Source organism: Alternaria hordeiaustralica (genome assembly GCF_023758085.1).
Source record: "Alternaria hordeiaustralica strain BMP 2776 chromosome Unknown scaffold_7, whole genome shotgun sequence".
In the NCBI taxonomy this organism is placed as follows: domain Eukaryota; kingdom Fungi; phylum Ascomycota; class Dothideomycetes; order Pleosporales; family Pleosporaceae; genus Alternaria; species Alternaria hordeiaustralica.
In genome coordinates, this window is record NW_026056779.1 from 1 (window position 1) to 269,260 (window position 269,260).

At 53.3% G+C, this 269,260-nt stretch overlaps 89 protein-coding genes and 2 non-coding genes across 91 annotated transcripts; 58 read left to right on the forward strand and 33 right to left on the reverse strand.

Annotated features, from left to right (window-relative positions):
* Positions 1-1,498: 1,498 nt before the first annotated feature.
* Positions 1,499-2,707, forward strand: J4E84_004428 (uncharacterized protein; the record flags this gene model as incomplete). Its single annotated transcript, XM_049387033.1, has 1 exon — positions 1,499-2,707. One exon carries the CDS (start codon positions 1,499-1,501, stop codon positions 2,705-2,707), a length of 1,209 nt encoding a protein of 402 aa, XP_049244806.1.
* A 470-nt stretch (positions 2,708-3,177) lies between these two features.
* On the forward strand, positions 3,178-3,268 carry J4E84_004429. Its single transcript has one exon. It is a non-coding gene; the product is annotated as a tRNA-Arg (tRNA).
* Positions 3,269-3,558: 290 nt separating this feature from the next.
* J4E84_004430 (uncharacterized protein) lies at positions 3,559-6,294 on the reverse strand (the record flags this gene model as incomplete). The annotated part of the gene is made up of 5 exons (XM_049387034.1): positions 3,559-4,580; positions 4,685-5,172; positions 5,223-5,299; positions 5,349-6,119; positions 6,250-6,294. 5 exons carry the CDS (start codon positions 6,292-6,294, stop codon positions 3,559-3,561), a joined length of 2,403 nt encoding a protein of 800 aa, XP_049244807.1.
* A 435-nt stretch (positions 6,295-6,729) lies between these two features.
* J4E84_004431 (uncharacterized protein) lies at positions 6,730-8,694 on the reverse strand (the record flags this gene model as incomplete). Its single annotated transcript, XM_049387035.1, has 6 exons — positions 6,730-7,626; positions 7,673-7,837; positions 7,883-7,935; positions 7,992-8,013; positions 8,207-8,362; positions 8,410-8,694. 6 exons carry the CDS (start codon positions 8,692-8,694, stop codon positions 6,730-6,732), a joined length of 1,578 nt encoding a protein of 525 aa, XP_049244808.1.
* A 260-nt stretch (positions 8,695-8,954) lies between these two features.
* ILV6 (acetolactate synthase, regulatory subunit) lies at positions 8,955-9,982 on the forward strand (the record flags this gene model as incomplete). The annotated part of the gene is made up of 2 exons (XM_049387036.1): positions 8,955-9,831; positions 9,882-9,982. 2 exons carry the CDS (start codon positions 8,955-8,957, stop codon positions 9,980-9,982), a joined length of 978 nt encoding a protein of 325 aa, XP_049244809.1.
* Positions 9,983-10,515: 533 nt separating this feature from the next.
* On the forward strand, positions 10,516-11,277 carry J4E84_004433 (uncharacterized protein; the record flags this gene model as incomplete). Its single annotated transcript, XM_049387037.1, has 2 exons — positions 10,516-10,763; positions 10,878-11,277. The coding sequence occupies 2 exons, from the start codon at positions 10,516-10,518 to the stop codon at positions 11,275-11,277; spliced, it is 648 nt and encodes a 215-aa protein (XP_049244810.1).
* A 2,353-nt stretch (positions 11,278-13,630) lies between these two features.
* J4E84_004434 (uncharacterized protein) lies at positions 13,631-16,359 on the forward strand (the record flags this gene model as incomplete). The annotated part of the gene is made up of 4 exons (XM_049387038.1): positions 13,631-13,682; positions 13,749-14,061; positions 14,118-15,249; positions 15,298-16,359. The coding sequence occupies 4 exons, from the start codon at positions 13,631-13,633 to the stop codon at positions 16,357-16,359; spliced, it is 2,559 nt and encodes an 852-aa protein (XP_049244811.1).
* A 1,620-nt stretch (positions 16,360-17,979) lies between these two features.
* On the forward strand, positions 17,980-20,329 carry J4E84_004435 (uncharacterized protein; the record flags this gene model as incomplete). Its single annotated transcript, XM_049387039.1, has 3 exons — positions 17,980-18,494; positions 18,542-18,801; positions 18,849-20,329. 3 exons carry the CDS (start codon positions 17,980-17,982, stop codon positions 20,327-20,329), a joined length of 2,256 nt encoding a protein of 751 aa, XP_049244812.1.
* A 495-nt stretch (positions 20,330-20,824) lies between these two features.
* Positions 20,825-20,911, forward strand: J4E84_004436. Its single transcript has one exon. It is a non-coding gene; the product is annotated as a tRNA-Asp (tRNA).
* Positions 20,912-22,848: 1,937 nt separating this feature from the next.
* J4E84_004437 (uncharacterized protein) lies at positions 22,849-24,571 on the forward strand (the record flags this gene model as incomplete). Its single annotated transcript, XM_049387040.1, has 3 exons — positions 22,849-22,867; positions 23,301-23,587; positions 23,636-24,571. 3 exons carry the CDS (start codon positions 22,849-22,851, stop codon positions 24,569-24,571), a joined length of 1,242 nt encoding a protein of 413 aa, XP_049244813.1.
* A 5,773-nt stretch (positions 24,572-30,344) lies between these two features.
* Positions 30,345-31,241, forward strand: J4E84_004438 (uncharacterized protein; the record flags this gene model as incomplete). The annotated part of the gene is made up of 1 exon (XM_049387041.1): positions 30,345-31,241. One exon carries the CDS (start codon positions 30,345-30,347, stop codon positions 31,239-31,241), a length of 897 nt encoding a protein of 298 aa, XP_049244814.1.
* Positions 31,242-32,553: 1,312 nt separating this feature from the next.
* On the forward strand, positions 32,554-32,856 carry J4E84_004439 (uncharacterized protein; the record flags this gene model as incomplete). Its single annotated transcript, XM_049387042.1, has 2 exons — positions 32,554-32,715; positions 32,782-32,856. The coding sequence occupies 2 exons, from the start codon at positions 32,554-32,556 to the stop codon at positions 32,854-32,856; spliced, it is 237 nt and encodes a 78-aa protein (XP_049244815.1).
* A 1,443-nt stretch (positions 32,857-34,299) lies between these two features.
* J4E84_004440 (uncharacterized protein) lies at positions 34,300-34,712 on the reverse strand (the record flags this gene model as incomplete). The annotated part of the gene is made up of 2 exons (XM_049387043.1): positions 34,300-34,589; positions 34,643-34,712. 2 exons carry the CDS (start codon positions 34,710-34,712, stop codon positions 34,300-34,302), a joined length of 360 nt encoding a protein of 119 aa, XP_049244816.1.
* A 614-nt stretch (positions 34,713-35,326) lies between these two features.
* J4E84_004441 (uncharacterized protein) lies at positions 35,327-36,204 on the forward strand (the record flags this gene model as incomplete). The annotated part of the gene is made up of 2 exons (XM_049387044.1): positions 35,327-35,793; positions 35,841-36,204. The coding sequence occupies 2 exons, from the start codon at positions 35,327-35,329 to the stop codon at positions 36,202-36,204; spliced, it is 831 nt and encodes a 276-aa protein (XP_049244817.1).
* A 543-nt stretch (positions 36,205-36,747) lies between these two features.
* Positions 36,748-38,651, forward strand: J4E84_004442 (uncharacterized protein; the record flags this gene model as incomplete). Its single annotated transcript, XM_049387045.1, has 8 exons — positions 36,748-36,844; positions 36,891-37,485; positions 37,543-37,679; positions 37,743-37,879; positions 37,955-38,015; positions 38,075-38,223; positions 38,405-38,521; positions 38,601-38,651. The coding sequence occupies 8 exons, from the start codon at positions 36,748-36,750 to the stop codon at positions 38,649-38,651; spliced, it is 1,344 nt and encodes a 447-aa protein (XP_049244818.1).
* Positions 38,652-41,604: 2,953 nt separating this feature from the next.
* On the forward strand, positions 41,605-43,224 carry J4E84_004443 (uncharacterized protein; the record flags this gene model as incomplete). Its single annotated transcript, XM_049387046.1, has 2 exons — positions 41,605-41,941; positions 41,993-43,224. 2 exons carry the CDS (start codon positions 41,605-41,607, stop codon positions 43,222-43,224), a joined length of 1,569 nt encoding a protein of 522 aa, XP_049244819.1.
* Positions 43,225-50,238: 7,014 nt separating this feature from the next.
* On the forward strand, positions 50,239-53,196 carry J4E84_004444 (uncharacterized protein; the record flags this gene model as incomplete). The annotated part of the gene is made up of 1 exon (XM_049387047.1): positions 50,239-53,196. One exon carries the CDS (start codon positions 50,239-50,241, stop codon positions 53,194-53,196), a length of 2,958 nt encoding a protein of 985 aa, XP_049244820.1.
* A 1,275-nt stretch (positions 53,197-54,471) lies between these two features.
* On the reverse strand, positions 54,472-55,936 carry J4E84_004445 (uncharacterized protein; the record flags this gene model as incomplete). The annotated part of the gene is made up of 4 exons (XM_049387048.1): positions 54,472-54,847; positions 54,931-55,263; positions 55,573-55,794; positions 55,887-55,936. The coding sequence occupies 4 exons, from the start codon at positions 55,934-55,936 to the stop codon at positions 54,472-54,474; spliced, it is 981 nt and encodes a 326-aa protein (XP_049244821.1).
* A 3,553-nt stretch (positions 55,937-59,489) lies between these two features.
* J4E84_004446 (uncharacterized protein) lies at positions 59,490-60,509 on the forward strand (the record flags this gene model as incomplete). Its single annotated transcript, XM_049387049.1, has 1 exon — positions 59,490-60,509. One exon carries the CDS (start codon positions 59,490-59,492, stop codon positions 60,507-60,509), a length of 1,020 nt encoding a protein of 339 aa, XP_049244822.1.
* Positions 60,510-66,068: 5,559 nt separating this feature from the next.
* J4E84_004447 (uncharacterized protein) lies at positions 66,069-66,784 on the reverse strand (the record flags this gene model as incomplete). Its single annotated transcript, XM_049387050.1, has 4 exons — positions 66,069-66,183; positions 66,237-66,307; positions 66,357-66,626; positions 66,680-66,784. 4 exons carry the CDS (start codon positions 66,782-66,784, stop codon positions 66,069-66,071), a joined length of 561 nt encoding a protein of 186 aa, XP_049244823.1.
* A 581-nt stretch (positions 66,785-67,365) lies between these two features.
* J4E84_004448 (uncharacterized protein) lies at positions 67,366-68,471 on the forward strand (the record flags this gene model as incomplete). The annotated part of the gene is made up of 4 exons (XM_049387051.1): positions 67,366-67,401; positions 67,451-68,048; positions 68,103-68,364; positions 68,423-68,471. 4 exons carry the CDS (start codon positions 67,366-67,368, stop codon positions 68,469-68,471), a joined length of 945 nt encoding a protein of 314 aa, XP_049244824.1.
* Positions 68,472-68,596: 125 nt separating this feature from the next.
* J4E84_004449 (uncharacterized protein) lies at positions 68,597-69,316 on the reverse strand (the record flags this gene model as incomplete). The annotated part of the gene is made up of 2 exons (XM_049387052.1): positions 68,597-69,047; positions 69,135-69,316. 2 exons carry the CDS (start codon positions 69,314-69,316, stop codon positions 68,597-68,599), a joined length of 633 nt encoding a protein of 210 aa, XP_049244825.1.
* Positions 69,317-69,703: 387 nt separating this feature from the next.
* Positions 69,704-70,446, forward strand: J4E84_004450 (uncharacterized protein; the record flags this gene model as incomplete). The annotated part of the gene is made up of 5 exons (XM_049387053.1): positions 69,704-69,715; positions 69,767-69,805; positions 69,860-70,150; positions 70,199-70,245; positions 70,305-70,446. The coding sequence occupies 5 exons, from the start codon at positions 69,704-69,706 to the stop codon at positions 70,444-70,446; spliced, it is 531 nt and encodes a 176-aa protein (XP_049244826.1).
* Positions 70,447-70,800: 354 nt separating this feature from the next.
* On the forward strand, positions 70,801-73,012 carry J4E84_004451 (uncharacterized protein; the record flags this gene model as incomplete). Its single annotated transcript, XM_049387054.1, has 2 exons — positions 70,801-70,805; positions 70,942-73,012. 2 exons carry the CDS (start codon positions 70,801-70,803, stop codon positions 73,010-73,012), a joined length of 2,076 nt encoding a protein of 691 aa, XP_049244827.1.
* Positions 73,013-73,110: 98 nt separating this feature from the next.
* J4E84_004452 (uncharacterized protein) lies at positions 73,111-74,234 on the reverse strand (the record flags this gene model as incomplete). The annotated part of the gene is made up of 2 exons (XM_049387055.1): positions 73,111-73,836; positions 73,887-74,234. The coding sequence occupies 2 exons, from the start codon at positions 74,232-74,234 to the stop codon at positions 73,111-73,113; spliced, it is 1,074 nt and encodes a 357-aa protein (XP_049244828.1).
* A 330-nt stretch (positions 74,235-74,564) lies between these two features.
* Positions 74,565-77,380, forward strand: J4E84_004453 (uncharacterized protein; the record flags this gene model as incomplete). Its single annotated transcript, XM_049387056.1, has 3 exons — positions 74,565-76,383; positions 76,451-76,798; positions 76,851-77,380. 3 exons carry the CDS (start codon positions 74,565-74,567, stop codon positions 77,378-77,380), a joined length of 2,697 nt encoding a protein of 898 aa, XP_049244829.1.
* Positions 77,381-78,182: 802 nt separating this feature from the next.
* Positions 78,183-81,148, reverse strand: J4E84_004454 (uncharacterized protein; the record flags this gene model as incomplete). The annotated part of the gene is made up of 4 exons (XM_049387057.1): positions 78,183-78,707; positions 78,777-80,690; positions 80,746-80,857; positions 80,928-81,148. 4 exons carry the CDS (start codon positions 81,146-81,148, stop codon positions 78,183-78,185), a joined length of 2,772 nt encoding a protein of 923 aa, XP_049244830.1.
* Positions 81,149-81,937: 789 nt separating this feature from the next.
* J4E84_004455 (uncharacterized protein) lies at positions 81,938-83,032 on the forward strand (the record flags this gene model as incomplete). Its single annotated transcript, XM_049387058.1, has 1 exon — positions 81,938-83,032. One exon carries the CDS (start codon positions 81,938-81,940, stop codon positions 83,030-83,032), a length of 1,095 nt encoding a protein of 364 aa, XP_049244831.1.
* Positions 83,033-89,826: 6,794 nt separating this feature from the next.
* J4E84_004456 (uncharacterized protein) lies at positions 89,827-91,037 on the reverse strand (the record flags this gene model as incomplete). The annotated part of the gene is made up of 2 exons (XM_049387059.1): positions 89,827-90,543; positions 90,591-91,037. The coding sequence occupies 2 exons, from the start codon at positions 91,035-91,037 to the stop codon at positions 89,827-89,829; spliced, it is 1,164 nt and encodes a 387-aa protein (XP_049244832.1).
* Positions 91,038-93,911: 2,874 nt separating this feature from the next.
* On the reverse strand, positions 93,912-95,438 carry J4E84_004457 (uncharacterized protein; the record flags this gene model as incomplete). Its single annotated transcript, XM_049387060.1, has 4 exons — positions 93,912-94,640; positions 94,695-94,739; positions 94,944-95,281; positions 95,420-95,438. The coding sequence occupies 4 exons, from the start codon at positions 95,436-95,438 to the stop codon at positions 93,912-93,914; spliced, it is 1,131 nt and encodes a 376-aa protein (XP_049244833.1).
* A 2,675-nt stretch (positions 95,439-98,113) lies between these two features.
* On the reverse strand, positions 98,114-98,983 carry J4E84_004458 (uncharacterized protein; the record flags this gene model as incomplete). Its single annotated transcript, XM_049387061.1, has 1 exon — positions 98,114-98,983. The coding sequence occupies one exon, from the start codon at positions 98,981-98,983 to the stop codon at positions 98,114-98,116; it is 870 nt and encodes a 289-aa protein (XP_049244834.1).
* Positions 98,984-102,273: 3,290 nt separating this feature from the next.
* On the forward strand, positions 102,274-104,021 carry ALG11 (asparagine-linked glycosylation protein; the record flags this gene model as incomplete). Its single annotated transcript, XM_049387062.1, has 3 exons — positions 102,274-102,584; positions 102,643-103,769; positions 103,825-104,021. The coding sequence occupies 3 exons, from the start codon at positions 102,274-102,276 to the stop codon at positions 104,019-104,021; spliced, it is 1,635 nt and encodes a 544-aa protein (XP_049244835.1).
* A 469-nt stretch (positions 104,022-104,490) lies between these two features.
* Positions 104,491-106,014, reverse strand: J4E84_004460 (uncharacterized protein; the record flags this gene model as incomplete). The annotated part of the gene is made up of 1 exon (XM_049387063.1): positions 104,491-106,014. One exon carries the CDS (start codon positions 106,012-106,014, stop codon positions 104,491-104,493), a length of 1,524 nt encoding a protein of 507 aa, XP_049244836.1.
* A 517-nt stretch (positions 106,015-106,531) lies between these two features.
* Positions 106,532-108,448, forward strand: J4E84_004461 (uncharacterized protein; the record flags this gene model as incomplete). The annotated part of the gene is made up of 2 exons (XM_049387064.1): positions 106,532-106,707; positions 106,768-108,448. 2 exons carry the CDS (start codon positions 106,532-106,534, stop codon positions 108,446-108,448), a joined length of 1,857 nt encoding a protein of 618 aa, XP_049244837.1.
* A 2,054-nt stretch (positions 108,449-110,502) lies between these two features.
* J4E84_004462 (uncharacterized protein) lies at positions 110,503-112,858 on the reverse strand (the record flags this gene model as incomplete). Its single annotated transcript, XM_049387065.1, has 5 exons — positions 110,503-110,712; positions 110,768-111,361; positions 111,411-111,550; positions 111,599-112,330; positions 112,387-112,858. 5 exons carry the CDS (start codon positions 112,856-112,858, stop codon positions 110,503-110,505), a joined length of 2,148 nt encoding a protein of 715 aa, XP_049244838.1.
* Positions 112,859-113,444: 586 nt separating this feature from the next.
* On the reverse strand, positions 113,445-115,838 carry J4E84_004463 (uncharacterized protein; the record flags this gene model as incomplete). Its single annotated transcript, XM_049387066.1, has 1 exon — positions 113,445-115,838. One exon carries the CDS (start codon positions 115,836-115,838, stop codon positions 113,445-113,447), a length of 2,394 nt encoding a protein of 797 aa, XP_049244839.1.
* Positions 115,839-118,002: 2,164 nt separating this feature from the next.
* Positions 118,003-119,199, forward strand: J4E84_004464 (uncharacterized protein; the record flags this gene model as incomplete). The annotated part of the gene is made up of 1 exon (XM_049387067.1): positions 118,003-119,199. The coding sequence occupies one exon, from the start codon at positions 118,003-118,005 to the stop codon at positions 119,197-119,199; it is 1,197 nt and encodes a 398-aa protein (XP_049244840.1).
* Positions 119,200-120,218: 1,019 nt separating this feature from the next.
* Positions 120,219-122,237, forward strand: J4E84_004465 (uncharacterized protein; the record flags this gene model as incomplete). Its single annotated transcript, XM_049387068.1, has 1 exon — positions 120,219-122,237. The coding sequence occupies one exon, from the start codon at positions 120,219-120,221 to the stop codon at positions 122,235-122,237; it is 2,019 nt and encodes a 672-aa protein (XP_049244841.1).
* Positions 122,238-122,462: 225 nt separating this feature from the next.
* On the reverse strand, positions 122,463-123,108 carry J4E84_004466 (uncharacterized protein; the record flags this gene model as incomplete). The annotated part of the gene is made up of 2 exons (XM_049387069.1): positions 122,463-123,025; positions 123,078-123,108. The coding sequence occupies 2 exons, from the start codon at positions 123,106-123,108 to the stop codon at positions 122,463-122,465; spliced, it is 594 nt and encodes a 197-aa protein (XP_049244842.1).
* Positions 123,109-123,729: 621 nt separating this feature from the next.
* On the forward strand, positions 123,730-126,082 carry J4E84_004467 (uncharacterized protein; the record flags this gene model as incomplete). The annotated part of the gene is made up of 3 exons (XM_049387070.1): positions 123,730-124,003; positions 124,042-124,047; positions 124,182-126,082. The coding sequence occupies 3 exons, from the start codon at positions 123,730-123,732 to the stop codon at positions 126,080-126,082; spliced, it is 2,181 nt and encodes a 726-aa protein (XP_049244843.1).
* A 440-nt stretch (positions 126,083-126,522) lies between these two features.
* On the reverse strand, positions 126,523-130,310 carry J4E84_004468 (uncharacterized protein; the record flags this gene model as incomplete). Its single annotated transcript, XM_049387071.1, has 2 exons — positions 126,523-130,214; positions 130,262-130,310. The coding sequence occupies 2 exons, from the start codon at positions 130,308-130,310 to the stop codon at positions 126,523-126,525; spliced, it is 3,741 nt and encodes a 1,246-aa protein (XP_049244844.1).
* Positions 130,311-130,694: 384 nt separating this feature from the next.
* On the forward strand, positions 130,695-133,599 carry J4E84_004469 (uncharacterized protein; the record flags this gene model as incomplete). Its single annotated transcript, XM_049387072.1, has 2 exons — positions 130,695-130,871; positions 130,921-133,599. 2 exons carry the CDS (start codon positions 130,695-130,697, stop codon positions 133,597-133,599), a joined length of 2,856 nt encoding a protein of 951 aa, XP_049244845.1.
* Positions 133,600-134,051: 452 nt separating this feature from the next.
* J4E84_004470 (uncharacterized protein) lies at positions 134,052-137,346 on the forward strand (the record flags this gene model as incomplete). The annotated part of the gene is made up of 2 exons (XM_049387073.1): positions 134,052-136,759; positions 136,824-137,346. The coding sequence occupies 2 exons, from the start codon at positions 134,052-134,054 to the stop codon at positions 137,344-137,346; spliced, it is 3,231 nt and encodes a 1,076-aa protein (XP_049244846.1).
* A 324-nt stretch (positions 137,347-137,670) lies between these two features.
* Positions 137,671-138,119, reverse strand: J4E84_004471 (uncharacterized protein; the record flags this gene model as incomplete). Its single annotated transcript, XM_049387074.1, has 2 exons — positions 137,671-137,798; positions 137,861-138,119. The coding sequence occupies 2 exons, from the start codon at positions 138,117-138,119 to the stop codon at positions 137,671-137,673; spliced, it is 387 nt and encodes a 128-aa protein (XP_049244847.1).
* A 4,919-nt stretch (positions 138,120-143,038) lies between these two features.
* Positions 143,039-144,085, forward strand: J4E84_004472 (uncharacterized protein; the record flags this gene model as incomplete). Its single annotated transcript, XM_049387075.1, has 2 exons — positions 143,039-143,106; positions 143,158-144,085. 2 exons carry the CDS (start codon positions 143,039-143,041, stop codon positions 144,083-144,085), a joined length of 996 nt encoding a protein of 331 aa, XP_049244848.1.
* Positions 144,086-146,959: 2,874 nt separating this feature from the next.
* On the reverse strand, positions 146,960-152,437 carry J4E84_004473 (uncharacterized protein; the record flags this gene model as incomplete). The annotated part of the gene is made up of 3 exons (XM_049387076.1): positions 146,960-147,472; positions 147,526-151,950; positions 151,997-152,437. The coding sequence occupies 3 exons, from the start codon at positions 152,435-152,437 to the stop codon at positions 146,960-146,962; spliced, it is 5,379 nt and encodes a 1,792-aa protein (XP_049244849.1).
* An 849-nt stretch (positions 152,438-153,286) lies between these two features.
* Positions 153,287-155,065, forward strand: J4E84_004474 (uncharacterized protein; the record flags this gene model as incomplete). Its single annotated transcript, XM_049387077.1, has 3 exons — positions 153,287-153,532; positions 153,581-153,662; positions 153,714-155,065. The coding sequence occupies 3 exons, from the start codon at positions 153,287-153,289 to the stop codon at positions 155,063-155,065; spliced, it is 1,680 nt and encodes a 559-aa protein (XP_049244850.1).
* Positions 155,066-155,317: 252 nt separating this feature from the next.
* On the reverse strand, positions 155,318-156,370 carry J4E84_004475 (uncharacterized protein; the record flags this gene model as incomplete). The annotated part of the gene is made up of 2 exons (XM_049387078.1): positions 155,318-156,325; positions 156,362-156,370. 2 exons carry the CDS (start codon positions 156,368-156,370, stop codon positions 155,318-155,320), a joined length of 1,017 nt encoding a protein of 338 aa, XP_049244851.1.
* A 1,392-nt stretch (positions 156,371-157,762) lies between these two features.
* On the forward strand, positions 157,763-159,812 carry J4E84_004476 (uncharacterized protein; the record flags this gene model as incomplete). The annotated part of the gene is made up of 4 exons (XM_049387079.1): positions 157,763-158,043; positions 158,095-158,230; positions 158,292-158,326; positions 158,378-159,812. The coding sequence occupies 4 exons, from the start codon at positions 157,763-157,765 to the stop codon at positions 159,810-159,812; spliced, it is 1,887 nt and encodes a 628-aa protein (XP_049244852.1).
* Positions 159,813-160,616: 804 nt separating this feature from the next.
* J4E84_004477 (uncharacterized protein) lies at positions 160,617-161,502 on the reverse strand (the record flags this gene model as incomplete). Its single annotated transcript, XM_049387080.1, has 2 exons — positions 160,617-161,261; positions 161,497-161,502. The coding sequence occupies 2 exons, from the start codon at positions 161,500-161,502 to the stop codon at positions 160,617-160,619; spliced, it is 651 nt and encodes a 216-aa protein (XP_049244853.1).
* Positions 161,503-163,487: 1,985 nt separating this feature from the next.
* Positions 163,488-165,396, forward strand: J4E84_004478 (uncharacterized protein; the record flags this gene model as incomplete). The annotated part of the gene is made up of 6 exons (XM_049387081.1): positions 163,488-163,878; positions 163,934-164,125; positions 164,172-164,506; positions 164,556-164,689; positions 164,739-165,142; positions 165,203-165,396. 6 exons carry the CDS (start codon positions 163,488-163,490, stop codon positions 165,394-165,396), a joined length of 1,650 nt encoding a protein of 549 aa, XP_049244854.1.
* A 1,282-nt stretch (positions 165,397-166,678) lies between these two features.
* Positions 166,679-168,654, forward strand: J4E84_004479 (uncharacterized protein; the record flags this gene model as incomplete). Its single annotated transcript, XM_049387082.1, has 4 exons — positions 166,679-166,789; positions 166,856-168,346; positions 168,393-168,548; positions 168,598-168,654. The coding sequence occupies 4 exons, from the start codon at positions 166,679-166,681 to the stop codon at positions 168,652-168,654; spliced, it is 1,815 nt and encodes a 604-aa protein (XP_049244855.1).
* An 85-nt stretch (positions 168,655-168,739) lies between these two features.
* J4E84_004480 (uncharacterized protein) lies at positions 168,740-169,462 on the reverse strand (the record flags this gene model as incomplete). The annotated part of the gene is made up of 2 exons (XM_049387083.1): positions 168,740-169,206; positions 169,333-169,462. The coding sequence occupies 2 exons, from the start codon at positions 169,460-169,462 to the stop codon at positions 168,740-168,742; spliced, it is 597 nt and encodes a 198-aa protein (XP_049244856.1).
* Positions 169,463-170,364: 902 nt separating this feature from the next.
* On the reverse strand, positions 170,365-171,624 carry J4E84_004481 (uncharacterized protein; the record flags this gene model as incomplete). The annotated part of the gene is made up of 1 exon (XM_049387084.1): positions 170,365-171,624. The coding sequence occupies one exon, from the start codon at positions 171,622-171,624 to the stop codon at positions 170,365-170,367; it is 1,260 nt and encodes a 419-aa protein (XP_049244857.1).
* Positions 171,625-173,673: 2,049 nt separating this feature from the next.
* On the forward strand, positions 173,674-176,226 carry J4E84_004482 (uncharacterized protein; the record flags this gene model as incomplete). Its single annotated transcript, XM_049387085.1, has 1 exon — positions 173,674-176,226. The coding sequence occupies one exon, from the start codon at positions 173,674-173,676 to the stop codon at positions 176,224-176,226; it is 2,553 nt and encodes an 850-aa protein (XP_049244858.1).
* A 527-nt stretch (positions 176,227-176,753) lies between these two features.
* J4E84_004483 (uncharacterized protein) lies at positions 176,754-177,726 on the forward strand (the record flags this gene model as incomplete). The annotated part of the gene is made up of 5 exons (XM_049387086.1): positions 176,754-176,778; positions 176,838-176,925; positions 176,974-177,045; positions 177,094-177,127; positions 177,184-177,726. The coding sequence occupies 5 exons, from the start codon at positions 176,754-176,756 to the stop codon at positions 177,724-177,726; spliced, it is 762 nt and encodes a 253-aa protein (XP_049244859.1).
* A 430-nt stretch (positions 177,727-178,156) lies between these two features.
* J4E84_004484 (uncharacterized protein) lies at positions 178,157-179,887 on the forward strand (the record flags this gene model as incomplete). The annotated part of the gene is made up of 1 exon (XM_049387087.1): positions 178,157-179,887. The coding sequence occupies one exon, from the start codon at positions 178,157-178,159 to the stop codon at positions 179,885-179,887; it is 1,731 nt and encodes a 576-aa protein (XP_049244860.1).
* A 207-nt stretch (positions 179,888-180,094) lies between these two features.
* Positions 180,095-181,813, reverse strand: J4E84_004485 (uncharacterized protein; the record flags this gene model as incomplete). Its single annotated transcript, XM_049387088.1, has 3 exons — positions 180,095-180,156; positions 180,239-181,030; positions 181,129-181,813. The coding sequence occupies 3 exons, from the start codon at positions 181,811-181,813 to the stop codon at positions 180,095-180,097; spliced, it is 1,539 nt and encodes a 512-aa protein (XP_049244861.1).
* A 490-nt stretch (positions 181,814-182,303) lies between these two features.
* Positions 182,304-184,211, forward strand: J4E84_004486 (uncharacterized protein; the record flags this gene model as incomplete). Its single annotated transcript, XM_049387089.1, has 1 exon — positions 182,304-184,211. The coding sequence occupies one exon, from the start codon at positions 182,304-182,306 to the stop codon at positions 184,209-184,211; it is 1,908 nt and encodes a 635-aa protein (XP_049244862.1).
* A 6,833-nt stretch (positions 184,212-191,044) lies between these two features.
* Positions 191,045-191,624, reverse strand: J4E84_004487 (uncharacterized protein; the record flags this gene model as incomplete). Its single annotated transcript, XM_049387090.1, has 2 exons — positions 191,045-191,373; positions 191,459-191,624. 2 exons carry the CDS (start codon positions 191,622-191,624, stop codon positions 191,045-191,047), a joined length of 495 nt encoding a protein of 164 aa, XP_049244863.1.
* A 441-nt stretch (positions 191,625-192,065) lies between these two features.
* J4E84_004488 (uncharacterized protein) lies at positions 192,066-192,960 on the forward strand (the record flags this gene model as incomplete). Its single annotated transcript, XM_049387091.1, has 3 exons — positions 192,066-192,246; positions 192,299-192,444; positions 192,499-192,960. 3 exons carry the CDS (start codon positions 192,066-192,068, stop codon positions 192,958-192,960), a joined length of 789 nt encoding a protein of 262 aa, XP_049244864.1.
* Positions 192,961-193,739: 779 nt separating this feature from the next.
* On the reverse strand, positions 193,740-195,099 carry J4E84_004489 (uncharacterized protein; the record flags this gene model as incomplete). Its single annotated transcript, XM_049387092.1, has 2 exons — positions 193,740-194,664; positions 194,819-195,099. The coding sequence occupies 2 exons, from the start codon at positions 195,097-195,099 to the stop codon at positions 193,740-193,742; spliced, it is 1,206 nt and encodes a 401-aa protein (XP_049244865.1).
* A 1,634-nt stretch (positions 195,100-196,733) lies between these two features.
* Positions 196,734-199,082, forward strand: J4E84_004490 (uncharacterized protein; the record flags this gene model as incomplete). Its single annotated transcript, XM_049387093.1, has 3 exons — positions 196,734-197,683; positions 197,732-198,589; positions 198,656-199,082. 3 exons carry the CDS (start codon positions 196,734-196,736, stop codon positions 199,080-199,082), a joined length of 2,235 nt encoding a protein of 744 aa, XP_049244866.1.
* A 235-nt stretch (positions 199,083-199,317) lies between these two features.
* Positions 199,318-200,764, reverse strand: J4E84_004491 (uncharacterized protein; the record flags this gene model as incomplete). The annotated part of the gene is made up of 5 exons (XM_049387094.1): positions 199,318-199,511; positions 199,588-200,371; positions 200,422-200,517; positions 200,566-200,589; positions 200,642-200,764. 5 exons carry the CDS (start codon positions 200,762-200,764, stop codon positions 199,318-199,320), a joined length of 1,221 nt encoding a protein of 406 aa, XP_049244867.1.
* Positions 200,765-201,472: 708 nt separating this feature from the next.
* On the reverse strand, positions 201,473-203,265 carry J4E84_004492 (uncharacterized protein; the record flags this gene model as incomplete). Its single annotated transcript, XM_049387095.1, has 3 exons — positions 201,473-202,396; positions 202,448-202,957; positions 203,035-203,265. 3 exons carry the CDS (start codon positions 203,263-203,265, stop codon positions 201,473-201,475), a joined length of 1,665 nt encoding a protein of 554 aa, XP_049244868.1.
* A 365-nt stretch (positions 203,266-203,630) lies between these two features.
* J4E84_004493 (uncharacterized protein) lies at positions 203,631-205,526 on the forward strand (the record flags this gene model as incomplete). The annotated part of the gene is made up of 4 exons (XM_049387096.1): positions 203,631-203,693; positions 203,751-204,792; positions 204,839-205,217; positions 205,268-205,526. The coding sequence occupies 4 exons, from the start codon at positions 203,631-203,633 to the stop codon at positions 205,524-205,526; spliced, it is 1,743 nt and encodes a 580-aa protein (XP_049244869.1).
* A 770-nt stretch (positions 205,527-206,296) lies between these two features.
* J4E84_004494 (uncharacterized protein) lies at positions 206,297-207,193 on the forward strand (the record flags this gene model as incomplete). Its single annotated transcript, XM_049387097.1, has 2 exons — positions 206,297-206,951; positions 207,027-207,193. 2 exons carry the CDS (start codon positions 206,297-206,299, stop codon positions 207,191-207,193), a joined length of 822 nt encoding a protein of 273 aa, XP_049244870.1.
* A 299-nt stretch (positions 207,194-207,492) lies between these two features.
* Positions 207,493-208,046, reverse strand: MIC10 (Mitochondrial inner membrane organizing system component; the record flags this gene model as incomplete). Its single annotated transcript, XM_049387098.1, has 3 exons — positions 207,493-207,549; positions 207,608-207,760; positions 207,966-208,046. 3 exons carry the CDS (start codon positions 208,044-208,046, stop codon positions 207,493-207,495), a joined length of 291 nt encoding a protein of 96 aa, XP_049244871.1.
* Positions 208,047-208,289: 243 nt separating this feature from the next.
* J4E84_004496 (uncharacterized protein) lies at positions 208,290-212,857 on the forward strand (the record flags this gene model as incomplete). The annotated part of the gene is made up of 2 exons (XM_049387099.1): positions 208,290-208,307; positions 208,358-212,857. The coding sequence occupies 2 exons, from the start codon at positions 208,290-208,292 to the stop codon at positions 212,855-212,857; spliced, it is 4,518 nt and encodes a 1,505-aa protein (XP_049244872.1).
* A 351-nt stretch (positions 212,858-213,208) lies between these two features.
* J4E84_004497 (uncharacterized protein) lies at positions 213,209-213,898 on the forward strand (the record flags this gene model as incomplete). Its single annotated transcript, XM_049387100.1, has 1 exon — positions 213,209-213,898. The coding sequence occupies one exon, from the start codon at positions 213,209-213,211 to the stop codon at positions 213,896-213,898; it is 690 nt and encodes a 229-aa protein (XP_049244873.1).
* A 204-nt stretch (positions 213,899-214,102) lies between these two features.
* J4E84_004498 (uncharacterized protein) lies at positions 214,103-215,499 on the reverse strand (the record flags this gene model as incomplete). Its single annotated transcript, XM_049387101.1, has 3 exons — positions 214,103-214,842; positions 214,890-215,084; positions 215,148-215,499. The coding sequence occupies 3 exons, from the start codon at positions 215,497-215,499 to the stop codon at positions 214,103-214,105; spliced, it is 1,287 nt and encodes a 428-aa protein (XP_049244874.1).
* Positions 215,500-216,525: 1,026 nt separating this feature from the next.
* J4E84_004499 (uncharacterized protein) lies at positions 216,526-217,242 on the forward strand (the record flags this gene model as incomplete). The annotated part of the gene is made up of 1 exon (XM_049387102.1): positions 216,526-217,242. One exon carries the CDS (start codon positions 216,526-216,528, stop codon positions 217,240-217,242), a length of 717 nt encoding a protein of 238 aa, XP_049244875.1.
* A 3,736-nt stretch (positions 217,243-220,978) lies between these two features.
* Positions 220,979-221,848, forward strand: J4E84_004500 (uncharacterized protein; the record flags this gene model as incomplete). Its single annotated transcript, XM_049387103.1, has 1 exon — positions 220,979-221,848. The coding sequence occupies one exon, from the start codon at positions 220,979-220,981 to the stop codon at positions 221,846-221,848; it is 870 nt and encodes a 289-aa protein (XP_049244876.1).
* Positions 221,849-224,733: 2,885 nt separating this feature from the next.
* Positions 224,734-225,705, forward strand: J4E84_004501 (uncharacterized protein; the record flags this gene model as incomplete). The annotated part of the gene is made up of 3 exons (XM_049387104.1): positions 224,734-225,004; positions 225,052-225,108; positions 225,161-225,705. 3 exons carry the CDS (start codon positions 224,734-224,736, stop codon positions 225,703-225,705), a joined length of 873 nt encoding a protein of 290 aa, XP_049244877.1.
* A 1,156-nt stretch (positions 225,706-226,861) lies between these two features.
* On the forward strand, positions 226,862-227,242 carry J4E84_004502 (uncharacterized protein; the record flags this gene model as incomplete). Its single annotated transcript, XM_049387105.1, has 2 exons — positions 226,862-227,009; positions 227,061-227,242. The coding sequence occupies 2 exons, from the start codon at positions 226,862-226,864 to the stop codon at positions 227,240-227,242; spliced, it is 330 nt and encodes a 109-aa protein (XP_049244878.1).
* Positions 227,243-228,858: 1,616 nt separating this feature from the next.
* J4E84_004503 (uncharacterized protein) lies at positions 228,859-230,227 on the forward strand (the record flags this gene model as incomplete). The annotated part of the gene is made up of 2 exons (XM_049387106.1): positions 228,859-229,209; positions 229,265-230,227. 2 exons carry the CDS (start codon positions 228,859-228,861, stop codon positions 230,225-230,227), a joined length of 1,314 nt encoding a protein of 437 aa, XP_049244879.1.
* Positions 230,228-232,027: 1,800 nt separating this feature from the next.
* On the reverse strand, positions 232,028-232,863 carry J4E84_004504 (uncharacterized protein; the record flags this gene model as incomplete). Its single annotated transcript, XM_049387107.1, has 2 exons — positions 232,028-232,723; positions 232,774-232,863. 2 exons carry the CDS (start codon positions 232,861-232,863, stop codon positions 232,028-232,030), a joined length of 786 nt encoding a protein of 261 aa, XP_049244880.1.
* Positions 232,864-233,594: 731 nt separating this feature from the next.
* Positions 233,595-236,510, forward strand: J4E84_004505 (uncharacterized protein; the record flags this gene model as incomplete). Its single annotated transcript, XM_049387108.1, has 2 exons — positions 233,595-235,848; positions 235,930-236,510. 2 exons carry the CDS (start codon positions 233,595-233,597, stop codon positions 236,508-236,510), a joined length of 2,835 nt encoding a protein of 944 aa, XP_049244881.1.
* Positions 236,511-237,755: 1,245 nt separating this feature from the next.
* Positions 237,756-239,379, reverse strand: J4E84_004506 (uncharacterized protein; the record flags this gene model as incomplete). Its single annotated transcript, XM_049387109.1, has 3 exons — positions 237,756-238,852; positions 238,902-239,073; positions 239,119-239,379. The coding sequence occupies 3 exons, from the start codon at positions 239,377-239,379 to the stop codon at positions 237,756-237,758; spliced, it is 1,530 nt and encodes a 509-aa protein (XP_049244882.1).
* Positions 239,380-240,913: 1,534 nt separating this feature from the next.
* J4E84_004507 (uncharacterized protein) lies at positions 240,914-241,568 on the forward strand (the record flags this gene model as incomplete). The annotated part of the gene is made up of 2 exons (XM_049387110.1): positions 240,914-241,173; positions 241,226-241,568. The coding sequence occupies 2 exons, from the start codon at positions 240,914-240,916 to the stop codon at positions 241,566-241,568; spliced, it is 603 nt and encodes a 200-aa protein (XP_049244883.1).
* Positions 241,569-243,792: 2,224 nt separating this feature from the next.
* Positions 243,793-245,580, forward strand: J4E84_004508 (uncharacterized protein; the record flags this gene model as incomplete). Its single annotated transcript, XM_049387111.1, has 3 exons — positions 243,793-243,961; positions 244,014-244,102; positions 244,153-245,580. 3 exons carry the CDS (start codon positions 243,793-243,795, stop codon positions 245,578-245,580), a joined length of 1,686 nt encoding a protein of 561 aa, XP_049244884.1.
* Positions 245,581-246,732: 1,152 nt separating this feature from the next.
* Positions 246,733-247,564, forward strand: J4E84_004509 (uncharacterized protein; the record flags this gene model as incomplete). Its single annotated transcript, XM_049387112.1, has 3 exons — positions 246,733-246,836; positions 246,896-247,160; positions 247,217-247,564. 3 exons carry the CDS (start codon positions 246,733-246,735, stop codon positions 247,562-247,564), a joined length of 717 nt encoding a protein of 238 aa, XP_049244885.1.
* A 1,240-nt stretch (positions 247,565-248,804) lies between these two features.
* J4E84_004510 (uncharacterized protein) lies at positions 248,805-249,470 on the forward strand (the record flags this gene model as incomplete). The annotated part of the gene is made up of 3 exons (XM_049387113.1): positions 248,805-248,955; positions 249,010-249,096; positions 249,190-249,470. The coding sequence occupies 3 exons, from the start codon at positions 248,805-248,807 to the stop codon at positions 249,468-249,470; spliced, it is 519 nt and encodes a 172-aa protein (XP_049244886.1).
* Positions 249,471-249,673: 203 nt separating this feature from the next.
* J4E84_004511 (uncharacterized protein) lies at positions 249,674-250,326 on the reverse strand (the record flags this gene model as incomplete). Its single annotated transcript, XM_049387114.1, has 3 exons — positions 249,674-249,984; positions 250,065-250,127; positions 250,191-250,326. The coding sequence occupies 3 exons, from the start codon at positions 250,324-250,326 to the stop codon at positions 249,674-249,676; spliced, it is 510 nt and encodes a 169-aa protein (XP_049244887.1).
* A 175-nt stretch (positions 250,327-250,501) lies between these two features.
* On the forward strand, positions 250,502-250,941 carry J4E84_004512 (uncharacterized protein; the record flags this gene model as incomplete). The annotated part of the gene is made up of 3 exons (XM_049387115.1): positions 250,502-250,525; positions 250,575-250,606; positions 250,659-250,941. 3 exons carry the CDS (start codon positions 250,502-250,504, stop codon positions 250,939-250,941), a joined length of 339 nt encoding a protein of 112 aa, XP_049244888.1.
* Positions 250,942-253,041: 2,100 nt separating this feature from the next.
* J4E84_004513 (uncharacterized protein) lies at positions 253,042-253,875 on the forward strand (the record flags this gene model as incomplete). The annotated part of the gene is made up of 1 exon (XM_049387116.1): positions 253,042-253,875. The coding sequence occupies one exon, from the start codon at positions 253,042-253,044 to the stop codon at positions 253,873-253,875; it is 834 nt and encodes a 277-aa protein (XP_049244889.1).
* A 339-nt stretch (positions 253,876-254,214) lies between these two features.
* Positions 254,215-257,580, forward strand: J4E84_004514 (uncharacterized protein; the record flags this gene model as incomplete). The annotated part of the gene is made up of 5 exons (XM_049387117.1): positions 254,215-254,374; positions 254,430-255,674; positions 256,181-256,327; positions 256,382-256,626; positions 257,038-257,580. 5 exons carry the CDS (start codon positions 254,215-254,217, stop codon positions 257,578-257,580), a joined length of 2,340 nt encoding a protein of 779 aa, XP_049244890.1.
* Positions 257,581-258,253: 673 nt separating this feature from the next.
* J4E84_004515 (uncharacterized protein) lies at positions 258,254-259,567 on the forward strand (the record flags this gene model as incomplete). Its single annotated transcript, XM_049387118.1, has 1 exon — positions 258,254-259,567. One exon carries the CDS (start codon positions 258,254-258,256, stop codon positions 259,565-259,567), a length of 1,314 nt encoding a protein of 437 aa, XP_049244891.1.
* Positions 259,568-260,587: 1,020 nt separating this feature from the next.
* Positions 260,588-261,571, forward strand: J4E84_004516 (uncharacterized protein; the record flags this gene model as incomplete). The annotated part of the gene is made up of 1 exon (XM_049387119.1): positions 260,588-261,571. The coding sequence occupies one exon, from the start codon at positions 260,588-260,590 to the stop codon at positions 261,569-261,571; it is 984 nt and encodes a 327-aa protein (XP_049244892.1).
* A 498-nt stretch (positions 261,572-262,069) lies between these two features.
* J4E84_004517 (uncharacterized protein) lies at positions 262,070-263,713 on the forward strand (the record flags this gene model as incomplete). The annotated part of the gene is made up of 1 exon (XM_049387120.1): positions 262,070-263,713. The coding sequence occupies one exon, from the start codon at positions 262,070-262,072 to the stop codon at positions 263,711-263,713; it is 1,644 nt and encodes a 547-aa protein (XP_049244893.1).
* A 641-nt stretch (positions 263,714-264,354) lies between these two features.
* On the reverse strand, positions 264,355-265,383 carry J4E84_004518 (uncharacterized protein; the record flags this gene model as incomplete). Its single annotated transcript, XM_049387121.1, has 1 exon — positions 264,355-265,383. The coding sequence occupies one exon, from the start codon at positions 265,381-265,383 to the stop codon at positions 264,355-264,357; it is 1,029 nt and encodes a 342-aa protein (XP_049244894.1).
* Between the last annotated feature and the right edge of the window lie 3,877 nt (positions 265,384-269,260).

Sequence of the window (269,260 nt, forward strand, 5' to 3'; positions counted from 1 at the left end):
CGGCAAGAGCTTTCACGCCCGGCAAACTTTCACGCACGGCAAGAGCTTTCACGCACGGCAAGAGCTTTCACGCACGGCAAGAGCTTTCACGCACGGCAGGAGCTTTCACGCACGGCAGGAGCTTTCACGCACGGCAGGAGCTTTCACGCACGGCAGGAGCTTTCACGCACGACAAATCTTTGTATACCGGCACTTTCCACGCGCGGTATCATTCACGCACGACACATCTTTCCATACCGACACCTTCCACGCCCGGCAAAATCATTCCATACCGGCATCGATTCACACCCGGCATCATTCAGCGCCGGCAACTTTGATACCAATAAGAATTACGCCCGGCATCATTCACGCCCGGCACTTTCCAACACCGACAAACGTCTCTGTCGACAAGTCGTCCCTAAACAGCCATGTTCCTTCCCACAGCCCTCCTAGCTCTAATCCATCTCGCCCTCCCCGCCCTATCACATGCCTCTCCACAACCCGCCCTAGTCTCCTCGGATTGGGAGATGTCACTAGTTCCTCGCCACACCCTATTCCTACGACAAGTCTCCGATCTGCAGACCTTTGACGGCAACCTCGGCGGAACGCGTGCATCACCCATCACAAATTCAGGCGACAAAGAACGACCGTTCCAGGTCGATGGGGACACATTCACCAGTTTCGATTCTGCGGCGCAGAGAAGTTGCGATAATCAGTTTCAGGGGTGCAGTAACACTGCGAATAGTAATGGAGGGGGTGGAGGTAGGGGGAAGAAGGGGAAGAAGAGGCAGGATGGGGGGTTGAGCGTTAATGACTGTGATGAGCAGAAGAGTAAGTCGTCCTTCTTCCCTTGTTTTCTACAGATTGAGACGGATCGCTAACAAACTTGATAGACAAGTGCAACGATGCGCAGAAGAGCGCACAGGTCAAGGACTTTAACAGTGCGGTTGCGAGTACGAACATTGGTCCTGATCCCGACTTTCCGGATTTCGATCTTATTTGTGAGGGGTAGTCGAGGAAAAGAAGTATTTGGTAACTTCCAGGTTTGGTTTGAACTATGGGCGTGAAGAGATGGGAAGTGGCCTTGGGATGGAGTTTAACGCAGCGCTAATAGCATGCGTGCAAAGAATACGATAACGATACATTAGCTAAGTACGTCTGATATTTCATCTTTTGACATGAACTGTCTATTTGAACTCGAGGGTTGTGATGTCAATGACTGCATCACGTGCGTGCTCCACGCTAAGCCGGGACGTGTTCACCTCGACTTTTCGTCAACTCTCAAACCAAAAAACTTTATCCACCAACACGTCTTCGCACACCAAAGCTGAGGTTTGATAAGATGACTACAATCCATTGAGTTGTCACTGCTCATCTTGCATGGTCCTTTCAACGCGCCACAATTCACAATGCCTCCGGCGCTTCTCTTCGCTCGTGCTAAGTCAATAGCACTCCTTTTCGTCGATCAATCTGCATCCTAGACTACTGGAAACCCGAAAAAAAAAAGCCGATAGCTTCAATGGCACCCAAGCCTCGTACCGTGACAGCTAAGGCGCTGCAAACTCTACTTGTACACATCGGCGCACCATCCTCGGGAACAAAAGCAGTACTACAGGAACGGTTCCGACGTGATATCGGAATATCTCATCTTTCCAAGAGTCAACCGACATGGCCGAAATCTGGAGCCGCAAACAAGAAGCTCCGAATCATGAGCATCGACATGGGAATCAAGAACTTGGCGTTCTGCGAGGCGGAGGTTTCTTACCCATCGAAGGATAGCCTGGATGCGGACATGAAGGTTTTGAGATGGGAGAAGATTAACCTCACTGAAGCCCCAGGGGAGGAGATACAGAGCGAAAAGAAATCTCCACGAAAGGGCAAGACCACAAAGCAACGTACTGAGGGTGCTGACGAAGCATCGGACATGTATTCTGCGGATGCTTTGTCCAAGACAGCGTATGGCTTGATCAAGAACAAGATTCTAGCCGGCTCGCCAGACATCATCTTGATCGAAAAGCAAAGGTGGAGATCTGGCGGTGGAAGCGCGGTGCAACAGTGGACTTTGCGGGTCAACACTCTAGAAGGCATGCTATGGGCTGTGCTTCAAACCATATACGCCCAAAGACTAGAAAAGGGAGCTTCAGCATCGACTACAGCAAAGCTCTACGAAGTCTTCAGTGCAGATCCCAAACGCGTGGGCCAGTATTGGCTCACCCGAGCTGCTGGACGCCTTACGGAAGGAGACGAAGAAGCCGTAAAACCAAGCGGGAGCAACGAAGATGAAGCGGCTACTCCCAAAAAGACGCTAAGTCGATCCAAAGCAGAAAAGAAGGTCAAAATCGCTCTCCTCCGCTCCTGGCTCACCGCAACCCCCGCTTCCACGGCATCGGTAACACAAGACACGGTACCGGGTATCACATTTAGTTTCGCGCCAGATGCAGAAAGCACCCGTCAAGCGCTCCTGTCGCTATCAACATCCAAACGACGTAAGAAGACCAAGGATGATTCAGACGATGTGCTTCCTGCAGCAGCAGTCGCGGGCACCGCGCTCAAGAAGCTGGACGACGTCACAGATTGCTTCCTCCAGGCTGCTGCGTGGGTTAGTTGGGAGTCGAATCGTCTGCAGCTGCGGCAAGTGTGTGAGCGGAGTAAGGGCGGTGATGGAGAAGTGGATGAACTGACGGATGAGGTTATGTTGGAGATGATTGAGAAGATCGAGGGGATTTGATGTGGACTTTCCCGCTCGTAGCTCTAGCCGTGGACGTATGATGAATGGGGTGAATACAACAGTATATCTAACACGCGCGCGACCTTGGCTGCTGATGAGTCGTTAGCATGGGCACGCCTCGTTGAGGTAGCACAGCTTCGTGCGACCGCACATAGAGCAGTACCCTTTGAGATTTAAGCACAAAATCTCGACATAACTCATCCAAACAATAACATCAGTGTCTTCCTTATTCACTCCAATCCGGTGTTGCTCAGCCCACCACACCCGGTGTCAAACAAAGAAACGAACCATGTCTGCACACCCCCACTTCGCGCCCGTGACGTGGCACCCTCCAAACTTCACATGCAAACTTCAATCGGTCATTCCCTCATGCAGCACACATTCTCCGTCTTCATCATGTCAATCAAAATGTCCGCTATATATACGCACGGCTTTGGGAAAATGCCAGAAGTCTCTATTTCCGCTTGACGGTCTCGGTGGCGCAATGGTAGCGCGTTGGACTTCTACTAACTGTATCCATGGTTAATCCAAAGGCTGCGGGTTCGAGCCCCGCCCGAGATGCTTTTTGCTTCCCTTTTGCTGCCATACACTCACTTGTCTGTTTTCATTGTGCATGTTGAGATGATGTTGTGGGGAGGTGGGCAGATGAGGTTTGCCAGTCATTTTTTTTGGGCTTTGGTGGGGGAGGGCCGAACATCAAAACCACGCTGCCACTCTTTACTTCGGTTTGGTTGTAGGTAATTCATTGCGTATTCATTTGACCGGGAATAGTCTATTGCTAGGATACTTTATGCGCCGTGACACCAATAGCGCCGTAGATGCTCACTTTTGCTTGTTTATACAAAATTGACTCAATCAGTCAGCTCCGCACTCCGGGTAACCTCCTCCTTCATCTCCCTGCCTTTCGCAGCTAGAAGGTTGAGCGCACTGCCAGCCATCACAAATCCACATTGATCGTGTGAGAGTGTGTGCTTGGTTTTGACGACCTTCTCGCTGCCGTCCTTCTTCTTCAGGATAAGCTCGACTTCGCCCTTGCCGCCGCTCTTCAACACGTCCAACAGTCCCCTTGTAGCAACCTGATCGCATGCTTCGAAGGCGTCGTAGTCGGTTTCGTTGGCGAAGGTGAGTGGGACGATACCTTGCTTCTTCAGGTTGGTCTCGTGGATACGGGCGAATGACTTGGCGAGGATAATGCGGCCACCGAGGTATCGCGGTTGTAGGGCGGCGTGTTCACGGGCAGAGCCCTCGCCGTAGTTGTGCTCTGCTACGACTAGCCACTCGATGCCCTGGTCGCGCCACCTCTTTGCTAGTTCTGGGATACCCGACGTCTTACCGTCGAAGTCGTACGCAACGTTGACTTCATCGGTCTGTGCGTTGACTGCACCGATGAGTGTGTTCTCGGAGATGTTGGGGAGATGGCCCTTGTACTTGAGCCATGGACCGGCAGCCGAGATGGTGTCTGTTGTGCATTGTCCCTTGACCTTGTAGAGAACTCGCAGGCCTGTAAATTCCGAGCCAGGGAATGCTGGGAAAGGATCAAGGAGTGCCAGACGGGTGGATGTAGGCGAGACAATGACATCCACGCTGGCGTCGGGGACACCTGGCGTAGGCATGAAGTCTGGGTTACCGTCTGCAAAACCAGCGGTGGGAAGATCAGAGCCCTTTGGCGGCGCAAACTTGAAAGGCTTGCCGTCGGGTGTAGGGATGCTGTCGGTCATTGGGTTGAAGGTGGTAGAGCCAGAGTATGACATGGCGGTGATGAGTTCGGGAGAAGCGAGGAAGTTCATGGTAGCTCGGTTGCCATCGTTGCGGCCGGGGAAGTTGCGGTTGTAGGAGGTGAGGATAGCATTGGATTCGCCCTTCTTTACATCGTCTGTACGCTTCCATTGCCCAATGCAAGGACGTCGAGGTTGTCAGTACTTAATCTTGGTTCAGGGCATACAAGAACTCACCCGCAAGCGTTTGCCAGTACAGTACCACCGGCAGCAGTAAAAGTTTGAAGGGTTTCATCCCGTTCTAACGTTGCTCGGATCTGTTCACTGCCCGGTGTAATGAAGAAGTCTGCCTTGGGTTTCAAACCCGCTGCCAGTGCCTGCTTCACAATCTCTTCTGACCGTGTCATGTCCTGGTATGAGCTGTTTGTGCAGCTACCAATCAGGCCCGCACCGAATGTTTGTGGCCATCCCTTCTCTTCAACTACAGACTTGAACTTTGATAGAGGTGTTGATAGGTCAGGGGTGAATGGTCCGTTGATATGAGGCTCGAGTTCCGAAAGATTGATCTCAATAACTTTGTCGTAAGCGGCATCCGGGTCAGGTCGTAGCAGGTTCTGCTGCATTGGTGAACCGGCGATCTTGGCAGCGGCTTCAGCGATCGGTCCGCGGTGTGTGGCTTGGAGGTAGGGGATATGCGCAGGAGAGAAGGGGAAGAGCGAGGTAGTTGCGCCGACTTCAGCGCCCATGTTGCTATATCGTATTAGTACTTGTCCACGAGTCGAACTATGTAAGGGTCTCACCAAATAGTCGCCATGCCTGTGCAGCTTAGAGATTGCACACCAGGGCCAAAGTACTCAATGATGAAGCCAGTGCCACCCTGCACATGCGTTAGCCAGGAGTACTTCGCCATGTTCACAATGACATACCCGGACGGTCAGCTCGCCAGCCAATTTCAGGATCACATCCTTTGGCGATGCCCATCCGCTGAGTTCTCCGGTAAGCTTCACACCCAAGATCTTGGGTGCCTTCAACTCCCATGGCGCATCCACAAGAGCGTCGACCGCATCGGCACCACCAACACCAATTGTAATCGATCCCAGACCTCCAGCATTCGGTGAGTGACTGTCCGTGCCCAAGATCATGAGCCCAGGAGCACTGTAGTTTTCCAGCACAGACTGATGGATGATGCCAGCGCCCGGTGGCCAGAACTCGATTCCGTACTTCTTCGCCGCCGACTCGAGGAAATCGAAAACCTCCTTGTTACCCGCTATCGATTGTGGAAGGTCGGTATCGGCGCCTTTCTCTCCTACGATCATATGATCGCAGTGTATACTAGCAGGCACAGCCGTACTCGGCAACCCACAACTCATAAACTGCAACAGCGCCATCTGCGCACTCGCATCCTGCATGGCCACGCGATCCGGCTTCAACTTGAGATTCGCCTGACCCCGAATATCCCTCCCGCCATTGGTATTGCTCAACAGCGACTCCTCGGGGCTCTCAAGATGAGAGTATAGGATCTTCTCTGCCAAAGTCAATTGGCGAGAGGAACCGAGTACGCGCCGGACCTCTTCGAGCCGCGAGAGCAGTTTGGCGTACGGTGGGGTGCGCGAGCCGAGGTCGACATTGCGCGCGGAGGGCGGCGAGTGCGATGTGGCTAGGCATCTGAGCGGTTGGCGGAGGGAGGAGAGATGGGGCTATAGAGGTAATGTCAGCGTTTTTGTGCTGTTTGAAGGTGTAGTAGAGAAGCGCGATGACAATGACTACTGCGAAAGTCGCATGAGGTTTGGAGAGATGTTGAGCGGCCAATGGCATGTGTAGACTCACCCTGCAGTTGGCTGCTTGACCAGCACGAAGGATTTGCGACCGCATCTTTTCGTAGGTTGTCCGTGGCGGCGACGCGGTGCGAGCAGGTCAAAAATGGTGCCTTCAGAATATACCGAGCCGACTGCGGAGAGGCACGCGAGTCATTGGTACCGCGGAGAAGGAAACCCTCTGACCCAATCACAGCACGTGTCAAAGTAATCTGAGAGATGACGCGATGGGCGATGTGCCATTTTGAAATTTATACTATAGCAATGGCACTGGTATCCTAACTAAAGTGACAACTCCAGATTGACAGACTATTACCGTGCCCGAGACGATGCTCCGTACCTGTAACTAAACGTGCCGAAGCGTAGAAACCCTCAAACCAATCCACCACACCCGCCGTCAGTCAATATGCAAAGGCAAATCGGACTAGTTTCGATCAATCAAGTCAATTTGAATGGCTGTCGTAAGCGCGAAATCATAGTCGTTGCTTCGGACTTACAAACCGGGAGGTGGAGGAACGGCGCCATAGTTGGAAGGCGATGCCGCTGGTGGAGGCGGCGGAGGAGCAGCGTAGCCGGATGGCTCTGAAGGCGGCGGCGGTGGTGGTGCAGCCGCGCCAGCGCCGGGAGCAGGCGACTGCGTCTGGCCATAACCGTTCTGAGCATAGTACGCGGCATACTGCTGTTGCTGAAGTGCGAGGTACGCTGCATACCCACCGTAGGCGGCATAAGGATCAGCTTCTGGGTTCTGCTGGTAGTAGGCAATCCATGCTTGTGCCGCATTGGCGTCGTAGGCTTGGTTGTTAGCATCAGCAGTCGGCGTTGCAGCAGCAGGAGACATGATTGTGTCCTGGCCGCCGTAACCGTTCTGACCCTGAGCGCCGTAGCCACCGTAGCCGCCGCCTCCTCCGTTTCCTCCACCGTATCCGTAGCTCTGGCTGCGACCATCACGGTCACCGCGATCTCCACGGTCGCCACGATCGCCGTATCCCGGTCGTCCACCGCCATAGCCATCTCGGTCGCCGTAACGGTTCGGTGGAGGGCGTTCCTTGTAAGCGTGGTAATCCGACTTTACCTTGTCGAGGAGCTCGTCGCAGAGTTGCTTGGCTTGGGCTACGCCTTCGGGACGGGGTCCACTACGATCTGTCAGTAATTGGAGGGTAAGAATGGCGGGGTATACGAACGCGATGTGGAGGTACATGGGCTCGTCGCTCTCTTGTCCGCTGTTCGGCTCCATGAAGCCGGAACCGCGACCTTTGATCTGGACTTTGCAGCCTGTCTCCTGTTGAATGAACTTGACGTTGTCGCCACCGCGACCGACAACCTGTGCGCGCAAGTTAAAGCCGCTGATAGGCTCGAGACCTACGGAAATCTTCTCTTCGGGCCACTTGCGCTGGGAAGAATTAGCAACATGTTGGATAACAGACAGGGCGACATACTCTGCCAAACTCGTCGCGCTCGAAGTTCTCCGGCTCTCTACGGCGGAAACGACGTTCGTCTACAAGGTTAGGAAGGTCCTCTTTCATCATCTCTTCGATCATCTCGACAGCCTTGTCCAGGCCTTCTTTGGAGGTGCTAGTGATGCGGAGGTACAGCGGCGGGTTCTGTTCCCATTAGCTTTGTCGACGAGACTCTGTGTGTCCACCTACAGTAGCAGTGGCCATGTTCTTGTCAGGGTAGTATTCTCCGCGAGTAGTGACATCTTGCATGTATAAGCAGGTATTCTAAAGGTTAATGGTTGTAATCGGGGATGCGTACCGGCGCCAGTCTCGTCTTTGATCTAGATGGCACATGGAGGTTAGCATTTGATAAATGGGGTGGGGTGCTAGATCAAGTAAGCTCTGACTCTCATAGAGAGATGCGCAAACAGAGACCAACTCCAGCCCCGCAGCACACGCACCAGGTGCAGCGCAGCAGAGCATGGAGAAGGCATGATCCTACATGATCAGTGGACAGCAAAAACAGTTATTTACCCTCTTTTGTGTAGCTCCTTTGGTCAGTGTATAGCGATTACGGAGATCATTGATCTCAATGTCTTTGATGTAGTCACCATCCTGCTGGTACGTCTCGTTGTTTATGGCCGCGGCGGAGTTTGAGGCGGGCGACTTGGCGACTGGAGGAGTAGCGGCCTGGGCTGTTAGTTTTGTCATGCTTGGAAAGATATGGATGAACTGACAGAGCGAATCGGAGGCACGTCGACATGCTGGATGCCCTTCTTCGCCTGAATCTGCGCGTTGATCCTCGCAGCCGCCGCCGCCGCCTTTGCTGCCGCCTCGTTCTTGAAGTTGGACGATGCAGGGCTGTCTGTGCCTTCACGGGCGATAGGGCTACGGGCGCGATGCGACTCGGATTCCCTCCGCGACGGCGACCTGGAGCGACGATCTGAGTCGAAGCGCGAGCGGACAGGGCGCTCGGCATCGTCGCTGTCAAAGCGCGATCGGGGGCGGCGTTCCTCAGACATGATGCGTGTGGCTGTAGCGATAGTTGTCGTGTTGCGGGTGAGGCTCGGGTTGGTTGGTGTTTGTCGATGAATCTTAGCCTCTGGCAGGAGCGACTCGCTTATTGACGTGCCGCGGCTGAACCTGCCTGTTCGTGGCCTGGTGGCTCCTCCGACAATCGGCCGGGGATTCTATTTCACTTTCTGGGGCAGTTTGACGTGAAGCCCATCCACATCCGCAGTCACTCCCCGCCTACTCGCCTTCACCGCGACCACTGCCCGCCATGGCTTCCCGGAGAGCAATGCTGCCGCTGCGCAGTCTGCTCAACAGACAATGCGCCGCCTCCCTCCGCCAGCAACAACGGGCATCCAGCTCCTCGTCGACCCAGGCGCTGGCTTACAAGGCCCTTCACCGTCGCATCGCGCCCCTCCCCACCGAAGACCGTCCCCCGGCGTGGTCGGCGCCCGCTGCCGTCAGCAACATCCTCTACGAAACGCCGCTTCCATCCCAAGCTCCGCCCAAGAGCCACATCCTCAACTGTTTGGTGCAGAACGAGCCCGGTGTGCTGTCCCGCGTGTCCGGTATCCTGGCTGCGCGCGGCTTCAACATCGACAGTTTGGTCGTCTGCAACACCGAGGTGGACGATCTCTCCCGCATGACAATTGTGTTGCAGGGGCAGGATGGTGTCATAGAACAAGCCCGCCGCCAGCTCGAGGACCTGGTCCCAGTATGGGCTGTGCTTGACTACACCCAGTCGCCCCTCGTCCAGCGCGAACTGCTCCTCGCCAAGGTCTCGATCCTCGGCCCGGAGTACTTTGAGGAGCTGCTTGCGCACCACCGGGAAATGGCTCAGACCCCGGAGATGGAGGAGCAATACGAACCAGACATGACGGATGAGGAGCGCAACGCAATGGCACAGGAGGCTGCTCGCGAGTCGTTGCGGAAAGACTACCACCCGACCAATCTGCCCGTCAGCCAGGCGCTCCGACACAAGCACGAACATCTTCGCGCGATTACCTTCATGACTCATCAATTCGGTGGAAAGGTGCTCGACATTAGCACAAACAACTGCATAGTAGAGGTTTCCGCGAAGCCTACCAGGATTGACTCATTCATGAAGCTGATTGCTCCATTCGGTATCCTGGAGTCCGCAAGAACTGGTAAGCACCGTGGGTTGTTCAGGCATGGCCGATTTGCTAACCACACACAGGCCTCATGGCTCTACCGCGCTCCCCGCTACATAACAGTGCCGACGTGGAGGAAATGGAGGCGCAGGATGTTGTCGACAACAGTCTGCTCCCTCCAGGTTAAACGTCTTGAAATGCGGGCGGTACCAAGTTTGTTCAGTGTCAACATATGCGGGCGTTTAATCTACGTGTATAGTATGGCGTTCAATCAAGGCAGAAGACGGCATTCCAAATCGGAGCGCTTCATTCATTTGAGACCAAACACCCTCTTCTTCGACACAACGTGAGACGTACTACGCGTGATGTATACATGTCATGCACGGCCTACCCCAGGTCCTGCCCCACAACAAAATCCAGTCGTTCGAGTATGTTACAGCGTATGACAAGTGAACAGGTACCGCTGCGGGGCCCGCGGAAGCCTCGTACGAGCGAGCAACCTGTCGGATGAAGCTAGCGACGTCTAATACTTACCGCAATACACGTTGCCCAGCCGGCTCATAATGTAGTGAACTTCGGACCGGAGCGTTGAAAATTCGGACCGACCCCATCAACTACTAGTATACTGCCAAAAGTCCATGTACCTCCATCTGCAACAACACCCACAATCTTTTCCCGAAGCCTACATTCAACTCGTAAGAACCTCTTATTAGCAGCACAATGTCGCAAATCCCCGTTCCCGCTGGTCTCACAGAAGACACGCTAGACCACACGATCGAAATTCTCGCCAAGCAATTCGAACCCGACGCTTTTCAACGCTATATCCTCCTGGATGAAATGCAGGGTTCTGGCAAAACAGACATTGGAGAAGAGATGAACAAGGAGGTTTTTGCGTTTATCGTGCCGGATTTCATCAAGGCGGGAGCGAGGTGTATGACGGTTCCTGGGAGTGGGGTGGCTAGTGTTTGGTAAGTACAAGATATATCATCATGAGATATTTCTCTTTCGAGAAAGGTAGCATTTGAGAAGAAGGATATTGGCAGGTTTTTGAGGTTGGAACATACTAACGATGTGTTATGCAGGACACTAGAAGAAGTAACAGAAAACTACACCGAAGAACCACACAACCCACCCGCCGTAACAGAACTAAACTCCCTCGCTCATCACGTCCGGAAACGCTTCATCCCTCCCCAGACAACTCACATGCTACATCTAGTCCTTTTAGCAAACGACCGCACTCACCCCTCTACTTCAAACCCAGCTAAAGTCAGTGACCTCATTCGCCCCGTCCTTGATATGGCGAGGGAGAAGGGGTGGCCTGTGGTTTTGGAATCTACGTCACCGAGGAGTAGGGATGTGTATACACATCTGGGGTTCCAGTTGCTGGAGGAGATTGTTGTGGGAAAGGGGAAGGTTGATGGTGAAGGGAGGGGCCAAGAAGGGGGTGAAGGTGTAAAGCTTTGGGCGATGATGAAGTGCTGAGATTCTTCAGTGTGCATGTCGTTCCACGAAGTGCGCTGGAATGATATCGTGCGTATATTGCGTACTTTTTGAAGACTGCTCACGTTTTCTGACAAGCACGTAGGGACTGTTGCACCACGGATTTTCCCCAACGCAATGAGCCATCGGGATCACATCTGTTGACGCATAGACTATTATATCATCATTGGCAGTATCAGCGATCGCCAATTTATCTACCTGTGATCCACTATCAAGGCCAATCGTACTTGTAACCGATATCTAAGCAACTCGTCCTTCACATGAAGCAGCAAGAAGCAAGCAAGCAAGCGAAGCGCCCCACAAACCTCAATTCTGAGTCGATTTCAACCCCTACCACCGGCAGTATTACACCTCGAATCCTCACAATTACTCGAACCGACATGCCACACTCAAGCCCTGAAAACCACACCGATCACCCACGTGGGCAACACACGCATCGCAAGTGGCAGAAACGTTCCAAACGTCTGGGTCTGGATCATGCAAGCGCGATGTCATATACGGCGTTCTAGCGATCCTACATATGCAGCACCCCTGCTCGTCATAGCGGAGCCGGTATAGGCAGGTGAGCACGCGACCTTTCAAGACGCAGTACTAACAGCATGGAATGGAGACGCGCAGACGTGCATGCAGATGTTGATACAAGCATCGCCAATGTGGCGGACAAGTGCCGTAGCTCCGTGGAACTCGGGTATGCATATCGATCCTTTGAGAGGATATGGATTGGTTTGGCGGATTTATTTGCAGAAACCTCATCTCGATGGTCAAATTCGTGTACTTGGATATGTGGGATTGCCACTCATTTCCTTCAGGACTTGTGATTTGAAAAAAAGAGAGACTTAGTGACGAGACTAACGGCTGCCTTCATCCTTCGTTCTCGTATATCAAGTTCATCATGTTTGGTCTGACTCACTTTGTCTCCATCGTCTAGCACGACGAGAGTCGTGTAGCTCCTCGGAGGCGCTCAATTGAGCCAGCACTACCGCGGCTCCACGGGATGGGCATGATGAAGCTCCACTTCGGCAATGGGTCCAGGTCCCTGCGACGGGTGGCCGGCGGCCGCAAGAGCTATCGTGTGGGGACGGTTGATGAGTATTCATCGCTGTTGTCTCTCATTGACCAGATAGATGCGGGGACATGTTGTTATCGTACTGAAGAGAAGGTTGTGTGCAAGGAATAATCATGCGACAAATTTCTTTCGCGGCTCCAATTATGTAGAGATGTCTTGTGTGGTGTAGAGAAGATCCCTGGTTCGTCTCGCAACAGGCAAGTGGAGGTTCGTTAAGCTGCACGTCTATCCTTGTCTAGATGCAAGCTTTTCTTCTCCAATTTTCTCCAGATACTTGCATTGGCCAATCGCATTGGTGTAGTGACATTCTGTCGTCTTTCCTGGCAATACCTCCTGCTGCTTGACGATCTAGATTGACTGTGATGGCAGCCACAGCTGAGGCTTCGTCTCGATGTTCAACGTGCCGGCATTGCGCGGTACATGCCGATTGCCGCCTTGAACTGTGGATCGTGATGCTTCTCTGCAACACGGCAGACGGCTAATGTCGTTTGCTCAATTCGAATCGATTATGGCGTGCGGGAAGCAACAAGCTCTCTAACGGAGACATCGAGCTTGAAGATGCTAGGTTATCAGTAGTGGTTGGTCACACGTTGAGGCTGTACCTAGGTACTGTAGACACTCTGGGCTGACCCTTGAAGAATGATAAGCTTACCTCACCAACCGAGGTTCAACACCAGGGAACACGTTCAGCAGTTCCCTCCCCGTCATACGATAACATTGGGTGTTGAGTGGAGATGATATCCCGGCTGCATGGGATGTGGGCCCTTGCGCACGTACAAGGATGTCTGCGTAGCACCGGAGAAGGGTTCCAAGGTTCCATCATAGCGTGGATCGAAGCTATCGAGGAACACCTGCGCTCGATCGATAAGTACATACACCCTTCACAGCGCCATGTCGTTCTGGCAATTTCTCTCTGGGTTTCCGCACTCGTCTCACATTTAAATTTCACATACTCGGCTAGCAGCGCGTCATAAGCCGGATATCTTGGCATGACGACGGCGGAGGTGTTATCTTGATTCACCCAGTTGAAACCAACGGTACGTAGTCCGGCTGGCGCCCTGTCTCGGCGGTTCAACGGTCCAACGGCTCAATTGCTGCTCTGACTGTGTGAACGTGCAACGCTCGCACGTATATTGCACGACCGTGCAATCATGAACCCTCGAGGGCTTATCTGACCGTGCCAGTTTATCGCTTTCATAATTCATAACAAACCCGTACGACGCAACCAATTGGGCCCATTTCCACCACCCCACTTATCAATTTGTTGGAATGAAGTACGGCGACACTCTAAGACAGAGGTCCATACCAGAATGGGGCCATTGTGAGTCCCACGCCCGCACGCTACGGCGCGACACGGAGAGCTTTCCGCTGACAGACGCGCCTACAGATAACATCGACTACGACTATCTCAAAGACCTTATCAAGCACCAGACGACGCCCGGCACGAACAAGGCCGTATCCATCCCAGGCCAGGGCGAGAGCACCGAGCGCGCATTCGGCGACACCTTCTTCAATGTTTTGGCACAACAACATGACCGCATCAACCTCTTCGTGCGCAGCAAGAGCGGCGAGATCGAGCGCAGGCTGGAGCATATCAGCAAGACGCTAGACCAGCTGCGCGCGCGACGCAATCCGGCGAGCGGGCGTCTCCCCGCGCGGATCGTGGAGAGATATGCGAAGATAGACGCAGACGTCGCAAGGTACGCGGAATGCGCCGGAACACGCGTAGAGAGAACGCCCGCTGACACAACCGCAGGACCGGAGAGGAGATCAGGTCGCTTTCCCGCTTCCAAGTCACGCAACGGACGGGCTTCATCAAGATCCTCAAGAAGTACAAGCGCTGGACAAAGGACAGGGAACTCAGTCATGTCTTTAAGCAGGAGATCAGTAGCCGGCCGGATAGCCTGTTCCAGCTGGATCTGGGCTATCTCCTGGACCAATACATCGATGTGCTCGACGCGCTCCGCTCCGCTTTTGATGCCGATGGCACGTCTCCGTCGCATGCCGAGAACACCAACGGCCAGTCGTCGGCGGCACACATTTCTAGAAGCATTGAGAAGGGCGGAGATCTCGACTTTGACTTGGTGATGAACACGGTGCCTCTGGGGTCCAAGGGCAACAAGGCAACGTATTGGATACATCCAGACCATATCGTCGAGGCACAGGTCCTGTTGCTCCAACATACGCGCCTGTACGTCAGCAAGGCCAGACGGCACGCATCGGGCAAAGGAACCCCTCTCCGCCGCCATTCCTCCACAACCAACCTCGACCCGTACCTTGGCAGCGAAGACACCACTGGGGTAGTTGTCTTGGACCACCCTGAAGCTTTCGCGTTCAAGCAAAACGCAAGTACGATTGGAGCGACGGAAGAACTACAGGGAAGCATCGGCATAAAGGCGGCTGCTCAAGTGCGGTGTTGCGCATCTGGCGAAGCAGCGGTTGTTGTATGCACAGAGGCGGATGCGCAGGGGCAGTCACCGGTAGCCGTCAAGACAGCCAAGATGGAGCGCAAGCGTCTGCAAAGCTTTCTCGACACGTCCGTAAGAGAGGACAGCATGAAGCATTCTGAGAACGGATCGGCTAAAGACGATGCACCGGCGGTTCGACAGTGGCTTGCTGAGCACCAATCTACCAAGCCTATCGCTGGTGCGGTTTCCAAACGCACACGATTCACTGGACTCCACAACAACTCAACAGGAGGCATATGGGCGACACTGGATAAAGACATCTGTCTGAAAGATTCATTGTACAAGGATTTAGCAGACGACGACTGGACTTCGGCTGCTCGAGCAGAATCAGCAAAGAAGTTCCCTCATGCTGTTCTAGAGATTCGGCGTGAAGGCAACCAAGCAATGGCGCTCATCCAGACCCTTGACCGCAGTCATTTGGTACGTCGATATCCAAGTTATACACAATCAGTATACTAACAATTGCAGGTTGAACGCGTTCGAGGTTTCTCGTTAGAAGCACATGCTGTCTGGACTTGCTGCAAACCCAGCGCCATGTCCGCCCCCTTCTGGATATCCCTTCTTGAAAAGGATATCCGGAAACTACCAGAGCCGGTGAAGAAGCGGAGTCGTAGAAGCCGGGAGAGCGCAACTGGCTCACAAGTTGGACTATCGCCTCCAGCAACTTCGACATCCAATACCTCATATGATGGGCAATCCAGCCCACTGGCCTCTCGTTATGAGGAGTCCTCTGCGACTTCAGTACACGAGTTTGTCGATCCGCCACCACTACAAGCTTTCCGGAAGAAGAGCCGGAAGCCCTACTCTGACTATCCTCCACCAATGAGCCGGACCGAGCCAGAGCCGGAAGTGCAGCAAAGATACTGGAACGAGTACGACCACCCCGAAGACGAGGAGACTGGCTACTACATCTACGTCGACCCTGACGCGCCCATCAAATACCCTGGCCAAGATTTCGTCGAAGCACTAGCAAGAAAGACAAAGAAGCTCTTTGGCAGGAACGACAAAGCTGATGAGGCATCACTCTCTGCTGCCGAAGACTCAGATGACGACACGATCGACTCATCCCCCATACTACACGCCGCAAACTACGGAACAACAGACACCCACGGGCAATCATCAAACCGCGATGGCTACTTCAGCACGCTCTTCCGCTCTCTCCGCGACCCACGCCACGACGCCGACCTCTTCAATGAGCGTCGCGCACTGCTCGGCCAGGTCGAAACGCATCAACACAAGATCGAAATGACTAAACTGCGCTTCTACTCTACCGCGCTGGGTGCAGCTGTTGTCATGGACCTCATCTTGGGTCTCATGACGATGACAAGTCGGAAGAAGGAAAGGGGTGTTGTTGATGCGGCTGTCCTGTTAGGCACTATTAGTACACTGGTGCTTTGCGTTGTCGCGGTTATCAGCATGCGGACAAGGCAGGAGCGTCTGGGTGCGGTGCATCAGGGTGCTGTGCTGAGTATTGCTGCTGCGGTTGTGGCGTTGGATGTTTTGTTGTTGTTGTGGGTGTTGAGGATATGATGGGACGGGGTGGAGTAATAGTTTTGAGGGGTCTTTGCATGTGTGGTGTTGTGTTTGGGTAGCTAGGCGTTTCGGTGTTTGAGATAGGGCGGCGCCGTCTACCGCGGTGCTGTGGGCTTTCAAGGGTAGATGATGGAGCTGCTGGCGCTTAATCAGTTGTACGTAGGTTCGAGATATACCCTGTTGTTACACATTGGCGTTGCTGTGCTGTAGTATGGCGATGTTTCTCGTTCTGGTATCTTGGCTCGAGCTCCAGTAATCGATAAGCTGGCCTCTAGACGACAACGCCCGGCATGCCCAACATGGTCTACCGTTTCCAACGGCCCACAACACGCCCGACTCTCGCACAATCAGTCCCCCATGCCCGCGCCAGGTCATTGGTTGGATTATTCGGAATTCCAACCTGCGTATTCCGCCGGAAGCAATGCATACGGCCTCTCCAAGCGGAATCCGCCATGGCGGTGGGACGATACTGCCCAAATAGAATACTCTTGATGAGCCGGTTCTCCTTCGGTGACTCTTCCTTGATGATTGTCGAGCGACCTTCGGGGTATCACAGATCGCTCCAGGGATCATGCGGACGTTGGGTATGGATCTCGACCAGGCGGTCACCTTTCGAGAAGCGTACTCTTCACGTCAACGATCTGGTACCTTACAAAAGCTCATGGATGATTTCGGAACTCAGGAGGAATTCTCTAATGCCAATGTTGCGTCAGAAGACTTGGAGCTGCGTTTCAAACGACCGTCATTATTTGATGGGAGTGCGTCGCGAGTCTACCTGAAGCGGATAGCACCGCAACACAGGACACACCGACAAGTTTATAGGGCTGTCATACCTCGTGTAGCCATACCTGAGTGTACGGTGAAAGGGGTGAGGCGTCCAAGAGAAGACGGGATCGTCGCCAACATGCTCAACAAAAGTCAATGCTTCCGACACATGTCAAGCTTGTCCCCACATGGCATGAGATCATCATGAGGCTCTGCTCTTGGCAAACCGGGGGCTGGGGCGTTGGGGGTGTGCCGCACCCGCCGAATCTGTGATGGGAGCGGAAGCCCTCTTCCTAGTGGCAGCTAGCTGCATGTCGACTCTGTGCATTTATCTTGTCTACATGAGCGGCCTTGAGGTTTGGAAGATGCGCGGCCGCGAGGAAAAGTTGCCATGCCACGCGCTGCTTTGGTAGGACATCAAGGCACGACCCCGCCGCATTATCTCGGCGTGATGATGCACAGACGCGTGGAAATCGGCTGGAGATGAGCCGCCAGAGTTTATGGAGGAGAAAGTGGACCGCAGTCGCCGCGAACTCCACCTGTCGTCATCCGAAGCGTATGATAATCAGATTTTGCAGCTCCCAATTGCCCATTTGTCCTACATCCTAAACCTACGGAATAATTTATACACAGCGCCATGGTCGCCATGCCATTGTAACTCGTTTTTGAGGTGAGTTGAATTCCGCGCCTACACCCAACGTTATCTCCGATGCGCGGGCGCGCTGACAGTCGATGAAGCCTCCCAGGCTCAGCAGATCTTTATAGCATTTTCCATCGACGCATTTGTACATTAGACCAACACCGCCTGGAGCGACTGCATCTCCAGATCTTATACCCCACCCATAAAGCATCATGGCTGCCCGACGAGGAAGCCGCTTCATCAAGCCGCTGCTTTACACAGCTGGTGCTGGAGCAGTCGGTGCATCCGCCCTCTACGTTACCCTACGACCTCGCGATATCCCCGGCTCAGAAGCCGCCGCAGTCCCACCACCCACATACGGCGAGGGAGGTGTCTTCCGACCACCGTCATTCCCCTCCGCCAAGAGCCGCGATGAGCAGATTGCGCAATTGAAGCGCAGCGCAGGTGTCGTCTCGCAGGTCGCCGAGAAGGCAAAGAAGTGGCTCGGTGGAAGTGGCTCTACAGCGGCAGCAGCTGAGAAGGCTGAAGAAGAGCCATATGACCTGTTGGTCATTGGTGGTGGCGCAACTGGAGCCGGTATTGCGCTTGACGCTGTTACAAGAGGTCTGAAGGTTGCGCTCGTCGAGCGCGACGACTTCAGCAGTGGTACTAGCAGTAAGAGTACAAAGCTGGTACACGGCGGTGTACGATACCTAGAGAAGGCTGTCTGGAACCTCGACTACAACCAGTAAGTTGCCTCAGAATGTTCTCCATGCGATTTCTGACTTCGTTTAGATATGCTCTCGTCGTTGAAGCTCTTCGTGAGCGTCGTTACTTCTTGGACACCGCGCCTCATCTTTCACAATGGCTCCCGATCATGATTCCGATCCAGAAGTGGTGGCAAGCTCCCTACTTCTGGGCTGGTACCAAGTTCTACGATTTCCTCGCTGGTTCAGAGAACATTGAGAGCTCGTACTACATGACAAAGAGCAAGGCTCTGGATGCGTTCCCCATGTTGAAGAAGGAAGGCCTTGTCGGAGCCCTTGTTTACTACGGTACGTTCAACGGTCACTCATTTTGCAGCAAAAACTGACGTCACCAGATGGTGCACACAACGACTCCCGCATGAACGTTTCGATCGCCATGACCGCTGCGCTGTACGGCGCAACTGTTGTCAACCATCTCGAAGTCACTGAGCTTGAGAAGGATGCCAATGGTCGTCTGTGCGGAGCAAAGGCCAAGGACTGTATTGCTGAGCGCGATGGCAAGAAGTCTGAACAGTTCTCCATTAAGGCCAAGGGTATCATCAACGCTACCGGTCCCTTCACCGACTCCATCCGTAAGATGGACGACCAAGAGGTTCAGGAAATCGTCGCCCCTAGTTCCGGTGTTCACGTCATTCTCCCTGGTTACTACAGCCCTTCAAACATGGGACTTATTGACCCCAACACTTCCGACGGCCGTGTCATTTTCTTCTTGCCATGGCAGGGCAACACCATCGCCGGTACAACAGACACTGCTTGTGATATCAAGCAAGATCCTGTTGCTGGCGAGGAAGAGATTGACTGGATTCTCAAGGAGGTTAAGCGCTATCTGCAGCCTGAGATCAACGTTCGCCGCGGCGACGTCCTCGCTGCCTGGTCCGGTATCCGCCCTCTCGTCCGTGACCCCAACGCGAGCGCGACTGAGGGTCTTGTCCGCAACCACTTGGTGACCACCTCTCCTTCCGGTCTGATGACTTGCTCCGGTGGCAAGTGGACTACCTACCGCCAAATGGCCGAAGAGACTGTCGACGAGGCGATCAAGGAGTACGGTCTGAAGACTCAGCCGCTTGTGAACCCCACTCTCGTTAGCGGAACTGAGGTCAAGGACGAGGCTCCTCTCGACGGCACCTGCCAGACCCACCGCGTCCGACTTGTTGGTGCTCACGGCTTCTCCAAGACCCTGTTCATCAACCTCATTCAGCACTACGGCATTGAGACTGACGTAGCCAAATACCTTTGCCAGGCTTACGGTGACCGTGCATGGACCGTTGCAGCTCTTGCATCGCCCACTGAGCAGCGATTCCCTGTCCGCGGCGTCAAGATGGCTGAGCTCTACCCATACATCGATGGTGAGGTCCGCTACTGCGTCCGTCACGAGTACGCTCAGACGGCCACCGACGTAATCGCGCGCCGCATGCGCCTGGCTTTCCTGAACGCCCAGGCTGCTCTGGAAGCCCTCCCCAAGGTTATTGACATCATGGCCGAGGAGCTAAAATGGGACAACAAGCGTAAGGACGTTGAGTGGAAGAACTCTGTCACTTACCTCGGCTCCATGGGCCTGCCCAAGAACAAGCTCTCGCTCACCCGAAAGGATGTCGAGAGTGGCCACGTCGGCAAGTACACAGATGAGGACTACCACCTCTACGCTCGTCACGGTACGTCAAACTCCGACGAGGAAGCTTGTGCAAACCTCTTTGCATTTGGAATTCGGCTAAATGAAGTATTTGCAGATAAACCCGACGAGCTGCTTCAGTCCGACAGCAAGTTCGCAAGCGGTCAGAACCCCGTCATCGGCCGCGAGTCCAAGGTCAACAAATAAGCGTACAGCTACGCACTCACAAATCTGACATTGGGCGGAGGACCTGTCACATCCTCTTCCCCCATACACATCACTCGCATACTGTACCATCCTACTCGGCGCGGAGGCGTATTCGAGTCGACTTGCATCATATTGTTGGCGCTCGATACCATCCGCATGACTGGCGTCCTTGTCTCCATATCGCGATATGTATATAATCGTCTACTCTTAGCGTTACCTGAAAGAATTGAGTTGACTTTGTTGCGCTCTCGATATGCTACAGTTCTGTCGTCGTTCTGTCGTCGCTATCTATCTTTTTGCCGAGGCTTGCTGCTCTCACCGCTCGCTAGTTTCTTCTGTCTCCACTGATACCCACATTCCGCTGCTCTACTACAATATCTTCCAAGAGCATGGTCGATTATCTTTCCAAATGATCTCGAGTGGCCTTGATTGTCTGTGGTTGTATTTGGTTCAATTTTGAGGTTTGCCAACACTGGTATCAGCGATACCAACTCTTCTTCAGTAGTATAGTGGTCAGTATTTCCGCTTGTCACCAGCATTGGCAACTCGCGGGAGACCGGGGTTCAATTCCCCGCTGGAGAGTACTGTCGCTCGTTTTTTTTTGGCCTTCTTTTGGCCAGTTGTGGTGATGATGGTGTAATGTAGGGCGTTGAGTCTTTTTTGTCTGCTATTGCCAACCCATTTTGGTCAGGCCAAGCGCGCGATTTACGGTCTGGAAGCCCCTTGTTCTTTCTTGATTTTTCAGAACTGTTAGTGGAAGAGTAAGTTGCCTGCTGAGAAGGCCGCCTAGCAGGTTAGTGAAGTCTGATGCAAAGAACAGAGTACGCCTTTGACTCGGACTGGGGCTTGTTCTTGGTTGGGACTGACCATCGAGATGACTGATCAGTGAAGCCCGATGCGCTTCTTCCAACCTACTGTTGCTCATTACCCAGCTATCCTAGGCTCTCCATTCCAAGTCTGGAAGGTGCAAATGTTTTCTTAGTTGTTGTTGACGGGGCTAGAGGTAAGTGTGCAATTCTTACTCGAGCGATACTCAACCTGGACTAATAGCATGTCAGCTACATCGAAGACCAGGGGTCATACCTGACGCCTCGACATGATCTGGTGAAGAACTTGGAACCTACTTCGTGCATGGTATCACAGGTATGCGGAACAGGCATCAGGCACAAGTCAAAATGTGTGTATGCCTTTTGCCTGACTCAATCTCGTCTGGATCTCTAGGGTGATGTCTCGTTCAAGGATCTTCGCCCACGTGCTGTCAGCCCCAGGTTTCCCGTTTTACGTAGCGTCAGGCTGGACGCGAGTCATATTATGCTTTACTGGGAAGAGAAGAATTCTGGCAGTCTGCACGGTGAAATTCCGCGTTCCCGTCGTGGCCTGCGGCTCCTCACGGTTACCCTGGTGGAGCCGTAGTATTCTTTACATGGCCATGACAGGGCTGTGCATGAATTATCATACTCTGGATCGCTCAGTCTACTCCAAATCGTAAAGTGGACTGAGTATGACGACGGACTTGCACGCCGAGCAAGTAGCATGCACCATCAAGCAGAACTCCATCGAGATCTCAAGGTTCATGCGTTGTAGTGCGACACCACGGTCTTGTAGCCCATGCTGCACTCGTTCATTCCATCGAGCCGGTTCTTGACGGCGTCGACCTACGCAACTGTTCAGCATGGCCTGATACGCCCTTCGTCAAGTTCTCTCCAGTGTGGGGGCAACTCTGGCAAACAGCTGGAACTTGCCTCGGCAGGCTTCAAGTTCTAAGACAGGTCGTCATTTCAAGCGTGCAGCAGACGGAATGGACCGTGGTGAGAGTTTGGTGATCGGTTCGAAAGGCTTGGAAATTCTTGGATCCGGGATCAAGTCCACAACATTGGGTTGAGGGAAATTGCAGCCTGTGAGTTGATGGATATTCCTGTTCGGAGATTTATGAAGACTGCGGGAGCAGGCATTCCAAAAAAGGAATCTATCGGTGTCTTTCGCCGCGCAACAGATCTTACCAGGTTTTGGGCTATTTTTCTACCACTCAATCCTCGAACCAGGTCTGAATACCCCTTGGTCAGATCTTGGGCCTCAGAGCATCGTCACGCATGGCTTCTCGGCGACTTGATTCGCACTTGCCGGCAACCTCCACGTACCGACGCACACGAGAAGAGACGTTGAGCCAATGTAGCCTCTGATATGACAATGCCCGCCCGTTCCCACGTCAATTACGTCTTTGCAACTTCTACTTCAGCCTATAGATCTTGCGGCATTGAAACAGCTGCCTCGGTATTATTGCGATCATAGTAGTTCTTGTCGATCTTTTCTTGAGCGTATGCAACATGACCACAGTCTGGCGGGAATAGGCCATGCGTCATTGGATACTTGCTTTCCCCGCAATCCATCCGCATGGGACCTTGTGAGCGCAAACAGCTTCTTTGGGGAAATGATCGACGCACCAAGCTAGTTTGGGCAAGAGACGTGAACTAGTCCGTGCGGAGCGTAAACCTTCCGTCCAGGTGCAACGCCACTGCCATATGAAGAGCTACCAAGCAGGTACGCATCAATAGTCCCGTAGCAGATGCGAACTCGCTTTCGGACATGGCTCCTAACTACCTATCTTGCCCCACCTAGACCTCAGAACATCGCCGCCGATCGACTCCGGGGTATGTCGATCATCGACTACACACTGCGAAGTCAGGGGTGGAAGCAATGTCTCAGCCAATCGAGGTGCGCGGATATCGAAGACTTGCTGGCGGAGATGTAGGGTTTTGACAGCGTGCAAGGAAGTTGCCTCGGTCCCGATCTACGTCTCTCGATCGAGAAACAGAAGTTGGATAGGAGATGATGGCAAAAGATTATAAGTAGAAGACTCAGACGACAGAAAGAAGATCATCCTCTCAGGCCATCTCGAGTAAACCACCACAGTACACTTCGGGATTACTATTCGTCATGCATACTCTTTCTCTTCTCCTCCTCCAGGCCTCAGGTGCCATGAGCTACGGCTGGGTCGCTGGCCAACCTGGTGTCAACTCCAGGTTGTTCGCACGCAACGCCGAAGTCAAGCGCCAGGCCAACTGCCCTTTCAACCCTGTTCACAAGGGCGCTGCTCCATACGTTGCTCCTTACACCTACTCTGGAGCTAAGAACGGTGTTCCCGGTAGCCAGAAGGGTGGTATCAAGGTGCCAGCAGACGGCGACAAGGCTCACGCCTACACTGCTCCTGGATCCAACGACATCCGTGGACCCTGCCCAGGATTGAACGCCGCAGCCAACGTAAGTAGCATCTACTGCGAGTACTATACATTTGCTAATTGAAGGCAGCACAACTTCCTTTCACACGATGGTATTACCAACTTCCAGGAGTTGGTCGACGCCCAGCAGAATGTCTACAACGTAGGATACGACCTTTCCGTCCTCCTCGCTGTCCTCGGTATTGAAGCTGGTGGTGATGTGCTCTCCGGACGTCTCAGTATCGGATGCGATGCTACGTCTCGCACTGCCACACTCCCTCTTCTGGGCAGCCAGCCCGGTCTTGATGGCCACAACAAGTTCGAGGCCGATTCTTCGCTCACACGCAACGACTTCTTCCTTGCCAACGGAGACAACTACAGCTTCAACGGCACTTTGTTCGCGCAGATGAAGGCGGTCGCCGACACCACTTCCGGTGGAAAGTTCGATCGTGAGGCCCTCGCCAAGTACCGCAGCAACCGGTACGACGACTCTGTCGCAGAGAACCCCAACTTCTACTTCGGTCCCCTCTCGCTTCTCCTTTACGGAGCCGCATCCTTCCTTTACGAGCTCTTCCCCAGCTACGGTGACAAGGGTGTCCCAGATCTCGCAACCATGAAGTCCTTCTTCGGTGCCGTTGAGGACTCTTCTGCCCCAGGTGGCTGGCGTCACGTCCCCGAGCGCATTCCCGAGAACTGGTTCTCGCGTGTCGAGCCCTACAAGAACATGGATGTCACCAACGAGATTCTTGCTCAGTACGTCAAGTACCCCAAGCTATTCGGTGGCAACGTTGGCAAGGGCAACTTCGACGGTCTCTCTACTCCATTCGATATCATCGTCGACGGAAAGTTGCCCAGCGATGCTACCGCTGCTCAGCTTACTTGCCTGCTTTACCAGCTGGCTGTCAACCTCATTCCCAGCACCGTCAGCAGCGTTACCGACCTCACAGATGCGTTGATCGACTTCTCCGCCGGAAAGTTGAACCCCATCTTCAAGGATGCTGGTTGCCCCTTGATGGTCAGCAAGTAAATCACGCTTCACTGTTGAGCATGCCAGCAGCTGTTACAGCGCAGGCTGAGCTCCAGTTGAGGAACAGTTCCTGGTGAACCATGACGTTTGAGAGCGAGGCTTAACCTCATGGCACTAAGGTCACCAAGTCATTGGGTGTATTGACTAGTAAATCTAATTACAATTCACAATGTTCTATCAAAATGATACCCGTAATGACCTGAGTGATGCAGTATCGATGTAAACTAATCCTGAACATTATGTTTACCTTCGGAATTCCAAATCAAAAGTGTCTCGGGTTTACTTCCGTGGTCAAGCGCATGAATTGGCGGACTACCTATCTAGGCAGGTGGCTTAGCGGTGTTGACGTCATACACCTTCGAAGACCAGCCTGAAACCTCCTTTCTATGCATCATGTTTCGCGATACAATTTCTGTCGGGTTGCGTAAAGCGATGCTGCTCGCATACAACGCGTGCGATGGGATGAGCATGGTGATTTGTTGCTGTGATTTTTGCTGGACTCTTCATGGATTCACTTGAGAACATAGCTTTCCGTTCCAGAGAATGGGTATATGGAAATAGCAGCTTTTCAGTAATTCTGATGCGCACACTCTTTCCTATCGCATATGTAACCCAAGTGCCACTATAGTGAAAGAACAGGCTGGTAGTGCACTTTGACCAAAAGATGAAAAATGGAGGTCTGTAATTTCACACAAAGGCAGAGCAATGCACTGAATTAACACCGGGGGTGCTTCGGCAGTGACCATAACACCTCACGAACAGCCATTCCTGTGTGTACATCCCGAAAACACATCACCGCTGAATATCGATATGGTCTCCGATCCCGACCGCCCGTCGTACACGCTTCTCCTCGTTGGCATTGCATGCTTTCGCCCTCCGTATGAAGGATGAGAAGTTACACCCAGGAAACTATCGAGACGGGTTAGAGAATTGACACAAAAGATGCAAGATATTGGCATACCGCTCTGCTACGTGATCAAGACATCCACGTGGGCACTGCATCAGACCAAACGACAAAGCGCTACATCAAGTATAAGAGACAGTCACTGATCTCGTCTCATTCAGTCATTCTCCATACATACACCAGAAGCATGGCCCTTCAACTGTTGCCCACAGATACGCACGAGCAACAACTCGCAGATTATGTCCACGCTATCGACAATCTCACACGAAGATGCACATTCGACGGTGTAGAGATATCCTACCTCCCACGCAGCGCTGTGAATACCCTCACAAGTCGTCAAGACCTCACCGTATTCATAACTAAGAGCACTTACCCACGGGAAGAAGTGTCCTCTGTTCATGATGCTATCGCTCTTATAGATCTAATCGAATGGAAGAGTAAGAAACTCTTCCTCCTCACCACCAAGCTAGGACTCAGTCTGGAATTCCTCTCTACACTCTTAGATGAGATGGATGATGATGATCTTCCTATTGCGCAGGAAAAACACTACAAGATAAGTGAAAATTATCGGATCAGCATGTTCAAATTTCTTCGAAACCAAGCACTGGTATGTGCGCCAGTACTTGATACAGAGAAATTTGATCAAATGGTTCCATACCTATCTTGCATCCCGTTTTCAGCGGTGCACATCGTTCGGGAACGAAGTGTTTATGATGTGTCATTCGATCTGGAGCATCTCAGGCAGGGGGATGAGAAAGTGTGGAGAATGGAAGTCCTTGGGAGTGCAGAAGAGGCAGATGTGCAGAGGCCTCGATTCCAGTGGGGCTTTATATGTGAGGGAAGGTGGTATCTCTTTAGTGAAAAGCCGAACGGAGATGTCGATGAAGATTACGAAGATGATCGTGAAGGGGGAGGGGGCGAGGGCGACACACCCGAGGTTATGGATGTGCCGGGCGCAAAAAATTTGCCAGGATATGTTTCTCGCTGGCAGTGAATGAGCACGCAAATTTGTTGACGGCTTGAGCGTGATCAGTTTGTGTAATAACAATCATGAGCTCTAATTATCTGATCTTCTCACTGGAGTTTAAATAACTCTAGACTGCACCGGCTTAGTCACTCAAGCTCTCATCTGTTAACGTCAAGAGAGCAATGACGTCGTCAATAACCATACCGACAACCATACCTGATACCTCCCAATACATCCTCATCCAACACTTCATACAGCAAAATACCATGAAGTGCACCATCTTTGGCGAAGAAAACTCTTTCCTTCCCCCAGCCGCCATAGATGCTCTTTCCACGCACGAGAACATCAGAGAAGTAGTGCAATGCGATTCCGATCTTAAAAAGATATACTTCCCCGATCACAGCCGCTCATTTCTCGCCTATCGAGTTTATAGGCATGCACAGAAGCTATTTGTACTCGCCGTCGCAGAGGACTTAGGCATGCTTTTCCTGCGCGATCTACTACGAGGAAAGCGTGCAGTAGACGAAAATTTACCTCTCAAAATGAAGACTCGTGTCCGAGACGAAAACGACGTGTCCTGGCCCGACGTTGATACGCGGGGATTTCTAAATAGGCAGAAACTCGTTTGCGCGCCGATCTTTGTTATGGGCTCGTACAAGCAGATGGTTGGTCGTCGTTTCGGTCTACCAATCGTCGAAGCGAGAAGGGTAGCTGGGAGGGAGGACGAGGAGAGAGAGGTATATGAGGTCAAGTTCCATGACGAGTATTTGAAGCCTTCGGAATCTGCAGAGCCCGGTGAAGAATTGTTGCTGGGGAGGATGTTCTTGATGAGACGTTTTGCGAACAGAGGTGAGGCGACGAGAGACAATAGCTTTGACAATGCTGTGTTTGGATTCAGCTACAAGGGAATGTACCATTTAGTAGGCAACCCTTAATCTTCACCGTCATAGGAGCGAAAGAACCAAACCGCGCTGATCAAGGGGTACACTGGCTTGGTAATGATGACACATGCACGCGAGCTGACTTGATATTGTGTAACCATAAGCTAACATGCGTAAGAGATACGAAATATACCAACTTTCAGTACGACCTCGTGTGACATGAAGCTGAACGCCTTGGCTCCTGTTTCAAGCTCTTACGAATCTATTGCCAATAATTTTGTGGCCAGCAGAAAGAGAAAGATTCCCTGCTTGAATGGCCTTTAGATATAGCGCATTTGTAGCCAACAATCGGGAATGATGCAGTACGAAGACGAGCAAGACGCTACGGGAAGCCAACGACAAATAGCCATCTTGTCAGATAGACTCGTGAAAGCAATACTACATGGGTCTGGGAAGATAAGCCCAAGACGAAAGCCGCAACAGAGACGTTCATGCGTCCCTAGACTGCGATTATGATCGAAGACCCACACGTACAGTGCTCAATACACAGTCTAGAGTCAGCTACCAGCCGATGGCGTATTCATCATCGGTACATCTTCTGTTTCGCACACCTGCACGCTGCACAGATTTCTGCCGTTACTCCACGCCTACAATCTCTTCTCATCATCGGTAAGCTGGAGAAGTTTTCTCGGCTAGTTGTCCAGATGCTAATGTCGCACAACCACACCTCAGCTAGCGTAGTCTGTTAGCATACAGCGTCTATCCGAGTAGTCCGATGTGTGTGTAGGAGCAATGCAAAATTGATCGAGATCGCGTGCATACAAGCAACGAAGATCACTTGTTGAATTGTCGATCGGACCAAGATCGGCCGGGGCAACGTTGTGATCTGTTGCCGGGGGTTTGATCCTTCACACATACGTTCTTGGTACGCATACCGTTGGCGAGAAACTTGCCGCTGCCTTTGAACGATGACGATGTGTTGCAGACTGGGCGGACGGCAAAAGCATCTCGACGTCTTCTAGTGTACCATAAGCAAGCTTGACATCGGATACGCACAGAGGTCAACGCATGAGCCTTCTACCGAGCATGTAATCCCAGATGCCGATACAGGTCTGTTGGCACGTAAGAGCGAAGGATTCTGCAATCTAGAACAATGCGGTAATCCTCGGTCCTGGGCGATCCACCATGTTTGGTAGACTTGCTCAAGCCAAACCCGGCGAACCATAGGAACTGAAAGAGCAGTGCATCAGAAGTGCCGTAGCGCCAACTCCTGTTCTGCGGCTTTCCCCGTTGAACCGGAATCTCTCTCCAAGTGATCATGAGAAGCAAGCCATTTAGTGGTGACGAAATCAAGGTTCTCATATTGCGCACGAGAAACACCCCAGACCTTGTGTGAAGACGCGCGGTCGGGCAGGACGGGTGAACGTCAGTCGTTCGATGAGCGTGCTGCCGAGAAGCGAACGATGAAAACTCTTTTGCTACCCAAGAGCGAGACTGAGTTACTCACCACACACATGTGATAGGCCGCGATGGGATGGGTGTGGAGATGGATAGGTATCGCAATCGATAAGTGGATAAGGTAGGGCGCAAATTCTCGCACATGGCTGCCGCGCGGAACCAGTGCCGCCCAGTAGGACAACGCCGAAGGTGCAGCAGCCCCACAATTCATTTCCAGCGCATGCTGACGGCTTGTGAATGCCATCATCACAAAGTCCAGAAGCTGTGGAGTTGGCAGCGTGCAGAACAAAGCGAGCGAACGACAGCTTTCGTTGAGACGGTCCGGCAGAAGAACCGCAGGAGGATATGTCACCTTGACGCTGTGACGGCTCGCCAACCGGTCCCACGTTGCGAATCGGCGCACAGCAAGTTGGAGCTGGCGCTGGCAGGCAGTGGAGCGTACGCAGCCAATGGTGAGTACGGAGAGGCAAAGTCTGAATAACGAGAGCGTGTCCACATAGCCACGCGCCGCCGTCGCCATACCGCTTCTGCGTTCTAGCCCATCTGCTGTCAGTCCAGGGAGACATGGCGCGACTCCTTGCGATACACGTGTGTAGCATTTCCCCAAGACAGGTTCAGTCAAAGCGGTCGGTGCCTCATCTGCGATGATGACATGTGCCCGAACGAGGCGCAGACACGCTGTGCCTGGGATGTTTCGTTTACCGGCTTCAGCTCCAGCCATGCCCCTGGCGGAAGAGGGCGCGAAGAGCTCCGCGATGCAGTGATCGCCAGGCACGGCGTTGTGATTGGCTGACTGTGTCCGTCGCCATGCCACTTGCGGAAGCATGAAACCCGTCAGCTTGCGATATTTTGAGCTTGGCCATATTTAGCTGGAAACCAGCGCACTGTCAGTGTAAGGAAAAAGAAGGCAATCGATAGAGGTGGGAGGGCCCTTGGCAAGCGCATGCACATGAACACAAGGAAAAGGAAGTCTGGAGTTCGTTGCGGTGGAGATGAGCGCCGACAATTTCGAACGAGCGACGGCCATGGGCGAATGAGCGTGGTAGTGGGGCGACGACTCGAGCTTGTCTGCGGTGTTGTTGAGGCCGCCATGGCACGCCGTTCCACCAGCAGCCGGCCCGGAGTGGCAGGCCCCCCGATGACAGAAGCAGGCTAGATGCGTCGTGGTGAGCGGAGGATGCGATGCACAAGCGATGGCACCAGGCACGTTGCCAGGGGCCGGCCTAGTGCCGGCCCTAGCGTAAAAGCTCGTGGGAATCCACTCTGCCCACCTTTCCTTCACTCACTAACCCACACCATCACCCACACACTCTTTCTATATTTCAACCTGCTCCCTCCCTCCTGTAACACTCATTCTACAGGCTCGAGGTCTTCTTGTTCATTCATTCACTCCCTAAAGACATTCTGTCTTCAACACTGTCATTCCTGACACAATACATTGTCAACGCGACAACTCACAATACCACTCATTCGAACTGCTAGTCGGTTCTGTCACTCCTGCAAATCCCCAACAAACACCTATAGCACCATTCCTTCAGCTATCCAACACTACCAACCGTCAAAATGAAGACATCCGCTGTCCTCGCTTCTATCCTTTTCGGCTCCTACGCCGTGGCTGCGCCTTTCGACAGACGCGCCCTTGTCTACAAGACCGAGGTCGTCACTGAGACCGTCGTTGTCTACACCACTATCTGGGACGACGAGACGACCGCTCAGCCCACTACCACCAGCGCTGGCGAATTCTACGAGCAGCCCAGCAAGCCTTCCACCACCAGCACTGTAGTCGTGCCCTCGTCTTCTGCTGTGGTCACTCCCCAGGCTGCTCCTACCAAGGCCGCCCCCACCTCCTCCAAAGCTGCTCCAGCCTACACTCCTGTTGTTCCCGAGAAGCCCTCCAGCGTCTACACCCCTCCTGTGGAGACCCCTACTTCCGTCTACACTCCTCCTGCTCCCACCACTCCTGCTCCTGCCCCAGTCTCCTCGTACGTCGCGCCTCCTCCTGCGCCTGAGCCAACCACTACCGCAGCCCCCGAGCCAGTCTACTCTCAAGCTCCTGCTCCTGCTCCCTCAAGCGCTGCCCCTAGCTACGGCTCTGGTGGCGTAACTTCTGGTGAATCTTTCGACGATGTCGAGATTACCGTCTACGACATGAACGTTGGCGACCTTGGTGCTTGCGGTGAGCTCCAGACCGATGATTCCAAGGTCGTCGCCATCAGCATCGGTGCCTGGAACGCCATGGGCGGAAGCATCCACGATGTCATGACCGGCGAGTCTTCCAACCCATGGTGCGGAAAGCAAATCGAGATTGAGTACCAAGGCAAGACTGCCACAGCCAAGATCATGGACATGTGCCCTGGCTGCGTCAACAAGTACGACATCGATCTCTCCCGCTCTGTCTGGTCTGAGCTTGGCCTGTCTGAGACTACCCGCTACCACGGCGTCAACTGGAAGATCATCTAAACGTCTTCCTCAGCCACGCCACGATCCATATACCCAAGATTCTGATATCTCGCTAGCGCAGGCAGGGTCAGCGCTTTGCACGACCAAGTTACGACTCATTTTTTCACGCATCAGTCAGGGACCGGTGACCGGAGTACACGGAAAGGGAACCGTCAGATACCGCGGTTCTTGTTCAGCTTTGCTCTTCTAGATTTCGTCTTGCCATCTTGTTGCATAGCAGATCCCATGATGTATATGGGGATACTTTGCGCATTGGAGGGCTCATTCTCACATTTCTTGTCGCTCTTTGACTACAGCGGGCTTGCCCTGCTTTTCTTCACTTCCTTGTATAAGACTTTAGGGCTGGTGTATGGGAGAACATCTTAGATACCCATACAAGTTGGACATCGGAGGTTCACATCTACCAAAAGAAAATACATGACGCATTGCGCAACTTCAAAATCATCCTCGTACTGCATTAATGTGAATGATTATGATAGTCGCATTGTCTGTGCTAACCTCCTTCTACGGCATCGGCAAAACGCTTCACAGTGGCTAATACGACATCCCCTGATAATACGAGCTGAGCTATTAACGAACGCGCAAGCACTCGACTCATGCCGATGCGACGATGTGGCTGCGCCTCACGCCTAGCCACCGTGCGTACTTTGCCAAAAGGAAGCGCCGATGCCTCCGAAAATACAACGCTGGGCCGCAATGCATGCTACCTTCATCCCTCCATCACACTCTCCTAAGTAAGGCTACTCAGCCACAGATCCCAGATGCAGACCGACCCTGTGAAATTTCGATCCGCAAAAGAAATGAGACTTCTGGCCATTTGCGAAAACTATGTCGCGACGCGCACACAAAGAAAACACTGAACGCCTGACGTCCAAACAACGCTTGCGGCTCGTTTCAGAAGGAACCAAGTTGCGATGTGCGAGGTGTTTGCCCCTTGATAATTTCACAATGCGCCGGGGGAGGGTCTAGCACGGGGTGTTGGTGCTTTGCTGGGCTCCACATGTTGGCTGTTTCAATCGTGAACACTAGTTTGGTTTTCTCAGTCGGAAGTTTTGAGCGTGTCGAAGTTTGTGTAGACCGACGTTATTCCGGCTGGGAATATGACTAAAGGACAAACGCTGTGTTGATCATGTTTTGTTCGCGGTTGATGGACAACGCAACTGCCCCCTTGAGAGTGCCAGCAAGGATGACATCATCGTGACCGTGGGCCAACACCACAATGACCAACAGTAAGGAACGAACGGAGAGATGTTTGCAATAGGCATCCAACACAAGTCAATTGCGTACCCACGACCGCAACAATTTATTCAGGATGGCGAACCGCCTCTCTCACTCTCTCGATGAGATTGAAGCGCACACTCCCGCGATCAAGTCCCAAGATGCGGACACCGATGTCACCTCCAAGAACGGCGAGCAGATAAAAGAAGGCGATCATGTACACACGCGGATAAGAGGTGGAAGGCACGAGGGCGATGTATGCTATCCACGCCTGCATCTGCATCACGTAAGCCTCACAGGCTAGAGCTGACACCATGAGAAGGTAGACAAGATGGTGGCCAACCAAGAAGAGGCTGATGCAGAGGGCGTAAAGCATCCACCAAAGGTACGTCTCTAGAATCTGCTAAGGGAGAAGTAGCGACAACAAGACACTAATCTGATTGACCAGGTGCTATTCACAGACCAGAAGGGGAAAGCTGTAGCGCACAATCCAGGTACACTCGATGTGACGGATAAAGCCTAACGAAACGGTTCTTTTCAAAGTCCCAGACTATATCCGCAGGCAATATAGGACAAAGATCTTGTCTCCAGATGTTCCTCACCGCAGCGAAACTTGGGATCAGAAAGAGAAGCGGCTCTAGAGTAAAGCAGAGCGCAGCGATTTCCATATATGATACCTACATTCCATGTCCCAAATCTCCAGATCCGTCTCCAGATTCACACGATCACCCATAACCCCCAAAATACCTCCCTGTCCATCTGCACAACGTTTACCCGCTTTCCCAAACCTAACCCTCAGCGCACCCACGCAAAACACCCATCTTTTAACCGCCGGGAGACGCAGCATTCCACAGCTCGCTTCTTTCCTACCGAAACCGGTAGCTGAGCTGATGCGCCCGGGTGTGAGTTTTACCAGCACTCATCCGGTGGTGAAAAGAAAGTTTCTTTGTGCGCGCGCTGGTTCGCGTGGGAAAAAGCGAGGCGCGTGGTGCCATGCGTTGTCTTATCGAGCGCTATCTCACGTGCGCGCCTTGTGCCAACGTGGTTAGGCACGTGGAGGGCTGCTGTTGGCGAGCCGAGGCTGTGGGATGCCAGCTGTCGAAGGCGTGGTGGGTTGCGCCCGAGATTCCTCCGTTGGAGCCCGCGTTGGCAGCGAGGAATAAGCAAACATCTCCCACGCTGAATACGAGAATTTTTTGGTAGTGTTGGAGGAAGTAGCTGGGTTGTGACGTATTGGCGGGGTGTTGGTGAATTTGTTGAGCCCGCAGAGTAACTAGTAATGGACAGCTGTGATGTCAAAAACAAAGTAGAAGCTGGAGGACTACTGCATATTGTTCGTTGAAAACGTCTTGATGTGGTTAAGGCAACCACTTTAAGGGACTCCAGACACCTGAATGCACTCATAAAGAATGCCTAATTCGAAGAGTCTGCAGGCTTCAGTCACGCCTTCATTGAACTGCTTGTCATGGACGTTCGTTCTTTGCGGCGGGAGAATGTAGTTGTCCATCAGAATATAGTTGTGTTATCAATTGTTTGTGATTTTGTCTCAAATTACAAACGTAGTAGTCCGTATCGCCATACAGTAACCTCATACAGTGCCAGCCGATGGCAGTCTCCTAAATCTTCATCTCGTCCCGAGCATCGATCTTGATGGGTATAAAATAAAAGTAATACCTGTCGCTTTTGACCCCAAACTTAGTGTCCCAATCTCATAAAGCAAATCATCGCAGTCCGCATGCAGTGCGCCTCGAGGCGCGTGTGGGTATATATGTACACCAGCTCATCCGGCGTATCCGGGTCCGAGCCTTCTTTTATCGTCGCTTCATCGTGCCTCCTTGATCTATGCGAATGCGCTGGCACCACCAGACTCGAGTAGTTCGATCTCGGCCATGGTCATGGATGGGCTCTGGAAGCGTGCGGGCAGCTCGGAGCGGTCGAAGTATAGGCCCTTGCCTGCCTCGATGGGGCCAAGGTTCCTGCCGGCTGCGCCGCCAATGTGGCCACCAACAAAGGCGCTGGGGATGTGGTTGAGTGGGCCGTGTTGCTGCGCCTTCTTGCGGTAGGACGCGAAGGATGAGGGAAGCTCGCTCATGGGAGAGGCAGGGTGGACGTGCGGGGTGTGGTCGACCTCTGAAACGCAACGTTAGCTATCTATCATGACGCCGTGTGATGGCAATGCGTACTCTGAGGAGTGCTGCGCTTGCCCAAGAAGCGGATCATGGGCTGGCGAGCGAGGGCGCGTGTAGCGTTCATTGTGAAAGAGATGAAGTGGGGTTGTTGGTGGTGGTGTGATGTGCAGGTTGCGATTGGGATTGGAATCACTGAAAAGCTTGCGCAGAAGACTTCAGATGATGTTTTGTATTAGAGAAGCGAAGCAAGGCGATCTCGGGACAGATGCTGGTGGACGGACGACTTGTTGAGTTATTGAGGAGCAGGTAGGTTGAGGGGAGCCGCATAAATGTTGTTCGCGTTTGCGGAAGGAAGACTAGGTTGCGCCGAAGGCCGCGCCATGATTGCAAACCAACAACCCTCCCACTCACACGTGAGCGGCATCTCCCCACACTCGAATGAGCAGATGTCAGAGCAATGGGTATTTCTAAGCCAATTCCAGCGCAAGCCTCGGCGTTTGTGGGCTTACGCGCAACACTTGGAGTCGTTCTTGAACGTTCGCGGTCATAGCTCCCATGCCGCCCCGGTTGTCTTTTCCAAACTTTTACAAGTGCATCGCTCGCCGCCAATGACAACGCTGCACACGCCCGCTCGCCTTATCACCCCGCCGCCTTCTCCAGATCCTGACCAGCGGGAATTGCATATTGATATTCGCTTCTCCGACTGCGGTGCGGACGTGCGGACCCGACCTGCTCACCATGCACGAGTTGAGCCTCTACGGCCAGGTCACCTTTGCGCGCTATGAGCAGGTGCTGAACATCCTGGCGGGGGTTGCCATGATGCAGCCCCAGCGCGTCTTTGAGCGCCATGTCGTCTACAAGCCCACGCGCGAGCCTGAAGAGCCGGGCTCCAATCTTGGCCGTCGCGGCGGCACCCAGACTGTCGCGCAGAAGCAGGCCAAACAAGCTGCTCCCGTCGTCCTCTACCACACCCGGCTGGTCCAAAAGCTGTCGGAAGACGACTTTGCTGCTGAAGATGGCGTGCCGGAGGAGAGCGCAAAGGTCCTGTCCGCTGATGTAGACGATGGGGAAGAGCCAACATGGTCCTTCGTCTTCAGGGATGTACCGGATACTGGTGATAGAGGTGTCTCCATCCGCTTCACCAACACCACTGATTTGCTGTCTGGCGATCCACATGCCTTCATGATCGCCTCGGGACCCAACCAGTGAGATCTTCTCCCCGTCACTGCCTTCGCCTCTAACCCCAGCGCAGGTTTGTGACCGAGTTCTACGTTGAGGGCTACCGTTTCGTGCTCGGCAACGTCGTCATATTCCTCCACCGCATCCTCCACGAGCCCGGCATCCGCAACGTCCAGAAGAGCCCCAAGGCCACACTACCGACATGGAAAGGCCTAAAGCTTCTCGATCCAAGTGGTGTATACACACTTCAAGCTACGGTCCGTATTGAAGACTTCAACAACGCAGCCGTACTCGAGGAGGGGGTGAACGAGTTGAAGAAGTTCCAGGCGCAAATGAAGGGTTGCGTGAACTTGGACTTGCCAGATCGGCTCGCACTAGACCCCCGTGTCAAGTACAAGGCTCCTGCAGCTCCTGCTACCCAAGCACGGCCTAGGTGATGAACGGTCTCTTACTGACAGAGAGCAATGGATATGGACTGGGTATTCTCCAGATAGTAGTCACCACACAAAGGCTGAGGGTACTTTAGATACATGTGTCTGGTTCCACTCGATGGAATGATGAGCGAAAAGCATCAACGCCGGGGCGCCAAATCAGCCTAAAGACAGAAGCATCGCGATGAGATTGCGCGTCGGATCAGGAAGCTGGGCAGGTTCGATCTTCTGCTGTGTATCTGGCCTCAGACGAGTGAGTATGTTTGTAGACACAAATCACCAGTCTTGGCTCGGCGGAGGTAGCTCCTGGATAAATATTAATGGTATATTGTAATAGACAGAGCATTGTGATGTTTGTGGCGCGATCGCTGCCAAAGAAGCGTGTATGCTGCTGTTGTGACTGTGAGTTGAGTGCAGGCACGTGCTCGCGCGAGTTCGCGTTTCGCGCCGAAGGAAAGCGCAAGCGAGCAACCTCACCGAGTTGCTTTTGTCAACAGAGATCAACCTTCATCGCCATGCACCCACACTGGCAATAACACAAACTGCACAATGTCCACTCGACCTAGTCTGAGCAAGCGACCGAGCTCTAACGGAAAAGACGTGTCGCCACCTCCATCGAAGCGGCGGCAACAGTCGACTACAACAAGTTCGTCAGCCATCGCTCGATGTGCGTCTTCGCTGACATGACTCAGGCAAGGCAGTCGCCAATTTCTTTACACCTGCCTCCAAGAAAGAGCCAGAGAAGATGACTTGGCGGATAGTCAAAGACAGCTTGCTAGTCGGACGTTTCGGCGTGGCAGCGCAGTCGGCAACGAAGGGCAGGCGCAGAATAGCAGCCTTCGACTTTGACTCTACACTTGTCACATCTGCATCGGGGAAAACATTTGCTCGTGATGCAAATGACTGGAAGTGGTGGGATAGTAGCGTTCCAGGACGGCTGAAAGAGCTGCATGCAGAAGGCTTCCTTGTCGCTATCGTGAGCAATCAAGGTGGAATCAGTCTAAAGCCGGATCCCAAGACCGTGAAGTCAGATCAGAAGCGACTAGCGGACTTCAAGACCAAGGTTACAGCAGTCTTCAACCATCTCGACTTTCCGATATCGATATACGCTGCGACGAGTCGTGACCGGTACAGGAAGCCCAGGACCGGGATGTGGGACGAGCTACTGGAGGACTATGATTTTGAGAATGCAGAATCAATCGATCTAGAGAACTCTGTATTCGTTGGGGATGCTGGTGGTCGCGAGGCGGCGGCTGGCGGTGTAAAGGACCACTCGTGTGTCGACAGGTTTGTGAAGATCCCGAATCGTGCATTCATGATTACCAGGATACTAAATTCACGTAGAGACTTTGCTGCTAATGTCGGTATACCATTTCATACGCCAGAAGAGTACTTCCGCCATGAAGATCCCCGACCATTCGTCAGGGCTTTTGACCCGACCGCTTACACGGGAGTGCGTGCTGAAGGCTCAACACCTGCACGTAAGTCTGATATGCAACCTCTCAGCCGTCTCCCCGTCGTCCGTGTGCTAACTTTATCTGCAGCAAACGCCTTTGCACAAACGGAAAGCCCCGAGATCGTCATGTTCTGCGGCAGTCCGGGCTCAGGTAAATCATCGTTCTATTGGAAACATCTGCAGCCACTCGGATACGGGCGTGTCAATCAAGACATTCTGAAGACTGTACGTTGCTGACTGATTCATCCTGCCGCACGTGTCGTGCGACCCTTCTATACTCCGAGTAACACTCTGAAACAGCGCGAGAAGTGCGTAAAGGCTGCTACTGCACTCATCGAAGAAGGCACGAGCGCGGTCATCGGTATGTTCATGTTGATCTGGGGCCCCAATACATTCCGCATACTAAGCTAACCTGTTCAGACAATACCAATGCCGATCCAGAAACACGCGCTGTGTGGGTTATGTTGGCGCAGAAGCTGAAAGTTCCCATCCGCTGCGTACTTTTTACCGCAACACCAAAGCTGTGCGAGCACAACGATACGTTCCGCGCATTGAACCTTGGTCCAGAAGTAAGTTTACCTACTGAGCCTCTTCCCGTGCGTGAGTGCCGGAAGATAGACTTTGCGATCGCTTCAAACCTACTATCACACTATCCGATGTGGAAATTGGTTGTGCGGAACATCCGGAATGCTTGAAATCCCATTACCACACGGAGAAACTCCCATGCTAACATCGGATCTCCACCCATAGACGAACCGCGAATCTCGTACTATCCTGCCGCACGTTGCGTTCAGTGGCTTCGCTTCCAGATACCGTGAGCCTAAGCTTTCGGAAGGTTTCGCAGACATAATCAAGAACGATTTCGAGGTACGCGTAACCCAAGACTTTCCACGCAGGCTGGGCTGCAGGAATGTAACATGGACTAACCAAAGTATGCATTGCGTAGTTTGAAGGCTCCGAGGAGCAGAAACTACTATGGAGCAGATACTGGATCTGACCTCATCACAATGGAGAACGCGAATGCGAGCGAAAGCGAATCATGTGACTAAGAAATGTCCCCAATCGCAACTATTGTTGGCAGCTACGTAGTCTCGAACGCGTCTTCATCGACCATTGCTGTGTGGACAGAAAGTCCGAAATGCCGTGATTGGGTGAGAAGAATGTTGCTGAGGGGCCGTCCCCCGAGCGCAGGTTCGCAGCTCTAGTCTACGCCTTCTTCCTTTTCTACGCCGTTGAGCGCGTGGCTCCCGTGCTAATCGAAAAACGGCAGTTCACACGCACAGATTCTTGATTTCCAGTTTGAAATTGCTTACTTTTCTTCCAAGTTTCCGCAGGTATACCACGATTGTACATGGACATCGCTGTAATGATACTCCGTACTGCCGACAAGAAGAAAAGCGCGCAACAGCATTGACATGGAGGAATATTACATCATCGTTTCCACAAAGTCGTGTGCTGATTCATCTCGTGCGTCTAGCTAAAATGATCCCCGTAGATGGACTTCCACGTTCGTCGTTACCCCCATGTCCATGCCGCGGCATTGTACTGTCGGTGGAGTGCCACGTTAGTCTAGGGAATCATCCGGTGAAATTGAGAGATCAGCAACACCAGACCGGTCTCGCCCAAATCCTGCGACGAACCGTCGGAATGATTGCGCGCTCCTCCACAGCAAAGCAGTCCAATATGGGAAAATGCAGTCTTTGGATGCGAGCAAAGTGCGCGCGCGCATGTCAATATGAGCCCGCCACGTGTTTGTCCAGAACACGCAAATTTTTCAGGTACAGGAATTTCTTCTTCCGTGTGCAGTCAGCTTTAAGACTGAACTGGCTGTTCTTTCATGCACGTTGAGCGTTGCCGGCCGGTGTGGATGGGTGGACTGGCAACGGTATTCTCCCGCTTCTGCATGTCCGTGCCGTCCGGTCGTCTGGCCAAGGAGAGAGACGAGCGAAGAAGGCGGGGCGCCTGCCGACCTGAGACCGGAACCAGCTGCTTTTTCTCCCTGTCGTCATGCTGCGAGGTCCCGAGAGCCTGGAACAGAATAGTCCTGCTCCGGTTTTTCTTCTGCTGGGCTCGATCGTGAGGTACAGCACGGCGATCAAACCGCGCGATTCCCTTCGAATTGAAACACTCTGATTACATAGCATCGTGAGTCGCAAAGTACATGTCGGCAAGGTTGCCGGCCGCTACGAGAAACGCCATACGGGCGGACGTTCAGCTAGACAATGCGCTGGCGGTGTGAGGCTTGCCCAGCGTGCGAACAGGGAGTTGAGCCAAGCGACAACAAGGCACCGGGGAGAAGGAATGGAAGATAGTGCGTCAGGGGCTTGAACGCCAATCAGCAACGGCTCAACGGTCTAGCGCTTCCAGCGAGTTCCCCGATTTGTCTGGAGGATTTTCATTGGGCTGAAAGGCTGACCCAACCTCCTCTGGGAAAGTTCCGGGAATCCTGTCAGGTACCGCCCACACCAAGTTGTGTTGTCGCGCCTTGTTTTGTCGCAGAACGTTGTGATCGACCGCTTGACTCGTCCATGAGGCATCGTGTTTGAGACACGGACTGAGTTGGATCAGTCAGTGTTTTGAAGATCGTGAGGCTTTATTTGTTTGTTTTCACGGTTACATGCCACAGCCTCCTTGGCCCATTTTGACGATTCAGAGTGGGCCAATCGGTGGATGGGCGTGACACGGGATAGAGGCGGGAGAAACGACATGGAATGGACTCTACTAGAAGATGCCTGTCGATGTCACTGCTGCGAGACGGCAAAGGGCCAGAAGAACGGCGCAAGAAGAACGGCGGGAGAGGGCAGAAGGGCCTGGCGAACCATGCCGGTTCCTTTGCACCGCCCGATAAACGAGTCTGTCAAGTGGCAGCCACGGTTGCGCTCACAGTAGTTGGGTGGTAGACAGCGGATGACAACCACAGCGCTGGTGGTACGGCTCTTTGCAATACAGACGAGGCACCGTTCAACACCACGAGTCGTCGATCGGTCAAGGTTGGAGAGGACGATGTGACTGAGCGTTTGTTACTGCATAGTTTGCTCAGAGGCTTTTCCCACGACGACAAAGTTTAAAGTGCGTGAGTGGGAACGGCCAGGGATGATTTGTTGCGCCTCCACCAACGACATATCGCATAATTAGGTTGGGCAGGTGAAAATTCAACACCGAGGCAGGCCCCGTACTGTTGAGTAGGGTTTGATTCAAGCCACCTGCTGTGGTCAGGCTGTAGCGACACGGACGCGGTGGTCTAAACGGCGGATTGAAGGCTGGGGGACCTTGAAGCGACGGCGCCCTGGCGTGCTGGCGTGCTGGCTGCGCGGAGACAGTCCAGGGCTGGTGTGAGTGTCACGGCCTCGTGTACCGGGCTATCTGAGTCGCGCGGAAGCAGTCGACATGCCGGGCGGCCATGCCCAATCGAGCCAGGCGCAAGGTCAGGCATGAGTTGCACCGTAGCAGTGGAACCCGTGCGGTCGCTGTCCACACAGAAATGCTCGACTATCCCACACCCCGTCCACCGCCCGTTTCTCTTGCTTGCCCACGTCACACTCTCTCGCCATTCAAGTCGACGCCTTATCGCTGCGCTGTCTCTCGCTTGCACTCGCAAATCCGGTTGCAGTCTGATCATCTCGCGCGCCTCGGTGAGTTGTGCCAATCCGAGCCCACCGCGCTCACGTGCCGTCCGCATTAGGCGCTGACTTTGCATCCAGCCCCAGAGACGTCTCTGCTGCAGCATAAACAGGCCGAAGAGTACATAGCGACATACGTGGTCGGCTATCGTGGCATCCTCTCAAACATTGCCCGACCGCCTCTCCGTCCCAAAGCAGCGCGCCGCGACCCCGACGTGCTGGCGTACTGTCGCGCCCGCGCATAGCTGCTTGAGAAAGCTGGTGATGTGATCCTGGTCGCTCGCGCCCATTCACGTCACGTCCCGACCGCCAAAAGAACCAACAACCACCATGCACGACCTTAAACCTCTCCAGCTTCCCCAGCTTATCGCTGCCCGCAAGTCTTCCAAAAGCTCCCTCAACATGTACGACGACCCGACTGCGTCCATCTACTCCAATGCCGACTCTGGTTTCTACTCGGCATCCGAGTGCTCGACACCGCCCACGCCAAGTCAGTACACCCGGGGCCACTTTCGCTTTCCCAGCTCGGCTTCGTCATTGTCGTCGAGCCCGCCAACCTACGAGCCCACCGACGCCCCCAACAGCTCAGGCAAGCTGCCCAAGCTTACCGAGGAGCCTCTTGAGCGTGAATACGACTATGGCAGTGAGGACCCGTACCGCTGCTCTTGTAAGTACTACGCGCGATTCGTCCGTGTTCCCCATACTAATCCACGTCTAGGTGACGTCGGAGGCACCTACAGCCACGCGCAAGACTGCAGGATATCCCAAGCCTACGAGCCTCAGGACGAGTACTTCACCACTTGCGACTCGGAACTGCGATTGGCCAAGCGCCGACGGTCCTTGGAGGCTTCTGCGCACAGCATCGCCGGCAAGCTTGAGAGGCGCTTTCCCTCGTTGTCGCGCAGAGTGCGCGACCGCAGCTCGACCCTTAGCAGAGTTTCACGCAGCGCAACCCCCTCAAGAGTCCCGTCTACGCGATCCTCGTCGCTCGCTGGTTCTATCCACCATGTCTCAACCGTCGATCTTCCAGAAGACTACGCGTCGCCAACTTCTACGCCTGCGCTGGCAAGCAAGGAACAACTGAGCGATGATGCGCCTACGCCAATGGCCATCGACGTCAACAAGGCCAATGCCATGGACATCGACCCTGAGGAGGTGGAACGGGAGCGCTATGCCACGACGCCACTATTACCGCCGCTGCTTGTGAACTGCCGGAACGATGACCTACCAGCGTCGTCGCCACTGCAGTCGCCAGCAGTCGCAGACGCAGCCCAATCTGTGGGCCCTACCCCGGCCGGCACCCCGCCAATGCGCACCTACCCTACGCCCCCTCTGTCCTCAAAGACATCCTTTGCCTCAATCCGAGGACCGAATGCCGGGTACATGGTTCCCTCGTCCGACATACCCCGTCTCATGCTCGCCGACCCAAAGGACAAGTGGGCCATGGAATTGGGTCATGCGAACTTCACCATCCTACCCGAGCCCTACGTCCCTGAGGTATGCACTGTCGCGTACATCGAGGAGCACCTTGCCGAATGGGCGCAAGCACGGCGCAACTACGCGAAGCACCAAGTGCGAACCGCGGAACACTATGGAGTGACATCCAGGCACTACCTTCTTACCGAGCAAAAGTGGGCTGAAATCGACGCCGAATGGAAGAAGAACCACGATCTGGCCAAGTCACACGCGGCTGCCACCGGCCAGGAGCTCGCTCCATATTCACCCACGGAGCCAGGGCCTCTTAGCAAGATGCCAACGCTACACGACCCCAAGAGCGAGGGAAAATTCCCCCAACTCGGCGATGAAGACATTGTCGGTCCCATGCAACAGGCGGCCGCATTACTCCCGAAAACGCCTTCGCGTAAGCGTGCCTTTTTCAAATTCCTTAGCGACCTACGGTTCCCTGGTACCCTTCTCGGTCGTTCATCGGGTGGCGTCCGGGGCCACTAAACCCCAACCTCCAACAAAACGGGCAACCCTTTTCCTTTCTCCCCCTGTCGATAATTGCGTGCGAGTAATGTCTTTCTATCCTGCGCACAAACCTGTACCCTTACTATCCCTCCCCTTGCGCTTGTCGGGCCCAAGGGGCATGTTCTACGAAAGTGTACGACTGTATGACAACCAGATCTCGGCCCTTCATTGGAGCCACGACCACTACGACTCTCATCACAGAGTCACGAATTTCCTATGTTGATACAACAATTATTAGAGAGGCTTTTCTTGTCTTGCGCAGTACAGTGGTCTGTCTGTACTGCGGTTTCCCTTCACTGGGATTACTTGTTTGGTGTTTGGGCGGTTCCAAAAAAGGTCTGCGGCGATAAAAGCGAGCGTCATCATCACATCATGATTCACGCAGCGGTGGCTCTTCAGCCAAGTCTCTTTCTACAATCTCTGTACTCTTTTCCTTGCGTTCAAAACCAACTCTTTGGTTTCGGCGGCTATACCTTTACTCGTCCTTGTCTGGGACTCGAGGGGGCAAGCGCAGTCGTGGGTCTTTGTTACCCTTTTGGTAGTAGTAGAAGGAAGGATTAAGCTTCTTCGGACATGTTTCAGTATTGATACTTTGTAATTGGTCTACGGAGGTGGTACGGATGGGGGGTCAATGGTGTGTTGTACCAACAGCCTTAGTTTAGCGTGTCCTCGAGAGAAGATGCAACAAGCGCTCAACATCAATTCAAACAACTAGCCAAGCACACATACTTTGTTCAAACCTGATTGTAGTGTCCTCCTTCTTCGTCGTCGTCTGTGGTAGTAGCCACCGCACGCTTGCCGCCGGGAAGCAACCCGCAGCAAACTGCGCGCAAACAACCTCTCCTCCCGGTCAAGCCATTACACCGCCCAGCCCGGCACATGACGACGCCTTTTCCTTCCTGCAAAGTCCCCGACGCACAATGATGCACAGCTCTGCACCTCATACCCCGTTCCAGCACGCCATTGCATCTGCACAAACAAGCCTCTATCACTCAACGCGCAACATCCTCTTCCCCAAGTTTCCCTCACTGTCTCATTACTAACCCATCCCACACATCGACCACAAAACAGCATCTAGTACCCCACCATGTTCCGCATTCCTAGCGCGGCAGATGACTCTCGAGGCCGTACCTAATGGCGGTGGCTGGCTGTACCAGGCGGCCGTCTGTACAACATCTGCATGGTGCGGGCAACGTAGGGCTATCCGTCTTTCGCTGCGCAGCCCCGCGCTTACTCGTATCCGGCTTCTGGAACGGCAGGACGTTGTGTCACCACGGGAGCTTTTGCAAGCGAAAGATGGGCGGGACCGGTTGTACCACACACACACTCTTTTCTCCCTTGCGTCACAGTGGGGATCTTTGCTGGCTGCGGTTGTGCGATGGGGGAAGCGAGTGTTACGCAGATTGGGGGAAGCGAAATGGTAAAGATGGTGGGACGGGGGAGGGTGTGCAAGGTTACTGGCGAGTCTAAAGTGTCATCTGTCAGTCAGTGTTGGAATGCGGTTTGGTGTGGTATGGCATTTGGGAGGGCTGTGCATTTGGGCGTTTCCACATGTTAGATGCTGGTCATCGTTCATACTTCCCCTCCCTCTCATTACGCGCCTAAGTCAGCTGCAGGCTGCGCGACTGTACTTGCATGCTGAAGGTCAGGCATATGTTGCGGAAGACTCTCCCTTCGGTTCAGGCAGTTCCGAGGACGATCTTCCGATCGGAGAATGCGCAACGCAGGTCTGATGACGAACAGTGATTGTTTACATGAGACATTGCATATGCGGCGAAGATGAATCTCGGAAGATCGTGCATACGAGAGGGCAGGCGTGTATGTAGGTCATTCTATCTTGGGTGCATGACGGCTGCCCCGGCCGGCAGCTGAGACGTGGCGTCCGCGGAGGGCGGTGGTGGGAGTTGGTGTTTCGAGTTGACTACAGTTCCTGTCACTTGACACCTTCCCTCCAGATTCTAGATCATCTTCGAGAAGAGATGTTGGTATAGTGATGTCTATCTTTCCCCACACACGGCCTGACATCTTCCCAAGCGAGTAGCGTGGTGCCGCAACGCCCTCACTACTGCAGTGCCAACAAGCTACGGCTCGTGCCGCATCGCATTACAACCCACGACATTCCTCACCGCAGTAGTTCTACCTCTGACAACAGCGGCAGCAGTGTGAGTTCTCTAGTCACATCCCCAAACTCTATTCATCTGACACGTCGCCAAACACATGCCTTTCCGACCCTCCTTCACTACCCATTTTCGATATTCAACATCTGCACATGCCGCATCGCCTTCGTGATAGCGGTTAGGAATACGATCATGTGTCAGCACCGCCTTTTCATCGCCCCCACTGAACGGCGTGGTACGGCATATGGCTCGGCCTTCCTCCACCACATGTCGAGACACGGCGGTTGTGTAAAACGCCAGCGATGTCGGTTCCGAGACCCCGGATTCAGTGGCATTTGGTTGTTGATGCAGGCGTAGGCGAGGAAGCGTGGCTCTGCAGGTGCTCTTAATCGATCGATCCTGGTGCTTATCTCATGCTTCCCCGCTCGCCGCTCGAAGCCTGGTCATGTTGTGGGATATGTTGTGCGACAGGGCTGAAACTTGTTGATGTCTTGGGCGCGGGGTTGGAATGGCTATTGTAGACTTGGAGCGGTGCATTTGTATCGTATGTGTAGCTCTCGTAGGCACGGAACTAATGAGTATCAAGAGAAAGCGATCCCTCCGGCAAACCAGATCTGCTAATCGTGGTACTGTCGCTCTTCACACATCGTAGGGCTCCAGCACCTCATAGTTCACTGTGCCTACCTCGAGGCTACGTGCTCTTCTCAGCTCCGCCTCTTCTCGATCTGCTACTGCGTATTCAGCAGACAACAGATCTATTACTCCACGATGTTGTTTCTCCTTCGCCCAGTACAATGCGGTCCTCCCCATACAGTCTTTTGCTCTCATATTGAATCTCGTCTTGTGTGCCAGCAATAGCTTGCAGATATCGACGGAGCCATTAACAGCAGCGTAGTGCAAAGGTAGACTGCAATATACGGTCGCCAATCCCGGCTCTGCTTGCTCTCCCAGTAACCTCTGTACAGCATCTTTCCAATTTATTTGACATGCCATGAGCAGCGCTGTTCTTCCGAGCATGTCCTGCCTGTCTTTTAGCCGCGATAGATCACCCTTGAAATCGAACCCATATCTGTCAGCACCACTAACAGGAGCAAGCTCAATGTAAGAATGCAGCGGAGATCTCTCTAAGCAATCTCGCAGATATTCGATCGAGTCGGGTAAACGAGCAATCACTTGATCCGGATGCCAGACGCCAATCATCGTGACATAACTGGTGAAATAATGTGATCCGAATGACCCCAAAATTGCACCTGCTCGCCTCACTACTTCGTGCGATAAATCCATATATCTTCGCCAATTCCCAAGATTCTCATGGCGTATGCCACGATGTTGTAACAAAAGTAATTTGCCACACGTGTCTTGAGAACTTTCGAACTCACTGGCATTTGATTGTGAACGCGCTGGGTAGCATGCGGAGCAGGCGATATGGATATCCGGTCGAGATCCAAGTTGACTGACAGAAGTGATAAGAGACCACCCTGAAACCTCCTTTGATGGTGGATCCAGGGAGAGAAGCTCCTCTGAACATTTGTGAATAATGTAGTCGAGTTCGTCATCTACGAGCTTTAGAAATCGATGATACGACAGTCCGTGGTTTCGGGAAACGAAGTGCTTGAAGGAGAAAACAGATATTGTATCCCTCTTCAGCTCTTCAAGCTGGCTCTTAGCATTCATCATCATTTTGCGATAACTCAAGAGGAATGTCCTACGAAAAGCATGTTAACTTCGCGATCTCCTCATCTTGGCTTTCAATTCTCTCCAAAAGCACACATACCATTGCTTGAGGCGCTCTTCAAAAGACACGGAAGTGACTGATGTAGAAGTCTCTTTTGTAGGTGAGAGTGATGGGGCGAGGACATGCTTAGTCCAGCGAACCACTCTCTTGCTCTCTGAACAAGAAAAGCCTTTCTTGCTGCAGAGCTCACACTTTGACGGCCAGACCCGATCGACAGGAAGACACTGTGTATCGTTTGTTAGTATTCATTTGGTGTTGTTCACGCAAGATATCGTAGTGATTGTGAGCCGTTATTGTCTCCAAAGGCTACGCTCATGGGGATAGAAATATAGAGATAACGTACCTTCTTTTTGTCTAAACGACATCGTTCGCATTTGTTCATGTTCAAGCTACGCTTGCTCGGTCCCTCTGTCTCTAACTCTTTATGCCTCTTGGTCGGCTGTGGTTGCAGCCGGAACTCTTGCGCTTGAAGACCCTCAGCGTTGCCACCCATGTCCTCGTGCTCATTCGATACGGTCTCTTGGGGGTTCAGACGTGGGTTAACAAGGAGCGGATCATTGACAGGACATCTTCCACATATCGTGTGGTCGCACTCAGTACAAGCGAGTACGGTGTGAGGTATCGAGAATATCTTCGCACAATTGCAGCACAGTCTCTGCAACTGAACACACATTTGAGAGTTACTCTGGGCTCTTCGTTTCGCTTGTATATCCTGATCGGAAAGGCTGGTTTGCCGTTTACGGTTGAAGGCCAACATATCAAAGTAGTTGGCGTGAAGATAAGCGCGGGCGAAATCCTGAATGAGTCGAGTTGCAGGTAGGAGGAGTGCAGAGGTTATCGTACGTGTTGAGCCGATTTCACCTGGTCAAAAGACAATACTCGGTAAGAACTCTTTGGCATATCAATGAATCGGGAAGCTCGATAAAGTGCGAGCGAGGCGCATTAAGTGTTCTGCGATCAAGTGCGACGGAGCGCCTTGCACCCATGCTGCTTTGGCGATGCGAGCTTTTGCAGCTCGCTTTGTGGCTGACGGCTTGGTGAGACAGCAGATCAATAAGCCATTGGCTGTCGCACTTTGTCGCATGTCTGCTGAGGGGCTGTGTAGTATATGTGTATAGGTTGGCGCCTCTAGAAACGCCCCTGATCCTACTTGGCCCACGGTTCAATCCCTTTGTTGCCTGCCGCTGTCTTTAGCCATCTTGATTGGTAGTCGCATTTGGTCGCATCGGCAGAGCCTCGCAAGGTCTAAGCCATAAATGCAGACAGACCCTTGTCGAACTTGGTAGATGCCGTACACATTTAGCCATGAACATCACCGAAGTCGATGCTCTTGGTGGGTCTATCGCACTTGATCGCAGTTCTCCCACGCGTAGAAACGTCCGCGCATGCGCCGCACAGACAAGGCTAAACGTGATGTCTTCTAATTCGCGGTCGCAGCATTTCGCACCCAGTATCTGGTTGAATTGACGTTTACAACCAGGGGATCCCACACCGGTTGACAGCTGTCGTACCTTTTCGCGTGGTCTTTAGGCCGATTTGAGTGTTTTCTGCCAACATGAGCGCGCTTGGTCGCATCTTCGCGGGTACAATGCCCAGGGTGGCGTACGCAACTTCCTTCTCACCATGAGCATAAGAGGACATGGAGTTTACTTAAACTTCTCGTTCCTCATACCCAAGCCCACTTGCTTCTTAGACTCAGTCAAGTACATCCCAAAAACACCGACCCACTACCAAAGTATCCTCCTCAGCCAATTCAAAACCTTCGGTTACTGTTCCGACAGCAACTGTCATCGGCAAACATGTTCATCGCGGACATAACGTCAGCAGGCACGGTGTCAACACCAACACTACCCGTCTTCGAACTTCCCAGCACGCAGCCTTCAGTAGGCGCAGCTACTCATCCCGAGGAAGACTCGCTCAGTCTGACAATCGTCTTTGGTGTGCTTGGACTTCTGGTAGCAGTTGTTGGCATATCGATCGCTGTTCTCCAACTTCGGCATATGCTACGCCGGGGGAAGATAGTAGAGATATACGAACTTGCATGTAAGACCAAGGCGTGCCCAGTCGTAGAGCGATATACTGACTTGTTCACAGAATTATTGAGATGGGATACGAGATGTGTCGAAAAGTGCCCAAAGGCAACGTCGACAGCATAAAGCGTCTGGATAACGAATCCACGAACGCGTTACGGAACGGCTCTGATTAGAACAGGATCCGGATTTTTGGAAGCGTTGAAGCGACAGGCATCGCGGACAGGCATACACGGGTGCCTAGGTGCCTAGGTACCGATGAATCGATATCACGTGACGTCGAATATTGGGACAGCTGTGACGCATAGGACCTCGCGATGTTTCTGAAATATAGTATTAGTATAGCGCATGTACGACTTTCTAGCCTGCCTTGTCTTTTCAGAGTTTTCCAAAGGTCAGCGACCAAGCAAGATGCGAGTTTAGACACCACCTAGGTGGTATGTCGAGGTCTGGTGTGACGTGAACCTCCTGCCCTTGGGTAACAGGTCGGAGAGAACCACAGACGATCGTCTCTAGCGCACAAAAAGGCCGACTGGACGAGGAACGAGACGGGCACTGTCGGTAAGGCTGAGAGTGGAGACGTGGATTGCATCGAGGATCTTCGCGGTTCGATTAACTTCGGCAGCTCAGCCGCTACGAGGTCTTGGCAGTATGCGGCCTCACTTCGTCATATGCTGTATTCCGGTCAGGCAGGTGATTCATGGACCCTTCCCCAGCCACCAATTTCACCTTCTTCTGCATGCGACAGAGGCCGTCGCGCGCAACTGCTCTGCTACGATAACGACGGTGTATACATTGCAGTGCGCACGGTGCCCACCTTCAGGCGTTCTCGGGGCACTACAGCTTATCAATCATCCATCAATACAACTCGTCCGGTGACCACGCTCCCCACGGGCATCTGCACCTTTCGTTCCTGTCCCATCTTTGACTCTTGCGCGAAGATAGTCGCTATTACTTACTGCGTCCGCTTGTGGCTTGTTACACTAAAAAGCATCACCGAGGCCGTGCTTTGTTTCACATCTTGGGAAACGCCCTCCACGGCTGTCTGCCCAAGAGACCCGACACACTCGCGCGACTCCTGAGCTAGAGAGGGCCGTCGCATTCATACACCATGTCCCTCACCGACTCCGAACTGGAGCTGGTCAGCTCGCAGCTGCAGCGGGAGAACGACGACATCCCCGAGGAGCCCGACATGATCCTCTCATCAGACGCCGAGAACGGCCAGTCGTTTGCTCCACCACCACGCATCGCCGCCCGCTTCTACCGCCATGCCAGCAATCGTCGCAAGTCATCGGCTACCTCGTCCCGCCGAAACTCGCTGTCATCGACACACTCGCATACGTCCAATCGATCGTTTCGCAACAGCTGTCAGAGCCACCATGTTGCCCAGCACCTTCGCCGTGCTTCTATACTCGAAGACCGCAAAGCGCGACTAGCAGACCGCGCCGCGCATGCTGAGCAGGTCAGGCTGCGCGCTGCGTTGGCCAAGGCTACCCCACGTGGCTCGAACAGTGAAGAGAGGGCGTTGGCAGCGCAGCAGGCCCGCGAGAAGCATCTGGCACAGGTCGCGGCTTCCTGTGCTGAGGAAGTGAGGAGAGCCAAGAAGATCGCAGAAGATATGAAGGAGCGCAAGGCCGCTGAGGAGCGACGATACCGCACCGAGATGGAAGAGAAGCTTGCAGAGGCCGAGAAACGCAGGCTGGAGTACAAGCGCAACCCCAGACGGCCACGGACTGCTAGTTCACCCCCAGCCGACGTCAAGATACGAACCGAGCGCCCTATCGTGTCGACCGAGGACGCTGCGAAGAGGATCCAAGCTGCTTGGAGGGGTAAAGTTAGGCACAACATCGTCGCAGCATGGCTACAACTTGGCTTGTCAATTGAGATGGTCCAAGAGACCAGCTTCGAAGTCATCACCGGCATGCTCGCAGACGAGAAGCTACTCAAGACAACAGATAGAATCATGACACTGTTTGTGCTACTGCCCGACGCAGACCCAGCCTCCCGCAGCGCAGCCGTCCGAACCTTCCTCTCCTCATACCTCATCCTGGGACACCCCACACACGTCTTCAGTCGAGACGGAGACCAAGAACAGGATCTCATCACCAAAGCCAAGGACCTGGTTATCAGCTTCGAGTCTGCTTTGGCTAAGCTGACGAAGCTCAACTCATACACTCCCTCCCCCACGCGCACCGAGACCGTACTGCTAGCCCATAGCGCATTCGTTACCGCTTTCAACGACTGGAAAGCTCGCGACTCCTCTGCGCTCGTCGAGACAATGGTGGCTTCATTCGTCAGCCTCGACGAGATCTGGCAAAGTGTCAAGGATGCGACGGTGGATGAAGTCGCCAACGAGTACAGGAACGGTATCAGGGATAACCAGGCTATTCTACTTAGTAGAATTAAGAAGTTGGCGGGTCCTGACAAGGCTCTCACCTTGATCAGGAAGGCCATTCGCGAAAGTCGGAGGTCAAGGCCGAAGAAGAGGCTCGCCGGAGACACTGTTCGACCGCGCGTTGCGAGCGAGTCAACACCGGAGTCCCCACTGTCAGCCGATAGTGCAGCCAAACAGGCTGAGGCTGCTTCAGAGCTTGCAGCTTCTGGACGATCTGAGATTCAGGACTCCACGGCTCAGGGTCATCAGGCACAGTCGCTCTCCAAGGTCTTTACCGTCGTGCCTGATAATCGCATTCTCGTCCACGAGCTTTCCATCGACAAAGACTACCGTATCGATCCTTCGCCAACGGCCGACCTGCGCGATGCTCTCAACCGTGAGCTCTGCGACGCGATGCGACGAGGTTTCGAAGAGGGTGACAGCACAAACTGGACTGCTGCTATGGCAGAGAACATACGGGGCAAGCTGTTGCGACTTCTCAAGCCTGGCAACTCGATGCACACACTCATCTCGGAGACATTAGACCCTGAGCATGTTGGTAGGCAGTGCAGTCAGGGTGTCTTCTCTTACGGGAAGTTCTTCGACTTCATTGCGAGCATTCTTCCAAAGCTTTGCGCTCCCTTCCGAGACACTGAGGTTCAATTGCTTGCTGAGGAGCTGCAAGAAGAGGGCGAGCTTTCAAGCATGATTGAGAAGCTCTTCAAGATTTTGCATGTCATCGACCTTCTGTCACTAGACTACTCTAACTTCCTGTTGATGAACGCCGCCCCAACTCTTATCAAAGAGGCTGTTGGTTACGAGCAGCGTATGTTCACCCAGGATCTTGAAGAGCACAACCTCACTCTCGACCGCACACGCCGATGGTGGCGCAGTGCAGCAGTTAACATGCACACCGAAGCCGACCGCCGTGATCCTTGGAGCCAGGCCAATCCCATCAACCGCCCTACAGCACACAAGATCTACGCCCGTGGTCTCGTGGACCTCGCAATCGCTACACCACCACTACGAAAGTCTGAGCTACCAGAGACCCTCGAATTAGATCGCGCACGCATCTCCCGCATCCGCGAAGACGCACTGCGCATCACAACAATCGGTGGTATCCTGCTCACAGCAAAGAATCTACTCAAACGCGACGTGCGCGCACAATGGAAGTCCGAAGCGAACAAGATGTGGCTCGTGTTGAAGGAAAACGGCTACATGTCCGACCCCACCACCCCATCCAAGATCTCCTCTCTCCTCGAGTCATCCCGCAACATGCCACCTTCCACACGCTCCCAACTCTCCTCCACCATCACCCGTCTCCTCACGCAAGCCGAAGCAGGCAAGCTCTCCGACCCCGTGATGAAGGTCCTCTTCCAGCGTCTGAAGACACACATCTTCAACCGCGTTAGCGCTAGCAGCTCTGGTGAGCGCGTCAAAGCTGCTAGTACGGCTACGGAAGGCCTTGCTACTACTGGGTTACCTGAGTTTGTATCCCAAGTTGCGGATATCTGTGAGCAGCTAAGTAAGGTTGGTGAGGTTGATCGCAAGTGCCACGGCAAGTGGTACGAGGAGATTGCTGAAGAGATGGAGAGACTGGGTCTCGAGGGCGGCGAAGGCGGTGAGGAGCTTACAAGGAGTTCCAGTGCGGAGAGTGAGGCTGTTGCTTCTACGAGCTCGGAGGGCTCTGTGTAAGATGTCAGGATATATGACTGCGTTGCCGTTTTGCGTTTACATGGGAGCGATAACCGGCGTTATCCTTTCTTTGTATTCTTCTGGGCGCGGATACCAGTCTGCTCATATTTCTTCTCTTTCTCTTTGGCGTTCATGTTGTTCTACTGTCGTTTACTGCATGGCGCTGGGGTGTTCTATAGTTTTTGGTGTTGGGTTTTGTACAAGCCTACGGGTTATGAGCACATACGAAGCAGAAAGCTTCTTCATTATTTGGGGCTGGGGGACTATATCAGGCGTTTTGATCAATACACTTCACTTCTTCTATACTTGCATCGATCTTACCTGTTGCCCATTTCGAAGATTCTTGTGCTGTGGTGTTGTTACGAAAGTCTAATGTAGAGTTTGGAGGCTATAATGGAAGCCTTGAGTTACAAGAGGTCGTGTGAAAGCCTGGGCAGGACTCAGATCGTGTGATCCGGACAACTGTGGTTTGAGACCATCCGCATGCCATCACTGCGGCAGCTCATACTGGGGGACTGTGGACTCAAACATGCAGCAGTGCGACATTGATTCTACTATTCCCTAATGGTGGGTTAGTTGTTTATCTTATCTTCCACTAGCTGTCATAACAGCGAGTCTACACAGAACGAATGTCACAGCAGTTCGATGAGCACATGTCTACGAGGGGGCGCTCAAGCGCGTTTTCTTACGTTTGGTGTGAGCATCATCTGAGCCATCGTCCAAAGAGGGAAACATCTAGAAGTAAACCAGTCGTCGAAACATCGTTGTGGTAGGGGCGTGTCATGTCATGTCATCAAGAAAGATTGTTCACGTGTCACAGTGACGGAGTTTGAAAAAGCTGATAGGCGAACTGATCAGGGTACAAGCACCTTTGGCGTGATCTAGGTTACTGGGCTCATAGCTATCAGGAGATGTGGAGTGAAGGACTTCGATGACATAGTATCACTAATTTATTCGCTATGGATCATACCACATTGATACCCCTCGGACGGCGTACCCATGCTCTGGTCGTGGGTTTCGAGATCGCGAAAGGGATTTGGATCGATTGGTAACAACCCATCGATCAATCATGCTTACTGCTCATTGTCTGTCGCTGCCCGGCTAGTGTTATTCCCGATCGGATGAGGACTTCACCATCGACCTTGTAGTGGTGAGTGGATCGGAGGTGTACCCAACTTGAGTATATGATCAAGGCACAGGCCGCCGGTGAAGACGCTAAGTACGAGTCGCATTTCCATCTCGCCGAGCAGAACGTGGCAACCTCATCCAACCATCTCATAGGTTCTCCTTTGCCTGAGCTGCCCCCAGCGGAGGCGCACCTGATGCACCCGGTGGCCGACGGATGCCAAAGTTTGCTTTCCGTGCTTCGTCGATTCGACCCTTCGCCAGGCTGATACCGGGAACGACCCACTCTGAGCAACTACATTGCATGCCCTGCCAGGCGTACTTGCCTACATTGGTGTGACACTTTGGACACTCGAGTCGGCCTTCCAACTTGCCTTGTTCGAGCTCGGGGCGCATCCAGGACAGGGGATCTAGGAAGTAGTGGGAACAGTTTTGCGAAGAGGCTTTCTTAGTTTCTGGTGTCTCATCGCTGACGGAGGAAGCTGACCCATGCGATAGTAGATAAGTTGACGTTGCTAATGCTCGTCTGAAATTTTGTAAGCGCTGAGCAAGACGGGGGGCAACAGGCAGTAGGGTGACATCAATCTGCTCTCGCATAGCTCCACTTACCTGCATTTACGACATCTCAATTCGAAGCCGGAAGTTTCATCGGTGACATGTTCGTCTTCGAAGCGGATCTTGTCCGCCTCGGGAGCTTGGCCACACGCGCGGCTCAGCTCGATCTCGCGTTGGTAGACCCAGCGCTGATAGGCCGGGGTGTCTTCGACGTTCTCTGGTGTCTGCATCTCACCGTATAGCTCGAGCTGTTTCATGAAGCCCTCGTTTGGTTCGCAGATGGATCGCGCTTGCCGAACGTGCGACAGAGCTTCCGATGGGCTGATGTTGTGCTCTTGCATCAAATACGCGATGACGACGGTAGCCGATCGTGACTTGCCCATAGCACTAGAACAGAGGTTGTGGTTGGCATATTGATACGAGTGGCTGAGGGCAAATAGAGTGGCGACAGGGCGGTGTAGTTCGGAGAAAAAAACGCGGAAAACGGAAGGCGAGAAAATATTGAAAAGAGGATGCAGGACGCGCGGAAAGCAAAATCAGGCTGCATGACTTGCATGCTGGTGACGACGCCCAGGGGCTGTCGTCTTTTGTGAAGATGGCAAAATTGCCAAGCAGGGCAGTCGTCGGCGGCGATCCAGAGTTGTTGGAATATGCAAGTGCAAGGCTTCATTCAGCTCGACCGGGATGTTGACTTACCAATGCACCAAGACTCCGCCACCTCCCTGGAGCCCCTCCTGGATGAAGCGGTTTGTAGCAGGGAAATGCTCCAATAGATTCTCGTCGTCGACATCGTCGACCTCGACAACCATGTGCTTGAAGGGGCCAAACAAGTCTTGATCTAGTGGTGTACGCAATACCGACAAGACGTGCGTGATATTGGCTTGCTGGAGGGCTTCGCGCCGTCGCAGCGTGAACATGCTACGCAACACTGGTTAGACAGTAGTCTGGTGACCCCAGACCTGGGCCATGGGGTAGATGCGAAACGATGGTCGACCGTCGACATTACGTACCCACCAATGTACAGGTTCAGGTCCCCGGGCACTCTGTCGATGAGCGCCATGATAGGCAAAGGAAGGGCTCCGAGAACAATCGGACGCCGGAGATGAGGGTATGACGATCAATAAACTTGGAAGAGGCGCGAGTTGTTGGAGGTGTGCGAGAAGAGGGTCTAATTTTGGCCGAGGGTCCTGGGTTTCTGATCGCGCGTGCCCGCCAAAATTGCGGACCACCCGTAATTGCATCAGATAAGTGGTTTGTTAAATTTGGAGATGCTGCAACACGCTCGATTGACTGCTACATGGTGTGTTTACTTTCAAAATCCTTGCATCAATGTATGAGTTTCCAAAGTTGCATGTCAAAGGGCACGGCCAAGCATCGCAGTGAACACACCACCAGCTTCAATTATGTTGCCGAGCTAGTAGTTCGTAGCCTTATAGGTGCATGGACTATGTTCCACGCCTTGCCCGTACTGACCCGTAGTTCACAGTCTTTAGTGAAGCCCTTTGCAATAAGAACTGTCATGGAGAGAGTCATGCGTCGTTGCAGTCAGCGGTATTTTCCGCAAGACCGCGGGGCTACACACAGTGGATCAGGGACTGCATACCATTAACATGGATGAGTCTATAGCTCGAATCGAGAAATTCCAGTTCTATGAAGGGCTAAGACCGTTGTTGCTGCGCCCCCAGCGTATTTGAGTTGCCCGAGCAGCCGGAATGCTGGACAGCGGTCAATGAATGCCATGTTTTGTCTCGTGTCGGTGGTGTGGTGTTGCTGGCATCGTGAGACAGGCAATATTGCAGCCGCTACCGAAAGACAGAAATAGCGAATTGCTTGTACTCCCCGGCTGCTCGCAAGGCTGGCGGTGCCGCCTCGTCCCGCATCTCGGCGAATCGCATCAGACTCCTCTGGCAAACGGGTAGAGGAGCGGTAGTTGCGAATTTGATATTCCATGTCGCCGACGAGGGTTACAGAGTCGCTGACATCACGCACGCGTTGCTGGTTCGCGCTGTCTCAAAGCAGCTGGAGCGCCGCTTACCTGACCACAGAGCAGGACCCACTCGCCGGTGAATGCTACGAGGTACCACTGTCGCCCTCCGACTGCAATAGTAGGTTCGGCTTGGGGCCGATACCCCGGAGTAATGCGCGTGACAGCACGAGGTACCCTGGATGCAGCAGCGAGCAGGGACAGTGCAGGCGATGCCAATCGAGATAGGGCCCCAGATAGAGGGTGCCGTTCTCGGCCTGTATGTACGACGAGTGCAGGTACCAAAAATACCATGGTGCACCAGACAGAGTGCATAGTGTGTACGCCCCGCAGTGATGGAGGCAGGCCATGGACGACGGATCAGCAGATCAGCGTGCGGTGGGTGACAGCCGTCTCAGCCTGACTGATGCCCAGAGGGTCGAGTGTAAGGCTGCTCTGGGCTTACGCTGTTGGAACTGCTCAGCATCCGTGCACTGGCCTCCCGCTACCCGCCGTCGAGTCTAACCCACACGGTTGAATCTGACGCTGTGCCGTCTGCACCGCAGTCCCCCATGCCCATCGAGGCGAAGCGCAACGTCTGCATGTTGGACAGTCTGGTCAGATTCCAGGCATGCTGCCCTCGTCAGCCAGCGGGCCTGCGCCGTCGGCAGCCTCTGCGCCTGCCCTACCAGCCCTCTCACCGTTGCACCGGCCTGACGTCTACGCACGGCGGCTCTACTTGGTGCGCGTAATGATACTGGCCATGCTGGACGAGCGGGCGCCAATCCCCGATTGAGTGTTCCCACGCTGCTGGTAGTCGTCGCCCGTCACTGCAATCTACGAGTCGACGTCGAGGCGCTAAGGGCAAGCCCTATGCACGAGACGAGCGTCGCGGCGTGGACCTTGAAGCTTCTCGAAAGCGAGAGCCCTCCTCCGACCGCCTAAGGGTTGCATCTCACCCCTGCTGGAGCTCCACTGCGCTCCGTGCCAGGAGCAACCAGACAGGGCCAATCACCGACATTCGAGCGTATGCTTTATGCTAACCGCACTCCCCGGTGGAGGGCGTTTCTTCTGCTCCGTCTGCCAACTGCTGCTGCTGCTGTCCAGCGGCGCCTCTGTTCTGCACAAACATCGCCGCGACGGAACAGACGACGCCGGCGGCCGAGCACGCTTCCTTTTCCATCCTACTCCACTCGCCTCGACGCTAGGGACCCTACCGCATTCCCGCGCCATCTTGTTCGCTGCCGTGTAGCAGGAACTGTGCGCTTCCGGGGCCCTGACGACTCTTCGCTGCATTGCTCGCACCAGACTGGTCATATGACGACTGCTTTCGGGTGAAAAGAAGCAATATCACTGTGTGGCGGTGCTGGCCAGAACCCTCCCGTTCAGCTGAAGGACCCTCCTCCCTCGTAGGGCTGAACTTTCAACAGCCGCAAGCGCTAGCGCCCCCGCTTTCGCTTTTGTAAGCCTCGCCGTCGAGAAGCCATCCCAACGACGCGTACGTCCCCTCGACCGACCGCCCAGGTACGTTGCATGTTAGTACGCAATCGCGCGAGCTCAGCTGCCTCTGCCCGCCCTCCTGCTCCCATTCCCTGCCTGTTTCGGCCAGTCCGTGTACAGTCCTGCTAACCATTCTACTCCAGGGTCCGTGCTTGCATACACTATCCAGTAGCGAGCATACTCACTCTTGCTCGTCGCGCTCGCCACATTTGCGCTGCTCGCGTGCTGCGCGAGTACGCTTCAGCTGCACCTTAGTGGCGGGCTCCCGGCGACCTCATCTTCCACGCGAGCCATGTCCTCCACACCGAGTATTCGCGTATATGATTCTCAGCGTGAATCCCACCACTACCAACTACCACACCACCGCCGACCGTCGATACCAACCCCGGCTGTCGCAATGGCCATCCCGAGAGTATGTCAGCGTGTGCTCCAGCTATTGGATACAACGGAGAGGTCTAGAGCACTTTGTGGCTTCATCACGCCAGAAATAGCTCCTGATTGAGTCGCAAAGCACTTCAGCCTCATCCGAGACACAATACGTCATATGAATCCCTCACTGACTGTACCGTTTTTACAGGCACGCGAACAGCCACCACCTCCCTTGCCTCCTCCACGTCACATCGAAGTCAGAGGTGGTCAAGACCCTGGTTGGCAATGGGGTAACACGAACAGCCCAAGGGATACCGGCTTTGGCGGAAATCGGCTCGCGACAGTTAAACCTGGCTCGAGCTTATACGGTGGAGCCACAGGCGGCCACCCGCGGGAGCCTTCGCTCGATATGTTAAACCACGGCCGCGAACCGTCCCTCTCAAGATCCATCGACGGTATGAGCGAACACAGCACCAGCGAAGACGACCGTAGTAGCAAAGCTCGGCCCTCTCTCGGGAACCACAGGTACGGAACACGCTATTACATCTCCCCTCATATCATAGAGCAAGTACTATCAGGGCTCTTGCAAGGCCCTGCAGCACTTGAGTGTCTTTGGTTAAGATGCGGTGTTGTCATTTCTCTGGAAGATCCCGGTCTTTTGGAGGATTCCCACGCTTGTCGATTGGTCCAGAACTTGTCAAGGGTTGCTTGTATCCCTTGTGCATACAAATGGCTGGCTTTTTCATTTCAGTCGTCTTGCGTGCCAGTTGAGTAACTAACAATGAGCGACAGGTTTACGAGTGAGCGACAACTCGGTCAGAAAGCTCTCCAGAACTCATCGCAAGCCTACGATAAGCAACTGCTTTCGAAGATTGGCGGCCCGAATACACCCACACGGACGACTGCACCACCACTCCCCTCTGGCAACTCCCAAGACCCCGCCGCCGATACACACGCTTCTTCACATAAGCTCAACGGCCAACTGAAGCCACTGACTGTACCGGCTACATCACCTGGCTACAGCGGCTGGCGAAGTCCCGGCTTCGACTCGGCGGATTCATACAGATCACGTTACGGCAGCATCTCAACGCCAGGTCCTTTGGACGAAACTTCTTCACAACACCGTGGTAGCTACGATCATAGCATATTCTCGGATCCTGAGTTTGTTGGCATGGAAGAGAATGGAATGCGGGATTTGAACATCAACGAGCGCAGCCCTGCCGAGTCAGAGGACTATCAGTTAGGCCCAAAGGGTGGCCTGAAACGGCGGGCCTCGTCCCCGCCCTCTGAAGCCGCGCGCGATGACCGTCCCATTCCGACTGGCCATAACGACCTCTACCACCGTCGCTCCCAGCAAATGCTCGTCAATCGGAACTGCACAGCTTCGCGTTTTCAGTCAACCCAAAACTCACTGTCCTCCGCTGGGTCCGCAAGTCAACGTAGTGGCTCGATTGGCTCCTCATTTGGCTTTTCAACCGCTCCAAGTAGCATGGCAAGTTATTGCGGAGATCAGCGCCTATCGCCCAGTGCGTTGTCGCCTTTGGGCGAAACAGAGTTAGGCGCAGTCTCGCCATATGCAGCTAATAGATCGTTGGACCCTAGTCCCCGCGGGTCGTTGTCGCGACCTCCGCATCAACGGGGTTTCTCAGAGGCCGAGCATCCGCAGATACGAAAAATGTCTACGGAGAGCATGCTACACTCACGTCAGAATTCAATCGCAAGCCGCATACCGGGGGCTTATATTTGCGAATGCTGCCCTAAGAAACCCAAGAAATTCGACAGTGAAGATGAGTTACGGTAAGTGCATGGATCCTCGCTTGCCCACCGCCATTTGGTCTGCCCACCCTTGAATAACCACGCTGACCCTGGCAATAGAGCACACGAACTGGAGAAGCAGTACACTTGCCTGTATTGTTCCAATCGCTTCAAGAATAAGAACGAGGCGGAGCGCCATCAGAATTCCCTTCATCTACGCCGTCATTCTTGGTCGTGCGCCACTCTCGACAAGATCGAGGCAGCTTTCCATCCCTCACCTACTCGTCCAGCCGTGGCAGATGTGTGTGGGTATTGCGGTGAAGAGTTTTCTAACCCCGCCGACTGGGAAGCGCGAACTGAGCATCTTAATCACGTGCACAAGTTTGGTGAATGCAACCAAGCCAAGAAATTCTTCCGCGCAGACCATTTCAGACAGCACTTGAAGCATAGTCATGCTGGAACTAGTGGGAAATGGACCAACATGCTAGAGAACGCCTGCATGAGAGACGAGCCCCCGCCACAAGAGCGCGTTGGCTCGATGGGCTCTATATCCGGCCCCTCCAGCCTAGCATCCAAGCCAGGTGTTATTAACGAAGCACACGACGAGGCATGATTTCGAAAAACTTGATACTACTGGCCTGGAGCCATGTACAGCGCTGCCGGATGTTGGAGATTATTCAAGATCCGTAGCAACGAACCCTGTGGCTTATCCGAGCAGCTTTTACCTGTCGAACCGGACCCTTCAGCAACATCCCCCGGTCGAGCCGACACTAGCACTATCTTCACATTAGTATTCGTCCCATAGAGCGGCACTCAGACATTGCCTCCTTTTTACGAAAAGTTTTCACGCCCGCAGACTGCTTCGCAATTTCTTTTGCCTCGGCGGCGAAACCGGGGCACTTTGGTATAACGACACTGATGACGGCATTCGGTCTTACACATTAGAGATATATCTACGCGGCCCATGACATTTCTGGTGCCACTCAGAGCGGCACATCTGTTGCATTTCAAGGATGTTTTATCGATTCAGCGGGCGTTGATAGGACAGGAAGTCCAGGATTATTGTTTCAAGCGAAGACGTCCAAACAGTCTTTTTACCTACTATACAGCATGTGTGTCACGCCAATGCATGAAGAAAATCTTTCCACCGTCTCATTGACCTGAAGCCTCGCCGGCGAGGCCGAATGCAACACTAGAACCATAGTCTTGGCAAGCGGGATCGTTATTCCCGGGGTTTTTTTCATACCCGTTTGAGCCGCGAGCCCGTACGGCGGATTCAGTTTATCTGACATCATCAGTAATTCGAAAGAATTTTCCTGCTGGCGCACTGCCAAGGGGCAAAGCAAGTTCAGCTGTCAGTCGGCGTTCAGCACTTGGCCTTGGCACGCCACCACCACCACCATCAACACTCGTTACCCCCTTTTCACAGTACATCAGCTACGCCGACACTGACTCTCTTCATCGACACGATGTTACATGATTTCATGTCAGCTGTATGTGGCGGATCGATACTCGCCAAGATCTGAAGCACGTACCCAAAAATCAGAATATGTGGGCAGAGGCGTGCGCGGCCTGTCAGCGAGGAGATGCTCGCGTGATACCACATTGAAAGAGCGAGTATGCCTCCTGGATATCGGCACTCCATCGTCAATGTAAAGGGAGTATACAGCAAGCTGAATTTATGCTATCATCTGCTCGCGTATGTATATTTGTCCAACGAGCTTGTGCATAGCAACTTGGAAGGGCAAATGATCCTGCATCTGCGTTCTAGAATTCGCTCTCTCTTTGATTCTACGCTGAAACAGGAAGCCAAGATATCGAAGATACATTAGTGGTAGCTTCATGAACTCCGCCCAAGCTCTCACCTGAGTTATCTTGCCTCAACCCATGCCATCATCAAGAGCAAGAACCCCCCAGTTTCTTCACATGATTCTACTGCGCTAGTACAATACCTTTCAACACCCAACCCATCTCACAAACTCTACCTCCCACCCCACACAAAAACCCATCATCGACCCAGACACGCGTATTTCCCTCTCTACACGGACCAAAAGCACACGCGTTCAGACGGAACCTGACACGTGCGGCTCGTTAGTGCTTACGCTGTCTCCATCCATGGCTCGGTTCCCCTCTCGCGACATCCCACGCTTCGTTGGTAATTTCTCTGAAAAAAGGAGCACGGATCATGCCTTGTTTCGGATGTTCGGTTTTCTCTGACAGGACGGGATTGAGCGGGACGGGTTATGCGAGGGGTGGGGGGAGGGTGTTTCGGGGGAGATGAGGTTAAGTGGTGGGTAGGTGGTTTGGAGGGAGGGAGTGGTAGGGGAGTAAGGGAGTAAGGGAAGGACCTCGGGAGTGCTGGGGTGGTGTGGGTGGTGGGTGGTGTGGGTGGTGGGTGGAGGTGTATAGCAAATGTTGTAGAGGATGTGGTGTTTCGAAGGGTTTTCTCTTGTTAGTAGGAAGTGCGGATTGGCGAATTCGACGTCGCTTATCACTTCAGACTTGCTCTTGCAATATAGGTTCCAGGGGGACGGATTGTGCATGTAAGGTATGGCATGAGTATCATTGACTCAAGGAATGGCTACGTCTTGATTGAGGGTTCCGTCAGGTTCTTGAGTAATGATGCTTGTGTAAGTTTCGATGTGTCCTACATCTAAGTCTAATATTCGCCATAGCTACTTTTGAGATGGACTCACCTTGTGGGCAAGGTATGAGTTTTGGAATTTCGAGTGGCTCGTCTTTGTGTTATCGCTGTATTAAGGATAGAGTGGGCTTGACTAAGGTATCACATCACGCTTAATTTATGAACCAGAGGAGAGGACGATTATGAGAGGGCCACATCGCTGTGCTTTTCCCGCATCCTCTCCCTACTACATTTCTCCAGGCATCAAAAGCCTCAAAACATCAACAGCGATTGAATTCTACAAATGAGAATTTGCAGTACTCACCGCAAACAGTCGCATCACTCATATCAGTACCAAGAATGATGGCCGAGTCTCAGAGTCAAGATCTTAATCAACGACAAACAGCGACCTCAAAACCTCGGTTTCAACGACAATCAGCGCCAACGACCGCCTCTCGGAGCCAACCCATCACTGAAAGATGGATCACTACCTCATGATATTTTGCGTAAATTTAAGTTCCTGGGCTCTCGGATAGGGCTTGTGGAAATGTGTATGGCACATTTTGAGGATAGTGTGAAGAAGGACAACGGGAAGATAAGTAATCCGTTTCAGTGTCTTCGTCCGCCAGATAAGATGTGCTTTTACTAGTCTCCAATCAGCGCTATAGCTTTACTATATAGCATGCCAGATAAGACGCCCTGATTCGAGTCCTTATTGCCAGTGCCACTGTTGTTGAAAGGCATACTACTAAGTTTCGTCCACTGCGACTTCGTAATTGCATGACGTGCGACGCTAACACCAGCATTTCTTAAGTTAATATATTACACGTAACTATACATTGTCACCCGTCCCGAGATCCACATCTCAGTCTCGCATGCACGTCTTGATCTCCGATACTAGACCTCACAAGACATGCAACCGCATAACACGGCATCCCACATACTTCAATATCAATCAAGACCAACAGGGAAATGTTTTAACATCACCGGGAACTGAGTTCGCGAAGCACTGCACTCAGTCAAGTGCTTACGCTGACATTAACCCAGGTCGTAGGATCGGTCCCTAGGTCCACTCTCGCAAAAGCTTTTCCCTGGGACGCCTGAACCGACTAAAGCAGCCGACGCACTATGAACTAGCAGCATTGTGGCTGCAGGATCGTGAGATTGCCCTATTGCAAGACTAGACGTGAACAGGTGTCACAAGATGCGTGTCGACATTACGCCCTACGCATCCAACAGACTATGCTGCAAAGGGCTTCTGCGCCGTCATGGACTCCACCATATGGGAAGAAACAAGCGATTCCAATAAACAAAAACAAAGCAAGACAAATCGAACGGAAAATTAAGCTGCTAGCATGCATGTGATGCAAGTACGTGATGTGTCGCTGAGTAGATGCGCGGGACGATGCTGACGCGCGCAGATCGGAAGCGAGGCTTACTGTTACCGTTTAGTCCGCTGTTTGAGGCAGGGTTCGAGATTTGTTCGCGTGATTACCCGTTCGTGCTCACCCATCGGTATCTTAAAGAAGAGGCTGGCTGGAGGGCGCGATTGGTGGCGGCAGTTTGACGGCCTGTACCGTAGTATTAGCGGACATCTGAGGATTTGGCAATAAGCCAAGACATGAACGGGTGAGCGTTTGAGGAGATAATGTAGGGCTGGAATAGACTGCATTGCAATGCGGCGGAGAGTAGATGGCATGCAGTGCCAAGCGCTGGATAGCATCAGCGTTTCCGGGAGTTGGAGAAGTTGGAGACAATGTATGGCTCTTGACTGCTCTACAGTATCCTAATCGAAACGGCGTACTAATGAGCAATATTCCTCATTGCATACACACCCAAGTGCCCAAGCCATTGCGATGCTTGGCACATCGGGTGTCGTTGAGAAGGGCATCCTTCCTGAGATAGCACATCGCCAAGACTCCTATCGTGCCACCACCCGCGCAGATATGAGATGACTCAGTAGACGCGATGTGGTGACAAATGGTATAAGCGAAAGTGTGAACAGGCGGGGTGCGCCATTGCGTGGTAACAACGAGCTGTGTACCCATGCCACTCCTTCTCTGCCCCATAAAGATTGGTCACAATGTCACTGTTGTCAGATTGACTGCAAACAGTTCGATTACAGTATAGCTTGTTCTCGTTTAGGCTCGCGTAGCGAGGATTTGTACCTGTCACGACGCGTGCCGGACTCGGAAGTGATTGGATATACAACCTTAGTTGTCATACCAAGATCTCGGGGTACCACAACTTGCTGAACATACTGATAAGCAACTCTGGCATAGATGAAGGGTCATGACACAGCATGTGAGTTGGCGTACGGCTGAAATGGGCCAACTGAGTGAGCTGATCATTGCCTCTTCATCATTAGCGCACCAAATCCGAGAGTCATGAGTTATTATCTGGCCCCGAAACTTTGACGATGGATGCAGCGAACTAGAACCCCACTTCAATTGGGAGTAGCCAAGACCAGATATACAAACTTGCATGAAGACAGCTTAGATCGGTATAGGAGTTACTGCCGTCTTACAAGCTCCCAAGCCACTTCCGCACGATGTCTGCACAAGCGAAGTGTGACTGGCTGAATCCTGCGAGTACATCTGCAGTGTGTGAGCGTTGTTGACTGAAAGTAGCACCTGTCGAACGGATGAATGTATCCGATCATCCCCGTCACACTGGTAGCGATAAACGTCCCTAGGCGAAGAATACCGAAGGGCGAAAGATCTGGTTTGACCGTAACTATAAACAGATGATATGCGTGACACGTATGACATTCGGTAAGCATGGCCTTTGAACCGGCCGCTAAAAGCTGACTGCATCGTCTTCGAAGGATCTAAGGCCGGCGGCCGTGGGGTCCGTCGCTGTTCGCATAAGCCGATCCTGCCTGCTGCCGGGCGAAATGCAGGTATGAATTACTCCAAGGTGACGGGAGCAACGACTGGTCTGTGACATTGACCATTGTCGATATTAGGACGCGCTCTGCGTCTAAGGATTTCCGCTAGGCACGGACGGAAAGTTTGCAGGGTTGTTCAGTCGTTCGCGATTCCGTTTGGCAATCTCAGCATTCCGCAGCTTGTCTAGACGCATTTGATAGAAGTTCCTGTGCAGGGTCAGTATGTAGCTGGAGCAAGGAGTCTGTAAATGCGGCCCCACTTGTTGAGTTGGTATATGCGCGGGCCAAGTTCAGCCTGGGCTTGATCCTTGGTTTTGGAGAGCTCCTTGATCTGCATAGGGAGTTAGCACAGTGATGAAGTGAAGGTGCACATCACATGCTTTGTCGTCTTTGGCTTTCTCATCCTGCTTGTCCTCCTCTGCTTCTTTGCCTTTGGTCTCCTTCTCCTTCTCTTTGTCTTTCTCCTTATCTTTCCCTTTCCGCTTTTCCCGCTTAAGCTTCTGCTTCTCCTCGTACTCTTTCTTCACAGCTTCGATCTCACGATCCAGCTCTTCTTGCTTCTTCTGGTCTGCGACTCGTTTGGCTTCATCCGCTTCCGGTTGACAGAAGCCACGGTCGACCAAGTGTCCAGGACATATGTAAAAGAAGTCCTTCAGAGAAGTCAGTATGGTTGAATTACAGCCTACCATTCGTCGTTTCGCACCTTGTTGGTAGGAGTAATCAAAACACTGGTAGATGGCTTGTAGCAGATCCAACAAGCCTTCGCGGCGTTGTCCGCCACACGGCGAAGATGCCACAGATTCTCCATCGAGATTCCAAATTGTGTTCGCGGTTGTTATCTACGTCGGTAACAGAAGCGCGCGAGTGCGCAAAGGACCTAGGTATCCAAGATGACGCAGAACGCAGTAAAACAGCAACAGACTAGTCTCCTGGTTAGTCCAAGGTCTATATTACTCCAGAAACCAATCGACTAATATGAATGCTTGATGCAGTCTGGGTTTGTAGTGACGAAAAAAGGCGTAGAGGTTAGTAGTCGTGATGAAGGGTGGCTGTGCGAGAGATGCCAGCATTGAAACTAGGCTCGAAGCAGCTTAGTCAGAGTCACTTTGAGGCAACAACGATCAATCCAACGAATATATTCCCACCACCAGTGTCATCGATGTTTCTGAGGTCATCTCGAACTCTGAGGCTCTGCAATTCCAACTCCAACATCTATCCGGCTCTTAATCTGCGCCCTTTCAGCCCCATCGGAGCTCTGTCTAGCAATTTTGCAAGTGCGTCATCACGTTTTCCGTCTTGAAAGAGAGCATCTCACTTATATATTCCGTACTAATATACGTCCTAGCCACAAGACAATTCAGCGGGAATCCAAAATTAAACCTACCCAACATGGCAACAGAAGCCCCTCAACTCAAATACATCGATGTCGGTCCGCATCCCACCACCTTACCCCATCCACCACTAACCACCCCAGATCGGCATCAACTTCACAGACCCTATCTACCGAGGAGAATACCACGGCACCAAACGGCACGAAGATGACTTTGAAGACGTGATCCAACGCGCCGTAGATGCCGGCTGCAAGAAATTCATGGTAACAGGTTCCGACCTCTCAGAATCCAAACACGCCGTTGAAATCGCCAAAGCGCACCCGGGACAATGCTACGCAACCGTCGGTGTACATCCCTGCTCAGCAAAACACTTCGATACGCATCCTGGAGGCCCGTCTGAACTGCTATCTGCGTTGAAGAGTCTGGCGCTTGAGGCTAAAGAAGCGGGTCATGCGGTGGCGTTTGGCGAGATAGGCCTTGATTATGATCGACTGTTCTTGACGGCGAAGGAGCCGCAGTTGAAGTACTTTGAGGCACAGTTGGATATTGCGATTGATGTACAGCTACCGCTGTTTCTACATTCGCGAGCTGCGAGCGAGGACTTTGAGAAGATTCTCACTGCGAAGTTGGAGCAGTTGCCGAAACGGGGGCTGGTGCATAGTTTTACTGGAACGGCAGAGGAGATGAAACGGCTTGTTGATCTAGGATTTGATATCGGGGTTAACGGGTGTAGCATGAAGAGTGAGTCTTTTCGAGCCTGTCGCGACTGCTTATTCGGCTGACTTGGTTTTCTAGCCGATGAGAACATCGAAGTCGTCAAGCAAATACCACTTGAGCGTCTACAGATCGAGACGGACGGCCCGTGGTGCGAGATGCGACCTAGTCATGCATCAGCCAAGTATCTGCAAGACGCACCTCCGCTACCCAAGGCGGTCAAGAAGGAGAAGTTCGCCAAGGGTATGATGGTCAAGGGGCGGAATGAGCCAGCTACGATACCACATGTGGCACATGCGATTGCAAAGATCAAGGAGATCACCGTGGAGGAGGTTTGCGACGCGTAAGTATATCCTATCCCTTCTGAAATGTACAACAGGACAATGCTAATCATGATGTAGAGCATGGAGGAACTCGATCAAAATGTTTGGACTTGGTGAGACAGCGTAACCCCATCACACCTTACTTGGTATAGACTATGCATATAGAAGATCGATTTGTACAAGAGGAATCTGCTCCCTCGAAACTCGCAGATAAAACGACCAATCACTAGACCGCACATCCCAAAACACACTCTACTTCCTGTACCACATCCTGGTGATCTTGGTATGCCTCATCTTCTTCTGCAGTTGGAAGATTCCGTACATGAGCGCCTCGGCAGTAGGCGGGCAGCCGGGTACGTAGATGTCTACTGGCACGATCCTGTCGCAACCTCTTGTGACCGAGTAGCTGTAGTGGTAGTATCCTCCTCCGTTGGCGCAGCTGCCCATGGAGATGACCCATCGGGGGTCAGGCATCTGGTCGTAGACCTGTCGCAGCGCTGGGGCCATCTTGTTTGTGAGGGTTCCGGCTACAATCATGACGTCGGACTGTCGGGGCGAGGCGCGGAAAATGATACCGAGACGATCCTGATCGTATCGTGGGGTGGACAAGTGCATCATCTCGACGGCGCAGCATGCGAGACCGAAAGTCATAGGCCATAAGGAGCTCTGGCGGGCCCAGTTGGCTACTTGGTCGAGTGTGGTCCTGTTGCCGCACGTTAGCCTGTGCCTGTGTACATCCCATCCTGTCGCCCTGTCCCATGCTCCGGGGCCTTTTCAAGGTATCACATACAATGCGTATTGCATAGCACCCTTCTTTCCCTCCTGACTCGGCAATGGCACCTCAACTCGCGCGGACTTCATCGGTGGTGGCGCTCCAGGGTTGCCGGGGATGGTCGCGGGCGTCTTCATGGTCGTGGCCCTATCCGAAGAGCTCGAGGAGAGGAAAGCAGCGCTTCCGGCGCGGAAGGGCATGAGAGCCGTCGCGGGTTTGGCTGTCCATATTGTCAGTCCCGGTCGGCGGCGAGCTTTCGGGGTGGCGGGGACAAACCTCGCAGAGCCATTGAGGCCGCAGACCGTGTTGTCGAGAACATGATTGCGACAGACACAAGGAAAGGTCGGGAGGGAAGGAGTGGAGAGGCGAGATGTGGGGTGGCGGTCGAGGAGTCGCGAAGTTGTGTCGATGAGGTAGGTGCAGCAAAGTGCTTGGCGGAAATCGATTAGTCGTCGATTTTGGTGGCGTCTGATAGGTTAGCCGGCGATCGCTCCTCCCTCCATCACCCTTTCGGTCTACGTCGGCCAGCCTACTCCGCATACTCACAGATCCACCAAACCCTTCCAAGCTTGTGATATCGTTTCAACATGTCAGGCCGGGTAAGAGTGAAAGTTCCAAGGACTTGGGGTATGCGCTGATGACTGTCCCAGGTCCCGTCCATTGCGTGCATCGGCGTAATTGGCAAGCATGTTAGTACACGTGGTATACATCTCCAACCTAGATAGAATTAACCCTTTTGATAGAACAACCCCCTCCATATATCACTTTTCCCAGCAGAAGAGAGGGCGCCACTGGAATTCCAGTTCCTTCTTTCGTCATGTCTAGACATCTTCGAAGCCCGCCTACCGCACAAAACAGCAGATCAAGACTTTGGCCTTCTCCAGGCCGTCGATGAGAGGTTAGCAATGTATGGCTGGCTCACCAACACCGGAGTCAAGTTTGTCATTGTCGTCGACATGGAAGGAAGGCCAGCTACCGCGCTCGACAGCAAGACTTCGACTGCCGTTGGGCTGCGAGATGCAGATATGAAACCCGTAAGCTTGAAGCTATCGTGACAAGCGCCATTATCTAACATTTATCAGGCTTTTAGGGCGTTGCAGACAGCTTACATCAAGCTGTTAAGAAACCCGTAAGACTCCAGGACGATGCTCGGTTGAGACGCATACTGACTTTGATGCCATTATGTAGGTTCTACGACCCAGATGAGCACTCTCCAGTCACAGCAAATGCCGAGCAAAGGATCGGCTCGACTCAAATCACAAGTCGCAAGTTCATTCAAGAAGTCAAGAAGATAGCCGACGCATGGTCTCCAGGCGTTACCAGCATTTGATTCAACCTTATACCAAGCACGATACCATGTTGCATCAGGCCGGCGTTTATAGCAAATATTCGATTTCCACGTTCTGATTGCCAAATTCCCTTCGTTCGATGCCGCGTACCACGTCGATAAAATATCGGGACTTCCCAAAAGCGCTAGCGCCGATTGCAGTCTAGTCCAATGTCATAGCAGATCACCTCGGCCATATCGAACACTCAAACATCATGCCACATAGACTTTGACTCTTCCAACCAATGACTACCAATGCCTTCCACCGGTGTTACCATCACCAACCCCTTGGTGCTCTATCGCAGTCTCATTGCTACACAGAAGATCCGACCTGATCCTGCGCAGCATCGCTTGGGTATGACGTCTACCATTTGGACGAAACTAGTGTGAGGATGTACTAACATGAATTACAGCATTACATTTACAGAAGCTCTACGACCGTTTGATTGACTATGAACCGAGTGTAGAGTATTCCAAGAGACTCCAACAACTCACCAGAGCTGTCGATGCAGGTCAAGATGCATCATCATCATCGGATACCCATGTCAACCGCTTCGGTAGAAGGGGCGTGTGGACATCTCTTCTTGCGCAAAAAGACAAAAGAGACTCTGTAGCACTGACGCGCGTCCTAACCAGCCACGATGAAGCCATGCAACTGCAAAGTCCAAAGGGCCTCATGCTCCACGGCGAAGTCGGAACGGGAAAATCCATGCTCATAGACCTGTTCCAAGACTGTCTACCAAATCGCAAGAAGCGACGCTGGCACTTCAATACCTTCATGCTCGACACAATCTCGCGTCTCGAGCAACTCCGTATGTCGAGATCGCTAGTCGCCGGCCCGGGAGCTACCCACGATGAGTATTCCCTACTCCTCGTCGCACGCGACCTCATCGAGAAGTCTCCCATCCTCTTCTTGGATGAATTCCAACTCCCCGATCGTGCGGCTAGCAAGATTCTGTCTAACCTCATGACGTCGTTCTTCCAGCTTGGGGGCGTCCTTATTGCGACTAGTAACCGTATGCCGGAAGAGCTAGCCAAAGCCGCAGGCATGGAGTTCTCGCGCCCAGTAAACCGGCTCAGTCGCCTGGGATGGAGCATGAGTAAGAGCACGTATACACGTAGAGACGATGGAGCGGGCCAGATGGGAGAGTTCGCTGCGTTCTTGGAGGTTCTAAGGGCGCGGTGCGAGGTTTGGGAGATGGAAGGGAAGAAGGACTACCGGAAGATTGAGAGAGAGGAAGAGGAGGAGAGGAGGGATAGTGTGCAGATGCCTACAGCCGATGTTCTCACCAACGCTACCTCGACGTCAACTCTAGCAGATGGGGCGACTGGTACTGCAGAAGTTTCCGATGCACCAACAGACTCCAACCCATCAACCTACCTCCCGAAGAACTACCTCATCCAGCCCACCACGGCCGAAACCATGATCGAATTCGGAGAATCTTTCAACACCGTCGTCGAGTCCGCAACCAACCACTCCTACCCCATCCCCTGGGAACCCGCAACACTAACCGTGTACAACCGGCCCTTAGAGATCCCTGCGCAATATAACGGCGTAGCATTCTTCACCTTCGCAGAACTCTGCGGCGCGGTCCTCGGTCCCGCAGACTACATCACGCTGGCATCCACCTACCACACCTTCATCGTAACCGACGTGCCCATCATGGGCCTCTTAATGAAGAGCGAAGCACGACGCTTCATCACCCTCCTCGACGCCATGTACGAAGCCCGCTGCAGACTAATAATCACCGCAGCCGCCGGCCCAGACGGAATCTTCTTCCCCGCCAAAATCCCGTCCGCATCCAGCGAACCAGGCCAAGAAACCCTAGACTCCGACGCCGTGTACCCAGAAACCTATTCGGAAATCTACCAAGACCTCAACTCGCCCTTCCGACCAAACATCTCTTCCTACTCTTCCGACACGCTGGCTGAAGACGCACTCGAAGACGACCCGCCGAACCGGTCTCGCCAGGCGGGCACGTCGTTCACGGACGAACGCAGGTTTGGGCCTGGTAGCCCCGACTTTGCGAATATAGGGGGCTTGACGGGTGAGGATGAGAGGTTTGCGGTTAAGAGGGCCGAGAGTAGGATTTGGGAGATGTGTTCGAAGAAGTGGTGGGAGAGGTTTGCTGCTGCCTCGTCTGCATCGGCGACGGGTATGGAGAGTGGAGACGGGACTGGATGGTGGAGACCGTTGCCGGTGGAGTCGAGACATTGGGAGAAGCCTTTTTCTGCTGTTGCATCTCGTCCTGCTCCTGCTGCTACTCCTGCGCCGGCCCCAGATTCGCTACCGCCGAATACGAAGATTCTGTCTAGAGAGGAGCTGGAGAAGGATCGACAGAGGGAAATGGAGGATATGTTCAAACATGGTGCGAGTCCGTTCCGGACGCATCCTGATGCGCCGCCGAAGTTTAGCTGGACGCATGCTTGGGGCATGATGACGTGGGGGAAGAAGGCTGGGGCTTGGGGAAAGGGTGTTGAGGGATTGAAGGAGAGGAAGGATGGAGATGAAGTGAATGGTGAAGCGGAGAAGGAAGTTGGACAGGAAAAAGAGAAGAAGAGGGAGTGAGGTGGAGTTGTTGAATGGTTGGATAGGTAGTTTGGTATACGTTCTAGACATGAAGAGGAAAATTCCCGTAGATTATCCTATTCGAACCACGGATCTAGTCACTGGATATTTCCCTTGTTTACTACAAACGCTTCGAGCGCGGAGATGGCAGCCCATAACCTGTTCTCTGCCTCCTTGAATACGACACTCCTGGGCCCGTAGAAGACCTCATCGGCAACCTCCTCGGGATGCCTGGGAAGGCAGTGCATGAAGCTCCAGTTGTCCTTGGCACCACCCCGTTTCGCCAGCTCAGATGTGATCTGGAAGCCTGAGAAGGCTTTTAGGCGTTTGGCGGTTTCCTCTTCCTGGCCCATGGACACCCATGTATCTGTCACGAGGATGTCGGCGTTCTTGATGGCTTCTTCGGGTGTGTTTGTCTCGAGCAGTTTGCCCGGGTGGGGAGAGGTTTGTGCAGCGTGGGAGATGACTTCGCGCATTGCTTGAGGGATCTCGTAGCCAGCGGGGGTTGCAACGGCGATGTCGATGCCGAGTTTTGTTGCGCCAATGGCTAGATCGAAGAGGACGTTGTTGGCGTCTCCTATCCATGCAATCTTCAGGCCTTCGAGACCGAGAGAGGTAGAGGATGTGGAGGGGTAGATCTCGGCCATGGTGAGCAGGTCGGCGATGATCTGGAGGGGGTGGTAGAGGTCGGAGAGGGCGTTGATGACGGGCACGCTCGAGTGCTTTGCGAGGTCGGCTACGTCGGAGTGAGGGCCTACGCGGGCTACAATGGCGGCGGTCATGCTGGAGAGGACAAGCGAGGTGTCGTAGAGAGACTCGTTGACCTGGAATGCTGTGTCAGCGGGCTTTCAGGATGTGGAAGGAGCCATCATACACCCAATTGGATATCGTCTTTACCGAGGAACATAGGAGAGCCACCAAACGCTGCGATGGCGCCTTCTGTCGATACCCTCGTGCGCGTGCTCCGTTTGCTGAAGGTCATTGCGACGGTCCTGCCTGCCAATGCCCCGCGCATCGAATGCGGCACCTCGCCTGTCTGCTTGATGGTCGTCTTATGTTGGTGTGCATTTTGGACGAGCGTGGTCAGCTCAGCAGGCGTGAGGTCTGCTATGGAGAGGAGATGTCGGGGTGCGAATGGCGATGTCGGCGGTGTCGCTGGTGAGGTAGAGTAGCAGCGGCGCAAGCTCCGCAGAGCAGCGGGCGAGGGACGGAAAGCGGGCATGTTGCTTCAATGACGTGTCTGAAGCTATACAGAGTGAATGAGAGAATTTATATCGTCCCAACAGCAGGCAATTGAGTCACAGGCGCTGGCCTGTCAGCAGTGAATTATTGTGAAAGCGCACTAAGAGGTGACGCATGTTTGTGGAGACGCTGGGGTCGGGGCTAGCGGCCGCGGCAGGCACGGGCACACGTCGCTCCTGGGCGTCTTATCCGGCCCAGGCAGTGGCTGAGTTCATGACGAGACGATGAACAAGACCCTCCACCACCCGTCAACCGCCCTGTTTCCTTTCTTCCTTCCTTTCACCTCGACCCGTCCATCTCTCCGCATGTCATGTCCCTCGCCTGGACGCCCCTCCGTCTGAAGATGGACAACCCCGAAGAGGAGCAGTGGGGCTCCGCCGCCAACACCCGCAACTCTAGTTCGCGCCCGGCCTCGCACAAGTCCGCCCGCTCGTCGCGCTCAGCACGCTCGCAGCAGTCGAGTCGCACCACCGAACAGACGCCGCTCCTGTCGCAGGAGGACCGCGATGAGCACGAAAGACCAGACGACGCGGAAGCCACGCCCGCGACACGCTCGTTGCTGCGCTCGCTCAGTGGCTCCTCAGATAAGAGCGGCAGTGGCAAAGTCCCGCTGTGGAAGAAGCGATGGCCGAGCATACTGGCTCTGATCCTGCTATGTCTGCTCGTCGTCTTCATCATGCTCGGCTTCCTTGCCAAGGAGAGCATCGAGGAGTACTCGATGCAGGCCGCCGACTTCAAGCCCACCAAGCTTTCCATGGACGGCCTGACGGACCACGGCGCGAAGGTGCACATAGAAGGCGACTTTACCATGGACGCGAACAAAGTGAAGAAGCAGAGCGTGCGCAACCTCGGCCGCTTCGGCACCTGGATTGCGCACGAGGCTGAGACGGGGCCCTTCGATGCCGACGTCTACCTGCCCGAGTACGGCAACGTCTTGATTGGCACAGCCAAGATACCTGGCCTGAAGGTAAACATCAGGAATGGTCACACGACTCATGTCTCGTTTATTGCGACCGTCCAGCCTGGTTCGCCCGACGGTATCCGCAGCGTCGCCAACGACTGGATCGATGGCCGACTGGGGCAGATAAGGCTCAAGGGCAAGGCTTCCGTCCCTCTCAAGTCTGGATTGATCAACATTGGCGAGCAGCTCATCGAGCAGTCCATGGTCTTCCAGAGCGGCGACATTCCTACTCTTCCTCACTACAACATCACGAAACTCAACCTCGGCGAGGCCAAGCATGGGCAAAAGGGTCTCGGTGCCGACGCCTCTATCGTCGTGCAGAACGACTTCCCTGTTCAGATCACGCTGCCTCCAGTAGCTGTCGACGTGGGCATTGAGGGCTGCTCGGCATCCGACAAGCACATCATGCTTGGAACCGCTCAGACTGGGCAACTCGAAATAAAGCCCAACTCAGACGTCAAGGTCGATGTCACTGGCAACGTCGACAAGCTCTCAGATCGCATGACTGAAGTCTGCCCCAACTCGGCCAAGTCTCCGCTCGACGCTTTCTTGGGCGACTACATGAAGGGCCAAGACGCGACCATCTACATCAACTGCTGCAAGTTCCCTGACCCAGCTACACCCGATTGGGCCCGTGAGCTGCTCAAGGACATTACTGTTCCGGTTCCCTTTGCCGGAAAGTCCATGGGAAGCCTCATCAAGAACTTCTCTCTTGCCGACATGCACTTCAGTTTGCCCAACCCTTTCGCCGAGCCTGGCACACCTGAAGCCCGTCCCAAGATCTCTGGTATCGTCAATGTCGATATCGGACTACCCCACGAGATGAATTTCCCCGTTGATGTCACCCAAGTCAAAGCTGATGCAGATATCTACTACCACAAGAAGAAGCTCGGAAAGATGAACCTTGAAAAGTGGCAAAAGGCAAACTCCACCCGCATCGAAGGCCATGGCTCTGACGGACCCTCCCTCCTTGTTCAATCCGTTATCAAGAACGCACCCATTGAGATTCTCGACGATGACCTCTTCAGTGAGGTCGTGCAAGCTCTGCTCTTCGGCGGCAAATCAATTCTGATGGACCTCAAGGCTGCGGTCAGCGTTGGCGTGGATACGCCCATGGGCAAACTCGCGGTGCGAGGCATTCCGGCGCAAGGTGTCGTACCAGTCAAACGTTCGTAACCAGTTCGTGATCCAAGTTTGGCCGCAATTCCTGCAATTAGCTAACTTTTGGCGTTCAGCGATTCGTGGCGGCAAAGACGCTCAGCCCGGTGACGGTAAAGACGAGGCGAGCAAGATCAACGTACAGGTTGGTAATCTAGCCATTGTCGAAACTTCGCCCACTTCCCTTACCATCACGGCCCTCGTCAACTTTACGAATCCTTCGAAATACTCTGCTACGGTCCCTTACTTTAACATCAACATCCTAGCCAATGGCTCTCACATTGGCAGTGCGACGGTTAAGGATATGGAGGTTTCTCCTGGTAACAACACGAACAAGCTTGCCTCTGTCCTATGGGATCCTTACAACTACGGGGGTGAGAAGGGCAAGAAGATCGGAGCAGAACTACTCTCCCAGTACATCTCAGGTACGTGCTTCACAACGATCACCACACATCCAATCACTAACCCAGCTACCAGGCTACAACACCACGATAACCGTACAAGCTCACGAAAAGTCCGTCCCAGCCGTCCCCTTCATCGGCCGGTTCCTCTCACAATTCCCCATCGAACGCCCCATGCCGCACATGTCCACCCCCAAGAAACCCGACGACGGCTCCAACCCCGACCCAGACGACGATGGCAAATCTCACTTTATCCGCGGCACCACCATGCACCTCATCACCAGCACCGCCGTCTTCACCCTCGCTTCCCCCTTCCGCTCCACAACCATGTACATCACCAGCATGGACGCAACCGCCTACTACGAAGGCCACACTGCGGGCAAAATCGTCTACGACTCGCCTTTTGCTGTTCCGCCTGGCCTGTCGGAATCACCTCGCCTGCCCGTGGACTGGTCGTTTGGTAGTCTCGGGTATGAGGCTATCAAGAGGGCGCTGGGTGGGCAGTTGAAGCTCAGTGCTTTTGCGTATGTCGGTGTGAGGATTGGGGAGTGGAGAGAAGATATCTGGTTCAAGGGTGGGAAGATTGGTGCGAATGTTAGGCTTTGAGGGCTGGGCAGTTGAGGATGTTGTATTCGTTGTGTATACTTGGATGGTTTGGACTGTATACGCCTGGTCGCGTTGGTTGGGTTACATCTACAAAGGCAGGAATGGCGTTGAGGTTCTCGAAATTGGCTACTATAACGCTCTTGACGTATCAATAAGACATATCTCTATTTTATCAATATCTGTGTTCCGGTTTCTGGGTGTTGTTAACTTCACAAATACACCTTTTCGTGGTGTCTTCTGCATTGGGCACTTTGTATGCATGAACAATCGCTTCTCATTCTCAGCGTCATGGCAGCTAGCGCCATATATTCCGTTACGACTTCTGCCAGCGAACTGGAAACCCATCTCTTGCCACGAACCAGGCAGCCAGCCCTCATTGTAGACATTAAGACCCGTGTCGTATGTGCGCCATATCATTCCGACCTAACCAGAGGCTCGACCCAATCCATCATTCCAGCCGACCATGTGATCAAGCAACCTTCCATCCAGCTCCATCAAAGACCAAAGACAAGAAAACGCCCAGTATGCAATAGAAAAAAGATTGATCCCGACCTCTCTCAAACACCATGTCCGATATGCAAGCCCGAATATGCCCCGTCCGTTGCTAAAGGAAAAAAGAGTGAAATCCGGACAAACGCCGTCGCTAATAGTATGCAGTACAAAACAAAAAGATCATTCTGGCAAGTACAAGTATGGGAAGTAGTAGAGTAAAAGAGAGAATACGTACTTACGTTGCTGTGCATCAGCATGACTAGTGTAGGCGAAGTCAGAGGTACGTTACGATCCATGCGTCGGGTGCAGATTACACACGTCGACTTGTCTGGCTGAGCAAGCGATCAGCCCGCTCGAAGACGTTGAGCGTGTTGGAGGGTTGAGAAACGCGAGGCGTGTTTGGGACAGTCGCTTGAGCAGCTGCTCCGAGGGCGGCACTGAGGGGTGTCGCCGGAACGGGTGTGCCGTACCCACCCGAGCCTTGCGACCCGAAGCTGGCATTAGAGTATGGCTGCGCGGAGAAGACCGAAGCCATCGCCGGAATAGACGTGTTGATGGGGCCCGGGAACGAAGGCCCGCCGCTCGAGGACATGGTCCCATTGGGTTGTTTCATGAACCTGGGTGGTTGGACGCGTGAAGTGATGGACGACAAGCTCGGTGGACCCATCAAACCCGTATTGTTGCTGGTGAGATGCGACCACGGGCTGTCGTTGATAGCCAGAGTGGCTTCCTTGACCATCTTGTGCAGTGGCCGCATAAGCTGTTTGATCTCTCCAGAGAGCAGCTTGTGTTCTCGGCCCTGCTGGGTATACGCCGCGGCAAGTTCTTGCCAAGCCTGAAACAAATGTAAGTCAACATCCAGTTCGCGAAACTTCGATTCGAAACAAGACATGGATCAACGTACCCTGATGAAACCCATGCATTGCTGCCAGAACTCGGGTTGGTTCCTAGTGTAGCTGTCTTTGAGCTGCATCTGTGACAGGCGGGCGGCAAGGGGATTTGTCATCTGCTGGACATCGTTGCTCTTATCAATGAGGTTCGCTAGCGCCTTTATTCGGGGATCCTCGTTGTCCAGATCGCGTCGCAGACCGTCAAACTGTTCTCGCATCATACGCGTGATCTGTGGCATGGATTGCCTGCAGCTGTCGGATGCATTCCTGAGTTTCGAATAGACTCGGTCGAATTGAGCATCTTCATCTGCTTCGTCGAAACTGCTGGTCAGTGTGTTCGATCGGGTCATTGACGGCGCTAGTGTTGAGAACGACTCTCCGGAACGCGGCGTGGCGGCACTGATGCTCGTCAAAGTGTTGGATCGACTGTTGTCATTGCTGTGCAGTATGACTGGCGGAGGCATCTGATAGCCACCGTTGCGCTGGGGCGGTGATGCCTGGAATCGACGATTAACCCTCGATGGGCGTGCGCGCACTGTAGCTACTGGGTCAGGATTGCTGGGCTTGCGCAAAGTTACCGAAGTGTCCTTGAATTGCGCACCCAGGATCGAACAGGCGTTCCTCATCTCGATCATGCTTGCTTGCTGGAGAAACAAGAAAGTCCGCATAATGTGCACATTTGCATTCTGGGTGATCTCGACGCGGTTCTCGGCGATTGAGAGGCTGATGGACATGAAAGATTCGAGGCACCTTAGCGCATACATGTACACGCTTCGGGAGAGCTTCTGGGCATCTTCTTCGTCCTCTTCGACCAGCCTGTCAAACTTGTGCAAGACTTCGTTCAGCGCTCGGATGTTCAGGTACGTAGTCGAGTACCTGCGGTAAAAGTCTTCCTTGCGACGCAGACTTTCTTTCGTCTTGGCCGTCAGCTTGATTGAGCGTACCATGTGTGAGACGCAGTCGTGCAGCTGAGATATAGCATAGAGAAAGTTCTTGGCAGCCTCAACGACAATGTCGGGCGCACGCGAGTTCCGCCTGTGTTCTCGTACGTCGGATAGTGGACGGTTCGCGAGAGACCTCACGGTACCGGTATCTCCATAAACACCAGCAGTCGCAGGACCTGACAGGCCATTCGCTGCGGAGTGAGCAGGAACGACAATTCCCTGGCTGAAGCCACGAAAGTGACTTGTCCGCCGCAGCTCGTCGACGGAACCCAGCTCAGACGTCTTGTTGGTGTATATGCCCATCCGCTTCTGGCGATGCGACGAAGGCCCTGAACCCTCACTCTGGCTTCGATTACGCTCGTTATTCCCGTTTGTCAAGACCAGCGGCGAAACCGGAGGCTTCTTCGAAACGACGATGCCCGCGCCATTGCCGTTGCTCGTTGTAGAACCGACGCGGTAGTGAGATCGAACCGGAATAGGCGGGACGGGCAGGCCAGGAGAGTCTGCCTTGGCGTCGGAGAAGCCATCGATGTTGCCTACACTGGGCCTGACGGGGAAGCGCCCCCCGTTGGCTCGCTTCGACGGACGGGGTGTCTCCGGGTTGCTTTCGGTCCAGCTCTCGTCCCCAGAAGACTCGACACGCAGTCTTTCCAGATCGGACCGCTGGCGCTCCTTTGCAATGTGTTGTCGCATGAAGCGTTTGACTTGTGTGGCTATGACGGCATCGCGCTCGTTTTCGTTTGCGGGTGAGGGGGCGTTGTCCTTGATGGTGCACACGTCGGGCGGGGGAAAGACCAGCTGGTTGCCGTCTAGCTTAAGGACCTGCAAGCTGTTGATCTCGCCCAGACACACGGGCAATTCCTCAATCTTGTTCTTTGCGATTGCCAGCACCTTCAAAGACGTCAAGTTTGCAATTTTGGGCGGGATGATCCTGATCTTGTTCCTGCTCACGTCGAGGATTTCCAGCGAGGTCATCTCGAGGATCTGGGGCGGTGTCAGCGGGTCTTGCCGGCGGAGGGTACTGCGGGGGCCAACATACGGCATTGGGAATCTCGCGCATGGCATTGTAGCGCACGTTGAGGTAGCGGAGGCGCCTGCATTCGATGAGGCGCGAGGGGAGGGTCGCGAGGAGGTTGTGGGAAAGAGCGAGCCTAACAGGTCAATAAGTCTTCTCTACCGCCGACTACAGGCATAGCAGGCGCGGGCGGCAAGGCCGTGTACCTTTCAATCTCGGCCCGGATGACATCGATGACCTCGTCAGGCAGGCGGGCGATGTTCTTGTGACCCAGGTCAATCGTAATGCCGGGCTGCTGCTGCTGCAATTCCCGGGGCGTCTCGGCGGCGGCGCGGTGGTTGATGTCCTGGCGGGAGTGCTCAAAGGCCGCCTTGGTCAGGGCCACAACCTCGTCGTCCGAGATGGGCGTGGGCGCGTCGTTGCTCATCGCGAGCGGGCACTTGTCGTGCGCGGCGGGGGTGCTAGAGTCGTGGTGGTGGCATACATGCTGTTCGCGTGCACAGCGACAGTGAAGCTCAAGTAAGTAAGGAGCCACCTGCGGTTGGTTGGTCGTCGCCTAGCCCCTTTCGGCCGTAGCGGCCTGGGCCTGTCAGGTCCCGCTCAAGTCGAAACATCACTGATCAGCTCGGAGCCACCGCAGCGCCCCATCCATGTCCCAGCCCGCTGCTGACACGTCTTGGGCGCTTGAAACGCGTTTTGACTTTGCGCCTGCTTCGAGTGACGCCGAACACCTTCCCCAGCAGAGGCAGGAACGCCGCCTGCCCACGTGACTGGCGAGACCGTTGGCACGGCTGGCCAGTCTCCAACGGCCAAAACGGCCGAAAACCTTAGCCACCCGCGTAATCGACAGGATTCCTGCCGTCCGTCTCCGCATCCCATTCGGCCTTTCTGCAAATGAGAAGACTGTCTACACATTCCTAGACACTCGTATATAGAAGCTGACGAGCTGCAATCAGCGCGCGTCTCTACATCTGCGCTAATGCTCAACACCAGATCTGATCTGACATGTCGACGGATCCCATCGTGAACGCTATGCAAGGTACAGGCATCCTCCGATCACGCTAACCCACGCCATAGGATTCTGGCAGCCCGTTCTGCGTCATGATTGAACATCCTTTGGTTGGTTGGGCGGGGACGTGAAGGCTGGGTATCGGGGCATTTTCACATCTGATTTTCCTTTTTCCAGATGCCATGATCCAACCTCACACAACCTGCGATGGACATTGACGACGCCCTACCGCCTGCCATCCGTCGTTCGCCGAGAGCTGCTCTCGAGGCGCAGAAGCAGTACAGGGACCACCGAACTTTTGATTTTGACGAATCCGACGAAGACCTGGATGAAGCAGCCCCACCCCCAATAGCGCGCAGTCGATCTGCTTCAATTGACAGTCAAACGACATCTCGTCCTGCCTCGTCAGGCCTCAATCCACTCCGAGCGCATCCAGTCGATGCGCCGCCGCCAAAGAACCCAGCCCGCCAGTTTTCTCGTCCGTTTCGAAATGAAGAACCTCAACATGTGCGGCCAGCCGAACCGGATCCCCAACTTGAGCCGCAATCCACGCGACGACATCCACGCGGGCTCATATCGTATCGCAACAACAAGAGGGAAATCAGTAACATCAAGCGCTTTCCTCCCCATCTAAGGCGCCAGACTTCACTGGAAACTATCAACTCGGTAAACACGACAGCATCTGATGATCAGAGCATCTATGGCCACGATCCACCTGAAGTTGAGGCTCCTTCGCCGGATTGGTTTACCTTGGAAGATGATCCGCCGACCAATCCTCCGCCCAGTGTCATGTCCAAAGCCTCTTCAATGAACTCATCAAGTGGAAGCTCGAGGCGAACGTCGACACCCGTAGAGACACCCCTAGAGTACGGGAGTCTCGATCACCACACACCGCAGTCACTATTCCGGAAGATGATGCCTCGGCGGTTGACAGACAAGTCGCAAGATCCTCCTCCCAGCCCTACTCGCCTAGTGATAGCAAAGTCCACTTCGGTTGATCGGACGTCCGCCCACATCTCCAGCTTTTCAAGATCAACAACATCCATATCAGAAGAGCAACGGTCTATGCCCGAGGAACGTTCCCTTCAGTCTGTACTAGACAATGTGGAGCGAAGTCGATCTGGCTCAAAGTCAAGCGGAAGCAGTAAATGGAGTGCGAGCGACTTCGACACAACTACTCTGTCCGAAGCTGAACTCAAGAGATGTAAGAAGAAAGGCATCAACCCAGCCCTGTACGCTGAGATGCGGGCGGCGAAGAAGGGAAAATGGACTAGTCCCATTGCTGGCAATACCTTCCTTTAGTGTTCATGGCTCGGAGTTACGATACACCTCCGCTGATGCGCCCGACCCTCTGGGAGGTAGGATCCCCCTTACGTACCGGCAACCGACACGACTTTCATACACTTGCTGCTTTTACGAATTCCGAGACCATGGCGCGTGGCTTGAGCCCAGCAGCGAGTACACCGTACAAGTCCTCCTTCGGTTGGAAACCTTATCCTCGTGTCAATGCTTGGCGACCCAATCCCAGACATGTGACGTCCTTCATTCCACCGCCCACGCCTCACTCAGACACCAACCGCGCGCATCGTGCCGTTCCACGGACCTTCTCGGACGGCGACTATCGGTGAAAGGGATGACATCTCGCCGTCCTCGGGTGTAGCCCTCCACATCGGCGAGAAGATGTACGGCAAGGTGGTGTAGGCAAAACGCTACCAATGCGTTTTGAGATTTGGGTGCATCGTCAATGTGTTGGTCTACAGTTTATCGTGTTCTAGACACATTGATCTGGATACTGTGTGCAAGCTCATGCAGATGTCCTTGCAATTTTCCTGTCGCCGCTGCACTGTGAGCGCATCGCCCGATTTCCATCCTTCTCCTATGTCATCGAATGGTTTTGAGCTTATGGTGTATTATGTATCTCTTTCATATGTCCAAGGGGCGCATAACGGAAACTGGTAATGGTATTAAGCGATGGAGTCTCGGTTCGTTTCACCATCTACAGATACCAATAGTAATACATCTTATCAAGATCGACTATCGCGAGGTCTACCCTGAACGTGAGAGACATTTCATCAACATCTGCTCACTCGAGCAGAAGTAGCCATGTCGATGTACATAACTTGGACTACATCAACATGTACTTGATGTCTACCTCGATTGCTTGAGGGATGTTCCGTGCCCGTCATGTCCATGACAACTCGCATTCTCCTTCCCATTTGTTGCGACTAATGTTCACAAGCAACAAACAAGATATGACCGAGAACGCAACTCTGATCGCCGAGAAAATGACCAGCAACAGCTTAGACAAAAGTACAGAGGAAGTGATGCTGACAATGACAACGGGAGTGATAGCGAGGGCGCAATCGAATACCAAGTAGGGGTGGCACCAAGCGAAGACTTCGAGCACCTACACTGGTCGTTCCTCGAAGACACATCTCGCATCCAAGTACGCTCCGATGCATGTAAAAGGCCTACCTCTATATATACACACACCCTTTCCAGACCATCCCATCCCATCGCCAAACAGTCCACTAGTCCACCACCCTGCCGCAAGATCGCCTTCGACCTCCCTGTGGTGGTCTACATCGAAACGACCAGCTGCAAGCGACTGCATCACTTAATCATTACCAGTCCAGATAACGGCATTATCACCGTTGTCGATGCAGTTGAGTAGCTCTCGCGCTACATTGATGTGAACAGAGACGACATATCTCAAGTCGTAGGGTTCAGCATGGAATTTAAAACCCCCATCACTTATATAGATGGCACACCGTTGAATACCAAACGCTTCTTCGTAGGGGCCTCAGACAATGTTATTGACGGGAATATCACGCTATATGTAGGCGTAGATAAATGATAGGACATGAATGTAAACATTGAATACCAAAGGAACAAAGAAACACAATCCCAAACGGTCTGTTCAAGACCAGGGGAAGCGAGTTAGGGCACTCCGGCATCATGCAAGAACCATTCTACTCTAACGGAAACCACACCAGACGGACTCTCACCTTCTAGAACCCGCGCCATAGATTGCGCTCGCATACATTGAGCTCAGCCAAATCTGACACATCGTCCTTGTCGTCTGTCGACGTCCATGTGGTTTACCGGGGAACAAGGGAAAAGAGTAAGCAAAATAGATTAAAGCCCTACTATATGGAAATAACTCGACACACGCGCCCAGACGGCACCATGGCAGTCCACGGCCGGCCCGGATCGGTCAGTCAAGTGGAGTTTTAGGTCTAACCTTTCTGCAAGAAACCGAACAACACTAACAGGGACGTGGATATCGAATAGACGTTCTGCGACGGACGCAGCAAAGAAGGTGCGAGTAAGGATTAAATGGCGTGCTTTCACGTGCCTCGCTATATGTATGTAAAGTGCATGTGGTATCGTGAGAAACCTACAGGACCGATAGCCCATGGTGTTGGTATTTTGTTCATCAATTTTCGTCAGCCTCATCGTCGATCGCAGGGAAGAATGTATCGTGGGAACCTTCCTATTGCAGAGAGCCGTGAGAGCAGGCCCGAAGGTGGAGGGCGCGGCGCAACTTGATTAATCTGCTCGGTTTGGAAGGTCTAGAATATTGTTGGGGGTTAGGAAGTAGGGGTGATGCCTCATCTGTATGATGTTGTGCTGGTGCTCCAGGCGAAAAGCGCGATCACGATCCACGATCACTGCTGCTCGATCACGATGCGGCATGGGGGTGACGCGGTGTAACGTGCCGCCTTGTCTAGGCTTTTGACATGGTATACACAGATTGTACATGTTTGAATGCACTAGCGACCCGTGTGTGCAGTAGTACGGGCGGAACTTCGAGTTTACATCATGCCGTTTTTGCTGAACATGGTGAGGTTAGTGCAGACACACTTCCCCTACCGATCGTGAGTTTAAGCGGGGCTGAAAAGTGTAAGCAGAGGCATAAGCTATCCGGAATACATCCCATATACATACTCCCACACCGATATACGTACCGAGTAAGAGAGACCCAAAGTATTGGCCAAGCACCAACCAGAGCGAATCGCTTAGTCGGTTATTGTGATGCTATTCATACCAATATCGCCATCATCGATTACTTGCAAGCATGCAAGGCACCATCACAACCTGTTCCTTCTCCATTCCGACATGTGCTCCGATGAATCCCACCACACGCACACCAAGATCAACAAACTGCAGTGGCTGTGAGAGCCCACTATCCTAACGGCAGTTACTGCTTAGCGCCGCTCGTCACACACGATCATGTCTCATGGCGCATGCGATCAGCGGCGTGCTGCTTTTGGCCCTGCTTCCTGCCCCTCACTAGTGTCTTGATCCGCTGACACAGCTGTCTATCTTGACCTCAACGGGAAGGCGACGATCAGTATGCGCTGCTTTTGCTACGTCCTTCGCGCTAACGGGATAAGGAGAGCTGGCGGGAAAGGTAGAATACTGCACGCGGGTTGGACGACCACTTTGCATGCTTGGGCCATATTGCGTCGATTGGTTTGCTTGAAGATTTGTGTCATTACAAACTCGCGATTTCGATGTTCGACATGCAATGGCGTCGGCGGTTCAGCTGCGCCCCCTTAACGTTCGTGCGGGGTCGGGAATGCTAAGACAAACTTCTTTGCCTTCCGCCAGTTCCCCATGTTCCTATTCGTGAGGACGCGCAGGGAGATTGGACATGCTCCGACTGTGTCTTACGTGAACATAGATGGGTAGCATCTCCACTGGGTAACGACCGAAAGATCAGCGGGCTTTTGGTACTCCACAACGCTGCTGTTGTATCTCTAGGTGATCGTCGAGACTAGGTGACGATTAAACCTTCGACGTCACATCGTGTGGCTTATCTCCAGCGAACAGATGTGCTTTCTAGAAGGCTTCGAGAAGTTTTGCCACTCTCGTGTTTGCTTTTGGCTGCGAAACCCCTCTCTTGGCCCAGGTCCATGTGTTCCATGCTGGTGGGTGCGATGATGGAAGAGAGATGAGGGGTAAGTCGCACAAAGCGGCCAGGGTAAACAGGTCTATTACGTTGCGCAGACTTCGTCATCGTGCCTGCGCGAATTTCGACGTCGTTGGTAATAGCTATGCAATTGAGAGACTGGTTGTACGTTTAGCTGGTAAGATCCAGTTAGCCCGGTGGAGTGATTTTTCGCGGTTTGCAAGTCCGTCGATAACGATGTTACCTGGCACATTGACGAATCACGGCTTTACCTCCCCTTTCTGCTCCGCGGAGAGCATCTTGCATCGGCGAACGGGTGTTGCCGTCAAGTGGTTAGTCGGTCGGTCTTGGTATTTTGTAGTCCGGCTTAGAACGTAATGATTACTGGTAGGTTTGGACGGCGTGCTGCGCTGCTGGCAAGTCTATCTGCAATGCAATGGCCGCGCGGGAGGCTGTGCGCTGGGTACAAGTGCCGGGCAGGCTTGGGTGGATGGGGAAGGAGACAGGACAATCTCAGTGTGCGCGCGGGAATAAAGCGATAGAGTTGCGGGAATGGGAGATTGCGATACTGTGAATAGATCTTTAGATTGATTGAAGCTGAATTACTGCGAACGAATATCTACAGCGCTCATGTTCTTGGTTGGTGTGTGCACGATACCTGACGAGAGGGCAACCGTTGAAAGCGATAGAATCTAGTCATGTAGCGTACCTCGTACCTAGGTATCCTTCCATTGTGACCTTACGAACCTTCAACTCGGATATACATATACGCAGCGACGTCGCTAGCTTGTACAGTTGATCAGCAATGCGAAAAGCTCCATGACTCTGCGCTGTCGAGATCTTCCGCCCCAAGCGTCAAGGTCCTGGAGTTGAGGTCGTGCTTCAGCACGCGCCAACACAATATCAAATACCTCCACGAACAACACCTTTCAACAAGACAAGGCATCCCAGAGGCCGTCGAGTCATATCTTCCACCAGTATCCAAGTGAAACATGTCACGCCTGAACATCGATTCAACGTCCCATCTTTGAAACGAGTTTACCCGCATGGTACCTCGAGCCGCCGTAAGCGCTGAACGACAACAATATCAAGGAAGCCATGGTATAGCACATACGGATATCGCTGATGCCGTAGACAATACCTGGCCCGGGCACAGTAGATGGGAGATTTGTAGATACTGGCCGTATACCGTATACATTCAGCAATGTAACTCCCCTTAGACATCACATCGTCGTCCCAGGAAAGCGATTACCTCATCCACCCCAGCACAACGGGGTCCCGAAACCACGTTCGCGGCAATGCAAATGCACGCCAACTCCACGTGCTGCCTCCCTCAAGGGCCCACCTAAAAAGAGAATAGAACAAAACCAAACGTTCGTGCACGAGGGAGGAACCAGGAATTGTGCATAGCGTTTGTGATGTACACTTTCCCTTACGCCACCACCAACATTACTCGCTCTCGCATCCTTTGGCGTGCGGCACAGTTGCAGGAAAGGAGGACTTCGGGCTTGGCAACGACATGTGAACGGCGTTCTGGACACGAAGGGCGGATTCCGCGTGCATGGGATTGGTAATGTGCCATGTTCCTGAAGTTTGGGGTCGGCGAGCGGGCTGGCGCGCTCGGTTACACGTCGTTGGTGCTGCGTGGTTGAGCTGGAGCGCGAGGCTGATCGGTGTGCTCATGTATGTGATATAGGGATAGAGTTTGGGTTCATTGGGATGATGTGAGAAAGAGATCCGCGGAGGCGGCCTATCGTTACGCCTTGGTTGGTGTGCTCGTATGGTGTGTGGTTCGGATCCGGATAGGAAGGGGAGAGGCGTGTGAGAAAATAGCAAGAGCCATCTGAACAGTATCGTGCACGCCTGAAATGTGGCAACTATCGACCGACTCACAGCACGTGGTCTGAGACGCCACCCCGTGACGGGACAACTGCCATGACAAAGTCTCCGCCTACTCATCCTTCCACCCCAAGTTCAAGTTCACCACCCAACACATTGGTCTACGCTTCACACGTCACGCATCTTCCTTCGGCGATTGCCCTCGCACCGGGCACCTCGGGCACCGCATCCCTTACCCAACCCGTGGCCATGGGTAGCACATCAATGGCGTAGCTGAAAGTACACGATGGAAAGAAGGGCTTTCCCAATCCAGCAGCTCATTCGCCCGGGTCCTCGGCGACCGTCTCCAGCCCAGCGGAGAGAAGTAGGGGCGGAAAGGATCCAAGGGATACCGCGGAGTCGGTGTTCAAGGAGTGGAAAGGAGATTGCTATTAGTGGTGTGTCCCATATGACCACCGATGGACGTCCCGGTTATACGGCGAAAGGGATTGATTGAGGATATCCCTTTGCTTTGCGTTCGGCGATTCCTTGCGTAGCCTATGCGCACGAGAAGATCTACAGGCTGTCCCGGACGAAAGAGCTCCCGATGCAAGGCATCAGGTTGGTGGGTGCTGTGTAAGATGCGATTTGTTGACGTGGAGGCAGTGGAGTTCCGATATGTTGGTACAGAAAGGGAGTCGGAGGTACCACGGCGATGGCGTAGACAACCTGTATCCGACATTGCCTAATTGAGTAAGAACGTCACAGCAAGGGAACGGCATTGAAACAGTTTTTGTGTGTTGTTGACCAACAATGGTAAACAGTCGTAATTCTAGCGCTTCATGCGCTTTGGTATCTACTCCAATCCGAACCCCATCCATGCCTATGAACAGTCAATGCGCCTCGGAAACAAATCCGAAGCACGCCCGCTTGGGGCAAAGTGAAAAGTAGCCGTAATGATACAGAAAAAATATTCAAAACCGTCCGCCCAGTAGGTCATTCGTGATATGCTCTTGATAGATGGAAACGTCAAATGTAACGCCTGGGCCTAGCCACTACAAGTGGATATAGGAAGTGTGGCCGCCAAGTTTCGCAACGCCGTTTCGCAAAATGTCTAGTAGTTTGAAGTTGAGAAGGAAGTGGAAATGCCGAAAACAACCTCGCCGGGTCGTGTGAGCCAGTTGCGCCTTCGCATGCCCGTGGACTCGGGTGGGGAAATCAGTTACGCCGGTGTTTATGCAACCCAGTATGCAAGGTCAAGGTGATGCAAATCGCTCTGATTGCATCTTCGTAATCGTGTCGCTTTTGAATGACGGAATGTCGGTGTGATGGTGGAGAATATAAGAGGTGAGTGGGTAGCTTAGAACAGACCACCCTCGACAACGCCTGGTTCGTCGTCTCGGAGCTGGCCGCCGCTCTTCTTCTTGGGCCAGAGCTTGCTGCTTACTCGCTTCCAGCTATCCCGGGTAGCACTGGCGAGGCCATTGTGCTCTCCTCGGCTGTTGCGGGGGCTGGGTGTGCCGCTATTCGAGCCAGTGTCGTAGTAGGCTTGATGAAAGTCGGCCATGGGGTAATCGCTCATGGGCGGTGTGCCAGGCGGTGTAAGTGGATCGCTCATGCCCGACGGGCTGCTGGCGCTGCCAGAGTCATCGGTCAATGCATCGCTGCCACTAGTGTAGCCAGATGTAACACGGATGTGTGCTTGACCGGAAGAGGTCGGCTGAGAGTGGAACCGAGAGTGTGAGAAGGGTCTCGAGGCCATGAAGCCTGACGTCAGTGACGACGGTGCCGATGCTCGTTGGTGGGCAGGCACGGGCGGCTGTGACGAGCGAGAGAGCATACTCCGCTCCTCGTAGCTGCGGGTCGATGAGCGCGAGATGTTGCTACCAGCGTAGCTCTCGTGGCTGGCGGGGTGAGCGCTCTGTGGGCTGACTGAGTTGAGGAACGAGACGAGGACGCTCTCCTCCATGAGCTCGTTGATCTTGGCCACGGCACTGTCTAATGCCGATGGGTGGGGTGGGACGTATGAGTCCGAGAGGCTTAGTAGAGTGTCGCGGACTTCGGCGGGAAGGTTGACCTGCGGCTGTTAGTAGAGGTTGGGTGGGTAGGATTGGACGAACGTACTTCTCGTGGGCCGGACTCGCGGATGTAGGCGTCAATCAATCGACGCCAGAGCATCAGCACGTAGCCGCACTCTTCGGACAATGGCGAGATGGGGCTGCCCGGATGGCGGTTGACCATCTTGGAGTAGTGCTTGCGGTAGCGGGAGGCGTCCATGGTAAATTCGAGGTTCTCGAGGCAGTGGTTCTGGGACAGGAAGGCCATGAAGGAGGTGAGGGTGTAGGGCGGCGGGGCGGTGTTGCTGAGAATCTCTTGTAGGTTTGGTTTCCGGCATTGCGGGCTGGGGATGTTCTTGGGTATCGAGACGGTCAGCGGGGCGGGCTGGCAGTCGGACAGGGCCATCTTGACGTCGCGGGCATCAAAGTCTTGCAGCGAGGGCGTGGGCGAGGACGAGGCGGTCGAGTCGGTGCGGATGGATAGGGCGTTTGTTCCGGATTTGCGTGTGACCATGACGCTGCGCCAGAACTGCTTGTAAACACGGCGGGCGTCCTTCCTGCTCTGCTCGTCGAAGCCTTCACAGGAACAGAGTTGCAGTTGTTGCGCCAGCTTGGCGTTGGCGGCACGAGGTTCGGGCGAACCTAGTGTCTTGGGCGGTGGTGGGAAGTTATCGCTCCGGCGGCGGCAGCATCGGGGGGTGGGTGGGTATATACGTTGGTGTGGGTAGGCGTGTGGTGAGACCGATGTGCGTCAGGACGTGGCTATGGACAGCAGGCTATGGACAGGTGCGGCTCAGCGTGGTTTTGAGCAAGCGGCAGTGGAGAGTCAGGGAGTCTTGGGTCAATGCTTGGGCGGAAAGCTCAGTCAGGACGCACACGCCAGGGCCCACCAGCGGTTTGGCCATCACGAAGGATCGAGGGCCCATGGCTGAGGGCTCGCTGCCGTAAAAGCGGCGGCACGCGCTACCTGGGCATTGGCCGCCCATGTCTTCTGGAAGACGCACGCCCGCATCATCATCCTGGCCGAAACCGCCCCCTGCCAGAATGTGTTGCCACGCCGATGGGTGCTGATGGCCGTCTGCCCTGCCCGACCTGGCCGCCTGCTGTGACAGACTGCGACACTGCACACTGCGACATCAGCGCCGCCGACGAACGACGCGTCGCTTTCCGAGGGCGTGGGAGGTCGCACCGCAGACAGCCAGCACGGTCGCTCGATATCTCACCAGCCATGCCCGTCTGGTTGCGACGCCCGGCACTAGCTGCGTGCATAGATTACCTTGGCCCCCCAGCCTTGTGCGTCGCCGCAGCCCTCTCTAGCAGCCGACTGGGCGTAGCCTGCCCCAAACGGCCCTTTTAGACGATAAAGAGCACCCTTCTCCAGTTTCCGTCGCCTTTCCTTACCAGTCCGTACGAGTTGCGAGACGGATGGCAATCGAGTGCACAGTGGAGGTCCCAGGGACGTGGAATGCGCAGCCTGAGCACCTCCCAGCACGCCGCAAACGACGCCGGAGCCCACTAATCCACCCTATGACTCTGCCCACACAACAAAGGAAAGTAGATCGATCGCACCAAAGCCCATGTCTCTTGCTTGCTTTGTCACAATACGTACAGCCCACATTGAACTACACCATGCCCAGTGTCACCTGCTGCCGCGTGATGTGCACGCGCAACGGTACTTGATCAAGTCGTCCTCGCCAATCACGCTCCTCATGTCTTACACCACGCCCGCCCGCACGGCCACACGCTTGGCCCTCGCCCTACGCCTGGGGTCAGACTCGTCCTCCAAGTGCTCCCCAATCTCGCCCATTACTGACGCAAACCCGCCCTCAGCCAACCGCCCTCCACTTGGGATGCGCCGGCGCCTCTCTAGCCTTCTAGCACCCTTCTTAGCAAACACTCCCACCGTGCATGCAGTGCCATACACCGTGCCGACTGTATACTCACGCATTTCATCTTTCTTTTGTGCCCGCTGCTCTATCCACCCGGCTATACAATCCTGCCCTGCTATCCCGCCAGCTATCCCGCCAGCGTCTCGCTGTCTCAGACGAGGGAATGCTGACGTTCCACCAGCGCTACCATCAGGCCACCCACCCCCAATCCCTGCCCCATCGCACTTTCTTTCACCGTGCCACCGAAGAAATCTTCTAGAACGATTTCATCCTTCTAGAAATTTACCCGAACCTGCCTAGTGCTTCCACGCCTGCCCTGCGCGTCGATCCAGGATCTCCGTCATCCTCCTGCATGTCCAGCGAAACGCCTGTAACACTCCACCCTCGAAGCCTTCACCTCGGAAATCGCTCACCCATTCGATGTAGCGCTGCCACCTGTTGAGGGCGCCTTCGGGCTTTCTCCAAGCGCCGACCCTGCCGTGCTTCGTGAAGATGCAAATGTGGCGCTTCTAGAAGGACTGCTGTGTCGTTGCAGCACCGCCAGTAGCCGGCTAACGACTCAGCTCGCGCCGACGCGCACCCAAATTCATTCCGCACCGAAAATTTTGAGCCGCCAACAAAAAAAGCTCGGAGCCTCAGGAACACAGCATGACGCAGCCAGTGGGCCATTTTTGTTCGCGTAGTCGTGATTCACCCGCTTCACCGCTTCGTGGGGTTTCGTTTTTTAGCCGCATCCCACGCTCCGTCGGAGCACCGCGATCGCTGAAACTACACGCTGACCTTGGCGGAGTCTCTGCTGTTCGAGCCTCAGTCATGTCGGAACGACATGTCCTCTCCTTGCATGGTGGCGTCCATAATGTGCGCCTTTTTGCTTGTTAGAACCCCAACGACCACGCCCTCGGTACCAGCTTCCCGACGTTGAGTTGAAGAAATCCTCACTACCAAGGCCATATTGGCCCTGTGTCATGATTTCGAGCAATCACGAGATTCATGGCATTTAGCCTTAGTTTCCATTCTTTGCACAGCATTGCCTGTCCACACTCCACATTGTGGTGTTGAGCTTGGACTCAAGCATTGATTGCTTCGGAACCGGCGACCGCCCGCCGAAGAGACGCCAGGTGTACATGAAACCGGACCGATGTGGACCGTAACCACTGTTTGAGCGATGCACTGATGCGTCTGCGCTGGCACATTGTGCGAGCAGAAAAAGGAAAGAGGTAAAAGACATGCTGGTGGTTATCAAACTGCTTCAAACATAGGGCCAGCCGTACATGCTGGTGCCGATCCTATGCCGTTGCCGATGAGTCAATCGGCTGACGTCGTTACCAAGCGACGTTGGTTACGTTTGCCCTGGATCCCACGACAGCCTGCAACACGCGAGTGCTTCGATCGGGTTACCTGTCTCCCCAACAAGACGCCCGTCTAGGTATCTCCTTGGTGTTTTTCACGTCGTTCGTTTCACGGCTCTTGACAAGGCAGTTGAGGTCCATGCTACCTCGTCATCCCACTTTCTGGATGTCCATCTGCAACCGTGTCCCGGCTTGCGTCTCGAGCGCAGCGACATCTAGATCCCATCCCTTCCCCCTCATCTCGTCCCCATATTTTCCAAACGTCGCCCGGACGTCCTCCAACGTCTGCCTCAACTCAGCCTTCAGGCGATCCTTGGCCGGAGGTAGTGCTTCATTGGGCTGATCACCCGAGTGCCCATTCCCATCTCGGGCCCTCTTCGCAAACAACAGTGCGTGAGCCCATGCTTTGAGATGATCCGTCGGTCCACACTCTGCTTTCAGTGCAATGGAGATATAAGATGCGGATGCAGCGGGACACATGATGTATGCCTCGCTGGCGAAGACGGTTAGTAGTTCGGAGATTTGTATAGTCCGCAGAGCGAGCGAGCCCGTTTGCCTATTTTCTTCCCCTATCCGGCCTAGCATATCCTGGAGAGATACGCCAATCTTACACTGGCCGAGCACTTCGTCGTCGGACCAGCGCAATACGTCACCTCTGTGGAAGATGCGCTCGCGCTTAGACACTTCGGTCGGACTCAGCACGACGCCGTGCTGGAACATGTTGCTGAAGAGGATGTTGGCACGCTGCCTATTGAGGGATGCGATGCTGACGGCCCTTACAGCGGCGTAGTTGGTTGCTAAATGTATTCCTAGCAGGAAGATGAGTGTGCTCCATGTCGCAAAGGGTGAGGTGATGTAGGATACTACCAGGCTGCCTGCCTAGCCGGCGTATTAGTAATCACATCAGCAGTGTGTAAGCTCGGCGGTACTTACGAGCATACCCATTAGAGAGATGACTGTCTCTTGGCTCGAGTCTTTCTAAGCATTAGTCAGTAACGGTCATGTGTACCCAACCTACACTGTACCCCACAGCATAAGTCGTAAGCTATCTATGCAGATCTGTGTATTGGGCATGATAGCACATGGTCTTAATATCCATTGTAAGACACGTGCTTATAGACGTCCGATTACTTTTCTGCTCGCTGTTTCATAGTGAAGAAGAAAAGAAAACAGCAAACTCACAGCATTCACCTCCCCCAAGTTCCCTTTCTTCGCAAAATGCGCACTCAAACTCGCTTTCGCACTTCCTGCACAAACCCCACATAGGGCTCTCAGACAGCTCGAGAAGCTCAACACAGCCACGCGGATGGGTTTGGGAAAGGCGGGCGATAGGCAGTCGAGCACCATGGCTGTGTCGTTGAAGACATCGGCGGCTAGTCGGTACATTTTGCATTCAGGCTCGAGGGCTGTGCCGAGACGGTGCGCGAAGAGGATCGTAGCGATGCGGCCGGTAGACTCTTGGAGGACGGAGAGGAGGAGTGCGGAAGTGGGGGAGGCGGTTGAGTCGCCGACGCCGACGCCTGGGTGGGTGGTTAGATGGGTGGTGATGAGATTAGTTGTTGGATGTCATCGTGATGGAGTGTCTCTATGCTAGGTGCTTGTGATGTACAGTCCTTTCTCTTGAGAGCCTTGTTGACAACGAAGAATCTCTGGTTTACCCAAGGACGGGGGAAACATGCTGAATATACTCCATGCCGCACATGGAAACATACCTTCCAGAACAGCTCTCGAAGCCAACATCCCCGCAATCGACGATGAGAATGCTTGAAGCGAGTCCTACATCAAAATACCTTCATCAGCTTTCCTGTGTTCCTGATATTCCAACCCAACCCATCGTGCATCAGAAGAGGAAGGGTCTCACTGAAACATACATAAATCTGATAATGGATATAATCCTCCGTCACACTCTGCGGATATCCCGCTGGCAGAAAAACATCAAGAAGGCGTTGCGCATAGCTCTTTGCTTCTTTGGGGTACTAAAATGGTGGAGATGTTATGTCAGCGACCGTAAACGCATATCCCACCAACGCGTCTATGAAGTCAGACTTGCAGTACAAATACCTAGGTTTTAAACGCAAGTAAACCAAACAACGCATATCGAAGTAAGACGAGACGTGCATACAACATACAATCACATCAACCCTCTTGCCTTCCGCAGAAGTAACATACTGCGCCACCAGATTCCCCGCCTCGTCTCTCTCGGCTATCTCCAGCGCCATCGATACGCGTGCAGGCACTCGAGTGGTGCTAGAATGGTATGACTGGCGCCCGAGTAAAAACGCCCAAGATCGGTGCAAGTGGCTTCGAAATATCGCGCTAGTGTCTTGTCCCCGTAAACGGTTTGGTGGAATTGGTGGAGTGGAAGTACGCGGGGAGGGGAAGGATCGATGGGGGAAGAGGGGCTGGAACGAACGGAACCCGTGTGTAGATCCATCCCGCTTACCTACCTTCCACCAGCACGATCGTCCACTTTTTGTTGGTTTCCATCAGCTTTCATCTCATGTACAATCAGCTTGCTTGTTATGCTTGCTACCACACTCCTTTGTATGTAGCAAGCACACTGCTGCTTATAGGCAGCTTCCATCTCATGTTAGATGAATTAATACACTCATTTCTCCATCCAACACTTTTGTACATCAAACACATTTCTCCACGATTTGACAGACATCTCAATCCACTTTTTATAGTATTCTTTCCACGACGTCCGTTCTTTTGCGACGGTGTAGAAGGTAATGCGCCGCTTTACCATTTCCCCTCCTGTCGGCCATGGAAGCGTGGGACTGTGATCTGTGCACCCCAGCTGTATGAAGCTAGCTTCAGCTCTTCATCTATCGCGGAGTATCCTCGTTTGATTGCCTTGTATAGCTATCCCAACAAAACCCCTTTGCTGCACTGTATTCTACGTTCCCACAAACGGCTTCCCTGCAATGAGGTGAGCCGTCCGTGTTGGGTCTTGTTGTTGAGACCGGAGAGTGCTATACGGATACGACATGAGATGCCTGCGTGAGCCGCTGTCTACATGCACTATAAAATGATGTGAGATTTCGGAGGTATTGTTCTGGGCATGCGTGTCTTGGGGTGGGTGATGTGCTTGATGTGTGTTGGAAGGGATTTTGGAGGCTTTTAGGGAAGGAGACCGATTGGTACACGTACTGGCGCAGGGAGGAATGGGTGAAGCGGGATGAGGCGGAGGAGATGCATGTGTCATCTTTGCTTATGTGCATGGTGACTGATCGGTCAGCCGTGTTATCCTTAGTCTCTCTCAAGGTTGTAGCTAACGTATTCTCCCTCGAACACTTACTCATTGCACTGGAAGTTTTAGTGTTTCGTGGCGTGTGAATACCAGAAGACATGCTCATCTCACGGCAAGTACGATCAGAACAGGGTCTTTCTTATTGTATTTAGCAGAATACGATGAGTTCTCAAGGTATATGTGGTGTGGCATACAGTAGTCGTCGTCACAAAGATACACCAGATGCCTTCAAACGAATCTACTATTATCACGTACTGCGATATTCATCCTACAGAATAGCGGACTTCGTGTATCTTCATATCAGCGCAAGCAATTAACCTTCCGTAGAGACTGTGCGTGATACATCCTACCATGGGCGATAAACTCCAGAGTCGGGGGAAGTGTGATGATAGCTACAACTAAACAACCCAGGCGGCGGCATTCCCGACTTCTGTAACGTGCTCCGGCGAAGTCTGGTAGACAGAGATTGTGATTCAATCAGATACAGCGGGTTAGCTCTCTTTGCTTTACAGTTACGATTGATGCGGCGACAGAGGATATGTACACTGCATGCTACAGTCTCTACCGTCCAATACTACGTAAACTCTACGGCTTGTGGTTAGATTAACATACGATTGAGTGCCTACCGTCTGAATCCGTCTCCTTACACTCATGAGCATATATGGCTGCAGCTGGAGAGCAAGCAATTGAAGCATATATTACATTGAACTGTCTTCTCGCAGTGTATCACTGCCTTCTACCCGCAGCCCTGCGCAATAAGAGCGCGACCCCCTAAACTAACAATAACCTGGGTATCTAATCGTGTATCCGAATGTTAAGTGGCGGTACGCAATTCCGCTGCATCGTGCCCAAGATATTGTGTACCATGCAGCGTGTACCAGCCACGCTCTGCAACCCTCCCTCCACACCTTGTAAAACACCGTGAACTCCAAACATTATGTATACCCAAAGTACGAGACTGAGCTCGTATGCGAAGGCCGTGATTCGAAGAAAGACTTAAGAAGCCAAAGCCGACCTTTGAGAGTCATGGTCGCCCATCGTGCGATCCCCGGTGCCTGTCATGACGCCGTTATGACCACTCGGCGTTACTACAAAAGTATCACGCCACCGCTCGAACATCCCCATCCTCCCTTTTCCTAACCCCCGCCCTTCCGAACCTCATCTTGCCTCCTAGTCGCTCTACCTCTTCGACGGCTGCATCTCGTTGCCGCTCCAACTCTTTAATGTAGTCGATGGCCACTGCCAGCACCATGCTCTTACTAGGCTTCACTGCGCCCGTATCCGTGGCATCACTCTGCGGTAACATGGGCACAGCCCGACGTAGTCGCTCTAGCTCTGCATTGAGCTTTTCGCGGTACTTGCGCTCGACTTCGGTGTGGGGCATGCATTGCGTCCGGGCGATTTTGGCTGTAGTAGTCGCGGAGGGCTCAGAGGCGGGGCGGTGGATGCGAGGTCGGCCTCGTTTGCGTGGAGCAGGCGGCTTGAGTGAGGTGTCCTCGGGAGAGATGCCGTGGGGTGCGGTGGGCGATAGGGATATTGGGCTGCCGTGGCCAGTGGGCGGCGTCGGCAAGGGAGAGGGGTTAGACGGATAGCCGTTGGGGAAGTCGGTTGCAGTGTAGGTGTGCTGGAAATCGGCTGGGCAGCTCAAGGGCGTTGAGCTGTAATTCGGCCATGCGTTCAGAGGAGCTTCACCGCCTGCGCTCGTTGCACTGACAAGTGATGGTGTGCTGACGTAGCTGTTGGGTACCGGTGCACTCCAATTGACATCTCGGGCCCCTGGCGTGATGGATCGGTTGAAGCACTGGCCGCTCCTGCTGTCGTAGGTATTGAAACCATAGTCGGAAAGTGCGGGATATGACTCCGTGAGGTAAGCGTCGATTTCGTCTGGTGATGGGAAGGCATCGCTGTTGGGAGAGTACATTGGGTTATTCGTGGCCATAGGGAAGGCAGGCAGATTAGAGAAGTCCATCTTGGTGTCTGGCTGCCGCGGAGTTGTGTGGGAGGGCGTTTATTCCTAGTCACTCAGGTTCGGCGAAGTCTCATGGCAGTATATATTCAAGGGCTATTCGTCCTGTCGTCACTCTGTCATCAGCCCTACCTTGGTATCCTGGCTAGTGATGGTGCCGGTGATCGGGTTGAAGCAGAATATCGAACGATCAACAGGCAACACACCGGCTTTTGCCAGCTCCCAGAGACTGCGGTAGGCTTGATTGCGCTGCGCCTAGAAGATTCCGAGCTCGGGCGCGCAGCGAAGACGGCGGAGAAGCAACCCGCTGGACCACTTGTCACACCAAAACTCAGCTCCAACCAGACCCCGGTGACAAGACTTTTTCATGGCCTTCTTGCAGCCATGATAACCGCCACTTGAATGGCCAAACTGCTGGTAATCTCGCAGCGCCCAGTTTTATCATACGATCTGCGCCAGGGTTGCGAGTCTAGAATGGTCTATCCAGTACAGTTGTAGTACGCGATGCCCGCCTCCTCACGGTGTGAGACGCAGCTGTCGTTCCCATGTTGCAGAGTGCCGTGACGTCGATGCAGGTGCTCTGCGAAGTTCGACGCGGGGAAGAAATTCTAGCCGGACAACCCTCCCACATCGAATCACAGCCAGCGAGCTGATGCACTATACCCAATCAATTCCAGGCGGTGACATCCGGTAATACTTCCCTCAGCACCTGGATCTATTCAGCATATGGTCATCGCCGTCTGCTTTGTCCTTCCAGCAGCTTCCACTTCGCTTACCATGGGCATGCGACTTGGCAACGAGCGGGCTCGGTATGTTCCGGTTAGTAACCCTGGAGGACGTTCACGTGGCTCGATTCAGATCGAGATCAAACTGGCAGTGGATTCCAGAACAGTCGACTCTCGGGAGGGGGCGTATGTTGGTCCTCTGGACCACTTCTGAACATCTGCAGCAGTGATGCCGTTATTATGTTCTACGGTGAACATCATGTCATCTCGAAACACCTGGGCCCCAAGTCACGACCAACAGGTACAGGTGCATCACCAACGCTCTTGCATTCCTATCACTTATCAGCTGGCGCATCATACGATGGATGCTTTGAGGGTTTTACGACCTCAGCTCGTCTTGGAGTGAGCAGGTATATCTTAGATCCTTGGCCCCTGTGCCAGGTCATACTAAACCGCTAGCGCATTTTCGAGATGTTGAAGAGCAGTTAGCTGAACACCCCCTTGATCATTTGCACTGCGGAATTCATGACTGCGCAAAGCTTGATTTCTTGGCTTTTAGTTGAAACAATGTACTCCCAAACAATTTGCAGGATTCTGTTACGGCGTGATAACCAGATGCGACACGGCGCCTTCCTGCGTATTGTCTGATTCGAATCATGCAAAACCACAAACTTTTCTGTACATAGGCCATCCCCCACTTAGGGTGGTCGCCGAGTTCTAGGTGATTACTATACGCACAACCCCTCAATCTAACGTACAATCATACCCCAGTATGCCGAAGTATGCCGATATGCTCAATATCGTACTCACATCAAATGAACTCACGTAGATGCCGAGACCAAGACTGGCGAATTTGTTGTTGAGTAGAAACCGGGGGTTGAGACTTGTTCAGATACAGCCTGGGTGTTTGTTCTGGCGTTCATAGATCGGTTGGTTTGTGTTTTGTCGTGTCTCCGACTTATGTAGGAAGAGTTGTGTTCTTCCATCTCTGCAACTATCATGTTGACTTTCCATTCCTCAGAGGCAATAAGCTGCTGGCTAAAGACTGGGACCTACAGGCAGTCTAGACCCTGTAGAGGATACTGCGAGCATCTGTGGTGAGAAACCGTATACCCGGACCTGCTGGTAGTGACCGCAGCCTCCAAGACACACCGGAAAGGTCGAGGCAACAAGATGCGAGTGGCTCCTTGTAAGCTACTAGTTCAGATGTCCCTTGCGCCGCCTGTCCCCTCACCCAGATGCTCTCTCAAGATTCACCTGTGGCAGTGAAGTGTTTCGATGGTAGCTCAAGGCTCATGGCAGTGTACAACACTGGCGAGACCTCACACTTTGCGCCCTTTCGAAACACGTGGTGGTGGTGGCATGATAAGCGGCCTCTTGCACGCCGTGAATCCTCGTGGCGCTGGGTACTTTCTGTCCAGCCAGAGATTCCATAGCATGACAGAGGCTGTACTCGAAGACCAGTACAGCATCAGTGCGGCAGGCAGATGCTGACACATGGGGCCGATCAATAGAGCCACCCAGAGTAAAGTCCTTCGAAGTATACCGGGCCACCTCCGATTTTTACTGCTTTCGACACTATTCTTCGAGGTGTAGATGTTTGCGAACATGATGGCTGATGCAATGAATGGGAGGGCACCTGTAGGATCTGGAACAAGTAGATCCTGGAACCAGAGTACCCCCTCTGTTGCCAGCGAAGGCTCAAAATATGCAGAAGGTGTTACACGCGCAACGGTTTCCCCAAGCTCGTTCGTCATCGTTGTGCCTTCGCCTTTGACTGCTGCGATCGCCATGCCTACCAGACCATCATGAGCGCCGCATTTCTGCCGTATGACCTCGGCCATGGCGATGAATATAGGTAGTTGCCCAAACGTCCACATGATTTGGCCACTCAAGCTGACTTTCCATCTCTTGTCAATCGCCGACGTGACTTCCTTTATCTCTTTGCTCGCAGTTACAACGCCCTGTTTTATAGTTCTGAAACCGCCGCGCTTCAATACCTCGTCACGTTTCTTGTAAGCAAGTGCTTCTCGGAGCGGTTGGAGACCAATGTATCGGGCCGCAAGAGCGCGCGACCGAGTTCCGAATGTCGTGACAAGAAGACCGCGAGTGATGAAGGCGGTGATTGGTATGGCGGCATACCATGGTACGGCGGTATGGACGAGCGACATCAGCTCGTGGGGAAGGTACAGAATGGCATCGACGAGGGGATCCTGTCGCGGGGTCGAAGCGTGGAAGGCGCGAGCCGATGGTCGGCATATCGAAGATGTAGACGTGGTGGAGGCTCTCGGAAGCAATTGGCATGCTGGCTGCCGCAGGAGGCGCGACGACAGCATCTTGCCGTAGTTTTGGTGTTGCAGCTGGAGCTGGATATCAAAATGTCCGATTCCCGAGAGGAAGAGGCTCCCACTAGCGCGTCAGGGTCCCACGCTCTCGGGCCGGCGCCAGGAACGAACCGATGTCATCCCACCTGCACAGCTGTCGCTTTGCCCAAACATTTGCCCATGGCTGAATGAGTCTTCGCTGTCTGCCTCTCCCCACTGTGCCTCTGCCCGGCCTTGTTCCACGATGGGTCTCTTACCCATCTTCCTCTCGCTACTGCTACCCGCACTCTTGGCTACCATCTTTCTTCCCAAGACCCTGCGCTTCGCTGCGGAAATAGTGGGACAACATCTCCGACGATCCTCCCGTACACGACGAGAGTTACTCCTGGCTAGGGTAGCAAGCGAGACCAAGACATTCGAGGCGCAGCAAAAGAACAAGAAGAAAGAAGACGATGACTGGGAACAGGTCGGGAATACACCTCCTGGCAGTGCAGTGAAGGATGGACCGGCGGATAGCGAATGGGACGGCATAGTGGGCTTCTTCCACCCTTTCTGGTATGGATGGCATGCTCTGGAGGATTGGGATATCTTCGCTGACAGGTTGTTCTCATAGCAATGCAGGGGGCGGCGGCGAACGAGTCCTTTGGGCTGCGATCCGAGCAAACCAGAAGCGCTGGCCAAGAGCTACTTGCATAGTTTACACGGGCGACCACGACGTCGACAAAGCCGCCATATTGAAGCGTGTCAAAGACCGTTTCAACATCCAGCTCTACCCACCGACCGTCCACTTCCTCTACCTCACAACCCGCGACTGGGTACTCGCAAGCACATGGCCGCGATTCACACTACTGGGCCAATCTCTCGGCTCTCTCATCCTCGCCTATGATGCCTTCAGTCTTCTCGTACCCGACATGTTCGTCGACACCATGGGTTACGCCTTCGCCCTCGGCCTTTCGTCCTTCTTCTTCCCGACCGTACCGACCGGCGCATACGTACATTATCCGACCATTTCCACCGACATGCTAGACTCGCTGCAGGCTGGGGGCCAAGGCATCAATGCAGGATCAGGCGCAGGATACCGAGGCATGGCAAAGAAGAAGTACTGGCAACTCTTTGCGAAGTTATACAGCAAAGTCGGCAGCACCATTGACGTGGTAATGACCAACTCTACATGGACGCAAAGCCACATCAAGTCTCTCTGGGAACCATACCGTATCAAACGAAGCAAGGCAATCGACATTGACGTCGTCTTCCCACCTGTGGCAGTCGAAGAAGTCATAGAAGCCGTTCCGGTCTCCGAGTCGAGCGAGAAAGACCGCGGCCCCTACCTCCTCTACATCGCGCAGTTCCGACCGGAAAAGAACCACCGACTGATACTCGAGGCCTTTGCATCCTTCCTCCATTCCAAACCTGACCTTCCAGCGTACCCCAACGACACCCCGAAGCTCGTTCTGATAGGCTCAGTACGGAACTCGCACGACGATGCGAAGCGCGTCTACGAATTAAGGCTTCTAGCACACGAACTGCATATCAAGGACAACGTCGAGTTCATCTGCGACGCGCCGTGGCCACAGATGCTCGAGTGGATGCGCAAAGCCAGTGTGGGAGTGAACGCCATGTGGAACGAGCATTTCGGCATTGGTGTGGTGGAATACCAGGCCGCTGGCATGATCTCTGTAGTCAACAACTCCGGTGGGCCCAAGCTGGATATCGTGATTGAGGTCGACGGAAAACCTACCGGTAAGTCTAAGCACTTCATAATACCATATCCAGAACACTACTAACCGTCAACCAGGCTTCCATGCTACAACCGCAGAGCAATACGCCGACGGTTTCCGCAAAGCCCTCACACTTTCCCCCGAAGACACGCTGGACATGCGACAGCGGGCTCGCCGGTCAGCGGAGCGCTTTACCGATCAGGTATTCGCCGAGAGGTGGCTGAAGAACACGGAGAAGCTCGTTGCCCTGCAAATCGAGCGCACAGCAAAATAAGGAGCGATTCACAAGACTAGGAGCATGGCGTTATACTGGGAATTTTCGATACCACACGTGAGCGTTGGGGGCGGTTGCATACCACTCAGGAGTCTAGCATCCGTTATGAATTCAACTTCTTGCAATCTGTATATTACATAGCACGTGGGTAGAAGTGATGAGTGATTTGCCTATGTGCTGGCTGAGATTTTTTGTATTCTGTTCCTTCTTTAGGGGATTATAGCTACGTAAAGATATCCAAGCGGATATGCAGATCCATATCCTAGAATCGTTGACGCAAGTTCGATCCGACCGATCCAAACGGGTCGTCGTCCTTACTACCGTAAATTTTCGTAAGACGAGCATTAAGCGGCTAGAAGCCAATCGGTGAATGAATACAGCGCAAACAGCATGATAGCAGCAGAAGAGGAAGAACCAAAGTGGCGGGACCAGCCAAGCCAACCTAAGGATACAGAAGTAACAAGCCAGATCAAAATCGCTCAAGTTCCTGGAAGCGCTCGACGGGGTCAGCAAAAGACCGCGTCAAGCCAACCGATGCCCAAAAGTCGTCACTGACATCTTCCCTGCGCGCGAGACGCTCCAGCAACGACCGCGCATCACGGAGCTCCTGATCGAGTGGTGGCGGTTGCGGCGACTCCGCGGGTATGAGTGGAGGCATACCCTCGTAGTCATTGGCGCTCACGGATTCCTCTGCTGGTCCATCGAGCTGGGGGATTTGCGGTCTCTGCGGCGCTTCCGTCTCGGCGTCCCGCCAGATGCCGGAGTTGTAGAAGCTGTGAACGACCTCGCTGGCGTCGCGGGATCGGTCGATTACGCGGAGTCCGTAGCGTTCGGTATCGCGCGCAGGAGGTTCGCTGGAGAAGTACGATGGGCGCATTCTTCGGCGAGGGGCGGTCGAGTCTGAAATGTTCAAGCGGTTCCTGCGGGCCTCTGTGCCGGTACGACGGCGTATGCTGCCGCGTACGTCCATCTCTTCTTCTTCGGTGTCAGAGGCTGAGTCGTCCTCCGAGGTATCGCATGCCCGCATGAATTGCTCGTTTTGTGGAGGGGAAGGACGTCGTGATGGCACTGTAAGGTGGGTATGCGACGATGCGGCCGAGTTGGCACTTCCTGCTCGTGAGCTGGGATGCGAATTTGTGAATGAGGCTGCGGCTGCGGCTGATGCGAATGATGACCCCGCACTTGGTGCGACGGGGTCGTCCACGACGGTGGTGAGGAAGCTGTCCCATTGCAACTGATCTTCAAAGGGACTGACGCTGCGATTCCGGTCGCCTAAGCCATCCAGCGCACCAGCTGGACTCCAGGACTCACGCAGAGAGCTGGCAGGTAGCGGTCCGTCAGCAATGGTGCGGCGACCCATTCTACGCAGCGGAGGAAATGCTACAGCGTGGTTCTCGCCTGTCTCGTGGCTCTCCTCGGGCGCATTCACACTATCGCCTCGCGTCGATCGGTCAGCACGGGGGCTCTGAGAACGCGTTGATCGTCTGGTAGTGCGACGGTATGATCTGTATTCGCGCAGGCGTGAAAATGGGTCTTGCGCATCGCGTTGTGCTTCCGTTTCGGGCGTTCGCGACGCTGCCGCTGGCGCAAATCCCGGGGTGAAAGCGGGCAAGGGGCGGTCATGGTCGGGAGTGGCGCGCGTCTCATACGCGCGCATGTAGCCATCAAGGCGACTGCGCGACCGGCGCACGCTGCTCTCGTCGCGTTGTAGAGTAGGTGGGAGTCTCGAAGGCTCGTTGCTGCGGTATTCGGTCCTCGACACTTCGGGGACGGGTGGCGGTGCCAGACGCGCGCGATGCGACGAGCGAGGAATCCATTCAATATGCGGACCGGAGATGAGGAAATCCGTGTCGAGGGCGCTGTGAGGGCGCGGTGACCTGTTGGGCCTGACGCGGCGGCGGATGGGTGAGCGTGAGCCGGCAATGTCAGCCCTCAGTGCATCTTTCTTCGCGTCTTCTTCGCGATTTATGTTCCATCCGATCGGGATACCCATTGCGCCAAATGTGTGATCTGCTTCGTTCCAAAAAAGATGGGTGAGGTGCGGTGTTGATGGTGACGCGCCGGATGATGCTATGGGGATGGGTCGGAGAAGGAACTAGGGCGGCAGAGCGGCGCACGTCGCAGCCGCCTAAACCAGGACAGTGAGGCTGAAGGGTCCGGGGGAGGCGCAGAACTTCAAGTGGGATGACAGCGCTGGCACTTGTCTCCCAACATTCATATAGCAAACGTCCTTAGTCTAGATTATCACCTCTGGATGGCTTGTCTCAGCTTCACTTTACTGTGTATCGCAGTTCCATGTTCCCACAGCAAACGACCCATCGTCTTCGTCAGGCGCGACCGCGACCGCCAAGCCTCAGTTACCCAATGCGGCAAGGTCGCACCTGTCCGCAGCTTTTGGTCCACTCGCCCCAATGAGTCAACTTAACCTGCAGGTACATCGTTTCAGAACATTCCGCGTCTGCCTGGACCCATAGTTGCCTATGCTTCTATAGACTACTCGTCTCGTGGTCATGATCCAGCCTGGCTTGGAACGGATCAGTCTGCTTCTGAAGAATGTCCACTTTCCGTGGAAATCGATACATGTCGCTGGCACCAACGGCAAAGGATCCATTTGCCACTATGCCTCGAGGCTCCTTTCCAAGCGACTCACAATTGGCAAATTCACATCTCCACATCTCATAGACAGGTACGCACGCTGTCACGTGAGCTAGTTCTCATCTAACTTTTCCAGATGGGACTGTATAAGCATCAACCATAAGCCCGTGGAAGAGGCCCTCTTTCGCAAGATCGAGAAGCACTATCTGGACCTGAGTATAAGAGATGGCATCAGTGCTTCAAATTTCGAAATATTGACCGCCACTGCTTTCCACATCTTCAACGAAGCCAAAATAGACATTGGCATTGTTGAGGTGGGCATGGGCGGAAAGCTCGACGCTACCAATATATTGAACAACCAAGCGGTTTCGGTCATTGCAAAGATAGCGCGAGACCACGAAGGCTTTTTAGGTGATACCCTAGAAGAGATCGCACTCCACAAAGCTGGCATCCTCAGGCCGGATGTGCCCTACCTTGTCAATCCTAAAAATGAGAGAAACGTCGTAGAGGTCATTGAGGAACATGCTCGCAGCATTGGGGCAGGACCTTGTTTGGAATATGACCCCCCGGGCTTTTCGAAGATGCTGTTTGCGAACGAAGACCGGCCACCAAAACCGACCGATCAACGGGAAAATATTGTCCTCGCAGCGAGGGCTACGATGGCAGCAATGGAGAGCCTCGGCAAAGAGATGAAACCGTTTGTGATGCAACAAACCTTGCACGGCGCAAGGAACATTCCATACCCAGGACGACTAGAGCCGGTTCGAGTACCGCCTATCTTTGGTGTGCCAAGCACGGATGGCACGACTGGAGTTAGTCAAAAAGGAGAGTTTATCCTGGTGGATGGAGCTCATAACGCCGACGCTGCCACACTGCTGAGTGGTCACGTCGGACGGAATTTGCGGGCAAGGAAGAAGGTTCCTGGCGTTCAAAGGCCACGCAGGGGATGGCCTATCACATGGGTACTTGCAATGACCGATGGGAAAGATGCACATAAATTCCTGAGAAACATACTACACCGAGAAGACAATGTCGTCACTACGTCCTTCGGTCCGGTAGATGGTATGCCTTGGGTGAAACCAATGCATCCAAAACGACTCCTCGCCATAGCAAAATCGATCGAGCCCACTATCACAGGGCTAGCTGTGGAAGAAGGTGGACCGCTCCGAGCGCTTTGTACAGCAAAATACCTTCGAGAACCCGAAGGACCGATCGTCCTGACAGGTAGTCTGTACCTTGTGGGTGATCTTCATCGCGATTTGCGGGCAAATTATGGAAAGGACTACTGGAATAGACCACATTTTGAGGAGACCAGGAAGAAATTCGCAGCGATGCTAGAGGAGGAGAAGCACAGAGCCAACCGGCTGCTCGGCGGACCCATCGACCCCTTTGATCAGCCTCTTGATTTCAATGTCGGTAAACGCGAAGAAAGCGACGAGTGGAAAAGGCAGCAAGCAAATCGCGGAAAGCGGAGGGCCATGCAAGAAGAGATCGAGGCTCTTGACCGAGAGATGGAGCTTCTCACAGCCGAAGAGCAGCGTCTCACAAAAGGGCGCACGCCGGCTACAGATCAGGAATCAATATCACCCCGTATCCACAACCCAGCAATAACTTTGTTAGAGGAAGGCGCACCCCTCCCCAGCAAATACAAGACGAAGAGCCTTGAAAGCGGGGCGAAGATCAGATATCACAAAACAGTGTCGTCGTCACTGGATGAGGAAAAACGGGTGGAGCCTTCTCCTCCTATATATAGGGCACCCCTCAAGGCCGATGAATACAGCCCGACCACTTTGGATAATGGCGGAAAGATAAGATATCACAAAGTAGAGTAAGTTGGTCAGCCAACAAGAGCGAAGGGGGTACCGAAACTGACCAGTGAATAGGAGCAGGAGTGGCACGCTGGTGGTCAACTTGGGTCACCGTCGGGAGTAGACATTTGATCGGCGCTTAGAGGTCGAAATGTTAACCTGTATGATATGATTGTGTACGAATGTTGCGGTAGCAGTGGATTGCACTTCGATGGTGACGTGGTATGTGCAAGGAGACACCGCTGTGTAAATGTCATTGCATCTTCTAGGTTCTTCATGTGTATATTATTGCCGAACTTATTCTGGGGGTTTTTAGTACATTACACAAGTAAATGTGTTTCAGTCCCTATCGTACGCTCTTAACTCCAAGCTCTGTCCCAGAGAGCACAAGAGCGCACGTGCAGAAGCAAGCAGCCGCTCTCCGGCGATACAGCATCTAGCGGTCACAGATCTAATCAGCTCGCAAACCCCACTTTTTACTAGTGAAACTACCGCATGCGGTATCTTTGGGAGCAAAACCGTGGATTGTGGCGATCTCTTGGCACAGCGAAACGTCGCGATCAGTTCTGAGAGGGCGCTGCCCCCCGCGGCGGCGCCGGCGGTTAGCGGCCAGCACAGACCACCCCACACAATATTCGATTTCGACAGTCGAGCATCGTGACCCCGACAAGCCTACGCACGCCCGATTCAACTCCGCCGACAACAAGTCAATACTGTCAGTAGCCCTTTTTGTGCAGCCGTTACAGGAACCGCCATGAAAGCACAAATTTAGCTGACTTTGAAAATAGCAAGCGACAATCTCAAAACCCTCCAACCACACATCATGTCTCACGAGTCGGTCTGGTATTCGCGCCCTAGGACTTACGGCAAGGGCTCCCGCGAGTGGTACGTTGAATCCAAAATGTCGATACACTAGATGGAAGAGGGGGGAGAGGCGCCGATTATATACGCGGCTGGGGCCAGGGCGAGCGCACCGTGTTGGTCTGCGCGAGTGGAGGGATTGGATGCACCTGATGCAACGGGCCAGGATACCAGTACGCGATGGCTAACACAGTACTCACAGCCGCGTCTGCACCCACCCCGCTGGTCTGATCCGCAAGTACGGCCTCAACATCTGCCGTCAGTGCTTCCGCGAGAAGAGCTCCGACATTGGCTTCGTCAAGGTACGTCCTTACCTACACTTGCACAAAAGCACGCATACTCACATGGCAACAGCACCGATAGATTTTCTCTACCGTACGCTTCGAGGGCTGGAGTAGAAGGCGCATGTGACGATGATTACCTGACGTTACGATACAACAATGTTACCTCGACCCGACCGCCCCACACGATCAAGCAAGAGGACGGATATGGGTCTGAGATAAAAGGAAAAGCAGAGAGAGTGGGCTTTGTAGTCGGGTGGGGATGGTTCTGCATGGCGTATTTCCTCATACTGTGTTTACGGGCAATGGGGGATACCCGGCCTTGCATGCAATGAGAAATCAATCCTGAATTCACAATACGGTTCTTACTCGTGGTGTGAAGATATGGGTTATTGGTGCACTGATGTAACAGGGGCGTCTTTCGAAGTCAGGACACATGCAAATTATCATCGACAACTGGGACCTAGGGCTCGTCATCCCGACACGACATCTCATCATCGACAGCCCAGTTTTGGTCTTAGTCCTACTATACCACAATCATGGACAGGGCAAGCGCTCATCTTCCTCGTCATCTCACAGAGCCCGTCAAGCAGCAGATGATACAATATCGCCAGCACAAGCAAACAGCAGATATGCATCGAGGACAAGGCAGAAGCATCCAATCTCATTCATACACAGGTATACACGTTAACCTCTTGATATCAAATGCGCGCAAACGAAAGCAACAAAACAAGACGTAAGAGACATGTACAAATTACAACCTTGGCTCATGACAACCCGACAACCAACTGTTCCCAAAACAAGAGCACGAGCATCTGTCATCCACCCATTCATCACCGCCATGCCCTTTCACTCATCGCCCTTGATTGCCATGAACGAACGGGCAAGGAGACATTATCCCCCCTTCTCTTAATTCCTCAAACACACACGTGTTGCTTACTCCGCCTGAGGCATACTCTCCACCTCTTCACTCAACGCCCGCCAGTTATCCGCCTGCAGCTCCGCGTACTTGACACGTTCCTGCGCCCACTCCTGATGCAGTCTACTAACGTGGTATTGCGACTTTTGGAAGAAGAGCAGTTCGTCGCGGATGCATTCCTGGATGAAGACGCCACGGGCGTGTTGTTGGACGATGGATTCCTTGTCCTAGTATCACGCGTTAGACGACCATCTCATTGATTAACGGGGATTGAAAACTAACCTTGAAAATGGCATCCTCCACCTTCTCCGCCTCACCGGGCTTGATCTGCTCGGCGGGTTTCTGGCGGATATTGTGGAGTTTGGTTTCGTTGTTTGCGATGCGCTTTTCCAGTTGGGGGATGTTGTCGCGGGCGTACTTGTCTCGGCGGTCGAACATGTCGCGTACGCTGACTAGAGTGTCTCTCTGTCTCTTTAGGTCTTCGAGAACACCTTCTTCCCATCCTCTTGATTCGTCTTCTAGCAATTGTCTGCTGGAGTCGAGGTGTCGCGCTGTAGCGTTCATGCCCTCGTTCAACAATGGCACGTCGTTTGTGTCGACGGCGTATGTTTCTTGACTTGACTCTGTGAGTCCGCTGAGAGCAGAAGAGAAACGTGCGTATTCCGCTGCCATTCCTTCGTTTCGGCGGGAGAGGCGCTCCATCATGCTGCAGAGGGTAATGTAGGTTTCTGCGCTGCGTCGGACGCCGGATCGGACGGTATCAAAGAGCTCAGGGAGGGTCTTCGGGAGGGAGTCTTCGAGATCCGGTGGTAGGGGTTTGCCGGTAAATTCTTCCTGAACGGATAAGTTGGCTTGTTTGCGCCATACTGCGAGTTCCTGTTCCAATTAGTACATGCTAGGCAGTCTCCAAACTGATTAAACCTACCGTGGGTACTGTCAGGAACATGACTACCAGCTGCTCCTGGTTCAGCACTGGATGCCGTACGAGCGCGTTGGTGAAGCGCGCAAGACCCTTTCTTCGCTTCTCGAGGAAAGTGGCATCCGCAGCTATTGGGTTGCCGTTGACTAAGAAATCTCAATACGTATCAAGGCCACAGCAGGATGAGTACTTACTACCGACCCTCTTTGGGGGCAACAATGGCAATTGTCTGAAGGGATACCGCTTGTGCAGACAGTCCAGTAGCCAGACGAAATCACTGTATCGGCGTACGACCTTTGTGGTGCGTTTCGAGCTGGCAACTTCGTAGTTGCGGTGCTGGAACATGAACATGCCCTCTTTCTCTGAGAGCGCAGTAATGGTGATGACCTCTTCGTTCCCACTGCCGCCTGGATTCAGTCGCCCAATGGATCTGCCCAACTCAGGTGTCGCATTGGAGCCACCCTCTCCTCCTGCGGGTGCGCCAAAGCCTTCCTCACCCAAGCCAGGGGCAGCGAATGGCTGGCTCGCTCCGCCATTGTATCCGCCCCAGCCACCTTCGCTGCTCAAAGAACTTGGCTGGACGGGCTGCGGGATGTTGGAGGAAGCGGCGGTCGATTGTGTTGTAAATTGACTCGTCGTCCGTGCGGTTGGGGGTAAACTCGAGCCGTTGGTGTGCGGTTGCGAGCTTGTATAGCTCGCGTGGCTGTGGCCTCTGTGCAGGTCGGGGCTGCCCCAAGGATCCGCCTCTGGATCGCCGAAAGATTGCTTGCGCATAGGCGCGCTCGACTTGCTTGCAGGAGACGGTTGCTGCGCAGACGGCTGGCGTTGCGGCGCGGGAGGAGTCGGGGGCTGGGCTGGTTGGGGAGGAGGTGATGGTTCGCGGGCCTTGGTGGACTGCGGCAGCGTCACGGTTGGGACGGGAAGATCTGGCGGGGCGTCAATGTCGTTCTTTCGCGGCATGCGCGACAATGCTAACACTCACTCCTTTTCCTCTCGTCGACGCTGTCTAGAGTGATGTCCTCATGCTCTTGCGCCAACCCAATCAGGGCGAAGACAACATTGAACTCGTTCCTGCCCAGCTCGGCGCTGCCACCAGACGGTAGCACAATCTCGAGGATCTTGGACTGCGCGTGACCGGGGATGTCGCTCTCGGCCAGCAGCTTCTTGACACCCTCGACGCTGACCCCATTGCCTTCGCGGTCGCCAGCGTCTAGCAGTGCGTCGAAAGCGTCAATGTACGAGTCGGGCACGTCCGAGGCAGGCAGCAGCGACTTGACGAGAGCTTCGCGTCCGGCTTTCTTGGGCGTGGGGAAGCCCCAGGGCGAGTCGTTGGCGTCGAGGTCGTCTGCGAACAAGCTGTTGCCCGTCTTGCCCGCGGGCTTGGGATCGTCATCGAAGAGCGACGACGACTGCTTCGCGCGCTGCGGCGGGTCATCGTCACCGAATAAAGACATTGTGGCCTGGAGAAGATGCGCAGCCGATTAATTATTTCTAAGCTGCACGTCGTCGATGGACAGAATGCAGGGCCACAGCTTAGACTGGAGGTGCTACACGCGATGATAACATGGAGCTATGATGCGGCGGTGCAAGGAACCGGGCTCCACTAACGCCCGTCCCATGCCCTGCCAGATCGTCACAGCCTTATCAATGCCTTGGCACACCTGATTGACTTTTGACAACTGTAAACGTAGGGGTTACTGACAAGTGCAAACGTATGATTTACTGATTTATTGATATTTTGCTGTACATGCTATAGCGCTTAATAGATCGCAGTATCCACTGCTCCCCCTGTCGTCGCAGGCTTGCGCCATTCCACCTAAATCAAAGAGCCTGACCATGTGGCCGGCGGGTATCCATCCCTCATACAAACACCAAAGATTTTTTAACTTCCAAATGCGCCATTCCATGCCGATGCTGTGTGGAGTTTCCACTGTCCTCAATCCATGCCACCAATGCGCCGTTCAATGTGGGGGTATATACGTGCTATCAACGTTCGAAATATAAACAGAAACATGCGAGAGAAGATGGTGCGCCGACAAGCTACCTGTTGTGATCTGTCCGAATGTGGTTTTCGGGCCTGCTAAAGTCGATAGTTGAAGTCGACTCGTCTTGTGGCAACGGTGAACTCGGTGCAGATGGCGGTTGTCGCATCTCTGTCCCAAGACCACCAGTGTTGTGTTGGCGACCAAGCGGGGCTGCCGGCGAGAACCGGATACGGGGAGTGCGTGTGGAGTTTGGCGAGGCCGACAGGTTGACGACCTCGCTTGAATTAGTCCCTCCGTGAGATTGATCTTGTTCGCTCGGAGTTGGCGCACTCGCTTGCTGCGTACCCGCACTGGCAGAGGACTCGTCCTGTTGCGCTTGTTGCTGTTGGCGGATAATGTCCGGAGACCAGGTTTGGCCCCGAGGTTGGGCAGGAATGATTGTGACTGGTAGAGTCGTTTCGTGCTGTGACCCAGGCTTCTTCTTCGACCTGAGCTTCTCGCCTTGCTGTGCGGCAAAGGTACCCAGGCGATCAGCTAGAGCTAGCCCATTGTAGTTACGAGGGGGTATGTTGGCTGCGACGTCATCTACCGCGAGTGGTTCGATGACCTGCCCCCTCTGGAGTTCCTTTGGCGGGGTCCGTCCTTTTCGTCGGAATGGGTTTCCTAAAGCTTGCCATTGGAATCTACTCCGGCTGGTGACAGGTTCCAGTTCTCCTCCCTTTTCAGGATCCTCAGGATCAGCTGGTTGGGCCTGGGGTTCCTGTGATGAGTCTTGTGTTTGTGGTTGTGCTTCACGATTTCCTGGTCGGTCGTCTGCCGGTGCGTGCCGGGGATTCACAGGTGTATCGCTGATGGGATGATAGCGGACTGTGTATACAGTCGAGTCAGCACTGGTGGTGTCTGTCCTGCTGACCGGTGATGCGATGACTGGTACCGGAGGCGGGGTCTGCACTCGTACATAGGCCCGCGAGTTGCGGTCTCCACGTGCAGCAGATGCGGACCTTCGCACAACCGGGGGTGGTGCAGGAATGTGGATGGTGCGCTTCTTTCGTGCTTCTGCTCGTGGCGATTCGGTCATCTTGCGTCCAAACCTCTGAGCAAGGTCGTTGAAGCGGCCGGCATGTGCTGATGCTGATGTGAAAGCGCCGAATCCGCCTGAGCTTCCCCCACTCTTCTTCTCATCTTTTTCTGATAGCTGACCCTTGCGTTTCGAAGGCCATTTCGAGTCGGAGGGTGTGTTGTCGAGCATATCGTCTCCATCGTATATTTCTCTCCCCAAAATTCCGTCTTTTCTCTCTTCTCTTTCCAGCGCTTCAATGCGCTCCACCCACTCCCAAACGATGACACTGGCAGCGGCAGCCCCTACCCAGCGGAAGTAGTCTCCCCATCCGGCAATGGTGTAGTTGGCGATATCGGTAATGAAAAATACGACGGGCGTGAGAATGGCAATGATGGATAGCAGGGCAACGACGCTCATGTTCCACATCATGGAGTGGTAGAAGGCGTATCGTCTCTTGGTGATGGCGTAGTACATGACCCAGGCGGCGTAGAGCATGCTGAGTGATAGTTGGAACAGGTAGCTGAGGGCGGGGATCGCGGTGTCGAAGTGTGCGGGGCGGCGTTGGTTCTCATAGGGACCGAAGCTGTTCAGACAGCTGAATGCAATGTCGAGCAGGATGAGAGCGAATCCGACCCATTTGATGATGACCTTCTCTTTGTGGCGCGGGAATAGGCGTATCAGGGTCTGTACTTGTGCGAGCCAGAGGAAGATGTCGGAAACAACGCGCGAAACCTTGATTTCCATGCCAGCCACGACCTGGTCGCGCAGCTCCATGGCGTCGATGAAGCCCTCCTCGTACTGGCGTTCGGCGATCTTGAACGTGTCGGCGGTGGCGAGCGTCAGGGAAATGGCGACGGTCAGGGCCGCGGCCTTCTGCAGCCATGGACGGCTTCCGACTCCGATGATGGATCCGCTCCCTGTTGCGCCGCTGATCATGCCGCGTCGTCCCATGAGCCCTGAGCGTCCCGAAGCGTTGCCGACGAAGAAAGTGCGTGGTGTGATGATGAGCATGATGACGAGCATCCAGGCGATGACGGTCGCGGCGCCTGTCGCGTAGGCCTGGGGCGTAATGGATGCGTGGAAGGGGTCGCGCATGTCGGCGACGCTGGTGATGCCCCCCGTGCCGTCGTCGATGTTGCCCTGCTGGGTGGCCGTGTTGGTGCAGAGCGGGCGGAAGACGGCATTCTGGTCGAGCGTGATGGTGTTGCCGGGCGAAATTTCGATGGTTCCGTGGGCCGGCAGCTTGTACGAGGGACAGTGCTGGTATCGGTCGTCAGTCGCGTGCGTGGAGGGCGTCGCGGTCGTGATACTCACGTAGGGTCGGGTGGCATCGGGCGCGCGACGGTCCAGGAGAGGCGCTCCATGCCGCCAGGACTCGGCCTCCCACATGGTCGGTCGGCGGTTATACTGGTCCAGCAGCAGTTCGTGTCCGGTAGAAGAAGCCCATGGAGATTCAGACGAGCGACATGGCCTGTGTGTGGTGTTGAGGTCGAGGGTCGCCGTCGTGGGTTAAGCGTCAAGGCCAAGTGGGAGGTGTCTGGGCGAAGCTTGAGGGAATGCAGGCGGTCCCGGTGGCACCTGCCGTTCCAGACTGCCACTGCCCGCCGCTGATTGGCGCGTCTTTCGGCCCTTCCAAACAGAAAGTCAGAAACTACCACCAGCCGCGGAGCCCCCAGTCACTCCGCAGCCCGAAACGTCGCAGACTGAAGCCAGCAGAGTGGGCCGCGTGTGCAACTCCAAACTGCTTCACGCGCGCTCTGGGCTTTCTCGCCCGTATCAATCGCGAACACTGTGCAGCCTCCTCAGGGTGAGTGAGTCTCGTCCGCGCATGAACCAATCTCGTCGGCGCAGGGTGGCAGGGCGCGCGCAGCCTCGGATCATATCGGGGAGACATGGGGGACCCTCTTTTCGCGACTGGGGAAGCTGGATGCCTTCCCCAGCACTGACAGCAAAATCTAACCACCCTGCCGCTACTGCACCGCCAGATCAATACGTTCATGCGATGCTGAGCAGGTAGAGAATATGGTTTGCCCGTTCCCTGCTCACGCTTCAAACGACAGCTCGGGGCTAAGATTCACTACTGCTACTGCGTCTATCCCAGCCCAGCGCTGAGGCTCACAGATGGCGTGATCTCGGTGACAGCTGCACCATGACTGAAGCCCAGTCCGCACAACAACATCGAAATCCTTAGTTCAACGTCGACTACATCCCAAAACCGGATTCTGCATCCTCACAATGCACCAGCAAACACATCATCGCGAGTGGTCTGTATACCAGCCGTTGTAGCCGGGCATCGTCCGAAAAACACTTCGAGTCGACCACGTGCATGCGCTTCGCTTAATTGAATAGAGCGCATTCAGTTCATTCGACACACGAATCGAGCTGTCTCGATCTGTTCAACCTTGAGAACACCAACCTCAAGAGGCAATCGGGACAAGCTGCTTCGTGCGGGCGAACATCCGGGAAAGCTTGAACACGCCCACGTTCTGGCCATGCGCGTCTAGAACCACCAACACAGTTCAGCCTGGTCTGACGCGCTTGATCCTTCCGTGAACATCTCTGCAGCTGTTCGCCAAGGGACACTACATGCTGCCGACTTCCGATCCTGATGCCCCTCGTAGCCTGCAGTCAGTGTCGCACGACATGACGAACCTGTGGAACGTGCTGTCAGCCGAACTCTGTTGTCAGCTCTCACCGCTTGCGATAACTTGGGGATATGTATACAGCGAACAGGTATCACCAAAACCATCATCTCCACGTTTATCCGCTGGAGTTCGACAAAAAGATACTCGCGTCTCAAGTCGAGCGCAGACTTTGAATACCGCATGCAACTGATGTGTATGTCTGCGTGATATGTCGGTCCAGACTGCCCTTCCAACACGCGCGCTCTTCTATTTTACGCTTCCCCTACAGTATCTTACACTTTGCTCTCTGTACATCGGCGCAGCGTAGCTTTTCTACATATTAGAAATGTTCAATGTAAGTGTGGGATCTAAAATCTTCGAGGTGTATAGAGGTATCAGAATCGGGTAGCTTGGTGCCCTGAAGCTCGTCGAACGAGAGTATCGTCGCCTTTGAGGATATCAAGCGGGTTTGTAGTATTGACTTGTGAAATGTCTTGTGGAAACCTGGGTACGTGAGTCCGTACGTAAAGGTTGGAACTGTTTGTCATGCACACTCCATCACCAGACATGTATGTGAAGGTACATTCAATTCAACGAACGCATTCTCACATAGGAGTATGTGAACCTATTTGATGTGCCAGGTATAAGTATCCCTCGACATAGCCATCCTTGCGTTGCTTCTTTAGAAAACGCATTATACTATCGACAACTATATATATCTTTCAACTTACTCATCATTTCAACCAGTATTCGCCAGGAGCGAACATCAGCATATCGAACAACCACGTTTACTGCAGTCACACACAACTACAAAGAGACCATTCCAACGTCACCTAGCTATATTACGCCGAATCTCCCATCGATAACCTGCTTGTTGATATAGGATCTGTTCACGCAGGAAGTGATATCTTCAAGATCTCTAGAACACGATGAAAGACCTAGTGTTGGCACCAAAGAGCAAGATCGAGACGAACACATACCGCCAAGATCTCAAAGCTTTGGAAGCACTGCGGGCCGGAAAACCAGAACCTAATTTCGACAAGAAGAAGCGGCTTCCGCCCCCAAACGAGGGAAAGGGCTTGTATGACCCGGTGTTGGCACCAAAGAGCAAGATCGAGATGAAGAACTATCGCCAACAGGTCAAAGCCTTGGAAGCTCTGCGTGCCGGAGAGCCAGAACCCAAATTCAAGAAGAAGTGGGTTGAGCCCCCAGATGACGGAAAGGGCCTACCACCTGCAGTTATAAGAAAGGGTACCGTGGAGAAGAGAAAAAATAGCTACTGGGGGAACGGCTGGGACGAGCAGATAAAAGCTGAGCGTCTTGAACACAAACAAAAGCAGGCGGAAAAGTTTCACTCGAAAAATAAGGAGAAACAGTTGAAATCTAACATGATTCAGAACAAAAGGAGGAAAGATATACTTGATGAGAGCAAAAACAGGCATCATGAAATGTTCATGCTCACCCCGCATGTGGACCACAAGGAAGTATACAAACGGAGCGAACAAGAGGAATACGATCAGGCCCGTGACTTCAAAACGTTCAAAGTACCAGCAAGGAAGACGGCATCAAAATGGGGTGCAGAGTACGACAAGATGGAAGGCCCCCTAGTTTCAAATCACACGCAGCAGAGTGCGATAGCTATTCCTCCAGCCGCTGGCGCACGAGCTCGGAGATTGAGCTTCCACGACAAGACCGAGCTGGGGAAAGCAGTGCAAAAGAAACCGATCGACCACAAGAAGCACTTGATTGTTGACAAGAAGCCAGTCAACCAGCACCCACACCGCGAGATCTCACCGGCCTCTTCAGCTCAGCCTTTGGCTCGTAGGGGTAGTTGGCACGGTCGTGTAGAAGATGATGGATCCGGGGTATTGCAACGAACGCGAGATCCCGCGAAGAAGAAGGATGACAGCGCATATTACGAACGGTTGATTCACGGACTTGCAATTGATTTGAATTATGCATCTTTCGATGAAGCTTACCTTGATATAGAGAGATCGATGAAAACTGGGGAAAAGATCGATGTCAAACAGCGATCTGATGATATGTGGGCGAAGCGCTGGCGGGATTTCGATCGAGATATGATCAGAGAGGGCGTCGACCCTGCATATTTCAAGTCAAGTTTCTAAATAGAGGAACTCGCTAGGTAGCGTCGAGAGGAGGTGGAGTTTTGAGACGAGTAGGGTTTATGTAGGAGAGCTTCAGGAAGACGTGTACGATGGGATGTATCGCCTTGTTATATAATCGACCGTGACGCCGCTGCCGCCGCCATGTCTACAGCATTTCTCTTGAAAACTAACATTATTCGCAAAATAATTGAATCCCCCCTTTTAAGGGAAGAACCAGACAGGTGTTTGCAGCCTAGTTTAGTTTTGAAACACGTTTTTGGATACCTTTAAGGCAGTGTAGCCCAAACAGCCTTTTTTGAGATGTTGTAGCTTGTAGAAGTGGGGGTGTAAATTTTCCCTTGAGTATAGTGACGTGCATATCAGACCAGGGCCTGGTCTTGGTTTGGGCCGGTCATTGGAATGGTACTTTGGTATATAGTCGGACTCCCGAGGTCATCCGTGGAAGTAGTATTGACACAGTAACAAGGCCGAGCTTTTACAACGGAAAGAAACGATAGAGTAACAGCCTGTGAGATGGATTTGACATGTGTAAACGTTGTTCGAAGACCTGTTTTACACATTCGTTCTGTGCAGTTGCCATCTGGGCAGTTGGAGCTCGCGTAGACGCATGACGCTAGCGCACGTGCTCGCGCGCCTGCCTGAATCGCCGGGTCCTTGCAGATGCGCACTCTTTCTGCCGCCCCACCGTCATCGAAAGGAAGACGCATTGTTGCCGTCTTGGAGCACTCTCTACAAACTTTTGGGTATTATAACAGTCGCGCATCTATCCTCGGGGCTTTGCGACCCTCGCACATCTACAGCGACGTTTTCGCAACGCGATTGTCCGACGCGACGGCGCTGCGCAAGATAGAATCTGGGCCGACACTTCAGTGAGAGACATCCATAGTGAAGCAGACTCTAAGACTGGACACGCCAAGATGGCACCCAAGAAGGCGCGCGATCGCAAACGGCAGACCAAAATCAACTTTTCACCTGCCTCCCAATCCTCACCCGCGACTAAATCGACTGCCGCCACAACTATGGGAACATCGCCGTCGCGGCCGAATCTCATGGCTACGACACCGACAAGACGAGCGCCTAGCAGAGTTTCCAACAAGAGCAAGAACAACAAGCATGATTCCTCGAGCGAGGACGAGTTGGTAGTGGGAACAAACAAGGCGATGCGGTTAGGGATGCCAGTCGGGGGCACAGCGCGTGGTATGTTCGATGGATCGAACAATGGCTCTGCCAGCTCAGAGACGTCGGAAGAGGAGGACGAAATACAGGTGGAGCAACCGAAGTCGCGAAAGCGGAGACGAGCACCGACGCCCAGCGAATCTGAAGACGAGGAACCGACAGTCACAGTCATCCCGCGCAAACGACAACGCCGTGTTATCGAGATCGGATCTGATACATCGGAGAAACCGAAGAGCAAGAAGAAGGAAGAGAAAAAGAAGACCAAGTCTTCGAAGGCCAGCAAACGGCGAGAGAGGAAGGAGAGTGCACCAGAGGAGGAAGAGTTGCGGCCTGCGCCTCGCAGCAGCCGAAGAAAGACTGCGGAGAAGGCCACGACACCAGACGAAGATGAGGATGAGGACGAACCTATTACCCCAGCACCGAGCTCGAGGCGGAAGATCGTCCGCAGGCGTTCTCCATCCGCTGAAACAGAGGAACAGAGCCCACCTCGAAGCACGAGGCGCAGACTGAAAAGACGAAAGTCACTTTCAGAAGATGAGAAAGAGCCGTCAGCCACGCCCCAACTTACAAATCGTGGGGATTCTGCGTCAGACGATGAAAATGAGGAAGAGGGCGAGGGAAGCGCAAACAATGACGAGGACGACGAGGAGCAAGACGAATTGAAAGAGGAACTTGCGTTTCTGCGGTCCTCTCCATTACCAGATCGCGGCAGACTGAGAAGCACGCAAGGCAAGCCCAAAAACAAACGCCAGGAAGCTCTAGAGGCATTGAAAAGGCGACGTGCTGGTACCAATGAACCGCCCTCTTCTGCGACACCTGGGCGCAAAAGAGCGTTTGTGGTGGAAACAGACTCCGAGTCTGAACTCGAGGTTATCAAGGAAGAGCCAGACAGTGATCTTGAGATCTTGGAACAGGATGACATCGAGGACGACGAGCAAGAGTCAGACCGCGATGCCAACGCCCTTGACATGTTTCAAGAAGACCAAGAAGATGAGCATTTCATCGACGACGATCCGGATAATGTGATCGGAGAACCGTCTGTCAATGACGATCTCGATGAAATGCGTCTGGCGTTCAGTCTGTCGCGCGCGAAAACACGGGATCTGTTCAAACACGCTGTCGAGTGGATGGTCATGAAGAAGATTCATCCAGCTTTCGATGCGGAGAAGAACGTCTACGTGCTGACTTTCCGCAAACTGGACGATGAAGTGAAGGGTCTCGCAGGTTCCAAGTACACATCCTCAGCCTGGACAGCAGACTTTACCAGAGCTATTCGCGCAAGACCGTTGCTCTTGATGAACGAGCTCAGCGCTGCCGAAAGGGCCGTAATGTCACCACATTGCGAAGCATGCAACCGAACCAACCACACAGCTAGCTTCGAGGTCCTCTTCCAAGGCCAGCCCTACCACCCGGAGACACTGGAACCTCTCGCCAATGCCTCAGATGATAGCGATAGCGACAGTGACTCTGCCTTATCCGCCGACTCTGAAACCCACCTCAACGGCGAAAAGCCAACCTTCAACTACCAAGGAGACCGGATACCTCCAGAGTCCCACCGCTTTCCACTGGGTTCAACATGCAAAGCTAATGCCCAAGTTGCGCATACATTGTACCACTGGCGCTACAATCTCTACCAATGGGTCAAAGACTACCTCAAAGATGAGGGACATCTGACGGCGGAGAAGCTAGTCAAGCGAGATGGACGAAGCGATCGCAAGAGGGAGAAGGAGGCACGAAAGATTGTGGATACTATGGAGGAGAACGGGCGCATCAGGCAGCTCTACCACTCGTACAAGGATCAGCTCAGGGCAGCGGTGGAGGCAGATAATGATTATGCGAATGGATGGGGTAGGAGGGGTTGATGATCTGTGCGTCTGCTTCGAGGGACAGAGCGGTACTGGTAGCCTAGATTACTTTGTTATTGACGAAGGCTGGCTTGTATATCAGCACATCATTTCGACCGATAATGAGCGTGGGCGTTGAAATGACGATGACGAGAAGTCCAACGTATCAATTCGTAACTTTTGGGTATCATATGCTTCGTGACTTTTGTGTTCGAGCCTTCTTTCTTTCTTGCCTATTCCAACTCAAAGCATCTCCTCTTCCTCCACAGGCGCCGGAACGCTCTGCGCAATCTCAACATCCACCTCCTTGCCGTCACCCTTGACATCGTCATCTTTGACCTCAGCACCGTCCTCGGCCGCCGCCTCCTCCTCGTCCATATCCTCATCACTAACCCACTCCCTTTCCTTCCTCTTCTCCTCCGCCTCCAACTGCTCAAGCGCAACCTGCTTCTTCGTCTTCTTCGTGCCATCGCCATTGACGTCCTCCCATTGCTTGGCCCTATCCTTGATCTTCTGTTCTTTGCCTACACTCTTCATCCGCTTCTTCTCGAGCTTCTCCATGTTTTCCTCCGCACGGTCAAGGCCCTTTTCGTAGCGTAACCGTTGTGCGCGGGTCATGTTTGTGCCCTTCTTACGCTTCTTCTGGATGCCGGCATCTTTTGCGGCGAGGGCGTGGGGGTTTACTTTGGAGGGCCGTGAGGGCGAGGCGGAGTCGCGGGTTGTGTGGGCGGGTTTTTGGGCGGCTTTGTCGAGGTTGAGGGAGGGGGAGACGGCGCGACGGGCGGTGCGGGAGTGAATGGACACCGCTGTGTGGTTGTTAGGAGTTGTTCATGAGGATGGTGTATTCGAGGTACATACGGCGCTTCTTGACCTTTGCTGTCTTTGCCATTGTGTGTTGGTTTCTGGCTGTCGCTACAGAGTTCCAGTGGTGTGAAGGGATTGAGCAAAGACGCGCGATTGATTGTGAAAATCACGGTACGTGGTATACTTCCTAGTGAAATCTCGTGTGCACTCGCACGCCAACCTAGGAAAAAGCTGAACAGCCTAGAGCCTACGTTGACGTTAGGTCACCTACTTTGTAAGGTTTTAGCTTAATGTAGCCTGCAGACCTGTCCAAAATCTCCAAAAGTCCCCACTAGCTCGTGAACGCGAACCCAAAATTCGGGATCCACTTGAGCCGCTAGCGCGCTCCCGCACCTTCCCCGATGACCCTTCAGATGCCTCGCCCTTGGCCTAGATATTCACGCCGTTCCGCCACCACCGCCGTCGCCCGCCTCGCCCCGACTGTCGCACCCAGTCTCTCGCCCATGTCGCAGACAAACACACCGCCGCGTTTGCTCTGTCTGACTACATCCATGCGCTGGCCCGAAGGTTGAAAGACCCACCATTTGCGCCTGCAAGCGTTACCCAACTCCTAGTTCAACCTGGAAAAGCCTTTCGCTACCGCCGCTCCCACAGCCTGCCTGTAGCAGCCTAGCGTTTCAAATTTATTCCTACCTTGCACCCAGCTATGAGCTACGCAGAGTACCCCGAATTCGAGGCCTATCAACAACGCTGGAACACAACCCAGTCGCATACCACCATCACGTCCGCTCTGCTAGGCGCTCTCATCGGTCTATACATCCTCTTCAAAGCCTTGGACGTACTCGGATTTCCCGTCTGGGATTTTATACAGCGCTTTCTCGAGATGGCGACCGACGTCCTGCGCATGCGCAGCGCCTCCTTCAGCTCAACAACCTCCAACACCACCGACGACGACACCACACAACAGGGCGGCATGTTCGGTAGCCTCTTTGGCATGAGTCCGGGAAATCTACTACAGAAAGGGGTACGAGGGTAAAGTAGCCGCCACGAATAGCTGTCAAGATATGTTGCTAACTTATTACTAGTATGTAGCCCCCTTGCTATACTTTGCTAACGCGGTTCTAAGACATCTTACTATTCGTGCTGACAGCTTGATAGGTGTCGCGAACGCCTTCTCGCATGGCCCCAGCGACGTGCCACCAGGCCTGGGCAATATCAGCAACTCTTGTTACCAGAACAGCGTTATCCAAGGCCTCGCCTCCCTTCCATCGCTACGCGACCACCTTTCCAAGACGACCTCCGCACACCCCGCGCTTACCTCCGAGAGCACAAATGGCGCGTTATTCGACATCATCACTAAGCTCAACGACCCTGCGAACACGGGTCAGCATTTCTGGATCCGTGGCAAGTTGAAGTCGATGAGCACTTTCGAGCAGCAGGACGCGCAGGAATATTATAGCAAGATATTGGATGCACTTGATGAGGAGGTCAAGAAGACTGCGAGCAGTAAAAGGCGGTCCTCTGTCTCGTGGCTTGAAGTTACAAAGAGCCTCAGTGACTCTAAGGACCTGGATGAGAAAACGCAAGAAGGAACAAAAAACGGGTCGGACGCGACGGAAACATCACCTCAGATTCCATCGAACCCGCTCGAGGGACGCCTCGCCCAGCGCGTTGGCTGCACATCTTGCGGCTACTCTGAAGGCCTCACGCTCATTCCGTTCAACTGCATCACCGTATCCCTTGGCAGGAACTACAACTACGACGTCCGCGAATGTTTAGACGAGTATACGACCCTAGAATTCATCGATGGCGTCGAATGCGCCAAATGCACGCTGCTTAAGCTGGAGAAGACACTCGCGCCCCTAGTCGCTGGCAAGCCGGAATCGCCGCTGAAAGCAAGACTAGACGCTGTACAGGAAGCACTCGAAAAGGAGGATTTCGAAGATAAGACACTGCTGAAGACCCTGAACGTGCCAAAGAAGAACTGGGTGCAGAGCACGAAGTCGAAACAGGCAGTCGTTGCGCGAGCGCCCCAATCGTTAGTCCTTCACGTCAACCGAAGCAGCTTTAACGAGTATACTGGTATGCCATTCAAGAATACCGCAGGCGTCGCATATCCATCAGTGTTGGATCTTGGGAACTGGTGCTTGGGTGGCATTCCTCATGGTTCACAAAAGCCCGCTTCATCGGAAGAGGAGTGGCCAAAGGATCCTAGGCAGTCGATGCTAGCAAGGGATGAGCCCATGACAGACTCGCCCTTCCAATACCGACTTCGCGCTGCTGTCACGCACTACGGTTCGCATGGTAATGGTCACTACGTCTGCTACCGTTCGCATCCCAAACCTGCGCCTAAGCCCAAGAGCGATGAAGATGCTGAAGTGTCGTCAACCAAAGACGAGGAGGCCGAAGACGTTGCGATGGAAGACTCACAAGAAGACTCATCGGCCCCACAGCAAGAACAGTGGTGGCGCTTCAGCGATGACAGCGTATATCCAGTATCCGAGGAAGAAGCGCACCAAGGCAATGTCTTCATGCTCTTTTACGAGCGCATCGATGAAAGCACTCCTTCAACACCCGACGCCAGAGTAGAGTCTATATCCGCAGCAGAAGAAGCACCCTTGCCACCAGCCGATATTCCCATCGACGCATCTACAGTCGTGGATGATGAAGCCATCAAGGTCGCCCTACCCGAAGACAACGACGACGACCTCCTCGACACCCTCCCCACACCAACACACCCACCCACTCTCGACCCTGCGTCACCCGCACCTCCAGCCCCAGAACCCGCCTCCCCCTCCCTCACAATCAGTACCCCCACTGAATCCACCCACCCAATCATCCAACACGACCCCGAGACCGAAGCCAGCGACGCAGAATCCGAAGACGCGCCTTCCACCCAACTCACCTCGGATTACGAGTCTGAAACTGATGTTTCGACGCCGCCGAAATCTACGCCTCTTGTGCCAAAGGTCAGTCCGCGTCTTATGCGTACGGCGGGGAATGCGTCGAGGAGAGGGGACAGTGGGAGGCAGAGTTTGCCGTTGGTGTCGGCTACGTAGTTTGGTAGCGGTGCGAAACGGGTTAAGCTTGAGGGTGCGTGGTGTGGTGTTGTAGAGTAGGGGGGATAGTGGAGAGTCGAGGATAGTGTGCTGGCGCGGATGAAAATGAGGGTGTTGTGTGTTTTCATGGGATTTGGCGTTGAGGTTACCTGTTTGCCCGACAGGGTCAGGTTGGCGTTATTGATTGACTTATCTTTTTCGTGTGGGTATCGCATAGCTAGTTTCTTGAGGTCATCGCTATGCTTGACTGCTATGGTATCAATTCTTCAAAAGTAGTACTTTCATCTTCTCCAACGTGTTGTGTGGTAGTAATATCCTCAGCCCTACTATGTATGTACTCATCTATGCTGTATTCCGTACTTCGCTCCCAAAAAATGCAATGCCAAACGCTCCCATACATCATGCATCTATATACATTATACATCAACCAGATCTTGATCTCACGCCTGAGAACCCTGCATCACAACATCCCCATCCCCATCATCAACTCCCTCCTGCGTCCCCGCCAGACTCGCCGTACCCTCTTCCCCACTCTCCTCAGTCCAATTCTCGCCTCTCCAGCCTAGGCCCGCCCACTCCCTACCCGCGGTGCGCATGACAGCGTCGAAGTCTACGTCGGCATCGAACCACCTATCCTTCCTCTTGGTTTCCCTAACGCCTCCTTCGAGTGCCACACGACTTGCTCGCGTGGTTCGACCTCTTTTGCCTCCTATCCCACCAGCACTAGTCAGTAGGCTCGACATGCGGACACGTTGTTCTTCGAGGATCTGCTCGTGGGCTACGATGCTGCGGACGTAGGGTGCTAGGTCGAGCGTGATGATGCTGAATGTGCGGTCGAACGACGATGGTGTGAGAGTGAATGAAGTGCGCTCGGGAAGGAGTTGGTCTGGTGGTGCGGCGAGAGGGTCGAGGGCTCCTGCAAAGTCAAGACGTGTGAGGGTGGTGTCTGCGTTTCGGTTTCTGCGATGCTGGAGTATAGCTTTTGCGTAGTCGGTTTCTGTGCGTAGATGGAGGGTTGTTGATAGGCTATGGCTTTGGGAGAGGTCCGGGTATGTACGCTGGATGAGCAGATGCGTTTGTGTGGAGAAGGCGGTGTCGAGACTCAAGAAGTCTGAGCTATGATCGACTTGGAGTAGAGGTGCGGCAAGCGTATAGCTAAGGCGTGCTTTGTCGGTAATCAGTGGCTGGGTGGAGTCGGTAGGCTGGTGAGAGCTGGACTCATATGTGGGTAGGTCGACGCGACAGAACACGTCGGCAGCACTGAGTGAGTCGGTGTAATCCTCCAGACGCGCGAGCTCTTTCAGTTGATCAGTCCGATCCGTATTGGGTGTTTCGGATGACTGTGCACCGGTTGCTTCAGAGGCTCCCCATGCTGACGGACTGATACCCCAATCAGCCCAGACTTCCTGCAAAAGCTCCTCTTCATTATCAAACGCCGGATTGCCCTGCGTTTCGAAGAGGTTGTGTGATAGCCAACCCATGCCAGATGTATATGTGCCTTCACTGGCAACTCTCAAGGTTTGACCGTGTTCGTCCAAGTCTTTACCAGGTGGCCAACGCTGGTACATCCACTCGAGGCCTCCCTTCCTATCGCCTACAGACATCTGGCACCAGAAGTCAAGTTCCATGATACTAGCTCGTAGGTCGTGGTCCTTCGATTCATACATTTCTTTTACAGTCTGCCGCTCCAAGATGTGACCTTCCCTGCCAGCAAGAACAAGCAAGTAATCTGTAGCCAGGTCCACGGGAGGGGGTGATAGCCGAAGGACAGCTGCAAGGGGCAAGTCTTGCATGGGTATCTGTCGCTCATCGTTGCAAGTGATGACGATGGGACGCTTGGACAAAGATGCAATCTTTGTGATCTGCGCCCAGAACTGCTGATCTTCCTCGAAGAGTATATCAGCCTCTTCGATGAGGATCAGCGATTGCTTCTGCGAGTTACGCGAGGCTTGTGCCATGGGTAGTGTAGCTTGAGCTACGAGTGCAGGGCCTTTGCTGACTTCTGGTTCATTTGCTTTGACTTTCGATTTGACCGCTCCGGCTCCGGTCTTGACTTGGAAAAAGGAGGTCATTGTCCCTTGTCGGCCACTATTGATGTCCTCTTCTAGAGCAGTGTCTCTGTCGGCATCATTCGCGTCGTCGGCCGCTTGAGCAGTCTCTTGCACGGACGGTGCGTTGCGTTTGTGATTTACGAGGTGATTCCCGGTCATATCACCGACCTTATCTTGTATGTCCTTCCCTGAACGGCGCATACCGGCGTGAATCTCGAATACTTCGAAGCCCATTTCCTTTGCGACGGCATGCACAGTCGCGCTTTTCCCGCAGCCGTGAGGACCGCTGATAAGTACGACGTTCTTGTTACGCGTCCACTGCGGTTGTCTGTAAGATCTCGGGTGTGTGAAGCTGGTCCCTTCCGCAGCTGGAAGCATGACCATGTCCTCCTCATCCTCTTCATCGTCCGCTACAATAAAATCGTCTAGAGCTTTCTTCCGCTTCTTCCGCGGCGGCTGCTTGACATCCAGCGTTGTAGCGACTTTGGCTGCGCCGCTTACAGCCATGACGGTCAGACTCTGTAACCAGTCTTTGAGAACCACTGCGTCAATGCCAGTTTGCAGAACGTGCGATGTACTCTTCGGGCAGTACTTTAGAGTCCAAGGTTGGGACTCGCATTTGGCTTCGTCAAATGGCGTGAGACAATGCTCGATTTCTCGGAACAGATCTTTGACAGCGGGGTGAGACGGCTTCTCTGGAAGCTCTGAAGAAGGTAACTGAGCCAGCAGTTGTTCACGTACCAGGCGCTGGATCTCCGACCCAGTAGTGAGTAGCCTTTTGGGCAGACGAACATCTTCAGGAGGCTCAAACTCGGAAACTGATCGACTCTCGCTCCTACTGCAACCCTGAAGGCCTCGCGCCAGCCTCGCGACCACGTTCTCGTGTTCCGGTAGTATCACCACAGCTTGCTTCAGCTTGCGAGGTCTGAGTGGCAATTGCATGCATGTGGCATTGTCCAGACACGGCGATGGGGATTCCAGGTTGCGGACATGCGCGTTCTCACAAGTGGGCCAGCAGACTTCGTTAAGACCAGATTGTTTTCCCGCATTACTTGTCTGCAATCCTCGCCTGAAAACCGGTGGGCCCTCAGGCGATGGATCTCGTCGAGTCTCGGCGCGCAGCTTTCCCGGAGTCACAGCGCTCTTCCTTGGGGTTGGAGGTGGCAATTGTGCGACGACTTTTGCTGGGAGAGCGTCATTCGGGGCTTTGCCGAGAAAGAAGGGATGTGTGCTCTTGGCCGGCCCAGCTGGTTTCGATGTCGCCTTCTTTTGAGCCGCGGGACGCGTTGCCAGCTTCTTCTTTGCGTTCAGAATTTCCTCAATCTTCTGGCCCAGAGCAGATCGGCTTGCTGCATCGGTTCCGTATCGTATGACTGTCACGGTGGGAAGTATCTTTGGTTTTGCGCGCGGGCGACCTCTTCTTTTCTTCGGTGAGGCTACGGTATCGAACGCTGGTTTTGGTGGGCTGGAGACTAGTCTGCCGCTCTTGGTAACTCTTATCTGCTTCTTCGGGGTTGTTTTCTGAGGTTCGTCTGCGACAGGACCGGATGGAAAGGCGGCTGTATCCAAGTCTGGCAGAGGCTGTGTGCCAGGCGCGACAGCTTGTTCTTGTATTGCATCTACCACCATATCACCTGTCTGAAACGCTGTTTCTGGTAACCCTTGCATCTCAATCGGCCGCGCAGCCTCCACCTGCAGTTGCTGGTGCCAATTGAATGCATTGGGCTCGGATTGCGCCGAAGTTGGTGGAATGGAAGGCTCTGGAGACGCGGTCTTCTGCCTCTTCCTCCGCTCGTGGTTTGGGTCGACCTCTAGTGAAGCCTCTACGGGTATGTTCGCGTTGCCCGAGCTGGCTCGATCATTGTTTTGTATCGTCGGAGGGCGAGTGAATTGGTCTAGAGAGGCTTGGTTCTTCGCGTGAGAAGCTACCTTTTTGCTCTTTGGGTCGGCCTTTCGCGTCCTCTTCTTCTGTCCTTGGGTGGAATTGGCATCGGCCTCGGTGGTCTCTGGATCGTCGAGTGCGTGATCGATGGGAGTTGCGTTTGCGATTGCGGTTGGCGATGGATCTGGTACGTGGCCGTCTAGGAATTAGGTAAGCGCGGGATTTGCGAGTAGTATGGTGGCATACTGGTAGCTTTGGTAAAGAATGGATGCACGTTCTTGCCCTCTAGATTCATTGCAGGTTGTACTGCTGCGAGGGCCATTTACAGATTGTAAGATTATGCGAGTAGTCCAGACATGGGTGAGAGCCAAATATAGTAGTGACAGGGCGTGGCAGGTGATTGCAATAGCCGGAGGTGCAGGGTGAAGGCGTGTGGTCGTCGTCGCCGTCAACGATGATCGAAGACACTTCCGGGGACACGCGACGTGACGCGCCGACGCGCTAAGGGCGCCACTAAGAGCCACACTTTAGCCTCCGCCAAGATTTCGCACCGCCTGCCTTTCTGCCGGAGCTCCAATCTTTTTTTCGACAGAGACTCGACCGCGCAACCAAAGCACGCGCCTCACCCGACGGTTCACGCAGACCTCAGCTTAATCGACACCCGGGTCTGGCAAACATCATGTCGTTCGACCAACCGATTGGCGCTCCATTTACATTGGCCTCGCTGTCCAGGCCCATCGGCTCCACCAACGGCCATGTTCACGCTGCTGGAGTATGCAGCATTAGCGGCATAAAGAAGAGGAAGCGCACCGAAATCGCTGTCGGTGTCGATGGAGAGGGTGTATCCATATACAGCGTAGGTACTTTTATATCGCGACATGAGATATGCGCTCAAAACTTTTCAGCTCCAAAATCCTCAACTCGTCACTTCCTATGCGCTACCGCCGAGCGCAACCTTCGCGGCCGCCCCATACTCGATCTATCGCAAGGGCTCCTCGAAGACTTCGACACAACGCTTTACCTACGTTTCCTTAGCCGCGTCGTCACCGGCCGAGAAGCCCTCACTCGTGTGCTTCCACGACAAGTCTTCTGGCGACCACACCGAGACCAGCAAGACCTCGTATACGCCCTCCGATGTTGCGCGCGTCTCGTCACTCGACTCGCTCCCTGTCGCACCTGGCGGCTCAACCAATGATGCGACGCACGATATACTGGCGACTTTCGACAATGGAGATGTCATGTCTTTGTCGGCCGATCTCCAGGACGTCCGCTGGGCCGTAAACCTGAAGGTCCTCCTGCCGTCCAGAGGCACCGACGTGGATATCGAGCACATTACCCTCGCCAGTGCCAGGTCGGTCATACGAGGGCTCCTGCGCAGCCGACAAGACATCGCTACCATCTTGGATCCCACTCCAGACGAAACCTCGGATCTTCTCGACCTTGTTCAGGTTCTCTGCATCGTCGAACGTAAAGCAGACAAAACGAGGACACTCACCCTTGTTCAAGTACAGCCAAGATCCGTCGATCTTACTACGAACCAGCTCTCGCCGCTGAAACACCTAGTTTCGTTGGACCTACCGCAACCAAGGGCCTCAGCCGCACGGGTTCCTACATCTCAGATCGCTCTATACCCTTCCAGTGGTGCCCTTCACATCTTCGCCAATGGGAACTTGCTATCTTACGACTTGTCTGGAACCGTACCAAAGCTCCAGTCGGAATTTGCGCTTCCCGGGTCGGCTGTCGACTCTTTCCTCAGAACTTCCCAAGATGTCATCTTCATCACGTCACAAAACACATGCCGAGTGTTCGATGTCAAGTACAACTCTTTGCAAGCTGTGCAATCCATGAGCGCTAGTCCGTCCACATCAGAGTCTCTTAGCCCATCGAAGAAGAGGAAGCATACGCAGCCCGAGAGCGATGAGCAGAAGGTTTCACCATGCAGCCTCGTGGCGTACTACGCTGACACCGGACTGATTGTTGCTGCTCGAGAGGACGAGATATTTGGTATGCAGTTTGGTGGAGCAGGATCGCGCAAACGGACCAAGACCGAAGGTACTCTTCTCATCGACGCTCTCGGTAAGGGGATCGCACCAGAATCGACTCTCAGCACAGGCGACGCTCAGAAATGGCAGGAGCGAAAATGGAAGCTCAACAAGTACGCCACAAGGGGTAAGATTGCAAAATTCGAGCGATCCTTTGCGACGGACCTGGGTATCGACGTTGAGTCTGCCGATGCAGCTCAGAAGCATGAGAATGAGGTAAATGGCGGACCCTTGACGAACGGAGGGGGCCCAAGTCTTCCTGACGAGGATGCCATGGTCGTTGACAAACTCGACGATGAAACTTCCAAGGATGACCTGCCCCGATGGACAATCCCCAAAACCATTCCAGGACACCAACGACAGCAATACCGTCAGTATGCACTATATGCATTGAGTAAGATTTTCTACTGGGTAGATGCCACCGAAGAGGAATCACAAGGACAGTTGAGAGTCGGCTTCTTCCCGCCCAACGTTTTCCAGTGGCTCCTACAGATTGGACATCTTACCAAGGAGTCCATCCGCAGATCCCTTTTTGATGGAACAAACGAGCAAATGCAGTCAGCTTCCGCTATCGTGGATGGGGATATCGTCAAGGCTTTGGTCGAATATGACCCCGATCTGCACATCCTCTCGGCGGTACTCAATCACACTCAGTTCCTCCCAGTGGGCGAGGTCGTTCAAGCTATCAAGCTTCTCATCCAAAGTATAGATGACGAGCCAAAGGACAACGAAGCAACTAAGCTTTTGACGAATGGCACCAATCCATCAGACGATGACATGGACCTGGACTTTGCTACCGAGCTCGAAGCAGCCTCGCACGAAATCGATCATGCCTTGTCGGTGCTTGACCATGGTCTGTTGACGCGCAGCCACACACTGCGACCCGCTCTGATCCGGCTCCATACCTTCTCAGCACCAATAGTCAGTGCAACTCTTCGCTCAATGTTGCCGCGGCGAGACCTCGAATCGCTGATTCGCCTTCTGCATCTGGAGTTGAAGAACGGTGGGTGGTCTTCGCCACTGGGCTTTGTAGAGACAGAGTCGCCTCATGCTGAGAACTCAGGCGATGACCCTGACGACCATGCAGTCGCCATCATTGCTTCTCTTCTCTCTACCACTCTCGACGCCATTGGCGCAGGAGCTTGGTTGGCTTCTGTCGGTACAATCTCCGCCTCAGAGACCGGGGAAGACATGCTCAAATCATTAAACCGGGACGCGTCTGTAGCACTCAGTGGTTTCTTCGAAGCTCATTTCATACGTGGTCTACTTTCAGAGTTCCTACGCTACGCTTCCACCGTACCGACCTCGAAGAAGCCTTCTAACAAGACTTTGGAGGTACAAGGCAAACCATTCGGTGTCGCCAGCAAGCTTAGTGGAGAGGAAGATTTGCCTATGCTGCCGCTTGGAGCCAAGGCAGACCAGGGCGTGGAGAAGATGAAGAGCGGCAAGGGAGGAAAGAAGGAGCCGCGAAGCAAGAGAGAGATGGGTATGCTGATCAGTAAACGCGTGCCGAAGTACAGCTTCGAGCGCATTGTTGTATAGGCATTGCTTTTGAAGTTTGTATATAGCAGCATATACCACAGATCGTACGAACTACCAAGCATCTTCTTTTCGGCGTTACCAATACAGATAGACCGGACGAGTCTGATAAACCTTCGTGTGCCCATACCGCATCCCGACATTGCGACATTGCAATTCATGCGGATGATGACCCGACCGAAGGCCCGAATGGCTGGGATGTCCCTGTGACTAAACTTTAGATCTGTCTTAGCGCGCTGCTTGGCCACTCACATCACGGACCATGACGTCGACCGCGCGTGTGAAAAATACCGAACGCGGCGCGACTGTCGGGTGCGGAGGATCGGTGGCCCCTATGGGGATTCGTTGGGCGATCTAGCCCTGAAGGACTCTCAATAATGTCTTAACTGTTACTCGATTCATCTCTCGCTACCTGCTCATCTACCTGGGTAGTCGATTGAACTCACAGCGCCACAATGGCGTCTACCGCGACGGGCCGGAATGTTGCGGATAAGGAAGAGGTGGATTCCACGAACACAGCAGGGGAATCACCACGCGGCGAGCAGGGGCAGTCGAACGATTACCACCAAGATGCGACACTCACGGAGGACAGAGCAGATGGAGAGAAGAAAGAGAAGAAGCCGTCAAAACTGAAAGCAGCGTGGACTAAACTCGGTCTCGATCCGGGCACGCTCATGATGATGGGCAAGGCGGCACTGCCTCCGACAATTTGCCTTGCGATGTATCAGGCGACGCCCGTTGCGCAATACTTCACTACGTTGGGCTACCTGACTGCTATTATCAGTATCCTAGGGTTCTGCATCATGCCGCGCGCAAAGTTCATTCAGACGATGACGATGAACATATTGGCGACGTGTGTTGGTTCGGCTCTCGCTATGCTCATGGTTTGGTCGGGAGTCAAAGCCCGACAACATACGACTGTACCTGGGGCACCACCACAACGTTACAACTCTTCGCAGTCGGCAGTCCTTGGAGTGTGGCTTTTCTTCCAAATCTATGTTATCAATGCTATGAAGGCGAAGTTTCCCCAACTGGCTTTTCCGGCAATCATTTACGCAATTCAGGTCAATGTTGCAGCGACTAATGGCTTCTTGTTTCAAACAGTACCGCAATGCGAGTCCTTCATCAGAAGACTGCTAGTGGCATTCTTGACTGGTTTCGCGATCGCAACCGGAGTGGCCCTATTCATCTTCCCTGTTACATCGCGCAAGGTGGTGATGAAGGAAGCAGCAGGATACATTGGCTTGTTGCGAGGGACTCTGGGCGCGCACAAGAACTACATCCACAGCCTGGAAACAAGCGACATGTTCGGCGAGAAGTACGTGCCAGAGGACGGAGATGGGAAGAAGAAGGCGAAACCCAGGCCGGAAGTAGCGGCTATCAAGAAGATGACTGGTTCACTGCAGGCGTTGCACGGCAAGCTTACTGCGGACTTACCGTTTGCAAAGCGCGAGATCGCATATGGAAAATTAACGCCAGACGACCTCGAGGGCATGTTCAAGAACCTGAGGGCGATCATGCTGCCAATCTTGGGTCTCGGCTCGGTTATGGATCTTTTTGAGCGGGCGGCTGAAATCAACCACTGGGATGGACAAGAAGACGAACATGACGAGGAGATCAGAAGGCAAACCGTTCAGGAATGGAACAACATGTTTCAATTTGTTCATGAGCCGTTCAACAACATCTTCCAGGCTCTCGATGATGGACTTACACACGTTATGTTTAAGTTGCAGCTGGCCAAGCCGCCGAAAAAGAAGAAGGGCCAGAACCAGGACGACGCTGAGGCGAAGGGTGACGCTATCAAACCAGGAGAACCGGGCTTCGCAGAGTACATGCAGAAGCAAGCCGACGCTTTCTTCAGCAGGAAGGAACCTACTTTGCGCCATTGGGTCGAAACCAAGGGCATCAAGCTTCGCGACGATTACTTCTCGTCTCCGTCAGCACTTGACGAAGAAACCCTGAAGCTCATGCCCAGCATCACCACACGAAACCGGGATCAACGACAGCTCTTCATGGTACTCTACGTCATGTTCCTACTCAACTCCATAAGTCGGTCCGTGATCGAATTCGTCAAATTCGCAGATGAGCGCGATCAAGCGACTTTGAAAAGCAAGTTTATCTGGCCTGGTGGACGGCGTTTCAAGAAATGGGCGAAGAGCATCTTCGCGAGCCAGGACTCCACCTCCGACGACGAGACGACAGTTGCGGGTTTCGACAGGAGCAACACCACTGTTTACATGGGCGAAGCCTACCAGGAGAAGAAAGATCCCGAGCATCTGCCACCCACAAACGCATGGCAGAAGTTTGGCAATGGTGTACGTGGCATCTCACGTTTCCTGCGGAGTGATGAGTCGGCTTTTGGTTTCCGTGCTGCGTGTGCGACGATGAGTATAGCCGTCGTCGCTTTCCTCCGTCCAACGCAACAGTTTTTCGTTGAACAACGCTTAGTCTGGGCTTTGATCATGGTGGCCATCTCTATGACTCCGACAGCTGGTCAATCAATTTTCCAGTTCATACTCAGAATCGCAGGTACAGCCGTCGCAATGATCGTAGCCTGGCTCATTTGGTACATTCCTGGGCAACAAACTGCGGGTATCCTGGTTTTCCTTTGGTTCTTCGTCGCAATCGGCTTCTACATCCCGTTAAAACGCATGGACCTCGTCATCGTTGGAATGATCAGTGTGGTCACTGCTACTATGATTGTTGGTTATGAACTACAAGTTCGCAAGATTGGAGAACAAGCCGCGACAGCAACGACAGGTCAGCCTGCATACCCGATCTATACACTCGGCCCCTACCGTCTTGCCACCGTAGTGGGTGGTCTAGCTGTCGCCTTCTTCTGGACTATCTTTCCTTACCCCATCACCGAGCACTCTGCGCTCCGACAGAAACTTGGTGGCGCGCTATACCTTTCCGCAAATATGTACAGCATCATGCACGAACAGGTCATGGGCCGCATCCGCGGTGAGCTAGGCGGCGACGAAGAGACTGACAAAGAGAGTCCAGGCTACCAGCTCGTCAAGGCTCGGAATAAGGTCTTCGCCAAACAGATGCTCACCCTGCAAGGACTGAAGATGCATGCCGGATTCGTCAAGTGGGAGTTCCCACTTGGAGGCAAGTTTCCCAAAGAAGAGTACGAGAAAATCATTGGCTACGTCGAGAAGTACGTATTACCCCCAACAATGCAGCACCGTAATGGATTGAGCATGACTAACAAAACACATCAGCATCGTAAACTACACGGCCCTCCTAGGCTACGCCTCCCAAGCCTTCACTCACCCCTCCCTTAACCACCAATCCGCCGACCCCACATCCCCCGAAACAGAAGAAGGCGCCTTCCAAGACCACCATTCTGCCCAATGGTTCAACGACTTCCGCCGCGTCATCCTCTCCGCAAAAGTAACTTCGCATGAGATTACCTCATTACTCGCAATGCTCTCTTCCAGTGTCACAAACGCACAGCCCTTGCCTCCTTATCTACACGCCCCACCAGGTGGCCAGCTTAGCCGGAAATTAGAAATGGTGGACCCAGAGATCTTGAGCTTGAGACACATCGCCGAGCCAGGATACGCCGCGTTCGCAGTCATGAGCATAAGTACGAGATGTATACACATGGATATTGAACGGCTGTTGAAGGCCGTCAAGGGGCTGGTGGGCGAATTGGACTTCTCGTTCCATGTCGTTAGCACGAAGGATGCTGCGGGTTCGGATGAGACGCTGGTTAAGAGGAGTTCGAGGAAGCAGGATTAGACATGTTATAGATTGTACAGCTTTTGTAATGTTTGGTAATGGCAAAGAGATTCGCACGATTGTATATAAGGTTGGGCAACGTTGGTTATGACAAAAGTGTAATAGTAAGAGGGGGCGTCCCCATCCATACGAAGAATCTAGCTAAAGAGCGACGAGAAGATTGCATCGCCAACCATGTTACACCACATCACCTCTCTCTCGTCAGCGGGTATCGGAGTGTTGGACCCGGCGCCGCTGACTCAAGAATTCCGAACATCGACCAGAGAGCACTAAACCATTCTCGCAGAAACGCTTGCCACATCATCCTCAAGTTTGAGCAAAATTTCACTGGCAAGTGCCAACAGCCCTCGCGGAGAAGATGGGCTTGTTAGGACCGAAAGTACCGCAACGACCAGTGACATCGTAGACGATGCTGTTGACGCTCGAGCAAGTGTTGTCAGAGTAGGCAACGACTAACACGATCAGATTAGTTCTCATCATCCCGAAACCAATTACTTCGTTTCAGGTAACTCACGAGTGCAACCAGCAGGCAGCGCCGGCAAGTCGGTAGGGAGGATCAACGCGGAGTCTGTGTTTCCGCTGAAGATGGGCGAGGTAGGGAAGCAGGAGCCATCGGCGGGGATGTAGGCGGTCGTCACGGCGATGCCGCTGTTGCAGCCTGGGCCAGAGTAGAACTTGAGAGGGATTGTGTCGAGGCGCTTGCTCATCTCCGTTGGGGCGGCATTGATGCTGACGGCAGCGATGAGGAGGGCGATGGTGGTGGTGAACTGCATTTTGAAGTGTGTGTGGGGTTGGTTTGCTTGAGCGAAGTGTAGTTGAAAGTGTTAACGATACTGTTGTGATGAAGACTAGATGATGAGTAGATGCTGTAATATTTATACTTTGTCGTGAGGCTCATTTCCTGGGCCAGGTATGCCTAGCTGTTCACAAAGTTTCGTTAGCCTACCTCTGCTGACACGAAGGATGCCTCTTCGCACGGACATCTCAACGAAGTTTGCATGGCCTATGGATCTCTTGAAGATGTTGGTGTGAATAGATACGAGGGCTGACGTCTGGCGATGTCGGCCTACGGCGCAGGTATCATGGTGCATCAAGCTCCCACATCCGACCCTGCGAGAGATGATTGGTCGTCCACTGGATAGGATTCTGGGAAACCTGGCTCCAGGCCAAAAGAGGCGTCATTTCCAACACCTATGCGACTAGGCTGGGTCTTCCGCGATGCTGTTGAGAGCTTGGGATGCACACTTTCGCCTCACCGCCAGTAGTCAATCGTGTTGGTGGTGAGCCAAACTTGTTCATCCTTCTCTTCTAGAAGGCTGATTCACCCTCGTGGGTAGGCCATATCCTTCTTAGCGCATCTTACTGTGCAATAGTTGTGTGACCTATAGGTACATGCTACTGCTCAGCTCACTCAGGAAGCGCAACACCAATTGCGAGCACGTAACAGCGTCCGGGATAAGGCCGCGATGAGTCGAACGGATCGTCGGGTTGACTGGTACCTGTTGGAGATAATACAACAGTATGCTGATGGGAGCCGCCAAGGTCGAGGAGGATGAGAGGGTATGCATCTCCTGCATGATTCTGCTGCACCTCATCGTGGAATATGTGGACCTTGTATTCCTCAACGCCATCACAGTCTTCGCAGTGAGGTACTTTGTGAGCAACGTATGAGTACGTAGATAAGGTGACAGACGCTGGTTTTGCGGAAACCGACGTTCTCATTGCTAAGAAAAGGCTGTGAGCTATCCGAGCCGATGTGTTGCTCGATCTCCCGTGAGCATAACCCGACCTGTCACTGGATGTGGCGCATTCCGAGTGAATCTGACATGCAAGTGATGTGACCAACCTGCATCTCCAAGCAGAAGTTCTGACGTTCGTTTGCCTGACACCAGCCATCGAATCGATGATATGTTTCTTTTCTCGTATGAACCTGGTCTGCTACCCTGGTAGGCGATCCTGCGAGGCTGGACGTCCCGTGCCGCTGACAAGGTCTAGGCTTTCCGAAGGGGCCGCATGGTAGCGGAAGCGCTAGGTTCCTTGGTGAGCCGTACGGAAGCGATGTTGGTGAGATGGGCTAAGCGTGAACGATGACCTGCAGGAGGTGGTGCAGATGGGTGTAGATGAACTGTAGTAGGGAGGGCACAGTGCGAATTGAGACCGATCACCGAGATACTATCTCATCTACGTCTCTTCTGTACATCAACATCATCGCCCTGGCAGTGTTCGTTTGTATCCAAGCACCAGTCGTAGAAAGTCCCATTGTATTATCTTACCACTCAGATCAGCCATTGCCACCCAGTGACTATAGGCTAAATGCGATGCGATGGCCCACGGACTTCCTCGCTTCGAAACTGCAGCTCGGAGATGCTAACGCGAACCGATGACTTCGTACCACGGACTTTTGTTGGTCGAGAGGTGAGCATCATGCCCGGTGACGCCAGAAGAACAGATGGTGGCTTCAAGCCATCTTTCCATTGGCAGTTTCTATCCACATTGCTCCAGGATCGAGCGAAGTGGAAAGAAACAGCAGAAGGCTTGCGAGACGCCAACACCCTGCTGTCTGATTGCATTGAAAACAAGGTTGACTTTGCGCGATGAGGTGGGAGATGAAGGTCCAAGTGGCAGATGTGGAAACGAGGCAATCTCGCTGCTTAGTCATGTTTCAGCGGCGGGGCTGGGCCTGCCTCCAAGGTTTGCTTTCGACTACGCACCTGACTCCCAACACCAGCCCGCAACATTGTCATAACGACATACCTGACGCGTTTCTAGCACTTCTATTTACCTCCAATCTGCATGAACACCATAAGCACCGCCGCGTACGCCGCAGTCGCTGCCACCACCTCGAAGGGTCTATTGATGGTAGCCCCTGCCATTAGTAAAGTAAAGAGGATCACGAACCCCGTAATGATTCCCAGCCGATTGTTGTTATCAGCAACATTCTGCATCCACCATAAAGGTGCAAGCAGCATAGAGAGCCCTAAGGCTATTATACTGAGCGTGGTGAAGCTCTCGAAGGTGTGGTCGCTAGAGTAGGATGTAGCGTCCGATTGGACATGCAGGTCCTCTAAAAATTTCGCCTTGAATATTCGCCATGTGTGTAGGATACGACACGCCTCTAGCCAACGGCCTAGTGGTGGACGAACTCGCTCATTGATCGATATCAAATCGCTCTTGTGTTTGACGAAACATGTTTCTGACGGGGTGATGGCTCCACGCTTCAGCCAATTCTCGATACTGTTGACTTGACGGGACTCTGCTCGAGGACGTTTGCGTATCTTGGAGAACGCGTCGATAAATTGATCTATCGCGGTTAGTCTCGTCGCGTTGTATAGCCTTTTAATACTTACTATAATGTAGGAGTAGACGCGAGAGTTCGTTCATGATTTGGAAGCGGTCCTGCTGATATTGCTCATCCCATTTGAAGCTGGAGTTTTTCCGCTTCTCTTCTTGCTCATTCGCGTTGTGAATGTCTTCCAATTGTCGCTCGAGCTGCGAGATCCGGTACTGCAAATACGCTATTGTTGTCGCGTTTAGACTCTCAAAGCGTCGAAACACGAAAAAGTCGTCGTCTGAAGCCATCCACCTCCCAAACTCTTTGTAGCCCTCATACTTCCAGGCTTTCTCAAACTTTTCCTTATCGGTCACTGATGCGTCACTGAGGGTACTTCCCGCTGGAGCGAGGTTCTGCATAGGAACCTGGGAAAACGTAGTGGGTATGTGTGCACCAGGACCTGGCAGTATAGGATCGCGAGCGCGAAATATATTTGCCATGATGCACGTCTTTCGCTGTTATCGACTGCCCGGGCCAACACATTACTTATTTGTTTGATGACGGTGACACAAGGCCGGGCTGAGCTGCACACCCCGCCCGTCCAGGCAGTGCTATGTTACATACTACAGGTGTTATTGGCCGCCACCTAAGTCCAAATATGCACAGCCGCAAACGGAAAGCTGAAGAGGAGACCGCATGAAATACGCAGCGCGTGCATACACTGTTCGTGTCATTCGTCTTACGCTTGACCGGAACGCGACGCCACTGGTTCGCGCGTGCCGTCTCTGCGCCACACGTCTCCAGTACCGGAGAAGCTCAATGTCCAGAGCCTCACTGGAATAGACCTTTTAATTAATGTGCGTCTGACTTGCTGCCTCGCGGGGCAGATAAGAGTACTCCTCCAGCGGCGCTCAGCCCTGCTCTAACACTTCGTCACGATATACCTGACCGGATTTCATCGCGATTGTATCCACTCAGACTGTATTAATCGCCTTGCTAAGCTCAGCTGGTCTCATTCACATAGCCACGTTCGCGCGGCCCGCTCCGTGGGCTAAGAGCAAGTCATGCGTCCGTGGAAATCTAGCAAGAGCAAACTCGAAGCTGTCAATGCATTTCGATTTGCCGACCAGAAGCATGATAATAGATACGCCCCACAGGCGGAACCAGAAGATCCGCCTGAACCAGTTTTTGCTCCCGTTCGACCTGGTGAAGGGCAGAACTCGTCTTATTTCGGTGTCTGGGAACCTCAACCACCGATGTCAGCACAGGGCTATTACGCAAATCCGACGCCAGGCCCTCAGTATCCAGGCTACCATCAATCACCACAGACCCAAGCACAGGGGCTTGGTATACAACAGCAGTATGGGTACCCGCAGCAAGGTTATGAAAGCCAACAGCAAGGCTACAGCAGCCCTCAGCAGCCGTCCTCGCCCCCACAGGGTCAACCCTCCTTCGCGCCCCTGAATGCAGATGGGAGTGCGTACCAGAACAACCAAAGCTATAATTATAACAATAATTACGGACCGCCGCCTGCGCTGAATGCCTCACCGGAGGGCGGTTTCCAGTCGTCGCCACCAACGCACAGTAGTCCAGAGCCACCCCAACAAGCTCACACTCGTCTACCACAACGTAGCTTAACATTCGACAATCCATACGAGCAGCCATTCGCACCACCCCAGCGCATACAAACTGAGCCTCCCCAAGTTGCCCCACATGACTGTAATAACTATGGTCTCGCGTGAGTAGAGAGTTCACTATGTTAATCCTCAGTGCTAATACGCGGCATGCAGGATCCTTGGAAAGTGTACACGTTGTGGATATAGGCCATAGCAATTTACTGTGTTGTTACGAGAGAACAAACCTGTACTACAACCATACCACATGCTAAATGCCATGCTTGATTGTCAGTGAGATCACTTAAGGGAATATCAACGGCTCCGAGGGTCCACGAGCAGGTCGTCTGCTATATTGAAATTTCCGGAGGGAAGATTTTCCTCGGCATGAACAATTCATGAAGGGCAAGCCCAAGAGAGATGTTACGAGAGCGGGAATTCGTTGTGACGATAGGAAAGTACGCTCCCGTCTGATCACAAAACATCGGCAATCGTGCTTGCGACATTAGCCCGAGCTTGCGAAAACTATCAAGCGGTCGATGAACCAGCTGTCGTATTTGCTTCAATCTGTTGCTTGCTGACAGAGTTCGATGTATACTTGTCCCAATCCCTCGACGATGAAAGACAAAGCAATGCGTAGGTTCTTCTCAAAACACAAATCAGCCACAGGCCGCATAGACCTCCGCGGCGGTGAGCAAGCCATTTCGACGGCGCCAGCACCCGAGACGCAAGCATTGGTGTTATCGTCAGCAATAGAGACGAGGTGAGTGACACTGATGTGCATTCTACCTGACTCTGACAATACAGTATGCCAACCGAAGCAGCCAAAGCCTACGGGCCACTGGTACTGAGCGACCCCGATAAGGCTGCGGTCGAGTAAGTGCTGAAGGCGTCGCTACTGCCAGAAAACCTGCTAATCTCTGACAGTATCGTCCTTGTCCATGGCCTTGGGGGAGATCGAACAGGAACCTGGACAGAGCGTACGGCGGATGACAAAAAGAATGCGTGCTTCTGGCCCCGTGATCTACTTCCTGTCGACCTTCCCGACGCACGCATCATCACATGGGGCTATGCCGCAGCAACGATCAAGACGTTGGATGTCGTATCGATTGCAAACCCAACGCAGCACGCGGAGAAGCTCTGCTCAGAACTAGCAAGTCTCCGAGTCGGTGTCGTCGATCGCCCAATCCTTTTCATCGCTCATAGCATGGGAGGTATAGTAGCTAAGAAAGCCCTTCTCAATTCGCAAGACTCCAATGTCGACAGTATCGCGCCGTTAGTACACGATACGTGCGGCATCATCTTCATGGGTACACCTCATTGTGGCTCAGAGTTGGCGAATGCGGCTTCTTTCCTCACCAAGATCGTCGGCATCTTCCACACAGTCAACTCTTCGATGCTCGAAGGGCTTCAAAGTCAGAATGCGCAGCTGCAAGAAATCGATCGACGCTTCCATCAACTTCTCGCCAAGCGCGTAGGGACAGATAAGGCCGTACAAGTACGCTGCTTCTGCGAGAGCGTGCCTTTTCCCGGAATCGGCATCATTGTTCCAGATTATTCGGCCGGCCCACCGGGGTATGAGCGCATCGTCGTGGATGCGAACCATATTGAGATGACCAAGTTCTCCAAGAGAGAGGACCAGACATATCAGAACGTCTTGGCTGAGCTGAGACGGATGATCAAGCTGGCGAAAGAACAGCATGGAGACCAAAGCGACCCGAGTTTGCAGAGAGCAAACGTCAGCCACGTTGGTAATAACGATCGAGGTGCCTTGGCCAACTACGGAAGTCAAACCATTGGCACGGGCAAGGGTGGTTCAACCCATTACGGTAAGTGTTTCCTGTGCCATGATTGAATGTCGCGCTGATGATTCCAGGAAATACCAACGACTTCAGAGGTTCGTGAGCATGGTTTCTGGGTCCCGTTGGCAAGAAATGAGAAGGTCTTCCGGACTGTTGTGACGCATTGGTGGTAGTCAGTTAGGTCGTTCGATACGGTCAAACCAGCTCAATATCGACAAGCTGATCTTTGACATCTTTCCACACCTCTCCTTGCATAGCCCCATGTACATATGCATCGCCCATCACCTCCCATGCTCTTCTCGCATCTCCATCGGAAACGTGCCGATTTGATTCCCGTAAGACATAAGGAACATTGGCACCCTGCAGTAGCCAAACTACGTCCCCAGCTTCACAGCTAGTCGGCAGCAGACCCAAGAAGCCATTTTTGGTCCTAGCCAAGCGCCGAAATTGACCATTTCTATTGATTGCACCACCGAATTTGTGGTCTTGCCAGTCACGCTCAATTTCCGCCTCGCTAGCTGTCGGCCCGAGGCGGGCTATGCGATCGCTGATGGAAGATAGAGAGGAATCTGGGCGATGAAAGTCGGCGATGTAAGGACATTTGGAATTGAATGGAGGACGGCGCGGATATGTACGGCTGGTGTCCATTTGTGTCAGGTTCGCCCCGCAAGTGCAGCTTTGCTGCTCCGTATGTCGGACATCAGCCCGAGATATCGCGAAGCCAGAGTTATCGCCTTTGGAGAGCATGTCTATATCGCGGAGGATTGGAGAAGCTATACTTTCGTAATCCGTTGTCGTCTCTTCATTACTGGGGTAGTAGAGCAAGCGATGGAGACAGCGGACGACCGAAGCGCATGTTAGTCGCTTCACCACGTGTTTGAAACGGTCCATGTCGGGTTGGTGGTCAAGAGGCAGATTACCAATGTCATCGGCGACCAGTGTGGTGGTTAATGCCTCGCATCGTGTTTGTCCTGTAGACCGATAAAATTTCGGAAGGTTCAGTGTAAGCGCGCTCCACCGAGGATCGAATTGCAAGCGCTTTCCGTGCCATGCCCATGATCCGGCAAGCTCCACAATACAGTCAAGTTTATATCCACGAGCTCGGAGCACGCGGTCATCCGTAGGCACAATCGTCAAGGCGTCCAATCTCGACCCCAAAGTGGCATTATAGCCCACGCTTGCAGAGGCGAGCTCTGATTGATAGGCCTTGTCTTCAAATTCTCCGACCCAAGTTGGAAATCTTGGAAACTTTCGTACCGATAGGTCGGTAACCCAACTCAGGCAGTTGAGGTTCTTCGTCTCATCAATAAGACAGCGCAGCGCTTCGATATAAACCTGCTCTGGGCTCTTACTGTAATCGGCAGTTAGCCCAAAAGCCCCGCGAGGTACTATGCCTAACAATGCAAAGACCTTGTCTTTGGGATTTTCGCACCCGGTCATGCGGGCCAAAGTCAGGAGTTGCTGAAAAGTAAAAGGCAATGTCTTCTCTTGCGTTGTAGGCGGGTTTAATAATCGCCACCGATTGTGGAATAGCTCCAGAATGGCCTTTTCATGGTCGTAGTGACGGTTGTTTTTAATGGGGAGAGTCAGTGCTTGTCCAACTTTTTCGTGAAATCGATGCTTCTTGATCCATGCAACCAGTAGCGCGACTCTTTGAAGTTCTGAAAAATCCAAGATGTCCGTACCGCACAACATACGGATGTGTCGAGCAAGCATGACTTCCTGAAGTACCCAGCAGCGAAAGAAATACTTCCTTGCGAGAAAACGAGTCAAGCTTTCAAATTTTTCGGCAGGGATCGAGCTGACTTTTGTTTTGTTGTCTTGTTCCAACGCCTTCTCCGCGAAGTCTGTATGTATTGAGCATTGCTGATCCTCTTGCATATCGTCGAAACATTGCAGTTTGTTGAGGCGCCGCATGAGTGGTATAGCTTGCTCACTATCCTCATCCGCGGGGCCCAGCCACGATATGACCAATGAAGCTTGGCTATAGATCTGAGCCATCAAGCCAACCTGCGTATTTCGCTCTTGAACATCGTCTTGATTGACACATAATTTGTCCTAGCGATCAGCGTCTACAGTTAGTCGGGATACCATATTTGCTTCGCACGGTGGGTTACGAACAATCCAGAGGTATTGCCCTTGGCATTCGACTTCCTGACACTTTACCCTCAGCTTGCAGATAGCCCTGAGCGCGCACTCCAAATTGGCCGTAACATTGACGCGCAGTCCATTGCAGATGATAATCACTTCCTGCACCCATGTTGTGGACTTTGCTTCCTCGAACCAGTACCGATACAGTGGGTCGCCCCAAGTGTAAGACAACGCGTGGAATTTCGGGGTATCGTGCTCAAGATCAGTCAGGTGAAGCGTGCATGTGATAGGTTCGTCGTCGTTCTGTACTGGGTGAAGCTCGATGACGCGGATCGATGTCGCTGTCGGCAAGGGAGTGTACAGGTCTGGATGTCGCGACCGTGGCGCGTCCATGGTGCACATGTGGGGCTGCGAACTAGCTCTCGTTTCGCTGGAGCACAATCGGCCCGACAGCACTTTAAAGCATCAGTAGTGACCTTGGCACAAAACAGCAATAGAATACCTTGAAGAGGACTTGTGGATCTCGTTCCATTGTTGTCGTGCCATTTGGAGCAAAGTTCAATTTGTAATTGAATCTTGGAAAGATCCAAAGTGAGGCAACGCGTTATCGTGCTGACCAAGACGCTAACCACATTGGATTACCCATGATCCGTTGGGCAGCCGCGAGTGGAAACGAAGCAATGCACTCTGCGAGAAGCACCGCGACGTGGCACGACTGGATGAATATCAACGAAGAAATAGATTATATCGTCCAACATAATGCTACAGACTTTTCATCAGACTGCGCCGGAAACACCCATCGATGCAATGCGAGTTTTATCCTCTTATCAACGCACTTACGCATCATCACCCTTCTCCGCCTTCTTCTCCCTCCACTGCTCCTCAAGCGCCTTGACCTTCTCTACACCCTTCTTGTTCCCCACGCTGCTTTCCCACTCAGCCCATTTCTTGAACACACTCCGTATCCTCGAGGCCTTTCCGACCTTGGTCATACGCTCAAACAGGTCGCGGACGTTGTCTGCGCTGCCATGGCTCTGCTCCAACATGAGGTACATATCCCAGACATCGCCTTTCTTGGAGAAGGTGTCGACAAGGCCCTCAAAGATGGTGCGGCCGCGTTCGGCATCGCCGTTGGGGCTCTTGAACTCGAGAGCGGCGAACTTTTGTGTCAGGTAGCGGTGTTGCGTTGATGCAACGGATTGGGTGGCGCGTTGAAGGAGAGCGCGAGCTCGCGTGGGGGAGGGTGGCTGTACAACGTCCATCAGGAACGCTGCATATGAGAGCCAGAATTGAGGGTCAGGTGTGAAAGACTTGTTCTTCATCATGGATTGGTAGAGGTTGTCCGCTTTCTGTTCTGGTGTTAGCAAACTTCGCAAGGGTATGGGGATACAGCGGTACTTACGTCGATCTTGCCTGATGAGATGTAGATCTTGATCATGCGCTCATGCACTTCGCGGGCATCGTTGTTCTGGCACGCCTCTTTGAAGACTGTGTCCATAGCATCGTCGCTAGCGAAGTCATTCTCAAGATGGAGAAGAGCGGTCCACACGTCAAGCTTCTCTTTCTCTTCCCTGGGGTTGATTGTCGCCAGTGCGCGACGGGCGACCTGGCGTGCCTTCTCGATCTCGTTGAGTTCGCGTTGGAAGACCATGTATCGAACCCACATTTCCGCACTGTTGGGCTGTCCCAGGAGCAAGCGCTCGTAGTCGGCAACACATTGCGGTCCATAGGCATCGAGATCACCAGTGCGGTCCTCTTTGATGGTAGCCTTCTTGCTCTTCTTCTTCTTCTTGGGGGCCTCGTCGTCGGAATCAGGCTCTGCAGCACCCTTTTGCTCATCGAAGTCAAGAGTAGCACCTGTCCAGTCGAAGCCAGAGGTGCTAAGCCCTTGTGTTGCCGCTTTTGGCGCATCATCGTCAGACTCGTCGTCTGAGACTCCTGCGTCTGCAAGCTCGATATCATCGTCACTATCAGCACTCTTGACGCTCCTCATGTCTACGTCATCGAGCTCGATACCGCCGTCTGAGTCACTTCCTTCTAAGGCCTCGGCATCCGAGGCATCCTCCATGTCTTCATCCTCGTCTTCGTCGTCACCCTTGACTTCAGAGTATTTCAAGCTGAAGCTGATCTTTCGGGTCTTTGGATCGACCTTCAAAACCTTGGCTTTCACGGCGTCATCTTTCTTGTACATTTCCTTGACCTTGTCCTTGTCGACAGTAGTGTCGGCTAATTGAGAGATGTGGCAAAGACCGCTGACGTTGTTCGAGTCGTCAACCACCAGGAAGACACCGAAGTCTTCTACATGCCGGACCTTAGCAGCAACAACCTGACCAGCCTTCAGATCGCTGAACTCGACCGGCTCGGTGTAGGTTCCTTGGACGTGAGAGGCCTTCAAGCTCAGCTGTGGATTGCGTTGGTCTGGCTTGTTCGAGATGACCTTGCCAGTGACGAGTTGGTCGACATGGAAAGCAGACTTCCAATCTTTGATGTACTCGTCTGAGAGGTGGCTGACACGAACGTAGGCTTCGACATGCGGCCCTAGACGGACGTAGATACCATTGTTGGCGACGTGCTTGATGAATCCACGGACAACCTGATGCACTTTGAGTTGATCCCTGTCCTTGATCTCGGGGTCTTTGATCGGTAGTGAAGAGCTCAATACCCTAGAAGGCCGAATAGACAATCCCAGCTTCTTGTTTGGAAGGTCGATGTCGATTACACACACGCGCAAGACGTCGCCGACTTTGAACTCGCTAGGCTTGGCCTTGTCGTAGTCGTCTGCCAACTGCTCTTGGAATATGGGTGCAGCAATGTTGTCGTTGATCTGGACGACGATGGATGTGTCGTGTAGCTTTGTGACACGTGCAGGCAAGATGTGACCTACCTTCAAGTCTTGAAGGGTCAATGACTTGCCAGTCACATTGGTCGCAGCTGTTAGATCCAACTTTCCGGCTGCAACGTCGACCGCCTTGACGCGAACCTTGAGAGCAGAGCCAATGGGGAAATTCTCTGCAACGTCCGAAAGCTTCTCCAGGTCGTCAGTCAGATCAAAGTAATCAATGCGACCGCGAACGTTGGCGGAAATGTTCACCCAGACGTAACGCTCGGCAATGTTGTTGATGAAGGCGACATGAGATGATCCGGGGGTGATTTTGTCAAGGCTCAACACGTCGGCTTCAGTCTTAACTTTATCGGTGTTTGCGGTCATCTCGAAAGTGGGCGTCTTGTTGTTTGATCGGGAAGTGATGGGGAGGAAACGGAAGTTGCGGGCATCGTGCCTTCCGAGAACCCTGGCCTGGATCTTGTCGTTCATCTTGAAATGTGCTGTTGGGTGCTTCTTGTCTGGGATGCTATCCCAACCATCGAACAACTCTGAAACCGAAATACGTCCTGGAACATTTGCCGCAAGCTCAACGTTGAGCTGTGTGTCCTTGACCGATCGAATGCGAACTGTTGCTAGGGCGCCAAACTTAATGTCGTCGGTAGATGTGATCTTGGGGTCGACAGGTTCTACCAAGGCCTCCCCTTTCGAGGCTGGAGCATCAACGACGTTGGCCGCTTCCGGATCAGATTCACTCTTCATCGACAGCCAAAAGAATCCTTTCCCAGCGTCCACATGTGTGACACGAGCAGTGACAGACTGATCCTTACGAAGACCAAAGTTTGGCGCTGAAAGCATGTCTTCCGGTAATTGCGACTTGAACAGAACACCACTTATGCCGTTGCCAAGCTCGATGAAGATCTTGTCGGGAAGAATGCCGCGCACAAAGCCGTGTACCGTCTCGCCAGCTTGGAGATCCTCAATGCTGATTGCCAGCTTTGAAGCCTGAGCGTCCTTTCGAAGACTAGGCTTGTTCGAGACTGTTGCAGTCCTAGACTTGCCATGCTTTGTCAAGACCACAAGGTCCTCGAGAGTTCCACCTACCCGAATCTTCTTCATGGTCGAAATGTCCTTCTTCTCCGACCCGTCGGTTAGGTGACCTATGCGGAGGGTAGCCTTGACACCATGGCCAATGTCCAGAGTAGCGGTTTCATCGGACTTCTCGATGACGGTTCCCTTGACGATGCCACCAGGGTTCAGTGCGTTGAAAGCAGCCTCTTTGTTGATATCAACGGCAGCGGGATCCTTGCAGGATACCAAGAGCTGGTTCTCTTTTGCGTCTACAGAGACAATACGGACGTTGACGACCTGACCGGCCGAGAAGTGTCGCGTGGCATCCTCGATGTATGCTTCGCTCATCTCCGCAGCTGGGAGCCATGCCTTCACGTCGCCGTAGAAGCGTACGGTGGCACCATTCTTGCGAACGCTGACCAAGATACCAGGGCCAGTAGCACCCTTGGAGAGCATGGAGTAGTTTGTCCATGGCTTAACATCTGAGTTGACGAGAGACTTCTTTAGTGTGAGTTGGATCTGATGCCTGGCGGGTTCCGTGTAAAGCACACGGGCTGTGACAGGCAGTCCTTCCCTAAACTTGCGCTCCGGATGTTGTAGACGGACGTCGGCCAGATGCATCTCTGGGACTAAACCGGTGATGCCTTCGGCGAGGTGAACAAGAACGGCGGTAGCTCCCTTCTTGTCAGCAATGAGCTTGTGCACCTTGCCCTTGACAACTTCACCAGCCTTAATATCCTCAATGCGAAGGAAGGGCTGATCAAGGATCTTCTGCTCGAGCGAAAGTTGGAAGAGTCCGTCCAAAGCATTGTAGCCTACAATCCGTGCTTTGTGCTTTGAGTCAAGCTTGTATGCGCCAGCCTCTTCGGAGAGAACGTCGACCTTGTCGTCAGAAAGTCTCGAAACGTGCGCGAAACCGACAACATCTTTGATGCCGAGATCGAAGAAAGCACCGTGGCTTGGCGCTACTTTGATAACTTTCGCGCTGTCGACGATGGTGGATATGGGGAGGAGGTCGATCGGAGGCTTGCGCTCCTTGGGTTTGCCAGACATGCGGGTGGACAGACTAACCACATGGTCTAGCAATGATACACCGACTTTCCTAGGCTCGGAGTCTGGACATGTGAACAGGACACGGGCCTTAACTTTGGAGCCGATCTTGTGCTTGGTGGAGATGTCGGCAGCCTTCTCAGTCGCTCCAGAATGGTATGCATCGGCAGTCGCGTCTATGAGACCGAGGATCTTGCCGGTCAGCGTGCTGGATGTAGTGTCGGTAACAAGTACATCGACGGCGGTTCCTGGGAGGAAAATATCGACAGTGGGCGCTTCAGTCAGCGTGTTGCCCTTGGTCAAGTTGCCTGCTTTGGTGTGGTCTGCGGAGAGCTTGACAATGCGCCCATCCGAGTTAAGGCCGGTAACCAAGCACATGAAGACGGCGCCTTCTTGTACCTTGGCATGTTGCACTTTGGGACCTAATTCGCCTTTTGGCAGGAAGCCCTTCAGGCTGCTATCGTCGAGGCCGAGGTCCATGACCAAGCCGTGGTCCTCATTGCTGACTACGGAAGCCTGCACCATGCTGTTTACGGGTATCTTGCGCTTGCTGAGGCCCTTGTTCACCAGCTTGGGATCGATGGAGAGCTCCAGCCTCTTTCGTGCTCTTGCACTGGCGTCGCTTGTCGCTGTGATGCATGCGCGGACGTACTGTCCTACCGAGAACATGTCTTCTAGGTGCACATCTTCGAAGTCTTCATCGTCGCTTCCTTCTTGCTTGTCCGCCTCCTCCTCCTTGAGGAGTTTCTCTAGCCTCTCGTTGAGCTTGTCGGACACGGCGGTGAGCGGGACGTAACCAACGAGGTTGTTCGTGAGCGCGAGGACGATGTCTTGGTGAGATATATCTGTGATTTGGCCGAGAATGATGGTTCCAGGCGACAATTTCTGCAATCGTTAGCATGACCCTCGCATTGCGCAGAGACTGGCGTACCTTGTAGCTCAGACCCTCTGCCCTCACAGTGTCGTCCTTCTCTCCACTGTCATGCGACTTCTTGCTCTTCTTGAGCAGCGGCTTCTTCTTGGACTTGGCGGCAGATCTCTCCTCGTCCTCAGATCCCATGTCGCTGAAGCCATCGTCGCCGCCGCTGGGTCGCTTTTCGCCAGACTGCTCGAAAAGAACATCCTGGTTCGCCTTGATCGAAATCTGCTTGTGCTCAAGCGGCGTCAAGACGCTGGCGCCTCCTCTGGGGAACGACTTCTCCTCATCTTTGAAGACACTGGGCTTGGGTGCGGCGCTCTCAGGCTTCGACTTGGCCGGTGATGGCTGCTCGGCATCGGATTTCCGTCGCTTCGCTGATCGGTCGGTGGATGCGCCCTTTGCCTTTTTCGATGGCGCGGCGCCCTGCTCTGCTTTTCGTTTGATTGCGCCCATGATGCGCAAGTTCTCCGGTGGTGGAGAGGGTGGTGGTACTCAGGTTTGCGCCAAGAGTTCGAGAGTCGCATATGCTCTTCGACTTTTTTGGTGGGTCCATGCGCGCAGATTCTCCGACCCCCGACGACAGGGAAGCCGCGGCTGGCACGTGAGCTAGAGTGGCAGGGCAACGCGCGCGAAAGAGAGCGACTGCTCGATGCAACAGCTTTCACGAGTTGTAGGAAGTCCTAGACCACCAAATGAAAGTAAATTTGCATCCACGGTGTTTTCTGCGGCAATTCCAGAACTTTTAGCTATGTTGTACGGCAAACGGAAGGATATCTCGAGGGAAGACCATGGCCATTAACGCCCAGAACGGCATAGTGCAGCACGTCGGTCGCGCCAGCTCTTCGCGACGTGCTTTGGCCGTGCGCCTTCCTCTCCAACCTCGCCGTCATTTATGGGCATTCGTCCTCTATTACTATCGGCATCTTCAATTGCTCGCGTGTCTTCGCTTGGTCGTTTATTGGTGTTGCTTGTGTATGTGTACTGCTAAAAAGGAACATGTCTTCTCCATGCGCCCCTCGAAGTCTGCTGCTCCAAGAGCCCACGCCTGAGCTCTTTTCATCACCACCTCCACCCTCCTCCGCGACTGTTTGCTCTCGCAAACCCAAACGGCCACCGCCTATCACGCCCAAGCGCTTTACACGCTTTTTCACCCCGCGAAACTCCAAAGATGTCTCATCACGCACCACCCTCACGAGGTCGGGTCGCCAACTACAAGACATCACACGATCTGCTCTCAATCGCAGCCGGGAGACGCGGAGCACCCCACGCAAGACAGTCAACTTCGTCGACATCGAGAACCCAATGCGAACCCCCCAGAGCAGCGCGCGGAAGCGGAAGATACCCTACCTGTCGCCCGCTAGCTCACCAGCCCAGTCGTCACCGTCGAAGCGATCGCGTTACGTCACTCCGCCTGAAATCGATATACTTCAAGACGAGCTCGACTTGGATGATGAGGAGCCTGCCATATACCCTGCGCCCATCCGGAGGTTAACAACATTGGGTCGGCCGTCAAGAACACTGCAGCGGTCGTTCGGTGGAATACTGGGTGTAGGAAGAGGGTTTCGACGAGACCATGGCGCCTCATGGCAAGACCAGGCAGCCAATTTCTACAGTGGCGCAGACGACCTACATCAGTTGTCGCAGGGCGCGCCGCCCTTCTGCACGGCCAGTTGCAACAGTATGTCATTCACTCATTACCCTACGTCATCACGATACTGACAACCCCTAGCCAACTCTATGCTCGCAATAGGCGATGAAGACGGATACATCCACCTACAAGACTCCGAAGGCGACTTCTCCAAACCCCATGTGTCATGGAAAGCCCACTCCAACGCCATCATGGACGTGCAGTTCTCCTCAGACGACCTACACCTCGCCGCCGGTTCTGGAGATCAGACTGCACAGATTGTCGACGTTCGCACCCAACAAACTCTTGCTGTGCTGGCGAAACACAAGTCGTCAGTAAAGCAAGTCCGCTTTCAGCCCGGCGACGACAAGATGGTAGCGACGTCAAGTCGAGACGGTGCAGTACAGATTTGGGATCTCCGATGCAAGGGCAACCAAGGCTCAATACATTCAGCCTGGGGCTCCGATGCACCGTATGCCAGTGTTGTACGCACGCTGGCTTCAGCGCACGCGGACATCAGTCTCCCAACATCCACATCGTCGGCCACCCGATCACTCTCCAACAGCAAAACCGAAAACATCAGCCGACGGAACGACATTTCAGTGACAGCGCTTTCGTTCATGCCCGCAGGCCGCGAACACCTCCTCCTGACCGCGTCAGACGCATCGACATGCGTTAAGCTCTGGGACATCAGAGGCCGATACTCCCTGCGAGGGCCAGCCATCCCCATCGCAACCACCCGCCATCCCGAATCCCACAACCGCCACCGACACTTTGCCATCAACTCTTTGACTCTTAGCGGCGATGCATCACGACTATACGCCCTCAGCAAAGACAACACCGTCTACGCCTACTCCACAAGCCACCTCATCCTCGGCGTAGCACCAGAGCTCTCCACGACCTCCTCCTCAAAACAGAAATACTGCGGTGTAGGCCAAGAAGGCCTGGGACCTATCTACGGTTTCCGACACCAGAACTTCCACGCCGGCTCCTTCTACGTCAAGGCATCCTTGCGCAAAGCATGCGAAGACCGCACCGAGATGCTCGCAGTAGGCAGCACAGACGGCTGCCCCGTGTTGTTCCCCACCGACGAAAACTTCCTCAAACGCGAAACAAGACACGACGATGACACAGACGACCTCCCTGATATTACTGGCATTGCCGCGAAATCCGCACGACCCACGCTTGCCCGCACATCGACAAACAGCCGTTGCCTAGACACCATCCCCATCTACGAACACGGCACAGCTCTCATACGAGGACACGATGCGGAAGTCACGAGCGTATCATGGGCGCGTAACGGCAGCTTGATCAGCGTGAGCGACGACTTCCGCGTCCGACGATGGAAAGAAGGAAGTCAAGCTAGAGACCTCCGCATGGGTGGCGAGAGCGAAGGAAAGAGATGGCAGTGCGGATGGGCCGCAGTAGGAGATGGATATGACGACGACGAGTAGGATCGTCCGCGAGTTTTTGTACGACGTTGTTTATTATACCCCAGCTATTGATTGTGTAGGAATATGAATGGAGACAGGATGATGATTGTGGAATATGACTTGCTTGCCGGTGCCCATCATATGTCTCTTCAAACCATTTGACTATGTACCTTGCTGCTGTGGAACGACAACACAAGGCCTGTGACATAACACTTGGAGCCAGCCACTCTTGAACCTTTCCCGTCTTGCCCATCACACTAGACATCGACCCACCTACCCTTTCCTCAGCCAAGGTCTTCCTTCGACCATTTCATGATTCGCATCTCGATCTTCTTCTCCATCACCGTCACTCTGCTTCTCGCCAACCCCATAGAAACTTCCTGGTAACAGCCTATACGTCCGCTCATCAAATCGGTCCGCCTGTGTACTTTCGAAACTACCAAAAGACCCTGATATCACCCTGCGAGCTCCGCATAGCATGGTGCCAAAGAAGCTTGTTGGTGTAGAGGGCGGAGGAGTGACGGGTTGTACCTGGGAGTTCGATAGATCTGACCGCGGTGATGTAGACGTATTGTCCGTCGTCTGAACCGCCTCCATCCGGTGTACACGTGCTGGTAATGGCTTGATGGGCCGATCGAAGCTGCCAGGCATACTTGTACCCGTACCTCCAAGCCCTGACATCGTCTTCGACAGAGACTTGTACTCCAAGGGTGCAGCAGGGAAATCCGCTTCTTGAGACGGCCGCACCGGGAAGTTCTCCCATTGCGACGCTGTAGGTGTAGATGGAAGTGAGGTATCGTATCTCGTTGGCAGTGAAGGGTAAGTAATCGTACTGTCGAAGTATGTACTCTGCGGTAGGTCTCGTGTTGGCGTAGAAGCAGCAGTAGAGGTAGAACTAGAAGAAGACGTCGAGTTCCGCAGCGAATCAAACCGCTGTTCCAACACTTTCCCCTGCCCGTCCGCGCCACCACGCTTCCTCTTTTTTCCCCACACCTCTTCGTCTCGCTGTTTCCTCTTGACCTTGTCGTTTACATCGGCGTAGATGGTGCCGTTGAACGATTTCCACACTTCGACGCCTTTGCCGAATACGGTTTCGACTTTTCGATTTGTGTCGTCGGTCATCTTGTTGAGATACTCTTGTGCTTTGTCCTCGTTGTCTTCTTCGTCGGTTTCGGAGCCGTGCGTTGTGTCCATTATGCCGGTGTTGGAGGTGGTTATGAAGGAGGTGGAACTTCCCCCGTTTCGCCCGCGGAAGGTGTCGAGGAGTGACATTTTCCGTCGCTTTTGCGCTGGGGCGGAGGGTGGAGGGTTGGGTACGTTGTTCATGTTGTTCGATGGTGTGTTTGTGGCGCAATTCAGGAAACAATGGACGGGGTGGAATGCACTCGCGACAGGCGGGCTGTGCTACTGAGTCGATAGATGATTTCGTGAGTTCAGAATTGGTCGGTTTAGTGGATGTTCACACGAAGTTGGAGCCTAGATCTGGGTGTTTTGCGAGCTTCGATAATTGCTTTCACTGTGGTATCGAGTTGAATTCAGAGACATTGATCAGCTGACACCTCCAGGGCTGTATCGCTTGCCATAATGTCTCATGTTTCCTGCAATGTTCACAGATCGTGCCTATGCGTCCTAGTGTCGCCCTTTCGGCGTGTTCATCCAGTGTCTTTGCCCAAATGAAACCATATTTTGGATTCCTACGACGTTCATTTGCGGAGCGTCATGGTGTTTGTCGGCATCGGCCTTCGGACGAGAGATGCAAGCAGCTTCCACGGGTCAACTCTTCTAGTTTGGCTACGATGAGCGAGGTTTCGACTCCGATTGAGAGTCCTCTCTCTCTGGTGGTCCAGAAAGAAGGCAACTGGACATGACACAGCCAAACCATGAACATACAGATGATAATTCTCCAGAAGGCGAAGAGAGTCTGGATTTGAAGACGGTACCTTAGTAACTACCCTGAAAACGTGCCTCAAAGGCGTCCACTGCATCTGTGCTTGGCTAATCAAGTAGCGAAATACTGTTTAAAGAGTGAGCTTGTTTATAGGCTGGCGGCGCTGCGTTGATGGATCGGTGGTCGGGAGTTTCGTGGAGGGTCCGGAGGTCGGAACCACTGCACGTGACGGCCGACGATCGCTGACGAAACCGGCCTGCCTCCGCGGACCTCGAACTTCACGATCGCGCGACAGCGGACCGCGGACCAAGCCGTCAGGAAGCATCCCACGAACGTTCAGCTGCCGCCGTGCCTCCCGACCGCATAAGTGCGTGCAGCGTTCCGAAAGGATGCCACCCCTATCTCGATGAAGCATTCGATCGATCCGATGTATGAGGGTGGCACAGTCGATCGCAGCTTACTCGCCATCACTCATCCTGCAGCGCAAGCACCATCCTCTTACCCCAAGTAAGCTGGGCATGCACTGATCGCCGCTAAAAAAGCCTTCGGGACAGAGCCGTCACACGTCAATCCTTTTAGTGGCTGTCAGAACATCCAACGAGGATGCTTTCAATCGCAAACGGCAACTTGCCCTTACAGATCTTCTGCAGGCCATCATTGCGACAATGCATAAGGCTATAGCATCGCCGACTTGTATTCGCTTAAGATGTCCGCAGATCATGGGACTGTGTCATACCTAGTGAAGTACAGTCCTACAGTATAAAAGATGGATGGCGATGTGTGTTTTCGCTGTGTCAGAGGTACTTCGTTTAGCACCACAACCCAACAAGATGCGCGTATCCGCAACGACAGTCAGTCTCTTGGCCTCTTTGATCTCAGCCGACCTTGACAGTCCAAGCTTACTACAGCAATTCTACGCTCCTGGGCGGTTACTTGGTAACTCCTTCGGAAACCCTGGCGTTAACGCGACGTACGACTATGTCGTCGTTGGAGCTGGCTTGGCCGGCGCTCTCACGGCATCCCGGATTGCAGAGGCGTTGCCGAACATGACCGTCGCAGTCATTGAAGCGGGCTCTTTCTATGAGATATCGAACGGTAACTACAGCCAGATGTGAGTAAATGCGAAATGGTATATCAGGCGTACATGTTGACTGTGAAACAGTCCATACTATTCGACTAAGTATGTTGGTCCAAATCCCGAGGATTACCAGCCGTTGATAGATTGGGGTATCTTCACCGAGCCTATACCTGGTGCCAACGGGAGACGCTTTCACTATGCGCAGGGGAAGACACTTGGGGTATGTTCTGATCTTGAACAAGTGAAGCTGTTCAAGAAACTGACTTTGGGCAAATGTGTAGGGTAGTTCGGCACGGAACCAAGAGATTTATCACAGGTAATATCTTCCATGCGTACTTGCACTGCACGGTCTGACTGAGCTCCACAGAGCGACTAAAGGCTGGTATGAGTCGTTCGCAAACCTCACTGGAGATCCCGCCTACCTATGGGAAAACATGTTTCCCTTCATGAAGAAAAGCTTCTCGTTCACACCCCCAGATTCTCGTTTCCGCGCGAAGAACGCAAGCAACGTCAACTACACGCTTTCTGCTTTCGACGTCCCGGGAGGCCCTGTTCATTTAAGTTTGCCCAAGTACGCGCAGCCCATATCTTCGTACGGTCCAGAAGGATACGCAGCCGCTGGAATGAATGCGGCGAATGGCTTCCTAGATGGGAATCTTTTAGGGTATGGCTACTGGCCGTTTACCCTGAGGCCCGAGGACAGTACGAGAAGTAGTACCGAGTCTGCTTTTCTTTCTCCGACAGCTGCAAAGACATCCTTGAAGATCTACCAGTCCTGCATGGTGCGTAAGCTTCTCTTCGATGAGTCCAAGCGCGCCATAGGTGTGAACGTCACCGTCGCTGGGATGAAGCCGTTCATCGTCCATGCCCGGAAAGAGGTCATCGTCTCGAGTGGTTTTATTCATACTCCCCAACTACTCATGGTTTCTGGAATCGGGCCGCGTGAGGTGCTCGAGCGACACAATATAAACGTTCTCTCAGACCTCAGCGGCGTGGGTCAGAATCTCCGAGACACACCCGCTATTGGTGGTGTCGTCCATCGCACGAACGTTCCTGGAAGAAGTGCCTGGGAGCGCCAGTCATCATCTTTCGAAGCCGCTGTTGAGCAATACTTGACGAACGGATCTGGCCCGCTCAGTAGTCCCGCGAGCGATTTCGCCGCCTGGGAAAGGTTTCCCGAGCGCTTTACGACGAATATGAGCCAATCAACTCTCGACTTTTTGCGGAATCTACCAAGCGATTGGCCGAACGTGGAGTATGTTTTGCAAGCTTCAGAACGCATTCTGTCCTCGGCCCAGGCTGCTAGCGACACGGGTGTCATAGGCACAATCTTGACTTCCACCACGAGCCAGGGAAATGTTACCATTCAGTCGGCTGACAATGCTGTTGCACCCATCGTCTACGTCGGCTGGCTTGATTCGCTCGAAGACCAGGAACTTGCTGTAGCGGCATACAGACGCGCGCGCACGATTGCAGCCAGCGTATCCGCGTTTGGAGAAGAGATAGCGCCGGGGGCGAACATCACGACCGATGCGCAGATCTTACAGTATATCAGGACGAAGGGTATGGGCGCTATTCATCACGGCGCCGCGACGTGCGCGATGGGAAGAGATGCATCGAGCGGAGCGGTCGTAGACTCCAAAGCTAGGGTGTTCGGCGTGAGTGGCCTGAGGGTTGTGGATGCGAGCTCTCTGCCGTTCTCGGCACCAGGACACACGCAGGGTGTCACTTATGCACATGCGGAGAAGCTGGCGCAGGATATCATTGATGCAGCAAATGATGTCCAGACTAATGTAACGTGAGAAACAACACCAACGCACTCGGAGCATGCGATCACACACGAGTCTGCGATAACATCAGCGTCACGAAATTCGATGAGCTGGATGATCATCTTACAATGAATATGACCGTCCAGAATAGCGTCAAATAGAAAAAGTACCACATCAGACAGTGACGAAGGTGGCCATACCATGACATGGGTTCGCGCTTACCCGACAGTTTGTCAAGCAGGGGCATGGTGAAGAAGGCGTGTAGTGGGGCAACAACAAACATGAAAGCTTGCAGGTGCAGCTCGTGCGGCTCTGCTCCTGCTGTGAAGAAACGCAGGAGCGGCGGAATGCGGAGGGTGTCGGCTTCGACACGTGATAGTACGACGGCCAGTCGGTACATCGTGAACTGGAACCTAGCCAGGGCCGCGTCGAAAAAAGACATTTCAAACGACGGCCGACGATGTTGATTAGGTGAGTACTGGAATGTGGCGAAAGGGTAGTCAAGTATCATAAGGAAAAGATTGCAAGTTGAAATATGGTCGCGCAGCACTAGCTACACGCCATTTAGTGGTCACCATCCGCTGGGTCTCGGAACCTAGGTAGCGAGCTGCGAGCCACTCATATTCTCGGCAATTCCGATAATGTCCATGGTGAAAAATGTTGCACAAGACGTGTTGCGGAAAGAACGCTTGCCTGATTTAGCACGGAGGGGATTACTGGTGAGGCTTTATGCATAATGTGGAAGATATATGCTCATATGCCTCCATATCGCGTTCACATTGGACCAGTGAGGATCTAGGTGTATGTGACGATAATAGATACTTTTGATGTTGAGACTTACATACTCTTCAAGTAGTAGTCCGAGGTAATGCCGGCGGGCTCCTTGCGCCCTGAACAGTCTGAACTCTTCACATCGTAATCCTTCGTAACCTTGATAGCGCCAATGTCGCCCTCTTGTGCCAAGTGCCCTGTCTGTGATGTCGCTCCGCCCTTCCGACACAGCTCTTCTTCCGACTCAGTAGCTGTGACGCCTTGTTCCAACCGTGTGATGCTCCCTCTGCGAGCCTTCTTCCCCCATCTCGATCCCCGCGGTCCTTTTGCTTCAGAGCCGATAGTCACAATCTGTCCAAGCGATGAGAGCTTGTAGCCTTTTTGGGTTGAGCTGCCTCCGCCAGGCCCCGATCCAGATGAACTTCCACCCCCGAATTTTGTCCACAGTGCCTTGAGACTCGGCAGGTTGACCGCGATGATCGCGAATTGTATTTCGAGTGCCGCGACAATGACCATCTTTCCCAGCACCCATGATGTGTCCGGTGAGTCGTTGAGCTCGAGGAGGGGCATGAGTCGGAAACATGCGATGATGACGGAACTGCTGCCAAAGACCATGACGCCCAGTACTGCAGCTTTGCGTCGAAGCGACATCTGGAGATTCATGACGGTATATATAGGGAGGATGAGGATGTAAAAGTCTTCCAAGATGTTCTGCAACATGATCAGTAATTCGTTCTTTGGAAAGGCAGTCCTGAACTTACGAGGATGGAAGGCCCTATGAGAAGGACGAGTTTGCTGATGCAGACAGCATCTGGATGCGTGCCTGGGTGGAGGATCTCATCAAATGGAACGCATTGGAAGCATGCCAATAGACTGCGGTGAGGGTCAGAACGGACTGCGCAGTGGTATTCAGAACAGCTTTTGGTGCTGATAGTGGAGGTATTACATACATGTTGATAATCAGGATGGCACCGTTCAAAGCGCCACCAATGTATACCGCTATTCGAAAAGTAGGGCTTGGCGAAAGACGGAGGTAGAAAAGGAGGAAAGCTGATTTGATCACCCAGTGAACTGAGTAGTAAACCACTTCTTCAATGAAGAGCCACTTGATACTAGTCAGAACGGTGAAGAAGGAGTGTCAATCTTGGACCATACTTTGAGAATCTCCAGCTGCTGAACTACGCTGAGGGTATCCATGTGTCTGCGCCAATGGTAAGTGATAGATCGTCAGGGAGTAATCGAAGTGGTCTTACAGTCCGCATCCCCAATATATGAACATGTGCAGGACAACTTGTTGTCCAACACTGAAGAGCTAAAGGCTTGTTAGGCATACGAATATGGATGTATCGAGATCTGGGACACTTACGAGAATCAAGATCGCGAAATTGTCATCCCATCCTCTAGTGCGCAGCACAAAGTGCCGGCAATAAAAACGAAGGAATATGGAAACGGTTCCAAAGAAGAAAGAAACGTATGCCACAGCATAAGCCAGTGGCTGGAGAGTCGTCAGTGCCATGGCCACGACAGTATTCTCTCGAATACTTCAACTCTCAACCTGAGCGGAAGCTCGACGATTCAAGAAGTACCTGTAGGAGATGAATGCTCACAAAAAGAAGTCCTCGTTACGCCCCGTTTACGAACGGTTTCAAGGCCTGGCACCAACACCCTGCCCTTCCCACCCCCACGGCCTCGAGATAAATATCCCCGATGCATCAAACCGAATGCGATGCATGCATTGCCACGATCGGTAAGTGATGTCCATATTTGAGCTTTGTTTTTAAAGTATTCCTGTCGGATCCTCCGCATCCTCCAGGATAAGTTGTGCTTCCAGGCCGCTATGCATGATTATAATTGTGCTTCATAGCGTCAAGCCGGCGCCTAGGGAGCGGGCAGGTTGGCCGCGTGTGGGTTCGCGGCTCGACCCTCAACCTAATCTAGTGCGAGGGCTGCCCCGAGCCGGCGACAAGCACAAGCTAGGAATGCGTTTAGAACAGGTGAACATAAGAAGCTGCTTGAAATCTCCACGAAGATGCCAGCATGCTTCCGCAAAGCCATGAGCGCAGGAAACGAGGGAAGAGCACGGCAGGATCCCCAGCCCGAAGACTCTACCTGGGCAGCTGAAGGAGGCCCGATTGTTGGAAAGGATGTGCGTATATGGGTGGCCTGGCATGAATCGCGAGAAGCGAAGGATCCTTCGTGCTGCGCATTTGCCGCAACAAGACGTGGTTCCCGTTGGTCGAGTCGCCCGGCGTCAACGCGTGGTCCCCAGGGGAGCGGGTGAAGACAACAGCCGTGGCTGCAGGCGAGCCGCTTCCGCGCCCCGCTAGCAGAGCCGTGCTGCCAGGTGGCACGTCCACCACAACAGCCGTTAGCTTCACTGCAACAAGAGCCCAAGTGGGACACCCGACGCTCCTGAACAGTATGTAGACGCATACAAGCATCCACTGGAAGAGCATATTGGCCGCTCAAGTCCAGGTGCTGTGCAGCTGCGTTATCGTTGCGAGAATCGAGCCCCGGGCTCAACACGCAGACCACGCAGTCACTGGCAAAGAGTCGGAAAATTCGAGACGTGGGTTGTACAGGGCATGCTGCAGCTAGCAAGGCACGCCTGGAATATCTCGGGCCTATCAGAGGTCGCTCAATGGCGTTGAACCGTTCAGAGTTTAGGTAAATCAAACCCCCTCGAAGGATGCGCGCTACTCCTGCATCTTCATCATGGGGATTTTCGGACCGTGGAGAAGATACCAGCCGTCTTCAAAACTCGCGGAGGTTTACTGGAAACGATCAAGTGGGCGAATAGCGCGTGTTGGCTGGGACGCCTATATTCGAAGCCATGCACCTTGGATTCTGTCTCCGAGCTGACGCCCTGCTCGTTTCCTCGACATCTTGAATCCCACTGGAGAGCTCTGCTAGACTCTCGGAGCTTCCACGATGACAATGGAACTATTTCGAGATGCCGCTCAGCGCAGCGTGTCGCAAGGTGTCGCAGCTGCTGTTCTGTGTGGTATCGTTTTCCACTTCTCGATTCGACCGTTCGAGTTTGAGCTGGTCATGTTCCACTTCATGGCAGCTTTCACTTTGAGCTTCTTCGGGATGTTCTACGTATTTGGATTGGCGAAAGCTTTACTCTTTGCGACCAGTTTCAGCACCGGATTGCTCGCCAGCATTGCCATGTACCGAGTATTCTTCCACCGGTGTCGAAAATTCCCAGGGCCGTTCGCAGCAAAAGTCTCCAAGTTTCACGCTGCAAGTCTCGCAGCGAAGGACGTCAAATACTTCAGAGAGTTGGAAAAGATGCACGAGCAGTACGGTGACTTCGTGCGCACAGGTGAGCGAACATCCAACTGAGGCTTTGCACGAGCAGATGTTAATAGTCATCAAAGGTCCCCGAGAGATCAGTGTTCTACGCAAGTCAGCTGTTCCGATTCTTTATGGGCCCAACTCGGAATGTTTGAAGTCAACATGGTACGGCCAAACCGGGAACGACCCAAAGAAATGTTCCATACACATGACGCGTGACTTCAACGGCCACCGCCTTCGTCGCCGAGCATGGGATCGCGGGTTTTCCATCAAAGGTGTGTATAGGCTCACGAGTTACACGAGTACCTCTAACTTTACAAGCGCTCAACACCTACGAACCACGCATCAAGGCAAAGGCGGACTTGTTCAAGTCCCAACTGGCAACCAAAGGAGCAACGTCAATGGATGTGTCCACCTGGTCAATGTTCTTCAGCTTCGACGTCATGGGTGAGGTCGGCTTCGGCAAAGACTTTAACAATCTTACGAGCGGTGTCGAGCACCCTGCTATCAAGGGAGTGCATGCCCACATGACCATGCTGGGAATTATGAGCACGGTTCCGTGGCTCCTGAACGTTCTGGGCTCTATTCCTGGAGCGGCGGCCGGCTATTCGGACTTCTTCTCCTTCTGCGCAGGCCAGATTCGCGAAAAGCATAAGGTATGTGTTGTGATCGTTTTACCGGGGACAAAAAATTAACGGAATACAGACCTGGGATGGCGAGAAGTATCCTCAGGACGTCGTATCCTGGTTACTCAAGGCCGTCAAAGAGAACGACGTCTCCGCCTCGCCAAGCCCAGAAGCCTTGGAGGACGATTCGAGAGTGATGATTATTGCCGGAAGGTAGGCAATTGTGATGTACAAACCCAAAGACACTGCTGACGATATGAAGTGAAACTACAGCCACAACGCTCGCAGGAGCTCTTTACTACCTCGCCAAATGCCCCGACAAGCAGAAAAGGCTGCAGCAATTCCTCGACCAAGCAATGCCGGGTGGATACAGCCAGTGGTCGTACGAAAAGGTCAAGTCAATCTCCTATCTGGATGATTTCCTCAGCGAGACACTGCGACTTCGTCCGGCGCTATTGACAGGTGGAGCGCGCGAAACACCAGCAAAGGGCATCCAAATCGACGACACGTACATTCCCGGCAACACGAACGTTGTGGTTCCAGTCTCGCTCATCCAAAGAGACCCTCGATGGTGGCAGCAAGCTGAAGACTTCGTCCCAGAGCGCTTTGGTGAAAAGAGGTTAGAGATGGAGACTGACCAGGCTCCATACCTGCCTTTCTCTCTGGGTAAGTCCTTTCATACGGTCGTCGTTCTAGACTCGCAGTCAGCAGCTAACATTCTCGTAGGCGCATACAGCTGCCCCGGCAAGAACCTGGCCCAAATGAGCTTACGTATCTCGCTTTCGATGATCGCGCAGAATTTCGACGTCTCCTTCGCGCCTGGAGAGAATGGAGAGGCATTTGAGAAGGAGATAATGGACACATTCACCGTGACGCTTCCGGCTCTTCAGCTACGATTCACCCCGCGCAAGAGTGCTTGAGTATTGGGTGAAGGATGCTGTTGAGCATGCATCTTGGATGTGCCTCAAGTTGGGCCTGTGAAGGATGAAAGCTTGCGCATATCCGTATTCCAACTATGGGAGTTGGCAGCAGGAGGCTGAGGGTGTGTAGTACCGAATTTAATGGGAGGGGTTGTGAATCCTCCAGCTGTCGTATGCAGCTATCCAAACTGGTTTTCTACTCGCTAGTGGTGGTGTTCCATGATGATGGTGCGCACAGACGTTGTACTAGTAGCTCTTTCGCGCAACCCGTTTTTCAAGCGGCTTGGTGTTGTCTAGATCTTAAAAGTATTCTGGTAACGCGACGCGCGAAGCATTGGGGAGAGAGCAGAACAACAGCCCGCTCCTAAGCCCAAGATGAAATTCGGGGAAAAGGCTCGATCTACAGGCATCCAACGTTGTTAGCCCGGTGTTGGTGTTTTGTGCGCGCACTTCTTCGGAAAGATCTCGTCATGGTCGACCACGACGTTTTGTATCGGAGTGGAATGTTCGCAAAAGCCTATGCTAAAGGAAGCATCGCATCGCTCTGCCAAGTCAGCATTCACGAGATCACAAGGTACAGATGCGCACATCGTCATCAAGCCCCCAATACTTAAAACAAAAGCTCGGCTAAAGTTCCAGCTCAAACGTCCATTAGCGCTCAGGCCCAGAGACCAAAAGACGGCACGGATTCTATAGCGCACGTAGGCGGTACTTAAATTCGGCTCCAAACGGCTGTCTCCAGGGATAGGGGCTCGATACGCACTGCGCTCAGACTCACACCTAAGTAATCGTAGGGAAGCTTGCCAATTTGGCCTCGGCTCTTCGGGACATCTGAAGCCTCCAAATAAAGTATAATTTGTGGCTTCGAGCTTCGACCACCTGAAAAGCATCTCACACTCGCTGAGTGTTCGTAAAATAAAAGCCAATGTTTCGTAGGCAAATGCAGCCGAGCGAGGAGCCTGGATTAAAAAGCTTGTCGGGTGATCTTCCGTTCAAAGTAGCTAGGTATCCTTTCTCTAGACCTACTTGAGCTCAGCCTTTTATCGCGCCATGCCCTCCAAACCAGGTCTGGGGGTGTTGTAGTTTGCGACTGCTCCAACTTAACGTAGTGTCCAAGATCGCAGAAAAGCCATAGTTTGTGGTTGAGCCCGGCATTCGGATCTCACTAGCATTGCCCAGGACTTGGAAGAAGCGAAGGCGCGTATATAGAAAAGATGATCGCCAGGTTTAATATGGTATCATCAGGATACTGCATCTTCTTGATCTTCCCGCCCCAGTCATCATGCGCACTTCATTGTCACTCGTTACTTTGCTAGTTTCTCTGGTCTCTGCGGTACCAGTTGCAGAGCACGAAAAGAGACAGAATGCTGAATTCGACTATGTCATTGTCGGTGTAAGTTGTCGCTCATCCGGCTTGCGCCAATCTGTAAAGAAACGGTTGCGCTAACACGTAGTAAAGGGTGGTACCGCGGGTCTTACACTTGCAAATCGGTTGTCTGAAGACAGCACCATGAAGGTCGCTGTCATTGAGGCCGGTGCTCTCTATCAGATCGCGAATCCGCTTTTGTCGTCGACTCCAGCTGGAGATGTTCTGTGGTCGGGCTCCAGCCCATTGGATCAGAACCTTCTCGTGGACTGGAACTTCATTACCGCCCCTCAAGCCGGCGCGAATGGTAGGCGAATCAAGTACGCACGAGGAAAATGCCTGGGTGGAAGCTCGGCTCGAAACTTCATGATCTACCAGCGGGGCGATCGCGGCTCGTACCAGCGCTGGGCAGAAGAAGTCGGAGACGACTCGTACACTTTCGATAACTTGATGCCGTATTTCAAGAAGTCCGTCAAATTTACACCACCCAACACCAAGCTTCGTGCAAGCAATGGCTCGGCCGAATACGTCGCAAGTGCCTTCGATGCCAGCGGCGGGCCTCTGGATGTCTCCTACGCGAACTACGCTGGACCTTTCTCAAGCTACATGGAAGGAGGCATGAACGGCATTGGTATCCAGACTAGGCCCGACTTCAACTCTGGAGAACTCATGGGAGCTCAGTACTGTAGCTCAACGATCACGCCCGGCAACCAGAAGCGCGCGTCGAGCCAAACAACCTTTCTCGAGGCTGCGAAAAGTCGTCCTAACCTCAAGGTGTACACACTGACTCGCGCCGAGAAGATCATCTTCAATAGCGAGAAGCGTGCCACTGGTGTCCAATTACCACTTGGAATCGTCCTTACTGCAAAGCGTGAAGTGATCCTTTCGGCCGGTGCTTTCCAGTCTCCTCAGCTGCTTATGGTCTCTGGAGTTGGGCCTGCTGCACAGCTCAAGAAGTTCAACATTCCCGTCCTTGCTGACCGCCGGGGTGTTGGCCAGAATATGCAAGATCACATTTTCTTCGGTCCAACCTACCGCTACAAAGTCCAGACGCTCACGAAACTCGCCAATGACCTTCTTTATGTCGGCGCTCAATTTGCATTCGATTATGGCCTGCTCAAGAAGGGTCCCCTCACCAACCCCGTCTGCGACTTCCTAGCCTGGGAAAAGGCTCCTCGCAACCTTATCTCTTCAGAAGCCGCCGCAGCGCTGGACCAGTTCCCTGCTTCCTGGCCCGAGATCGAATACCTCTCTGCACCCGGCTATATTGGTGATTTCTCCAATCTCTTCGCAAGCCAGCCCAAGGACGGCTACCAATACGCGTCCATTCTCGGCGCTCTTGTTGCGCCCCTCTCCCGTGGTTCAGTGACTATCACAAGCTCTAGCACAGCTCAGCTCCCTTCGATCGACCCGGGCTGGTTGACTGACCCCACTGATCAAGCCCTCGCAGTTGCAGCCTACAAGCGCATGCGTCAAGCCTTTGCTACAGACGCCATGAAGGCTGGTCTCGCGGATAGGAAAGAATACTTCCCTGGACCCAAGGTTGAGACCGATGAGCAAATCCTCAACACCGTTCGCGATACCGTAAGTCTGCCAAGTCTACCGAACCGGCATGTACTAACGATAGCAGTTGATGACTGTGTGGCACGCTTCTTGCACGTGCAAGATGGGAAAGATTGACGATCCAGATGCAGTCGTGGATAGCAAGGCGAAGGTTATTGGTGTGACCGGTTTGAGGGTTGTCGATGCTAGTTCATTCGCACTATTGCCTCCCGGGCATCCACAGGTATGCCATCTTATTCCGCCTCGTTCGTGCATCACTGACTTTCCACCAGAGTACGATATACGCGTTGGCAGAGAAGATTGCCGACGACATCAAGCGCAGCCGGTAAGTCACGCGCGCAGAAGCCGTACTAGACAGCGCCGACGTTTTCATTGAGAGATTCAAACCCAAGCGCAACATATTGTCCGCTGTCGTTACAGTGAAGTCACCTTTTCTGCAAGTTCGGGCAGCGTTGCAGCCACAACGTCCATCTTGCCAAACACATCGTCTAATGCCTCCTTCTCCAACACCAAGCAATATGCTGTCTTGAACCCTGCCCTACCCGCTGCGCTTACATCCCAACCGTGTGCAGCCGCGAACCAAAGATCACCAGCTTTGCTGTCAACACCAATCTTTCCTATCAGCTTCTCGTACGCCTTGAGATCCGGTTTTCCCACACCAACGTCGTCACACGTTACAATATGCTCGTTGTCGATGTCAATGTTGCCTCTTTCGAAGTAGCCCATGACTCTTGGCCGGTCTCCACTAGTGAACGCCCAGACTGTCCAGCCAGCCTTCTTCATTATGTCCACACATTCCTTTGCGCCCGGTCGGACTTCACACTTCGTATACTCTTGTATGAAATACTTTACATCTTCCTCGGTCGCTGTGCTGCGCGGCTCTGCTACGCCAGTGAAATGCAGGATGCGGAAGAAGATGGATTCGAAGACCTTCGCGAAGGGCACGTATGAACCCGAAATCGAGAGGTAGGTGTACTAACGCTCCGCGATTTCTAACTAAGCAAAACCAAGGAGGCGTGCGGAGATGTTGTTGGCCTGAAGTTTGGGGCCCAGGCGTTGGTCAATGACGGCATAGAAATGCTCGTGCGACACAAGCGTGCCGACTATATCGAAAATGATGTGCTTCGCTCCAGACATGGTACCGGACTTGGCTGATGCGCATACCTTGATCGTGGTGCTTTGCTGAGATGTCAGGTCTTCGTTGTGATGAGGCTCTACATACATGCAAGGCACGTCAAGCACGCCCCGCGCGCCATCAGGGTGTGTGTTGCTCACAGATTACGTCATCACATAACGTGACATTCGCCATGTTTGGGATCGCACACATGGCATTTTGCGCAGTACGACTAAGACCATGGTGATATCTCATCATTTCTCCATTATGACTACATGCAATTGTGTGACGCCGGGAAGAGCTCCACAGAGAGGGGCGCATCGTAATGGTTGACTCCGTCCCGTGAAATGGAGCTCTCGTCATAGAATATCGGTGCCTTCATCTTTAGTCAAAGAACCGTCACCATACTAATCACTCAACTTCTTCATGCGCCATCATCAGCTCATCTAAGCCATCATTGTTATCGCATCGTTCGCAGCCCAAGCGGCTATCTCAAGTAGCACCAATGCATCCGATTGGTCGGCGCACAATCTTTCCCAAATAGGACCGAAACACCGTGCGATATCAAACAGCCGTTAACGGCGATGCAGATCTGGCATGCGACGCGTGGATGTGTTCATGTGGGGAAGAGAAGGGATAGAGATACTGATACGTCATGATAAAGGAAGAAGCAGACAGGGTCAAAGCTATACCCGCAAATGCGTGTCACCAAGAAGAGCCAAAGACAATGTGTAGTAAAGGCATAGAGATGGATTCTACATAGAAAAGGGGAGGGAATAGATGCGCTATGAAAATCATCGCTAAGAGTCATTACAAAGAATGCTGTCAAACAACAAACCCCAAAGTACGAGTTCAAAGCCTCAAGTACTCATAACACCCAAACACCAAGGCCATGCATCGTGAATCGTGATAGTCAAGACTTTGCTTACCAAGCAAGGTCGCTCTTCTCGTTGTCGTTGCCGCAAGCAAGACCCTCGCAGAAGTCCTCCATCTCTTTGCTGATGGCCGAGGCACCAGTGGGCTCGAGTTGCTGCTTAGCAGGCCAGATCTTTTGACCGGCCTTCTTCTCCTTCGCGCCGTGCTCCATGACGATCTCGCGACATCGCTTCTGGAAGAAGAGTGGGCCCTTCTCCATGTGTGGGTGCAGCTCACCGTTGACAAAGATGCCGGCCTCGATGTTCTTCTGCGCACGCTCACATAGAACCTTGTCCTCGCCCATGACGCGCTTGTAGGTGTCGCTAATGAGGTTGAAGTCCTCGTCGTTCGAGTGCTTGTTGCGCCAGACCTCGTAGTACATGACTGACTCGGTAGGTGACTTGGGCATGAACTTCTGCATGAAGAGGAAGTGTTTTGTGACGGTGAAGGAGGCGTTGGGGAAGCAGTACGTGGAGCAGATCTCTTGGCCGAGGTCCTTGCGGTCTTGAGGGGTCTTGGGGTCGTGCTGGATGTGGTCTGCCGAGCAGTAGACGTCGTAGCTCTCGAGGTCGATCAAACCTGTTGTGAGATCGGGGTGTGTGCTCTTGCAGTGGTAGCACTCGTTGAAGTTGTCGGCGAGAATCTTCCAGTTGAATGGGCCGTCGAGGTTCCAGGTGTGGTCAAACTCGTAGTCGTCAAAGTTGAACTGACCAAAGCGCGCCTGTTCGTCGACGTGGTCGAACTGTGACTCCCATGACACCTCGGGCTCCTTCTTCGCATCCATGTTGATCCAGACAAAGCCGTTGCGGTCGATGCGTGTGTGAATGGGGAAGAGACCGTTCTTGGCCTTCTCGAAGTTCTGGAGCTCCTGGTATCCGGGCGCCTTCGCGAGCTTGCCGTTGAGGCCATACGACCAGCCGTGGTACTTGCAGGAGAAGATCTTAGCATTGCCACCATCCTTCTCAACTACGGGATACGCGCGGTGTCTGCATACGTTGTGGAATGCGTTGATCTCACCGGACCGGTCCTTGGAGACGACGATGTCGTAGTTGGCGACGTTGTAGCGGAGGAAGTCGCCAGGGTTGGCGAGTCGCGACTTGTGGGTAAGAATGAGCCATCTTCGGGTGAAGATGGCGCGTCGCTCGAGTTGGTACATCTCTTCAGAGGTATACCAGTTGGCGGGGAGGGCCCGTACGGGCTGGTTCTCTGGTGGAGCCTGGGCGGCGGCTGAGCCGCCAAAGCCAAGGTAGCTCAGGAGTGACCCGACCATTGTGAAGGATGCGTGTTGAAATGTGGTGTTATGCTTGTTGTAGGATAGTGGAGTGCTAAAGGTAACTGGAAGCGACCACGATTGTGTGTTGTACAAGTCTGATAAAGAGGATGGACGTCAGGTTGAGGATGTCGCAGGCGTTATTATACCCTCTTCTCGAGGTTCTTAACTCCTCACTCTTATCAAGTAAGACAAACAACTAAGTCCCCATGGGGTTATGGCTTCCATTCGTGCCCGAGGAGCGATAACCAGTGGGACGTGGGAACGTAATTCGGCTGCAGGTGACCGTCAAGCGCCACACAACCTGACTATTTTTGACGTCTCTCCGTTACCGCACGTTCTGCCATCGTGATCAATTCAACATTCTAGAATGCTGTGCTAGAGCTCAACGGCGTCATATGACTGGGCAGCGTCGTATTACCCCAGAGTAGTTTCATTGACTGTGCATACAATGCAGGAGAAAATCATGGTGACTGAACGTATAGACCGTTCTCGTCATTGCCCCTCATGTTGGCACGGACTTGAATGGATCTGATTTCCAAATGCGGACAACGGACGCCAGCCCAAGGCGCGATCAGACTGCGACCACCAAGTTCTGGCGGGACTATTACGGTCGCATTATCCAAGTGCTATCGCGCTCTTATCGAAAATCTTCACTGAAGATGTTGATCGCAGCTGTTATCGTCGAGATATCGAGATAGCGATGCTATCTTGATGAGCTGTCGGGCTTGGATGTAGTACCGCAGCTGATAACGTCTGCTGGACTATAGCCCATGATACTCTGATCGAGGGTATAGAGCGAACGTCGGAGCACACGTACCGTTGAGCGCGTTGTCATTGAGTGCGAATGACGCCACACGAGTCGCGCAACGCATACGACAGCAAAGCGTCACTGGTCTCGATGGAAGCGCCTCTGTTCGTGGATGGTTACCGCAGCAGCTCGCGTGTCACTACCCCTCCTGACGATATGGAGAGTAATCGGGAGGGTTTGGGTGCTTTTGGCAATCGCAGTCGTGAATTTGCCGGCTGGTGCTGACAGCGCAGCAACGTGTTACGTTGGGCATGCCCTAACACTGTAGGCGTCTGGGGTGATTTGGCGATATAAGCTGTCGTTTGTCTCGCAGCATCGACTCATCGATGAACGCAACCAGAGACAACTTCAAGGTGAGTCCATTGCGAAGACTGCTCAGGGCGTGACTCAGTGATCGAGGGCATGCGATGTGGGTGACACCACACGGGTCGGCATCATGGTCCAGATGGGTCTGCCTTTCTGCACGTGGTACTGTGCAGTTGCCGATTAAAAGGGGGTTGTGCTCTCGAGAAGCCCCGTAGGATCGAGGCTGGGTCCGGGAGGGTGATTGTCGCATGGCTTTTATTGCCACGCTTCCAAGGCCTAGTGTCTTTCACACCGGCTTTGTGGTCGCGATGGGTTGGCGCAAGGTTTGATGGCGGAAAGTCACCCTCAATGTTGAAGCAACGCTTATCCTTGTTACAATGATATATTGTAGCGAGCAAGATCGGTGAATCTTTGCGGCACGACAGCCGCATTAGGTTCGATTGACGGGAAAAGCATGCTAAGCTCTCCATACTATGCATACTTACCTGAAATCCAGGTCTGATATCAGACGAGACGAATTTTGGGTTGGAGTAAAGATCGTGAGAAAGACGGGATGGTGTTGCGCACACGCGAGGCGGGGTTGTTGCAGGCTATTGTAGTCCCGAGACGATTTGCCTCTATGCGTCCGCACCATAATCACTAATCCCAAAATGGACATCAGGACCCTACGTCCACGACTGGCATCTTCCCCACCAATGTTGTAAGTATCGCATGCGGGGCGGTGGGCTGCTTCCGTGCATCACTCTGCCGTTGGCCACACCGTGGGAATTATTTTGCCAATTGAAGTTTGCGCTGCGCTTAGTTTCGGCTTCTATGATGGCAGAGCGTAGTGAAATGGTCCGTTATCGCGAGTGCAAGCAGCTTTAAGAGGAGTTCGTCCTACAGCCTTGAGCAACCAACTGCCCAATTCCATACTTTTCAACTCTTTTGCAATGGCGACCTCCCAGCGCGTTGTCATTATCGGCGCCGGCGTTGTCGGCACTAACCTCGCTGACGAGCTGGTTTCACGAGGATGGAACAACATCACCGTCGTTGAGCAGGGTCCATTGAGCATGCCCGGTGGCTCAACATCGCATGCGCCCGGCCTAGTCTTCCAGACCAATCCCTCCAAAACGATGACCTTACTCGCGAAGTACACAGTCGAAAAGCTACAAGCGCTCGAGAAAGACGGACAGAACTGCTTCAACCAGTTGGGTGGCTTGGAAATTGCGACGACTCCAGAACGACTGGAGGAGCTCAAGCGCAAACACGGATATGCGCAATCATGGGGTATCGAGGCAAACTTGATCAGTCCCGATGAATGTCTCGAGAGGTACCCTCTCCTTAACAAGGACATGGTGCTAGGTGGTCTTCACATTCCAAGCGATGGCCTAGCGCTAGCAGCTCGTGCGACACAGATCCTCATCGAAAACACGCGCAACGCCGGCGTCAAGTACCTCGAGCACACCGTCGTTACCGGAATCGAGCAAGCGGACGGCCGTGTCACCGGTGTGACGACCAACAACGGTTCTGTACCAGCGGATATAGTTGTATCGTGTGCTGGATTCTGGGGCGTAGAGATTGGAGCTATGATTGGGCTCAAGGTTCCTCTCCTTCCTCTAGGGCACCAGTACGCGAAGACTACAGCTGTCCCCGGTCTCGAGAATCGCGAAGTCAACAAGAAGATCAACGCCATGAACGCCGAGCTGCCGATCCTACGACACCAGGACCAAGACCTATACTACCGAGAGCATGGCGAACAGTTTGGTATTGGGTACTATGGCCACCGTCCAATGCCCGTCAAGGCTTCAGACTTGGGCGTGACACCCAAACATGTCGATGAGAAGCACATGCCTTCTCGTTTGGACTTCACACCCGAAGACTTTGAGCCTGCCTGGAAGGCCACCAAGGAGCTGCTTCCGGTACTGCGCAACACTGAGATCGCAGATGGTTTCAACGGTATCTTCTCTTTCACGCCAGACGGTGGATCCGTCGTTGGACAAGCTCCCAATCTCGACAACTTCTGGGTCGCTGAAGCCGTGTGGGTGACACACTCGGCCGGTGTGGCTCGAGCTGTGGCAGAGACCCTTACAGAGGGCCGTTCAACTATCGACATTGCTGAGTGTGAATTGACACGATTCGAGGAAGTCCAGCTGAGCCCGGAATACGTCAGCGAAACCTCGCAACAGAACTTCGTCGAGATTTACGACATCATCCACCCTCTCGCGCCGAAAGAGAACCCTCGCAACCTTCGTGTCAGCCCCTTCTACGCACGACAACAAGAACAAGGCGCCTTCTTCTTGGAGGTAGGAGGCTGGGAGCGTCCACACTGGTACGAAGCGAACGCAGGCTTGGTCAACACCCTACCGGAAGAGTGGAAGCCTGTTGATCGGGACGCCTGGTCGTCCAAGTTCTACTCACCGATTGCCGCGGCGGAGGCCTGGAAGACACGGAATGCAGTAGCGTTGTACGACATGACAACCTTCCACAGGTTCGAGGTGTCAGGTCCTGGTGCCGTGCACTTGCTCCAGAGGTTGACGACCAGTGACGTTTCTAAGCAACCCGGCGCCATCACCCATACACTGCTCGTCAACGGCCACGGTGGCGTACTGAGTGACATTTTCGTTTCGAGAATCGAGGAGGCCCTCTTCCAAGTAGGTGCAAACACAGCGACCGATCTTGCCTACCTCACGCGCGAAGCTCGCCGTCAACACAAGCACACGTCCGGTCAGTGGGCTCAGGTGCGAGACATCACTGGAAGCACATGTTGCCTTGGTCTTTGGGGTCCCCGCGCACGCGACGTCATTCGCACGGTGAGCTCCGATGACTACAGCAACAAAGGCTTGCCGTACATGGGTGTGAAGAAGACAAGCATAGCTGGAGTTCCCGTCACCATGTTCCGAAAGTCGTTCGTCGGAGAGTTTGGTTGGGAGATTCAGACCACACCTGAGTATGGCCAGCGGCTTTGGGACATATTGTGGGAGTCGGGCAAGCCCCACGGTCTAGTCGCTGCTGGTCGCGCTGCCTTCAACGGACTGCGAATCGAGAAGGGCATCCGAGCCTCGGGTTCCGACATGACCTCCGAGCACAACCCTTGGGAGGCCGGCGTGACGTACGCGATCCAGATGGACAAGAAGGCGGACTACGTTGGCAAGGCTGCGCTGGAGCAGCTTTCGAGGAAGGCAGCGTCTAAGCGACTTCGATGCTTGACGGTCGACGACGGTCGTTCGGTGGTTCTGGGTAAGGAGCCTGTCTTCGTGGAAGGCCAAAGAGCCGGCTATGTTACCAGCGCCGCTTTCGGCTACACGGTACGCAAGCCTGTCGCGTACGCATGGCTACCCAGCACTGTGAGTGAAGGGAAGACCGTGGAGATTGAGTACTTTGGCAAGAAGATCAAGGCCACAGTGACTCGCGATCCATTGCACGATCCTCAGGAGCAGCGCTTGAGGGGTGAAGGATCATCGGAGAAGCCGGAGCTGCAGAAGAGGCTGAAGGCGCTGCTGTAGTTGGGACGTTGTAATGTTGGACGATTGTTATGACTGTACATGAGCATCGAAATGGCGTGGCTGGGTTTGGTTTAGGTGTTTGTCAGGCGTATGGGTACCATTAGTTCCATGGTAGATACTGTATTGAAAGATCTCCTCGTTGAAACGCGTCGTGCCTGATCGCTTGTTGTGAAAAAGAAGATGTGCCGCATGCCGCGCCATTTAGGATGCATCGTGTCTTTGAGGTGAACGCGTCCGGCACAGCTCGACGCGTTTGGAAGTGGGCCGCTTCTCACGTGACAATGTCTTATCGATAATGAGCGATAACGTCATCATCACCTCGGCCTTCGCAGAGCTCCATGGCCTCCTCAACTCTACGCCAATTTCTGTTCGGTGTCTTCCTCATGAGCGTGTTTACTGCAACCATCAAACGATACTCTCTAGCATCAATCTCTCGCACTTTTACCAAGGTAAGCGCGAGCAATTGCTTCCACAATCTCGAATCGGAAGTTGACGCCAAGCAGCCATCGTCTCCAGCTGCACGCGCCATGCACATCCAATCAATCCCCATGTGTACGAGCACCCTGATGGAGCATCTCGAATCGTCAGGCACACTCTAACTCACTAATCAGGGGAGGGTTCGGGCAATAACTATGCCTACCTAGTCTCAGACGACAAGACCAAAGAAGCCGTTATCATTGACCCTGCCAACCCTCCAGAGTACGTCGGAGACATAGGGAAGAAGGTGCCTAGCTGACTTGACTGTAGAGTTCTACCCGTGTTGCGGGAACAGACTACCACTGGAGGTCTCAAGCTGACCAAGATCATCAACACTCACCAGTAGGGCAACCGCGCTACACAATGTGACTTCGCTGACGTATCGGATAGCCATGGAGACCATGCAGGAGGCAACGTGGATACAGTAAGTTTAGGAAGAAGCAAGCAGGGTGGGAAATCATCAGCTAACCGTCCTCCCAGATCAAGGCATTCGGCCTACCTGTAATTGGCGGTCGTGACTGCGACAAAGTCTCCGAAACCCCCAGCCACAACAGTACCTTCAAGATCGGTTCCATCAACGTCAAAGCGCTCCACACACCATGCCATACACAAGACAGCATATGCTTCTACTTCGAAGACGGCAACGACCGCGCCGTTTTTACCGGAGACACACTGTTCATCGGCGGTTGCGGCCGATTCTTCGAAGGCACCCCAGAACAGATGCACAAGGCTCTGAATGAGACCCTAGCGGCTCTTCCTGACGATACAAAGGTCTACCCTGGGCATGAATACACGAAGGGCAATGTCAAGTTTGCCAAGAGTGTGCTGAACAATGATGCCATCAAGAAGCTCGACACATTCTCACAAGAGAATAAGCAGACGCAGGGTAAGTTCACGATCGGCGACGAGAAGAAGCACAACGTCTTCATGCGCGTCGACGATCCTGAACTCCAGAAGGTTACTGGCAAGACTCAGCCAATCGATGTCATGGGAGCGCTGCGAGCCATGAAGGATAAGTCATAAGACGGAAGATTTGCACAAATAAAATGACATCAGAGCATCCTGCTATGCTGCTTGGACTAGATGCTTACTTGCAGAATATCTCCGTGAATGATCTACGTTCATCTGTGCTTGTCTAGATGGGAAGCCAACAGCGCCAGTAGTAAAAGAAGTATAACTGCGGGGAAATTATGTTAACAAATTGCGAGTGCAGGTTCGGGCTCGTGTCTCTGGTATTTGATGAGACCAGTGATAGGGCGCCTGAGGGCAGATGTTCGCGAAGGATGCAGTGCTTGACTCACAAGCGATGACTGGACTCGCGGTTCGTAACTTTAAGAACATCGTCACATCTGAAAGCACGAAACAACTTCAAATCATCTTCTTCAGCCATTATCCATACTTTCGTTTTCGTCTCACGAACAAACAAATCCTAAAGACATAAATATCTGTCGTGATGGCTACCATCGACGTCACCACGAAGGCGCCCAAGCAACGTATGAGACCGAACCAGCAGGAGACGCTACCACCCCACAAGTACTACGAAAACCGCTGTACCTTAGTACAGAGTCTACGTCAGAATACACGTGAGAATGGCATTTATTCTTCCTTCATCTCCAATCTCCTGGACCTTGGCGCATTCCGCGCTCGACACGAATCTATAACGACTGGCCACCAGCTCAAAGACGTAGAGTACGCAATACGTGGGCGCATCGTCACTATTCGTAGTGCAGGAGAGCGTTTGCGCTTCTACGAAGTTCAATCGGGCGAGGACAAGATACAGGTCGTGTGCCAGGCGACTGAACGAGATGACATCGAAGTATACAAGCAGCAACAAGAACACCTTGCGAGAGGCGACCAAATCGGTGTGATCGGTCACCCAGGGCGAACAGCACCACGAAACCGGCCTGTAGGCGAGCTCTCGCTCTTCGCGCACAAGGTCATCTTGCTAGCACCCAGCCTGCACATGCTGCCCAAGACGCTCACTGACGCCGAAACGCGACACCGCGACCGACCCCTCGACTTCATTACGAATCGACGCAGCCGCGACATGCTGCGCACCTGGGACGCGATGGAAGCCTACATCACCACGTTCCTGCGCAGCCGCGGATACATCTCAGTCGTAACACCAATCCTCTGCCAGCAAGCCGGCGGTGCAGCAGCCAAGCCCTTCATCACCCACCACAACGATCTCAAGCGAGACATGTACCTCCGGACGGCTACGGAACTCCATCTCAAGCCCTTAGTCGTTGGTGGCATTGATCGCGTGTTCGAAATCGGACGTGTGTTTCGCAATGAAGATATGGATCTGACTCATAATCCTGAATTTACGAGCTGCGAGTTTTATCAGGCGGATGCTGATTACGAGGTGATGATGCAGCTGACGCAGGATATGATTTCTGGTTTGGTGAAGAGTGTGACTGGGTCTTATGTGACCAGGTTCAAGAGTCAGACTGGTGACGAGTGCGAGATCAACTGGGAGGGGCCATGGGAGCGCATTGACATGATACCAGCTCTTGAAGCTGCCTGTGCTATCAGCTTTCCTCCTCCATCTGAACTTCACACTGAGGAAAGTCGACAGTTCCTACTAAGCCTCTTGCATGACCGCAACATCGTCTGTTCGCCCCCGCATACAAACGCCCGTCTGCTCGACAAGCTCGTGGGCTTCTACATCGAATCGCGCATTACAAATCCCACGTACATCATCCACCACCCGAAGCTCATGTCTCCACTAGCCAAGACGCATCGCGCAATCCCTGGTCTGACAGAACGCGCTGAAGCCTTTGTCTGCGGCCAGGAAATTTGTAACCTGTATTCCGAACTCAACGATCCGTTCGAGCAGCGCGAGCGCTTCCTAGAGCAGGCTCGGCAGAAGGCTCAAGGTGACGACGAAGCGCAGAGCATTGATGAAGCGTTCATCAAAGCGCTGGAGTATGGGATGCCGCCCACGGCTGGGTGCGGGCCTGGGCTCGATCGCATCATGATGTTCTTGACGAACAATTACTCAATCAAGGAAGTTTTGGCGTTCCCAATGATGAGGGAGGAGATGAAGAGGGGTGGAGGTGGGCCTGCGAATACTCAGACTGATCAGGTGGTTGAGAAGGGAGAGCGGGTTCGGGCACTGAGGGCCCAAATGGCAGCGCTTGAAGCTGAGATCGCGGGGCTGTCCATTGAGAATTTAGAATGAGGTTTTGTAGCTAGGTAGTCAGGTTTAGCATTTTCTCCTTTGGGATCGAGGAGGTGAGACTGGAAGTGCGCAAAATCGTTGGCGTGGGACGTTGATTCCTTCGTAACATCATACCTCGTATGCTATCTTACTCGTAGAAATACCAAAAATACCGCCACTGTGAATACCTCCGAAATCGCGAATCCCCTGACACATCTCAATGGAATCCTACCAGCCCGAAGCTTGACGAACGCCCCTCTTAGTAGGCATCGTCTCCTGCTCTTCAGTTCCTGAAAGTCCAATGTTAGCACTTGCTATAGGAAGTACCCTGAATACAAAAAGAAAACGCTGGACAGGATTATATGTTCGTACTCAGTCGGTGGACCACGGGGACCGAGCTTGGTGGCAAGCTGCCGTATTCGGTGATGACCATGTTGATGTACTGCGCGGGCGTGACGTCGTAGAGCACTTGGAGATGATGCAGGTTTTTGGCATCGTCAATCCATTTCAGAACGTCTGTGGTATCGGCAGGCGCCTCTTCCGATGACGACTTGTCGTCGCTCTTCGAAGCCGTAAATCGTGACTTGAGAGGAAGGAGCTCGCGGCGCTCAGCCTCGGAGAGGATTTCCTCGGCAGGGGCGACTTCATTTCCGACGATGGAGTCCAGCGCTACCTTCTCAGTGAACTTCACTGATTGGCAGAGTACAATGACGGGCAATGAGTGGGAGTAGGCAAGCATGGAAACCAGAGCTGTGCCAACGCGCGAGTAGAGGCGACCGTTTGACATCATCGCGTGGGCACCCAGGAAGACCTTCGTCGCGTCCTTGACAGCATGCGAAGCTCCTGTGATGAGATAGTAGCGTACTGAGATGCCGTGGTTTGCGAGTTTCCGAGCTAGCTGCTTGCCCTCGAATAACGGCTTTGAGTCCACGACGATGACTGAGAAAGGTTTACCAGACTGGTGAGCATGTATAATGGTCTGTTCGACTATCGAAGATGCCGCGTAGATCAGGATGACGTCGCCAGCTTGGATCTTGGTAGCTGCCAGGTCACGGATGAGTCGGTCAGCAGCTGTAACACGTTCGCGGATGAATATGTCGATTTCCTCGATGAGGTCTCGCTTCGCCTCATTCTCCGGAGTTGAAGGATCTATCTTGATGATGACTGGAAGATGTCAGTATCTCTTCAGACGTTCTCTAGACACCCCGTTGCTCAATTAAGTCATGTCTGCTCTATCAGGTCAATGTGAAACTCCAACTTACTGTCCTTAAGCCATCGAATGGCGTTTCCCATACTGATGCTGAGCGGTCGACAGCTCTTCAGGAACTCGATCTGAGGACCAAGGTGATGACTGGTCAAATGTCGGGCCAAACTGTTTCCTGGGGGTGTTTGATAGGCCTCGATCACTGTCTTGAACACCAAGAGCATGGCCACCATGCGTGCCGTACTACCACAGATGGCGTAGCTGCTATACTGTAGGCCCAGCGCGAGAACCGCAGGATGTACATCTTTGGACGCGCCGACAAGAGATTGTTGCTTTGGCTGGCTGTAAAGATGACCAAAGAACAGACCAGTCTGGTTTGGTTCTTTCCCCTTCTTCGTCTTTCTCTCTGGGTCTTTCACGACTGGTGCGTTGGCTTGCGATGATTGCCGCCATGGTGGCTGTGGTCTTGACTTGTCGTCTTTTGGTGTCTGCTTCGATTCTTTTTGCTGTTTCTGGCTGTCCTTTGGAGGTCCTTGCTGTTGGTTTGGTGCGCCAGACGCAGCCTTGGCTTGGGCTCGCTTTGCTTGCTTCTCGGCCGCCTTTTGCTTTTTCAACTCCGCTGGTGAGAGCTTTTTGGGCCCGTCTGTGGCATCGCCGTTTGGTGTTGCAGGTGCGCCTTCTTGAGGTGGTACTACTGCCGCAGCGGGTGCAGGCGCTGCCTCTGCAGCGGGTGTCTCAGACATGGCGATGCGACTCTTCTGTTCTCGTCGTCCTTTTAGAATTGGAATGTGGCCAGTCAGGTGTAAAACGATCAGGCGTGGTGGGGCAAAATTAAGTGTCGTGGCGTGAAGTTGGTCCCAAATTCAGTATCTCCAAGCCTGGAGATTTTCGTGGGTCGGTTCTATTAGGTAGAGTAGTGCAGCGCGTGTATGGTCAAGCGTGGCTGGGCAGGCGGAAATTTGATAGAGATGCGTGAATTGAGTCAGAAGTTTGGTCGCCGCTTCTGGTTAGCGCCAAAACGGAAATGTCCCGCAATGATCCCCGCGCTCCCTGCGTCATTGGGCAGGCATCCATCGCGCCTTCTCCAACAGCACAAACATCTTGTTTACTCACACGTCGTCATTGCCACATGGAGCAGGCTTCATTACTTCAACGTTGAACAGCGACACCACCTTCAAGATACTCCTACTTTACATTCGACGCGCCGAAAAGGTGTCCAGACGCAACGCCAAAATGGCCGATACCATCAGCTCCATCACCGACCTCCCCCTCGACATCCTCGTACTCGTATTCCCATACCTCGACGCCAAGAGCTTCCTCGCCCTTTGCAGCACGTGCAAAGCCTTCCAGCAACCGTCGATTCGATTAGACCCAGCGTACTGGAGTTATCTCGCTCGAACGACCTTCCGCGTACCGAACCAGCCAGTCGTACAACATGACGGCGACCGCTGGCAGAAGATGTATCGCCGCATGCTCACCCAGAGCCGCGTATACACATGGGGCCATAACTCGCACAACCGCTTGGGGCATGCTTCAGACCCGGAGGACCACGCACATGGTCGGACGCCTCGAATGAGAGGAATGAGAGCTGGCATGATGCGGCCAGGCAGGCGCATGTACAACGCCCATCAAGCCTTCCCGACGGAGATGGACAAGACACGAGAACTAGGAGTCATTGCCGACATGCAATGTGGTGGCTGGTCCACGACTTTGCTCACCTCCAAAGGTACCCTCTACACTGCTGGCGCCCTTGATGGCCAGAGGATACTCATTGCTAGCGGGCCTCTGCAACCACTCCGCTTCCCAGAAGGCTATCCTTCAAATACCTCCGAGGCCCAATACGAAGAGCCGACTGTCGCCATCCGGCAGTTCTCCTCCGGTCGTGCACACATACTTGGACTCTCCGACAGCGGCCGAATCTGGTCGTGGTACGATGTCAAGAAGCCTGCGCTCCAAGTCAAGTTCGCTACTCTGCAGCTGAACGAACTCTCCTTGAACGACAAGTCGAACGCGACCTCCAACTTCGGACAAGTAAAACAAGTGGTAGCAGGATGGAGCCGCAGCTCGGCCTATGTTCATGGCGTTGGCATCGTCGTCTGGGACCCTGTTGAGCGAGACCATGGCGATGAAGGTACAGACACTATGCTTGTCCTGGAACATGCTGAAGTTCCCAAGACCAGCTACCAGCATGTCAAGGGCAACCGCGATTCAGATGAGCAGAGAGTTCTGCGTCAAGAGGTTGGAGCAGTACTGAACTACGTTATACTGGAGCACTTTGTGCTGTTCAGCACAGACCTGGGTAAGGTGTTCTGTGGAAGATTCGAGGAAAAGAATCGTGTCGAGGATATTGTTGAGCTCCAAACTCTGCGTCACGACCAGGGAGCTCCTCTTGACGTTCAGGGCTCTTTCCGCAACTTTGCCATCTTCAGGGACGATGAAGTAATTACCGGCGACCAGAACTACCTCGAATCATGTTGGAGCAATCGTCACAGTCCAGGGGATGTGCAAGGGCTGAAGAAAATTCCGGCCTTGCAGAACAGTAACGTCATCTCGATTGCTTTCGGCGACTATCACTACCTGGCACTCCACTCGGATGGCAAGATAACTTCATACGGTACCGAGAACTCCGCCTGTGGCGCACTGGGGTTAGGCTCGAACGGTGACAACCTAGTCGGGAACGCACGAGGTATCGTGTATGACCGATTCAATGGCAACGGACAACTTGCCCCTCAAGCCCACACACGCGGTCGTCAGATCTGGTTCGACGCGAGAAAAAACGAATGGCTCAAGCAAGCGGTTCATGACGAAGCACACGCAGAAGAGAGCCAAGAGCGCAGGGAGATGTTCAGGACCGACCCCAACGTCCAAGGCGAGGTCAGTGAGTGGTTCGAGCAGGAAGGAAGAGCCTGGGATCAGGACCGTGGTGAAGACGGTCTTGGTGCCTATTTCGCTCTTCGGGTGAGTGCTGCAGGATGGCACTCGGGCGCTTTGGTTCTGGTCAACGAAGAGTTGGCCCAGAAGGAGCCCACATACAACCGCGAGGATGTACATTTTCCCAGACTCAAGCTCTCTGATGGCAGAGAGATGCCCGGTCAGAAAGATTTTGACGAGTGGAGAGAGGGCCGGCCTACGCCAACCTAGGAAAAAGCTGGACAGCCTGGAGCCTACGTTGACGTTGGGTCACCTACTTTGCAAGGTTTTAGCTTAATGTAGCCTGCAGACCTGTTCGGTTTTTTTTCTTGTATGAGGTGGGCCCAAGCTTCAGCTCAACACATAGGCTAGAGGACTCAGCGCTACTCAGGAGGCACTTGCTACAAATTCTGCCATCAGTTTTACAAATACTACATGCTCCTATCGCATCTCCCCAAGTAACCCACTATCTTGGCATAGATCTGCGCGTTATCGTTCAGGCTTGCAAAAGTTCCTCTGATGCCTGCATGTACTGCCGACGTGGTGGCAACGTACCATGCAGACTTTCCGCGAATGAACGAGGCGGTAGCTGACCGGTCGGAAGCGGGGTGCACGTTGTGTGATGTGTTGCTCAGCCTCAAGTAACCCCACAATTGGTGCGATCATCCTACACCAGCCTGAGGAGGTCATCAAATTAAAGCTCGATTACTTCCGATATGGCGTCTGCTACCTCCTGTTTCTTCGATCTTCTACTCGTCGTTCTGAAACTACTGGAGATCACGTGTCTGTTACTCAAACTCACTGCTGGGACTTTCCTGCGTCGTTTGACTGGCCGACATGATGCAGAACCCGTTCAAATTCCTAGCGTGGCCTCTGTTACTTTCAACGAGCTTTGTGCAACCTGTCAGGGTATCGTCGATATTATCAGCCATCCGGGATGGCATAAAGATCTTGTCCATCACGAATCACTCGCATCTCTTGAGAACTCTTCCGAGCAGTTCTGCGGGATATGTTCGGAAACTCTCGGATACATACAAAGGGAGTTCGCTGAATCCTCGGAGACATTGTTTCCAATCAAATGCGAATCTGATACTTCGTCGGCAAGTTGGCAAAGCGCTTTCGAGTGGAAGTTGACATCGGATGGTGTGAACAACTTTAGTCTGGGTTTCACATTTGAGGTCATTGAGACGCTTCGAAGTAAGCCTTGTCTGGAAGCATCTATCAATTGGATTGAGTACTCACTTTCGAACACAGGCGAACACGCGGCGTACAAACCCGCTTCGTCGACATCTTCTCCCGAGAGCTGGAATTTAATCGAACGCTGGATGGATGAGTGTACTCAAAAGCATATTCGTTGTAACGCAACTATTCCCGAACGCTGGTTCCCAACGCGGGTCCTGGATGTCGGCACTTCCGATGAAGATCGCGTACGATTACTGCATCGTGAAGACATCCCCCCTGGGCAGCCTTACGCAACTCTCTCTCATTGTTGGGGAAAAGTTGTTATGCCGCATACGAACTCGTGGTCTTTATCTCGATTGAGGACCGGCATTGATTCATCATACTTCACGAGAACGTTCTTGGATGCATTTAGCATCACTCGAAAATTGGGCCTTCGATATCTCTGGATTGATGCTTTTTGTATCATACAGGACGACCAGGACGATTGGAACAATGAAGCCAGTCTCATGAGCCTTGTGTATAGGTACGGCTTTATCAATATAGCCGCCACAGGGTCACAGAACTCCAATGGAGGTTGCTTCTGGGACAGAAACCCACGAGCTGTATTGCCAACCGAGTTAAGTATACCCTGGGTCGGTTGCAAAAGGGTTGCAACGAAGAGGTACCTTACCGTATGCGAATCTAACGTGTGGGCTCAGAAGCTCACACGTGAACCGCTAAATCAACGTGGCTGGGTACTTCAGGAGCGTATCCTTTCGCGACGTGTTCTTCACTTCGGGCGAGGGCAGCTTTTCTGGGAATGCAGGCACTTTGCTGCCTGCGAGACTTACCACCAAGGTCTTCCGGATAGTGTGCGTGGACACACATCTATCAACATCAAAAGACTACAACTCGGCGATGAGACAAGAGACGACCGCTGGCCTGCAAAACACATTTCGCAAATTCCACCGGGTATCAGCCCTTCGAGAAGGATCTTGAACGCTATCAGAGCAACCTTGGCGCCTATTTCCATTCAGCAGGTTATCATGCACGCTACTACGAAATCTGCGGCGGTGTTCCAAGATTGGGACGCGATTATTGAATTATACACCGCGTTGCATATCAGCTTTGATTCTGACAAACTCCCAGCTGTGGCAGGTCTTGCTAGCAGTGTGTCTGTTGTGGAACCGGGCGCACCTGGGGACGGCTATCTCGCAGGCCTGTGGCAGTCTTCTTTGCCTGCATACTTCCTATGGAAAACTACAAAAAACGAATTGTCGCGCGCCTTACCGACGCGCCCGGAGGGACGACTGATCGCGCCGACATGGTCCTGGGCCTCAATCAGAGGCAAGATCTCACTCGCATCTTGCCAACACAACTACAACTCCGACGACTACCTGACAGTTCTTCAGGAGGCAGTAGTGACTGACCTAGACGGTTATCGCTTCGGTCAAGTGATTGATGGGTACGTTAAACTTCTTGGCCCGTTAGCCTCGGTATGTTGGACAGCCAACCCCAACACCCACTCCTCACCTGAGCTCAAAACCGGCAAGATAACCCAGATCTTCCCACAAGAACTCGGCAGCCATGTTCCGGTATCGGTTACACCAGACAGTTCGTCTGGTCCTGAAATCTTTTTTGACACAGCAGTAAGCGGCACGCCATCTATAGGAAGGTTAGAATGCATCGATACTACTTCAGAGGACCAAGTACTCACGCTCCTGCCCATCGTTGGGGTCAAGAAGAGAATTGCGTACGAAAGCGAAACAGTCATTGGATTGGTGTTGATACCAGCCAGGCATGGGACGGGGAAATACGAGCGAGTCGGCATGTTCTATACTATGAGACTGCAGGTCAGGCGGATTCTTGCAAACATGCCCCGGCAATCTATCACGATTATCTAAGATTATTTGTTTATGGAATCTCACTCAGTTATGTGACCACCGGCCCAATCTGGAAGCGTTAGTGTAAGGGCTAGTCACGTGCTCACGTGGCGACGGCATCGCCGTGAAGAGTAAACTAGGGCAGCTGGACGTTGCGTAAGATCGACGGGACCACCAACATGCCACTACCATCGATGCATCCCCATTGTTACACTCAGGGGTTTACCCAAGCTCCCGCGCGTTTGATGATGACCCGGTGCTCCTGCTTCGAAGCCGCTGGTATTAATCTCGGATTCGCTAGACGTAGATCTTCTCGCATCCACGGCGTCTCCGAAATTGAGGCAACTGTTCGCGAGAGGCGTGCTCGATCTACGCAAGGATTACAAAATTACTAGAATGTGGATACTGGGCAAGCTGCTGGAAGCCTGAATACGCGAGGACAATCGAAGCCTGGGGGATGTGATATCGTGCGCGGCCAGTAAAAGCCGCCGATCTGACGATAGGGAAGTGGCTTCTGTGTATCAGGTTCGAGCTCATGGATGAAAGCGATCGCGTCTCGGTAGTTCCTACACCGTACGCCATACATTCGGTATCTTCCAGGTTCTATCCATAACATCCAGCTGACAGACAGCCAACCTCGCCGTTGTTCGATGCGCGCTCGCTACCGAGAACCTGTTTTTGAGGTTTGCCCAGCTTCTACAATATCGCGTGGTGTTGTGGGGATCGCACGAGGTACTCCAGATCGTGGATATTCCACGAATGGCGGTCGGAGACGCGACGGATCGACTCATGTTCCGACAGCCACATACAACGGTTGAGTTTGGTAAAGATCGAGACGTGATAACAGCCCACTAAGCCAGCATCGCGTACCAGCCGCCTCTCACGCGATGTGGTTCTTTGGGGTTGAAAAAGGGTACCGCCCCGCAAAAAAGCACATGTGTGGCGGTTGTTTCCCTGAATATACTGATGCTCGTGCTTCAACTGCGAGTCTTTGTTTAGCCGCCTCTCTTACATATTGCGTAAGTTGTTTCCCGACGTATCATGAGCGCCTGCCCTTCGGTTGGCGTTCCTGCAGAAGCTGAAACCGATCCGTCACGGGACGCCTTACTCACCCACCACACCTCGCTCTAACGCCCGTAATGGCGCAACTGCATCGTTCCAACTGGCGGCCCCTTCATCCGCGCAAAGGTCTCGCCAGACGTGTCAAGCCAGCTCGCCGTTGTTCTTGCGCGCAGGATCAGATCTCGGGTCACCCCTGCCGATTAGGCCAGTGAACCAGTGGCGTTAGCCACAACAAACGCCACCATCGCAAACTCAGCTGAGATACCACCAGCCAAGACACGAGGACACTGGTCGTCCTGCTGAGGCCACGCACCAAACCATGCCTACCCCAGCAGAATCCGTGATGTATGCCTTCCACGGGCGCTATTCGTCACAGCTGAACACGATCAGTTTGTTGCCTTTTGCTTGATTTGCGCATCGTGGGCTTACGCTTCACTTTGCCCACCAGCTTTCGTCACCAGGACTACGCCGCGCTAGCTCGCCGATATCTCGATGTTTCAACCGCATCTGGGCGTGCTGATGTCGCCGTCGAAGCATATACGTAGACCAGGATGGCGCGTTCCGCAGAGATTGATGCCCCAGGAACAAACCTGACTCTCACATGCGATATCCTTATTTATACGTAGACCCCAGTGCCAATCCTACAGGAACGAGACAATAACCGTACCCGAGTATTATTAGCTGTCTACTATACAACGGAGGATTCCGATTTTAGTGCTTATGCTAACAGTCATTCCCGTTCTTACTCGAAGTAAGTTGTATGAAAGCGGTTGCTTCCCCGTCTTCTTGACTGACGCAGTGGCTAGTTCATCTAGGACCTGCATCATCCCACGCTTCTCATAGTCTGAGTGGATCCCACCAAGCCTCACCTGTCTTCCGTCGGCGTCATTTTGTACCTATGCCTCCACTTCTCAACCCAACGGATTCGCTCAGTACAGAAAGGCGGCTCCCGCTCGTCAGTCTACGGCATCTTTTTGAAGTGTTCTTATTATTGGCGCTCTTTTCGACAGCTTTGAGATCGGCTTTCCTTGCACGGAGACGAAGAACGATGACTGGTTCGGGTATGGGTCAAAGTGACTTGCCCGTCAATCAAGAAAAGAAGTTGGCCATTCACCAAAGAAAAGATTCATATCAAGAGGAAGTGCATCTTAAAGGAGAAAACGTAGAGACTGTCGGCACAACTTTAGAAGAGAAGTCAAGCATAGAACGACAGAACGATGTCTTTCTTCGTCGGCCATCGCTCGACCGGGAACCAAACCAGTACCTCCATTCGCTCCAACAAGAGACACTCCAGCCAATACTGTCTCCAATCTATCCTTGGATATCAGCGCCGCAGAACCTACCAGGACCATACGACGCGCCCTACTACCCAGTGCCATTACCGACTATCAAGACCGAAGAGTCACTTCACGACAGAACTCAGTCGACTATTATCAAGGCCGAGCCACCCTCGGAAGACGTACCCGAAGAACTATCAACTATCTCATACACCCGCCGCGTCTCGCCAAACAGTATTCCAGACCAAGAGTCACTCCTCGAGGGTACAGTCACGGTCTCAACCAAAGGCTGGCGACGCACTCAATGGACCGTCACCGCAGGTTGAGCCTCCTCTGCCACCTATTCACCGCATGATCAATCCAAGCTAGGGGAATGTCGGAAAGCAAGTGCGATCGCACGCTCGCACAACATGCCTTCTTCCGTACAGCGATACCTTACCTCCCACGACAACGCACACTGCCTGGACACAAGCCACCATCGCTCGATCGTGGTCGCATGACCTCAGCAGATGTGGATACTGAGGCTCAACGTTAAAGTGCTGAAGCGGACCAGTTTGAGCATGGAGTGTTGTGGCTTGCGTAGTTTCCACGCTTACTAGCTGAGGAAAGTGGAGTGAAAGTGGGGCGGGTAGACGAGACTTGTCGACACGATGTATGTATTGTTACTGTTTGCGAGGCTTAAACTACAGCCGGCATGGGTAGATCCGGTTGCTTATCATGTTTTTCTTGCTTTTCCTGGACCCGCGGTAGGTATTTGTCATGTTGGTATTTCGAGACGAAAGGTTCGGGGGATGTACCCGATCGTCTTCATGTTTCGGTGTACTCTAGCATTTGTTTTGTAATCTAGGCAACCGTAATTTCCTGGACTTTCTTCAAGTAATCGGTCTGAATCAAGCTGCAACCTATTCTCCAAGTATAAATCGGTACTGCTTCTACTTCACATGCCGAGCGCATACCGAAGTCCCCGAGCGCCTAGACGACGCATAACTAGTTCCCGCTACCTCAACTTAGTAGCCGTACTTTCGTATCGGAAGTCCCTAGGGATCGAATGACGTGATCTCGACAGCTTTACTACGGTCCATTCTAAGCGCCAGACAAATGTGCCCATCTAAGCTTTGCCAAACAACTCATATGCGAAGCGCCAAAAGCACTTTCTACTCATCTCACTGCAGGCTTCGTAACGATGATCATTTGAACTCCATAAAGAGTACGTACCGCATGCAACACAGTCAGCAGGAAGTCGCATGTAGAGGTCAAGTTAGCGGTCGATCCAGGTCGCTTGTATGAACCGTACTCGGACAAGAAGGGATACCGTCGATCTTTCTCGTCTATGACTGCTCGGTCTGAGATGCTGCATTGACGATCAGTGGAGTGCGTAATCGAGAAGTGTTGTGGGGAGCTGAAGTTGAAACACAGCCGTGGACCCACGTGCGTGTGGCGGGCTGTGTCGGGCTTGCTGACGTTGCCGGTAAATAAATCGATTTTGGACAGTCAAGATGAAGACATGCAGATGCTGTGTCGGTAGTATACTCCATTGCGAATACATGATGCGTTCGCGCTCTCCAATGTAGGTATCTCGTCCCAAATCAAACCAAACGCCTGAATAGATCCTCTGGCATAGCCTTCTTACGCCAATGTACAACAAGCCACATCTGTTCCAAACCAAATCACGCTATACAGTCTATCTCTTCCCCTTCCAATCATACTTCTCGCTAACAGTGTAAAATCTGATCAAACTCCTGGCCCCAACGTCGTCGTTTGTCCTGAATAGCTGCGCAACATCCACATTCAGCGGACTGTCTGGCTCAGCGCTAGTGAGCAATTGGTGTATACTCGTCAGAGTCGACGATATAGTATACGCGGGTGTCCAAGCGGTCTTGAGTAGATCGAGGCAGATCTCGCCCGTCTTGAAATCGACGTTGGGGTGGCAGATGGGCGTTACGAAGCGGATGGTGGGTGGGGTGAGGGGGTAAGTGGAGGGGATAGCGATGGAGAGGAGCCAGCAGCCGTCTGGAGTGTGTTAGTCAGTGAATGAGGTCTGGGTGTTGTGGTGCTGTAAGCGGTGTAGGCGAAGTATGCGCCGGGTTTTGTATACCTTCATATGCCGTTCCCTCTACACCCTTCATGACTGCTCGCCATTGCATCACATCGTCGTCTGTAGGTCCGAGTTCGTACAGCGCGTCGTTGGAGTCGTGTTGGTATGTTTGCAGTTCGGTCATGAGGCGCTTGATGGGCGATGCGTTGCGCGACGAGCCTGCCATGGTGACTATATATGTTTTGGATAGGTTCTGATATTGGTATTGATGTTATAATGGGTGGAGATGATGCGCTGTATGTCTATGGCGGTGAAAGTGCGAGTGGAGGCTTACGGACAGCTCAATTGTCGCATTGGCAAGGATATCGGATGGCTGAGCTGGCCGCGGTGATGCGCCGAGGTCTGAAGCTTGAGCCACAGACTGGGCTGAGCGTCATCCCCACCAAAACTTTTGGAGATGGCATATCGTCACTGAGGTGCAGAGGCGCATCTTAGAGCACGCACCCCTTCGTTCAATTTCTGCGCATTAAAGTCCTTTGACTCGACACGTCTACTGGCTTTATCAGTATTCTGATCCTATCGCACACCTCCACCCACCTCCACAGTTGGCAGTACGGAGAGTCGAACTCTTCATTCGCGACGCGCATTCGAATCGGGTCACGAAATCATGGGCGCACCTACAGTCACCCTGACGCATTTGAACCGCGCCGACGGCTCTGCGACATATACCCACAATGGCTACTCAATCATTGGCGCCGTCAATGGTCCAATCGAAGTACAGCGACGCGATGAACTACCCGAGGAAGCAGCGATCGAGGTGAACGTCAGACCCGCTATGGGAGTTGGAAGTATGTTTTTACGCTTGATGGGGTAGTGATTTATATACTGACGGGAATCCAGGTCCAAGAGAACGACATCTCGAAACACTGGTACACAACACACTGCGCAGTATAATTCTGACCCGAGCGATACCACGAACACTTGTACAAATCACACTCCAAGTCAGGAGTTTACCGGAAGAAGATAGCACAGCAGGCGTCAATACCGTATGTCCAGTTGCGATACCGTCTCCCATGAACATCAATCGCTGACAGCCCCAGTCTCTGACCCTCCTCCCACACCTTCTTCACACTGCGCTTCTCGCGCTCCTCTCCGCATCGATACCCCTCCGCACAGTCCTCACTTCCGTGATGATCGCACAACCCGCCTCGCCGTCTACGAACTCCTTCCCACCCCTACTCTCGCCCACCGCAAACGAACTACTACGCGCAAAGCCCATACGATCGGTACACGTCTTCGCATTCTCTGGCGACAGGAAAATGCTGCTGAGCGAAAGCGAGGGAAACTTCAGCTACGAGGAGTGGAACGAGGCATGCCAGATGGCAGAAGATGCATGCTGTGGAGACGAAGACGAAGAAGAGGAGGGTGGTGTGAGACTGGAGGCTGAAGGCGAGGCTATGGATGTCGATGCGCAGGTTGAAGGAGAGAATCTGGAAAAGTGGTTGAGGAGTGTTGTAAGGAGGAAGGTGGAATATGAGCAGCGGTGGAAGAGCGCTACCTGAAGTCTGGTCGCGCATATACAATTATGACTGCAAGACTGAGGCTGAGGCTCTCGCTGTTGGATTCTTCGTCAGCCAGGAGGAGTGACACATAACCAGTGACTCGAGAGTATGGTCATAGATCGGGGAGAGCCCTTTACTGGGCTCGTCGGTCTCCTCGGCTCTGTACTCGTGGCTCCCATTCCACGAGGTTACTCAGAGTTGCCAAGCCACTGTGAGTCTGGAGCTGAGCACGGTGTGTTCAGGTGTCATGCCGCGAACATGAGTCTACTTTATTTGGACGCAGCGTTGCGCCGGCTATAGATGACTGCACAAAATTCAAGGCAATTCAACGCTGGAAGCACTAGTTCGACGAGCAACGATCGGTTTGTGGTGATGTGTGCGTGACTCGAGATTATGACACGGATATGACAAGTTGCGTTGGCGAGAAGTGGTGACTGGTGCGAATGGCGAGCTTTGTATAAATACTGCTGTGTATATTTTTTCTGCTATGTGAAAAATGCTATAGATACAAGAACGCTCAAAGCGCTAACGATGCGAGACGTATAAATAAAAGCTCGATGTAGGTTTCCAGTGTTGTAGATAGTACAAGATGATGGCAACGGTGGCTCCGCGGTAAGTTCGTCGTTCCCAGTCGTAAATCGTAAATCGTATAATGAGCGCTCGTCGTAGAAGGGGTTTTGTTGCATAATAGTTCGTTCGTCGTATGAGGATCCGAAAGGTCGTGTCCCAGCGCTATGCATAACCCCCAAATGAATGTCCATGAAGCCCGATGAAACTGGTCAAGCTGACTCGACCTTCTGTCTAATGAGTTTTTTCTGGCGTCCCGCATGCTCAGCCAGCAGTCTCCCCAGAGAGCCCTGTGCGTCCCATTCGGGGACCTCCCACATTGTTTTGCCTCTCGACTTCGCCTGGTCTTCAACCGTTTGAAAGTCTTCACTACATGCCTTTGCCTCTAGGAGCCATTCGTGCCAGGCCTCAGTATCAGGACAAGCATCGCTCATTTTAACCCATGCAATGCCTTTGCTGACACAAATGGCCCTCCAGAGAGCTTGTGTGAACGTCTCGTTTTCCGAAGGGTATCCTTTCTTGTCCATATCGGAGTCAGAGAGGCACTCGTTTTCAACTTCATAACACGAGGTGTCCCAGTGCAACTTGCTGTGCAAGGCAGCGACAACCCAGTACGAAGCGCCCAGTAGCATGTAGGAACCGGCCCAGGCGATCTGAACCTGAATCTGAGCATTGGCGAGACAGATGACGCCTCCCATAAGCATCATAGTGCCCACCAAACTCAGAATTCGGTATGCCGGACCGTGCGTCAAGAGGTAGTTGATGTTCTCTGGTGCGAAGTAGAGTTCTCGGGCCACGTCCTCCTCACAACGCACGATCAGGAAAGACCCCTTTGGATATCGAATGACAACATCTCCCCCCGGTACGGGTGTCTTTTTGTATTTCCGCGAGGGTAGTTCCAGCTCCCACTTGTTACCCAGTCCGATCAGACTGGAAAGAAGCGAGAGGAGTACCGTCGCTACCACCGACATGCCATCGTCCTGCCATATCGATAGCGCAAGGAGGAGAGCAGAGAGGGCGAAGCCGATGAAGTTTACGATTGTGAGTGGGCCAAAGGTCTTGGCCTTGAGCGGTCGGTCGTGGACGCGTTTGATTTTGACAACCCGTACGGAGAAGGGGTTTAGGTTATTCGCGTCACTGGTACTTTGTTAGTATGGCAGGGTTATGCTATGGTTATAGATTGGTACGTGTGATGGCTAGTGCATTGTTGACTCCGGTCCACGGTAGACGTGTGGGGAAGTACCTCGTGGCAGCTGGCGACTACCGAGTTGGACCGAGAAGATGCACTTACCAGACGATGTTGCCAATATGATTGATGTGATCCCTGTGGTTCCCCGAGACGATGCCGGTTACGTGACCCCGGGATGGCTCTAGTTGAAATGGTCTCGTCGGCCTCATCAGGGCTTGAGGTGCCGGGATCAACCGTGGTAGGAATATCCATTTCGAAAGCGTCGAGACCTGAGCATTGGCGAGCACGGAACCCTCGCCCAAGATGGCGAGGAAACCAACGATATCTAGTTGTAGTTCATTGAGTGATATCTTCCCGTTCTCATCTGCGGGCAGCCAATACATGTCGCTAAGATAAACGCGATCTTCAAAACTCAGTGCAAACTGATGGCCGAAGCTGGATGTGATGGGAACGATGCATAAATCTGAATCGACGCGCTATGATGCAGTAACAAAAGGGCCGCAAGCGTATATACAACAGAGCCAGGATTGAGGCGAAAAAAAAAAAAGGCATGTATGATGAAGACGAAGCCCCAGCGTGGAGCAGGAAAAGGCGCGCGTACAGCGTAGACGCTGGGGGCCAAAACATGCGTGCAGCGCCCACCGGATCTGCGTGTGGCACCTCATTCCACGCCGGTCAGGGAGGCACAGTCGCTGTCTCGAGGACACGGGAGTTTGTGCAATCCCACAGCCCCCATGGATTGGGGCTTGTGCAGCTATTGGGTGCCTCAGGCTGAAGAAGTGAGGGGCAACATGGCTGACAGGGCCAGTGGCTAGGCTCCAGGGTTATCCGGCGTATGGCAGAATGCATGAGGCTTTTGCATAGCCTCCTTCATCGTGTGAGCGATGGGCTGTCCTGCCCAGCTTCAGCTTGACTTCCAACTTCTTTCTAGTAACTGATCCGCTTGTCGCAACGACATCGCGAAAGTTTGGATCGCTGCGCCCCGACTGCGAGTGGAGCTTGAACTCGTCTGTGATCGCCATCTTCGCCTGCTGCTCGCAACACCAGAACAGGCGCACGCACCAGGCTGACATCCCCGTGACACGATCCGATAGCGACAACTGTACGAAACGTCGAGGTTTGCGCTGAAAAGACGTCAAAAGTGGTGTCGCATTCACTCGAGCTGTCAAGAGAAGGAAGAATTGAACGCAAAAAAGCGTGCGCTGATGTATGTGGTTGCTCCTTCCTTCTGTCTTGCGTGTCCTCAGGCACGCGATAGTGCTGGTGGCATCGCTCCTTCCTAGTCATCAGAATTTATGAGCGCAAGAAACGTCATCGTCTAGTCAGGGCAAACGTCGCCGTTTTCTTCTTCTCCTCACGCTTTCTTTTGATCCTGCCGCTACGACATGTGTACTTGGTCGTGGCCATCGTTCCAGGCATCACTCGTCTCCCAGCCTCGCGCATTTCCTTAGCCGCGGGGTATGAGGCGCAGCGAACAAACCACAGCCGCGACTACCTTGTGAATTCCAATACTAACCCACTTCGCTACGTGCAATAGGCCGACAAGCGGGACAGCGGTACTTGAATTTGGTACACCATATCAATCGCCTGGTTAGAGCACTATCTAGTCACGGGGTGTGCCTTGAACCAACCTCGTTTCACGGGATCTAAGGATTGTGTTGGATATCCGAATCATACACAGCCCAAACCGGTCAATCGAGAAAGGTCACCGAGAGCGGTGTGAACCAGTCGTGTCGCTTCATATCATTGTACCTGCAGTCTTATCGCAGGTGGCATGAGCAGCCGGTGATAGACGCTTCTTCATTCCATCGTCATCGGCATGCCCACTGACGCCGAACCCAAAACTTCGAGTGAGTCCCACAGAACCCGTCCGGGGTTGTTGGCAACGTGTGGTATTGTCATCCCCACATTGTGAGTCTCCAAGTCAAGGCTCATGTTTATCGCGGCTGTGTTGACTTTTGGATGCAGCTTTGTACGTGACAGGCACATCTCTCCAGGAGACTCAAACCGACCAGTTATGACTGTAGCTGACTCACCAAAGAAGAGAAAGAGGGCCCTCAGCCCGCAACCTACTAGGAAGATACCACTACATTCAGGAGAACCGAAGACCGTCGAGATGTCTTCCCCAAACGCTGAGGACCTGACCGAGTTTCAGAAGAGGGCGGAGATCCAGTTTAAAGCCGTTCTGGAAGGTATCGATCAAGTAGCTACTGCTCACGAGAAGAAGACACAGGATCTCGTGAAAGCAGAGAACGAGAGTGCTTGGGATCGACCAGTGAGACCCAAGGATAAATCCAGATCCAAAGACGACAAGGTTGAGGAAAGGGCTGCTGCCATCATCCGAGCGATTCGGGAGTATGAGCGGGTTGTTACTTTCGGTAACCGACCGTCAGAAGCGCTGCCTTTAGAAAATGATCGCGACATGGGCGGTCAATATCTTACCAACAAGGACCGTATAGACAACGAAAGCAAGCTATACCAAATCGCCAGGAACGTTCCAAAGGGCGCTTTGTTACATCTTCACTTCAATGCCGAACTGCATCCTGAGATCCTTCTTGTACGAGCGCGCAAGATGAAGAACATGTACATCCGCAGTATCATACCGATCACAAAGAAGGAGCATCTGGGGGAGACTGAGATGATTTTCAATATCTGCGACCCAACAACCGTCGACCCTGGTGTCAACATCTTCTCGGACTCTTATCCCAAACTAATGGATCAGGAAAACCCGAAGGCTGAAAGCTATCTGAAGACTACCTGGATGCCATGGTCAGACTTCCAGGAGGAATTTGAAAGAAAGTTCCCAGGTGAATACCAAGACGAAGAACCTGAGACTTTTCAAGCTGGACAGCCACAGCACTGTGGACAGACAAAGCCTACCAAGCTTCGTCCCGCTGAGAACTGGTTAAGATCGAAGATGGTTCTTAGCCTTGACGAAGCCTATGGGCCTACACAGACTGTGAATGGGTATGTGTTGCTCCTGCATCATCGCAGTACTCACTAACGTATACACAGAGTATGGGCTCGCTTCAACCAAGCTACCAGGGCTTTCAAAGGCTTACTAAACTATGAGAGCGTCTACAAAGAATACATAGGCGATGCTATTGACCGCATGATCGAGGAGAACGTCATGTACGCCGAACTACGACCAATGCTTTTGGACAAGTTCATTCCTGCCGACAGCGGCATTCACGAGAAGCGTATCAAGAACCACGAACAGATGCGACTCATTGTAGATGGAATGAAGGAAAAGAGGAAAATGCTTGCAGAGCAGCATGGCAACGATGACAAGTTCCCGTTTGGACTCAAGATCATATATTGCACACCACGGTCTATTCCCATACCGCTCATGCAAAAGGAGATGAGAGATTGCATAGCGCTCAAGATGGAATTCCCGGATCTTATTTGTGGTAAGCAGCACCTGACACTCAAAGCGCAACCGTTTCTAACACCCCTAGGTTTCGATCTCGTGGGCGCGGAGGACCGGCCCAACCACATTGGGTTTTATAGGAAAGAGCTCGTTACATTCCAGGAAACGTGTAAGAAACTCAAATTGGACATACCTTTCATGTTCCACGCCGGTGAGACACTGCTCGACACCGGCGGCTCCTCCGATCCGGAGAACTCCAACCTCTACGACGCAGTGGCGCTGGAATCGAAGCGCATTGGCCACGGATACGCGCTCATGAAGCATACCCATCTCATTGAGAAATTCAAGAAGACGAAGACCAGCAAGGGTATCTGCATTGAGCTTTGTCCTATCTCGAATGAGCTTTTGCACCTTTGCAGAAACGTCAAAGAACACCCATACCCAGAACTGCTGGCTGCGGGCATACCTTGTACAGTCAACTCAGACAACCCATCACTCTTCAGGTAAGAGACACCGCCCATGCGAACCTTTTGCATCGCGAACGAGTCCGGTACTGACAATGCGCACAGCAACTCAATGTCACACGAATTCTACCAAATCATCGTCGGCGACCCCACCATGTCGCTTTGGAGCTGGAAGCAGCTGGCAAAATGGAGTATTGAATACAGCTGCCTCAACACCAAAGAACAGGAACGGGGGCAAGAAATCTTGAGTAGAGGTTGGAAGGAGTTCTGCCAGACCGTGGTTCGAGACTATGGTCCTCTCATGGAAGACGAAGCTTCAGTCAACATCAATCCCTATAGGGCAGAAGCATCGTATTCGGTGCGCGACGACAAGACTCATCCCATTATTGAGAAAGCAATGTCGGACAAGAAGATGGCAGAGAAGAAGTCCCCAGGTCAGGACCAGCCAGATGTGGTCAAAATAGAGAGGGAGAAAGCAAGGCTGTGGATGGAGTCTTTGGCTAGCAGCAACGTCCTCAAGCGGAAACCTTGATATCGCGACACACGAACCGTCAAGGGGCAATATACTCAATCTAGCTCGACAGGAAAGGAGAGTCGAATTCCAACATGGGGCTGGCTGACTGGCTCGCGTCTGCTTTCGGAATACAACTGCAATATGCAACGCAACCATTACATGATGACTTATTTGGACTAGATTACGGCCGTCACGTAGATTCCCAAGGCTACGGCCAACCCAATACAATATTTCTGACTCTCTAAGTTCTTCACTAAGCCGCGTCCCCGACAGCACCTAGGACCCTCTTGTCACTACCCGTAACTGTCTGCCCTTTGGCCTGCGCGAAGTTCGCGCTCCGCTCGTGCGCCGGGTTGGGGCTGTAAAACTCATCGACAATGGGATGAATCATGACCGTCTGCTTCGATATAGTAAGCGTACTATTCGTGGGAACCGTAACCCAGTTATCTGTTGTCGTTAGTACATCCATACACCAGGAACGTTACGAAGAACTCGGAGATAAACGAAGGCAAGAGTAACATACCCCTCTCAAACGTCAACGGCTCACTAGCCACAAGCACGATGTCACTCCCCTTGTCCCTACGTTCCATAACGTAGTCCCTCTCTCTCTCCTCGTCGTCGACAGAAACACCAGCATCAGAGTCCTGGGACTGAGCGTTGAGTTCGCGCCAACTCGTTCCGCTGCTGAAGAAGAGGCTTGCTGCCTCATCTGTCTTACTACTCACGTACCGCGAGCAAACCACGCTAACACCATCCGTCACAGCGAAGTTGAGCAAACTCCTGCTATCCTCCTCGCCGACACCTTGTTCGCCCACGACGTCTTTGATGAAGCCATTGAGCCGCTCAATCGTCTTCAGTATCGCTTTGCGCAGCACCGTATGTCCGAAGCCTACACCAGGCTCCACATCTCTATCGGGTGAAATACCAGCTTTATCGAGACAATCGAGAAAGGTAGCGAACGCCCACTCGCTATCCGTACTCCCGCCTACAACGTTGAACCACTTCTCGTCCAGACTCATAGCCAGTCTCCGCTTGATCTGTTTCCAGCATCCTATGCCGCCGTTGTGCATGAACATGAGGCTCTTGTAGCTGAAGGGGTGGCAGTTGCTGTCGCTGAGGTTACCCTCGGTTGTAGCGCGGACGTGGGCGAAGATGAGGCTCGATGTGGTTTTGGACGCGATGCGCGAGAGGTTTATGCAGTTCCATGCCGGGATCGTGGAGGTGAAGACGCAGGGCGTGGGACCGAGGGACGGGCAGGTGTAGTAGCCGATGCCGAAACCGTCGCCGTTGTGTGGGCGCCGTCTGTCCTGGTGGTGGTTAGTGGAAGGGGTGATGTGGGTGGTGGATGGTAACGTACTAGGCGGAGGCGCGAGTCGAAGGACTGTGTGAGGATAGAGTGTGAAGGGTTCAGAATGAGCTCGGAGAGGAGGATCTCATCCTTGCCTTTGTAGACCTGTGGGTGTTAGCTGCGTACTGGGCGGATCTATGGTGTTCTGCTTACCATAAACCTACACATGTTGGGTATCTGTTGTTGTGTAGTCAAACTTCAGCGTCTCAAATCACGCAGAAGTAGTGACCCTGGTGCTGAATGTGTGGAATGGCAGTTGTGTCAAGATGGTGGTGCGCTGGCTGCGAGTTCGGGGCGGCGGTGTGTTCGCGATGATTGCGCCATCGGTCCAGGGCGTTGCTTGGGATATCATTGGATCCTGCACAGATTGCAGAGACGTCGCGTAGGCGCGCACGCGATATTACGGATTTCATCCTGAGAAACGCGACATGCTATCACGAAGCGAGCCAGCAAAGATAGCTAACCCCACGCGTGGTTCGCGGAGGCATGCCGGGGCGGGGTGATCAGGGTTCCGCGGATGACGCACGTGTTACTTTCCCAGCTAGCGGCACTGTTAGTTCAACAATCACATGCAACTTCATTCATGTTGACCAGGCTATGTTGTAAGCCGATTACTCGGCGATTTATTCAGCTATCTGGCTGGCGCGGCTGGACTGCGAGCGCATGTTGCCCTTGCACCCAATTGTGTAGAGCGCCATTCCAGAGCAGACCGCCCAGTCCAACCATTCCGATCTTCAGACAAGCTAGACAAACACGCAACGCCGGGGATATGATGCGGTTGTTGAACATGGGTGGGGTACAAGACGGTGTATCTTTAAGGCTTCATTGAAATCATGGCGAAGTGATAGCTGGAAAGGATGGGGGTATTGCTAAGGAAACACAGAGGTCCTCGCAATCATAGCACTTCCGTGGATCATGTATCATATCGTGTATGATCTCCGTGTTCGTCCAGGATACTGCAAACACTACTAGTCGTGCTCTCGTGGCTGGCTAGCGTGGTGGAAGGGCTGCACTGAAATGCAACGTTTCAACTTCGGACTCGTCGCGGACCTAGACCCGCTTACATGTCCATGGAGTCACCTCCGTTGGCGAAGTTGAAGTTTTGTTGTTGCTGCTGACCAGCGGCGCCGAAGCCGAACTGACCGTCCTGGTTGACCTGGGGTCCGGCCTCGCCCATGTTCTCCGCCTCACCCTCCTCGTCGGCGAAGTACTTCTCGATGATGTTGTAGGCCTTCATGTAGATCTCCTCGTTGGCGTTGTTCTGGCACTCGTGGATCTTCTCCATGCCGCCGACCTCTTCGATGAAGAGAGCGTAGCGGTTGATGGGCTCGCCGCCAGCACCACCCTCGCTGGCCTCCTTGTCCATCTCGCCGACCTTGAGAATGTTCTCAAGACCATCGAGGGCAACCTGGATAATCTTGTTGTCGGGGCAGGCGAGGAGATCGCAGAGGGGCTTGATGCAGCCGCTCTGGACGAGGTAGCGGATCTGGGCAGGCTTCTGCAGACCACCGCTGGTGGCGTTGGAGATGGCCCAGCAGGCCTCCTTGCGCGTCTTGAAGTCGCCGTTCTGGAGGAGGTGGATCAGAGGGGGGATGATGTTAGCATCGATGACGGCCTGGATCTGGGTCGAGTTGCCGGCGGTGATGTTGGAGATGGTCCAGCAGGCCTCCTTGCGGATTCCGTCCTTGGTGGAGCTGAGGAGGGACAGCAGCGCGGGGAGCGAGCCGCAGTTGATGATGACCTGGGTCTGGACGTCGTCGCCAGTCACGATGTTGCCGACGGAGCGCAGGGCGGGGGTCTGGACGGAGGTCGAGGCGTGCATGAGCAGCTCCACGAGGCGGCGGGGGATGCCGGCCTCGATGACGGCCTGGATCTTGTCGTTGGAGCCATCGGAGAGGTACGAGATGGCCCAGCAGGCGTCGATGAGGACCTCGTCGTCGAGCGAGTATACGAGCTTGGCGAGCACGGGCAGGGCAGGCTGGATCTGCTGGACAATTAGTACTTGGAGTTAAGTGGGGCAGCGAGCAGAACTCACAGTTTGCCAGTCGGGCTGAGGGGTCTTGCCGCGGCAGAAGTTGCTCAGGGTCCAGGTGGCATTGCGCAGCATGCTGAGCTTGCGGCTGTCGCCCAGCAGGGCCAGCAGCGGGCGGAGAGCACCGGCCTGCAGGACAAAGTCGCGGCAGGCGGGGCTGTCACCGGCGATGTTGCCCAGGGCCCAGACGGCCTGCTCCCGGACGTCTGGCTCGTGGCTGCTGAGCAGCTCGACGAAGATGGGCACGGCGCCCGCCTCGATGACGACCTGTGTCTGTTGCGCCGAGCCCGACGCGATGTTGGTGAGGGCCCAGGCGGCCTCGAACTGCACCAGCGTGTGCGGGGAGCGCAGGAACTCGACGAAGCGGCTCACGACGCCGGTCTCGATAACGCGCTCGATCGGGGGGTTGCGCTCCTTGGACAGCAGCTTGCGGAACTTGGTCGTCGCCTGGATCTGCTCGTCGATCTGTTCCGAGAAGACGCCCTTTACCATCTGGGGGAGCTCCTCGTTGAGCTACATCACGTTATGTCAGCCTGCTACTCTCTCACTCTGTGCTCGCTGAGGCACGGGATGGTGGGGTATAAACGCACCTGGCTCTCGATGTTGCCGCCCTCATCGTCGCTGTCGGGGGCAGCGCCGAGCGAGGCGCCCGGCTGGTCCCGTCCAGCGATACCGCGGCGCTTTGCGAGGTTCTCCTCACGCTTCGCCCGGCGGATCTCGACCTGTTGCTCTTCACGGCGGCGGCGGAGTTCGTCTGGCTTGAAGGCGCTCTTCGCCTTGAACGTCGTGCGACGGTGCTCGGGGATGTACTTGTCGGCCATGCTAGCGACTCTGGTGGGCGTGCAGTGTGGGAGTCGGACAAGATTTGGGTGCGGCTGTTTGTTTGTAAAGGGGAGTAAACTTTCCTACCAGAGGGGTGATTTTGAAAGCGGAAGCGGCGAAGCGGGTATTGGCGCTAGTAGCTTGGCTCGAGCGCTCTACCCAAGCAACCACCACGACGCGTCGCGACTGTCGCAGTGATATGCCCCCGCCACCCTGCAGCTGTTTGTCACACCTGCACGCCCGTATTGCGAGACCACTACGACAGACAAAGGCCTAGTCTCAGCCACTTCGCCTCTCCTGCAATTGCTTCTCCTTTGACGGCCTTGCAGTCCACGCTAACCGCTTTCGGCCATCTCCAGCTGCAATGCCGCTGCAGCTGCCCAACGGCTTCACGGCTATCAAAGATGCCACCGAGGCGAAGTCCACGGTCAGTCTAATCGGCGTGCTGGTCAGTCTTGATCTTCCCAAAACAACGCGAAGACAGGACATGGCCCTAAACTTCACTATTCAAGATGACTTCACGTCTGGTGAGGTTGGAGGTGAATCAAGCATCACCTGCCGATTGTTCAGACCAACCGAAGACAAGTTTCCCAAGACCGTTGGCGATGTCGTCATACTCCGAAGGTGGCAGCTGCAAGAGTACCAGTTTCGCATGGACGCCATTGGTTCTAGGACCTGCCACATCGTCGTCTTCCCAAGCCACAGGATTCCCGTTCCGGGGCTGAGCGAGGCGTTTCAGGCCGGCAGTCAAAAGCTGCCTCACGAAAGGACTGGGGGCCCTCCCCCGACGATTTCAGAGCAGATGGCTGTCATACACCTAAAGCATGCATCCAAGGGCGCAGCACCACAAGTGAAGCAGCATGCGGCCATTAGTGCTTCCAAAGCCAAGACAGCAAGGAAGAAGTCTTTAATCAAGGATCTGCAACTTGATACCTTCTACGATGTTTGTGCACAGGTTGTCGACTTCTACTATACTCAGTTAGGTGACCGAGTCGACTTGAAAGTGACCGACTATACTCCGAATGAACAAATGCTCTACTACCCAGATCCAGACTCGGAAAAAGATTTCCCGGTCAGAGAAAGGCGCTGGAGTAGTCCATTTGGTCACATGGTCCTCAACATCACCGTGTATGGAGCAAATGCGGCTTGGATACAGGAAAACCTTGGCCAGGGTGACTTCGTCTTTGTAAGAAACATGCGAGCCAAGCTGGCTACCAATGGCAAGTTGGAGGGTGCTCTACATGAGGACAAAATGAACGATTCAAAGGTCGACATTATGCTCCTGAAGAGCGAGGGCGAGATCGAAGCAATTAACAAACGGCGAGAAGAGTACGAAAAGGAACGCGAGACCAAAACAGCTTTTCAGGCGTTGCAGAATGAACCGAAGCAGCCTTCTGCCAAATCTGCAAAAGAGAAAAGAGAGGCCAAGAAACTGAAGGCGCGAGCAGACAAGGAGGCCGAACTGGAAGAGCTCAAGCGAGCCGAACGAGAATGGGAAAAAGGTCGTGGTGGTATCAACACAAACGGTAAGACCGCCCGGCCTCTTTCTTCTTCCACACTGACTCTCCTCAGTCACCGCCGCTTTCCCCCACATGAAACTATCCACAATTTCCGAAATCATACACAACCCTCACCGGACGGTGACGACAACAGAAAAGTACACCACATTTGAACTTCCATTCATCAACTGCAGACATCGATCTCGCGTGCGCATAGTCGATGTTTATCCTCCTGAAATCAAGCTCTTCGCGCATAGTACAAGAGACAGGAAGTGGAACAAGCATCCCAAGCGCCAGAGCTCGAATGGTGCCCATGCAAACGAGAAGTGGGAATGGGGATTCGTTCTCCTACTCGAAGATGCCAACGTCCCTCGCGATACAGTGGCCGAGAAACTGCGCGTGGTCGTCAACAATGAAGCTGCGCAGTTTCTGCTAAAGATGAACGCTGTTGAGTGAGCAAGCCTGTTCCCTCACGATTACTACCTTACTAATACTTTCGCAGTCTCACGAATCAGCCTAAGGTTCTCAAGAAACTCGAGGAGAAGCTCTTCATCTTGTGGGGTAACCTGATGGAGCTCAAGACCGAGCTGCGAGATCGAGGAAACGATCTGCCGCTACCGCCGGGAGACAACCGCCTACAGAACAAGCCCTTTGATGCTTGCATTGAAGAGTATGGCTGCGAGGTACCCCCGACAAAAGACCAGCATCAATTTGGGTATCAACGCATGCATAGGCTCGCGCAGACGGCGATTGTGGAATAAGCCCTTTCTTTACGACAATTCGGTTGACCTGCATACCTCGTATGCCTCTCATTTTATTTGATACCCTCTGTGTAATTGTACTCGGTCTCTCTTTTGGCAAGGCGTAAGGGATGCGCAAGGGCTGGATATCCACGTGGCGATCACAAAGAATGACCGAGACGGGAAACCTGGCAGGCGAGACACGTCCACTTTCCTCGGTCTTCCGCAACGTGCGATAACCGATATGGAAAGAGGGAAAGCTTGACTTTCAAAATTTGGACCTGGCCTTCATCTGCGCTCTTTTCCGAATGTCGCTAGGATCATGGCTCACTGCAGATGCAGCCAGGGTATACATGGAATTGTACGTAACCGGCCAACGAACCAATCAGCCCCATCTTTCTCCACGTGTTAGAGCGTACAGTCGCTCCTACCCTTCGACAGACCGACCTTGTTGCGTGTGCTGATCTTGGAGGGCCTAGTATCGTATTCGTCAGATTGCGTGATCAAACGTGCTTGTAGCGAAAGGTCACCCATCAGTCACCGCGCCTTCATAGAGTTGAGCTCGGCCTCCTACTACTGCCTATTCGAATCCGCGACACAACTACATCCGTCTTGTATTCCACCAATTAATGTCAAATTGTACGCTGTCATCGCTACAGTACTCACCAAGACCGATGCTGTGTAAGAGCCAGGAGTAGTACGCAGTGGAAGATACTTCGTGCAACATCTCGGTACCGGACATCTACATACAACAGATCCCCCAAATAGTGCCCACAAGTGCAATTTACATTATGGCTCTGGAGGTCACTTCGATGATGATACAGACTCCTGGCGCCAACATCGCTGTCACAACTCCCTTGTCACCACACGAGGTTTCCATGGAGCTACCAGCGATACCGCCCATGCTGGACGCCACGCAAATCCATGGCCTCCTCGACCCAAGATTTATATCCACCGACTTCGATAAAATTCGTTTCGAGGCCGCGGCACATGAGCAACTCACACTTCGCGACGAGCAGTCCAACAAGACCGCCTTACGAGCTGAACAGCCATCCTCCACTCTCCTGATCTCCTCCCCATACAACACCCCAGGCCATTACCTCGATCTTTCCTCTCCGCACCTGACCACCTCTTCCAGGCTGCTCGCACTAGCTTTTACAGTCCTGAAACCAGCAACACCCACATACGCAACCGCGTCCTACACCCAGGCCCTGAACTTCGACTCTGTCCTGACCGCTCTGCGCGATCTGATCGCAAGAGAAAACTTTACCTGGAGAGAAACCAGTTTCTACGTTGTGGTCTTCCGCTCGCAGCTCAAGGAAGGAATCGACGAGGAGTATCTGTATCGACTCGACGAAGAATCTCATCGAGAGGCGTGTGAGAGTGGGGGGCTGTTGAAGTATTGGTTCGGCAAGGCAGATGGGGAGAGGAGAAATCTTGCTACTTGTATGTTGTTGTTTCCTTCCTTCCAATACCTAAAGTGAAGTGGTTTAGGACGGGCTCCGCTGACAATGGTGGTAGGCTTCTGGCACAGCAGGGAAGATGCGTACAAAGGAGGACTGGGACCGTGGCATAGAAAGGCGAGGGCTGCTGGACGCGAGCTGTATGAGAGCATTGTGTTTAGTACGTACAGGTTCACAGTGGCAGATGGAGCAGAGGAGTATAAGTTTGAGGAGTGGGTCAAGTGAGGTGGGGGTGGATATAGGCAAGATTTGTCGAATCGTTAAAATATGCCAGAAGGAGAAGAAATGGTAGGACCTGAGAAGATGACGAAGGCAGTATCAATAGCAGGGAGGGAGTATATGATAGAGAAAGTGTAGGTGGGTGTAGCTGGAAGAAATCGTGCGGCGGTCGTGGAAAAGTACAGCATTCAATTGCCCAAAATGATCTATACCATGCCCTACTGTACAGCGCATCTTCCGCATGCAAAGTTCGAATTACATAGAATAGTTCCGATCCATCTAGTCGTTCGTGGAGGATAGTTGGCTTATGGTCGGATAATGCGGAGGCCGTCTTTCGGGGGTGATGCTGCGCGCTTGAAGGACTGTTCCTCTGTCAGTATTCGGTCTCTTATGCCAATTCCAGGACCAGTTGTATCTTACGTTGTCGCACTCTTCCCAGGCCCTTCCGGCACCGAAACCGAGACCGGTAAATGCGGGCCATGCGCGGCGCTTGAAGAGAAGTACGGAGAAGACGACGCCGAATGACAGGCCGAGGCCGGAGCGGATGAGCATCGAAGAGAGGCAGCGGTCCCACTGGGATTATATTAGCATGACTGTCCGATAGCGTTCCAACATTCTTGTCTCGGCGTATGATTGAACGGAGGTGGGCAGTAGTCGCGTGAGGCGGGCCAATACTGCCATTATTCGACTACCCCGCTTCTGCCACATTTTGATGCCTCTTTCAAGATGTGCAGATGTTTTTGCCATGCCTCAGAGGCCTCTTTCCCGGGGATTGTACCTTTTCGTTGAGGAGAGCTTCGCTCATGGGACGTGTGGTGCGCGAGATGGGAGCGACGGGCTGGGGGGTGTTGTCGGCCATGGCGGGAGTGTTTTCGAGTGCAATTGGGGGGTTCAAGGGCGCACTCGGTGTGCTGGGGGTGATGGACAGCGGTTCGACGTGGTGTTGATGGGCGCTGGGCGGAGCTCCAAGCGGAACTTTGACGTCGCCGGCACTTGGCAGGCACGAATAGGATGGCTGGTCCGTGCCCAAACTTTTTCCGCATACCAGGCCTTTGCGATCTGCTCCAGTTCTTGCATTCACAACGGGGAACGAGGTGACAAGATGGCGCCGATTAAGCCAGTAGGATTTCTTCATGCTCACGGGTATATACATAGCTGACAACACAACAGGCCTCCAAGAACGACCCTGCGTCGACCCGGCCGCGGCTGCAAGCCATCAACCAAGACTTCTCCGACCTCGACGAACAGATCCGCCAAGCTGCGCATATTATAGGCCTCCCCGAAGACTGGAGTACCATACAGGATCACGACACAAGGTCAGAAATCATACGACGACTCGTGCGCGCAAGAGCGGAATGGGTTCTGCGCTGGATCCTCGACAAGTTGAAAGATGAGACGGACACCGGGCGGACAGCGCGAACAAATGCCAGCGCCTGGCAGCTTCTCGACTGGATGATACATGTCTTGCCCGTCGCAAGGAGCGCACCGCATCTACGCGATGCCGCCTTCCCCAGTATCTTAGAGAGAACGCTCGTTGAGAACTACAACACCGACACAGTCCTACAGTCGACGGCCACTTCAGAAGACGTTCACATGAAAGATGACTCCGAGTCGAGCGCGACCGTCCGCGAAGGAACCAAACCATCCAAGAAGCGCAAACGAGGAACAGCGGAAGCATCATCGGCAGCATCGACAGCAGCCGGCCCTGTAAACCTAGACCGTCTTTTTGGCGTGGTCAGGACTGTAGTAAACTCCATCGCTCACTTAGCCGGAAGCGACCAAAGCGACGACACTACCCAGGCTGAGCTGATGAAGATGGTTCTGAGGACGGACAGCGCGGAAGCCTCGCGCATCCTAAGGTTCTGGCTTACTGCTGTCCGGATATTGTGCGCGACTCCTTCTTCCACTTCCGAGGATACTACTTTGGACGAATACCTGAACCTGTCGCTTGCGCTTGAGATGTGGGACCTGCGAGCCGCTGAGGTCAAAGACGAGACTGGGGCGTCCGCTGAGGAGTTCAACACCGAGTGCCTTGTGCCTATCTTGACATTGCTGGAACTTCTCAAAAAGACGCGTAGCGATGGTACAACAAGATGCTCTCAGAGAACCCTTGATCGCGCAATCGCAGCGCTCGACAAGCTTTTGGCGAGACATTTGCTCGCACCATCAAGAGCAGCATTCTTTGCAGATGTCAGTATGGCTACAGGCTCTAACGATGTTGGTCCGAACGCCCGAGATACCACAGTCCTTGCAAGTAACCTGGAACCGCTCCGTGCAAAGCTCCTCCAGGCTGCGCAGATCGAAGATGGTGGCGACGCGCTACCTACAGAGCTCGCATCTCTTTTCAACACAGTCCCTCATGTGCTCGATCTAGCAATTCGCGCCTCTCCATCACGAACGCCCAGGAGTAGGGCCATGGAGAAGCCTTGGATACAGGCTGTCTTTTCAGCGCTTGCTGAGAGTGCTGGGTGCTCGCTAACCACACCTCCGAAGTTCATCACACGGCCGACGGCCGTTACTGCGCTTAGTGGTGCTATTCACGTTCTGCAAGCGCATGAAGTAAGCCTTTCTGCAGACCTTGTCAAAAGGATCTTCTGGTATCACTGCGGTGTAAAGTACCCCGAACGTCAGGAGAAGCAGGTGCATTGGTCCCTCATCGCATCTCTCATTCAGCTCGACTCATCAGTCTTTGTGGAGTCGAAGTTAGGAGCCAAAGTCACGCAAGAGCGTCAGACTGACCTCACTGAGTTCTTGTTCGAGAAGATAACGGCTTCAGAGCTGGAGGGTACAGGCTTCATCCACAAGCAGACAGCCATTGGCTCTAAAGAACAGCGACATTCTGCGTCCAATAACGAGGCTGGTGCTCCCTTGGGACGCGCTGAAATTCTGGAGAGGATCATCAAGCCACTGATGCTGGCGTTTGTGCGCCACAGGAATCTACTTGGCTTTATCCGGAGGTGGGATGAGCAGTTGGTCAAGAGCTACAGGCACGGCAAGCGCAATTCTCTCAAGGACGGACAGGAAATCATTTGGGAAGATCGCGCCCTGCACAATGCTCTAGCGGAGTCTCTCGAACCATCCTTGACCCAGAACCAGATAACAACACTGATCCAGGAGCATGCGGAGCGCCTGGCGCAGCTTGCTGTGGCAATCGAGACCTCCGCCGAAGAGAACGTCAAGGTTAGGAAACTCGCCGCTTACAAGAATGCAGCAAGCAGTGCTGTCCTGCTGCCGGCTCTTCTCCAATCAATCCAGTCCGAGAACACGATCGAAGCACTTAAATCTGAGCTTCATGCTTTGTTCCTCACATACAAGACATGGGTTCAGGAACTCAATTACAGCCGTTACACCAAGGCCCACCTCTCCTGGTTCACACTGTGCCAGCTACTAGAGAAGTTGTGGCCCATCGAGCTTCACGCATCATCCCCGCTGCAACATGAGCTACTCTACCCGCTGCTCGAACAAGCTCTGAAAGTCAAGTCAGCAGGGCGCCGAGACGCCGGCGAAGGCGCAGATGCATCTGCAAGAGCTGCTGCAACATTATTCTGGCTTAACACTTGTGATCGTCTTCAGACCCTGTCCGGTTCGGAGGAGATTATTCGCAGTGGTTTAGGCAAGGCGATCAGCTCACTGACTTCCGACCAGCTAGAACCCGACGCACAGCAGAAGATGATCCAGGTTTTCTGCGCATACTCTATCAGTCTCCTCGAGCACGCAGATAAGGATACATGCCGCCAATCTTTGCATGCCTTACTATCGAAGCTACCTCAATTCGATGGCGTTACCAGGGATCTCATCTGTCAATTACTTTCTCAGTCCATCCTCGAGCATGGAAACTCCGTCATACAAGACGCATACTGTGCAGCTCTTGTGGAGGCTCTCGGTCAGGGAGCCGGAAACAAGATGCCTGCTGTGGTCGGCGAAGCAATACTTCATATTCAACCTTCGGCTTTGTCCCGCGAGCAAAGACAAGCCATACTGGACCGCACGACCGAGCTCCTCGACCTCGGACAGAGCGACACAGTAGTACCCTTAAGCGTCATGGCACATCTCCAATATGTTCCAAATGCAAAAGCCAAAGTTTCTACCGACGCAGACGTCATATTCGACATCGCGGAACAGCTGCATCGCCAAAATCTCGAAACAGATGCAGCATTGCAGCTACTGCGAGAGCTCGTCCAAAGAACCCTTGGCCATATCATCCCGAACCAGGCTCAAGCCCAAAACAAAGAGTTCTTCATCGCCTATGCAGGACGGCTGCTATCCATTGCAAAAGCCACTAGCAAGTGCACGCTAGCAAGGCTCTCGATCTTGCGAGCGACGTCGGTTTCGCAGAAGCAAAACTCATTGCTTCACATCGAGCGCTATGTCGACCTGCTCAAGCAATGTCTTGGTAGTGAGGATATTGCACTGCTTCAAGGGTCGTTGGACGCTTTCAACGAGCTGTCTATAGACGCCTTGAAAGAAGTGAAACAGCTTGACCGCGTACAGGCATGGCTCCGCACATGGCTCAAAGACGCCATTGACCTTGAGCAATATATTGATTCATCAGTCCTCATCCCGAGCGAAGTTGTAGACTACTTCGCACGAGTCTACACATTGATCGCCAAATATGAGCTCTACCCAGACGTCAAGTGGCTGATCAGTCTGGCGCTTACCGTCCTCAGAAGTAGCCCAGTTCGCATACAGGATAACGTGTATACAACACTGCGCAACACGCTCGGCCCGCTTGCCTTCCACGAGAAGCTGGACTTGGTCACAACACTGACCGTTGATCAAAAGCAGCCAAACCTTGCCGCGTCCTACCGCATCCTCGACGACCTTATCAAGACCATGGATGATCAGCTGGAATCCAACGCCGAGCTCAAGCAGAGGCAGCTTGCACTGCTACCAAGGATCTGCGTTCTGCTTGCCGAGAGCCCCGATTATGATTCTTTCAACGCTCTGCTGGGCTGCATTGACACAATTCTGAACGATAAACCCTCGCTTGCTTCACAACACAGTATTGAATGCGTATTCAGCGTACTCGTAAAGTTCACATCCCGAAGCAGCCCCGTACTGTCATCTCAGTATGCTCCCGAGATCTTCTCGAGGCTCTGCCATACGAGTCGCCTCGCCCTACTCGTACACCGTGGCCGCCTAGGCGGACGCTTCCACCTCCTCTTACCACTTCTGCAAGGCCTGTTGTTCTGCCTGTTCATTCCGAATGCTAGTCGCAGTGGCGCTCTGCCTTCGTGGCTACGTGCCGTCACAGCTACAGAGCCAGTGCGTCTCACACCCGCAAATGCAGCGCAATTCACGCGTCTTCTCTCGACTCTGTGCAATCCACCCCAATCTTCTATCACAAAGGCACACCAGCATCATCAGTCACGTAGCTCCAAAGACCTCAATGATCCCATCAAGGCAGCCCGCGATAAGGCTAGCAAATTCCTGTACCCTCTCCTCGCATCGTTCTGCCGCTACCAGCTCAACGGACGATTAGATCAGGAGGTGAGGGAGAAGTTGATGCCAGGCATCTGGGAAGTTATCGGCACGGCGAGCTTGCACAGGGATGGACTAGACGCTATGTTCGCCGGTCTAGGCAGGAGTGAAAGAGACATTTGGAAGGGGCTTTGGGAGCAGTGGGAGGGTGTACATGGGAGGAGGCAGATCGTTGGTCACGGAGAGTAAGGTAATATGTATTGTGAGAGGGCAGCAAGGATTGTTTGTGACTATTGCAAACGCTCCGCCTATTGTTCGTTACATCTAGTTCGCGATTTCGTCTCTCACATCCGTGCCAAGAAATCCACCTTCACCTCGCTCTCACTGCCGTGCTATTGTCGTCGCAGTATTCTGATCTCGCCATTGTTATCACAAATACAATAGACCAGCATTGCAGTACGGCCCTGGGCCTCCTTATATCAAGCAGTTCTGGCCTTTCCTACTTTCTACCAGCAACCTCTACTCCCATCTCCTCTTACCAGTACCAATTCCAAGCCACTTCTTCATACAATCTTCAAATCTCTCCTCACAACAGCCATCATGACTTCCACCATCACCGAGCAAGCCATTCTGGGAAGCGCTGGCGCTTCTCCTCCAATTCCCGGCATCTGCACCTGCAACACCCCAAACACCTACCAAACACCCATAATCGGGTGCGTCAACCGCCGGTGCCGCCCCCGGTACTACCATCTCAGCTGTGTAGGGCTGAAAGATCGCCCTGTGCATTGGTCTTGTCCGTCCTGCGCGCCTCCCTCCAACAAGCGCAAGTCAGATGACTCTGACGACGACATGCCGCGCAAGAGGCGCAAGATGGCTGAGCTCGTAGCCTTTGCCGCCGACGTCCCCCTTGCTGTCGTCGAGCAGCTGCTCGCTGAGGGGCCTGGCGCCGACAATGACGCAGAGAGTGAGGAGATTGAGGAGGCTGAGGGCGATGTAGTCGCCGGGCTTCCTGCTGTTGGTGCCGGTGGTGACACACCAATCCTGGTTGCCGACGACGACGAGGGTTCCGCGTCTGCTTCTGAGGAGGGTTTCGAGGATGGCGGCGACAATGAGCCGGAGTCGGAGTCAAGCCACTACTGCATCCGAGGATGTCGGCGCGAGACTGGTCGGATGGTGGCGTGTGATGGGAAGGATTGCGCGGGCGAATGGTTCCACTTTGACTGCATTGGGATGACGTCGAAGACAGTTCCGGAGGGAGAGTGGTTTTGCGATGATTGTGCTGGGGAGTGAGAAGGGATGTTATCTTGCATCACTGGAAAGTCACAAGTTGTTTTACGGGTTATTATCATTAGCTAGTTATGTCTACAGCGCAAGCAGTCAAGACACCATCAGCCCGCACAGTCAAATCCAATTCTCTTGTTAACGCCAGACTCCGCGCTAAGTCCAGCGAATTTCCAGAGCACAAGAATGTCAGACGTACCCCTACTACTCACTCTAGTGGTCTGGGTAGATAGTATAGGTCTTCATAGGCACATCCGTAGGACCGGTGTACACGTAGTTCTCGTCAATCGTGATAGTGAGCATTGGCTCAGCCGCGACAGCAGGGCCCAGGGGGCGCTTGCCAGCGTAGGTAGGTGTCTCAGCGTCATCAACGGTGATGGTGGTGGTCTCTGCGGGTAGGGTGTTGGGGACAGTGGTAGTCACGGTCACTACGCCAGAGGTGTTAAAGACGGTTGTGGTCGTAGTGTCAACGTATGTAGGTTCTCCTTCCTCAGTGACGGTGACGTACTCAGCAGGCGCAGTATACGGCTCGGCGCGCTTGTCGTAGTAGGATGTGACGGTTGTGTAGATGACAGACTGGAACTGGGAGGGCGTTGCGCCTGCGCCCTGCGACCTGGTCCGAGTAACGGTTGTAGTGCCAGCATGTGCAGTCGGGTTTGCCGAACGGGTAACAGTGACCGTACCAACGTAAGACGCAGGATTTGCCGACCGAGTGACAGTGACAACACCAGCCGGGGTTTCAACAGCCACAGACTTGGACTTTGCAGAACGAGTGTGTGTGACGGTAGTAGTCATGTTGATTGTTCGATCACCATTGTCAATAGTAGTGGCGATGTCTCTCCGTGAAATATCACTTCTTGAGACAAGCCTGGTGAAGGTCGTGTGCATGTGGTGGGTAGTGGTGACAGTCACGGTGACTTCCTTGACAGCGATCTTGTTGTATGCTGCGTACACTGATTAGTTTTGAGCTGGTACGTAGATGTATAGGCGAAGAACGTACCGTTGGAGCTGCGCATAGCAGTTTTGAAGGCCTCACCGTTGGCATCGACGGGGCCAATGTGCTGACCGAAGTTTGTGCAAGAAGATGCCTCCTCCGGCAGGGAGTAGAGGGCACATTGGGCGACGGCAATGGGAGCCGGATTGGGGCAGGCTGGCCCAGGAATCTGAGACGGGCTACGCTGGATGTAGATGTTGACTATACGAAAGGAGACGATTAGCTTTGCCGTAGCGAACTGTGATGCCGAAAGGTATAACTTACAGGAGTCGCAGCCTTCATGGTTGTTGCAGAGTTCGGCGCAAGCCTCCGGGTCGTATGAGTCCAGTTGAACGTACAGCATGTACCTGTTGGACGAGAAGGCACAGTTTGCGTTTTTCATGGTGGCAGTGTAGCCGGCAGGGATCGGGGCCGTCAAGGCCAACTCGTCGTACTTCTCGTCATCTGTGAAAGCTGAGAGAGCGTTGGAGGATGGCTCCGGGGCAGTGCTGTCACCGAGAGGCGCACAGAGAGGTTCGGAACGGGGGCCAGGTGTGGCAAAGATTTCGGATGCGGCAGAGGTGACGAAAGGGGGGACGACAGCGGCGAAGACCGCACCGAAGGAGAAGAAGAACATGGTGATGATGGAAGAGGACTTCATCATCTTGTATGTTGCTTGACCCTTAGGTCAGAATGAAGGATGAGAAAAAGATGTTAGAGAAGAAACTCTGAATCTTGAGGATGTAAAGATGTTGGTTGCTGCTATGTTAGAATGGGGAAGTCACCTTCTTATACTGACGGATGAGCTCTCACATCAAGCAGGAAGCATTGATGATATCGCATGAAGGGAACATAGTGCCACAGACTACGTCTTGATCATGATGAGATATATTCGATGTATTGAGCCCAGAATGAGGGTTTGCATTACATGGTGATACTTTACCCGCTCGATACATCCACTAAGCTGCTTTGAAGCTCTGTTGTCGACCGCATTCTTCTCTCGACATGCGGAACTGGTGGTTCGTATGGTTTACCATTGTCATCGCGGGCGATGATCGACGCCCATAACGGGCTAGACCGGAGCATATGACATGGGTATACGGGCAAGAATGCGCAATTGAACCCTTTGACTCTGTTGAGAAGGGCCTCGCGAACTTATGAATGGCGCGGATGGTCGAATAACACACGATTATCGAAGGGCTGTTTGAAGAAGGGTCGATGTGTGTTGAGGCGTACGCGTCCAGAGCCGCCGGCTGTCCGGCGTCGGAGAGCGCTAGCGTGCCGAATGGGCAGGAGCCGCCCTTCCACGTGAGGGACCCTTTCACACTCAGGCACGCTTTCTGAATCGTTATCCCATAGGTTTCCTTCCACTCCCTTAGCTCAAAGGGGCTGTGTACCCCGCTTCTCAACGAAACAACCTCAGCTCAGCTCGGCTCAGCTCACTTGGTGTAAGGCCGCGACCAACAGCATCCACAATCATCGCTCCTACATCACTCTGGCCTGCCTTGTAGCTGTGATGGTCACCATGATGCCTGCGCTAAATCTACCTCCCGAATCCAAGGTTCCGCCACGTCTAGGCTCTGATCCCTTGCCGCAAGATGGACAATTCCGCGTCCCTACTTTGCGACCATGGGACCGCGGGTCTCACCACCCCACCTACACCATGGACCTTGCCATCCGATCCATGAACATCACTACCCTAGCCGATCTTCATGGTCTGACTGTCATCCCGCAAATATACCAAATGCTCTTCTATCGTACTCGCGAATTTGCCGCGACCGTGCACAAGCTGGTGGACGTCGCGCCAGCATCGTGGGCAGAGGCGGCATGTTTACTGGTGGATTGGGGTGTTAATGTTCTGCGACACAACGACGTTGGACTGGAGCGGTTCCTACACAGTCAACGCGAGAGTCTGTATTGGATTCTGGATGATGCGCTGTTGACGATTTGTGTGGATCAGTGGGATCCACCATCCTCGCATTCTACCCAACCGCGCACATCTTCATCATCAACCCCCAAACTCATTGCTTGGGACAAAGCTACGGCACCGGTAACGCTAGCGTTGTCAAGGGCCAGTGATCTACTCCCCATATGGGCCGTGCAAGATCTGCAAGATTGGGAGAGGTGGGGATTTGCCCGCTCGTACACTGTGGCTCAGCACATGACCGCTGGCTGGTTCCGTCGATCCACAAAGTTCCTGCACGAAAGCAGCAGGATATACGAGATTTGGAGGACTATGAGGCGATGGGGCGTTGGCCAGCTTCCTACTGAGCTGGCGACTGTCATTATGGAAGATGTAGCAAAGTCTGAGAAGCTTCCGATGGGTGACTTGCGGTTGCATTATTTCCCCAAGGGCAAGTCGAGAGCGCAGCTGGTATAAGCGAGTATTACGATTGTTCTACTTAGATCGTGTTCTACATCGGTGCGCCTCCTTCCAGCCCTCCATCCTCGGTGCCTTGGGCTTTTGCTGAAGCCAAGATAGCCAGCACATCCTCCTTCCCGCCGATACCTTCCATCGCTCCGAACACGTCAGTCATGGTGCGCTCCGCTACTTTCTCAATGTCCTCTTGCTCCGTAACACCCACTTCATTCAGCGTACTCGGCAAGACGTGACGCCGTGCACAACGTCGCATACGCTTCCCAGCTGATGTCCAATGGCGTGCGAAAGTCCCATCGGAATGCTCCACAGGATGAGACCCATCATCGCGTTCCTGGACCCTATCTGACAATTTCCGATTCCATCGAGCAGCTCGGATCGGATGCTGTCACTTTCGCCGGTTTTGTAGTTTCTCAGCCCTTTCAGTAGGACTGCAAGCGCATCTTCCATATAGTGGAAAACTTCTCTGGTGCACTCATCCCATCCCATCCCATGGTACCGCGATGACCCATCAACGACGAGCCACTCACGACTCCCGCAACACACACGAGATACACGATGACTGAATCCGCCCATTAAATATGGAAGGGATGAGAAAGAGGTCTCTGGTGCACTCATCGTTGAGCATCTGTTGATGACACAGTGTCAATACAGTCTCTACCTTGCGAAACTCCGAGGGCAGTACATACCGTTTCGACGCAATGATCTACCGCGCGCATTCCGCTCGACAACCACAACTTCCGAGGCGATGTGGACGCTACTTCAGGATCCAGGAGGATGAGGTCCGGCGCCGCATACTCACTTGCGAAATGCTGCTTCTTTTTTGTTTGAGGGTTCGTTGCAGATGAGTTGTTGTTCCACTCGCTTGCGGATAGACTCGTCGGTACGAGGATAAGTCTTGTCGTTGGGTCCTTCAGATCAACTGCACTTCCCTTCTCTTGGTCTACCAAGGATTCCATGGCCTCTACCGTGAGGTTATCTGGAGCGAGATTTGCGTGCATCAAGCGAGCGATCTTGCTTGCATCCGAGTAGCTGCTACTTCCTATACTGATCAGACAATCCGCGTTCTTTTCGTGAAATAGTCTGGCGATCTCCAGTACGTCTTCGTATGGAGAGTGAGCGCCGACCCCCAATTTTGTCCCTACAACAAACTAGCCCAGTTTTTCTTTCAGCTTCTCGACAATATCCGTGTTCTCATGAAGCGCCTTCGAGTGCACTATGAGAATGCGCTGGCAGCTCCAAGTACCAATCGCGTCAACGATATCGTCTAGGTAGTTGGAGTTGAGTATGGCATTGTGACCCTTCCGAGCGGGGACTGGGAGTTGTTGAATCGTTCGCCTTTTGCAACAATAATCGCTGTAGTCAGACATGTTGTCAAAGATGATATAAACGCCGTTTCTTCTGTTGTATCAAGCAGTCCAAGCAGTGAATAGGTGTTATTCGAGCTGAAAGCCTTTGAGGCGTTGCATGTTGTTCCCTGACGAGCGTCTTACCTCATACCTGCTCAACCCCGCCGTCATAATGTGCAACCCCACTTGTTACGACGATGCTCACGAAGCATGTATACTGCATTGGATGCAAATTGCGTGCTTTGATGCCTTCTACCTCTCTGGATTGGTCTGTGGCCTTCAATCGAGATCCATTGCTTGCTGGGCCTGCGGCGTATTGCTCCGCCAATGGTACCCAGGTGGTCTGATCTTCCGGTATGGAGAGACTCGTTCTCAGGAATGCTTGGCAGAGCAAATGAGATACACCTTTAAGCTGTGTACGGAGCGCAACAGCGAATGCTCATGATACTTGGGGTTGCTCGTACTCGCAGGACCCCGTTGGGGTGGTCATAGCTCCGCCCGGCGATGAAGGCTCGCGACAGGGGGCAGTGCCGCTGTCGAGATCGTAAATCCTCCTGTGTAGGAGCGCATCGAATCGCATCGTATCTTCGAGACCAAGAAAGTTGCGAGCGGCATAATTTTGATATATGCTCTGACAGAGCTCATCACAGAGCGTTGGTGATAATGTCCTGGGGGACCAGAGGTGTCGAGGAGGGAAGCCGCGACCACGACACGCTAGGACGCGGTGGGTTTTACGCGCATTGGCTGCAACGCCGCGTCGGTCTTGACAATGAACATGAACAGTCTTTATATCTTTCTTCCAATGATCCTCGAATCTTGCATCATCAGCGCGAGATGTACATGTCGAACCGGGCTCCGCGGATCGGGCTTGTACAGCTCGCGCGATATTGAAATCCCTCCAGCCGTCGCAAGTCGCGAGTCGGAAACAACATTACGCTCTGCTTTTCTAGTCTCACCAACCTCTTATTGACCTACAGCATTGGGTGTCGAGTCATATTTGAGTAGCACAAATCTAGCATCACATGTTTGTCGCTGCTGTAAGTCCTCTAGAAGGCACTAATGAGGCGAAGAGTCCTTTTGAGCAGGTTATGATGTACACACATCTGTACTACGACTATAAGATGTTTCTGGCCCCTCGCGTCGCCAAACAGGCAGCCTAGAACACAAAGCTCATCAAGCCCGGCTCACGAGTTCTGGAGTATTTGTGCGTCTGAGATAGTTGCTCATTGCCGCTGACAATCGTGCTCCAAGAGGGCCGCATTCCCAACGAACCCCACGATCATTTCTATTCGTCACCAACCTTCATAACCAGTTTCGAATTGCTTGCAGTATACTTCGTCTGAAGTATTGCTCCATTCTGCTCCCAGAATGATGAGGTAGCAGGTTATCGTTAATGAATCTCCAGGAAGGCGCGATCGTGTTATCCCAGAAGTGTCGTGCCCAATCAGCCGGATATCATCGAACAAGCCACCGACAGCTTGCATTTCTCCTCAAATACACGGTATACACTCGAAGTAAGGTACCCGTCGCGCCGCTTCTCCATGCTAAGTCGCAGGCCGCACGCCCTGACATGCCGCTGCGACACGACCAACAAACCAAGGAAGCAGGCACACCTCATTTCGCCAAAACGTCTAATTGCCCTTTCTTCTACATCTACGCGTCACCTCAATTCTAGCCACCGCGGAGCAACAGTATTGACTCCTAGCGCGCGGCGTTGTCATACTTCGCTTAGCACCCCGCATCCATCGAGTCTTGACATCACGCTCGACGACCCGCCATCTCGGACCAAGACGACCATCTCTGCCAGCCTCTCCACATGCTGATGTCAGGCACGGTCCTGCAATGCACCCCAGACAGCGCTAATGCGGACCGGGCGAATATCCGAACGTTTGCTGGCCTGTAAAAGGCTTGTTTGCAAGGTTTCGCTGCAGACTCCGCTGCATTTCAAGCTTTCGCCAATCTCATGACCGGCAATAGCTGCGTATTGCCGCGAGGCAAGCGACGAGCAGCTAACGGCACGATTTATCCGTTGGCACAGCACAGATGGGGCTTGTTGAATGCATCGAGGCGGCTGGAATGCGCACGCGAGGGCATGCTGGCTCTGTTGTTGCGGCGGAGGAATGAGCCGTATTAGCTCGGCTGGAGGCGTCCATGAGATGGGTGTTGTTGGTGGAGGAAGCGAAGGATATGACAGTTACTGATGTCACCTTGGTGACAAGCTCAGGGGCGTCTATTGGGAGGAGGGCTAATGTATTGTTTGCATGCCTGACGAGGCGTGTGTTGATCATTGAATTGGTATAAGAGACGAAAGGGTAGTCTCTGTCACCTGCAGTCAAGCACCTGCATCTTCAACACCTTCGCTCCTCAGACACCAATCGCCAAACTACAAGATGCTGTCCAAGTCTTTCTCCCTTCTCGCCTTTGGCGCTCTGGCATACGCCCAGGAGCAGGTCCAAGAGGGTGCTCCTGCGCCTGTCGTCCTCGCGACCGCAAAGTCTGGTGTCATTCCCGCCACTCCAACCGCCACTCCATTCACTGGCGTCGACACAATCCAGGGAGCCATCGTCTCTCCCCTCCCGCCTGCGCCTGGCTACCTCCCAGGTGAGACCGGTGGTCTCGAGGGCACTGCAACCGCGTCTTCCAACCAGCCCTCAGCCACCTACCGCGCCACCATGCCAGAGGTGCAATACAACCCCTTCGTGGGCAGTACCATCTCCGGTTCCATCCAAGCTGTGGGTGGTGCAGGTGGTGTCAACTTCACCGTCGACCTGACCAACCTGCCCGACCAAGCGCAATTCGGCCCATTCGCATGGCACATCCACGCCATGCCCGTCCCCTCCAATGGGAACTGCACAGCAACTATGGGCCACTTGGACCCCACGAACCGCGGTGAGCTTGTCATGTGCGACTCTGCGCAGCCTGAGACCTGCCAGGTTGGTGACTTGGCTGGCAAGCACGGCGGCAAGATCATGACGGAAGGAAGCTTCTCGACTAGCTTTGTCGACCCGTACCTCAGTGTTGAGGAGGGCAGTGCTGGGTTCTTCGGTGGATTGGCATTTGTCTTGCACACTGGCAACACCACGAGGATTACTTGCGCGAACTTTGAGATGGTTGGTGGCAACGGTACTTCTCCCAATGGCACCATGGGCATGCCCAGCCCCACTAGCAGCGACCCAGCTGAGTACACTGGTGCTGCTACCAAGCTTGGTGGAGGTGCTGCTGCTCTTGCAGCCGGTGTCTTTGCCGCGATGATGCTGTAGATAGTGGTACTATTTGATTGTCCAGTCATAGAACTATACCAATAATGTAATACATGTCCCACACAAATGAATGCCTAGTATTGTGACATGTATCCTGTTTTGAACGAGGTTAGAGAGCATTGCGCCATGTTGTACAAGGACTTCGACAGATAATTGACGGAAGTATATAGTGATGCATAACCGTAGGTATATCCATTAGGCAATGGCCTCTCCAGTAACGCCGGCATCTGTCTTGCTGCCCCATGCTGGGTGAATAGTACTTTTGCACTCTTTGCCGCAATTGTAGTGCTTACATACCCAGTATCTGGGACCACTCCCCAGGCTTCTACCACATCCCAAGACTGCGCACGTTTTCCACCTTCCTCCATCGCTTTTCAATCCCTTCTTCAGCAACCTCATCGCGCTTTCTGCCTTGCGCACGGCGAGCTCTGTACTGTCCAACTGACTGCAAATACGACAGAGTCGCGTAGTAGTCTGAGATAGACTCATCTCCGTGTAGTACGCGTGTCTGTTGAAAACTCTCCAAAACGCTCTTGGTTGTCGAATAGAAAGGCGCTTTACACAGTCGCAGGTCGGGTTTCCCTTCGCTCGACTTCTACGAATGCGAGAATTGCGAACGATGTGTGTATGGTAGCACGATGCGCAGTATGGTACGCAATCCTCGAGATGATGAAGTGCAGGCGCATGTGGCATATAAGCAAACTCTTCACACCCTTCACATATCTGATTCGTGCAGCCCCAGCAGGTGTTCTTCTCGCCAGGGCCGCACGTGTAGCGCCTGAAGATACCAAGTCGGCTTGAGACATCGTTCGAAGGTAGGACTGATTCGCGGACTGATTTTGAGACGGATGATAGGCTGGCGATATCGGTGTAGTGCAGATCTTTGGCGACCATGATCAACATGTCGTAGACAGCCAGAAATCGTGAAAGCTCGTTTTGAGTACCACCGCTACCTTGACATGGTAGAACAGTATCACCGCTGTTACTCGCGTGCTTTGTGCGCTCCGTCAACATCATTTCGATCTTTTGCTCCGCCCCCATCGTAGCCTTCGCGACGTACCGACGGGCTGATCGTACCGGGGCTTTGAAGTCCATCGGTAGGTAACGGAAGAACAAGATCGGGGTGTAGACCAGAACGCCATACACCAAGAGCGCTGGCCACTTGAACATGCAAGCGAAGCAACCCCTGTGCATTTTAAGGATTTCTTTGACCATGTCGAGAATGGAGTCGTCGTTCTTTCTAATCTCTAAAATAGCACCGGGGAACGCAAGGATTCCGATGAACGAAATGAGGGCGTAAAAAAAGCTGTAGTAGTCAGCAAGACCCATCTATCCACGAGTATACGGCTTACGTTAGCGCAACACCATATTGTGCCTCTTTCACAAATTCCAAGCACATGGCAGTCGAAGTCGCCGTTGTCTCGTTGAGTCTTCCGGCAGCAGCAAAAAAGCTCTCATTCGTGCCAGCGGGTCGCTGCAATTCGAGGCCCGCTTTGTCATGACAAGCTTTCAGATTAAGAGGTATATATCCAACCTGGTAGTTTGTAGCCATCGCCAGAAAGACGGTGATCGTAGTGTCGACAATCGTGAAAGGTAGATTCAGTGGAGGGAAGCATACCAGCGCAGGCCACCAACAGGCCACGTTCCAGATCCATAAGATTAGGCCCCATTTGTCCCCAAGCCTTTCGCCAGCTAGTATGGACGTGCCGTAGATACCGTCGTGAAGTTCGGGATTGATCCTGATGAACTCGTGGTGGTCTGCCGCGGCGACCCAGTAAATTATCGCGGGTGAGAACAGGGCAAAACGAATAACGGCAATGAACACGTTCGCGTTCCAAAAGTAAGAGTTCACTGCCATAATGAGAAAACGAAAAGTTGATGTTGAGGGTGGCTTCGTGGGTGTAGTTGCGAATCCGTAGCCGGAAGTTCACCACAATTCAATCATTGGAGCCATCGCGAGTTATAAGGTAGATAGTGCCTGGCGCACGAGGCTGAGCGGCTGAGTCTCTGACAGGCCTCGGGACGCAAGCCACCACGGCAGTTTCTTCCAGAGGTGTGCATGAAACCGCGGGAAAGAGGTTTGGCGTTGGAGGCTTGTACTGCGAAGCTCTGAATTTCGCGAAGAAGCAGCCGCGGTCAGCCATAATGGCATAGTCGGAAGGCTGCCAAGGTCCGGTGAACAGCAACATCATGACGGGCAAGGCTGTGATTCGGTCATTTGCACGCATACTCGTATTCGTCACCCCTTGCGAGCGACATCGCAACAGCCTTACTCTCATTCAGATGTGCGAGGCATTCCACGCATGGCGAGTAGTGGCCTTGGGAATGCGAGTCGCGAATGACGTAGTTGCACCTGCGGGACCAAGCCGGTGCAGAGTTCTCAGTGGCTTTGACCGCACGTTGCCCGTTACGATGCCGCTGTCATTTTGCTAGCAGAAACTATGCGCATATTCAAGGGTGTAGTAAACGGTTGTCGACAAGGTAAGGGTGTCGCGCAAGATGAGGTGTTGAGTTGTGGTAGTGCTTCCCTGGCCAGGCTAGTAGTGCACGGCTCGAACCGCCGCCGGTGGGTCGCGATTTCCATGGCAACGGCGGGTGTTTATCGATGCCACCAGGCTCTCCCACGCCAACTGTCGGCCAGCTCGAGAAGGCCCAAGCCTGAATCTTGCGGCCCACACAGGCGTAGAATATTGCTTACTCCGCACTTTGGACCTCTTAGCTGCATGTATGTAACCCCCCTCCCGCCTTCCCCTACCGCCTTCTGCACCTCCAACGCTTGATCTCAACAACATCTGGACTGCATCCTTAGTCGCAGCATATATTAACTCTGGTTGATAGAGCTGTCGCTACTGTTCTTGCACCGGTAAATTCAGATCAATTTCACAATGGAAGCTCTACTCTCCCTCGCATTCGACAACATAGCATCCAAGGATACGCAGAAGATTCGCAAAGGGTTGCGCCAGATCGAGGGCATGTTGGCGCAAATATGTCTTTCAAGCGGCAAGCCACGAAACTCACCACCGGGTCACCGACGGAACGCCTCTGCGCTCAATCTGGGAGATCAACAACAACCAACGCCGAAGAAGCTGGGGCAGTTGTCAGACGATCTTGCCTTTCGCGAGTTCTTTCGGCTGCAAGAGGGATTCGAGTGGAATGGTGAGTTGGGAACTTACAACACAGCGAGTATATACTAACAATTATAGTTGTAACACGGGTAGCCGACTGTCTGGATCGACTGCTGGGCATGGGAAGCAGTAAGGGTAAGAGGCCCGACTAGAAAATGCCGAACACCAGCTAACCAACTACCGATAGATGGCCAAAACGACATCCTCATCCTCTCCTCGTTATCGAATATTCAGGGTCTTCTCCTGCTGCACCCGCCATCGCGCATCATCTTCGGTCGCGAGGTTTACATGAACGTCCTCCTCGACCTGCTCGACCCCTACAACTGCCCCACCATCCAATCCCAAGCCCTCCTCGTCCTAGTCACCGCGCTTCTTGCGACACCACAGAACACCCGAGTGTTTGAGCATATGGACGGCCTGCTCACCGTGACCAGCCTGTTCAAGGACGAAGAGACTACACAAAACGTCAAAGTCAAGCTGCTGGAATTCCTATACTTCTACCTCATGCCCGAGATCCCAGGTTCTGGCCCGCATCGGAGTCCTAGCAAGCTGACGAGTGCTTTCGAGCGGCGAGGTAGCACTGCGACTGGCGACGATGGCGGAGGTGCGACCAGAAAGCACATTCGGTCGCAAGAGGAGAAGCAGAACATGCTGGGACGGTACCTCCCCAACGTGGATGACCTTGTCGAGGACCTCCAAGAGACCGCGCCGTTCAACAGCGTCGCGTGCTGAGAGTCCCATCAGCGCCACCAGTTATCACCGTTGATGACTACACACATTTCCTTTGTCCGCCATTTTGGTCTGTCCATATACTGTTACCACTATACCTTCCCTTACTGTTTTGTTCTGTTCAGCGAGGCGTCAAGGAAACTCGGGATTATTGTAACCATGCGTCTCCTACCTCACAGCTAACGCTGGTCTCCTTTTGTGTTTGGCATTTTTTGCAAATTGGAAAGAATTCTCGCTTCATTGCGTATCGCAGCCGATACATTCGCTGTACATCATGTTCGCCATGCATTGCATGGTACTCGGGCGTCTCTGGTAGGCCAGCGTTCGTCTCAGAGTGGTGGTTAAGACGGACTACACCTTAGTCCGGCTCTCATTAAATTAAATAATATCAGAATGTTACATCTGACACCGTATGTTCGACGTTGAGCGCTGTGTTGAGCCATTGCGGTTTGAGATCAGCGAGGCGAGCGAAGGCGATGGGACGCGCCGCTCGCTTACGTGCAGTTCAATACGATATGCTAACGTAGAATGTTTCCTATCTTGCGCACTGTGTGCAACATGAAGACAGGAGCAGTAAATGCTAATGTCATGCTTAATATACAGGTCTACGCCTGATTGGTGTATCTACACGCAACGTTGACCGCGAATGACTAACTATGTAAATCAGTAAGCCTGCTACGACGAGCTAGGAAGCTGACCAAGAAAGCAGTTTTTATCAGTTCCTGCAGTTCATTACCTGTACAGCCTATTTCCCCAAACGAGGTATTCAGCAACAAGCAATCGATACCATCATCCTCAAACAGGAAGACCTACGTCTGGATAGAGCTGACCTAAGGAGGGCATCCGTATCCAGATCGCTGCCATGAGTAGTTTGTACGACGCGAAACAGATTACCTTGACGACTTTAGAAAGTTACACCACTTCGGTCCTTGAAGGTGCACAATATTCTCAGCTTCCAGCTACCACGAACAAGGTAATCGTCAGATGGTGTCGTATTGCTAACGCATGCTGCTGCACTGTGAGAAGAACCATGAAGATCCCGACTTGGATCTGAAAACAGCACTCAGGTATAAAACCTCATCTTTCTCCCCTCCAAAACCAAGCATCAAGCTACCCAGCCTCAACACAACCACACTTCACACCAGCGCCAACAAGCAGAATGCAGTTCCTCTACGCCCTTCTTCCCCTTCTTCCCCTCGCAACCGCCAATGGCCGAATCCGCTTTAACTCCTTCGACCACCCCGGCTGCCAAGGTTTCGAAGAGAACTACGACCTCAACCCCGCTGTGGTGAAGGGAAACTTCCCAGGTAAGCTCCGGACATCACTGACGTGGCATCATGCTCTAACAATGCGCAAAGGACCCCGCGGGTCCATCCAGATGTTGGTCACGTCTCCTGGATGCCATCTTACGCTTTACACCGGCCCCAACCAGTCGCAGACCAACGGCGGCAACCTTAGGATCGACACTGGCGTGGCGGCTTGCTTCTCGAACCCCAATGGATTTGAGGATTATCTCAGCTTCGGCTACTACTGCGATTAGATGATGGTGGAACGGAGAGAATAGGAGACCGATGAGTGGACGTTGCCCGATTGCTGAGCCGCTCTTTTCTTAGTAGATCGGGCCGTGGAAAAGGAAGAGTAAAGGGTAGTGGAAGTTGAGAGTGAGACAATGAAATTCTGTCAGCACTTGAACTGATTTGCTTTTGACTTGAGAACCCATATTGACTGTTCAAAAGTACTCCCCCGTGGCCTGATCAAACTGGGCTGGGAGTGTACCTAGGCCTCTCTAGTAGGCCGGTGTTGTGGCTGAGATATCGAGGGGCTACTAGACACTGCTCCCTGGTTCTGGTTGATATGTAAGAATGTAACATGTTACGAAGGGTTTTGGGTGCCTATGTCCTCTGCGCGGGTCCCTTCATGCGCTCATGCTTCCCAACATGGTTTTCGCAAACTCCTGATCAATGCTGACGAAAGTGAGTCGCAAGCATACCTAGGTATTGCTCGAATGTAATTCGCTGCTATAGTTTGTGAGAACCCTGGGAGAACGACGTGCTGAGGAGACCGTGCAGCTTGATGGCGGTAGAGTTCTATACGCGAACGCTATACAAAGAAACTGTTTCAACAGAATACGGAGCGTCCAGGGGCAGATGGAGGTGACAGGACTATACACCACGCAGCTGCGGTGAAAATTGTGCAGTCCAGGAACGATGAGTGCCAATGTAATCTCGTACTCGCGCGTAAACGTATCGGCACCGGCAAGACGCGAGACTCCGTACCCACTACCTAGGTACGGGAGATTATCTTGATCGAAATCGAAGATTATGCGCATCTACCAAAGCGGCTTAGTGCCGGTACTGGGCGGAAGCTAAGCCTATGGACGACAGTCGCGTGTTCATGTGAGACCGACCGACCACGATATTTCGCAACCAACAGGACACCGGCGCGCGAAGGCGTCAATCATCGCCCATGATGCGCGCATTACAACTGGGACGCAATCTTGCTGTTCGACGCATTCTTAACGTCCGCGGGCGCGATAAGTATCTGGGACCGAGCATTGCTGTCAAAACTCTGAAATGTCAATGACGCAACTGGTAGCAAATGATGTGCGAGCACGCGACACTAAGCAAGCAGTCACATCGGAAGGCCGGCTCCTTCTGCACCCAGCAGGGCCACGCCGCACCAAATGCCATGGCAGCGCAGCTTCGTCCGAACGTCCGCTACCCTGTCCGTGGCTGCTGTGGCTGTTTAGTCACTCTACGCATGCCGTGCGTTCCGCTGACTTCACTACGCGCCATGCGCCCTGCCTTTAGTGTAGGATGTAGTCCTCGGCATCGGCCAGTCTTTTTGCCTGTTCCTTGATGCGAAGACTTCTGGGCTTGTCATAGCTAGCATTTTTGTTCTTGAAACACCCACGAGTTCCTCACTTCTACCATTCAAGTCAGAGCAGAAGGTACGATACAGCGCTGCGTCAGGACCTCCGCGCATAGATTCCCGGATCGACCGGCTAGCCAAACACTACCGCCATCCCTACAAATATACTCAGTTCCTCTGGGTTATCGTATCGGAGTTGAAACCCCGGGAAGCATACTATTGCTCAAACATCGCGCGACCGCCTATACCACCTATATACCGCCGCCTCGCGCGTAGTCCCCCACCATGGGCGCAGGAGCCTTCATAGAACCACTTGTGGTAGTCACCCTGCTCTTCGGAGGTACATGGGTAAACCGAAACACCGAATACCGCCTTATTGGTCGGCGGAGAGTATACCAAAACTCGCCGCGATCAAGTTCCCCAGATTCCGGTCGATCTAGTCCGTCGTCGAGCGCGTCGCTTCTCGCCAATGTCGACGAAGAACCCAAATGGAGGAAACGAGAGGTGGTAGTCCTGGGTATGAAGAAGGAGGTCATGAGCCCGAATACCAAGAGATTCCAGGATTACTTCCTCAGTCGTTTGCTGAAGAAGTTTCCCTTCCTTGTGGAGGCCTGGTATTGGGCGCTCATCTACTGGGTAAGCAAACTCGCGAGTACTATACATCTTTTCTGCAGATGCTGACTTTCTTCAGGTGTACCAACTAGGTCGCGCATTCTCCGCAGTAACCATGGTCGAAGGCACCGTTAACGTCGCTCGCCGCCACGCCCTCCAAATCATCCACCTCGAACAAAAACTACACATTTTCCTTGAACTCGATGTTCAAGCGTGGTTCCTGAAGCACCCCTTCCTCCTCCACTGGACGAACCGCACATACTCCTTCATCCACATTCCAGGCACAATCCTGTTCCTGGTATGGCTTTTCTACTACACCACAACGCGCAACCGAATCGATCTTCCCCTCCACAACAAGCCAATGGGCGAGGCGGATGGCAGCCCTGCAGGACCAATGCTGTATGCTGCCAGGCGCAGAACGATGGCCACTTGCAATCTGATTGCATTCATCGTTTTCACCCTCTGGCCATGCATGCCGCCGCGTCTGCTCTCCGACCCCGAGGTTCCCGGCTCCGTAGGCAAAGAGGCGCGTAGTTACGGTTTTGTCGATACTGTCCACGGCGCCGAGGGCGAAAGCAGCGTGTGGACGCAAAACAAATTCTGCAACCAATACGCTGCCATGCCTTCCCTGCATTTCGGGTACTCGCTGCTCATCGGCCTCACCATCATGTCGATTCCTCTTGCTCCTCAGCACAACCGATCCCGCACCGTTGCTCTCACCATGGGTCTGCGCATGCGTCTTCCGTCGGCCCGCCGTATGCTCTGCATCTTCTTGGGTGTCGCATACCCTGCTATCATCCTGGTCGCCATTGTTGCTACCGCGAACCACTTCATCCTCGATGCCGTAGCTGGCGCCATGGTCTGTGGACTTGCATGGACTGGCAACAGGGTGCTCTTGAATTTGCTACCGCTAGAGGACTACTTCCTGTGGTGCGTGCGCATTCACAAGCCTGCGCGCAAGGCCGTCCACTGGGACGGTGACGAAGATGAGAATGACTACGGCCATAAGAGGTTTGGCGCTAAGGGTGTCATCGTCGATTAAAGGCTGCGGACGTGAGAGTGTGGAGGTAATGCATCAGTATTGTCAAGCATTGGGTATCGGCGTCTGACCTGGGTCGGGTACTTGGGTAATGAGGGCGGCATGTCCATTATGACTCTCCATTTTTTGGGTAAACAGAATAGTTTGATACCCTTGGCTAATAAATATGTTGTAATTCGATACTTGTTTGTTGGAAACCATGTCATGAACGAAGCGTGGTTTCTCACGTCACTGATTATTTTTAGTCCCATTCGTCACTTTCGTACCACCCTAGGTGACCATAATCCCATCGCATGTAACGAAGCGCTCAAGCAAACCTCTACCGCGGCCCCTCTTGCGATGTCCAGAACCCAGCTGCCATGCTCTCTGCCCGGTTCGAAAGAACGATGGAATCAGGCCGCCCCCTCAGGAGGAGTGATGGGATGGCCCGTGAGCTTACTCCTCCACCCCATAATGAACGAGCAATTCATAATCTTTTTCTACAATCACGCCTCAATTAGCAAAACCGACATCTAAGACGCGGCACATCCAAGAAAAAGGAACCACTTACCCTAGTCTTCTCTCCGCCTCCATTACAATCAAGCTTCGGTGCACTCCACAAACCCGTCCTACACTCGCCACACCTCTTCCACGACTCGCTGTCGTTCCAATCGCAGTGGAAATCATCGCCGTTGTCGTACGTGAAGTGTAGGATACTGTTTTTGTAATCGAACGGTTCGATCAGGAACGTAAAAGGGTATCCCCCGATGCCGTGGTCAACCTGGACAGTACGGCCCTTGGCTAGAGTGTAGGCCCACACGTAATCCATGTTTTTGTATACACCGCGGGCTTGGATGGTATTGTCCGGGAGGCAGTTCTCAATGACCTGGAAGTAGAAGGGGAGGATGACGATGGGTTCTGGGTCGCCGGGGCGCGAGGTTCTGTAGGGAAAGGGGCGAAGTTAGCAAGTGTCTCATATCAGTTTGCAGGTGGATGTGACGTGCTCGGTTACTAAGGGGATTTTGTCGCGGGCGTTTTGGTAGTTGTCTTCAGTAGTTGCAGTTGATTCTGAGACAGTGACAGTGGGTACTGGATCGGCGTCTGAGTAGAGGGGTATGTCGGAATTGTCAATGCCGAGGGCGACGATATGGGATGGCGATGTGGGCTGCCGAGGTGCAACGACGGCGGCGGCGATGGCGCTGAGAGCGAACGACAAGATGATGAAGAGCTTCATGATGTGAAGAGAAGCCGTCGTGCTGTGGTATTCTGAGGGATCTGAAGCAAGGTATACTACAATTGTTGTTGGGGGTTGAACGCGAACGCAATGAGCATGGAAACAGAGTGAAAATCACTAGAATTTATATGGGCGAGCATATGCCAGACACTCACGCGAGAAGTTTGTGTGAATACGGATAGAAGGAAGCACACGGACGTTGGACTAGCAAGCAGTCGTGGTCGTGGATTAGGTAGTATAATTGCGGGTACAACATGGAGGAAGAATTCCATTGGTGCCCATCAGATCCAGGCACACGCTGTTGCAGGGACGAAGCGTCCTGGATCCACACGTGAACGTGATAGAGCCTGATCAACAAACGAAAAGAGGATTGGAATCCGGGTCTTACATGGGAGATATTACAAAGAGTATACATAATATTGTTGTGTACATGCAACAGCACTTAGGGTATAGTTTTAAAGAGAGTACGAGCAACCGCCAACGCCAAATGCGCAATGCACAACGCATGAAATGCAGCAGTGGTCTGACAACAGTACTGGCATGCTGTAATAGGAAACGACGCTAGGAAAAGAGACATAAAGAAGTACTCATCAACGTCTGCTGCTCCTAGTGTTGTTGCGGCTAGGCCTGTCGTCCCGGCGCGATCTTTGGGGTTGGTTGTCGTACCGTCCGCCCATTTCTTCGTCGTGCACACGCCCTCCACCGTAGGAACGTTGAGGGTGGCGAACATGGTCATGGTCGTCCTCAAAGGTGTTGCGGCGCTCATCAATCTCATCGTCAAAGTCGACGTAGACAGAAGCAGGGCGTGGTCGTCGTTCTCTTGGGAGCTTGGAATCTCTGTCTGCGAGCTCCTTGGGCTTATAGAGCTTGTCGAGGTGCTCTTCGAGAAGGCGCACGTTCTTGCCGTTGGCCTTGACAGCTGCGTCGGCAAGATCGCCGATGAAGGGAACAAGGCCGATGAGGAAGTCAAAGGCGACATTGAACAGCATCATGATAAGGACGCTGGCTGGCAGTCCGCCTTCCACTTTGCACATGTTGCGAACGAGGTTCAAGGCCAAGGCGGAACCTGCGGCGTCGCCCACGGCTGGGGCAAGGCCAATGACAGAAGACCAGCCGAATCGGATTCCCATAAAGGTAAAAAGAGCGTAGTCGAGCCTGTATGCGGACTTGCGGGCTTTGGCTAGAACAACGCAATCATTCTCGGGAATGTAGTTGGGAATGTCCTTCTTGACTTTCTTCATCTTGTGGGGCCTCTTTGGATCTGGCTGCAATGCGTAGTACGGGTCCTGGGACACAATGAGTTTGCGCACGTCGAAATCATAGAAGGTTCACTTACGTAGGGTCCAGATACGTCTTTGGACTTGTACTTTTCCATCTCCTTGCCCAACGCCTTCTTCATGGCGTACTTAGCGACCATGCCTGCCATGTTGGGTGGTGTTGCTGAGGTAGTTCGTGATGCGAGGGGAGTTGTATGAATACAAGTATATGAGACCGTCCAAGAGGCCTTATAAGTTCCTGTTGTTCGAACGGTGTCGCTTTACAGTGCGCGGTGGTGCGGCTGTCTCAAAGCGCGCGTGTTGTGTGGTTGGCCAGCGGCGCTTCTCCTGGGAAAATGTGAAACGGGCGCGTCGCTGCCCTATGTATAGCTGGCGGGCGACTGGCAACGAACAAAGTATGATTGAGCTGTGAAGAACAAGAAGCAGCGGCAGAGCGAAGACGACGGGCCTACTTATCGCATCGAGGTGCGCTGGCGGTGAGTCGCTGTAGCTGCCCAGGTCCAGGTGCCCTGATTCTGTGACGCGATCCCAGACAGGAACGTCATGGCCTGGGTCGGCCGCTCCTTCTTTCGCCTGCGCGCACAGCCACAGCCGCCACACTTGTGTCGATCGCTCCTGCCGACAGCCACAGCCCAACTCTCCGATAGGCCTTTGACAACACATCAACAACACGTCCACCCGCTCCCCCCACATTCTTCGCCATTCTTTGCGGCTGTGCAGCCTCGCAGCAAACAACCTCTCCCTCACCTGGACCCTCTCGCTACTGCCCGCCGCCCGCGACGCGCGATAGCTGGCTGACTGGCGCCCGAGCGCTCCCCACCACTCTCTGCGACGCAAGCTCAACGCGGCATGCTCGACACGGGCCAGACACACTCCCACCATGACAAACACAAACAGATCACTAGTTGACTGGCTGGACGACCTCTGCGTGCGCTTCATCGTCAACCTGCCCAATGAAGAACTCCAGTCGGTGGAGCGAATATGCTTCCAGATCGAGGAAGCCCAATGGTTCTACGAAGACTTCATCCGTCCGCTCGACCCCAACAACCTGCCCTCGATGCACCTGCGCAAGTTCTCCCAGCTCATGTTTCAGCACTGCCCGCTCTTCTCCGCCTACTCGGAGGAGCTGCACCAGCAGGCCTACGAGCAGTTCCTCGCCTACAAGACCCGCGTCCCGGTGCGCGGCGCCATCATGCTCAACGAGGACATGACCCACGCCGTGCTGGTCAAGGGATGGAAGAAGGGCGCCAAATGGAGTTTCCCGCGCGGAAAGATCAACAAGGAAGAGACGGATCTCGACTGCGCCGTGCGCGAAGTCTGGGAAGAGACTGGCTACGATCTGCGCGAAGCTGATTTGGTCGAGCCCGACGAGCACATGAAGAAGATCACCGTCACGATGCGCGAACAGAGTATGATGCTGTACGTCTTCCGCGGCGTGCCCATGGACACATACTTCGAGCCACGGACCAGGAAGGAAATCTCCAAGATCGACTGGTACAAGCTCACGGATCTGCCGACCTTAAGGCGGAAGAACCAGGTGCAGCAACAGCAGGGAAATGGAAATGACTTGATCAAGGAGAGCAACTTCTACATGGTCGCGCCGTTCTTGGGACCTCTGAGGCAGTGGATAAAGCAGCAGCACAGGCTTGGGAGGCAGAGGCAACGGAACAGCGCGCACGTTGCTCCGGCACCTGTGGCAGGGACTGATGACGAAGACATCCAGAACACGCTCTACGAGACCACGGTCAATCAGGCAGCGCCCGTCGCCGACGCCCAGGTGGCCGACAACTTTGCGGAGATGGTGGCCCGGTTAGGTCGCGGACACCGCCCGAGCGACTCATTACCAGAGTTATCAAATGAGCATCAGGCACCACAACAGAGTCAAGACCCAGCGGAGGCACTCAAGCGTCTCCTTAGTGTGGGCATGCAGTCACCGCCGGTGGAGGCCCCCAGCCAACCACCACCCCAAGGAAACCCGCTCTTGGCTCTATTCAAGCAGGGCAACAGCCAGCATGCAGGAAACCAACAACCTCGGACGCCCTTTCAGCAGATGATGCCCCCGCCCATGCAGCCGTCAAGTCCCCATGGCCAGCATGGACCACGACCACCGCAGATGGGCAACATGGGGCCTCCACCGCCCTTCTTCTCGCCACACCAAGGTATGCCTTTCCGAGGGCATCCAGGTCACATGAACGGAATGCAACCACCACCGCCACACATGTCGCCTCATTTCATGCACCAGCAACCACAGCCGCAGCAGCAGCAGTCCATGTTTCCACCTCAGCCTCCAAACATGCAGCAAGCGTTTGACCAGCACAATATGCGGCCCCAATTCCAGGAGATGGGGGATTCACAGTTCGCAGGTGGAAACGGAAGACCATCGATACCATCGGCGTCTAACTTGCCCGCACCAAATCTCAATGCGCATGCCCTCGGATTACTGAACTCGTTCAAGAATGAGAATCAGCAACCCACTTTCCCACCGTCGCCTCAGACCACGATCGCCGCTCCATTGCACCGAAGCTCGCAAACAACGCCCAGGATACAGCACCCGCTACCTCAACACAGGCCACATGGTCTCGTATCGCCACAAGCACAATTCGCTCCCAGTCCGCCGCAGTTTCAGTCACCACCCATCAGCTCGAGCTTCGAACCTGAACAGCCAAAGCCAAGGAACGCCCATCAAGATTCATTACTGAATCTGTTCCGGCCTACCCCGCCACTGGCAAGCCCGAATCCCGCACCTGCAGAGCTGTCTGCGCTCCCCACAACACCAGGCTACGTGTCCGCGCAACCTGTCGCAGACCCGTCTAGACAGCCCAATGCCGCTCTTCTTGCCGTCTTCAATGCTCCGCCTAGTAAGGCCAATATGACGTCCGCTACTGTGAGCGGGCCAGTGAATGCGCCAGACTTCGACACCATGAAGAAGAACAGGCAGCCGACAAACAGCAGTTCACGAGGACCCTCGCCAGCCACGAATATGCCTTTCATGCCTCAGCAGATACTCAAACGTGCGCCGCAAGCTTCGCCTCAACCTGCACCACCTGCGGAAGTCTCTGGATCACCGCGCATAGCTTTCCAGCCACAGATTCTGAAGAGACCTCAGCAACAGTCGAAAGTGCCAGGGCCAGCAGGTACGTCCATCCCTTCGCGCCTGCTCATTTCTGGCCTAATAGCCGAACCTGTAGATGAGACTAACAGTTGCTCAGGTACAGGAGAGAAGACGACACCACATGCACAAGGCTTGCTAGACATGTTCAAGGGGCCATCACCGAAGCCTCCGCCAACCCTACCAGCAGTATTGCCGTCTCGCTCACCCGTCCCTCCACCCATCTCGGGCATGGACCGTCGCGAATCCGTCCCCTCGGAGCAGAAGAACGCATTGCTCTCGCTCTTCGGCAACAAACCGTCACCATCTCCGAAACCCCAAATGCAGAGCCCAGTGCCACCGGCCCGATCTCCTCTCCCACCGACTCCAAAGACGTCTATGTCCGGCCTCGTCAGCCCTGTCAGTCCACTACCAGCGAACGGCAGTGTGAGTGCAACCAGTCCAGAAGGAATGGCGAACAGAAGTCGCATCAGCAGCATCGGAGACGGAAAAGCGCCCAGTATAGTAATACCGCCAACCATTCGTCCAGTCGACGCAGGCATCAGTCTAGAGCAGAACGATGGTGTCAGTCTAGCCGGGCTGGGTGCCGGTCAATCCAGAGCGGGAAGCGCAAGCGGAGGCAAGAGTCCCGTTGATAAGAGTTTCTTGCTGGGTTTCTTGGAAGATGTGGCTAGACGTGGGCGCTAAACGGTTTCTTCTGTCCCATCATTGCATTGTTCTGGGCGTTTTTGCATTTCAAGGTGGATTATGAGTTATTCGGGGTTAGCTGACCGGACAGCAATTGGGATTATGCGTCAAGATCCATCGGGTTATGATCTATTGATATGGCTTGGACATTATTTGCTTAGTAGAAGTATGTACGGTTAGCAAAACACAAGTACGAATCCTAAGGACGCTCTCAAAACTGTCGGAATAATGTCCGAACAGATCTATCCCTTGTTCCTGGTCTCGTGGTTTCCGACAAATGCATCTGCCACCCGCACTGCTCCTCACAACCCCAACGCAACCGCCCAACCTTCCCGTCCGCGGCCTTGTCGTCCGCACAGCAGTAACAACCCGCGGACTCCATTTCCGCTTTCCACGGCAATGATCTCATGAACCCCAGACACACCTGAAACGCGTCCCGCTTTGTCAACTTACCGACTGGACGTCATGCTATTCCATGCTAACGCCCTCCATGTCAGCAAGACGCGTCTCAGCTAGTCAAATACCCTCGGCATATCGGTAAACCGGTTATCTGATCGGCGTGACGTCCCTACCACTACCCTGGTCGTCGGCTTGGTGAATGCGAGATCGTGCCAAGTCGGAGGTTATGAGCTTATTTTTCGGGAGGTGGAGGTGGGAATGAAGGGGCACGGGTGTCTTCCTGACCTTGTACAGTAATACACGAGCCTGGTATGCTGTCAGCGTGCTATTTGTGACGATGGTGGGGATTTAGTTGGGATGGGCTACGTCACGCATTCACGACTGCACTTGAGCACAGACACGGGAACGAAACATAGCAATGGGTTCTTCAGATGAAGAAGAAACCCCGAATTTGTTGGTTATTACTAAGTAGATGGCGAGAGGAAGATGACTCTACGGGATATTTCGATAGCTCAAGCTAAAAAAGCAGAGGAAGTTGCAATGTACAAAAGGATAGACAGATGGGTGAATAGCGCAGAAGACTTTGGCTGGGAACAAAGTTGAGTGGAAACAAGAAGTCTGTTATAGTTGGATGGTTCCTGGTTTCCGGTGGTGAACTGCTTGTTTGTTTGTTTTCCATCCCGTTTTTGTCCCGAACCCCCAAGTCCCCATGATGCCGCGCTCGGAAATGCAAGAAAACATGCTGATGCTGGAGAAGTGACGACGCTGACGGGGTACTGGTAAGGAGATATGACTTGATTGTACAGGTTAGACACGAAGTGGTTGACAACAGTGGCTCAGTGGTGCTCATAGGGCGACATTATCCCGTCCCCTATCCAAGATCTCAGAAGGAACAGCGCTGCGTGTGCTGAAGCGCACTTCCGTGCCTGGGTGTGCCTTGAAGATTGGGGCCGTCGTCTGGGTATCGTGTCTCTGGTGCTTGATGTCTCTTCCTACTAGACCGCTCTTGCTGCCATTGCGGCTTAGACCCGCAGCACTCGGTTGCCTGGTTATGCCGCTTGCGTTCTTGGGAACGGAGGACGGTAGAGCTGGCATCTCGGGAACCTCGTCTTCAGAGTATGTGGTAGACTGTGTCATGCGGAACTGTTGCTTGAGCTTTTGTTCCTCGACGCGGTTGGATTGCTGGTTCACCCAGGAGTCGACAGTGCGGAAACGAGGAACGGAAGATCGCGTTGTCATGAAGCTATCACGGCCAAGAGGCTGGGTAGCAGTGTCGCGAGAGGGGTCATGCGGGGTTTGAGGAGCTTGGGAGTTTGTCCAGCTGAATCTGCTGGCCATGCCACCACCGGCGGCTGCGGCTGCTGCGGATGCACCGCCGAAACCGGGTCGTTGAGAGATTGAAGGACGGTTCGACAAGAACTGACGGAAAGATGGAGGAGGAGGCAGGTTTCTAGTCTGCTCCTGAGGTTCAGGGTATCGCAGCGACTCTTCGTCACCATCCAAAGATCTGGTGTTGCGAGTCGAGTTACTCTGCCGTCGCCCCTCTATGGGCAAAAGCGGTGATGAGGGTGTTGCACTGTCATTTCGACGATGCGAGTTTGCACGCGACGGTGTGTCATCGTAGAAGCTCATGTTTCCATCCCGAGTCGGAGGCTGGTTGAAGCTGTCGCTTCGCTCGAGGTCTCGCAATCGTTTCTGCGAAGACAGCGAACTAGATCGTACAGGTGCGACTGTCGGTTGAGGCGCGCGGAAAGAGTCGTTCATGCCATACGCGTATCCATCATCGAACTGCTTCTTATCCTGACCGTATCTCGATGGTGGTGGAGGTGGGGGTCCGCGACGGAGCTGCTGCTTGCCTTGCTGAATTACGTCCTTGAATGTAAGACCTCGTTTCTTCATGGTGTACATGGCGAGAACGACCATGACAATGATGATAGTCGCACCTGGAGTATGTCAGTATACATTTCAAGAAGCACCATGACTTCAACGTACCGATTGAACCAGCAGCTATGAGCAGGTGCTCAGTCGTCTGGGAGATGGGACGGTCATGATGGGGTCTGGGCGGTGGCATGGCTATCACGATGGTCTCCGTGGGGTCACTCTCAGCCAAAGCAGGTGTCGTAGCCTCTGGCTCCAGACCACTGAGAGTCATTGTGACCAACATCTGCGCTTGTTAGCCAAGTCCATATTTTGGCGCGACGCTGCTTACTGCTGCACTTCCGGACGGTATCATAAGCGAAGGTGTTGTCATAGGCGTCATGGTCGGGTTCTCGGGGTAGTCATCGTCGTCAGAGTCGCTGTCGTAGTCTCCATCTGTAGGGCTTGGCTCCTGACGTCTTGCTCGTGATAGTCGGTTCAGCGTGGGCGTAGGCTCGTCTTCCACCAACTCAATCTCGTTCTCAACACCGTCTCTTTCCACTACAACATAATCCACCTTGTCGTAAACTCCACGGCGCCATGGAGCGGGCATTGCGTTCGGTATGCGATGGCGTCAAATAGGGAAAGCCCCTCTCAATCTTCCAGCGTCTCGATTTCTCCACCAGACATAATCCGCAAACTCGTCCAGCGATGTAAGGTTGTCGTGATCGAAGGTGGTGTTTGAGTCGAAAGCCTGTAGGACCGCGACCAGCGTAGTCGATAGGAAAGGGTGATGAGCGAATGTATGTAAGTGATTAGCAACAAGCCGGCCTGCGGAACGAAGGACAGAAGGGAAAGCAAAGTCAGCAAAGGTGCAACGAAAGGCTGGGCGAACGCTCAAGACGAGACACGTTCATGCGAATAGCGGGAGGGGTGGGATATGAGCGCGCATGAATGACACTAGCAGTGAGTCGCTGCTGGTCCCATGTCAGTTTGGGGAGACGCGAAGATGTGGATGCGCCGCTATGATCATTACGGAGCGTTTAGCAGCAATTGCGATGCCGGCAGTGATCCAAATGGCGAGATTCCATAGCCCTGAATGCGCTTAATTACCCTCAATGGGGTAAGATGTGCCATGATCGAGAACAAAATGCTCGTGCAAGGTTTGGGGGGCTGTCTTAAAGTCGTCTCAGGGCGCCATGGTCAGGTTTCAGCTCCCGTTTCCGGGGACGATCAAACGCCACAGGGGTTGAGTCGTGAGACCGACGACCGACGTACAGATATTGGATGTCGAAAGCCCAATGTGAGGTTTAGTAGAGCTTAATCCCTTTGATAATTCCCCGCATATTACAAGATGCTCTGGGATTCGGCGAAATGCGCGATGTCGTACAGCCTGCATATGACGACGCCACACTTAGTCCGCGGACTGCAGAGCCTGCTGCGCCTCGGATGGCGTGGATTGCTCTTGGGCTCCACAATGTGCCTTTTCCGGTAGCGCGATGCGGCGGTGCTGGGGACCAGGCTCTCGCGAGAATCCGGCCGAGGCCAATTTCTTGGGTGGACAAGAGGCACACAGTGTTTCGCAAGAAGGTTTGGTGGGCTTGCGGAAGAGAGTGTTTCCTGAGGCTAGCCAAGCCTGCCTTGCCGCGATCGCTCTCTAGGATGGTCAGTACATCTCGATTGGAAACAATAAAAGGCAAGTCGCATTACGTCAACATGCGCAGCGCTCGAATTGCGCACCGCTAGGAATTGCACGACGGATGATGCGGCGTTGAGTCGTGGGCGGTTCGCTCGCGCCGAACTGGCCGTGGCTGCCGGACGAGCTTGACCTCTGGGTGGCTGAGGCTGAGTGCAGCCCGAATTCGCTGCGTGTGCGGTGCTCCGCCCCCAAGGACGCGATGAATTGTTCAGTCATCGGATCTGGTAGTCAGCAGATCTTGTTGGGTGCTGCGGCAATAGGCCTGGTGGGCAGTATAAGACTCTGATGTCCCTGTTGTGACGCTCTTGCCTCATTCACACATCAACCCGTATCCCGTATTCCGTACTCGCCCCCAATCTTACGTCAACCACCCCTCAATCGACCCCTCATCAGCGCAACACCAGCGTCTACTCACCTTTCCTGTCCTACGAACACACACACAAGCAACATGTCTGGCCCTTACGATCAATACAACCAGGGCTACCAGCAATACCCGCCCCAAGGCCAATACCCTCCCCAACAACAAGGCTACGGACAACAGGGTGGCTACCAGCAACAAGGCTACCCACCTCAGCAAGGCCAGGGCTACTACGACCAGCAACAGCAGGGCTACCAACAGCAAGGCTATAACCAGCAGTATGGTGCGCCTGCTCACGGCGGCTTCCAGCATGGCCAGCAAGTAGCGCCGTACGACCAGCAACAGCAAGGGTAAGAGGGGATGCTTTGCAATGCAGCCGCCTGTGTACTAATTCGATCATAGATACGGCCAGCAACAACAATACCCTCCACAAGGCCAATACCCTGGTCAAGCACCATCAGGACAGTTCCCGCAGCAGGGCGCATACGCCGCAGACCAGTACCCACAGGGCCACAATGCCTACGGCCAGCCGCAGCAAGGACAGCAATATGGCGCCACAGACCCCAATATGCAGGCTGAAGGCGACCGAGGCCTCATGGGTGCTCTAGGTGGCGGTGCAGCTGGCTACTTCGGAGGCAACAAGATGGGCGGTCACGGCATTATTGGAGCCATAGCGGGCTCCATCCTTGGTTCAAAGCTCGAGGACAAGCACAAGAAGCCGAAGCACGGCAACGGCTACCACTAGAAGGGGAAAACAAGGACGAAGTCTTTGGGTTAATGCCTTTTGTTTTGGTTCCGCAATGGGTGGCTTGCTCTCTTTCACGGCGTTTTGGATGACCGTCACGACTTTGGGTATTGGGTATGAATAGGCATCTCTAGAATGAACGGCAGTCACGAATCAATACGTTTCTAATAAACGCTATGATCTCTCCACTTGCACATTAAAGCGAAACAATCTTGGACACTCCAGTGAACGTCATGTCTAGAACTGTGATCTTGTGGACGGGAAATTACATCGAGCGGGCGTTGAAACACGCCAACGTGCGAAACAACCTCACTCAGCCAGGCTGCATATTTGGGGCATTTTTCAACGGCCCGATAGACAAACAGCCCCAGCCGGCGTATATTGTTTGATGGACGCGCAACAATCTCAACATGGTGTATCGACTTCAGCCATTGTTCGGTAGATGTTTCCGATCTGCGCGTTCATCGTGAGATGGTGGCTGTAAACGCACAAGGCATAGAACATCTTGGCCTCTGTTCGGGATTGGAAACAGCGGAGATTTCGATGGGATCTGAGATGCTGGATGTCCGAATGTCCGAGGGGGTTGAAGGGTGGGATGGTGTTGTTCTTCAGCCACATGATGGTCTTTGGGAAAACCTCGGGACTCGACACGCCTAGGAAGGTGCTATGGGTTATCAACTTCCAAGGTTGGTAGCGACTGCCACTTGACCACGTGCCTTCCATTAACGATAGTCGGGTCCTTTGACGCATCGCTTCAGTGTGTGCCTCCGTTTTGTCGTGGACAGTATCAGTTGGTGCATCCTACTCCCATTGCACGATACTCCCAGTGCACGCGATCAGCCTCTAGCTTGAGCCATACGAAAGTCCTAAGCATGTAGGACGATTTTTACGTGGGTAAAATGTACTGCCATGCGACTCCCACACTCAGCACGGAGTCGCCGAAACCACCTAGGCTGATGCGAGCCATCGAAAAGCTCGAAGAGGTATACGAGTCCGGGAAAAATCGAGGCTGGCGAAGTCGGCTGGCGCGATGCCTTCAGCGCGCAAGAGGCATGTACAAGCGCATGACCATGCAAGTTGTTGCCAACGGTAGTGGGATTGGCAAGCCGAAGCTCACAGCTGAGCCTTGAGGCAGGGAAGCTGGCGGTTGAGGTATGTTATAAGCAGCCCGACGGTTTACTCGATGTCATCGAGTAAACTGGACATGGCGGCCACTCAGCGGCCGGGGCGGCGCCCCGTTATACCCCACATTGCCTTTATCTCCCTACCGCAGAACCGCTATCCCTTCCCTGCCATAGCACCTCAGCTAACCATCCCAAGCGAACGCAGAGACGCAACCTCGAACCATCATGGCGTCGGATGCTGCAAGATAGAGAGTTTCTCCGGGCCCAGGGACGTGGTGACATGTTTCTATCGAGTCAAAGAGTAGCGAAATTTCTGTCTGCAGGGCTCCTATCGCGGAGATAGCTGTGCAGACGTGCATGGTCCCCAAGACATCTGTACACACCCTGGACGGGCACGCGATACCGTTGTTACGATGGCGCTGCGTCATTCGCGGAAATCCACCCACTCGTCTTGCCATTCTTCACACGCCCAGAACCCAAATTCTGCAAAGTCTGCATCTTCATCCTCGGACACTATGCAGGGTGCAGATGCGAATCACACGGGTTTGGTCGTCGGGACTTTTCGTGGCGCAATTGCAGCGAGCATCTTGGTGGAGCTCACCGCGTGGGCTATCGCAACTCGAAGATAAGGCTACCGGAACGGGCCTACCAGTCAACCACCACAACCATGAAGCGTTCCGATGCGGAGGCACTTTAGCACCTAGGCGTGGAGTGGACCCAGGGTAGATCTTGAGGTGCGCGAAGTCGTTCCTGATATTTAAGATGGGGCGTGCCCCAGATGGGAGCCTCAGCATCGTCAACATTCGCTCATGCAGTAGTGCGCCTATCTAAATACCTCTTTCATAATTCACAACTACTCTCAGACGCCACCCATCGTGGATCCTGAACGTCAGCCACTCCTCCACCAACAACCTTCACCAAGACTAGGCGTACCAAGACCTTCACTCGCTTCTGAGAGCACCCCACGTCATCCGAGCGGGGATCTTGAATCCTACCAAGCAGCGGCTTCGAGCAGCCGAAGCGAAAGCTTCATAAGGCCTGTTGCAACCTCGACTCGTCACCATTCCAGCGACGAAGGTTTCTTCTCCTACAGCCTGATCATGGAGAAAGTCAAGAACTCAAAGGTCGCGTACTGGGCCGATAAGCTCGCCGTCGAGAGCGAACCCAACCTCACCACTGCGCAACTTATGCTCTTTAACCACGATTTGAAGCCTGTCGAGCCGGAGCGTCGTCAATGGGGCGCTTGGAATTTCGTGGGCTTTTGGGTCGGTACGTCGAACATTTTCCCAAGCAACGACAGACTTAGGCTAATACTGTGCAGCCGACTCGTTCAACATCAACACCTGGATGATCTCGTCCGCAAACATTGTTGACGGTCTTTCATGGTGGCAATCTTGGATATGTGTCTGGGTATGGAAATCGATATTAACTAGACCGACATTCGCTAATTTAACTGATAGCTTGGATACTCCATCGCCGCCTGCTTCGTCTGCATGACTGGTCGAATCGGCGCGACATACCACATCTCCTTCCCCGTTGTTAACCGCTCATCTTTCGGTATCTGGGGAGCGTTATGGCCCGTCTTCAACCGTGCAGCCATGGCCAGTATCTGGTACGGCGTACAAGCATGGATTGGCGGTACTTGCGTCCGCCTCATGATTCGCGCCATCTGGAACAACTGGCGAGACTCTGAGGGCCCCGGTACAGGTGGCATCACCAACGGCATCCCCAGCTCCGGCACGACCACCGTCGCCTTTGTGTCCTTTTTCCTCTTCTGGGCTGGATCGCTACCCTTCATCTACCCGCCAGTACACAAGATCCGCCACCTGTTTACCGTCAAGGCCTATGTTGTTCCGACTGCTGGCGTCGCCTTCTTCATCTGGGCCGTCGTTCGTGCGAAGGGATTGGGCCCGATTGTCCATCAACAAGGTACACTCAGCGGATCTGCGCTTGGTTGGATGATGGTCCGCGGAATCATGAGTGCCATTGCGAACTTCGCTACCTTGATCGTCAACGACCCTGATTTCGCCCGTTTTGCGAAGAAGCCATCGAACGCCTTCCTTCCGCAACTGCTTACTATCCCCATTGGATTTGCCATTACCTCGTTCATCGGTATCATCGTCTCATCGTCATCCACTGTGATCTTCGGCGAGGCTATCTGGGATCCTTTGAAGTTGCTGGAGTCTTTCCTGGATGAGGGTGGCTCAGCTCAACGTTTCGGTGTCTTCTGCATCGCCGCAGCCTTCGCGCTCGCCCAACTCGGAACCAACATCGCAGCGAACTCCATCAGTGCCGGAACTGATATGACAGCACTTGCACCCCGATGGATCAGTATCAGACGTGGTGGATACATCTGTGCGCTCGTCGGCCTCGTCATGTGCCCATGGAACCTCCTCTCCGACACCAACAATTTCACAACCTACCTCTCTGCCTACTCCGTCTTCCTTTCCTCCATTGCGGGTGTCATGATCTGCGACTACTACATCGTCCGAAAAGGTTATCTTCAGATCAAAGACCTATACTCTGGAAAGAAGACTGGTCCTTACTACTACACCCTTGGATTCCACTGGCGCGGCTATGCAGCCTACATTGCCGGTATCCTCATCAACGTCGTCGGGTTTGCAGGAGCTATCGGTCGCGACGTACCCATTGGTGCGAAGCGCATCTATGACCTCAACTTCTTTGCTGGCTTCTTGGTCGCAAGCATTACATACTGGGCGCTGTGCAAGATCAGCCCTATCCCGGCGACCAGCGACGTCTGGATGGAAGTCGGCGACGAGATCACGGACATCAGTGTCGCCTACACCGATAGCGATGCTGATCGTTACGATGAAGAAATCATGCACGGAGCAGACGGAAAGGGGGTTGAAGCGTCGAAGAACTTTTAGATCATCTGTTGTTAGTACGCTGGAGGCGCTTATGTTTTTCCTTGCAAAATTTGGACAGGGTGAGAGATACCAGACCACGCCTTGGGTCACAGTCGTTTTCGCAATGAATTCCCACTTTATGATCTTGCTCTTTGCACTCTCTGTGTCATGTGGAGTTGATGAAACTCGCGGAGTGCTAAGAAAGGCCCATTGGCAGGTGCGCCCAGCTAGCGTGAAGGCTAGCGCCTCCGCCTGGTGCTTGTGCTGACACCTGCAGTGCTCTTTCATGACTTCCATCACTTTTAACATCGCTTCCATGATGTCATCGGGGGTCCTTGCTAGGTACTCCACAGATGGCAGGTCGCATTCAACCACGCCTCGCTGTTACGAAGTGCACCCAGACGCATCCTGCACGTGGCATTCACACCTCAGGCAGGTGCCGGTCCTTAGCACGATTGCGCAGCCAACATCAACCTCGCCATCTAAGGTGACTAGGAAGATGCTTCTCATCTTATAGTGTGAGGCTCACCCGACAAAAATTTCTTACAAACAAAGCCAATACGCCATTGTACGAGTACTGGCTGGGGGCTTAGATCATTCGTCGCTGCACTCATTCGCAGCGAGCACCTGAAGCGACATCCCTATTAAAACTTCTCTCCACTGCCACCGACGCCTCTTCCGCTTCCCATGTGGCTTGCTTCTGCATATTCCAGAACATCGTCGCTTACACGACAATAGCACCATTCACCTTGTGCCTCGTCACGCCGCACATCCCCACCTTCGCATGCAGATTAAACATCCAGGGTACCGCTCGCGGTCCCATCATCTTCCCGATCTGGCTCGGGACCCAAGAGCCGACATGGAGGCTCGCTCGCTAGCGAAGCACGTATAGTGTTGTGCAGCCAATGGTGTTTAACCGGTCCGGGCACAGCATCTTTGTATATTACGTGGATATTGAGGTAGTACTATCGCGTTTATGTGAAGTGGGCGCGACAAGGCTTGTCTGAAAGAGGCGAGTGGTGGGCTGTAGTAATGTGATCATGAGGGATATTGGAGAGTAGTGGTGGGCGTAAAGGTAGGGCGATGTTGCAATGACACGAGTATATAAGGCTGGGGTGCAGACGGGATGGGGATCACATCACACCTGGAAGCATACATTTGTTCGCCTTCAATATGCTGTTCTCAAACGTCTTCTTACCCACAGCGCTCCTCGCAGCCCAAGCCGCAGCCCACGGCGCCGTCACCAGCTATGTCATCGACGGAGTAACATACCCCGGGTAAGCCATCCCTCAACTTCAGCAGTACCATCAAGACAAGTACCTGACTCCCACCTCAGATACGAAGGCTTCTCGCCCTCCTCCTCACCCAAGACCATTCAACGCCAATGGCCTGACTACAACCCCACCATGAGCGTCAACGACAAGAAGGTTATGTGCAACGGCGGCACCTCAGCCGATCTCTCCGCCAAGGTAGCAGCCGGCGGGAAGATCCGCGCAAACTGGAAGCAATGGACCCACGAGCAAGGCCCCGTCATGGTGTGGATGTATAAGTGCTCTGGCGACTTTAAGAGCTGTGACGGTTCTGGAAAGAAGTGGTTCAAGGTACACATCTTATCGAGTCTGATATTCACAAGTCTCTTACTAACGACGCTGGCTAGATCGACCAAGAAGGCATGACCGCACCTCCCCTCTCGGGCCGCAGCTGGGGCACCGCCAAGGTCCTCAAGAACTTGTACTGGGAATCCAAGGTCCCCGCGTCCCTCGCACCGGGCAACTACCTCGTTCGCCACGAGCTTCTTGCTCTTCACCAGGCCAACTCACCTCAGTTCTATGCTGAATGCGCACAAATCGAAGTCACGGGTTCCGGCAGTGCTTCGCCGAGTGGTGACTTCCTTGCGAACATTCCCGGATACGCGGCGCAGAGTGACCCAGGAATCATGGTTGATACATATGGTAGCAAGGCCACTACGTATACTTGCCCTGGGCCCAATGTGTGGACTGGATAGGTTGTTGGTAGAGCGTGTGGTAAGGAAGCGAAATGTGGACGATGGAGGATTAATTCCGACTGGTGGTTTGGGATATACATAGCTATAAATCTTCAATGCACACTATATCCAACACCAACATCTCAGTCCTCTCTACAAACCCCCTTGTTCTCTCACGGGCCGACCCATCTCTCGCCCATCTCTTTCCTCTCCTTAATAACCTTGCCCACCTCCATCGCAATCGACTTAAACAAGCCCTTGGCCATTTTACTATGTTCGCCTGCTTGTCCCTCGACCAAAACTTTATTCTCGTGCACCAGGAGCATCGAATACTGATCATGACTCCGCAGAGAGGTCAAAACGTCAATCTTCGCATAGTCCTTCAGCGAAAGACTGGAAGGGAAACGGTTGTTTACGGCGAGGAAAGATAGGTTGTCTGACTTTCGTGTTAGCGGGATATGAGTCGGAATGGGGCGGGAGATTGCGCACTTATGCTCTCTTTCAGCCACTCATCAACGTCGTCCTCGTCATCTTCGTCATCATCATCGTCGTCGTAGATGAGAAAATAACGTGAGAATGCCGATTTGAGTTCGACTGCGACTTGCGATTGTGTGAAAGTGGGCTTCGGGCGGGAATCTATCACTCCCAGTAGTACTCTCAATTCTGACACCAAGGACCTTGGAGATGACGGTCGATTGGGATCTGCAGTTGGGCCTGCAGTGAGGGCGCTTTCGCAGGGTGTTATGGCTTTGCCGTTCGTCATGTTGGAGCTTTGATGAGATGTCGTGGTCAGCTTTGTGCCTTGGGAACGTATGCGGCGGTGCGATTTGTTTAGCTGGATTATCGAGGTCTTGGTGCGGGTGGGCGTTTCTATATGTTTTTTCAAAGGGTTAGAAGTGTAGTGTGACTTAGATACGTGAACCTTGGGACACTGGGAAGAAGTTTGTAGATTTCCCATACTTCTCATTCGAGACCATGTCATTGTTCATGGGCCGTATGAATTGCGGAAGGTGTGGTTGGCTCGTCGTCTCTGAAGCGCGAAAGACACAGCCTGGTTACTCTCGCTTCTTGGAAACCTCTCCCAAGGTTCGCATAGCGACAACCAGATATCAAGCGTTGGATATTATACATAGGCGATGTGTGAGCTCACCATCAGCCCTCGCTTTTTCGAAACTAACAAGCCTCCTGGTGCATCAAGCTACAACATCAAGCCATGATTTTAACTACGATATGCGTCTTGTGTATGCTCCCTCCCACGACCATGCTGGGATACGTCGCCCTCTCCATGGGTATTGGAAAAGAAGAGAACCCCTCGGAATCCATGAAAAGCCCACTGAAGTCGCCATCTACTTCAACCGAGTCAGCGGAGGAAGTCGCAGAGCGCGAAGATACTAGACTATGGCATGCCAACGGTACGTTGATTTCAGACCTACTTGATGCGAGGGCAAACAATTAACAAGATGCAGATCGCAAATATCTGTCGCTACAAGACATCTCCATTGGATTCAACGAGCTCTTGCTCCGGGTCTCTAAATCCGATGTTAGCTTGACCAGTGAGCATCTCCCTCATCAACATGACACGCTCATTCATTTCCCTCGCTTAGCCTAATTCAAACATTGTGTATGTTTACTGACTCCTTGAACAGCAAACATGGCCTGGCTGTACAAGCAAGGCTACTTCCCTCAGCTGGATATCAGATCGGACGTGTATTTTCGTTTGCGGAGGATGGCTAGTCGCCCTGCGCGCGACAGCACATACGTCATGTATCTTGTCGTTGATGATAAGATTATACTTGAGGGCAGGGGTATAGGAAAAGAGAAAGCGTTTCGTGATCTGTATTTGGAGGTTTCGCAGATGGTGACTGAAGCTGTGGACAGGATTGGGGAGTCGGAAACAGCATGGGAAGAGGAGAATCGTTTGGAGTAGAAATGTACGAAATTTCTGGGATGTTAATGCGATCCTGTTTGCTGTCAATGCTCTGTACTCTCTCTCTCGCAGGTATGGCGATTTCGATAGCTGATACGCGCAAAGTGAGATTTTGACTGAAGTCTCGCATTTCATGTTGAAGTGTGCGCCTAGGTGCCTGTATCCCATGCATCCATCCCTCCCCCAAACTGCTTCCCGCACGTCTACTCTTCAGTAAATTCGGCGTACTCCTCCTTGGTCATGGTCTTGCCGCTTGGCTCTCCAGACACGGTGATCTTGGCGATCCACGCCTCGCCCTCGGGGTCCTTGTTGACATTGCCTGGAGTCTGCTCCAGCGCTGAGTTGACTTCCGCGACGGTGCCAGAGATGGGTGTGAGGATGTCTGAGGCAGACTTGACTGACTCGACAGCGCCAATGGCGTCGCCTTCGCTAACATCCATTTCGATCTGGGGGAGCTCGATGTAGACGACATCGCCGAGGGCCTTTGCAGCGTATTCGGAGATACCTAGGGTGCCTACGCGATGTGTCAGTCACAGAACGCTTGGACAGTAAGGGCGTATGGGGATGTGGGGATGTGGGGGAGGGTGCGCATACATGTCTTGCCGTCTGCAGACATCTCAATCCACTCATGGTCCTCGGTGTACTTCTTCTCCTTCACTGCCCTCAGTCAGCACCCATGCTCGCCTCTCAATTGCTTCTCAGAGCTTCAGATGTGCGTACGTGCGGCAGATACCGAGAATAACCGTGGCTTCTGAGCCGCCTGCTGCCACCTCTGGCAGACGAATGGTGATGGCCTCTTCACGGCGGCGGAGGTGAATTGGCGCGCAGCGCGTGCGATTGAAGTCCGGGCAGCCATTGTAGCAGATTGTGTGTGGGTTGTGAAGCTTCAAGTTGCGGGCGCTGGAAAGGTGATAACACGCGCCAAGACATTGGTGGAGCTCCTCCGCGATTACGGAAAGGTTGGCCGCATTCGAACACTTTTCGCGACGGAAGGCACGACGGCAGCAACACCACGGCGCAAACGAGGCAAGATGCTGTACGAGATGATCGGAGTGGTATGAGGAGCGTCGCATTGATCACAAAAGTACATGCTAACAAGCGCAGGTACGGCCCGGCCGCCTCTCTGAAGTTAAAGAGTAAATTCGCCCTCCAACACCCCCAGCCAAACGCTGACCCGACATGTTCCAGAATCGCCAAAACCGCCGGAAAGATTGTCCTCGACCAACAAGGCGTAGTCCGCGGCGTCTCCAACTGGGGCACCTTCCTCCTTCCCAAGCCAGCGAAGAAGCTGCAAACCACACACCACTACGGCCACCACTTCATCATGCGCTTCGATGCGAGTGCCCGCGCACAGCACGCTTTACGCCGAACCATGAGCTTGGACCCTCGTTTGATAAGATACAGCGTCGTGAAGATGGGCACCAAGTTTGAGGAGATCAAGGACGTGCCGGGAACAGCCAACTTCAGGTGATGGCATCATAAGCGGGTGTACAGAAGAGACGGATGGATTGCAATGACGAAATGTATCATATGGTGTACATGGGTCTCTATCCTTATACAGGCTGCATTATTACGGCGTTTGGGTTATCTACGATACACTAGAGACGTCATGCTGGTTGAGGTGTGTTGGCACGCGAATCAATTGTTCAACCGACACTTCCTCGTTCAACCTTCGTGCTTTTTGCATTTGCACGCATTGCCACAGAGACAACGTAGTGCTCTAGGCATCGGCGTTGTTTGGCACAGCGGTGTCGCTAGTCTCGCTTCATTCATCGCGGCTCATGGTCGAGCGCTCTCGCTGCCGGTTCCTCTTGGCGAAATGTGTGGGGTCCATGGTTCGCTCCTTCGTTAGTTATCCATCATCACTCACCCATCTCATCAGAACAATCAACCTATCCCGCAACCCATCACCACTTACAACATTGCCATGATGGGGGTTTTCGATCTGCCTCGAGAGTTACGGGATGAGATTTATACCCACTATGCTGCCCAGAATGGCGGCTACCTCTATAATCAGCGCACGCGCAGGCTACGCACAGCCAACGGCGACCCGATCGATCTCTCATTCATGCAAACCTGCAGTCAAGTAGCCCACGAGTTAAGACCCGTCATCTTTGAAACGAATACCGTCACTTTTCGGACGGGCTGGGTCGACCGTGAGACGAGCGATAGAGCCGCGTCCTTTGCAATCGCTCTCAAATGGATTCATGTAAAGACCGCCTACCAACTTTACAAGGTTCGTAAAGCCATCACCGAAGATATGATTGAGCATGCCGGAGTGGACTTTCCCCAATGTCTCTCGCTGCTTCACCGCCTTCGCGGAGGTCATGAAACGATTGCACCGACCCCCCTGCAAATGGTGGTTGACTGGAGACTTTGGCGTCATCCACCTTCCATTCATCGTGGATTCGTCAAGTTCATGCTGTCCCGGGGAAAGGGGACAAGAAGGTGGTGGGAGTTTTGGAAAGATGACGAAGTCCTTGGGCAGCGGCCTGAACAGCCAAATGTAGCATCACTGCTCGCTGGGACCCCTGACCCTTGGATGATACCCAACCCAGCAGAAATCGCCTCGCTGAAAGAACGATGCATCTCCTGGAGTTCATCAAAGAGTGATAGCCCCATATATGAGGACGGTCCCATTAAGCGCTACTTCTCCGCAGCTGCGCTTGCCATACAATTTCTCAACGGTCTAGACCCGAGCGTTCTATCCGCTGTTCGCAAGATTGTACTCGATGAAGCCCATGCCAGCATAGCATACTCGGAGTGCCATGGCCTGGGTCTAGTCAGCATTTTGCAACAGTATCCCCGCATCAGTATTCGTCGCCAAGTAGATACAAAGACTATGGCCATCACGAGTAAGATCGGTCAGCCCTATTTCGAGCAACTTGTAGTTCAATACCACGATGGTCAAGTCTGGGATATCGACGGAGAGATAGAACGAGTGCGCGTATCTCAGGCCTTCATGCGGTGGTTTGAGGAAGCCGTGGCTCTTTCATCGAGATTGTCTCCCGATCGCTTTTCTTTGATCTTCCACTCCAGAAACACTGCAAGCACGCTCGCTCTCCTTGAGCAAATGCTCGAGGATGCCAGGTGGCAAAGAACACTCGAACCGCTCGCTCCACGTCCCATAAGCCCGCTTAGCCTCCTGGACAGTTGCTGTTTCTTTTCTGAATCGTTCACACGCGTTATGCGAGGGATACAACAAGGCGAGGGAAATGTTCGTTTCGACATAGGCGATTTGAGCGTCTGTGGAAGCAATACGCCAATCCCAGTCGACCAGGAAAGCACGCCGGCCCAGATAGGAGAAGATTGGATTGAACGATTTCAGGACACGTATGTCGAGCCGTCGCCGTATGCTGGCCGCAAGGACTTGCTGCAGGAGTACACGGAGGACGAGGTGCAAGACTGATCATTGCGCATCACCTGTCATTTCACTGGCTATGGGTGGATCCCGCTGTGCTGATGCGTGCACAAACGTTGGACCCTGGAACCCTACCTAGGTAGGAACCTCGGGAGCACCGAGACGCGTGAGCACGTGATTGGTGCCTGATCCTGTCGCCGCTAGTGACGTATGAGTCCGCTTCTTGCAGCAGTGGTTACAGACGATCAAGACACCTTACAACTGATCTTGGATCATGCAAAGCGCCGGCAGGGAAAGAGTACTCTTGAGAGCCTCTACATACCTTATGCTTTCAGGCTTGCGATACACCAGCACTCTGCCGGTACTGTCGGTCGACTCACAGAGTTTCTGAAGAGGTCGTACCATGATCACAAAGGCGTGAGGGATGTGTATGTGCAGAGTCTGCGAGAAGCCGTGAAATTCGTCCAGCCTCCAAATGCGGAGATAGTACGCCAGATAGTGCTACATTCTCCACGTGGACCAAAAGTCACTACAGACGTCTTTCTTTATGCCTGCAAGGCACATAGCCTAGACATTGTCAGAGTCCTATTATCAGAAGGACAAGTAGATGTCAACAAGGGTTCCGCTCAAAATCTGCCACTCCATGTCGCTGTCAAGACTTCGGACGACGACACTGCTATTATCGGAGCAGTTCTTGATGCTGGCGCCGACATCAACAAGACGGACTACCTGACTACCAAGCCGAAAACGTACTGTGGGACACCAGCCCAGAATGAAAGTCCGCTGGAGTTCGCCGCCGCTCACTCGATGGCTGCAGTCAAGTATCTTCTTCAGCGAGGCGCTCTCGTGCGTCACGTCGACCTTTGGTACACGATATCGGAACCAGAGCCGTACAACGCTTTGCGAGACGCCAGAATGAAGCAGAGTGGAGATGAGGTCCCGACGTTCATGGAGAGTCAGAACAGAATGGAGCAGGACGAGGAGGCATATCTGCAGAGCGAGGAGGATAGGCTCGAGAAGTTGCGACGCAAACATCGAATTTGATATGTTTGCCGGGAGGCCGGGCAGGAACGCTGCATACAATTATCTGAATTTCTGCCTCTCGAGTACAGGTGACCTTTCCACCTTTACCTGGCCGTATTATCGCCCCTCAGAACGTGTTCTCTCACCAAGAGCGAGAACATGGCGCTAGCGCCACGCTAGAGCAGTATATCTAGCACCCCAACTACTATACTCCTCCTCCAATCTTCTCTTCATTCTCATCTCTTGATACCGATAGCTGTGAGTCGATCTCACTACAAAGACATGACCACGAAACATACCTCGGCAAGTGGCCAGACTACCAAGGTACCCCAGTCGCCTCAACCTTACATCAAAGCCAATATGAGCACGTCACAGACCAAGAACATTAAAACGTCACCACCAATAGTGTCTGCGGTCATGTCACTCCTCGACTTCCCTGTGGAAGTGTTTGAGAACGTCGTTCATGAGCTAGTCTCTGTCGCTGGCGTTAACGAGGCCTGGAAGCTCCGTGGGGTCTGTGGTGAGTAAAGCGGTGGTGAGGTCTCATATTACGAATTGAAGCTGACCGAGTGGAGGTACATTCAAGCTAGCTATAACGTACGACATCTTCGCCAAGCGGACCTTGAAAGATCTCACCTACATCTCGAACGACCTTTTGCGCCACAATTTTGGCCTCTACCTCTACTACCGAAGTAGGGTACCCTTGGATGTGCATCCGTACCTACCCGAAAGAATCAACAACATGATCAGCTATGTTTCAGAAGGGCTAGGAACTGTCACGGAGAGCGAGAAAGAAGGGTTGCAAAGGGACCTATGCGACAGACTAGGCGCTGACACCACAAATGACGAAATGATACGCGCTTTGCGAGGCTATGGCAGCAGAAAAGGCTTGAAACCTGAGTACCTCGGCACCCGTTTCGGAGCAATCGATCAGCTCGTGGCTGCGTCAATCCTCGGAAAACTTGGACTCATTAAAACGGCGATGGAATCACTGCGCAGCTACGATACTCATCCCGTCTTCGGAGGTGTTCTCTTGCGGGCGACTGCAGAAGGACAGGTTCCTGCTGTCAAAGTCATACTGGAACAGCTAGACGCGGCCTTGCAAGGTTCTCACGAAGCCCAGCGCATACGAATGGTCGTCCAGCAAGACCCATTTGCTTGTAAAGAATGGGAAGTGAGCGAGTTCAACATTTCACGGGCCATCCTGGCCGCCGTCGAGCATTCCCGTCCTGAGGTACTTGGTATATTATCCACGTGGTACAAGCAAGCAGGGTTCACATTCTTGAAAGCTGAGTACAACACTTTTCTCGACACAGCCATCCGCAAGTCGAGTCTGGCGGTATTCCAGCGTGTATTAGACGTTCCTTATATCAAGAAAAAGACGACGAATCCTATAACCTCCTCACAGCTTTCCCTGGCATGCGCAAAAGGACGCCAGGACATCGTCAAGTTGTGTGTTGAGGAAGACCTCATTGAGACAGCGGCAGCGACCTGTGCGATGATTTCAGGCATCAACTCGAACAAACCCGAAATCGTCAATTTACTCATACGGGCTGGCGCTGACGTCAACTATCCGACGCCATACTACTCTACGATAAGGCTTGCTCTGAAAGTGGCAATGCACAAGAAGAACCCGTCCATCATTCAAGCTCTGATTGATGCAGGTGCACACCTACCAAACATTGCATGTTGGTCAAAGCATGAGGCTACATATGCGATTCTGCGACATGCCAAGATCAAGAACGACGGTGGGCACGTGCTGGAGTACAAGCATTTCAAGAGAATGAAGAGGGCAGATATTGAGAAACTTGGAGCCGAGGGTGACATTGTCGCATCACCCTGACTTGTAGGGCCTCGTAGATGTATGTCTCTACCGCGGCTATTTATCGCTCACTGGAGCTTACAGATGGGTCTTTGCCTTTGACACACAAATTGGCAGGCGAGTTCGGTATTTTGCATGCGTTCAGAAGGTTGTTTCCTTCCCTTCAAGTTTTACGAAACCACACTGTAATTATCTAAAAGTAATTTTCTCTTCCTCAAACTCATGGCTGCCTGATATCTATGACTGCCTATTTCGTCATGAAAGCCGCGCTCACCTCTGATTGCAGTTGCCAGGGCGATACATAAGTCGAGGTGACCGAAGATTGCGACTGCCTTTACCTCTGTCTGGACCAAGAAAGCTTGGCACACAGGCCCTTTCCCTATTGAGGCAACCCACTCTGCTTCCTTCCTTTCTCCACCGCACTGTGTCGCGACTGCAACGACTGAAACCCCTACGTAAATAACCCCCGTCAGCTTGATTGCGATATGTACTAACATGAGACAGATTCGAGAAGTGACGAGCTTGGAGTAACGACTTCAGTCACTGCGATGGACTTGCTCGACTTCCCGCCTGAGATCTTCAGGCACGTCATCAACTGCCTCGTCAGTGATGTCGGTGTCCTATGTGCTTGGAAACTGCGAAGCGTATGCCGTAAGACTCTCATTCCCGTGGTCGCGCAAATGCTCAGGGCTGATAATTTCATAGGAACCTTTGATCAGGAGATCAGCGCAAACATTCTAGCCGTACAACCGGGAGAGGCGTTTCGCAGCTACAGAGCCTGGTGCCTACTCAATCGCAAAGAGAACATGATGTACTACCTCGCATATCACGTCAAGAGTCCACGCGATGTCTTACCGGAGCTTCCCGCCAAGATACAGAATATGGTGGAGTATGTCACCAAGGAGCTCACCGCAATAGACAGTCTCGACGACCGTAACATCCTTCTGGAGGTTTGTGCCGGCGTTGCGCAGACATGTCCGCTCCTTGCAACCTTCCTCTGGCGGAATAGCTCAACCTCGCCAGGGAGCGAGCAAAGATACAGGGAACGGCGCCAAGCACTGAGCAAGGATATTACCTATCATGACCAGCTCATTGCGGCGATAAGTGTGGGTGCTCATGACGCCGTCGCAAAACTACTACCTCATGCTCCTACCTCACTCTCGCTGGGTATTTTTGAAGAGCCAATACTAGCTGCTGTTCGACAACAAGACCACAAGATGATCGCTGTTATGATGACAGTTCTGGATCAACATAAGTTGAAGAGGTTCAAGAAGAATCAGGTCATTGGGTTTGGTTCTCCATACAGTATGCTTGGCTCCATGTAACCAGCTATCGCGGATGATAACGTCGACATGGTAAAGCTACTACTTGGCTACATTCGTCGCTACCTGACCCTTCCCGACAAAACCTATTATCGTCAGTGGATTGATCGTGCTATTCTCTCACGAAGCAACAGCGTCCTCAGAACTCTTCTCCAAGCCGCACCCGACACCAAGCCCTTCCAGATCAACACTACTATCTTCGAACGGGGCGTTAAGACCGGAGACTCAGCTATCGTTACCACTCTCATCAACTACGGAAGCATTCAGCTAGACTCTAGTAGCGCCCAGATGTCAGCCCTGGCGGCTTCCATAAGAGCTGGTGGTGTTGCGGTAATTCGCGCAGTCGTCGAAGCTGGTGCAGACATTAATTTGGTTATAACAACCCATCGTCTGAAGCATTGCGATGCCATTACACCACTGGAGTATGCTATCTATCTGAACCACTTCGACGCCGTGTGCTACTTGATCAAATGCGGAGCCAGCGTTCCTGCTACCTATACTTGGCACCTCTCAAAGAAGATGCAAGCCGTCCTTCAGAATGCGGCAGTCTCCCAGAAGCAATCGACGAAGCAAAAGCATTAAAGAGACCTTGCTGCCTTCAAATCTCTGTTGCATCTGTGGGGAAATACACGGCTACTGATAACTGCAGCATGGAAAGCAGGAAATCTTGTTACTGGTGGACGGCAAGTATGGTGATGGTATGCGTTGGGCCAAGGTGCTAGGAGTATACTTTGGTCCTTTAAGTTGCAGATGGGCAGGCTATGCGAGTACATATGGTGCAAGCGTATCTAGTTGGCAAGGCTTGATGTAACGAGAGCTATACACCTACCATCATCGCTGAAGGCCTAGCACAGAATTACCCCAAGAGCTATTTCGTTTCATTTCCACCACGGTACAGACCATCGTTCCCATATCCTGATACCTGGCATGCCTAGTAGAAGGATACGCTTTCTTGGAAGCTGTTTAATTGTTAAGATCTGATATTATGTATGCAGCAAACCCTACCTATGGGGCACGAATTCGAGCCACTTCTCGTGATGGTGGCAGTGAATGTGACCAAACTCTTCAGCGCTTGGGCCTACCCTAGGCGGGGCGAAGGCCTTTCACACGAACACCTTAATATGGCACTAGCGCGCTGTTTAGCGTATTTGACAAAGTGTAACCCCCAGCCACTAGCTCCTCCACATATAACTCTCCATCTTCCAACGACCCAGTCGCCGTATACGACATCAACCGAGCGCAAGAATAACTCAACATGGCGCAACTTCTGGATCTACCCACGGAAATATTCCAAAACATCATCCACTCGCTCAACTCTGATAGCCCCAGGGCCACTTGGAAACTTCGAAGCGTTTGTCACACTTTCGCTGGCGAAATCAAGCATGACCTGCTCAGCAATCAGCCCAAGCATATCGTTGGATTGATCCCGGGAGTCATCACTGCCAACATCACAACGTATATACTTGCCCATCTGAACAAGCCCGCCGATGTCGACAACCGGCTACTCAATACGATCCACCGAATGATTGACTATTTGGTTTCGGAACTCTCAATCCCGAAAGGACAGCGGAAGGAGACTGAGACCCGCATGGTTGAAGGTCTTGTCCGAGTCACTGGTCCTGACGAAGTAATGTATATGATGATGAATTGGAGGCGTTCCTACCGCCACCCAGCCATTCAGTTGAGGAACAATCCAGAAAACGGCGCGGACATTCACCACTGGGAGAAGATCGTAGCGGCTATGTCGACTCAGGCGATTGACTTGATTCGCCCTCTGCTAGCGCAAATGCCTCCCGCGATTTGGTCTCCTTACACGACCTTCGGCGAAGGCCCTCTGGTGATGGCTGTGACTTCGAAACACGACGAGCTTTTCAATGCAGTCTTACACCACCTGAATAACCTCAAGAAGTCGGTCAAACGTGATACTCTAGGTTCTTACGACTACAACTTTGCAGAAGCGATTTGCTCCGCTATCCGGGCTGGCAACACACGCTTCGTGGATGAGCTTGTCAAGTTCCGCCAGACAATCTTTCGCAGGGTTGAGAAGCGCACGTACAACGGGTGGCTCGAGATGGGCATCGAGCACGGAAACACAGACATAGTAGAGTCTATCCTACGCCTGAATCCATCAGGCAGCCTGGTCAATAATCGCCTCTTCACAATTGCATGTCATACTGGTAATGTTGACATGGTCAACTTGCTTCTGGACGACGAAGAATTGGACATCAACGACGGAACCCTTTTCACCAACTTCCTCTGCTGCGCCATCAAGGCCAGCGACATCCCGGTCGTCGCCGCGGTCCTGGATGCAGGTGCAGACGTCAATGGCGCCTTTCCTAGGTACCAGCGGTCCACAGAGACGGTTTCGCCGATGGAAGTTGCTCTCAACCGAAACAGCAAGGAGTTACTGGAATTGCTCATGAGCAGGGGAGCCACAATGCCGCCTCGGGCGCGCTGGCCCAAGACCAAGATGCTATACACCATGATCCGCGAGGTCGCGATCGCGAACGGGGCAACAGACATTCCCGCATACAGTATTTCACTGAGGCGAGGTCTCGATGAGATTTGATGGAGCTGTTCATGAGATGCTAGCGGTAGATCTGTTGTGAGGTGGGTGGTATGGGACGCAGCTCAGAGACGATCGAATGGGAAGTTTGCTGGTCTCGTAATGTTATCGTGCGATGGATGGCGTGTAACAAGATGAAATTGATGCGAAAATTATCCACAATATTGACGAAGCTAATGCCGCTGTGTCCTAAACGCCTGTACCAAAGGGTTTGTCGCATACGTCGCGTGTAAAATTCAGTGGATGCGCATCTCATACAGGCAGAGATGTGAAAGATGAGTACCGCATGGCGTCGTTGCTGCTTGTGGTGTGCGCGTGGCGGAGCCGCGAAATGGAGGAGGTGCGATGCGTCGAGAAGGCCCGGGGCGATGTGCCTCGGTAGTTCATCGAATCATACGATACATTGACCCCTGCAGTAGCGAGCGGCAGGAAGCTGCCGGTTGTAACCTCAGTTCCTCTGTTGCAGCTCTGTAGTTGAATATTCGTGACTGCAATGCTGCGACAGCTGGGCTCACTCACCGCGCGATGGATCGAGCCGGGCCTAGTGGTACCCGTCGATGCAAGGCACGAAACGTGCGTGGTTGGAACGGCGCCGGCGCGGACGGGTCTGACGTCACAAGGGGACGAAACGCCGGCAAAACGGCAGCGATCATCGCAAACCCTCTGACGCCGCAGAAGGAACGTTAAGGATGCGGAGCAGCACGTCCGTGATAGGCTGAAGATAAAGCGATGGAACATGCTGGACAATGCCCAGCGATGAAGGCTGTTGGCAGGGATAGCTTCGACGGTCTGCGCGCACCCCGCTTCTGTCCATCTCGTCTACTGTGACCCGTAACCTCTTTATCCACTTCATCCAACGTTCCACTCATTGCTCTATTGAGCTACCATATCTTAAAACTCTCTTCTTCATACTACATGTGCTGGAAGGGTTGCAACACATAGTATCTCCTACTGACGTACTGCAATTGGCAACGTGGAACGCTCGATTCTCGTCAAGAAGCGACTGCAGTCCAGCCATCCACCATGTCGTTCAAGAGGGAGCGCGAGGAGACTCCGGACCTCCTTTCAAGACAAGATTCCCTGTCGCCGGATAACAAGCGCGTGAAAGTTGAGGTCTATCAGCTCGATTTCGGAGAACACAAAGGCCGCACCCTTGAGGACCTCTCCGACGAAGAGGTAGCAAGGATAGCAGACGACGATGCCGTGGTGAACTCAAAACCTGGTCTACGTGAGGCTCTCATTCATTGGGCGAATATTATCTACAAAATCGATAGTGAATTTGGCGGCTACTACAACGGTTGCAAACTTGGTGAAGCACCAATTTCATGGATCAATTCCTGGATCTACGCCACCGGTGGGCACAAACACACTTACACCCGGATAGCTCTCAAATTTCACTTCCTCGATAGAGAGCCAGAAATGCCGGGCTCAAAGTGGGTCTTCACCTATGGAAAGCACGTTGGAAAAAGCTTCGACGAGATCGATGACGACTACCTACCTGTACCATACGCCCAATGGACCAAGGACCAAGGGATAGGAACCAAGCAAAATCCCAAAGACTTCGATCCCAGAAATCCCTACAAGGAAGACGGTACAAGGATTTTTGACAACCGCGGCAAAGACGATGTAGCCGACGCGCTGGTGTATAATGAGCGCATGAAACTGAGAAAGCTCCTTCGAGATCATCCCAATGCTCCGAATTATCGCATGCCATGGTATCAGAACTACTGCAGAGGCCAACACATCAAAGACGTTGATCTCGACGAGGTTCTGCGCATCCATGACAAGCTCGACAACAAGCGAGCCTGGGGTGACGAATACGACAAAGATCTCTGGGCTGCAGTGAAATGGCGCGTCATTAAGTACCACCTTGTTCGATGGAACTGGAGAGGACATTGCGAGAGGGTAAACGGGAAATGCGTCTGGATTCCAGAAGATCTAGGTCCATACTTGTACCCGTCTACTGAGATTGAAGTCTCAGACGAGCCCTATATACCCCGGTTCTAGGTACGTAGGTACAATGGGAAGAAAACGGCCAAGTCATTTCAGATTGGACGCGACATCAAAAGACGAGCATAGAATACGTTGCGCTACCACCTCATACGAGGGAAAAAGCTGAACAGGTCTGCAGACTACACTAACATGTGTACATGCAAAGTGGGTGTGTTAACATCGATGTAGACCCTAGGGTGTTCACTTTTTCCCTAGGTTGACGTGCTACAAGCGGACGCGGGCGGTGTGTCGCCGCCGTATCACGTGCCTGACACCGGCGTTTGCAGCACGCTCATTGGTTGCCTAGGTGGTCAATGAATACACCAACTTGATAAAGCTGGAAAGTTTACCGCGAACCTTCCAACTGTCGTCACAAGCCTTTGTTACCCGCCATCCTGGCGTAACTTCGAAGAGAAGTAAGTCACCCCATGCACATCAGTTCATCGTAGGCCTTGGCTAACTGCTTGAGCAATTTGACATCGCCAACCGAACCGGCCCGAGAGTTTTGTCGCGATGGATCTTCCGCCGACAGTGATCGAGGAGAAGCTGCGAAACGCAGCTACCGAGCTGTCCCGGGATACCCTTCGACCTGGATTCCGCTCCATAAACGATCTACCCGACGAGCTGCTGCTTGAAGTAGCCAGACACCTTGAGGGTGACAACCCAGCGCTTGGGAGCCTGAATCAGACATCACGTCGCTTCAAAGCCATTGGTGATGAGCTCTTATATCGGACGATCAGCTTGCCTCGTACTCGGGGTGACAGCGTCATGTACCTCGTGCGCACCATCGTTCGAAGACCGGAACTGAGAAGCAAGATCCGTCACTTGACATTTTCCGCGACCAACTGGCTTGTCGAATATGATGGAGAGACTCCAGTACACGAACGCGCCACCACCATAGAACGTCCAAATACCTCCTCGAACGCGCATGCAGCTTCTTTGCTACAAATATCCCAGAGCCTCGATAGGCTGAGCTTCCTTAGGGACGAGAATCCGTTTGAGAGTGAGGAAGAGCTGGCCTGGCGGTGCGGTTTATTGTGCGGCCAGCTGAGCGCACTAGCTGGAATGCTTCTCATACTTTGCGACAGCCTTGACATGCTCTATATGGATATGTATCACAGGCAAGATCTGAGTACACCTGCTGTTGATGTCCTGGGCTGGCTTTATTGTCTCCACAGCGAGCTGATGCAGCAACCGCCAAGCCGCTGGTCGGGCTTCAAGCAATTCTATAACGTTAAGCGCCTGAGAGTCTCCGGTTTGAGCATCGACATACTAAGATTCCCATTCATCTCCCTCCAAGTCCTCGAGATCGACCTCTGCTGGGAGTCCTTCAATGAGGGCCTGTCAACTGCAGAGCACGTCTTCTTCGGCAACGAATCGGCTCGGTGTCTCTCGCCCCGCTGTGCGAACCTCCACACACTCATCATACGAAGCGATTGGAATGAGCTAAACGACCAAGCCCATCTGAGTCATGGCTATCAGCTTCCACTTCTGCTACTAGACTTCGCTGGATCGACCATCACCCGTCTAGAGATACTGTTCATGAGGATCCCGACTGTTGTAAAGCAGTGGCTGGGTACTTTCGAGCACATTGCGCGTGCTCTGGGTGAGGACACAGACGTATCTGCAAGCTTGCAATCCATCAGAATCGACTACGAGGAGTCTGATCACTTCGATCCCAGGCGTTGCTTCGGTGGTTGTACGACCGTGCACAGCTTTCGCTCGTTCCTCAAGTTGACGAAGATGGAGGTTCTGCAAGGTGTACTTGTATTCGAGGCCCGCAATACGTTCGGTGAGCTGTACTGCTTTCGCGGCATTTTACCTCCTCCAAGCCTCGAGTCACTCACCGTAATATGTCCTACCAAGGCTATTCTTACATGGCTCAACATGATAGTCGAGCGCAAGACGGAGGTGCCAGCCCTGAATAAGATCGTGCTTTTGTGCAGGTGTGGCTACGGTGCTGGACCTAAGGAGTTCGAAGGCGACGTCTCGACATACGTTTTCGCGCAGCTGAACGACCTTGGTATCGATGTGCGTGTAGTTGAAGAGATACCAGGAGTATTCGCGGCTCTAGCTCGGAAGGAAGGCTCAGTGTGGGAGGCGGACTGGGCCGAAGATGGATGGGTGGATGGATTATTCGGTCAGGATCAGGGTTGAAGAGATAGCCTTCGACACTCTGGTTTGTGATATTGGTGTCGCATCGCGCACACTTGTTTCTTATCCGGGTGAACACGGAGCAGACCTGAATTCTCTTTTTAGAATGTCTGAAATCTCACGATACCTTTACAAGCTCGATCGTCGCTCCCGCGCTCCGCACTGTAGGTGTCAAGCATGTTTTACTCAGGCGTGCGGCCAGCAAATTTGCAAGTGTAGTGCTCATTCATTCGGCAATCACCGGTGTTTATAGTAGTCTAGACGTATTGTAACCCCATAACGTCGTATTGCGACTACCTGCCCGCCTTCTCCACGGTCAGTCATCCCCAAAAGTAACGTAGATAAACTCACAGTCACTACTTCAATACTTGCTGCATCAGCCTGACTAACTCGTGTTGACAATCGTATAGTTCATTAAAATGAGTATATAAGAGCAAGTGGGTATCGTGAAGAAATCGTCCAAGTCTAGTGTGGCCCTCTACCAGTATCAAAAAGGTCGTAAAACAAAATGAAAGCAGTGTATCCTCCCCAGTACGGGGAAGCTCGGACCAAGCCTCGCGGCTCGGCACCCGAGGGTTGTGTAGTGTATCGGCGTCGATGGTCGTCAAGTAATGGCCTTTTGCCCTCGTCCCGTCCGCATGTGTTCAACACATCGCCCCGCTATCCCTCCCGTATAGCACCTTTGCACTTCTCTCACTCAGAGTGTCCGGCTCGACGCTGATCTGGATATCCGTCTTCTTCATTACATTCCCCATCGGTAGCGCTGTTGTACCATCGTTGTCCATTCGGAGATGCGCCGAGTGACCGAATCGAGAATTCCGTGTAAGATCTCCTGTGTCGTCCTTCAAGGCCGCGCTTCCGGATATATCGTGCGATTCAGCATGCGCATCGAAGCCCCTCGTTGCGAATGCGATAAGTTGATTGAGGACCTCGAATTCGAGCTTGAGCTTGATGGCGTATGCGAGTGTCTTCCAGCTAGTTTGGATTTCGTACAGGCCTATGTACTGTAGGACCAGGATCGTGACGTCGAGCAAGATGACCACCGTGTTGACGATGATAAGATGGTTGAAGACCCGCTTGGCGTGTGGGCCTCGGAAGGCGGCCGAGCTGCGCATGAGAGCGAAGGTGCGATAGATATAGAGACCGCTTATGAGGCACTCTTGGAAGACGAACCAGGTGACCTGGAAGATCTCCCACTTCTCGTAAATTTGTAGCCACCTCTTGGGATTCGGTGAATTCGAGCCAGCAAAAAGCGCAGTCGCCCCTCCTTGCACGATTATGCAGGCTGCTATGATCATGCAGAGCAACCACCAATCTCTCTTTCCAGAACTGATGAGGTGTAGTCGTGACCAGAGTACGATGGATTGGCCAGTGATCATGAGCATACCCCCGCCACACGCCAAGGCGATCTCCAGCGGGGCCGAGTCGGATATCCCGTAGTTGCGGATGAAATACCCAAAGGCATGTATGGCGATACCGACCGAGGCTGCGATGAGTGTGTAAAAGTACACGCCGTGATACGTGCGAAAGAGGCGGAAGATCTTGACGAAGACCTCGAGGGTATGGGAGACGGCGAGGGCGAGGAAGACAATGACGACAAGAGAGGTCTTGTGAGACAGCGTATGGTTCGTGGTCATACCCTCCACCCGGTCGGACATTTGTTGGGAAGCCATTGTCGGTGTTGGGTGCGATATTGTTCTGTGATGTGGTTGGCTTCAGTTACGAGGTCGCCGAACGCCAGTCGCAAGCAGGGAACGGCGCGCAGTCTCCTCTTCAAGGGACGTAAGATCACTCTTCCTGGAGCTGACGCCACAAGTAGTCTGCCTCATTTTACAGTCAACCAGCCGCCAAGAAACTCTGCACCTTCCAATTCACTACCCTGCATCCTGGTTCCTGGTTAGGCAATAATCCTCACTGGCCGCAAACGCGATCTACGTCAACTCGGCAGGGCACAGACATCCAGAAACGTGTCCCCGTGACCCAAATGAAGGGACTAAAACGCAGCCTTGTTTCCGAAACGCGGTAGGGAACGTGGCGGGCTGCAAGAATTGTCGGGGCTGGCCCCGCGGGGGAGATGTCACCCTGCTAAAGGAAATGAGACAGAGGCCTAAAACTGCGTATATCCTTGTAGCCGTAGAGCAACGGCAACGTTATACCGCTCGCGTCAGGTGAACGTTGCTTGACATCGCGCGCAATCGGATGGTGTTGTTGTTAAAGTTGAATGAGCTTGCAGACACAGACCTCGAATGCGTTCTCCGGCAAACGGTTTCTATGATGTTGTTCACTTCGCGCTAGGTGACAAGCCCAGCGAGCAGCGCTCTGATCAGGTCGGGCGGGTCGAGAATGCGATGTGAATAACTATGAGCCCAGGTTTACCGCGTGTTGCAGGATTCTGAGTCAAAGATACGCTCGCACGACGTGAATGGGAGGATTGGTGGTGAAAGAGCGCCGCTCGGTAGATGGGCGGAAAGTGGCCGCCACGTTTTCGTGAGGGCTGGAAAGTCGAGCTAGGCACGTCATCGAGAGCACGTGCGCACGCGTTTCCGACCGGGCGAGGTCACATGCCGAGCCCCGCTTAAACACCACTGGGCGTCTCATCTCCCCCATCCTTAATTGTCATCAAGCGCACTTCTTTGAGAACTTTCGTTACCCGTACCATCAGCCACGCATCGATATATGGCTTTCGATCGGTTCCGTTTGAAAACTTCCGATCTTCACGCGCAAGTCTTTTGCTGGGCACAAAGACCGACGAGTTTCATCCGGCTCATTCATGAGACAGCTCATAAGCTCTAGTTAAGAATGGTCCACGCGTGTGGCCAGAACAGAAGACCGTGCCGCTGTGTTAATTGCATTTGCGAGAGAAGCTGAGTACCTCTGGATGCGATGGCCGTCGCGCATCGTAGCCGTGGTACCTAGGTATCTTTCATTAACACCAATTCCGTCCACACAGGCATCATCTCCATGTCGAGCAATGCAGTACACAACAGTGAAAGCTGGAATGCAGAGTTTCGTCTCCATGGTAACGAGTCTGCTACGCAAATGAGACTGCCCAGGGCCATCGAGGATCAGATCGTTGGTCTCTACATCATCATTCACCATCAGAGCCTAGACTTCCTTGTGCGCATAGTCATCAATCGGACACCTAATCACGCTGTAAGATTGACAATCAAGACACACATTCTGACTGCGTAAAGATAGCATACTTTCATACTGTGGTACAAGATGTGACCCGGTCTCTGAACCGGGACATACGGTAATCAGCCCATTTAGCCAACAGTACCAAAGCATCAAAGGTTCCATGTCGCATTCTAGTGCATACATGACGATAGATCTTATTACGGGAACGTTATCATAGGTAAGGCAGATATCCACCTGAATTGTCCTGATAAGAGTAAGAACAGTCCGCATCAGTCTGTCGGGCGAGGCTCCGACTCAAAACGTCTTGTAGAGAGTCTCCTTATCAACTTCATCAAGTTTGCGCAATATCAAGCAGACTTTGCAAGACGACGGCCACCGTCCTGAACATAGCCAAGTGTTTGGAGCAGAAGCTCACTCGGAAGTCTTTCGATGCCGAACATGCTGTAATCCGCCGCGCCGAAAGAGCGATTTGTCTCCAATGCGGGGTTCGTTGGGGCTCGGAGATTGTGCGGTCGATTGCGTTCGGTAGGTGTAGTCGTATTGACGTCTGAACTCGAAACATTCACAGATGTCGATAGCGTGATTAGGACTCGTAGCGGGCTCCTCGTGTGAGGGCTGTTGGGCGACCGAAAGATCATTGCGTGCGCGTACTGTCGTAAGTTGCGTTGAAAAGAGTGAGCGTGCTATAAAGGATTTGCCGTGCGTGCATCGGCATCCTGCGGGCAAACCCAGGAGGGGGCTTGAAGACGACCTGCCGCTCAATATCTTGGTTTGGAGAGCTCATTATACCGTCATACTAAAGAGGAAGTCAGTTATAGTCACTTCGGAATACTTCTTGAGCGCCATTATGTGTGTTCCGAATACAGTACGGGAGCGTGGTATGAAGCCTCCGTTGCGTATGCATGTGTGTCGATGCCTACATCTCCGCAAACGGAGCCGAAGCGAACCTGACTACGTGATGTGCGACCCAAAATTGCTCTAATACCGTGGCTTCCCTCATTGTTCTACTACGCCTGCTCGAGCTCCTTGTTGGTGACCGCGAGGTCTGCGGCATTGCAAGCGTCAGAGCGCTACGTACTAGCCGTCGTTTGGCATTGAGGAGATTAATCTTATAAAATACAGCGCGCGATCTGTTTGGTCGTGTGAAGGATTTGCAGGTGGGTGAGGGCGAAGAGGTAACGAGGGTAGCGAGGTTGGCTTGTGGAGTGGGCGCCTTCGAGGCTTTCGCACGTATTCGATAGGAACATCAGGTTCGGGCGACGGTTCTGAACTGCTATCGGCTGGAGCGTAGACCCCTGCTATCGTACATTCACGCAAATCATAGGCGCACAGAAGTATGCTGGTCATGCAAGATAGACAGGAGATGATAGAGTCATTCTGATGCGCAATGCACAAGTGCCCGGGTGGTTGCGCCAAGTTTGCCCGGCGTCAGTGGGCCCGTGTGCCTAAGATGCGAACGCGAACCCCCGGGCCCTGTGCACCTGGGTATCCTCCTCGACATTGGGGCTCTTCACTAGACAGATCGTCTTTGATCCGCTGTCTGCATCGTTATTAGAAGCCACTCCATTGATGTTTGAGATACGTTCCCTTCATCGTAAAACTTAATCCAATTACAGTGTCCCTTGTGTCACGCATGACGTGCAACACTCTGCTAACCCCACTATCACTATTATTACTACTACCACCACTACTGCGTCTATTTCCCCACAAACTGTCCGCCGACCCCGAAGAGCACGCTCTATACTTCAACCACATCGACTGAATTCCAAAGTCAACCCCCGACATGACAAGAAGGAACCATATGGGAGGTAGTTAGTCCAGCGCTCTGGCAGTGGTGATGCCCAGGTGGGTAGGCAATGAGAAGAAGGCACATACCGCGGCCTCACAATTCGCGATCCACTCATCAGTGCTTCTGTCGGAACCACACAAACGGGAAATTCAGGAAGAATGTCTCTATTGTCTACGTCTTGTCGCAAACATAACTTGGCCACGCTACTGTCGAGGGCCGAGCGTAGGCACCTTCATCTGGTTCCAGCCTCCACACAAGACCATGGCCATTACCGCCAGGCAGATGTCTGCTCACGAGAATTTCCTCTTGTGCAATGGGGCAAGCTTGTTGAGCTGGTCTGTCCCGGAGTAGACGTTCCGCGCTAAGCTCCCCAAAGAAATTTAAAAATAAGGCTGCGCAAAAGTCCCTCCAAAGTTCCTAAAAGCTCTGACCTAAGTTCGTTCGACTGGAATAATGTCTGGGGCGCCAATGCCACCGCGTCACAAGTGAGGCACGACTTTCGCACATCGAAAGTACGACACGGACGCAATTTCCACTGGTTTCGAGTTCGTAGAGAGTGCGGAGGGATCCCAGGGTCATTGCAAGTACCGCAGTTTTCGAGAGCAAGTCTGCGTGGCTTGGTG